Source organism: Aquila chrysaetos, chromosome 8 (genome assembly GCF_900496995.4).
Source record: "Aquila chrysaetos chrysaetos chromosome 8, bAquChr1.4, whole genome shotgun sequence".
NCBI lineage: Eukaryota > Metazoa > Chordata > Aves > Accipitriformes > Accipitridae > Aquila > Aquila chrysaetos.
The window spans coordinates 38,280,934-38,484,916 of record NC_044011.1 but is presented as its reverse complement, the minus strand read 5'-3'; the positions used below and the strand labels follow the sequence as shown (position 1 = coordinate 38,484,916).

Here is a 203,983-nt window from a genome sequence, read left to right as displayed (position 1 = left end):
TCGGAGCCATATTCTGATCCCACTGCTAAGCATGTGTATTTTTTATGTGACACCGTGTGGGAAGGAAGGAAGGGGTGGCAGGACCTGTACTTGGGCAATTGCTTCCTCCCTCCACCTGAATTCTGAATCACTGATGCTGTCTCAGACCCACAGCTGAAGCACAGAGACTTGAGTTGATCCAAGTTTGGACATCAGTTTTAAAGCGCTCGAAGTACCAGCCACCAAGTAAACTAACCTCTGCTTTCATTATGGTGGTTATGGTACTGGCTCTCATCATCTTCCAAAAAACACAGGCTGGCATTTCCAGTCCTTCTCTTGCAACTGTCTTAACTCGCAGGAAAGTAATGACTGTGAGTCATCCTTTCATCTTTACAACACTACTGAAGAAGGGGAAAAAACAGTGTTTGTAGCCTGGCCATAAAAATGTTTGCTAAATAAAGTCAACCGTGCTTCAAATCTCTAGTTACAATGAGAAGTGACATACACCATACCAATTTATGGCAAAACAGATCACTAGGGAGAACTGTGATCAACTATTTGTCACTTCAACATGATGTTTTAACAATGCACTCTTAAACTAGACCCAACAAAAATATAATTACTAATATAATTTCTGCTTCTTAATTAATACCATTAACATCTGCCCATTGCTTCCCAAGACTTCCACTGGTTTGCTACGCCTGCATGCACGCCTGGGTGCACGTGCATTTTTGTGCCCATAGGCAATGCCATTCTAAGGCGGCAGCAGGCATTTGCTTTATTGTCTCTTGGCAGCCAAACCAGACCGCTACAAACCTGGAGGAGAATCAGGCACTCCCTTTGCTGGGATAGCAACAAGATTGCCATTATTCAAGGGGAGGGGAAAAAAAAAATGCCTGTAGCTACGTTAAAAGCTCTTGTCTGTATTAGTGGAAGTACTAACATTTCCCAATGTGCTTTCAAGTTATAGTCAAGTATTTTGCCTTCAGTTTGGAGCTGCTTGTAAAAACAGCTAAGTCATACAAGGCCAATAACCTGAGGACTATCAGCTCCGAGCCTAACTCCTACAGAAGCAGGCAGAAGCTGGCTGGTCCAGAAGCTGGTGTGCAGCCTTAGAGTTTGAAGGATCTCCTGAGATTGATTTGAGAGTTAAAGCCCTTGCTCTTCTCCAGTGGGGAACAAATCTGTGTATGTAGAGCAAGAAAACCCATTACAAAGGTAAACAATATTGGTCTAAAGTGCCACTAAATATTGTTACCGTTCCTTAGAAAGGCCAAGCATTATGATGTCAAACGGTGGGAAGCAAGAGGACAAGATAACACCTGAAATGTAACACACGTGAGTCCAGGTTCGTAAGTAGTTATTGCCACAGACCTCCACTGAACTCAATAGATTACTATCTACTTATATTTGGTGCTTAATCTTCAGCCTGAAGAGAGCTGCGACAGCTAGGAGCAAGGACAGAGCTGCAACTGGGCCAAGTTCTTGAGACATTTTCAGTTAATGCAGACCCATATTCTACAGGCAGCTTTGTTTGAATGGGAGGATCTCAGCAACAGAGTAAGTAGCTTTTTGAATAAGGATGCCAAGACCTGGCCTGTTAGGATTAATGTTTTAATCTGCTGTCTAAGTCTATCACTGCTCTAATCACAGCCACAGTGGAGTCCTTGAGTAGCTGGAAATTAGAGAGATCACTGATAATCCCTGCCGTGCTGCACAGATGAAAGCTATCAAGTGGATTTACGGAGGACATAAGGTATATACAGAAACTCATCATTTTCCAGTTGAGAAAAAACTATCCATTAATATCTGACACAGAGCATACTCTGGAAAACTGGAAGCAGACATTGAAATTGAGCAAATCCCAACAGGCCTAATGCATATGTGATGAACCAGTTATTAATATTCAGCAACATTGACAGCAAGCTCTGTCACTAAGGATGGATAGCATTCCTGTTGGTATTTATAAGTCTGTATGCCCTAGATGGCATTGCTCTGCAACATTAGAAAATACATTTCTAAAATCCAAGCTCTCACTGCAGTCAGTACCTAAGAATTTTAGGCAGGACAAGTGTTGATTTAAGTTCACACACACAAAGATAATAGCAGAGTTCTCTTTTTAATGTACTTGTTTGAGACATTTCCACTGCAGCTGATACATCAATTATGCCACTTTTTTTTTTTCATTCATTCTTTAAAGGCTCACTTGTAAAATATTCTTCTCTGAAGTGGTTTCATTGCACCTGCTCTCTCCAGGCTGCAGTATTTCATTGTTTTTGTTTATTCTGTGCTACTCTTCTCGAGCGATTTGCTTGGCACTGTGAAGAAGGCTTACACCAATTACAGAGTGCTGTTTGTTCCCGACAGTCAGAGATTGAAGATGAGCCTCCTTCCCTCTGAATGCTAGCTGCAGCCCACTTAAAGCAGCTGGAGGGGAAGCAGGCAGATGCTCAGCTATGCTAAGAGGGTTGATTACCACTGCAGCAGGGAGGAAAAATACACACAAAATCAACATACCTGCAGTTTGTCCCAAGTCCTGTGTCTGCATACTTCCCTTTCAGAAGCACAGCCACATGTTGCCTCTGCTTCAGGAGCTTTCTAGAACGCACGATGTGCTAGGAGTACCTGTGTGCATTCACCTCCCAGCAACAAAGATTAGGAGTTGCAGCTTCAAGGAACTGTGCAGCCCACCAGCAACCTGAAGGCTGCTTAATAAAGATTTTGGCACTGAAAGCCCTAACCATTAAGCACTCACTCTCCAGGGCATGGTTAACTTGTCTAGGCACCCCATGCAAGGATGGGGAGAAGCCTCAGGCGGGAAGTCTCACTAGCCAGCCCATTGAGCTGGGAGATCCCTGCAGCCGAACCCGCAGGGCTGTGACAGAGTCATATGGAAATGCCTCAACCTTTCTGGGATGCATAACCCCATCGCTTCTCTTTAGAGGTGGCTCTGTCCATGGCTCTTTGCAACAGAACAGGCATTGCACTTTTGGGAAGCTGAGCAGTGGTGGCAGTACGTCCTGCTCTGCAAGCACATGCTCCTTCTGTGTCCTGGGAGGCTGCAGCACCAAGAGGCTAAAAGACATTCTGGGTGGAGGGTTGTCTCCAAGCTCTCCCTCATTCACTAGATTAACAGAAAGGAAGGCAAGTGCTTGAATTCCTCAGGCATGAGGTAAAAGTCCTGGTTCCTCAGATGCTGTGGTCCACAGCGCTGATGTGGGCAGTTGTACAGCAGGACCATCAGCTGCACTGTGGCAGGTGTAGGCTTAGGGAGCAGGGCATAGTGTCAGATTTTCCTTGGCTTTAAGAATGACATTTTGGAAGGGAAATTAGTCTGATGCTCTGGTACACGTTAGGGTATGTATCATGGATGTACATAACAGTATAATCTGTCTTACGGTATAAAGGGAAGGAAAGATCAGCCACAAAACCTGCATCTCTCTCTCTCTTTTTTTTTTTTTTTTTTTTTTTAAGATGTTATTCCAAAGATTAAAACAAAGAAGAAAAGACATTTCCCTCAGCAGCAGAGACATTCATTAATCAGTCCTCTTACAAACATGATTTTGGGATGACTGAAGACTTCAGAGTTATCAATCAGAGGACATTATGCTGAGAACACAGGCAGATGCAGTTTTGTTCAAGCAGCAAAGGATGTAATAAACAGGTGAAAATCAATTGGGCAGAGCCTGGAGGAAGATTGTTATCTGCAATTTACAGAGAAAAGATCTCTCATCTCTGGACATGTTATTTCAAAGCAAATAGCTTTCGGGGTGGCAAAGACACAAGTTGGGCCTCTGTAAAGCAAGCTAGAAGTAACCTCTAAAGGGAAAATAAATAGGATTTGTGCCCTAGTTTTGCATCTTTATGATGGATAAAGATGGCCAGGTGGGAGAGGAGGGTTAGTTTTCTTTTCATCACTTTGTACTTCTGCTCTGATGTTTCATTTTTTGTTCTGCACTAAAAATTCACATCTTTGCTTAGGCAGGGTTTGTGACAGCTGAAGAATAACTGCAAAGACAACACAGCAACAGCTTCTAAAAAAGCAGAAGTGAATACATGAATATGAAATACATACTCTTCAATAACCCCTCCAGCAAAAGCAATGATGGCTTGCCTTAACACTCTGATTTTCCTAACTTTAATGAAAGTGGCTAGAAATTCAGTTACTCCCCCTGACCTCTGAAAACCAATTTCTAACTTTCCAGGCTGTAAGTTACACAAAATTTTCCTAAAGTGAAGTAATCACAAGGCTGAATCAAAAAAGATGCATATGTGGCATATCACCTTGGCAGGTCAGAGTCCAGCTGCCAACTGGAACAGCTCCAAATTGTGACAAAAAGCAAGATTATCTTTGAACCAGAAAACTAGTCATGGGGAAGTCTCTACAGAGGCGCAGCATCCGTATGGATTCCAACATACCTTTTGGGTTGCCAGCACACAGAGTTGGAAAGCAAACAATTGAACCAATGAAAAATATTTTCAAGACAACTGCTGGGCTTGCACTGATGAAAGACATTTTCTGCATTAATATCAAAGGCGGCACCTCATCTCTGTACTCATGGACAGAGACATGGGACCAGCATGTGTGCCTTTTCTGCACCACATGACTCTTCTGCACCTGGAAATAGCTGCAGATAAATAACTAACCAACCTCTAGTAAATAACTAACCTCTTCTGCTAAGACATACCATTGCTTCCTGTGGACATAGTGGATACTTCAGAAGAAAGATACCATTTTGGCAGTGGCTGTTACAAGAACATAAGCAAAGGTATTTTAGGTGAGGTAGCCAGACCCAATTCTGGTAGCCTTTTCATTTAATGATCTCAAGCCCTTCTTTCAGAGAAAGTATAATGGGAGGGGAGGTCAGCTGAAGTGTCCCAACCTTCTCATGTGATGAGGTAGAAGCAAGGAGAGTCCTGTCACCAAGGCAGGCTTAGATTTAGTAGGGAAACTGCAGTCTCTGCTCAGCTGGTGCAGAGCATAAATGCAGTACAACTATTTTACTACTCTAGATGTATGCTTTATCTAACAAGCCCTTTCCACAGGTTTTCTGCAGCTTTCTGTAATGGAAACTGGCTGCACCAGAACTGTTATAATAGCACCTCCTCCTCATTACTATTCCAAGCATTACTGAAAAAATTACTCCAGGAATAACTTCAGAGGGAGGACTGTATCTCATAACCACGGCTGTCAATGGCTTGAATGGTCACAGGCACAGAATCCTTCAGCTGGGAGTGACAATCAACTCCCAATACCCTACATCTGGAAGAGAATAACTAATTTCAGTGCAGTAATTTCAGATCTGTACTGTTGTAACAAGGCAGAATTTGACTCATTATATAATAGCAAATAAAATTCCCTCAGTGTTTGTTTCTGTATGGACTCTGACACATACAGGTCCCACAAGCCACCAAACTTTTACATGAAGTACTGTGGTGCACACACCTTTACAGCAAATGCACATTAAGTAGCAGAGGAAATACAAAGTACAAAAAACTCTCTTTTCTTCTTCCTTCACTCCCTAATTCAATGGTCAGGTGAAACAAGTGGTACAAAGTATTCTCAGAATTACACCAAAAATGAATAAATCATTGGGATTGTGACCCACAGGGGTGCTCTACTCCTATGTCCAAGCACACCCTGAAGTGTTAAGTTAGTACAAAGAGAGGATATTTTTATTGATAAACATTATATTGTCTTAGTGTAGATGTCTGACACATTATTAAATCAAATGACAAAACATTTAAAGTAATTCATTCTAATAAAACTTTTTGATATTCCATAGACAATAGTGCTGTGAATTTTGTTTATAGTATAACACATTAAAAACACAGAAATACAAGTTTCTAATTTCATAGGTTACCAGCAAACAGAGAAAAATGCATGCTTTCATTTCTGTTAAATTTGTAACTTACACAGGCAAGTGGAACAGCTATGCATAGAAGACTATTCTACAACAAGTTGTAAAACAAACATACAGAAAGACTGACCTTATAATACTTGTACAAGTATGACAAAACCATTGTAACTCATTTCAAAAGGTAACAAATGTTTTGTCTGTGGCTCCACCATTTTAACACTTCTAAGCTGACTTAATAAAAAGCTATTTTGAGTAGAATCGTATTACTAGAAACCACTGGTGATTTTGTTTTCTGGCTGGCTGTAAATGAACATACATTATATGTGCATTTGCTCTCAGTTCCACCTACATTTTCTTCCTTACAGTTAGAAGCATCACAGAATCTTCCCACTCAGTGAAAAGGAACCCAGACAGTGTCGTTTGATCCCAAATCAGACAAAAGGTGGTTGTATCAGTCACTTTTATTGCTGTGCTTCCTGCAGCTTTGATGCCGTGACTGCACCATAAAGTAGACAATTCACCACGCACCCAATTCAAAGAAATCTCTACGGTTTCATCACAGTCTGTTTTAGAACAAGCCATGGCAGGGATTGCATTCAGCGGTCTAAGACTTTAGTGATGGTACAAAACCAAGTTTTCCATAATAGTGCCACGAAATTATCAGATCTTGAATAGCCAACTGCTGGGCCATGAGATGATTTAAACACACATCCCCCCCTCCAGTTGCTGGCACTGGGGCTCTCCCTGCATGCTGTGGTGGTACAAAGCTGACTACAGGGTGCAGACCTAGGCTGGCTCTGACGGGGCTTATTAGGTCAGGGACAGCACCATGTAAATACAACAGTTTGGGCTTGGCTCTGACAAAGGCTGGAAGGGGCTAAAAGCAGTCCCCATGTGTAGGGAAACCAGTTGTCCTTACACCAGCTGACTCGCTCTTGCACAGGTACATACCTGCAAACTCAGGCACCAGTGGGCAAAGCCCTTGCAAGGAAAAGAAAACCAAGGGAAGCTTCTCAAGAGAGCCTGAACCCAACAGCACCCATTGTCCTTCGGTGGTGAGCAGGGGCCCAACACTTCTCAGAATTCAGCCATGGTTTTTAGCGCACAAACGGGAGCTATCAGAAGTGCTGAGCTAATGAAAGCCTGGTCCAAAAAAATGCCAGATGAGCCAGGGGAGGAGGAGGAGCAGGAGCAGGGGAGGGCAGGGGGCCCTGAAACTTGTGCAACATACCTGAGGATTAACGGGTCTGCCTGCTCACCTTTTTGTTCTAGTGAAATCCCGATTTACCAGCGTCTGAATTCCCATTGCCACGCTTACGCTAGGGTTGTAAGCAGACGTGAACTTCGCCCTGCGGGGCTGCTTGCCACACACCCGTGTCTGTGACCAGATGAACCGTGGACTGAAAAGAAACACCAGTCCTGCCCTCCTGCACGTCCCTGTTGGCTGAAGCTCTGACGGATGCGCTAGCAACGGGAACACCTGAACCATTGCCAAACCTTACCGAGGGATTTCAGATTGCACAGGACTTCGACAGACAGCAAACTGCCCCCTGCCCCAACCCCAAACAAACATCTTCCTAGTCTGCCTTCGTTCTTGAAAACAAACTTTCAACGTGAGGATGAACATAATCTATCATTCCTTTAGTCATCTTTTACAAATACTGCCTGTATTAAAGGCCTAGTAATGATTCTCAGGTTTACAAGGACAGACAGTAAAGTCAATCAAACTATTCCTCAAGTAAAATTTGTCCCTAAATCTTCAATGCATGGCAAAGTTCACTGCACACCAGCTCATCTCTCAGGTATGCAGATTGCTACTAGCATGTTTACGCAACCATTTCTGTAACAGATAAAACGCATACTTGTGAAGCTAGGATAAGAACCAAGTCAGAGACATTGTCTTTGGCATACCTCTCCCCCTCTCCCTGATAAAGGGATGCAGTATTTCTCACCAGGAAGAAACACCTTTCATCAGGAGGGCGAGAGTTGTAAAGATCAAATAGCATTCAGGCAAACCTCCACGTAAATGCAATCCCTCCAAAACTTGTCAGTATCCTAATTACACAATAACCAGCTTTTTGTGATGCCATATTACTTTCATTTGCACTTGCTCTCCATGGGTACTGAATAATTACAGAATCATACTTTGTGTCCTTTGCTTCTGTCATCCATTTAAAAAAAAATCCTTAAGAACAAAGTTATTTCACAAACATCTTGCTTTGGCTTCTTTCAAGAACTTCTTGTAGTTCAAGTCCTGTGCTTGCTCATTTGACCTAAGCATGTGCAATTTCACAATACACTTTTGAGATACAGAAATGTATGTTACACTCAGAGGTTTTGACTCACCAGTGAGAATTACTGAAAGAAAAGGATTGTTTCTGAGAATCTACGATGAGCAACTCAGCTGATCTCTGTGCTTGACAGAATGCGGAAGCTCACTTCATGCAAATCTTGAATGTTATACAAACCTTTATGAAAGATTGATGCAGTACTTTATGCAATCAGCCTTTCTCTTCCAATTTTTAATTTTCTAATCTGAAAAATCCCCAAGCCTTCAAGAGCTGATGAAATACAGGCTTCCAGTTCCCCGCCCTGCCGCCCCAATACATTCTCTGTAAAATGACTCCATCCGTTGCTCTTGTATTTCCAAACAAGCCCTACTGTAATTTACACCGATAGCAATGATCTGACATATTCTTCTGCAATGGAGATCTACTGACCTACCTGAAACCAAAACAATGCAGTGGATACAGAGAAGTATCGTGTTTGTGAGTGGCGGGACCATTTTCACTGCAGGATTTCAAGGTGGAGACCTTGCCTGCTGTAATCGGTAACCACCCTGTCATAAATCTGGGATAATAAATGTCAGCTTCACCCAAGCATTTGCTAGCGCACGGCATCAGTTTTAAAGAGAAATCTTCACATTTAACCAGAGCCATTTACTGTTAAAGGGAGCTGGGGAAAACTAGACAAAGGAAGATTACTTCCTTACTAAAAGATTACTAAAAAATAAAAAACCTCAAAAAAATTTTAAAAATCTACTTGTTGGTATCTTATGAAATGTGAATTTTAATTATTGCAAATGGTACCTCGTGACAGCAATACTACAAACGTTAGAGTGCAATGAGTATTTGCTATTTATATATTTCTACTCTTATTAATCAAGAGGTGAGCACCGCAGAAGCATCTTTGGGTCTCTCAGCATTCCTCAGCTTCTCTACTAATGTAAGTTAGAAGAAGCATCTGAGAAGGACTCATCACTTTTTGCGGCCATTCAAAAGGATGGTACGATGCTTTTAATGGCTTAGTCTGCTTGGTCCCTGGTTCACGAAAACCTGGCCTTAGCTTTAGGTGGGGACTGAAATTAGGTTCCTAAATCTTCTGCCAGCATGGGAAAATGTTTTCTTGAACCAGGGGCTCAGCTCTTAGGGTACGATAAATAAATAAATAAAATGTATAAATACTTCAGTGCAGAATTTCCTGACCCCCTCAATGTTTTGTGCATACTCTTTAATTTTTCAAAGCTGTCTTTATGTTCAGAAAATGCAACTGGAATTTCAAATGACTAACAATAATTACAATAGAAAAATTACTGAATGTACAAAGATAAGCTGTTTAAGCTTTTGACCTGCTATATTATATACATGCAACTGCCATGCACCACTCACAATACCTTGCTAATACAATGTGGAAATGAATAAAAACTAGTAACCATCTCTTGCATTTATTAATAGATGGGTGTAAGGCTATCTTAAATACTGATACACTTAGCATCCTAGCAGTTGCCATGATAGGGGTTTATTCCTATGCAGATGGCAGCTGTTTACTGCAGGGCTTCATTTTAACAACAGTGGACATACTATGTAAAGTATATATATATATATATATATATATGTTGCTTGAATATAAATCTACGTTCATACATTTAAAAAAAATAATGCCAAAAATCTGCCAATCAATTGTATAAACTTATGACTGAGTCCCTCAGTAAAACTAGTATAGTATAGTATAGTATAGTCTGGCTTCATAGAGCGTAAAAGGCCCAGGTCAGATCTATAATCACTTAATCAGATCATTTATGTTTATTGTATAATGAGTGTCTTTGCATAACCGGAACTGAGCAGGGTTGTATCCACTTCATTCATTTTGAGGCAACTTAAGATATAAAGTATCCTCATACCTGCAAATTTCCCTTTGAAGAGTCTTTGAAAGACATCCTATGAAAAGTCTTCCTATGTACTGCATAATGAGTGCTTATTTCAACGGTTAGGGGCATTTTAAAGGCAGACAGTAGGCTTACACTGTTTTGGAGTCGGGTTGTTTGAGATTGGTGCGCCAAGTAAAGATCCCCTTGCATTTTCTCCCATCAACTTACTGGATCAAAACCTACACGCTACTTCTGCTAGCCCAGTGCATCAATTCTGTGTTAAGGAGGATGTGGGTTTGCCTTCAAAGCCAGAGGGATTCAGCTTATGAGATAGAAAGTGGAAGCAAAATCCTGAATCCTTGCAGCCCAAGGAGCAAGATAAAAATCTTAAGGAAACAAGCAGGCAGCTGTTGGGTATACAGGGATGTCTGCTTTTGAAAATGATTTCATAGCGCATCCCAACATTTATATAGGGTCTGTGTATCTCATCTCTATCAGAAGTCCTCCTACACACAGCATCTTAGGTCCCAGAGAGACATGCCCTCCCAAAACAGCTGTGCTCCTAGAAGTAACTGCCCACTGAACTGCTTAAACAAACTCCCATTGTTCTGACACTGATCAGAGCGCAATCATACAAGCAGTTCTGCCAGACAGATGGTAAGCTTCAGCGAAGAGATAAGGGTGTTTGCTGCAGAGGGTCCACAAGGGTCACCACCTCTTCACCTGGTACAGCTGCAGCTAGAGCACATCTGTCTACGCACTTGTGCCCTTGATGGCGGGATGGGAGGGTGCACTCTGTATTTGTACATAGCATGAGGAAAATGAAAGCCCTCTTCATTCAAATGATCACAAACTACACTACTGCAGGGTTTATCTTCTCCCTTGCCTTTGCCCAGCCTCATTCCCTTCTTCCTTTACCAAACAGCTTAGTTCTTGTTATTTTAGCATTTGCTAAGAAAATTACAAGATATAATTCTAAGGCTGTAACAGCCAGGAAGGAGGTTTGCCTTCTGCTAGGGATTGCATTTGGTTTCTATAGACACAGTGTGGCATCCTACTTAGCCATCCTATAGAAAATTAACCCTTTCTCAACAAAGGCTGTCCTCAACAAAGTGAAGTCGAGAAGTGACAGGGATGCTTATACAGGACCAGGTCCTGCAAACTGTCTTTCATTACCACAGTCCTGCCAAGGGTAATTAATCCTATTTACACAAAATATGCATCAGGACTCAAAGTCAGGATGTAAAAAGCATGTTTTGGTAACCTGACTTTCAACTTAATTTCATGTGCTGGCTCAAGACTAGTCAACAGCATCAGAAAGACCTGGATGTGACCCTTCATACTTCGCCGTCTTTATGCCTACAGATGCAGTTGCACAAAGCTGGGACATGGGAGGGGACTGCTGCTGTGGTATCCTAGCTCAAAGTTTGCAATGCAAAACTCTTTTTCCATCTCCCCCAAAAGCAAGCTGGATCCTCAAATTCAAAAGCCCCCACCCAAGCCCTGTGCACACTTCAGAAATGCGAGAGAACATCAAATGAATTAACTAGCATATGGCGAGCAGAGGGACTGCCCAGCTCTCCTTTTTGCACTAGCAGGAGCTGCTGAGAAAGCAAGGTGAGAGGAGCACCCTGCTGCTGGTGTGCGTTGTTAACAGACCAGCTGGACGTCTGCCTGCAGGGTGCAGCAGAAAGTATATGGCACAACCCCATCGGCAGACTGCCCGGGGCTTGGGCTTGATCCAAAGCCCTTCTAGCTCAGTTAAAAACCCTGCTTTTAACTTCCGGAAGCTCAGCATCAGGTCCTGTTTGCACAGGACTGCTACTAACACAGGCTACTGCCTTCTAGAGAGGCATACAGGAAAGCCATAGACCACCTCAGGGCAAAATCTACAAGGGCAACTCTACCTTCCTAAATAGCATCAGTAGCAAAAACCTCAGGAGCTGACTCCCAGTGAACAGTTTATAAAACTTTTACAAAGTCTTCTAAAAGTCACTTCCCTTATTTTAACCCAAGGCCCATTCGTTACAGGCTTTCCCCATCAGAGTCACCTGCTCACTGACCACACAGGATTCTGCCCCCTCCCCTGCCATGGGAACATTTTGCTGCAGTTGCTCCCTACGAGAGCCCCCACTCTTAGACCGCACGTGCTGCTTCTGCTGGGCACTTAAATAAACCCTGCTGATGCCAAAGAGCTGGATTCACTAAACCAAATTTCTCAGCAAAGCACTTAAGCATGTGCTTAGCTTTCGATACACAGACCTCTGCACAACAAGGTATGTGCTTCAAGTTAAGCAAGGGCTCTGGTACTTTCCGGACTTGCAACTTAGGAGCCTGCCCGAGCACAGCCTGCCCAAGTGTGCCAGGACTTGAATTAGGCCAGGGAAGAGGTGCAAATGCCCACAGTCCATTGCACTGGGGTGGGTATCACCCAGGAATGGCAGGCAGCGTGCTCCCCCCACCCTCCCTCGGGAGCAGTACTTCGGGCAGCCCTGAGACCCTGTGAGACCTGGGCTCAGAAGTACACCCCAGCTGAACAGCGCTGGCCGAGGGCAGTGGGGTCTGCGGCTACCCCAATAGCCTCTCCCACGATGTGCTGCCGGTCAGTGGGCACAGCTACGCCGGCTGGGACGAGAGCTGCCTGAGGCCCAGCTTTCTCAGGAGCCACACCAGCCATAGGAAACAGAGGCTGCCCAGAACAGAGACACATCCCAGAGGACACGAAGGACATCGGTGCTCCTGCCATCCCATGGTTATTTCCCTTTCAAAACTTTGGAACTCCAACACTCACTAAATGACAGTGATTGTATGGTAGCCGTGTACCCGTACGCTGATGGTACAGCTTTTTGACAGGAATTATTACAACAGGTCTCCTTCAGTGATGCAGTGGTTTGCTACCCAGGGGACTGCTTTACTGAAATGACCCCACCAGTTGTATGTAGATCTCACTGCACGAGTGCAGAGGTCTTCACTTTTCATCCCTAATGGCAGTTACATATCCCTATGATTACTAAAACTTGCTTACATTACGGTCCTCTCTCTCCACAAGACATTTCTGCAGTTAACTCCTTCTGCAACCAAACGTCTGTCTCTACGTGCACGAAGTGAACGGAGCGCTTGTTTCCTCACCTGCTCCAGCGCCTATTGGCCAGGAGACAACACTGAACAGAATTAAGGTAAGACTTGGTCCTAAGGGAAACCTGTATTTCTACTATGAAAAGAAGCAAGTATCATTCCAAGCTAGCAGGCAGTGACCAAGGGGTGGTGTGCACCAGCAGCCCCCTTCTTTCATTACAGCATGAGATAGACAAAATGTCCAGCAACAGGGATTACTCCTCTGGGAATCCAAGCTCCTTGCTTCGCTTGCCAGGCATGCCGATGGAAAACCTCAGAGGCAAATGTTCAACATTTGAGCAGATCTGTAATCAGCTACAACCGTACTCATCAGTTCAGGCATGCAATGTTATATTTTCCCCCAACTGGCAATAAAAAGGTTATGTTAAAACATTGCTGTAAAATTATCATGTTGTTTTAGCACCATTCAAATCCTACCCGGCAGACGAAGATTATATTGACAAGATTTCTGTCACATTGTTTTGGTGTGGAAGGTTTAAAACTTGTTCTGCAAGGCTATTAGAAAACGTACCATGATAAAGTAATTTTAACTATATAAATACATTACAAAATCTGTTGCTTTAAACAAATTGTGCTTTTTTAGAAGCTTTCCTGAAATTAGATGTTTCTGCCCAAACTTGGATAACTTGGCCTAGATCTCAGGCTGTTTCAGGGTGGTGAACAATAGACTTCACAGCCAAATTATATCCCCTGGTGCACAATGAAACGAACTGCCATTTCTTCCCTCATTGCTTTCCTGTTTTCCAAAAGGCATGGATTTGTCCACACCTGAGACTGATTCTTGAGATTCAGACAAACAAGTCAAAGCAGTTTGGGTGGAAGTAGATGCATTTATGAAATATGCTTCAGATTTGAGGCCACTAAGTGCTCACAGAATATTCATGTAAATTCCCTTAAAGGTGCCTAGTTGTATTAATAGTTATTCATTTATCTATTCAGATAAGAAAATAAAAAGTTCATCTTTAAAAAACAAAGTGCAACAGTCCTTTTCAGGACTTACTGCTGCAAACATGTACACTGACCCTACAAAACAATCATTGTGGTTTTGCCATTGATTTCAATAGAGGTCAACTCTCACTCAAGTCAGTGAATACTGAAAACTCTCTTCCTTTAACTTTAAGCCTTGCATTATACTTGGTACACCCAGTCAACATACTCAAACTCTGCATTTCCTTAAATTTGAAGTGAAGTGGCTGAAGTCTTCCAAATACTCAAACTTCCACCGCTTTCCTTAAAAACCTGGCTTTAAACTGATTCAGTTAAAGTTGTACAAACCTAATATGGACATTCTTACCTGGATTTAAGACTATTTTAGACTAACTTACAGCAGCTACTGATCAAGTGAAACTTCATGAATACAGGGCAGATTTAAATCCAGCTAAGCATGGTCCACTGAGATTGATTTTTAAAGTATATATTTAAACAAGTTTAAAGCTCCAGTGGTGTAACTTTGAAATAGACAAACCTTACACTATTGCATCTCTGTGAGCTTTATTTGAAAGGATTAGGGCTTCCAAAAAATCTTGATATAAGAAACATTTGTTAATCAGCAGAAAGTTATGGTTTTCTAAAAAGTTATCCAACAATAGTCAATCTACATTTTATCTCACAAGTATTTATATGGTTATTTGGAAAAGGCATATAAAAATTCCTGACAGCAGGATATTAAATGTGACCCTCAGGTTGCTCAACTTTCATTGAACGTTGTTCTTCTAAAACTAGATTGCTGTTCTACCTGATTTGTTTCGTCAAGAAAAAAGCCAGTCATGCATCTATCTGAATGTTAGGAACGAGCATTCTTTTTCACAAGCACTAATATCACAAATCCGAAGTATGCTTATCAATTAATTTCAATGACACAGCTGAGGACAGAAAGCTGAAAACAAAGCAGGCAAGTAGCATCACAGGAAAAAAAGCCAAATTATCCCAGTGAAAGTCTCATCCCATGCACACATTTCAGGTTGGTGTTCCTAATGCAGAAACAATCTACCAAAAAGTGCAGTACATTAAAAAAAAGAGGGGGGGGGGGGGGGGGGGGGGGGGGGGGGAGCAAAAAGGAAAAAAAAAAAGGCAAGTATAAAATTCACCTTTGGTAGGGACAAAAGCAGTTTTTCCAGCATGTCTTAAGACCTCCTCATATCATATCCTACCATTCTGCCTTTGAACCACTGTCAAAGGAAGGCCATCCACATGTCGAGCAGAGTTGAAACGAGCAAGGGATCACATATTTAAATCAAGTCAAAGTCAGAGCTGCAGTGAAGTGCTCTCCACTGAGGAAAAGGCTCTTTAATCTCTCTGAAATACTCATTAGCAATCATTTGAAACTGCTAGGAATGGAAACAAAAACAGTCGACTGGTCCAAAGACCAGAGCAGCCTCAGACATGAAGGTGACCCTTGCTTTCAGAAGAATAAAACCACAAATGAATCACAGTCATATTCAAAAACCCAACCCAACCTGGCTTCACCTCTGGATCCCCCCAACCCCAACCCCTGGGCCTTTCCACAGCCCCTTTGTGCCTCAGCTCTCTGCTCCCCCCCAGGCAGCCACCCCCCAGCCACCCCCCGAGCCCCAGCCCCACCATGCCCCGTCCCCATCCCGCCCCACACCCCCAGGGGCTCTGCCAGCCGAGGTGCCCGTGCAGGGCAGGGGGCAGACGCCCTCGATGGACGCCAGTCCCATGGCCCCGCGCCTCAACAGTGGCCCACGTCTTGGGCAGCAACGGGTGCTGCAGAGCTTCTCACTGGGAAACCGAAGCCAGGCGCTGGCTGTCCCCCCTTTCAGAGCCAGCAACTTCCAGAATCCAGCGTCGGGAGGAGAGAACCCCTCAGACTCAGTCCTCTGCTTGGCTCAGTGAAGTAAAGCTATTAATATGCACAGCATTTGGATATAACTGTCTATGTGAGTTTTAGAGATGTTGTACAGGAAGGATGCTAAAAATTGCTCAAGTTTTTTGCTTTGGGGACTTTTCCACAGGCTTCGATTATGCTAACAAACTTGAGAGGCTCTCTTTTGGAGACAAAAACAAGAGTGCACACATTCAGTTGGTCTATCCTGTTCCAAACCAGGTCTGCACCGGTTGATTTGGTTGCAAATGGTAAGCACATCTCACTGAAACTGTCAATATAGGAAGTGCTCATCAATTCATATATGGCACAGATAACGGCAGTTCAATGTACCTTTTGCTTCTGCTTAGAACAAACAACTTGCACAACACACAAGTGTCAAAACAAGGTATTTCAGGTTTTACACACAATGCAAAGCTACGATATACTACAGTATTTAATGCACACCAATAGGAAAAGTTCCTAAAAAATACTCATGCAGTTTTTGTGCCACGGGATAGGTAATGGCTATTTCGTAGAAATAGATCCAACTGGCTCCATTGGAGCAGCAGTATAAATATTCAAAATAGAAGTAATAATAGGCCCTGATGTGAAACTTCTCTTTTTTTTTTTTTTTTTTTTCCCTTCCCCAAATCTGTCCCTTCTGTCAGCAAGGAAACACTCTGCTTAGGAGCAACTGCATCTTGCTACGAGAGTATAGTGGTGTGTTTGTGGGGTGGATTTTAGTGAAGTATGCCACATTGTTGCTAACATTGTTTGATTTAAGGAAGTATTTTAGGCATTTTAGTGATTGTTATTATTATTATTAATCTCATTAACAACAACAGAAAAAGAAACAACAGCAACAAAAAAAACAACAGGAAGGTACAGTGGGCTTCCTAATGCAAGAGGACTTCCAGCAGGCATAGTTACAAGAAGGCTGCTCAAACAACAGGTTGCATAGCTCAACAAGTAGCAACACAATTGTTTTCCAGAATGAAAAACAATGATGCAGGCATGTCATTGACTCTCTCTACTACCTGTCCCTGGACCCTTCCTTCTTCTTGCCAGGGATCCACAAGCACACTTTGTTCACCGAACCCAGCGGTACACAGCTTTTTCTGCTGGGCTTTGACACGCACAGTGCAACAGCTGCCAGCGCCTCCACACATTTAGTGTAACAAAGAAAGAAAACCAGGTGCTGAGCTGAATGGAAACCACAGGGTGTAAATATTTTGATTTACAACATTTTCCCCAAAGAAAATTAAACCAAAAAATAATTTCCAAAAGTGCAAATGAAATAAAAATTGGCTTTCTGTCTGTGAATGGGGCTTTTTTTTTTTTTTTTTTTTTTTTTTTGAGTTGGGAGGTTTTTTTCCTGCTATAGCTTAGTATTTGGCATTTTGTTTTTTTTTTTTTTTTTTCCCTTTCTTTTATGTAGGGTTTGCTGTGCCTTTACTACCATTATTTGCCACTGTTTGAACCATAGACAAAAACATTCACCTAGCTGGTAGTATCTTAATACATTTCATAGTAGAACGTATACAAGAAAGAGGAAAAAACATACCAAATGAATCAGAAGTGATCAGTGCTTAAAGTAAATACAAGAGCCAGCACTGGCAAGAATCCACAGTATCAATACATACAAATGAAGCTGTGATGGTGTTTCTCATGGGGTGCAATCTGCCCGGATATTAATACAGAAGTATACAAAATCTAGCAGGGATATTGGAACAATGAATAGCTAAACTTTCACAATAACTTAAGATCTGTGAGCGAGTCTGCATTGAAGATATTCCACATTTTAAAAAGTGCCATCTCTCTGTGTCTTCCTCCCTCCCAAAGGAAGGGTGATGAATCCACATGATCTGTTATCAGGTAAGTTCAACTGCTTAAGACGACAAATATCTGGCCAGGTCCAGTGTATTCTTTAAAGAGTGGCAAATTATGACTTCAGTAACTATGTCTGTGCAAAATATGCCTCTTTCCTTTTAAAGAAACCAGTGTCTGTAACTCATTTAGAAAAGTTCCAACACGTACTTATGTCCTTCTCAGAACAAATAAGACATGAACTATTGAATCCCCCCAAAACAAGAAATCTGGTGAAGCAGAGAAAATTCTGACCTTCCATTTCGACGTGCAGGCCTTTAAAAACCAGGACACCTCCTTGGTAGCCCTCCTGGGCTGGCGATCAAACTATTGCTTGGAAAAACCATAAACAACCTAGTAATAAAACTCCAACATTAGTAGTTAAATGGTAGCAGTGTTTACCCTTTGAATCCACATTTACCTTGCATTCCTCATCACACCTGTACAAGATTAATTTTTTATGGTAAAAAGTCATCATCTGTTGCCTTGACAATCTTCTTTTAATACTCAGTAAATCCATTCATATGCCGAGTACCTTGAATTGTATTCCCATATTACACTGCCCTGTGACCTTTGGATCGTTACAGGAGACCCAGCACTCAGAAGGAGAAGCTGCAAGAGAGGACTTTGATCTCTGGCAATTAAAAAAAAACCCAACAACAAAAAAACAAAACAAAAAAACCCCCAAAACAAAACTAAAAAAAAACCAAAAACAAAACCAACCAAAAAAATTCCCATGATTCTCCTTAAAATCAGCCCCTGTATGATGTACCCTCTTCTGCATTGTAGCAATAGTCTTAAGTCATAAATTAGATTAGTCTTCCATCAAATAACTTAAAAAAAGAAGGAATTGTAGCAGACCAGTTTTACCTGGCTTGACGCCAGTTAGCAGCCAGTTCATCTAGAGTCCCAGTCACACTGTTCAAAAACTGAGCTAGGAAACCACATGAATGTTGAAAAAAATAATCTTCACATCGATGCAGGATTTTTCCAGGTTGTGAGGGGTCAGGGAGAGGGCAGACCTAGATGGGGCCACGGGTCCTATGAACAGTGAACAGGATATACATCACGACTTGGAGGTGCACCGCATTCAGGAGATGCCAGCCGTGGTTTGTATTGCACAGGTAAGAAGGAAGTTCCTCCCGACAGTCTGCCACCTGCATTAGTGATCTCTGCACATTGGCAAGTTCACAAAAGTGAAAACATTGAATTCTGTCATGATGGAGAAACACAGGAAGATGCCGTAAAGGGAAAGGCACACACACCCTAGCTTCTTATCCAGTTTCCATTTGTTCATGTGGACGCCAAAAACCTACAATAAACACAGAGTAAGCCACCACAGCAGGAACATTTTGAATAAAGTGGTAAATGCCCTTCTCAATTACAGGAGCATGTAGATGACTGTCCCCTTACTGATCATGGTCACCTGGAAGCAATCACAATGCAAGTACTGCAACAAGTGAGCTGAAGACCACAGCTGAAGTAAATCAGAGTAGCCCCCTCACAGTCATGGAAGCCACACTGACTTGCATCACCTTGAGTCCTGGCCCAAGGGCCTTAAGTTTTTGCAATGAATTTAATTTTGCCAAGAACAATCCCATTTAGTTCAATCAGAAACATTTTCAAAGGCCAGATTCCTTTTTCTTCACTCAAAATACTTCATGTGCCCCTCTGCATCTCAATCTAGAGCCACACAGTCTAAGGCTGGGCTTGACTTTGCTTAGTTTCCTTCCACACAAACTTCTTAAAAGATTGAAGTCTTGTGTACATGGGAATGGTGCTGGTGTGCAACGCACACAAGGACTCCCTATAGCAGCTGGTCTCATGATTTGGAAGATGTCACATAAATCCTCTTCTCTCTATAATTTCTAGTCTGCTATGTTGGACTTAGACAGGTCAGGGAACATGAGACACTGATTTCAATAGAAAAATTGTCATGTCCAGGCACTATTTGTTCTCGTCTGCATTGTGTTTCAGAAGGTTCCTAGACAGGGCCAAAGCAAACTGTACAGCATTTTGTCTACCTGTCCAACAGGAGAACGGATCTCATCATACATCAAGGGGGTTCTGCTTCAACTCTAGCATGAAAAATAACTAACAATTACTAACGAATCTCCCGGGCTCCTCCCATAAAAAACATACAAATGAGAGCCATCTTGTGACAGTGATAGCTTCTGCAAAGTGCCAGATTAAGGTCTTGGAAAGTTTACAATAGGAATGACAATTCCTACCCCTTAACAACAGGCTTTGCAACCACTATTACAGCTGGAGGTGAGAAAGGAACAGGTGAAGAAAACATCTATAAAAATCACTCTTTTGGAAATGAAGAATGAAAGACTATATACATACTGTGACAAAAACAGATGCCAGCAGGAGACCAACAGAATAGATAAGTCCTCTGCTGTTTAACCGAATCTGTAAAAGAAGGAAGTTTATAGAACCATGTCACAATTTCAAGCAACAGTATTTCTCTCTGCTGATAATTCTGTAATCCTAAACTGCTGAGTGGCTAAACACTGGCTTGCAAGCCATAAATGACAAGTCAGACCATTATATCACAGATTATTTTGCCTACTCCCTATTGCCAAAGAATAAGTATTATTATTAGAGTAGCATCCTTAGGACCTCAGAGCATTTCAAACTGTTCCACCCCCACATGCGCTTTGTCATCCCTTATACTGTTACATCATGCAGTTTTCTTTTTGGCAATTAACTCCTATGTGAGTCCTGTAAGAACAAAGAGGGGAAAAGAAATTTTGCATTCAGTCACCGTATTGGCTTTGTGTGGCAAGGTTTTGGTAGTGTGTGTGGGAGTTACAGGGGTGGCTTCTGTGAGAAGCTGCTAGAAGCTTCCCCTGTGTCCAACAGAGCCAATACCAGCCAGCTCTAAGATGGACCCGCCGCTGGCCAAGGCTGAGCCCATCAGCAATTGCACAGTGGTAGCACCTCTGTGATAACATATTTAAGAAGGAAAAAAAGTTGCTGGGACAGACAGAAATGGCAGCCAGAGAGAGGAGTGAGAACACGTACAAGAAACAACCCTGCAGACCCCCAGGTCAGTGCAGAAGGAGGGGGAGGAGATGCTCCAGGTGCGGGAGCAGAGATTCCCCTGCAGCCCGTGGGGAAGACCATGGTGAGGCAGGCTGTCCCCCTGCAGCCCGTGGAGGTCCATGGTGGAGCAGATCTCCACCTGCAGCCTGTGGAGGACCCCACGCCGGAGCAGGTGGGTGCCTGAAGGAGGCTGTGACCCCATGGGAAGCCCACGCTGGAGCAGGCTCCTGGCAGGACCTGCAGATCTGTGGAGAGAGGAGCCCACGGAGCAGGTTTTCCGGCAGGACTTGTTACTCCGTGGGGGACCCACGCTGGAGCAGTGTGCTCCTGAAGGACTGCGTGCCGTGGAAGAGACCCATGCTGGAGCAGTTCGTGAAGAACTGCAGCCCGTGGGAAGGACCCACGTTGGAAAAGGTCATGGAGGACTGTCTCCCATGGCAGGGACCTCACGCTGGAGCAGGGGAAGAGTGTGATGAGTCCTGCCCCTGAGGAGGATGAAGCGGCAGAAATAACGTGTGATGAACTGACCGTAAACCCCATTCCCTGTCCCCCTGTGCCGCTGGGGGAGGGTAGGTAGAGAATGTGGGAGAGAAGTTGTGCCCAGGAAGAAGGGAGGGGTGGAGGGAAGGTGTTCTGAGATTTGGTTTTATTTCTCATTACCCTACTCTGGTTGGTTGGTAATAAATTGAGTTAGTTTTCCCCAAGTTGAGTCTGTTTTGCCCATGATGGTAATTGGTGAGTGATCTCTCCTGTCCTTATCTTGACCCACAAGCTCTTTGTTATATTTTCTCTCTCCTGTCCAGCTGAGGAGGGGGAGTGATACAACGGCTTTGGTGGGCACCTGGCATCCAGCCAGGGTCAACCCGCCACAGTCACCAATTAATGCTTCACAGTGGGGGAAAATAAACAAGGACATACAAAACCACATAATTTCTTCCCTACTCTTACTCATCTCGGTGAAGGAAACAAGTCAGTAATCTCACAGCCTGAACCTAAGCTGCTGAAAATCATCGGTAATATCAAAGCATCATGGCACACTAGCACAGGCTGACCATTATTTAGCACTGAGGCAAATCAAGCAGAGACAACTTATTGCCTGCAGGGCTGTGTAGAGATATCATCACTAAGGTACCCAGACACATCACAGGCTCTGGCGTAGCCGTCTCCATGGCAGAGCCACAACTACATCCACTGTGCAAATGGAGAACTGAGATACAGGTCCTCAAAGCTGTGGAGCTATTTAACTGCCATTTTTAGAGGCTTTGGAGTCTAACCAAAGGCACTCACCTGCATCTTTAAGCCCTAAATACATTTAAAAACATGATTTTATGACATAAACCTAAAGCTACATAGGAAGGCTACAGGGAGTAAAGCCACCTCTCTAATCCTGTTCCTCAGCTAGGATTGTGCTTCTCCTCAGTTCCCCATTCTTCTCTTCGGGAGCTTAATCACTGTCCCTTTGGGCATTTTTATATGAAGTTCTCAAACTGTATCACCTGCAGTATCGTCAAGGGAGCACTCAGGTGGAGTGCCTCAAGGCATTTCTGCAGGGGCTACTGTGTGAGGGAGACCTCCTCGGGAAGGCTGGCTTCTCCAGGGAAGCAATAGGGAAGCTGGAAGCTGCGGATTGGGTGTCATGGGTGACTGAACTATAAATCTTTAGACCACTTAATATCAATTATTATCTTAAGGCCACTATAAGGTAACACAGTCCATTGTATTCCTCCTTGCACCTTCTATGCAATGAAACCCTACCTGAAGTTGAGTTTCAACTGAGAGTCACAAAACTGTACTATTTAGTAATCGACTATTTAAGTTTCTTGGCAGAGATCAATCTTAGCAAGAAATTATGTACAAGTATTTTTCAAGGATGCTTTAGAAAAGGACATTGCTATTATTTGTCTAGCAGACTTTGATTTTGTGCAGTGCAGGTATATTTTCAGTCACACCACTCAGTCACACCACTCTGCTGCTGAGGTCAAATAGCAAAACTAAATGCAGTGATCTTCCTTAAATGGGCTGGTATCCAATTCTTAATTGGTCAGCTTGTTCTACATTTGTATACAAAGAAAAGTAAAAAACATTAGTTTTTACATTCCTGCAAATGATCTGCAGACAAGAAAATAGTTCCCAGAATGAAAGTTCATCCACCTCAAACACCACATTTTTTTGTAACAGCTGGATTTATTTCTTGGTTTTTAAACTGCTTTTAGTCCAATAAACAATTCAAACTAAACTTCTATGCTACGATATTATTTTCTCAACTGTCAACACAGAAAATAATGGTACATAGTGTATCACTGACTGCTTTTCAGTGATCACATTCTTCGTTAGACTATAAAGAAGCCCATTTGCAAGAGAAGGGGGTATTGCTAATTTGATGATAAGCAGCACTACAATTTCATGAATGCAAGACTGCTGAGGCACTTGTATCATTTTGCATCACAGTCAGGAAAAACTTCTCACCCAAATATTGCTCCCAAATCCAGAGTAATGACTTAGCTTCATTCCCCAAGGACAACTGAGGGGAGAGTCTGACTTCCAGAGTCAAGGAAAGGATTACCAGTTCTGACATTTTGCAAACCTGAGCCTGCAATGAACTCCATACACCCAGGATCCTCTACGCAAATCCATGTTGAAGACAAGGTCAAGCATGCTGCAAAAAGACAGTCCCGGAAGGATTTCTCTATTCTCCTGTACATGCTCAAGATTCAGCATGACAACACATTGCTCTACTTCTAATAAGCCATGATAAGCATGAATAGGTCTTGTACAGCTACTAGACACTGGAATTGTTATAGCGTTTGTACTCACAAGCATCCCACCAATTTGCAGAGCTCTGTTGCTGCCTGAGATTTACTATTAACTTCATGTATGTTAAAACACTGGCTTAAACAAACAGCGCATTTTCCTTCTTTACCGATTTTTGCCATCATAAAAAAGGCTACAGCCGTGATGATTATTTGTTCTTAAAGTTATTACAGGATTTCTTTAAGATATAAGCTGTAAGAGTATGTATGTACAGTGGGACCATTATATTCCTATGGCCATTATATGTAAAATACAATATTCTCACTAGACTAACTGTCCAAAGAAATGAAGGACTTGGATTGCTTCAGAGTGTGAAGGCCAATTTTGGGACTGTCTGCATAACTGAAGGTGAAAAATGTAATGATCCCACTGTTAATGTAAACTGCAGGTTGTAAGTGGCAGACAGGAGGAAGTGTATTCTTGCAGCTATGGAAGAAATCTCTAAGGCCACTGCAGCTTCTATTACCAGTCCTCAGCAAACCTCAAAGTTTTGCTGAAACAAGAGCTGGCTCTTGGGATGAGAGACAACATCAGGTTCTGACCCAGAAGACCTTTTTCTTTGATACCCTACAGTGTGTTTCTTGTTACACTAAGGAGCCAGGACAAGCTAATTTGGGGGCTCTGGGCTCACATAACTGCTCCTGGTAGAGACAGACTTGTCCACTGTGCTTCGTTGACTTCCATGCGTCCCCTCCTCTTCTCCTGCTTCCACTACTCTGAATGGTCCATACATGACACCTAACCTGGATTTCCATTTTAGTCTAAAATGCAAAAAAACCCTGAACTAACTTTGTGTAACTAAAATACAAATTTAAAGTCACCTTCCCTGCTACTCCAAATGAGCAGCAGTTGGCTAGGAAAGACAGATACTATTTTACAATAAATTTCTGTCTGGATTTTGGTCAGGAATTCTGTTTGACCAGTGCCAATATCCGTAAAAACAGTCAGTATGAAATATATCAATCGGAAAGGAATCTACAGGAAAAGGAAGCAAATGAAGCAGCTGGAATTATTCTAGCATGGAAAATGTCTGAATTCAACCTAAAGTGCAGACGCTGCTTCTCAGTTACATCATTAGCCTCCATAAAACCAGCAGACATTTGGAAAGAAGACCATTCCAAAGGCCTCTGTGTCTAATTTGCAGAGGACAGTGCTTACAAAGAGAGATGTTTGGGGCTGCTTTTTTTAGACTATCTGCAAGGCTCCTCTTTGGAGGCCATTCAGGGGAATAAAAGTTGCTATTAAGGATTATTCAAAAGTAGAAAGTGTATGCTAATTATTTATGACAGCTTTATGAATGTAACAGTAACACATATCATGCTGATCCCACACGGGCAAAGCAAACTTGGCAACCCCTTCAGCAGCGTGAGCACCGATTTTGCCTTGCAATGGTACTGCATTAAAACACTTGAGTTTCACTCCAGGTTGACAGTTCTCAACTTGGGCTTAACTAGCAATGCTCCTGGCCTGGGATCTAGTCCAGCTCCCACTGTTGTGCAAAGCAATTAGCTATTCATTAACCCAAATAACAAGAACTTTCCTTTACAAGGTTTGACTATTCCCATAAAAAGAAAGGATTTCCTGGGAGGGGTAAAAGGGTGTTTTCTAATGCAGTTTTCACTTTCCAGTGCTTTTTGCTCCAAAAAAAAAATTGGACCATTTGTTAGGGTCATCATCCGATACCTCACTCTGCCACGGGACAGCAGGATTAAAACCCTTCCATGTACATAGCAAAGGGTGGTTTCCTTGGGCGAGCTAATGCTAGCTGTGGAATGCACTTTGTCAGGAAGCTCATTTGGCTGAACTGGATACATATCACAGCTGGCCTTTCTGGAAGAAAAAGTGCAATTCTGTGTAAAAACCTTGTTGGTGAGCTCAAAGCACTATAAAAGCTGTGCAGAATTCCAGATGTTCCCACTGTGGCTCAGGAGGTGATGCATGCATGGCATCTCCCTGCCATGCCACAGAGCAGGCATAAAAGGGACAGAAGAGGACAAAGACAACAGGTGAGAAGGGCTATAAAACAATGTGAAGCGAATGAAAAATGACAGACAGCTGGAACAAACTGACATTGATGTAAGCCTGTCCTCAAAGCAGATTTGCCCTGGCATGGCTGAGAGGTAGATTCCATGGATGGGTGCTGCGTGTAATTCCAGATGGACTGAGCTTGCAGTATACATGCTGTGGAGTTACTCTATGTGGACACAAATAGGCCAATTAATATGGCTTGCTGTTTATGCACAGAGCAGCTCTGCACAGTGTGTACAGGGAGTCCAGCTGCACGTGATGCATTGCTTTCCTGGCATGTGCTGGAAGTCTGACCTCACTAGACTTTCGCACATGTGGAGAATGGCATACGTTCAGGCACTGTGCCCAGGGTCTCTGGGTTATTCAAGACACACCTGGAGCAAGCTGATTTACACCCATAAGAAACCTCCCTCATTGTAGATATAATTCCTGTTTAAGCCTGTTGCCCAGATACCTCTTACTGTAAAGGTTTCTTGGACTAATATAGCGCTTTGAGATTCTTGCAGACTTTAGAGCTCACATTGAGAAGAGAATGAAAGCTGTCTGGGTTTGTTCAGGACCAAAATACAATGGTAGTCTAGTCTCTGAGGGACATTTTTTGCTAAATATTCTCACTCCAACAAAGAAAGGTCTCTTCAGAGCTAGATGAAACTCACTGCCAAGCATCAGGGGGGCTGCAGCCTGAGCACTTGGAGACATGTTCTCCAGTAAACCTTGCACTGGTGGTATAAGGGGCTTCCAGCATCAGATCAGCCAGCAGTGACTTCCCTGACGCACTCGTCACATTAGAGCATTCCCCATTTACCATAGCTGAGGCAGGTAGGCTTGAGCAAATAGCCCACATAGCTTGGGGCATGAGCACATATTCCCTTCTATCAAATCTAATACTGGGCACTGAGGTATTTAATTCTTGCATTATGAGTAACCAGAGGACTGCTGCCAAAGCTCTTGGCTAGTCTATGCCTAGCTCTGGAAATAGCTCTCTGAAAACATAACGGAAACCCCCAAATAATAATGAAAACAAGAACGTTTAATTCTAGCTATTACTTACCTATCACCAACAGAGAGAACATACGGTTTCAAAGGAGACAGGTTCAGATTTGCTCTAAGTCTGCTGCAACTCTGCACAGTAGTACACTAACTGGTGCACAGCAGGGGTTGCTCATCAGAACAAAAAGGCAGCTATAACAGCTTCCTACTGTTTTATCCTACCTGCTAATGCTAAAGGTTTTCCTACAATCCCCTCCTGTTTGGCCCAGGTCTATGTTACAGCCATTCTGTCCACAGCAATGGCTAGAATCACAAAAGTCACACAAGTAGGTGTGCTTTTTTTAACCTTCTCTCCAGCTCTGGTAGCCTTTCAACATTTTCTAATCTAATACGCACCTATCAATTTCAAAAAGTAATCACACAGAACCATGAATTGTTTTATACTGTATTGTTCAGTGGTTATGAGATAGTTAAACTCGAACTAGGCTGAATAGCCACTGTTCACTTATTTCTCATTTCTCTCATTTTAGTTCTCCACTTGCCTAAATGATCCTTTCTTTTTCTGCATTTGATTTTGGACTACCTGCTGCTGTTTCACACATTTCCCATAAGCCTACAGCTCTAGAAATACAGTTTCAACTGACGAACTATTCCCACTTCTCCGATTATCACTGTAAGTCTGTCCTATTTCTTATTGTGACTTCTAACTGCGAGCACAGGAGCTCAGAAGACTCTGAAATTTGGTACAAAAGCTTAAGAAAAATATGTCCTTGATCTGTCAAATTAGGGTAGAAATCATTCAAGCAGCCTTCTCATGAGACAAGTGCATTTCCTACAAAAGGCAATGGAATAGGTTTTCTCAGGGTATGTGACAATGTGTAAGTTCAGGGAAAACAAGGCTAGCAAAACATTCAAAACTCACAGTAAGGGAGGAGATAATTTCAGATTCTAGCAAAGAGCAGAAAAAGGGCCTCAGCTGGAGTCTTCTTAATTATAGAAGGAAAAGCTCAGTTCTCTGTTCGTTTAAGAACAGGAAATGCTTCTTACCCAGGAGAGAACTGTCTGCAGATGAAATACTCCCTCATACTGCAAGGAGGAAAAATCAACATTCCCAAACTCTCCTTTGAGGTTTGGCTTGTATCTAGCGGCTAAAGCAAGCCAGAAGAATGCTCTGTTTTGACTGATCACACATGAAAGGTTTGCAAGGTTCAAAATCTACTCTGTCTGAATTTGAACAGAGGCTGTCTCCCTGCTTCTTGTGTAGCAAATACAAAGATGCTGCCACCAGCTCCAGCTATTCCCATGCAACTCCTGCAGGCAATAAGTAACCGAGGCTGAAGCTAAATAGCAGAGGAAAACCAATGGAAATAAAAGCAATTCCATTCTTCAGTTCTTTTCTGGAAGTTGCTGAAGGGAAAACACGGAGCTATTGCCAAAACCCAAACTAGTTTTGCTCCAGGGTCCAAATATGAGAGAAATTACCTCATTCAGGAATATTAGAAGGACTCTGCTATGTTTCCAGTCCCTTGGCTGAAAAAGCTGCAGGTCCTCTGTTTGGGGATCCTTTTCCTGCAGTGTCGCTGCCTGGCAGTGGAAATTCAGTGTATATCCTGCATTCCCTACGTCTTGCCACGAGACAGCAGTCTCAACAAACTGGAACTTCAGACATATGCTGCACTCCTGCATGTTTCAATGGAATTTCCTTCTTGGACCTTTTTTGAGACTCCTAAGAAAGTATCCTTGGTTTGCTCTGTATCACACAATTCACTTTGCAGGGTGCACAGCCTGGAGTATGCAACACGGAGTGCTGCACATAGACACTCAAGGTATTAAGCAAGAAATGCAGGGGTTATGGTTGGAGAGAATTCCTGTATTGTTAGGAGCTTTGGAAGGGACCAGACACGTTTGGTCTAGAGACTTTTGGTCTACTATAGTATAATCATCTCAGTCTCCCTGTCATGAAACCAGGGAGCAAATGCAGTCAATACATGCAAACTATTCCAGGAAGCTGGAGGGACTAGTTAGTAGCTTCAGTGCGTACCTGCTGCTGTGCCCTTCCATAGGTTTTTGGGATCAGCAAATAAATTAATCCATTAATACCCGCCAAGCTGCATAATGCTGTTGCAGTGATACCAGCACATCAGGTTGCAGATGCTAATGTGACAGCTGGAAAGAGTCTGGCACCCCAGAGCAGGAGGAGGAGTAACATGTACACAAGTGAAGGGTGATGCTGTGGGAAGCAGGGACCCCTGCAGACACTCAGAGTCACCACCCTGTTGCTATCCTCGACCTTAATGTTTGCCCTGATGACTGACAGATCCACTGAACCTATCCTCCCTCTTCCCTCAGAGGATTTAAGGTGGTCTATATGCAGATACCTGGGCCAGAACGGGGCAGGGAACAGGTACGAAGATATTGGCTGTGAGGACATGAAGGCCAGCTTTGTCCTAATGTCATAAGATTCATCATAGTGCCTTTGAATTAAAACATTGAATAGTAAACTGGTCAGCGAGTAGCAAAGCAGTGACATTTGCCATCTTGATGCATGTTTCTCGAGTGTCCACTTCCCTCTGGATTCTCCGATGTCTAACAAGGCTTGCACTGGCATTACTCCTTCTCTCTCTAGCTGCCGGTTTGCATGAAAGGAATGTAACATCTCTAAGACTTCTAACTTACTGTCAAATTTTGCTGAAACTAGCTAAAGTTATCAGGCAGAGGAGTGATGGATAGACATATGATTATACTCCCAAATGCTGATGTGAACAAATGAACCTGGCTGTTTATTCTTAGGCTAAAATTCCTGTTCTCTAAAATACTCCTGGCTGATGTCTGTTTTACAGCTTCACATCCAAAAAAAGATTCCAGAGGGAAGCAATTGGATGGAAGACACAGAGCAAATGTCCTTCCACTCCGGATTTGCTAGGGCCACTGGGAAAGGATGCTTACAGGATTACAGAGTCAGCAACATGTCCAGGACTCAGAGCTGGAAGAGACGAGAAAGTGAACTATTTCAAAGGTCTCTCTAGGTCCAGAGGGATGCTGCTTTTTCTCCGAAAGTCCTGCTAGCATGCTAGATTAGCTATGGTTGATAACAGAAGGCCAGAGCTGCAGCAGGAACATGGCCAAGTGACCTCTGAGTAGTGGAGATGGAAGCTCCAGTGGGAAGCACAGAGGAAGGCAGAGTTAGTGCCTGGACATTAAGAGGTGTCCAGAAATAACAAGGATTCTTAAAATAATAAACATACAGCTGGGTTAGAGACTAGACATTGCAGAAACAGAAGGGATCTGAAGCTGTCTGATTTTGACTAGATCTGCCTTTTGATGGGAAAAGCATCAGTGGCCTGGCCCAAACCAAGAACTATGGGACTGACAACTGAGTTGAAGGCAAGGGGTGAGGGCAGAGGAGGACCTTTTTTTCTCTCCACCAACACTAACATTTTCCTGGAGAAGCATGAGATGGAGCATTCTCCAGTTTGGGTTTGGACTGACTCCAGTCGGCACTGGAAGGAAATGAATAAAAATCCAGTGCTGCACATTGATGATCACACTGAGACAGACCTGGTTTGTGGAAACAGATACACACAGGTGAGACAGGATGAATGATATCGGAGACCAGTGCCCTGGAGCATACAGTGGTTTTGCAAAGCACTGCCTGGTGTGCCAGCTTCCTACATCACATCATGTGGGTGCAGCCCCCCTGTTCAGGCTGGGGCTGTGACTGCCCTGCAGTCTCCACTAGTGGCGTACCCACATCCTACAGGAAAACCTTTCATTTTAAGTAGGGAAACAGAAGAAGGGGAACTTTCTTCTCTAAAACAGGTGACAGATGCTCGCAAGATGCAGTCTGAGAAGAAAAAGATGGTTTTCCATTCTTTTCTTGTAACAAGAAAGGAAGAATAAAATAAATAATAAGCTGAAACATCCATTGACAATGGGCCTGGGAAAGGGGTAGTCAGAAGTGGGAGAGGCACTTAATCAAAACAATTGCAATTTAGCAACCCAGCACCAGGATGTGTCTCAAGAGATTCAGTCCACTTCCACTTACCTACCGTGTGACTTCCAGCAAGTCCATTCGTCTCTCTTTGACAAGTCCCCTCTTGCTCTTTTCCTGTCTTATCTATTAGATCACAAGCTGTATTTTCCCCCCTCAGGCACTATCTCATAGAGTGAAGTTGTTTAAACAAGAAGTTCTGATTCTGCATGGGGCTTCTTGTGGTTGCCGACAGGTGTATGATAAAACTAGGCAGTAACCGGGACCTTACGGGACAATGCTTTCAATATATTGATGTCTCACAACCAGCCACGAGCTTCCAGGCTGCATCTCATCCGAAGTTCTCTGCTTACCTCAAATCAAAATGCACCATCTGTAAAATGGGCTCTGAAACACCCACCTGCCCTTAGGGAGTTTAAGGAAGGCTCAAACACAAGCTCATCCTACAAAGGGTGCTACAGCATCTGAAAGCACCATTAGCAGTGAGACTGCTCTTCATCAGAATGAAACCCCATAAATCTCCTTCTGGTTGGGAGCAGCTGCTTGGCTGGTTAGTGTGTGAAGCCACTTTTACCGCATGTGGCTGAGAAAGTTCAGAATGAGCATAATCACAGGACACCATGCTGCCACATGCATGTGCACACTGCAGCACAGAGGCAGACAAAGGGAAAGAAAAAGGGAGCAGATCCTCTTCTCCATTTCCGCACACTAACACGCCAGAACTCTTTACACCAGCATTAACAGGGAGCAAAATCTGGCCACAGGGTGTTCTGAGTCAGGCAGTCTGGAACAAGAGATACATAGGGATTTTACGGAGTATGATATTAGAGAAATACCATACTCTGGAGAAAGCCCTGAGTGTTTAGACTTCCAGAAAAATAAGGCTGGAGGGGGCTTCTAGGAGGCTCTTCTGCATTAAAGCTTAACTTTCAAATCACACAGTCTACTTTTTTAGCTTCCACAACAGCTATTACTGCCGTAACAACTTGTTTATTATCTACTTTCAGCAAAAGCTTAACTTTGCCACAGTCCTCTTCTATTAAACATTCTAGGCAGGCAGTCATGGTTTTGGATGGCTACGCAAAAGTAATCACGATCAAGCAAGCTCTTTTTGTCTTTTACAAATCTCTGCTTCCCTCTGAACACAAGATAGGGGCAGCACGATGGCTTTGAGGAGTTGAGATGCTACAAAGACAAATTTGGGTTCTGCCAAATACCAAAGGAGCAGTGCTAAATCATGACTATTCGCTCAGAAATTACCTAGTGCTTCTGACTCACACTCACATTTAGTGGACCAGTAGGTTGGCCTGGGCCTGTGAACCCCCACACAGTGAGCAGGCCTTGCTCGTGTGACCAGCCCAAGGCTCAGCCCTATGGACCTCAGAGAGCAGGAGCTCCTTGTCTTCTGACTCTTCTGAACTCGGTGCCAGGCACATCAGCAGGGCTCCCTGCATAACAAATAGCACCTTGCAGCTCTTAATGCTGTCACCAGGCTACACCTGACCCAGCTAACTCCAGCCTTTTCTTGCAACTTAATAATACCTAAATAATTAATTACTAATAACATGGGGGATGGAGGGGGCAGGCTTGTTTTGTTTTGAAGTCCAATTATCCAAGGATTTGGAGAGAAATCCAGGAACTGCAAGTGAAAACTGAGGAACCTCTCTTTGCTAATTGTGGGGCTGTTTGCAAGACTGCCTTTTCTAACCATGTGATCACACTGTACAACGAACATTTTGGGTGTGCAAAACAGTAGTGACATTGTTATGCCTCCATGAAAGCTGGCTGCTTCTGTTCAGCCACTTGTTTTCATCCTTTTCCACAAAAATACAGATGACCTACAGATAAGCTGCTCATTAAAGAAAGGGATTTTATTCCTACAGCATTGCTTCCTTTTGTCACTCCTGTATTCAAGAAGAGGGAAGACCCAAGAACTACAGGCTGGTCAGCCTGATCTTGATCCCTGGGAAGGTGATGGAGCAAATAATCCTGGGAACTACTTAGAAACATATGAAGGACAAAAATGTGATTGCGAGTAGACATACAGATTTGTGAAGGGGAAATCATGTTTACCCAGCCTGATAGCCTTCTATGATGAGGTGGACTTGCTGGATGAGGGGAGGGCAACAGATGTTGTTTATGTTGACCTCAGCAAGGCTTTTGATGCTCTCTCAAACATCCTCATAGGCAGACAGAGGAAGAACAGACTAAATAAGTAGACAGTGGAGCGGACGGATAACTGGCCGAACCGCTGCGCTCAAAGTCCAGCTGGAGGCCAGTCACTAGTGGTTTACCCCAGGGGTCAATACTGCTTAACGTCTTTAATAAAGAACTGGATGATGGGGCAGAGAGCACCCTCAGCAAGTTCACTGCTGATACAAAACTGGGAGGGGTGATGATGCACCAGAGGGCTGTGCTGCCATCCAGAGGGACCTGGACAGGCTGGAGATATGCGCAGGCAGGAAACTCATGAACATCAACAAAGGGAAATGAAAAGTCCTGCACCTGGGAAGGAATAACCCCATGTATCAGTACATGCTGGGGCTGACCAGCTGGAAAGCAGCTTGGCAGAGAAAGACCTGTTGATCCTGGTGGTCACCAAGCTGAAGTCCGCAATGTACTCTTGTGGCATGGAGCACCAAAAGCATCCTGGGCTCCATTAAGAGAAGCGTTGCCAGCAGGTAGAGGAAGATTATCATTCTCTACTCAGCACTGGTGAGACACATCTGGAGTGCTTGGTCCAGTTGTGGGCTCCTCGATAAAAGGAAGATATGGACTTCCTGGAGCAAGTCCAGTGAAGACCCACAAGGATGATTTAAGGGACTGCAGCATCTGACATACAAAGAGAGGCTGAAAGAGCTGGGACTGTTCAGCCTGGAGAAGAGAAGATTCAGGGGGATCTTACTGCTGTCTATAAATACCTGGTGGGAGAGGATACAGAAAGTGCAGCCAGACTCTTCTGAGTGGTATCCATTGAAAGGACAAGAGGCAACACATACAATTTTAAATACGGAAATTCCATTTAAACATAAGAACACTTTTTTACTGCAAGAGCGGTCAAACACTGAAACAGGCTGCTGAGAGCAGCTGTTCAGCCTCCACCCTTGGAGGTATTCAAGACCCAACTGGACATGGTCCTAAGCATCCTGGTCTAGCTGACCCTGCTTTGAGCAGAGGGTTGGTGACTAGACAATCTCCAGAGGTACTTGCCAACCTCAACAATTCTGTGATTTTCCAGCCTTTTAACTTTGCATTCACTCAGTGATTGTAATCAAGAATATTTCTTCTGTCCTACACTGCTGTCTGAGTGCTGTCCAGCTAACAGCAATAGCAACAGTGACTTCCTTCTAGGACTTCACAGCATCTCCTGCTTTTCTTTCTCAGAAGGAAACTTACAACAACTTTGGGGGCAGGGGGTGGCTCTTTTATCATTTGGGAAGTAAAGGATGGTTTCACTGGCATTGGGTAGTTTTTCTCAAACAGGAAAGCTCTGCAGTGTTTCCTGATGATGGTCACGCTCTAAAATATCCAGTTATTTAACAGCTTCCTTCACCCTCCAGTGTGTTAGTTTAGAAACGGCAGAATTTTTCTTACCAGAACATCTACACGTCTGCTGTATCCTTTACTTTCCACCTATGTGTTCATCCACTCTGGTATATTAAAAACAGGATCATTCTCCTTACTTGGAATATATTCAGTGCGTAAAAATACGGTATACTCTAGTGAGTTAGCTTATTTCAGCACATACTGCTGCCTTTAAGGAGGAAATGGAAGTACTTGTCCCCCAAAGGATGGGGAACGTCCACTGACAATTAATTGCTACTTCTCCCAAATTGTAACAGAGCAAAACTATTTGTTTCTTCAAATCCAATCCACAGAATTTTGGACTTCATTTTTTTTTTAAAATAGATATGTTTAAGAAAAAAAAAAAGTAAATAAATTAATAAATAAGAATCATGTGAACAAATGTAGGACTTACATATGATCCATAATTCACTGCTAGAGTCTGCAAAGCCCACGGCAGGCCTAGGCCAATTAAAATATCAAAAACATTGCTTCCGATGGAGTTGGACACAGCCATATCTCCCATACCTGCAGGAATGGAAACCATGTACAATCAGACATACACTCAGAAAAGTCTTTCAACTTTTAAAGTGAAATACATTAATCTGAGCTAATCCAGACAATTTCCACAGATTAAGGCAAGAGTTAAGGGAGATCCCCCTCACCCCATCCCTTCCCTTTCCCCTTTGTCCTCCCCATCATAGAAGGCCAGCAGGGTTGAAGGGGCTGAACCCCCTTCCAGGATCATCTAAGAACTTCCCTCAACTAATCCTCCGCTGCTGTGGGGACCGTGGCCACTGGCTGTGCTGGCTGTGACCTGCTGGCACTCTGTTGCCATGCTCAGTGGGGCTTTCAATGCTTTACTGTAACCGTGACACATGAGTTTCTATACTGGACTGATTAGATTAGGTCTTTGGGTAGTCTATTAAGTAGCCGGTTGTTTCAATGAAGAGCCACTGGGTTTGTTCCCCAAAGCAGTACCGACAACTTTCTTTTTCTCTTAAAACACCTGTTGCTGGAGTCACAAGGGGGAGGAAAAAAGTTTTCCTTAAAAACAGTAGTATCTTCCAGACCTTATGACTGTGGAGAAAAGCTGGAAAGTGACCTGAAAGACCCTTACGCTATGTTCTAAACAATTCTATACCACCGATATTTAAATTAAGAAAAATGTTGTGACTTTTGGGGAAGGCTTGAAGTTAACAATAGTGCCAAAACTTGTTCCACACTATCATTAAGAACCTGTTAGCTGCTTTGCAATAGCAACATAATTAATTTCCTTCTTTGTTCTTGTTTTAAATTTCAGCCTCAGGAAAAGGGCTCTGTATGTTTTCACATTCTGGATACACCTCTGCTACCTAGAGAGGAAGAGTACACAAGGAAACACTTCCATAGCAGTACAACATCTCTGTGATGAACCTACCTTGCCTTGCTACGATAAGGCTTGCCATGCAGTCTGGCACACTGGTTCCAGCTGCCAAGAAAGTGATGCCCATGATCACATCTGGAATTCCCAGTGTGTAGCCAATGATTGTCACCTAAGGAGAGGAAATAGACGGTCAAGCTGTTTACAAGAATTAAAATCAGAGACCAGCTCGGCCCACTTCTGCAAGACGCTGTGAGACAGTTTATTGCTCAGTGCAAACTCACGCTTTCTTTAAAGAGAAGCGTATCATGTAATGAGGCCTGCAGCAAGCTAACAGGCTCAATGACCCAGCCAGTGCACAAAACTCCCCTGTGAACAGGCCAACTATGCTTGGATTTCCTTGTGTTTTTATTTATCCCCTTCTACCTTTAGGATAATGAGGTAGAATTAAGTTCCTGTTGACTAGAGTAGTTGTGCAAGAATCTGGCTTTTGTTCACGCTGAGTTCAAAGTGTTATCATTCACAACTCTGTCTCTCAAGCTTGCTTGCTCCAAGAAAAGGAAAAGCTGTTGAGGCCAGATTCTTACTAGCATCAGGGCCTCTTTACACTGCCCTGCACAACAAGGAGGTGTTAAACTGGTGCAAGTGTAATTTTTTCCCATGTTAAAGAATCTGGGTGAAATTCCAGCCCTGAATCAAGTTCAAAGGCCATGGCTACTGGCCCCTAACTTTCTTCTGAGTGTGGACAGGTCTAATAGAAAGGGAAGCAGACTTAAGGTTTCTCATCTAAAAATGCGGGTAGGTAGAACTTTCTACACATTTGTCTAAGCTGACAAAAACCACTTCTGTTGCCTCTCCCAGGCTGCGGTTTCTGCTTTAGTTAGTACGTACCATCCACACCATCATGTAGGAGAAAGCTGCAATCCAGAGGGTGGAAGAAGCAAAGGTAACCATAAACCATTTTTCCAAGTGGGGTTTGTTACAATTGGGCACTGTGAAGTACAGGACAAAACTCAATGGCCATGTGAAGAGCCACTTCAAGATTTCTATCTTGCCAGCTGTAAAACAAAAAAAGGGAAACAATCACAATTCTAGTCTGCTTTAGTCCAAAATGTTATTATTTTGTTAATATTAACAAGCAAGATGCCAGGGGCACCTCAACCTAACTTCTATCCAAACAAGACAATGACAAGACATTCTTTGTTCAGAAGATCGCGGTGTGATGGCAGAAATGGGAGGGCAGAGAGGGGCACAGGGAAGGAGTATGAAGTGCCTCCCTGAGAGTTTGTTAAGTAATGGGTCAGAGCACACCTGCTACCCTCCCTGGGTCAAGTTCTTACAGGTACCATATAAAAAGCAAGTTCTAGAAAGAGATATGATCCATCTTCAACCACCTAAGGGGACGGTATAGGAAAGATGGAGCCAGGCCCTTCACGGAAATGCACAAGGAAATTATAAGAGCCAATGGACTCAACTTGCAATAAGGGAAATTGAGAATAGATGCTACCATAAGTTGTGTGCTTTCTTTTTTTTTTTTCCTCCTATGAGGGTGGTCAAACACTGGAATAGGTACCCCAAAAGACTGTGAGATCTCCATCCTTATAGATAATCAAAACTCGACTGGACACAGCCTTGGGCAACCTGCTCTGAGCAGGGGTTTGAACCAGAGATCTCCAGAAGTCCATGCTGACCTTTCCCATACTACGAAGCTAGTGTCATGGTCCATAGGACATCTAAATTACACTCTTCAAGGCTCACTTTTTTTCCTTACTCAAACGACAGCTATGCTGTTTGAGTAAGGGGATCTGAACAGGAGTTCCCAAAAACATCTCTCACCTGTAAAGGGCAGGACTGGACCCTACAGTATCCTGGCTTGTCTGCAACACAGCAGATTTGGCCAGCAGCCCAGCAGATCTTGCCAGCTGTGGCAACTGTGAGTCAAAGGTAGGGCAGGGATACGTTATAATCATCCCAGGACTAGAGCCCTGATGAGGTAAGAGGGACTTGGCAAAAAGGAGATCTCCATCCTGCAGGCCCAGCACTCAGCAACCTGAGGTACATGTGGTTTTTCACAGGTCACATAGCTGTTCTGACTTTCTAAGCTCTCCAGAAAGAGTGAGAAGGCACTGTGGCTGTGCCTAGTTAAAATCAGGAAGCAGAGGCGCCCAGGACCTTCTTTTGTCTCCGCTCCCCATCAGCACCACCACTGCCTTGTCTCCGCTAGCACTACACCTTACCACTGAGGTAAAAGCGCACCTCATTTCCCAGCAAAAGTAAGGCCTAGACGCAGATGCATCTGACCTGCGTTCAGGCACCTTGCCAGCGGCTCCACCATCCTCAGCTTCCTCCACAGTCAGCAGAGAGAGATGGGTCTCTCCAGGAGGGTGACCCAGGTTTTGGGGGCAGGAACAACCCCATGGTGATTGCTGCCTACGCCCTCTGACTGCAACATCAGCTCCGGGCCAACGTATGAGCTGCAGCAGAGGTGTGTCCAAGCCCAGGAGTCTGCATCCTGAGAAGTTCCTGCTGCTTCCCAGTTCCTCCCACCTTTGACCCGTGACCAGGAACTACACTGCAAGGCACAGGCTGATGGGAGCTCTCAGAGACACTTCTACCTCAACACGTGTTTGCGATGCTTTCTGGCACACCCAAACTGAGTTTTGCTTTCTGGAACAACACAAACCCAGGAGCTTCTTACTGGGTAGGTCAAAAGGTGTGTATGGCCCTTCATGGTCATCATCATCATCATCATCATCTTCCTCTTCCTCATCATTTTCGTTGTTCTCGTTATCCTCATTCTCGTTCTCTGTCTCGTTCCCAGCCTCAGCCATGTCTTCATCTCGCCGTGTGCCATTCACGCCCCGCTCAGCGGAGTTGCTGGGGCCCGTTCCATTCTCAACCACGTGCTTGATAGGTATTTTGATTGCTACTTCTGACTCACCATTGGTGTAAGTCCTGCTGTTGATCAGCCTTTGTCTCTGCAAACATAGGCACAAATTCTTGCTGAAAGACAGATTTTTTAAAATTTAATTTTTTAAAGAGAAAGGGAGGAACAGAGGATGTCCAGAGTTCTTTAAAAGTTTGGCTTTAAAAGCAAAAGGGATTAATTTTGATCAGGTATAATGCAATGCTTGCTTGCAGATGACTAGATAAATCTCACATATACAACTTTTATAAGAGGAGGACCAGTGGCTGTAGAATTGACTCCAGGAGTACTCCAAGACCAGGGCCAGACTAAGTGCAGACTCTGCGGAGTACCGTGTTATTAAGTAAGTGCAAGTGATATTAATGTCCAATCAATGCAGGGGGCACCTCCTGTGAGCAACAGCAACAGGTAACAGAACCAGATAATGACTTGAAACTCTCTTTGCTAAAATCTCCATGGGGACAGACAGCAAGGGATGATTTAGTAAAGTCAGTGACAGAAGGATAAAATCTGGGAAAATGCTATTAGGAATCCAGAAGCAGCACAACAGTTCCATTTCGACTCAAACACTGCTACAGAAAAAGGCAAATTCAGAAGGAGAAGGGGAGGCACGGGGAGATAAAAGACATACCTCATTGATTAACATGCGGCTGGCCATGGAGAGACGTGTTTTGGGAGGGAAGTGGCTGGTTATCATGATCCGGAGCCCAGCCTCAGAAAATGAAAGCTGGTGTGGGTAGGCAGACAGCAGCTCATCCACCATGATCACTGAGGCTTTACGGTGGAAATTTCCTGAAGCCAAGGAACAAAGAGAAATTGAAGTTGTCTTCCAGCAGTTTCTCCCTCTGCCCTACGTGGCTCTCAGAAGAATAAACCCGCAGGTTCCAGAAGTCCTTTGTAAGAACCATTCCTTCAGCTACCACCATTCGAAATATGCCGCCTCTGTCCTTAATTTCTGCCTTTACACGTCCTACATTTCTGTCTTTAAATAAATTGCCAACATGGTATCTCCACCCTTGCTCATTATGGAGAATTAAATCTGCTCTGTACGGCCCATCATAGGCCTGTGTTAGGCAGATCACTGCTTCCGCAGAAGCTGTTCCACCAAGGTAGAAATGGTGCTGCAGTAAAGCTGCATTCATCCCACTATTATAATCTGCACTTCTGTGAGGATATCGGCCTCACCCACCATTAACCGTAGACAGGGGTGAGGAAATAGTCACTGTGTTCCTGCGGGGTACCAATGCAAAGGAAAAGCAGGTTCCTGCATCCTGGACTCGCAGCTCATGGCTGGGAAGCGCTATCAAACCTGGCAGCAAGAGCATGTGCCAGTCCGTGGGGTGTGACCCACAGTGCAGGAGCAAAGGAACAAGGAGACAGGGGCAGGTACCTGAATCACGCTCCAGCTGGGGCACAGTGCCAGTGCCCATTACCTCTGGGGTGCCACAGTGCCAGCATCCATCCCTTCTGTGCCTGGATGCTACCTCAGGCTGTGAACTCTGGGCCAGGACTGGGACTCGGCAGCAGGGAAACCTGAGGTATTCCCCAACACATCTCTGCTTTGGTTTATTAAAATCAGTGCTGAACACTGGCAAATGTTTCATGTCATTACTATTTATTACCATCACTGTTAGTCCTACAGAAGAGCATCTCCTTGGCCTTAGTGTCACTTTTTTTTCTGACTGAGAAGGTTTCCATGGATTGGGGTAGACAAGTGGGGTCATCCATATTCAAAAAAATCACAACAGCCAGACAGCTTTTCCTTGTGACTTTTTCCATGCTGGTATTTCCTGCATGGCACTTGGGGGAACTGCCCAGAAATCCTCCTGTTTGATTCTTTTTGGTCCTCTGTGCAGAAAAGCCCTCAGAAAGCAAACAGTAGTGTCTGAAACCCTCAGGCAACCTGTTGCAATGGGTGCTGTTTGCGACCCCATGCTACTGGCTGATGTGCACAGCAGCACCACTTGTCTGTCTGGGCCTCCAGTGGCCCAGTGCCAAGTAAATACAGGAACAATCTGCAAGAAAATGAAGCAATCCTTTCGTCTTCCTTCCTCAGCCAGTTTGAGTAACCACAAGTGTCCAAAACAAAAAATTACCAGCAGCTGAGCAGTGTCATGCAAAGATGCATTCTCGGGAGATTTCGACCAAATCCCAGAATCAAAACTGCCTCATTGGTGCGTAACCCTGAGGCCACCGGGTAAACCTAGATGACTAAGGCCCAAGTTTATGCTTACCAAGTTTTACCAGTCTAGCTTTACTGGTACAGAGTGTAGTCATGTTGCCAGCACAGTTTCACTGTTGAGCCCCAGGCTACAGAGCTGTTCCCATGAAAGCAGCTTCCCCAAAGCAGAGTGCACAGCACTCACAAAAGCCTTCCCTCAGCAATAAGGCAGTAACACGATAGCTGGCCTTTGGTAGGCTCAAAGGGTTTGATGTCAGCAAACCAACCCCTCTACATTTCATGTTTAGTTGTGTACTGTATAAAGACTATGTCTTTCAGTTACTGTTTGCAGGAAGAGAGAGACCTATTTTTGTTAATATTTTTTTTTTAGTCCAGCAAAAAAAAAAAAGGGCAGCCCCTCTGTAGTCAGAGACCAGGACTGCTTTAGACAAGCTAGAGCTCTAGAGCTCCTTCTCAAGTTAAACCAGTGACTGGGCAGGGGCAGGTGTTATTCCTGAGGATATGTGCATATAAATCCCAAGCAGTTACTGCACATGCTTGTTGACTGTTGCAAAGATAAAAAAACCCTATCTTCTGTAAATACAGTTTAGCACATGCTTGCAAATGCACACATCGAGCTACTGCTGCTGAGCTATGGAGTGGGTGAATTTTTTTTAATCTGAAGAAATACAATCATTTTTACACATGATCGTAACTAAAGTCAAGCAGGAGCAGATTTCAGCCAAAGTGAAATCCACTTAAAGTTTACATGGAAAAGTTGTGCACATTCAAGACAGCACGTGCAGTAAGATCACGCTACCAAGACCAACACAGAGTTCCCATCCTCCCTTCACCAGGGGGAAGTGTACGCTAGTATAAGTAGGGCCTTTTTCCCTGCCCAGTTTCTTTAACTTTGGAATGGAGTTAAATTTAACTGGCGGTACTAGATGTAAATGGGCATCTTAAGTGCAGAATAACAGCGCCCACAGGAGGACTTACAATGGCATGGCTGTAACAGTCTAAATAAGTAGCTCCTGGGCAAGTCAGCCTTGAAGCTGGAGGAGTCCTTTCAGCCAGACACTTGTCCAGCAGCAGTAACTACCCAGAGGAGGCCTGAACTGCCTCCAGCAGCAAAGGACGCGGTAGCTGGGGGTCGCCACACCGTGCCTCCAGGCACAGGAACCATGGCCATCTGGCAGGGGAGTTATAAAAGGACCACCTCTGCGCCTATTTCATGGCTGATAGGCAGAAGCAGGCCACACCATATGACTAACAGACAAACTTTTAAACATTCAGAATGATGCAAGCAAGCAGGGTGACTTACTGGAACAGTTACCTTTCTTTAGTAACACCACTGTGGCATCGCAGTTGCTGTTATCATCCATTTCCGTGTTACTTGCTAAACCATTCACCATATTTGCAGAGTTTTTTGTCTTCCTTTCAAAGCAGTGATGTATGGTTGAGTTGTACCTGCACAAATGAAACAAATTCTAGATGTACCTTTGCTTCTTCCATGTGGATTTCTTGACACTCTTCCTTTTCATATCCTGTGCAGTCCAATTACGGGAGGGAAGAAAACCACTCTGGTTTTAAGGAAATCTAGCCACAGTATGCCAGCACTCTAACTAAATTGTATACAATGCAATCTCTCCATAGACAGAAGGCTACGATAGATACAAGACATGAACCTTGAATGACATGTATTATGTGCAATTAATACACTGCATAGCAAATAATGATTACTTGTCATTGTCCAAATTTATTTTTTACCATGTAATCACACCTGAGCGTGAATGTTGTTTTACCTGTGAAGACCTACCACAGAAACACAACACCATATGCTAAATTCTGTTTCAGCTCTGGGCGGGGGGGGGCGGGGAATATTCTTTGTTTCTTATTTTATTTAGAGTAGCCAGGAGCTGACAAAAACATGAGCCGAGGATCTCACCATGATACTCAAAGGCAAGGGTAGACCACTGTGAACACCTGGCCAAGGTCCCTAACCAGGCCGACAACCTCCCTGGCTATATCCAAACAGGTCTGAAACATCTGTTCACACTACAGCATTGCTTTCAGAAAAAAAAATCTATTCTAGATTCAGACATTACAACTGTCTGTTTTGCTGGTCAGTTAATTGTTGCAAGGGTGAAGCTACCCTCCGTGTTAAAGACGAAGTTTCTAATTATTAGAAGTGAGATGAATTCTGACTTGTGTTCCCTTCAACTCAGCCTGAGCGTTTTGCTGTTCTCACTGAGAATTGCTCTCACAATATTTACTCTATTCATAATTTCAAAACAAATCTCTACTCTTACTTGTTGAGACAAGACCACTGGTGTGCTTGGCAGCTGGTAGGTTTTGTTGAATGTTCCAGTTTAAATCTGGGTTTCCTTTCCACTGGCTTTTAAAAACAAGGCAGGAGGAGGGGAACCAAAGAACAGAACAGACTAGTTTTGCTAGTATGAACTTGCGTGAAAGAAGTGACACAGGTCAGATGCTCAGAAAATCCATGCTGATTGTGCTGTAGTTTTATCATGGGTCTCCAAGCAAGCAAGAACAAATTGCTCTGGAGTTTTGCACCCATAAAAAGTAGACTGAAATCTCCCATGTGTTTGTTTCTGAGTAGGGATGCTAAAGCAAAGTCAGAAGAGGCTGGTTTGGTGGGACTCAGAGACAGATTGGATTCTCTGCTCTGCCACGGGCTTGCTGCATTAGCCTTGGTCAGCACACACAGGGTGAGATCCGTAAAACAGCATCCACCTTTACACATCTGATCCTCGGATCTGTACTAAGGGGATAAGCAGCCCCTTCCTGCCTCATCAGGACAAATTACAGATAAGTAGATGACAGGGCAAGGTGCTTTAACCCCTGCTATGGGAGGTGCTGCTGGCGTGCAAGCTGGGCCATGCAATGGAAGCCCTACCCACAGCCTGCAGCTCTCTTCAATTACCTTTGCAACCTCTGGAAAAGTACTGGAGCAGGAAGCCTTACAATCTAAACAAGCCGAGGGCGCATTTGACTTACTTCATGATAACGATGTAGATGACATACATCAGCACTAAGACTAAGGACTCCCACCTGCAAACAAGAGCGACACAGAAAACACGTTAGAGCAGGGCACAGCAGACAGCTGCCCAAGTTCAGCCATTCCCCCATCTGTCACGCCACAAACTTGCGGAAAGGCTTGACCCTCTTGGGCTGTCTTAAGACACCTCTAGAAAAGGGGATATGTAAAGAAATGGCTCATATGCCCATGTGTGATGCTTCCTTTGTTTTCTTGACTTCTGCTCTGGTTTTACTTGGCCAAATCAACCTGACAGCTAAGAACAAATGACTAAACCCTGAAGTTCAGTGAACAAATCGTGCACCCAAGGAATATCGACACTTCTGTAAGGACAATACCTGTGGAGGCTGCAGCAGAGGGAAGGGAGCAGTCATCCTGCTCTGCCTGCATGGGTCTAAAGCAGGACGTTGGGCTTTCTGAGCATGCTAAAGCACGCTGATCGTGCCGAGATGACCTGAACAAGGGGCAGCTGCTCTTTCGCTACTGCTGCTGCATAACCACTGAGAATGTATAGCAGGTAGCAGTTTAAACTGCTGATTAGATATTCTCATTTTTTCTTCTCCACTGTATCTGAGTCAAACTAATGAAATTTGCATGAAAACAAAATAGAATATCACTTTTAGAACTTGTTTCTAGGTAATCTTTTTCATTGACCAAAATGCTGTATTCTGCATAGCTCCCTACGGCAATCTGCTAGTCCTTGTGGAAATCATCCATTATCAGACTGCTATATAGTAAAACTCATGGGCCATTTTCTCTTTAAGGATTTTGAGATGTTGCACTAACCATATCAATATCTCATTCCCTGCTTCTGGCAGTTCAACACTTGGCTTCCACATTGATGTGTTTTAGTTGAAGAGCACAGTCAAATACAATTGGGCCTCAAGTCAATTTTAGTTAAAAAACAAAACAAAACAAAACAAAACAAAAAAAAACCAAAGAAAAACAAGCCATTGCAAAACTCTGTGTTTCAGAAATCCCTCTCTGAAATTAAACATAAATCCCCCAGTGAGAACAAGTTTAAGAAAACATGCAACCCAAAAAGCCTGACTCCCCCTAGTGCTTGTAATCTAAATAATACTGGCTGTGAGTGAAATCAAAGCTACCACTGTCACTCTACAAGCCCTGAGAGGTGCTGAAAACAAAACCATGAAAGCAAAACAACTGAAAGTACACTTTTAAAAGTGTTTGAAGCCCTCCTCGCCTACCACACCTATTACAGTACCTTTAAGTACATTCATGGGGATATTAACATATACATTTTAACATATATCTACATTTTTTCTTCCTTCAAACCGGTCATTTGCTCTTTAATATTGCCATAGGAGCTTTTGGTTTTTACATTATTAAATTATTAAAAATCCAAATATTGGAACACACTTATTTATGACTGCTTGGGTGGCCCTTTCTGTTCCCAGGCAGCTGACATTCCTGGCACACCGGCACCCAAGCAGCAGTCTCTGCCTCTGTCGAGCACATTGCCATCCCCGGGCTGCTGCAGGGTGGGCAGAGGGCACCGACTGCTGCTGCTGTATCGGGAGACAGTCTGAGCGACGCTCTCCTAGGCTTCCCTTTCTGGCTCAGAAAATGAGTTATTCTAGCCCATCTTGTGCTGAGGTTTCTCACGCAGCAGGAAACTGCTGCCTGAATTGTCCTGCAGAGCTTTTTAGCTTTCCCCTCCTTTCCTGATGAACCCTACTTATTGCAGCTTTTGTGGTATAACCAGAAAAAATGAAAAGAAAAGGGATTCACGGCCGGATATACTTACCAGGAGACTTTTTCATCATAAATAAACTGTGGAGAAAAGGTTTAAAAATAGGCACGTTATACATGAAACCACAGCTGAAAACAGCTCATCACCTGAGCAGGGGACAGAGTGGGCAGAGCGACCCAGGGCTCAGGGCAATGGGAGTAAGCTCTGGTCTGTTTTGGCACTGCCCTCATGCCCAGCCTTTGAACTTTTCAACCCTTAGTTTCTCTCACCTAGTAAAGGCAGGCAGGTACTCCTTCCCAAATACCACGGGATCCTTGCGTAACCGGGGCTATTGCAGCAGCGAAGCAGAAGCGGTTACAGGGAAAACAGAAGTGAGTCAGAGAAGGGGCTGTACCTGCCTCTGAACCGCACGGCTGGTCTCACCAGAGACACGGCCTCTTCCCCTGACCTGTCCTCGGGTGGCGAGGGGACGATCGGTGTGCAGAGTTACAGCCAGCACCACAGCTGCTGTGAAATTTTGCCGGCTAAAAGCCGGGCCCAGGGCATTATTTCCTTAAGATCCACACGGTCACCGCGCCAGCTGAAATTTAAGCACTGCGACAGCCACTTTAGCACGCCTGCGGGCGGATGCCGCGGCTTCCCTAACAACGCTGCGCAAGCCGCCTCGGGAGAGAAACGCGCCTCTTCCTGCGTGCGTGAGACGCTCCGCGCCGCGGGAGAACCACGGCAATGCTCGCCCCGCCGCGCCTGGCTTCGGGAGGGCCTGCGGGGGCGGCCGCCGGGCCGTGACCGGCAGGTGGCTGCAGCGCTCCACAGCCGGGCCCTTCCTCGGCCCGCGCTCCGCCGCCAGCAGCCCCGCTGCGAGCGGAGGGCGCTGCCACCCTCCCTTGCCGGCAACACCCCTCTGTCTCCGCCTCTCCTTCCACCCCAGGCGGACATCTGCGGCGGCTGCTCTCGCTGCCTCACGACCCACCTGCCGCGGCTGCTGCAGCAGGGAGGCCCGAGGGCCAGCCAGGCCGCCCGGCCGGCGAGCGGGGGTGCCCGAGAGAGCCGGCCCTTCGCGGCAGCACGGGGCCCCGCCGGGAGGCTGGAGCTGCGGTTGCTTCACAGCAACCTGCGGCCCCGCGGCCTGGGCCCCCGCTCTGCCCCGTCAGCCTCGGCGAGGAGCCTGCTTCCCGTTCAGCCCTGCCCAAGCACCTGCGCCCGCTCTGGGCTCCAGGCTGCGCGGAGCGGCGGAAACGCCATACTCGCGCTACGGAAACGCGTCCGTGGCAGCGCACCGGAGAAAAGGGAGGGAAAGGGAACGAGCCTCCGAAGGCACGGTGAAACGCTTCCCTCCAGCTGTATTAGCCCGTAAATAGCAACTCCTGCCCGACAGCCAGCACCAAGCAATCCTTACGTTGCTTACTGGAAGAAAACGTGACCGCAAAACGTTACGCGTGTTATAAGTTACAGCTCCCAGTCACCGTGATCTAATCTGACAAGGCCTGTTTTAGCTTACAGTGTGTTGGTGTGATGGGACATGAAAGCGTGTGCGTTGACCTTTGTGATTAAAAATAGCACCCATCCCACTTCTGTCACTAATGACTCTGACCACGTCCGTTCCAGTTAAGATACACAGGCATCTTTTTCCTTTCAAGGGAAATAGAGAGTAACAGTTTTGCCAAGCTCTACAAGACGACAAGGTAGCTTTGTAGTATTCTAAGGTTAAAAAAAAAAACGGAAAAAATCACAGGACTGAATCAAGGTGAGGTAAGCATGGTAAGTGAGGTTCATCCACTTCGAATCTCTGTGAGTTCACTCAGCCTTATCAAACGGCCTGGAGCACCAAACAGGTGAGTTTATACTGCTTTGCTAATTATTACTGCAGCACTGCAATTCCTTTGCTAGTGGAAATGGAAGGAGACAAAGTCACATTGATTTACCCGGCAGAATATCAAGCTTTTTAAAGCTGCTGAATCTCAACATTGGCAGGAATGTATTTATTTCCCCTCAGGTGTATTTATGATTAGTGAAGACACCAGCGGAGTCCAACTTACAATACGGCACCACAAGCTGCTGTTTAAAATACTATGAGAGCAACCTTCTACAAGCAGTACCATCCCTCAAGAAAGATGATTGTATTTCAGCTGCAGCAAAGTCTCAATGCCCTGATATGGCAAATTATCCCTATACGGCAAAGCACTTAAATGCCTTCTAAAATTTAAGGCGCACAGAAATCTAACAAAGGGGGAACCGCATGCAGGTCGTGCTACGCTCTGCATGGAGCCTGTGGCTTGTCCACCAGCAGAGACATTGGGGACTGGAGAGTCAGTATTCGAATAACAATGTGCTGCCACCTAAATTTGATTCTGCCTTAAAAGGATAGGAAAGACCCAAGCCACTGTGAAGCCAGGGGTCCCTGGGTGAGTGAAGGGGAGCAGCAACTTCTTAAACTGAAGCAGTGTTTGACTCTGAAAGGAAAACTCCTCATTTGCCATCAACTGGGGAGCAATATTGCATATAAAGGGGTTGGTAAATCAGCTGGGAGCTAAATCTTTAACCATTTAAAATGTTTTCCCTTCCTCCCATCTATCTCTGTTTTTCTCTAAGAGGTGTCTAAAAGTCATTTGCAATGATCACTGTGGAGTAATGCTGAAGAGAAGTGGGACACACTCCACACCTCCCAAGCCACAGTTAGCCACGTAGTGCTGTTACATGGGAATAAGACTTCTGGCAATGCCTTCAAGCCTCCACTAATGCCTGGAGTTGCACAGTCCTGCTGCCCTGGTGTCATAGTGTGACCAGCTGAAACCATCTGCCCCGGTGTCATGGTGTAACCAGCCAAAACCAGGACACCTGGCTGCCTGAAGGACCTTGAATCTCACAGCTGGTAAGATGAGCAGAAGAGTGGGCATACATCTGGAGAGAAGCTAACCCGAGGCTTAGGAAAAAAATAACAGTATCCTGATATTATGGGGTACCCTCCCAAAACAAAAGGACTTCTGCAGCTCTGTAATTATGAAGAACAGCTTATACAGAAATAAAGTACAGGAGAAAAGTCTTAAGGATAACAGAGACGTCTGTTCAATGAGTCATACAACTTTCTCATTCCATAGGATACATAGCTAGGAATTTCAGGGGCGCACTGGACACAATACAATAGAGAATGGCTCTCAACATCCTGAAGCAGCTGACAACCACAAGGATGAACCAGCCATGAAAAAAACCCGCCTTGCTTTAGGAATTTAAAAACTGATGACAGATTCAACAGATTTTTGTCTGCCACCATGCAATAAATGAAACACCCAATCCAAACAACAGGACGCTAAATGCCAGGCAGCGGCCCACATCTGTGCTTCCCGTGGAGTAAACTAAGAGAATGCCTGCTAGATATCTTTAAGCTTGTGCAATGTAATTTATTACAATTAGTGGGTGTGGCCAAGCGTGTTGTTTAGGAACACTTTTTGGTATGACGGTACTGTCAAGCTGTCATAGCAAAAAAAGAGTTTTTTGTTTTGCAGCTCATCGTTAACAATTATGTAGAAAAGTTATTTTTCATGAGGTGTGAAAAGGCTGACCTTGCAGTGTGGGGAATAAAAGTACAAACAGGTTGAGGCAAACCCTCTGTTTGAGATGAGACAGATAATAGGCCTTTGCACCTACAGAATACGTACAGTATACAGGCATGTGCAGAATGAAGGCAAACCAAAACACACTGTTGAAACTGCAACTAATAAAAGTAGTGCAAACTTTAGAAATGCAAGTGTTAATCTTCTGACTCTAAAGTCCCCTTCTCGCTTACATATGGAAGTTAACCTCGCAAAATTACTCTTCCTTTCTTAGGGAATCTAGGGTCCTAGACTAGGCTGGGAAAAAAGAAAAGAAAAGGAAAAAAAAAAAAGCAAAGTAGCAACTGCTACCAGGAAACTCAATTTTTACGTTTCCTGACTTTGTTTGGTATTGGTTGCAAAGTTAATGCTAAAATGATGGTAGTGTCTTTATCTAAACACTCCTGCTAACATTTTTTCACTGTATAGCTTGTTTCTGTGAGATTCGGAGTACTTCCTGAGCTTGATGAAAGCTGGAATAGGAGCAGCACTAAGAATTACTGAAACTGTAGCCTTCATTAGAGGATTTGCTGCTAGCATGCACCGAACAAGACCTGCCCCAAATTATGTGTGGAAAAACTAATGCTTTGTAGCTGTTGAGGATCTCTTTCCTCTGGGCACAAATGCTGCCTCCTTACAGGTCAGTTAGACTTTTTTTTAGAAAGCTGTGAAGGTCACTGTTGGGAGAGGACTGACTGACACATCTGCTCCAGAGCTGGCAGTGGGGCTGCAGCACACAGTTTCAGCTCTGCACTCCATGGCTGCACTGGGACTGGGGCACCTCACTTCTCCCCAGCTATTGCTCTGGGCTCTGGACACTCCTTGATCTCCTACCCTTGGGCCAAGCTTTTCTACAGAACCAGGGAGATCACAAGTACATTTTTCCACAAGCAGAAAACCAGTGACTCCTGGAGCTAGGATCTTAGCTACAAGACTATGATTTCTTAGCAGGTTCCCTTTACAGGTGGCAGTAGACATGTGGGCTCCCAGAGAATAACCTTCAAAAACTTACCACAATGAGTGCAACAACAGACAGTGTATAGTAGATTGAATCTCTCAAGAGACTCCACGATGACAGTGCAACGACCTGGGAAAACAGGCAAAGAGAGGATGTCAGCCAGGCTCTCAGCAGCACGACTGCCACACTAACGGTGCGTGACAAAGTTAAGCCCGTCATTCTGTGTAAGCTGTCCCCACACGTGTTAGGACACAAAGAGGAGACCCAAGCCAGGAAACGCCCTGGCTTTCTGTGGCTGCTTGAGGAACAGCCACTAGAGAGATGGGGGGATGGCCAAATCTGAAGAACAAAAGGTATACAGTCATGGGCAGCAGACGACTTCCATGCAGAGTCACAGACATGCTAAATCACGCCAGTGTTGTCAAAGCCATAGAAGGGGGAATCAAGTCCCAAGTATTTATGGATGACAGAAGTTTCCCACGAGCTCAGCAGCCTATCCGATATCCTTTTCACCCTGAAATCCCTCCTGTACACACACCACAGAGCCTGCAGTACCAGTCCCTGCAGGCTGAGCTGTCCCCCAGGTCTGGCTGTGTGCTGCAGCCAGAGGCGGTTGAACCACAGGCAGGCGCGGGATGGCCTGCCACAGAGGAGGCTGCGAGTGCTGCTGCTGTCAGGGCAGCGGGAAGGGGCTCAGCTTTACCAGCAGGAGCCTTCTGTGCCAGCGCGGATGCTTGGCAATGAGTGCCTTGATGGAGAATGGTCACAGGAGATGAACAGTCCTGTCGAGACTGGGACAGGACGTAACCGCTCCTTCCACCCACCCCTGTGGTTCGCATCTGTTTCTTGTATTAATTTTCCGCAACCTGGGACTCCTGCGTTCCTTGAGAGAGGAAACCAACCTGAAATGCTGAGCAAGAGTGCAAGGTATGCAATGGTCCAGTGGGCAGGGGAGCACCACCAGACACAGTCCTCAGCTGCTGCCTAGCAATATGGGTCCTCCCCATCCTTGTCCTACCACCACGCAGTGCCTACATCCACTGTGAGTCCAGCTGCTGGCATCTCATACCCTAGGTTTCCAGGAATTTTAGACTGCTGGATGATGGGCTTGTCCTTGCTAAAAACATCAGCTTGACCCATGCCGACTCATTCAGGGGAGGATAACTTGGGCAACAGAAGTTTTACTGCAAAACAAGAGTCTGACAGCACAGAGCAGCCAGGTCCCCAGCACGCTGCTAGCCTGAACCTTGGCAGAGGCATGGCTTCACCCACCACACTGACGGGTATCACTACAGCTCCGTGTGCATTTGCACAGGTTTTGGGACAAATACTCAAGTTAACACTCCAGCAAAGCGTTAAGAATGTAAAACGAGAATTTGTATGCAACAGAGGATAAAATGGGATTGTTGTGCAGTTCATTTCACTTGACACCTTCCAGAGCCACAGAAATGAGGAGGAATCATCATTGCAGGCTGAACAAGCCTGGAATTCAGGTCTTAGAAGAAAAAAATACCAGTGAGTAAGTTAGCCCTTAACTTCATTACTAGTATTCAAAAGGGCAGATTAAAAGCAGTCATGTGGTGGTAACATCTTCAGTATGATTACATATTTTGGAGCCCTAAGAAGGCCCCTCAGTAGAAGCTTCTCCTCAAATCTTTATTTCCCATTTCTGGAGTGTATTTCAAACACTGTGGGTCACATCCTTCACAGGTGTAAACCACAAGGCGGCAGATGGGAGGTGGCTAATTTACACTGATTTGGATCTGGCCCCTGAATGTATAAATGAATTTTCTGACCACATCCTCCAGTCATGCTTCTGCATGAATTCAGTCAAACAAACAGTAACTTCATTTTCATTTCTATGATATCTAAAGAGAGGTCCTATTTCAGAGTGCTAGCAAAAATAGTTTCCCACATTTCTCTGCATATTAAATCTTACAATGTTAATGCCCAGTGTAAAGTCTCTTTATGCAACCACTGACATGTAAGAAACTCCTATCTAAAATAATAAAGCAGGCCTTTAAAGTCCTTGAGTAAGATTAGATTTGAACCAGCTGACCATACATTTCAATGTATGTAGGGATAGATGAATGGAGGTGCTTCACGATGGAAATTTCCAAATGTAGAAACCTGGAGTTGGGTTCATAACTCTATTCAGAGATCCTTAATTAAATCTCACATCTTATAGATAGTAGGCCCCTTCATTTTGATTGAGCAATTTTTGTAAGAGAGTTTATAAAATAATTTGACATTATTCCACTCAGCTTTTATGACACTGCTTAAGGTCCTATGCACTTTTCTCAGCATGGATGTTGGTAGGGATTTTATAGCTGTAAACTTAAGCTCTGCATAAAAGTTACAACACTTCCAAAACAAATGACAAACCCCATATGAACAGGCTTGCTGGCAACTGTTGCTATTCTATCTAATAAACTCTCTCCTGGGTATAAGGGGTGTCATCAGGCAGCACAGCGTACCTGTGAAAGCAAGATGTTCCAGTTACAATGAGTCAAGCTAGTATCTCTCCTGTTCTTTGATATTCTACAAGTATTCTACAATATCAAGAAAGTAGTCTGCAATATTTTTCCAGGGAATTTTCCTCAGACACTGAATGAGCACATTAAGATCCAGATGCTTAAATGCAGCTATCTAGCAGGGACCTAGTGCACAAAAGTCACAGACCGAGATACTGTGGGAATCACAAGGACTCTTGCATTGATTTCAGATTGGATTGAAGGGAACATGCTCATGCCTGGGACTTGTACAGGCTGCTCACATTTCACAGACATCCTAGTAGGTCTCCCTGATGCAGTAACTACGGGGCAATTAAATCTCCACTCTCCTTAGGGCGTGAGTCATTTAACTGAAGTCTTTGAACCATTTGATCACTGGGAAGAAGAATCTGATACAGGATAGCCGTGCACATAAGGTAACCGTGCACTGAGGGTAAAAGGAGCTAATTAGCACGGAGGGAAATGGCAGTACTTTCAGCCTGCTGACAAGAATCGTGTAGTCTAGTTATAACTGTCAAGACCATGAATGCCTGAGTTGTGCCATATAGTCTTGCAGCAACCAAGGACTCCACATAAATCTTAATGCACTGGAAACCACTTAAACTGCAGTATAGCAGACTAAGGCAGAAAGGAAATCAGGGAAGCAATCAGCTTGGGTAAAAACATGATCAAATTTGAGTTTTAACTCAGCAATACTGTAACACAGCAGAGAGCCGGTCCTTTGGAAGCTGAGCATAAGGAGGCAGCTGTAAAACCACTGATTGTCAGGTTACACGTTTCCTTCATTCAAAGGAAGTATCTGAAATTCAAACCCCAGACAAGTTCCCAGTAGCCCTCTCTTGGCTACTACACTGGGGACTGAATCTGGCATCCCCAGAGCTGAAAGGGGGAGCTCTTTAGTCCAGGCTTAAATGAGAGCAGCCCCCGACAAGTGCAACACAGATGAGGACCCATAGTGCATGCTCACCTGCATGCCACAGCATCATTCCTATGGGTAAAACTACCCATATTAGATATTTGGTTTCTCATTGGTAAACTTTCACCATGCAAACTCTCATGTATAACGTTTACTACTCAGAATGCTTATTTCCCTTTTTGAAGGGCTGAGCAGAGCAGCAGAGCAGAGAAATCAAGATTTTATCAGTTCCACCCTGATTTCTGCAGTTCTTAACTCCTGAAGCAGCGGCTCCATGCAGCGCACACAATCTCCTCCATCTAGCACATACAAGGAGATAAGCCACTGGGGAGAAAATCACTGAAAATCAGACACTGGCACCTGCTGCTCTTGCCACCTAAGTTAGCTCAGGGCACCCAGGGCCCCAGTAGCAATACACTCCATGCCCCATCCTAGGGCTTCACCATTTATCCTCTATAAAATTGACCGTTCTCTCTTCTGCTCTTCCACATTATTTCTCTCACCTTAGCAGTGCGGAAGCTCTTCTCCCATCCAGAAGAGACGTGGCAACAGAGGCCATCCAGCTGGCTTTTTTAAAGCCTGCTTCTCACCTGCTCTCCCCATTAAGGTGATGGGCCCAAGATGAAGCATGTGATGCAGAACATGGCTGCTGCTACCTTAGCAAGGATGTTTGTGCTCCTGCTCCTGTTGGCTCTGGCCAGAAAAGGTACAAGGCAGTCCAGAGGGGTATGCGCTGCTGGATATTTTCTCTGCTCAACTTTCCAGGGGAAGCATGTCGAACATTATCTAAGCACATCCACATTCTTCAGAGATCTTTCTCACTCCGAATTGTTCCAGGGCTTTTTCTCCTCTCATGGCCTGTTCTATGCTTGACATTCTTGGGCTGTGATCAGCTGCAAGCACTGCCTGGAAATGCTAGGCTTTGGAAGCAATCTTCCTGATCTTGTTTCTCTGTTACCCTCTGGCACAGAAGGTCTAGATTTTCAGGTATTAAGAGCTAGTAACTTAATTTGTTAATGTGGACAGGCAGGAATGCTCGGGCAAGGGTGTCAAAAGATTAAAGACAATCCCTGCAGCGATTAGCCTTAAGAGTCTACGGAGATCAACAGACATGCGCCGACAATGAATCCACTGCTCGCCTCACAGCTGGAAGCATCTCCTTCCCAGCTGACACACACATGGTGTTCTTGACTCCTCATATGTAGTTTGGTACATCGATGTTAGATCTTGACAGAGAGATTGCCGTTCAGCAGAATGCGTTTTTGGGCAAAGATGAGCATTTCTCATGAGTTTTAAAGGGAAGTGGTAGAACGTCTCTAATTCATTAGACATAGCTTTAATACGAACATCTCCTACAACACTGCACTACAAGCAAATGCTCCTTAGCGACTGACCACAGTTGCTATTTTGGGTAGGCCTTCCATGCAGCTCTGAGGTCCACGGGTGCTTCCAAATTAATCACCGGTCTGGAATTTTACTCCACAAAGTTTGAATGAGGCTGTACTGAGAGCCACAAAGCTCTTTTCTGGAGAAGCAGCTTTTTCTTTCAGTGGTCAGCTACAATCTGAAAGATGACTGTAAACTGAGACAGCCTTACCCGGCAACGCTGCAAGACAGGTTAAGAGAACAGGCAAGCAAATTCGAGCCCCTTTTCCCTGCTGTTGTCTTTCCCCCTCCTCAGAGACAGGAACCCAAGGGAATACATACCGCTGCCATGCTCTGCTAGGCTGGGGATGAGAGGAGCAGGCAGGCAACTGGGTGGCTTCACAGCAGATGCTGCTCCCTCAAGTTTTCATTCAATACATTTAAATTCTCATTAAGGGCTTGTCAAAAGGCATCCAGAAGCAGAGAATCTGGGTCAGTCTTCATGCTGCCCCTCTTTGATGTGGACCATACAGAAGCAATTAGGGAAGCTCTTACACTACCCTAACAGAGGCTGGGATCTGGTTTTTGAATGCTCGTCTGTGCTGACTGACAAAACTCTTGCTCACTGTGACACCTTGCAGGCACCCTGAAACATCACAACCAGCCGGCAGCGTGCTGCGTCAGCCTCTTCAATCAGCTGCAGCAAGACACACAGTGGGAACCTCCTCGCACGCTACTCCTGGTTTGCAGGAGCTACCCTTGGAGCCAAAGGGTGGCTCTTAAAGCCTGGTCGGGTCCCCTCCAGATGGTGTTTTCCTGGCACTACTGTTCAGCAAATCCTTGACACAACTCCAAATCAGCCCTGTGATAATACAATAGGATCTCATGTCAAAGCAAGATAAATGACTAACTGTTGGCCAATGTTACAGTAAGTAGTGAACTCGGGTAGAGATCGGGGACAGATTTTCAGGGAAATCAGACTGGCAGTAGTTTGTAGTTAACAGATGTCTTATGCACTTGGAATTATACAAAAATAAAAAGGGCACTACCTCAGGTACTAGCTCTCATTCTGAAGAGGATGAGAAGATGAAATCCAGCAACACTTCAGTTCTTCATGGTTTGCAGAATTCAGTCCCCAGCAAAGCCCTGTTTTTTACCTCACAGCAACCAAACCCAGGCACTGCTGCAACCCACTGAAGAGAGAGGTCACAGCAGAGCCTATGAGCTGAAGTAACAGATCCACAGCTGAAGAGAACTAGGAAGGGAGAAGCTTCAGAGCACATACATATTTTGCTATCCCATCCAGAAGCAACACATGCATAGTTCCAGAATGTGGTAGTGATACGCTTAGTATTGTGTGGATTCCAGTCCCTCCTCTGTCCAAACATGACCCCGGTAACAACCAAATCAGCATTCATTTAAAGAGAGCCTGCTGGGCTCACAGGGCCTACCATCACTCCAGTGGGTCGAGAGTTTCAGGAAGAGAATTACCTACAGTCCACTGTGAAATCTTCACTTATTGATGGGTTTCATTGTCATTAACTGCACTGGTAATAACAGTGATATTAGTTGAGGTTTAATTTTACTTGCTCTCCAGGAATATAAATGGCAGATGTCTTAGCAATAAACATCATTATTGGATCTTAATGACCTTATGCAAATCCAACCAATCATCCTGAAGTCACAGCTGCTCAGCCAAGCCAAGCAGAAAATTAAAATATCTTCCACGAAATGACCGAGACACTTTCTCCACCAGGTACTTGGGAGAGAGGGAAATGACTTGATTGGACACAGCAAAACCTGCCCACAAGGACGGATCCTTGTATGCCACACATTTATGTTAAAGATAGAACTGTGCTTCATTTGCAAAATTAAAAGTTATGAGCAGTTTGTCATCTGTGTCAGTGCTGGGTAGAAATAAGAAGAAAATCTACTTCACCATGCTCAGGTAAAATTTAATAGGTTCCACTGCCTTTTATTTGGTTAAATATAGTGTAAGGTTCATTCAAATCTGAAAAGTCATAGCAGTTAAGGAGATATGCATGTGAACGAGACAGAAATAAAGGGATTCTTACAGTTCCTACAAATGGTGGCACTTAAAAATCATAGCACTTTTCTGGAATATGAATAAAACCTCTGGGGCAGTTCCTTGAAGCCCTTACATCGTTACAAAGACCGGCACCAACTAGCCAGGGCTGCTGTCCACCACAGAGATGGTGCCTCTCTCACACAGAGCTCTCCTGCAACAGAGCTTTGGCATCTTCCTGGGCACATACATCTCACAGAGGGTGAACACCAACAGTGCCCAACCTCCCTCACCAGATACGCCACCCAGCTTCCTCCAGTGCAAGCAGAGGACCATGATACACCATGGCTCACTCCTGGTCCCACTCCTTAGGCCTTGTGTGCATCTGTGTGCGGATATATGTGCAGCTGATGAGCTGCTCCCACATGTCGGATGATAGCAGGCAAGTGTCTGAGCCTTTGGAAACTGGTCCAAGCCTAGAGTCAGTGGTTGACCTTGAGGTCAGCTCACAGTTCCAGGGACAGCTTGCAAGCAGGCTGTGAGCCAGATGAATCACTAGGCTGGTGGCCACAGTGGACCGCTCTGGACAGTCCACACCTTGAGGGACCCTCTCCTTTCCCATGACCAATGCAGCCAGCTGAAACACCCCTCATAAGACAGCAGCTCAAACCAGAAAAGTTAAAAAGACCCCTCAGATGTGCTGCTCCGTCATCTGTCAATCTGTACGGAAAAGCAAGGAAAGCCAAATTCTTTCCACTTGTCTTGACAGCAGCTTGGGAAATCCTGACTTCTGAGAAGTCGAATACCCCTGACTGCCTTTGGTGAATCTGTCAAGGGCCTCACTCTGTGGGACAGCCCTGACAGGGACTGATCTCTCAGGGCTTCTCAATCTCCCTTGACAAGACACAGGCTCTGCCTTTTAACCTTGCCGTTTTTATTTTAAGAACTCCTTGCTCAGCTCAGGTAATTACAAGGATCCTGCCACCTGCCTGTTCATCCTCACCGGTCATGGTATCAATGAAGCATCATATATTAATGTGAGAAAGTGACGCTGCCTTATTTGTATTCACCTCTATATTAAATCAGGCTGTAGATCCATCTATGACTTTCACCAGACTTCTGGTCACATCCTTCCACACTATTGGCTTTTTGGGGATACTCTTCCAATGCATTTCACACCTTCTCTGAGGTCATTTCATCTCAAACAAACCTGCCTCACCTGCTTAGTAAAATTCCCACAAACCGGGGTCACAATCCTTCCTGTCACTGAAGAAGACAAATCCTGCCAGAAGGGATAGCAGTGTTTCTGCTGGCTCCAGAGGCAGCCCCTTGAGGATGTAGGCAGGGTGGAGGCAGGTACTCCCTGTCGCAAGGCAGCCCGCAGCACCTGGCAGGGTTCAGCTGCCAGGAAAAACAGCAAACAGAGTGCTAAAGGTGATGTCTGTGATTCAGAGGCTGCAGACTTTGTGCTGTTTGAAAGGTCGTGACCAAACAGAAGGTGGGAAATAGCAACTGCATGTTTAATATTCTGCACCCACTTTCTCTCACTGTTAAGTGTATCAGTCCTATAGCAATTGTAATGAAGATATAAGGCAGGAAGGAATTTCTTAAGATAATTACTGCCATCTTCCAGCAGTGTTTACAAAGAGAGGAGCTACCTGACCATTGGGACCTCCAAGTTAATTTTCACAAAACTTCCCTTGTTTTAGGTATTATTACATCCTACCTGCAATGAACAAATCAGTCACTTGGAAGCTAATAATCATTAACTGCAAATCAAATACAGCAGAGGTCACAGGGTATACTTTTCCCCCTTGCTGCTCCCCCAGTGATCATCTGCCAGACTCAGACATGAACCTGTGAGTCAATCGCGCTTATTCCCACATTACCGTCCCTGGAGGGAACAGAAGCATCGGTGAGAGCAAGGTCCAAACACCTCTGGATATTTCGCGAGGAGCTTGGGTTAGAGAGCTGCAGAGGTATGAGAAACCACAGAAAAGGGAAAGTTCTCCACGGTGGCTGGAGCAGCCTCCTGCTCCAGCAGGGACAGCCCCACTGCACAGGTGAAGGATAGGCGAGACTGGCTGCCAAACTGCCAGGCAAATGCAGAAGGGACTATCTCATGACAGCACAGTGGGGGCCCCTGATACCATGTCCCCTCCTAGCATGCTGAACCACTCTGCAACCGCTGAAATTTTAGACAGATTCCTGCATGAAAAGCCACTGCTGCCTGTGCAGCCTTCCTGGAAAGCCACCAGGCAGTCAACATCAGCTGAAGGCTCCTGTGCTGGGACTAACAGCACAGTAGGATGTCCTGGACCAAATGCTAGGGAGCAGACGGAGATGCTGCCTTCTGTACCCCATGGTGATGTCTCCCTGCTGTCAACATACTGGGGTCACAGCTGTCCCAACATCCCGGGACACTACGAGTATCCAGCTCAGTCCCCTGACCATAATCTTTACTGAGTACCTCCTGGCAAAGACACCAGGGTCCTGCAATGTAGCATTCGGGCTTGCTTAGGGCTTTGACCAAGACTAAACACCCCTCCTGACTGAAGTGAAACATAGAATATGAGCACAGGTCAGGCTAAAAAAAAATCCAGGCCTTAAAATATGCCTCTCTAAGCCAGTAACTGCTGAGCAGCTCTGATCTAATGGACTCACTGGGACAAAGGCTTCCTTCCAATTACCAGCCCCCTAATTTTACTGCTGGTTAGCCATTCTCTGCAGAGTTCAACCGTCACTCCGGCTCCCAGTTCGTACATTGCAGACCAACTCAATTTATTCTCATTATTTCCCCAAGAATATTTGCTTTTCTAAGCAGCTCTTGATATTTTCATTAGTGCGGCAGCAATCTGTCTCTGTGACATTCTCAGAATGGAAACAGTGGACACTCTCCAAACCTCAGGACAAAGCCAAAAATATTTCCCTGCTCAATTGGTAGTCATAATCGTCCATGAGTTATTCAGATCAGCCTGCCTTTTTAGCTCAGATTCCCACAGAGCCAAGGCAGCAGGACCCTGAAGACCTGCATTTGCAGATGTTTCCTGGACTGCAGGCGATTCTGTGCAGGATTTGCAGCAGAATTCAACAGCTGTAGACATGGTACAGGAAGGTGTCCACAGGGTAAACATTTCCCAGTCTCCTCAGACTGGCCAGTCCTTGTCAGACATGAAAAGATTTTGTGATTTCCCTTGCTTTTACACTACAAATGGTCTAAGAAAAAAAATCCTACCAATGGTTAAGTCCACACTATTGATCTGTGTGTGAATTTTGACAGAGAAAACTTGACCTCAAACAGTGATGGTGTTTAGTGGCGATTAGGAACTAGACTTGTTTTGATGCTGATAGGAATCCATTTTCAGCTCTTCTGATTGCCTCCCCTATTTGTATCCTAGTATTGAATGTAATTCTGTGAAGAAGGTTTTGAAATGCTAATATAAAAAAAAATCACAGCAACTTCTATGATGGCCAGACCAGTCCTGGATCATTCGCCATCCAGACAGCAATCCTGGCACCCCATCTGCCCATTGCACCAGTCCCCATCACATCTTCCTGAAGCAAAAGACGGTCTTCTGTGAGTACCATCAAGTTGTCCCCGGGCCTGAGAGGAGCGTCCAATAAACACCTCACCAATGCTAAACCCTTTGTGTGCCCACACAGCCCATAAATCACTCATTACGTGTTAAGCAGCTGCCTTGCTGCTCCACCACAGCATCCTTGTGCTTTCCCATCTGCCCGCTCGGTCCGTCCTCGTCTCCTGTTGTACGCTCTGATCACCAGCTTCCAGACTCAAGAGCTATGTTCTAGCTCTGTAGTTGCATAACACACAGTACTGTGGAGTTTTGATCCACAACTGAGACTACTAGGTGCTATCACAACAGCAACAAGGACCTTAAGAGGAGGAAAAAAAAAAAATAATCATCAGTAGGTCCAATCTCGCTGACCTCACTGTGTGGCTTCTGGTTCAACTTAGATGCTGATGCCAGGCCCCTGACACCACAAAATCTAGGCTTGCGTGCCTTACCAGCCAGAAGTGATGTAAGCAGCCCTGCTTCAAGCTAAGCATTTATTTGTCACTTTGCTAAACTGGCACCCAGTGCAGGAATAGTGATTTCATGCATGCTGCTGGCCTAGTTCTGGGAAATAAAGTTACTCTGGGAATGACAAAATGCTTGTAGAGCTGGTCAGACCTCTCCAAAAGGAGACCAAAAGGGTTATGGTGTAACAGGTACCTCTGACAGGGCTTATTCACCACACACCGGTTGATGCTATGTAGCAGCATCGTGGAGACAAAGCATGACGCTCACAGAGAACCGGACAAAGTTACCTTCAGTGTTTTCTGGTTAACAAACAGACTGCACGGTTAACACAAACCATGTTTGCTCGCACAATGGCTACAAATTTGCTATAACTCCACAAGTCCCCAATTCCCAAGATAACACCGCTTGGGTTAAAGGGGGAGCTGGAAAGGAATCTGATTTGCTTTATCACTCAGAGTTGCTCTGTTGTCTGCCAGTGCCAAACATCCCAGCAGGAAAACACCAGAGAAAAGGAGCACTCTACTGCTTTTACAGTGGGTGAACATCCTCCACGATTGCTCTGATAAAACACTGTCCTGGGTTCAGCTGGGATAGAGTTAATTTTCACAGGAACCTGGGAGGTGGGGGGGGGGCATAGCCGGGGCAGCTGACCTGAACTAGCCAAGGAGCTATTCCATACCATGTGACATCATGCCCAGTATATAAACGGGGAGTGGGCCGGGGGGAGGGCTCTCCTGCTCTCGACTTTCGTGGGGGAAGTGGCGGAGCGTCGGGTCCCGGGGGGTGAGCAGTTGCACTGTGCATCACTCTTTTCTGTATACTCTTTCATTAGTACCGTCGTTGTTGTTGTAACTTTTTTTGCGTTGTCCCAGTAAACTGCCCTTATCCCAGCCCTCGAGGTTCCAGTTTTTTTTTCTTTTCTCTCCTCCGTCTCCCCCCTATCCCACCGGAGGGGGGCGGGAGGAGTGAGCGAGCGGCTGCGTGGTCCTTTGTTACCCGCTGGGCTGAAACCACGACAAACACAAAGAATGCAAGAGGCAGAGGAGCCCGTTCAGCTCCCTGCCCAGACAGCAGCAGGGAAGAAAGCCAAGGCAGCAGGTAACTTCTGCTGCTGGCCGTGCAGCTGGGAGCATCCTCTTTATTCTGGGGGTGTGCAAGGACTTTACTAGGGCATACAGAAAGGCTGCAGCCATTCAGCCTTTAGGACCCTTGGGCAGCATCTCTATACTAACTGATGCCTCTCCATCCTGCAACTCCATTGACATCTTTCTGCCCTGTCTGCAATCTAAACTGCTTACTGACTGCCTGACTTTCTGTAGGACAGTGGGAACAATGCTGCCAGCATCCTCCCTCTGTTCTTCTGATGCTTGGGGTTTCATGTACACATGGCCATGCTAGCAGCTCTATGTTCCCATCAGGACCACAGCCTTGACTTCTACAACAATTTCTGTCTTCAGTGGAAGTCTCAGTGCTGGATCCCTGTCTGGCTTATTACTCTGTCCCTTTCTTGCTTTCAAGTCTGCAACACACTTCTATCAGTAAAAACGCAGGCCCACAGTCACTATAAAATGTTGCCAGCACAAAAAACATTGTGCCCCGGACTACAAGAGCAGGGTACAGTCCCAACAGTTGGCATTAAGTTCTCCTTAAACTACTCCTCCACAGTTTTACATGTTTTCCACTGATGGTCACACACCAACGAAGAAAAAAAGTCAATATTCCACCTCTCCCCTCCCAAAACTGCTCCACAATCCAGGAGAAGAAAAAAAAAAAGCTCATGAATGCAATCATAAAGCCAAAGGTCAGTAACGACTCCAGTCTGAATTACTTGTTGTCAGTGAAATTAAAGCTTAAAAGATTAAGACGCATGCAAGCTAACTGTATGACAGAACTAGGTTAAAAATAGATTACAAAAGTCCCAGTCTCTTCAATAAACAATGTTCTACCTGGTTATTAAATTTCTGCTCAGTTTCCTTCTCTCAGTTCTTCACTATTCGCAATACCTATTTCTTAGGTATATTTTCACGCTGAGATAAAACTGAATGCATGTCAGCTGATGATTCTGACAGGCATCCTTAGCTTACACAAGGGTTTACCACGACTTGGACAGAGATGAGCCTTCTAAATTTAGTTTATTTCCTCAGGTAAAAGAATACCACTGGAGCAGAAGGCAGCAGGTCAGACAGTCAAGGTAGTCCTTTTTTACTCCAGTATATTGAGGAATGACACCTGGCCACCAACTAGACCCCTTGACAGAAGAAATAACTGGAAGAACCTCTAAAAATACAAGAACGTCTCTGGCACAACCCAGCATTCATTGTCCACTGCTCCACCCAGAGCAGCCTGTCTTGTTCTGGGGAAAGGTGAAACAGAGAAACTAGAACTCAATTGAAAAACACAGCAGTTAAATGGTAATTAACAAATCAAGCTATGCAGATTAAAAATTACTGTCTAATGCTGGAGTGACTTGCAACTCATGGTTATACTGCTTTCACTTAAGCACTTTTCACTAACCCCTTCTCATCCTTCATCCTCTTCTGCAACACTGCAAAAGGCTGCAGTTTAGGGCTGCATGAGGACAGAGGAGGACTGGATGACACGCAGGGGAAAGCAGCAGAGCTGCAAAAAAGAAAAGAATCTGGATGGGGGAATTTTCAAAACTGAACAAACTCTGCTTGTGCTGGCTTGAATGAGAGCTGAATTAAGCAAGCATTGACTGCTTCCAAGAATCCCACATCCTTGCCACCAAGGATGACAAGAGGGCAGCGGAAGGAACGAAGAATTTGTGAAGCACAAACATGAGAGTGAGAGAAGGCACAACAGAGCGACTGAGGCTTGGAGGGGACCCTGGGCTAAGGTCAATCTCGCCATACACAGTTGGTTTGCTACCATGTAAAAAGCCTAATATGATTCATCACAATGCAGACAGCAGACTCCATGCCTGTACCTCTTCCCTGCTACCTAGCATGCATCCCCGTGAAACGCTGCTGAACTTCTGTATGAAGGGCTGCATCTGCTACCGTTTCATCTCTTGCAGCATTCTCTTACTTTCTCGTACTCTCTCTTTGCCAGTAGAAAGCAAAGCAAACACAGCAGCTAAATAAATGATGTTTGCGTTATGTGACTTAGCTGTACAATTGAAAGAATATGCATTAGTGCCACAGGTGTACGGACAGCTGAGGAAACAGCTACAGACACATCCAAACTGTACTACATCAGCGTTTGGGGAACGAGGACAATTCTTAATATATTTGCATATATTAAAACCAACTACAGCTTAAAAAATGCACCCACTGCATAGCTGAAATAAGGCAAATCTTCCTCGGTGTGTGTGTGCGTGTAAGACATCAGCAGAATATTGCAAGAGGATGCAAGAAGAAAGAAGCTTCTAAGGCTCACTGCCACAGCCAGGTGGGCTGCACTCAGCCATTCACAAAGGTAAGCTTTATCTATCTCTCTAAATATGCCTTGGTCAGAGATTTCAAAATGCATCAGAGGTTGAGTTCTTCAGCTTCCAGAGGCCTCATTTAAGATATTTTAAAAAGAGATCTGATTTTTGGAGTGTGGATGCTAGTTTCTAAAATCCAGCCTTTACAGGTAGTTTCGGTTTGGCCATCAAAAACACAGGCAGCCTGCAACGATTGTCACTTTTTGAAAATTGGTCCTCCTAGGCCAAGGATAAAGACCTCAGGTGATTTTGTTGCTCATATCAGTGAGAAGTGACAGAAAAAAAAAAAAAAAAAATCCCTCCAGTCCAGAATCCTCACTGGTGATCCTCAAAGTGTCATCAACACTAATTGGAAGAGAAAATCAAGTCACTTTCAGGCTACTGACACACACATTTCTACTTTTCGGTAACAAACCATGGCACAAATATTTGTTATACAATCTAGAACCACCTTGGTTAGTAAGAAGCCCACCAACTCTTAAGGGTCTGATGGGTAGAGGTGTCTCTGACTTATACTGGATTTCAAACTTTTTCAAATTTTCCACACTGTTTAAAAACAAACAAGGGAGACATGGGGTTTATATTACTTAACACTAACAGAAACGTCTTTATGGTTCTTTAAAGCAATTTTGCTTGCTTGCATTTGTTAATCCTTCCCTAGAGTTTGTAACACGCACAACTTCAGCTCTGGGCTGGCGCACGACAGCCACATGGTTAATCTCCCCAGTCTGTTGACATTATTCAAACCAATCCATTTTCCAGCCCAACTTTGTCCTTTCTGGCTGGGCCACAAAGAAAAAAAAGAGCACAAGGATATATTAAAGCTGATTTTCATCTACATCAATTGGATTTCAGCATGAGAGCAGCTCTTCAGGAGCATTACAACACTACCACAGTTATTTGGAAACCCTGAAGCGAAGTGTAACAGCAGACGGTATAAACAAGTTGTGTGGCTTCTGGACACCCATCCTGCAAGCAGCTCAGTGTGCAGAAATGAGTTGGCTGCAATTGCTTGCAGGACTGGGGCTCTAGCTACCAAGGTGATAAATTCCTTAAAATTTCAAAATTAAATACATAAATAAAGAAACGAAGTGGAAGCTTTTCTAATTACTGCCTTGCTTGAGGGCTTCTGGCAGCCTGCTCCCAAGCTACTTCAGACTGACTGCTAAGCATTAAGCACTTTTCCCCTTCACACAGCACCAGCTCCCAGCAGCATCTTCCCACGTGAGCCAGGGCAAGAGACAAGCAGGGCTCAGCTGCGGACCAGCGAAACCTGGGTGGGTGCCTGCAGCCGGGGTGGCCAAGATCTCCATGGCTCTTGATACCAATTTCCAGCCCGCTCTGAGCATGGATGGGGAAGCCTCCTACTCCAACGGCAGAGGTGACAACCACCGCAGGAGTGTGTCGAATCGAGATGCAGCGTAGCCTGAGACCTACTGGGCGTTCAGAGTAAGGAGAGCACGTGGGCACAGTGGGGCTTCCCGATTTAGACTTGCCATGCTGCGTAAGGGAGCTGTGCTACAGGCCTTTTAATGACTTCAGAGATGTGTCCAGAAGGAAGCCTCTCGTTGTGGCTGCGTCTCTGCTGGGATTACAAAGCAGGGGTGGTGGGGTCCTCCAGCTGCAGGCAGAGTAAGGGCAGATGTGTCACAAGCAGTCCAGCATGAACTGCCCGTGGGGTACACCAAGTCTGCAGCTGGTAGAGGAGATGAAAACAGTGGAAAATGCAATTGCCCTGGCTCTAGAGCAGGCTCCTGTACCTCCAAAGGTGCCTCCCTGGCATGGATAAAGTTAGCCAGGAGTCATCAGGTCGAGACGCCAGAGAGCAGAGGAGCAGGGAGAAGAAAAGGGATCTAGACCACTGTGGGACTGGGGGCAAGCTGAATGCTTGAGAGAAAGCTGTGGGGTGGATCCATGATCTAGGGGGAAAATCTGTCTGGAGAAAGCTTTTCCCTCAAGCCCCATGAAATATGGGGCGGGGGGGGGGGGGGAGAGACAGATCGAATGGAAAGAAACCTGGAGCATCTGGGTGCTTAGAAGGAACATCATCGTGCTAGCAAAAGCAAGCACTAAATGCTAGGAGGTGAAGCAGTTAAGTCACTTGCTTAATTCAGGTCAAGAACAGTCCTAAGGATGAAGCCAGGGCTCGTGACGACGAAGGTGTTTTGTGTGTCCCCTTGCAGAAGGTGGAACCTTCTGAGCTGGGACCTAGGAGAAGAAAAGGGGCTCATACGGCTAAAGCAGCTGAATGCTCCCAGGGAGAGCTGCGCTGTATGGACATTGAGATGGCCACTTAAACCAAGGTCAGCCCAGCAAGGAAACCCTTGCGTAATGCTGAGGTGGAGCAGCAGGAGCAGTGGGAGCAGCATCTGGAGCCAGAAGGAGCTGCCCTCTGAACACAGAACATGGCACAGGTTGCTATACATTCAGGGGAAAAACAGGCCCGTGCCAGCTCTAATTGGCACCTAAAATGACAAGTTATTCTTTTGTATTTAATCTCTCTGTGCTTCGTTTCCCCATCTTTAAAACATCCCTTCATCTCACAGAGGTTTGGAGAAAATTAATTATTTGTTCATCAGCTGCTCAGATACAATAGCAATGAGATCGGCAGAAGTTCAAGAGGAAATTAATAATTCTGCCTCTGGAACAGGACTTGAATAGAGACTGGTAAATAAGGCAGAAGGGCACACACTGAACAATGAAGAGAAAACAAAATAATGAATAGCTGCTCATTAAGTGAGCAGGAGGCAGGGACCCTGTGGAGAAACCAGCATGGGATCCTGTAATTAAAGACTGTATAATAATGCATACACACCAGGGGGGCAAATTAAGGTTGCACAAGGAAGCTTAGCGCTGCTATTTTCTAACTTTTCAGTGTTTGACTTTCAACCCTAACAATGCTCTTTTAGCGCAGTTTTTAGGTGTGTAGTGTCATATAGAGGTGCGGGCATCATACTTTCCTTCTCCAGTTCCAGCAGTGGGATGTCTATTCTGATTTATTCTGAGAAGTGTGCACTTACCAACTATTAAAGGCTTAGAAAAATAATCAATTAGAGTTGGTGTTCAAGTCAATGCATACCAGCTTCTTGGGGCTGTGGGTTTGCTTCTTTTTTTAAACAAGGTGCACGTAGCCAAACCCAGTATTTTCTTAAGCCAAAGAATAATACATCCAACATAGCACATACATACTACAACCTAATTTAAAAATAAAACATATCCTGGAGAGAGCTGGCCAGTATTTTTTAATTCGACCTTTTACCAGTCAAAAAAAACCAAACAAAAAAAGGCTTTCTTATGATACCAAACAGTTCTGCAAAAATAAAGAGGGCTTATGGAAATGCTGCAGAAATCCCCTGCAGGTTTTAGTTCTGGGTTTCCCAACCCGCAGGCAATACAGCACTCCCAAGCACTCTGCCACCTGGCAGCTGCCCCACAGTCTCCAGCACAGAGACATTTCCTCCCCCAGCTCTGAGCTGAGCACCCCAGGAGAGGACGAAGCAGCCCTGCCACAGAGTTATGGCTTGCTGAGCACTGCTGCCCATGCTGCTCTCCGTCCACCTCCTTGACGGCCGGTATCTCCAAGCAACACGGCATCCGAACAGCAGCTTGTGCTGACCAGCTAGCAGGATCCCAACTTGCTACCTACCACAACTGCAGCTGCAAATCGCCCTCATCAACACATAAAAGCTCCCACTGGAACACTGCTGCTACTGCTGGCAGGTGCTGCAGGAAAGCAATGGTGAGGTTACGTCTGCCCCCTCCACAATTCCCCTTGTGGAAATCAGCAGTGTGATCATCTTGAAATTGTCCCTCCCCTACCAGAGGCATCCCACATGTAAGACAGAGGGGGAACAGAGCATCAATCCTTCTTGTCCACCCTGGCAATTTACAGCAGCCACTTCCCAACACCAGAGCATTTAATGATGTGTTTTGATGAACATGAAGGCCACATGAGCATCACCAGGTTGAAACTGCCACAGGTGTGGGCTTAATTCTCTGCTTCTCTCCTGCCACCTGACAAACCCAAAAGCCTTCCAGCCTCCACCTGAGATGCCTGAACATCGCTTTCCAGGGCCAGAGTCCCAGAAAACAGGTCTGTGTCCTGAGCAGCCTCGGGGGAGGCTCACAAGACAACAAAGTTTGGCTTGTAAATCCCTGCCCATTGACTCACTGGTCTCATCTGAAAATCAGAGGACTCCAGCTGCTGACTCCGCAGGTGTGAGCTCAGAAGAGGAAAATCCTGGTCTAACTGAGCTGGAGCACAGCAAGCAGCTTAGACCAACGGCCTGCCTCCAGGCTCACCCAGCCCATTACAAGGCAACTCAAAACTGAGATCCAGGTCCCCAGCAAAATTGAAACCCAACCGCCAACCAAATTTAGCACCTATGTTAGTGCATCTATAGAGACACTATTGCTAATAAAACCAAATTCCTATTAATACTAGCACAAAACAAGAAGATGAATCACACCAGTAAAAGTGAATGACTTTTTTGTGAAGGGCTGGGAGTGGGAAAAAATGAAAAGCACAAACCAAAGCAGAGTTTTATCTAGAATGTTGGAATTATTTAAATTGAGGTTTCTTATTTGCTCGTTTAAATCATGATTCCACGCAGTGATGTCAATCATTCCAATTCTCACCCAGCCTCTGTGGGTTAAACTGCAGCAAACAGAGGTTAAGTGACTTGATGAAACCACACGCAAATCACTAGCAGAGTCAGGGAAAACAAAGTTGGGACAAATCAGTAAAAATCTCAATTCTTGGCTTGAAAGAGACTCGCAGACCATGCTTAGGATGACTTACAGCAGACAACCCCCCCTTTGAACTTCTGAAAGCTACCACACCCGGAAGGCCGAAGGCATTTACGAGAGCATTTCAGCTGCGTTATAGCCTTCAGAAACAAACATCTCCTACTTGTAAATGGTCTCTTGAGAAGACTGACATTCTCCGTCAACCCCCAAACTCTAGCAAGCCTTCTCCACTGAAAGCTGTGATTTGTACCTAATTTTTTTAGCAGGTTTGATGCATGCAATCAATACCATGGAGAGTAAAAATCAGAAGAATTAGCTCCTTTGCCACTGTGCTAAACAGTTAATTGTCTTAATTTGCTTGAAAAAAGCAACCTGAGCAAAAAGTGCTACTGATTGCAGGAGAACACCTCTGGGGAACACAGCTGCATGCTGTCATTACAAATCGGCCTGAATCAGTTGGGCTTTCATAGTAAGAGTTACAGTAGAACCACTAACATGTTGAGCATGTGTAGCTTCCAGCTGCATGTTCCCATGCAAATCAAGGGAGCTTACGTGGCTAAAATTACCACTGTGGGCTTTTCCTGAAGCTTCCCCATAGTGAAAATGTTCATCTTCATCCTGAAAAGTTCACTCCTAACACAAAGAAAATTGGATTACAGACTTTCCCAGGAAAGCCCAATCTCTCTGCATGCTTTCTCATACTGACCAAGTTATACAGGCCCCTTCTCTTACGTTCTTCTTCTGGGGCTAGTTATCCTATTGTCCTATTGATGTTATCCTGCTTCTCCTCTTCACAAATAAGTCTGCACAGTAACATTTCAAAGAACATTTTATGAGACTGTAAAAATACTGGGCATGTTGGCAAGTGTTAAGGTGAATGCAGATTCAGATATTTAATTATACAGTCGATCATGTCTGCAATTCAGACAGCAGCTCAGATCTCACAACTTAATTACTTTAATTTCAGATGAATAGCTTGTGTTGTCATAAGCAGTTTGACATGCTGGAAAACAGTCAGAAATCATACTAGGAACGGACAGCCTTATTGCTGGTGAGGAAAAAACTTGGGGCATCCTTGGAAGCATTCAAAACCTGGCTGGACAAGGCCCTGATCCAACTTCGAAATCAGCCCTGCTTTGAGTTTGGGGGGTCAGGGTGGCGAGGGCTTTGGATCAGAGACCTCCAGAGGTCCCTTCCCACATAAACCATTCTGTGATTCTGGATATAAATAATGAGATAAACTACAAGCAAAGACTGTATCTTTCTCATACAACTTCGTAAGTCATGCCAGTCACCAACAACGTTGTGCCAGCTCAGCACATGTATCTGAAACCACCTTGCACAAAGGCAGCATCTTTTGTGATGCTCCAGAAGTGTCACTGTTCTTTCAGAGGCATCTTGCCTGGCTCACCGATGTGCATTTTTACCAGCCAGAGGCACAGACATCCTGGCTCCTCTGGTCTGAAGAACCAGATACAAACGTCACAACGCATTCTTCAATAGATACCAAGAGGAGGTGTTAAATAACTAACTTGTATTCTCTTGACCACACACGTATCTTGGACAGCTTGAGTTGACATTTGCTGTTCTGCTTTTCATTTCAAAAATGCAAGAGGAATAGCATAGGGCCCTATTAAAAAGAACAAAGCCAGAGAAATCTGTAGCAAGGTTGTGAACCTGGCAGCTGATTTCACAGTACAGCCAAGGCACAGGATGAAGCAAGAACTGTTAGGAATCATTAAATGCTCTTACCTGTCCTGCAAAAAGCCCACACACGCCAATAATACAGAGAATGTTAAATACAGCCGAGCCTACGATGGTTCCAACGCCTACGTCTCCTTTTGTGATAAAAACACCTGAAAAACAAGTTCAAGGCAAGCTGTGTAAATTGGAAAGAGCAGAATTTTTCCACAAACAATTGCAGACCTCACGCCCCATTAATGAATCTAAAGACATGTACCCGTTCTGCCACTTTTCTCATATTTAATAGGGCAACTTGCAGAGAAAGGTACTAGGGTGAATAAAGATGGCAGAACTTGCTTTCTGAGGGGACCTCGATAGATTGTCTAATGAAAACCAAATACCTTAGACATGTCTAAGTCACTAACCTCCTGGTCTTGCGATCCAACATTATGGCAATACACATCATAAAAGACAGTAAGCTCCGTGGGAGCAGCTGGTCGGACACAAATCTGCAGGAAACTATCTCCCGTAACACATCCCCTCACTGGTACTCTGCTCTTCCGCATATCTCCATCCCTACCAGCTTCAACAGGCAAGTAGAAGCTTGAGCTGGAGCTGAGTCAGAGCTGCCTGGCCACTAGCTACTTGCAAGCTGAATGATGCCTCTCAGGATGAGTTATGGGGCTACGTTACAAGCTCCTTTCAGAGCTCTTCTGTCAAATTTGGTTAAAATTGGTCAATGAGGTTAATGGTGAGGGAGACGAACTGACAGACACATGCATCATGGTACTGCACAAAATTCTTTCCTTAGGAAGTGAGCCTAAAAATAACACTCCATCTCCTGCTAGCTGTCAGTCTGTTTAAATTCACCCCTTGCTTTTCAGGCTCCAACAGTACTTATCCAGCGAGTGTGGTTCAGGTATTTTTTTTCCACTTTATCCTTTTCTCAGAAACATGTTGCACAGCAGCAGTCACCTGCCAAGTGACACTCTGTATCTGGTGGATTATATCACAGCAAGATAATGATCTGACCATTAGGGCTTCTCGAAGCTGCCTGAAGGAATCTGGTTCTATTTTCACCCTGCTACTGCACTATCCTTAACTGGAATACAACCCCAGCTTGGTCCAATTTAAGTTCCTACATTTTAAGGTTTTGCTTGCGTAATCAGACCTCTCTGCAGAGTATGCAGCTTTGCGTGAATTAATTTGTGCTCTGCATCTGATAGCTGTGACTGAAATAGAAGTATCTTCTAGAGAAAGTATCTAAGCTGAGAATAATTCTCCTCAGTGATGGAGAGCCCACCTTAACCTCCCAAGCACTGCTCTGATGATCACCTACCAATATAGATGTGGATGAGTAAAACTGTAAGAACACTTTCCTCTTGCGTCAGGTAGCATACGTACAGCATCATTTTATAACAGCTGACTACAGTCCCCTCTTAGCTCAAGGCTGTTGAAGGACTACATAAGTTTCCTGGGTTTCACGCACTTAAGGACTGCTGATCCCTTGATCACGCTTCCCACAAGCAGACAGTTGCTTTGGTAGCGTGATGCTCTGACCAACTTGTTGCTGTGAGAAAGGATTTCAAACACTCTTCTCCTCCCCACTCTGGCTTTCCCAGAGGGAAGTGGTGTTAGAAGACTAACCAGAGTGGAGGTGATGACAGAGAACCTGCAGCTGAGGACACAAAGAGTTCATCTGGGTACCAAACCAGGAGGCTGGAGGTGCATCATTTCACGCTACGTCCTGGAGACGGCGTGGCAGATAGCGTAGGAGGGCGGACAGGAGAGGAGAAGGCTGCACATGCAGAGCTCAGCGCTGTGCAGTTTGGCTGTGCTACAGCAAGGTAGATTAATAGACGGTTAAGGTGAACTGCCTACTGGCCCTGGTTTGACGGGGTCAGATCAAACCACTTCCAAGGCAGCCCTGCTGTGGGATAAAGGCACTTTTTCAGAGCCATTTCATCTAGCGAGGATTCCCCACGATTAGTTCTGTGTGCGCCCATGAGGGAAGGGCCAGGTATTATAACGAATGTTACAGGCGCTTAGCAATCCCATTTCAACTCCGAAAAACAGCCAGGGAAATGTGGAGGTTTCAAGAAGCAGCAGCAGGTTAGTTACCTATGACAGATGTAAACAACTCAGGAGCAGAGCTTCCCGCTGCCATGAAAGTTGCCCCAGCCACATCTTCGCTAAGATGCAAGCGCTGCAGAAAAACACATCAAAGTCATTGATTACAACACTGAGAGGCTAAAGGAATTCAACTAGAAACATTAAACTGTCCACCAAGAGTGGGAAACTGCAGATATGTATAAAGTTTTATGTTAATAAAGTTTAACTATAGGGGAAAAAGACATCACAGGCATTGGCTACTTAAGTTAGCATCTCCTTGTAGAAAGGGCAGGTTGTGGCTGTGATACCCTTTACAGAGTAGAGAAAGACCAGTACTCTGGACAACAGCGAGGCAGTTTCACCAGTCACGACTCTCTGTCTCCTCCATGACCCTGACAATACACAGCTACTTTGTACGTCTACTTTGGCCTGTAAAGGGTAGGGCTGGAGCTCAGGCTTGATTCACCCCCAGCCAGCTTCTCTGGTATTGTTTCAGCCTTGGACATGTAACCTCTCCTCAGCCCCTTTCACTTGGCTCACCATCAAAGATACTTACCTCCTATAGCCTTCCCCTAGCAGTGCCCAGGGACTCTCTAAAATGGCAGTTTCTGTAAGGGAAAGGACCTACTACTCTATGAAAACTTCATCGGCACATGCTGTTTCCAAAGATTTACTTGGTTAATTACTTCCTTTACGTTTTCGGCATTCCCACTGCTCCATCTGCACAAGTCACTGTTCAGCAAATGCGACAAGGCTGTTAAAGACCACATGCCTTGCTGGCACCTTCCACGGTTTAATTAGTAGCTAAAAAAAGCCAACCCCTGCCATACGGCCATAAACTGCTGAGCTGTTACTACACAAAGCTGGCTTGCTCGCACGCGCGTGAGTCAGCGGCTGCCATTGTACGAGCAAGGGGAAGACAGCTGAGGATGGTGGGGACATTTCCCTAGCAGAACCAGCTGTCTGAAGCAGCACACCCAGCCTGGCAGGACAGAGGAAGCCTTCCTCCCCCTCTTCCCTCTGTAGCAGTGCACGGTTTGTCTGCAACTTTATCGTTACCAAAGTACATTTGCACAGAGACAAGACTGCAGAAATCATCCCACCAACCTTATCTGGATTGAAGATGCCACAAAGGATATTCTAGGCCTGTAAGAGAAAGTAATTCTATCCACTGACTGTGCACATACAACAAAAAATTTTGTACATATGTTACGGGGACAAGGAAAAAGGAAAAGATGTGCCCTCACTGGGAATGCTTCTTAAGTGGGAGACCACAGCATTGCTGCACTGCTGTAAAAGCTTGTAGAACCTGAGTAAACACAGCTTTATGAAAAACAATTTTAAGTAGGATTAAAACCATTATAGAAGAAGTTCATAGGACCGGAAGTAGATCCCCAAAGGCCAGTTCCTTCTGCAGGATGCTCTATGGAAATATAGAGACAATCATTCTACAACAGTCTGCAACTTGATGGTGTCTTTTGAAAGAAAAGACCATCAGCCCAGTAAACCAGCTGTGCTGACTTTCTGTGGGGATGGTTTAATTTAAAGCTATAGTAGGTTCCCTCGAGGACAGTTCCTAGATAATTTACTGCAATGCATATCATGATTAAGTTAATACAATAGAGCAGAAAATACAGCACACTATGTAGGAGGCAAAAATGTATTCTCCCGTATTTGCTGACAAATGTTTGCAATTGATATATGACGTTAGTTGCGTCATGTAAACACTCTCTAACGCCAATAACAGAGAGTAGCTGGGCTAATGGAAGTACCAGCTGGTTTAGAAAACAAATGAAAATCAGGGTTTTATTGTAAGTACAGCTGAACTAAGACAGAATGTGAATGTCTACCATAGCAAGTGTCATGGAACAAATTCTCATCTCAACACACACATTTGGGAGCACAAGTACCTTGTTGGTTTAACTCAACAACTGCTTTCCAAACTAGATGAAGCTAAGCCAGAAAAAGGGCATTTATTTTAGAATTGGTGCATCTAAACTGTGAGCAACTGTAAAATAACTGTTGGTTGATCTCCAAGACCAAAAAAGCCTTCAGGCAGGAGGTCTGAATTCTTTTGTGCTGGAAACAACAGTAGGTGGTAGTCAGATTACTGATGGTAGATCTTAGGTCAGCAACAAGTCATTACCATTTACGGTTGTTTGCATGCTAAGCACGTTACATGTACTGCCATACCCAGTACGACCTCTTCGACGTGAGCTCCTGCAAGGCACTCTCTTCCCCCTTCCTCTCTCTTGATTATTTTTTGTGAGCTAGCGAACAAGTGAACACACTTGAAAACGTCATAGGTCTTATCAGGTGATGGAAGAGGACTCAGGTGGTCTCCTCCCTCACAAAGCAGCCCTGGCTCTCCCAGTCAGCCTACTCATTTCACAGGCTCTTTATGGGGGGAGAGTACTGATTGGCGTGAGCAATGGTGGTAGAATCTGCTGTCATTGGGCAACAATAAAACCTTCCCTTTCCTAGAGGAACAGGCAAGAGTGGATAATACCAAAGGCTGCAGAGGCCTTTGTGAAGTGACCCGAGCCTTTTCCCATGCATTCTTGAGTGCTAACATCAAGGACAAACTACGGAAAGCTGGATGCTTTAAAGACAAGCCATTCTGGACTGATAAAATCAAAAGTAGTTGGATCAGGAAACAGGAATGCACATTTCTTTTGCTATCATGTAATTACAGAACTGTCTAATTATGCATAAAATACATAAATAAAAGGACTTGAATGCCCCCAAAGGTCACTTATTGGGTGAGAAAAACCTTTCTTGGGAGAGAATCAAGTAGGAGCAACAGAAATAGTAAAATTCTGATCCATTTATATGACTCATTTTGATAATCTCTAATAACACAGTATCTTTCTTCTGGCCAGTAACTTCTTAATACAAGTATGCTAGATCTAGTGTTCTATCGCTAAGTTTTCCCTTTCACACACAACTGAATAAAACTTGTTATTATCACCTTATTTTATTGGTGGTGTTGGGTAACACAATGGTTCAGAACCGTTAACGCACATGAGGAGTTCTTACGTACCATTGAGAAGACAACAAATAACCAAAAAGTGAAGATCTGGTCAAGTGAAAGTAGCCTTCTAGTAGCCTTCTATGTTAAAGTCACATGGGGAAGGTGTTTGGTTTTTAGACATCAGATGTCTGTACAAACCCAAACACATCTGAGAATTTGTCAGAAGAACAAATGGCACCATAATTCTGACACTTGTACCTCTATAAACAGCCTTCTGGGGCAGGTGGAGTGATGCACAGATCCTGCACCTATGGAAAGCTAATGACAGTAAAAGGAGAGGGTCTTCTCCAGTGTGTGAGCTTCTCATTTACAATAACTAAGTTTACCACCAGTCGAGTCAGAAATCATTAACACCATGCATGGTGTTTCCTAGCATGATTTGTAAATACAGTCAAGGAACAATATTTCTACTGACCACTGCAGGAAACAGACGTGTGGAGAACCGATGGAGCTGGTCCGAGGTCACTCAGAGAGTCCATGGCAGAGCTGTAACAGGAGCTAGCACTCCGCAGACCCAGATCAGACAACTGTGCCATAAGCAAGGCCACTAATCAAAATACACTCATAGATGGGATTTAACGAGTGCTCAGTCAAGAGAAGTAATAATCTCCCTCAATCTCCTGGGCTCCACCTGTGTCCCTCTGGGTGGCAGGCCTGCCCTTAGGCATATCAACAGCACCCCAAAATAGAAGCCTGTCCTAGACACTACTTACTCAGCTCAGGTTTCATCCATCTACAGTGACCTAAGCTGGTCTTCTAGACCCACGTTTCCCAGCAGGGTTCCCTTACTTGGGAGAGAGGAGGTTAAATAACTCAGCATGTCTACACCTCCAGCGTCTCCCATCCCCGCTTCCACATCAACTTCTCCATTCCCTCCCCCTGAATCTCACAGTGGCTTTGCCTAGATTCAGCCCTAGAGAGCGCAGCAATTTTGCAGGACATAAGTTCCTGCCTTGTGTTGTCGCCCTTCAGTTATCTGAATACTTATGCACCGGAATGGTGGGATTTCCTGGGGACTTGTTTTTTTTATGATGCAAAAATAATTTGTATGGCAGGGTGCTGAACTACAAATATCAGATTAGCTTAGAGACAACTTCCATCAGAGCTATCAGCACAAATTCTCCTGCCGTCTCCCACACCTCCTCCCAGGGCCAGGCACAGCCCACGCCCTAATGAGCAACACTTATTGCCAGGCAGATTGGCAGGCATCTCCTCCAGCTGACAGAGATGTCTAACTGGCAAGACCAAACCATATTTTCTACACGCAGATTTCATTGCCCAAGACTGACATTGGAGAGGGCTCTCAGTCTCTTCAGGCGCATGGTCTGTGTTCACCCTGTAGCTGTCCGAGTTGATTTAGGCTAAAATGTACTCCTTGTCTTCCAAAATTTCAGCATGCCAAGCTGAAAGCAAAAGAGGGACAGAGTCCCTTGCAATTGCTGGAAGTGTTCAGGAGCTTATTTACAGCTGACTTAGCTGTCCCTGCTGCTTTACAACTAATACCAACACAATACAAGGTATGAAACTCATGACTTTGAAGGCAAGGTACAAGATCCATGATTTCTACTGGGGTGAATCACCAGAGGTTTTCATTTATATCAGCTAAGGATAAGGCCTAGTGTTTTTGAAGAGACATCTGCAAAGACACACAAACACGAGGCAACAGCAACTATCACAGCGTGAACAGTTGGAGCACCTGGAGAGCCGTCAGCCTGTGAACTCTTGCACTGGGCACTGTACAAGCAAAGCCAAAAGGCCCCAGGAAGCAAGCGTGCTGCACATCTGCAGCGTCCTGATCCTAAACCAAGACTTCATTTCTCACTGCAGTCCAAGCAGCCAAACCCAGCTCTGGCATGGGTCTACTCAGGGCAGTCCTGCTCTGGCTAGGCAGCACTCCGTGTCAGTGGCTGCACTGGGAGCCAGCAAGCCCCAGCATGAACGCAGCAGCAGCGTGCAGGTCCTCACCAGCTGGACAGCGGGAGCAGGAGGAAAGCACAGCCCTCTGGTCCCACGACCACACGCAAGGGCAGGACCCAGCTCTCAGTCAGCTGGCCGAGAGCCTGGCATCTCTCCCTCCCCTGGGTGTTCTTTGTTTTGTTTTGTTTTAAAATACCAACACATCTGAACTCTCTTGGGTGTTCTTTCTTTCCCAGCCTGACACTTGGGAGGTTTCTAAGTTTTAAGTTAATGATATATGAAACTCAGAAACACCCCGTGGATCAATATTCCCATGCAAAAGTCAAGAAATAAAAGGCCTACACAGGCAATGAACAACGTTCCAACCCTCTCTCAGTCTCCAACAGCTGGATCCTACCTCAAGGGCAGGGTTTCTTCAGCCAGGAAGGCAGGAGCACGTCAGCAGTGAGCAGCAGAGCACAGGACAAGCTAACAAGCTCTCCCGGGCTTATTACCTGGAAACCCACGACGCAGCTAGCACTGCCGGGGAGCCTGCAGTGTGGGGCTGAGTTTGGGAATCACTGCTCTAGAGAACGTGTTTTTCACTATGTTATAAATTGCCTCCATTTTTAAGAAGTGGTATGATGCATATATAGGAATTGTTATTTGAGAGGCGACTGCTAGCTTTAACAGGGAGCGTCAGCCAAGTTTACCCACCAGCAGACTCCCAGCCCATCTCCTGCGAGTGAGAACATGAAGCTGAGCCAACGCACACATGCAGTGTTGAGCAACTAAGCAAGAAACATGGGGAACATTCTAAGACAATAGTAAATACACTGTCATCATGTTCTGAGGCTCTCAAGGAGAACTGCTGCTAAAGCAGCACACAAGTTTAAGTAACATCTTCTAATACTTACTTCACAAATCTTTTCCAATGAAGGGACAAAGAAGTCATCGCAGACAATTGCCAAAGCATAGAACATATATACGGCCTGCAAAGGAAAAGAGAAAATGTTGAGTCTGGAGATTCAAGCAGAAACAAAGTGCAGTGTCCCAACTCATCTTAGGTTTGTTTTGGTACACGCTTTTTGAAAAAATAAAATGCTCTTGCAAGAAGAATTCATGGGGCTCTCTGGGATTTAAGAGAAAGATCATGAAGTATTTATCCAAAAGTTCTCACAAGCTATCAAAGCTGCCAACATTTTATCATCATCATAAAGAATACTTTTTTTTTTTTTTTTTTGAATTCTCTGGATATTGCTAAGCCACACTTAAATATTTTTGCCTTCCCTTTTCCCCCCCTGTTGCACAGCGCAAGGCTTTTTTATGATTGCATTCTGTGAAAATCTAAACCCTAGAGGAGTAATTTTTGAAATGCTAGTGTTTTCAAAAGGGGAAAGGAGCTTGTTTTCTGTGACTGAAGTGCCCTTGCATGTCATCTGGAATCCCAGTGCTAATTCTTGCTAAACTCCACATAGGAACAACTTCCAAATGACTGAAACCGAAGGGGAAACACAAGTCTTGAAATGACACCTAGTGAATCAACTCTTCAATTTCATGCAAGAAGCATTTAATCTGTATTTCTGTATTATGAAACAGAAAGCTATTTCTGTATTATTAAACAGAAAATGCTAAGGCCTGATCTCTGCCCCGAGAGGCAAATGGCACAGCATTTAATAACGGGTTAATAATGGGAGCGAGAGCAGCTAAGCTCTCATCCTCCCCAAGGAGGATAGCCTGGTCCATATTGCCCAGAGGGAAGGACCTCTGTCCCCTTCCTCGACTCACGTCCTGGCACTAGATAGGAAAATGCTTGTTGGCATAGGGGAAAACCAGGTGAAAAGCATGCCAGCTACCTAACAGAGCACACCATCACAGCCGAGCTTATGCCCATGTTCCAGCCCGCTCTAGTTTACTGGCGTAGCCGTATCCGAGGCCACCCAGGCTACTTTTTCACCACCTTACACAGACTCCGACATACGGTAAAGGAACAGAGCCAGAAATACGCAGAGCCAGAGGAAAAAGGGCATCATCCAAACAGGGTAGTCCTGCCCGCGTTGCCCAGAGGACATGCTGAGGAGAGGAGAGCTGCCCCTGGAGTGCCATAGCAAAGTTTTAAAGCCAAGTGTCCTACGCAACGGGGGAAGTGGGAGAGAAGAGAGGACGACTGCACCCTCTGAAGACCTGCAAGACAGGCCAGCGCTCATCCCTCGCAGCACTCCTCGGTGTCAGGTACGCAGCGTATCTATTACAGCTGGCATCCCCACAGGAACTAGAAAACAATCTGCACGTGCTACCAAAAACCTGCCACAGAGAGTCTACATTACCACCTTGGATCTCGTTCCCAGCAGACTACAGTATCGGCAAAGGTTTATTTATTGCTATGTAATTGCGAAAGCATGCATGCACAACAGATCCTTAAATCTGGGGCATGTAAACAGAGAGGCGAAGCTCAGGGTATAAACCTGGAACAAATTGCGTTGCAGCAGCTGTGCACAAACCACCTATGTCCGAAAAGAGGGGACGTGAAATGCTGCACATGGTGAGGCAGGAGAGATGAACACCTGAGCTTTTCCTCCCCAGTTCCCCCTCTGGGAGTTCGCTGGCCACCTCTGGCAGAGGTAGGACCCTGTGAGGGGCTGCACCCTGTGCGCAGGCCAGCAGGCTCACCGCTCCCATGCATCAAAGGACATTATGTCCCCCCACATCACCATGCAGCACAAGGTCACCACAGACAGAGATGCACATGCTGCTCCAGAGCTGCCCTACCATGAGTTTACACGCCTTGTCTGACTTGATCACGTAAATCCCCCTCACACTGGAAACGTACATCTCCATAACACTTTGCTAGGTTTTCAGTCCATGTAGTTGTTTGGGTTTTTTAATTTTCTTTTAAAGATAGAGCTTCTCACCTGTAGAGCTACCTGTAATGTGCCTGAAAGCAAACAGCCCAAGAAATAATTTTGGCATCTGCTCCAATAAAGCAGGCAGGCATGCATCAAGCCCTTTCTTTTTCACAGTATCACTCACAGGCATTACAACATTATTTGTCTTTCCACTCCCAAAGTGAGACAAAACTACTCTAAAGTTCAAAGACAGCTCCATCTTCTTTGTAACACCTGCCATGTACCACTATAGAATTATTTTTACAAGTAGTGCAGCTCCAGTGAGTAACTAGAGCTGAGAGAAGTGGCCAGTATTTCTAGAAAAACAGTGTCTTAATCCTATCGAAGCAGAGTTATTACCTCATCACCAACAGATTCTCCTGCTTTGCTTATCTTTGAAGTTTACTGTTGAAGGTCCATGTCCTGGTTTCAGCTGGGATAGACTTAATTTTCTTTCTAGTAGCTGGTATAGTGGTATGTTTTGGGGTCAGTATGAGAAGAACGTTGATAACACACTGATGGTTTCAGTTGTTGCTAAATAGTGTTTATACTAAGTTAAGGATTTTTCAGCTGCTCATGCCCAGCCAGCAAGAAGGCTGGAGGGGCACAAGTTGGGAAGGGGACACAGCCAGGACAGCTGACCCAAACTGGCCAAAGGGGTATTCCATACCATGTGACATCATGCCCAGTATATAAACTGGGGGGAGTTGGCCTGGGGCAGGGGATCGCTGCTCAGGAACTAACTGGGCATTGGACGGCAAGTGGTGAGCAACTGCACTGTGCATCACTTGTTTTGTATATTTCAATCCTTTTATTAGCATTGACATTTTATTATTGTTATTATTATCACTATTATTTAGTTTCTTCCTTTCTGTCCTATTAAATTTTCTTATCTCAACCCAGGAGTTTCACCTTCTTCCTTCCGATTCTCTCCCCCATCCCACTGGGTGGGGGTGAAGTGAGTGAGCAGCTGTGTGGTGCTTAGTTGCTGGCTGGGGTTAAACTATGACAGTCAGGTGATGGGAGGAGACCAGAGTGTTTTTTTCTGGAGGGAAAGCAACAATAAAAATGGTCCCTGGGTTTTTGCTCTTGTTTTAATCTTCCAGGAACAGGTTTAAATCCCCCAACCCCCTGAAAAACCCGGATTCTAACTTGCCAGAATTTAATTACAACTTTGCTGCAAAAGGCCAGTAATTTCTGTGAAAATCTCAGCCATGAAAACTTTTCAAGCTCAAAAATAATTCAAGTATATTTTTTGCAGACTTAGAGATGGGAATTTCATCATAATGGATGATTTTGACACCACCTTGAAGATTCAGTGCTAGACTGTCACTTAGGACAGTTTCTGTGCTCCTATGTCACTACTCGTAAACACGAATAAATGTAACTTACACTTTATGAAACTCATACACTGCAAAGTGGCCCACAGGACCACGAACGTAAGCAAAATTCCAGGTCTACAACTCCGCTGGGTGCAGCAGAGACCTTGATCTTCTTGTAGAGGGAGCACTAGCTGCTGACATGATACCAACAGATAACTGTATGAACAGAGATAAAGGAAGCAAATGGCTCACAGACATCATGCATCATAGGAAGAAGCATAAGAAACAGCCCCAGAGAGTTACGTGGCCAAATCCCATTGAAATACAATGGATAGCAGGTACCCAACTTCAGCCTGCATTTTTTGATCTGCTAATCATATTAATCTGCAGTGGGTCATGCCATCATTTTCCCTTCCCAAATACACAGTAATGCCTTTCAAGAACACTAATCTGTACATCATCATCCTATAAATTGAGGACATCCTCTGTATTTGACATAATCTACAGTCACAGAGTGCAGGGCATCATATGGTTGCTTGGGCTTCCTGCAATCTGCTGCTGTTGTGGTAGCCAAGTTCTCCCGAAGGGGGGCAAGGCAATAAAGATGGAGAGAAGACAACAAACCAAAAAAGCACATGCTCAAAAGCCAAACCAGGTCACTTTGGCATCTGCCTCCACACGTGGCGCACATGCACAGTCTTTGCCTCCTGTATGCTCTCACCGTTTTTTCAGATCATACGAAGTTACTGTATCATACACGGTGCTCACCAGAAATATGATCAGTTTGGACGGACATCAGGTGCAAGACATACATCAGTGTAAGTTTAGGAAAATCCTTTTGAGAGTTGTTTTTAAATGAGCATTCAAATGATGGAGGGGTGGGGGGGTGGAGAGGTGGGGGTTTGCACTGTATCCAGTGCAAACAATAGCAAGGCATATACACATCGCGGTACCCACAGGCAGGTACGTGTCATTGCATTCTGATTTTTAGAGGGCACAACCACAACCAAAAAGGTGACAAGGGAATTTTATTCTGTCCACCCATGCTTATGCCTTTGTAGGATCGCGTACAAGAGAAAAGGCAAAAAGGGGACTGAAATGAGTAAGGACTAGAAAAGCAAATGTGAAGAAACTGCCATCACCCAATTCTTTAATCCTCTTGGAGGTAGTGGGGAATGCCATGCTGCTGTGTCTGCTGAAAGCGGAGCCAAAGCCTGCTGGAGTCAGTAAGATTATTGTGGGTGACTTCAGCAAATTTTAACACCAGGCTGATAGAACAGATCAGGCTGAACCCTCACTGACTTATACGCTTGAGCATTTATTTTTAATGACCTCATTGTTGTCACAAATCTGGTTTTGGCTGGGAGTCTTCCCTAATTTTATTTAACTGGCTTGAGTGCAATACAGTGCAAAGTGTCAAAATCTAAGGAGTGTCTGGCTAGAAAACAGCTTGGTTCACAAAGTAAAACACTGGCAACTACCCTTGGTAAGTGAACATATGCAGCCAATAACTGTTACTTCCTTGAAAGTTGTTTGGGTTTTTTTGGTGGTGCTTTTTTTGTTTGGTTGGTTTTTAAACAAACAAAACAAAATAAGGTTTAGAGTTTGGGCCAGCAGGAACACAACCAAAAAATTTACTTCTATGTCATGTCAAGTCAGACTCATAAAGACAGAGGCCAGACATCAGTCCAGGCTATTTTATGAGGAAAGAAGGAAGACAGCCAGCATTGGGGCAAGCAAGTCTGTTCTGTATGTCGAATGTGGAGAATGCAAACAGCATGGCTTTAACATTTTGCAGCTGATTAGGTGGTGTGAGTTTCCATCTAGGTTAACCTGAGAATCCAAGAGTCCCACTGCTTCTTCCTTCAATGCACACAAGTCTGTCCTTGCAGGTACCACAGGAGCAGCAGGTTTAGCACAGGTAAGGAAAGCAGCAGGGCAGCACTTGCTGAAGCCTGTTCCACCTGAAAACAGCCATCGGGGACAAAGGCAGCAGCTGGGGGAACGCAGGTGTGCTATGGGCAGAGCTGGAGTGTGACATATCTAATGGCAACAGGGGACAACGTGATGGACAGAACACAAAAAAGTAAGTCTCAGCCCCAGCATCATTTAGCTGTCTTCAGCTCAAAGCGAAGATATGGAAGTCTTTAAACAGGCAACATACTTAAAGGACACTCTTCCTCCCCAGGAGGACATTAAAAAATTACAAAAATATAATGGCTCTGCATAAAAGGATTACAAATACCAGATTAAGTATTACATTAGGATTGATTTTAAAATGACTATTCTAACAAAAAAGCATCAGAGAAGTAATTGCAATCTCTGCATCAAAGGAGATTAAGTATCTTACTCAAAATACATGTTCTGTTGCACAGGACGTAAATGATAATTTTTCATGTTTGTCCAGCGGTCCTTTGAGTTTCCTGTGCCAGTCTTCATACTCAGATTAAAACTTGCTTTACTGAGCTAAAGCAAGAAGCTTTTCATAAGAAAGCTTAAGTGCTGTAGGAGCCAGCAATTCCCACAGCCCTGCCTTCTTCCCAAGAGAGATGGGAAAGGAAGAGGTGACCATCCCTGGCTGCTGTCCCCAGCAAGCGGACACAGCCAAGGGCCATCACTGAAACCACTGTAACCAAGCATAGGGCTTTCCTTAATTCTGACTGCATTACAAAATCACCTAAGACTCCATTATTGAAGAGAAGTTAAAAAAACCCCCAACCAAACAAGGAAGCCACAGAGTCCAACTTTACTCAAAGCAGCAGCCCATGGTATCACGATGTGCTCAGCAGCAAGCTGTCCATATTGTGCAGCATCGCTAAAGCAAGCACGTTCAGGGCACTGGAAAATCATCACCCTAATGAGACAGCTCTGTGCTGTAGAAATGAGATGTGGCTGGTTTTTGACTCAGTGCAGAAATAAAGACAGGATACATCCAGAGTGACCTACATTTTCTGAGCGGCTGGCACAAGGGAGGCAGGTGTCCCGTTGGTGCACCCCGTTCCCATGGCTACACTGAACGATGGCAAACGAGAAGCATGAGGGACCACTAAGCGCCGACACCGCTCCTTCACCCCTGCTCAGCTCAGCGTGTAGTGGAGCTCTGCCTGGGGAGAATCTCGACCTCGACTGTGCGCGCGCACACACACACACAGACACACACACACACAGACTCTTCACACCGGCAGCGCAATGCATCCTGGGACCACATTCCGGATTTGCCCGAAGAAAGCTGGGAAAAGGGGAACCAACGCTGTACTGTCAAAAAGACTGAGATAACACAGGGATGAGGGCAGAGCCTGCAGCTGGGCAGATGAAGGCTGAGCAGCGACGGGGCAGGGAGGAAAGATAGCGCCCATCCCATTGGGCTTTTCCAGGGAAACCCGCAGTGATACCCAAACCGTCCTTCCTCTGTGTCAGCAAAACCCTTACAAATTACTTGGCGAACCAATTTCCAACCCCCTGTCTCATGGAGCTAATGGGTGCCTATCGCCCAGTGTCCATGAGTGCGGTAGGGCTGGGGGTCTGCACAGGCATCAGTACACATCTGCTGGAACAAACTAAAAACCAGCAATATGCTACGAGAATGCCTAGACACCTGTACACTGTCAGGAACAACATTAAGATTGCAAAATGAAGCTCCCAAGCGGTGGGGAGGTCCTGGATTGCAGGCTGTACACTTGATCCTTCAGCAGTGAACAGCCCCAGACTCTCAAAATCCAGACCCTGGCTCCCTCCAAACTGAACATCCCAAAACAGCAACTTAGCGGGGTTGGTACTGTCCATAGCAGCATGCTCTCTTCTCAGAGAAGACATGAAAATAATTAATAGCAGTGAAGCAATCAGTTGATCAGCTCCGAAGAAGTATCTGGGGGAAATTAAAGCACTATGGCTCCAAACCTGTAAAATGGTTTCAGTGGCCCACTTTTCCTTCAAACTGAACTATTTTCAGCTCAGACCTAAAACTATTGCTAAACTGTTCCTGCTCAGTTTTTCCTAGATTTTTGAAGTGTTTAGGGATTTACTTTTATCTTTGTGAAGCATCAGATTACGTTAAGTAACTCTGCACAGCCCCACCATGGGATTTGCTGGGGTCTTTGTGTTTTCACTTTTATTAAACAATAAGGAGAAGATGCCTTGGGAATCCCCTGAGAGGCCATCTACTGCATTCCCCCAAGGCCCCAGTTTGTAGAATTTGCTCCCTGGTTCTCTGGCTTCTGTTAAACCAGCTTTACCTTGACATCTTTCAGAAATAAACATGAAAGTATGGGCAAAGGGGGAGAGGAGAAAGAATAAGTTTTTACTGAAATGAATAAAAGCAGTTTAAGGGGAGGTCGATAAACATGAGAAGCATGATGAAGACCTGCTAATCATCACTCCATTGTTCTCCCTACCCTTACAAAGCCCCTCTTACAGTCCAGTTTCCTCACACCCACAAAGAAATTTCCATGGAGACAATGCAACTCTGTGTCTATATCCTTTTTTCCCCCACAAAGTGCATTTTTGCGCATGCTCTGGTTTGATCACATGTTTGGTAACTGTATCACTGGAAGGTAAAAAACAGAATTAGAGGTTTATCACCCCAATACAATACCCTTTCAAACCAGACTAAAGAGGCAGGTTGCTAAATGCTGGCAGTTGTCTATTTTCTCCATCAGTTTTTCTTTGACAATAGGTTACAAACAGTTACTCTGTTATAGGAGAACGCAACACGTTTGTCATTGCTGCTTCTGCTTCCCGCTCCACCCAAGGGGCTGGACCAGGGCCCCAGACAGTGAAGCTTGGGGGACCCTTCCTTGGGATTCACGGAGCTGGCACCTCGGGGTAGAAAGACACTGGGAAACTTCTCAGCTGATGCCCGCTGTCTTGGACCCATACACCTTGTGACAGCCTCCGACAGCCGAGGAGTCACCCCCAAGTACCACAGTGCTAGAAAGGGTGAATCCAGCTGGGTCCTGCACCTTGGGGACACATGAGCTGGAGTCTGGTCAACAAATTTTCTTGGTCAATAAAATCGCTATGGAGAATGATGGAGCACCAATGGAATGAGGTATCTGTCTTGCTGCTTGCTAGAGGAGAAGAAACTGGATATGTTTCTGTCGGGACAGCAGATGCTTACATTTAGTTCTCATTAAAAATGGATTTTCCTTTGTATTCTGAAGTAGACAGTTCATCTTGAAATTTCAGTCCTCCAAACCACATTTTGATACATGTTAAAAGTATGTTCAGCTTATTCAGAACTGACAAAAAAGCCTGTGGAAAAAAAACTATCTTGAGAGCGATTACGAAGCCCAAATCTAATTTAAAGTAGACTGGAAAATAACCCAACTCATAGTTTATGTAGTCAACTGTATGAGAATACTGTGTGATTTCATTGTTACTAATAATGAAAAAATACAGTCCAGGTCTCACCTCTTAAATAGCCTGGAAAAACACATTCAAAGGTATGGATCACATAGAGATTAAGCACAATTTTAGCAACTCATATTTTAATGGTGTCATTATAAACTTATTTCTGTAACTCAAGAGATTTTTGAAAAATTATTTTTGTCTGAAAATTGAAGAAATGTGAGGTTACAAGGTAGCAACATGCTGCTATAATCATCATCCTTTGCCTAGAGTGGCTGTACAGGAGTCTGCTAGTTGTTTTTCAAGTAGAGAGGTGAATTTAACTGCAGATAGTTAATCCCTTCCTTAAACAACTCTCACAACACTTTTTTGTATTACCCATAGTACAGTTACAAGGGTGCCAACAGCCCACCAGCATTTTTCAAGACTACGTTACCATGTTTACACACTTCCTGTATGGATTAAGAGTAGTTAATTTAGCTCCTTGAATTAACAGATGATCAACAGTGACCTTTTCCTGTCAAAACACAGAAACTGTTGGAGGCGCAGAGCACTGACTGCCAGGAAAACAAATAATCAGCACTTGGGATGCAAACACACACCGGCCGAGATGTGCATCAAGGTAGGTGTGAAATCCCACAGACAGTGCTACGTGACACGCTGACTGTGGCTGTGAAATGGACCCTGAAGTCATGACATCAAGCATCCAAAGGTAGGAAAGAGCAGACCAAAGGCTGCCTTGGATGCATGGACAGGTCTCCAGGACGGCATTCCTTGGGACCACTTCTCAGTTCCACCAACGCCGTCCCCGGCGCCTCTTTCAAGCCCAGCCCAAGCCCCGCATTTGGACATTCAGAAGAGGGCACCACGCTAACCACCAACACCAGGGATGCACGAGAGCCACCATGTGCGGCACTGACCGCCGCAGTGCGGCGCATATGGGCTGCAGTGGTTTAAGACAATCCTGCTCCACTGCCGGGTAGAAGCAGCTCACTGTCCATGTGATTTGACCAGAGCCAGGCAGGTGAAATCCAGCCTGCAGCTTCACCCCATACCTACAGTGGAGGAACTGAAGATCTTCTGAAGGGTCTCTCCCTCCACCAACTGCACAGAGACTCTGGGTGACTAGCTGCTGCATGACACTACTTTGAGAGAAGGTTTATATGTATTTTTGGGAGTATTCTTGTGTGTGCTAAAAAATCCAGCTCGGGTCCAGTGCTCACTTTCCAAAACATCCCAAAGCTCAATGTACCCATGGAATCTTGGAAGCCTTGAGCTTGCCAGACAAAGTCAGTAGTGATGTTACTCAACAAATTTTTGCAGCCATTTAGCTGAAATAAAATCATAACACAGAGCACTCGCATTACAATATGCAATACAATCTAATTTATACTTAAAAAGAAATCATGAATCATTGCACATAGCTAACGGTGACTGGTCATTTAAGCTGACTAAAAATGAAGTGCTTTTAAACATTCATTAGAAGCAGGTATTTTCTTGGTTGCTTAAGAATGACTCTTCCACCCAAGAAATACCAACTTGGCAGTTCTTAAATGAAGACGACGTTAAAAAGGAAGAGAATTGTCTTCATCTGCCTAAAAAAGTTGAGGAACAGATTTGGAGGGACAGTGCTTCCCTCTGCGAGAATATTGCAGCTGCCAAAGGCAATGTCCTCTAATACTAGTTAAGTGTCTAGCAGACTGACAGACCAGGGTTATTTAAATAAATTTATCTTGAGTATCTTTAATTTTGGCCTTACCCATGCACACCACTTACACTGACTTGTTTGGGGCAGAGATCACAAAACTCCAAGCCCAAAACTGTACAGATTTCTCAGGACTTTACAATAGCATCTATTACCATTGTCTTGGCATATTTCTGAACTTTGAGGCAAATCCCTTGCCTGCCTGATGTCCTCCAGAATTCCCAGGAGGATCCAGGACATCCTGCAGCTGATAAATGAGAATTTACAATCTTTAATATATTCAGGAAGAAAAATTCACTTTAGCAACTTAACTACTCAGGGGAATTCTGGAGATGCAAACTTTTTTTTATTAATCCAGTTGATAATCTTTTTAAACAGAAAACCCTCTCCAATTTCTTTCTCCTACAGCTATGTCATAAGGGGTGCCACAAGGATTTCTGGGGGCAATTTCTGGGTTAAGACTTCACTTATTTTTGAAAGCAGTTACACAAACGTCCTCCCTCGACCTGCCAACCCTGCAGCATCCTTGTGCTCGGGGGCGGAGGGCAGGGGACCACAGCTGCCCGACAGCCTCAGCAAAGCTGGTGTGGCTGGAGTAAAGCAACACACAGGAGTTTACTCACATGAAAACATGCGCCTGCGCTCATGGGCTGCACCGGGGCTTTTAAAAGGGGTTTATGTAAAACTGAAGTATGTTATACTCAGTGTAGTTACTGAAACTCACTCTCAACCACGATTGAGACCAGAAGTCCCTACGGGCAGGAGGTGGCATCAGCCTGCGGTGAGTGCACTGAGCCCTGTCCACGCTGATAGGAGAAGAACCGCAAAGTCACAAAACTTACACAAAGGACGTGCAGGACCACAGCTCCGTGTCTCCTGTCCTCATTCGTGAAGATGTCATTGGGGAATTCATGGAGAGCTGCAAAAAGGGGGGACAAAAGAAAGCTCAGATGTTTAATCGGCTACCCAAAACCACCGCACGTGCTGTTAAGTAACACAATGAAAAGTTGTCCAAGCCCTTCTACCGGGCAGTAGTCCTACGACTACCACACCAGAGGCTCTTTGTTTCACCTCCCTGTTAGTTTAGCTTAACTTGCCCTCTGGCAATTATAGACTTTCCCCAAATGTTTACTGTGTAATTTGCTTCAGTGGTAACCACAATGTTGTGCACCTAAAGCCACCTTGGGGATGGCAGATAAATCCCAAGAGCACAGCACACTGCACTCTCCTGAAAATCTTCAAGGGAAACAGCATTGCACAGAGCAGGTGGTGATGGGTCGCTCTCACGAAAATGGATGGGTAAAAGCCTCCTCCCGAGCCCCCGGCACCACCTCCCCATCAGTAGGGCGCAGGTAACATGTTCTCATCTCTGGCAGGACCTAACGCTCTCCAGATGGGCAACGATATCCCTCGAGTGCCCTTCCCAACAGCAGGCACAGTAGAGGCCTTATGGCAAACCACCTCTCAGCTGTTTTCATTCTTTACCCTGCCCTGGTGTCTCTCACTGCCCCCACTGAACTAGTAACAGCATCAAGATACTGGACTTTCCTGTACATCAAACACTCTGAAGATAACCTGCTGTGTGTAAGATAGCCAGCCAGTGGCTGAAAGGGGACGCCACCCAGGACAGCAGCAGATTTGGAAATTTCAGATCAAAATGAATCCTGCCTCTACCTCCAGACTTCACTCTGCCTCCTCAGAGACGTCCTCAACACAAACAAGACATATGATGTATGACGTTAGTGATGCAAAGAAGGTTTTGACAAAGACATATCAAGTATTTTGGGGAAAAAAAGCAAGGGTGCAACTCTTTGGAATTGCAAAGATTTCCATCAGGAAGGCTTCGTGTTACTGCAAAGCCCCACGAGATGTAACCCTATGTGCAAAGGCAAGCTGGACTCCTCCCGAAGACAACGGTTCAACAGGGTGACACGTCTGAAATCCTGGAAGCAAGTTTTCTGTGAAGGTGCCGTGACATGCCCTGTGCCATGAGAAGAGGTGAGAGTTCCCACCTTCCCCAAAGGCCATCAAGCAGTCTGTGTAAAATGGCCAGGCCTCAGCCACAGAACCATGGCAAGGCAACGGCTATTGCCCACAAATGCAAGGATGGTGTCCGAGGACTCCCTCGGCACAGCCTGTACATGTTTCCAACAGCAGCTTTTTACCTGCAGTAAACTCAAAGGCAAAGCTGTGATTGCTCCAAATGAAGGATATATGCCTTTACTCTGCAGTAAGGCTGTAGGACTCGGGCAGACTCCATGGTCTAATTAGCTTCAGAAAGAGCATCTGTTGGTAGAAGTGAACCATGAAGAAACTTCATGCAGAAACATAATTATTTCAAATAATGATATGCTAGAGCAGGGAAAAAAACCAGCAATCCAAATCAGATGCTGTTTCTCTCAGTAAAGCTGCCCATTGGCAGGGTAAGTGGATCCTGTTTCTGACCTCACCGATCTTCTCATGACCACAATCTCCTCAGTGGTCTACACCACCTTGCTGGAGCCGAGCTCACACAATGGAAAAAAAGAAGGTATTCTACATGGTCAGAAGGTGATGTGCTAAAGATGCTACCCCCCCTCCAACTCCTTCCGCCTTCTGAAGTTACAAGGTGGCACATTTTGGAAACAGGCAGAAGTACTTTTACCACACAGCATGTTATAAAATGGAGGATTTCATTCCCCAGGGATGCTGTGACAGGCAACAAAGTAGGAAAGGCCCAAAGGGAGATCCTCCATGGATTGTCTGTTGGTGACACTAAGTATGGTAATCTAAATGCAAACCCCAGTCGCTGTAAACCCTGTCTTGAGCAGTCAGCAAGGGTATGCATGGGCAGAAGGACTGATCTTTATGTGCTCTGTCGCTTACACTTCTCCCTAAGCATCCCCTACCAGCCACTTCCAGAAGCAGGATGCTGGGCTAGGTGGCCACTATGTCAGCTTCCTGATTTGGGCAGTTTTCTAAACAATCAGGAGAGAAGAAAGGGACATTTTGAAATCTGCAGTGAGAGTTGATGGAAGCAGAGCCGTGACCTCCTGGTTGCTCAAGCATTCACGCTTTTGCTCCCTTCCTCCTTACAGCAGAGAAAAGCACCAGCTCCGAAGTAACAAGCTTACACCTAGAGGAGGTTTGCACTTCACCTTGGCTTTATCACCCAGTTTAAGATCATCAGAGTCATAAAGTCTTAGAAATGACATACTAACAAGCATCTGGGACAGATGATGGCCTACTATGCCAACCCAGAAAACAGCTCAGCAATTTAGTTTGTTCAATGTGCCTTCATTAAGAGCAATATATTTTTGTTAGATGAGCGGTTCTCTTTCCAAAGTCAAGTAATCGGTATAACAGTTGAAAACAGCATGCAATACAGTCGGATAACCTTTGCTGCAAATATGGTGTTGCAAGTCATTTAAAGACAAATTACGTCCATTTACTCAAATACTTTATTACTGTTCTGGATGTTAATTGGATTATAAAGCACTTGAAGACAGTCTGCCAATTAGGCTGCAAGAATGGCTTTTGGTTATAAACTAAAAAGCCAGTGTGAAGATGATGTTCTGGCATTCCAAGTGCTTCTCAGTAATTCCAGATTTGAATTGATCAATAACAACTAAAGTAATGGCTTTCTTCTAATGGTCAGTACTGCACATTCAGCCTTGAGTTGTGTGCTGAAAAAAAAAATCAAGCTCCGTTTTTCCTGCTTTCACATCATTATCATTAATAAAGCTCCAGCAATTGGAATTTAATTAGCAATTCCATAGATGATTAAATGGAAAAACAACGCAGCTCACTCTCACAGCTTTGCTGCCTGTGAAGCAATAACTGAGCAAAACGCAGCTATGTCTTAATTTTGTTACTAATGCAAGCAAGGAATCTACCCAGGCACTGTATCTGAGGAGGAAAACCTTCTTTTTTACATAAGCAGTCTTTTAACCAAAGATTCAGGTTAATACTGTTAATTGTATTCCTGTGCACCGGTAAACATTATAATGAGTCCTAACAAACTAGTGGGAGCTACTGGAGCAGTACAGACGGCACCTTTAAAATTCACCTTACGATGAAGTAGCACCAGCAGTACCCTTGAGCGAGTGACAGACAACGTCGCAGACACAGATCGCACCAGATGAGAGAGAGGGCTGTGCACCACAGCGTGCCGAGAAGTCTGGCGCGGTCACCCACCATCAGCTCGCGGTTTACATCGCTCATCTGGTGTGCGTGGTCCCAGAGGACCAGGACCTGGCCGTGCCTAACCTCCGACCGGGCTGGGGAAGCCCCGGTCCAGGGGCGCTCCGGGTAGGTGGGAAGTCTGGAGAGGGCAAGGGGAGCAGGGGCTGCCGGCACCTCCCAAGAGAAATGCCCAGCGTGGGGGCCAGCCTGAACTGCACAGGGGGCAGAAGGTTTTGGCCTTTTATGAGAACTAGCAATACCTGTGACTTTTTATAATAAATCGGGATTCACCTGCCAGGGATTGTACCTGTTTTCTTCTGAAGCAGAGCTAGTACTGCCAGGACGCCCTTCACCCTCCCACCCCCCCCAACACGTGTACTGTGTCAGATATTCACAAAGCTGCCAAAAGCACGTTTAGGTGTGCAACCTGAAGAAACTAGTCAGACGGGTACCAGCGCAAAGACAGGAGTTTAAAAAAACAACAAACAAAAAACCAGAAACAACACAAAACACTATGGAAGATGCAAGACGATGAAGTTAAAATAGCTGGAAAGGATTCCTCTTTCCTCAGCAAAATATCATTATGTGAAAATCAAATGTTTTCATCACAGTTTAGTTTAAGAAAAGTTCCTGACCATTCACCAGACCATAAGACATTGCAAAGGAAACATGGGGAGGTATGTTTTTAGCAATGGGCAAAATGGTTTGCTAACACACACACACGCGTATGGTTCCCTCTCCCTCCTGCAGCTGCCTAGGAGATTTTACCATGACAATTCGTAACAGACAGAAACAATGACGATCCAATCCCTTTATCAAGAGTCTCTAGGAGGTTCAAGGAGACTGAAGCACACCTAAGGTAAAAGCATACAGAAAAAACACAGTATAAAAATAGAGTAAGCTTGTTGCTACTGGCAAAGGTGGGGGAATCCTAGCCATCCTTTCTCTGCACAGCAGAAACATCTAATCCTCCCTCAGCTTCAGGTTCCCACCCCCGCGCTGTAATGAAATGCACCTTCTTATCTGAGAAAATCTAAGGTGTCCATCACTGCATTCTCTATGACATCGTCTGCACACAAACGCTTTTAGTGGCTTACAGTTCAATGTATTATAAAATTAATTATAAAATAATGTATGCAAATTTGAAATCTGCTGTATTTTTATTAGATGCATCAGGTGCAGATGAGTACAGATAAGAGGAGAGCTTTGCAAAACACAGGAGCTCCTTTCTAAGAAGAAATAAAGGGTGTTGCTGGAACACCACTCCAACAACAGCTGCCCTATTTAGCTAGTATAAAAGCTCATACAGTGTGTTATTTTGCTTAAAAGAGTCCTCAGCTTTTGTACAGAAAATAGGGGCAGATTTTGCCAGGCTTATTTTGATTGCACCAGGAAAAAAACCAACCACCCTGCCAATGAACCTAAACTCAAAGAGTTAAACATCTCTGCCTAATTGACCCACTCTCATCCTGCAGACTTTGTAGGTATTGGGCCTGCAAACTGCAGATGGGCAGGTTCTTCACACGAACTCAGCACCTCCACAGACATTTTCTGCATGGGCATTAGGTACAATGCTCATTGCCAAGACCAGGCCCATACCCTTGCAGCAGCACTGCAGCATCCAACACTGACAGCATTTCTACCGCAGACGTGAATTCCAGCCTTCAGATGCACGCAACACAGCTTTAGTTTTCAGTTAATGAGGTACGTTCTCAGCAAACAAAGCACAAGAGTGTGCAACTCAACACAATGCTTTTTTTAGGATGCAGTTCAATCTTGTATTGGCAAACTGTAAAATTACTAGTAAATATTAGGATTATTAGAATTTGGAAGTAACTGGAACTAGATGACTATTAGCAAGGTATGGATTAGCTTTGTAACGGAGGCTAAATAATAAAGGAACAGATCAGCAGTAGGTGTAAAAAGTTGCACTCCTTAGCATTAGCCAAGGACCTGACAGCAAGACTTCAGATGTTTAGACAGGTAGCGGCTGTTATGCAGAACAGGGAGCCCACACCTTTCACGAGCGGGGCATATGGCACCTACTGCAGCCCACGGCACAACCCCAGCAAGTACAAAGCAGCAGCGGACCTGCTGCTACTCACTCACACGAGAGCATTCACAAGGGTATCGCAGTATGTGCTCCCCTCGCCAGATTTAGAGGAAAATGTTGTACCCGTGCTTGACAGGGAAACGTTATTTCAGTCATAATACAATGAGTTGGAATAAATTCTTGTCCTTTTATTCTCAATCAGTGTGCGATTCATTAAAACTGGAACCCTGTTCAGCCTTGGCTTCAGCTGACTTACGAAATGATCTGCATTACTGCTCTGTTCAGAGGATTTGCCGGTGCAGTACAAATTTGCCTCTGTTCTGCACAGTCAAGCTACTCCAGGCAGTTCGCACGCCTTGCCAAGGACAGATGCGCAGAGAAGATGCTGCTGTACCATCCCTCTGGATGGCAGCAGGGAGTGTTACGCTTTCAAAACCCTTTAACCTGTCACTCCTTTCCCTCTCCTATTTAATGTTTCCACCTTTCCAAAAGGATTCTTTTTTTAAAAAAAACCCCAACACTGTACTGGATCAATAGTTCTCAAAGCTGCAACATACGCTTATTTTTAAAAAAAGTCTTTATATTGCTAGCCAGTGTACCTACCCTAGGGAAAAGAAACCCCTTGGGAAATCTGCCATAGCTTTCATAGAAGAAGGAAGAACTAGGATGTTCAGCCTAGGGAATGAATTATCAGCAAAGAAAACCGTCAGAAATTTAAAAACTCGGTTCATTTTCTCACGCTGCCACCATAATTCTTTCATGGTCAGAGGTAAGTCACGTCAGTGCCAGGCACTGCAATCCTGAAGCATCCAAATACCTAGTGGGGAGAGGCCCAGTCTGGATTTGTATAGAGCTTTCTAGGATAATTACTCTGCCCAGTGGCTCCCTTCTTTCCCAAGAGCTCTTCAGAAGTGAGCTGCACATCCCATCACAGGGTAGAAGGTAAGGCTACAGAAAGGCATGACTTGAAAAAACTACGAGTGGGCTGGATTAGAAACCAGGATTTAGATACATAACTCCAACAATTAGGCATCACTGGTATTCACAATATCAACGCTACCTCAGCTGTCATTTCAAGTCCCAGAGTCAACTATACTTCTGCAGCTGGAAAAACACACAGACATGTAGCTGTGCCAAGCAGCTGGGCACAAGCTCTTGTCTAAGCCCAGATGACAGATCGTTTACTCCTGTGCCCAGCTCGAGGTGCTCAGAGCGTGCCAGCTTGCAACAGGAAAGCAAACACATTATTAGCAACAACCACAACAGGAACAGAGAACTCAAGGGAACATCGTTATGCCACTGCATAGACGCATGTGGTGCTGTATCTTAGGCAGCGCCTATCGTGCTTGCCTTCCCATCTTGGCAGGGATGCAGTGCAGCTGCAAACGGCTCGGAGAGCAGCAACGGGATCCGCCGGGAGGACGGACAAGCCGCTGAGCATGAAATGCTGGAACAGAGACCACCTCTTCAACCTGACAAAGGCGGAGTGGAGCAGGGGTTTCTGAAATTGAGTGGCAAGGAGAGAGAGAAAAGGAACCAACTGCTCACCAGCTCTCCTGGTGCAGCAATGAGAGGGGCCAGCAGGAAGCAGGTCCACGGCCACAGCAGCCCTTTGAAGCCTCACAGCACACGCAGACAGCTCAGCTTCTCAACACAGGGTGCTGCAAATCTGAGTTTTTCCATGGCTTCACAAAGCTAACTGACAAGCCAGTGGAAGAAAAGAAGTCCATCAAAGACCAGTAACATAAAGATTGTTCCTGCAGCTCAGGAAGTCCCTGTACAGCAAACAGCTGCAGCTGGGGAAAGCGCATCAGGAAGTGTCCCCACATTTGCTCAACAGGCTTCTTTGACTTCTACTGTTGTCATCTATGAGGGACAGACGTTAGTGGAGTAGACCTTGTGATGTGACCTGAGACAACATTTTCTGAATCAATGCCAACAGCTTTTTACACAGGGAAATAAAAATATACTTTAAAACAATTAAGTTACCTTCCCTCCCCTCCCCTGCCATCCTCAAATTCATGATTTTAAACTCAAGCTCAAGATTTTTGACTGCTTCAGGGTTAGCAATAATATTACATTCACCACCTGCCTGCACACTGTCTAGCCCAATTCCCTGACCTCCAACAGCATCCCCTGAACAGTATCAACTCTGACAGCGCCGTAGGCCCTACCAAATATACAGGAGAGTAACTGCTACATCCCTCAAGGCTGTCCCTCACATGGACCAGTGACCCGCTGGGGTGAGCTTGCAGATGTGAGGAGGCGAGGGGGCTCAGGAACTCCTGGATATGTTCAGCTTCACAGCTACCACTGCCTGGAGACTGGCTCGGTCGTGGACAGCCCCACGCTCCACTGCACGCCAGTCCCTGCAGCCAAACCCCATGGGAACAGCTTTAGATCACGTGGTATGGGAGAGCAAGGGACTGTGAAAATCTTTAGTTGTCTTTAAAAGCAATAAGGATCAGTCAAATTCTCTCTGAGAGGAGAGTGGAGTACTTTATATATATATATATATATATATGTTTTACTTTCTACCAAGTAAAAATGGTGTTTGCATTACAGTGGCATGATCTAAAATTCGAGAGAGCCAAACTATGCTGATATATCAATAATAAATCATTTTGCTAAGGTCTTACTCATGTCACCACTTAACTGCTGAAAACAAGCAGCTGAAACAGCACGGGGGTACAGCACACTGTTATAAATCATGCAGCGCTCCCCTCCCCCAGCCAATGGCACCACCCCTTACGTTGAGACGGCTTTACAAGGGTCGGCTCTTACCAAGCAATGGATGTTCAGATAGCATTTTCTGTACCTCTGCAGTAATGAATTTCTAATTACCAAAAATTAATCATTTATGGTGGATGTTCAGGCAGCGATGAGCTTATGCACACTTCCAGTTCCGTGGGTTACTGCATGTTGATTTGCCCATGCAGAGGAGTAGCGGGCTTACACCCAGCACAAAGGATGCCAACGGCAAACACAGTGAACAAAAACGTTTTTACATTTTTCCAGGCTGGGTGTTCAGCAGTCATCAACAATGCACCCAGAGCATTACTGTCACGACAGGGAGACTTGCTACAAGTCAACATCAGCGAGTCCACTGCAGACCACCTCTGACTGACAGCCAAAATCTTCCCTTCAGTACACCTGGGTGGGTGCCAGATCACCTTTTAAAGGGAGAGAGCATGCAGGGAGAAGCATGGGGCCACCCAAGGTTTCCTGGAGAAGGGGAAGCAGGGTGAAGTGACACTGCTTCGTGTGTGTGGAATAATCACTGGAGGTGCCATAGAAATTAAACCTATATTAAAGGTACGGCATTGTTCACGCATTAAGGAAAAGTATAACATCAAAGAGGCTTTCAGGGTGGAATGCAACTGGTATGCAAGGAATCCATTCCATAGTGGTTCCCTAGACAACACTGCCTGCAAACTGGCACGGAAGGTGGAACGGGGTGAACACTCCCTGGCCAGGCTCTGTGAACCACTGCAGAGATGGGAACTTCACGGTACTATGGTACTGATAAACTGCGTATTTGACCCCCCTGTCATGTTTTGACAAAATGCTGTCCTTTGTGCAAACTTTGCTCATTATAATGTCATTATAATACCAAAACACACCTCCATCCCAAAGACTACCCACCTCCAAGGTGCACCCACCCCCTCACTGAGCCTGCGCTCTGAGTTTTTGTTAATCTATACCTTTAAAAGTGAAGCGAGAGAATTTCATACCAATCATAATAAAGGTATGTATGACTAGAGTCACTCAAGCTCCACCTTGAAGGTAAAGAATTGTATTAAAAAGGCCTAAGAAATGGGGAATGTTAGGGAAGGCATCATCGAAAACAAGTCAGGGAAGATACCATCACAGACTACCTCTGACTCCGGCGACCAGTCGATGGGCTGAGCCTCTCTTCCCCCGCATAGGGACGCCTTTGGGTAAGATCCGGACTATACCGAGTGCTCACTCGGAAAACTTAGAAACCTCTATACACAGAGCCACTTTTCTGATTTCGCACACTGTATTATTCATAATCTGAGTGTTTGCACGTGCTTTTGCAGGCAGTGTATTTATCACCGGCAATCTATAAGAACCTGTATTTCTGTTGCTTTAATAAACTGCACTATTCACTAAGCTAGCCGTAAAAGTTTCTCACTGGGTGCCACCAAACTCTCCAAGTCTGGCCGTGTGAGTCCATGCAGCGCGACTAGGCTGAAAGTGCAGTGTGCTATTAGTGCATCCGTAACCGTGAGAGTTCAATAAGTTGAACGTGACCGGACTAGTAGTGCCAAATTGGATATCACTCAGAATCTAAACCTAGTCGTCCCCAGCCCCTCTGATATCTGAGGATAAGCTGGAATGCAAGGGGGTTTGTTTTCTGCCAAATTACTTCACCCTTTCATGTGACCGAAAATTGGAGTAGTCAGCAGGATTGCCACGGATAAACTGCTGCAAAAATATGACTGTGCCCATTCCCTGGTTGGGAAGGAGTGGGCCCAAAAAGTTTGGAAGGATGAAGAGAAAGTGGTAGAGCACATTGAGCAGTGTCAGGCTGTGCAAAAGCTCGGAGCAGGAAAAGGTAAAGCTGTTATTTGTGCTGTCTTAGGTGCCTGTTTATCTTGTGCTCAACAAGAAGCTAAAGAAGCCCCTGCTCCCAGTAGATTTCTGCTGTAGAATATGCAACTCTGAAATCCGAAAATGAGGTGTTAAAGTCATCATTGGCCTTTGAGAGGGAGACAGGAAAAAAACTAGGAACCCGAACTGATAAACTTGTGAGTGAAAACAATAAACTTGTGTGTGAAAATAGTCATCTTAAGCAACTTTTGGAAAGGGTGAGTCGGTTATTAGATAATATGCAATCTTCTGTTCCAGTCAAACAGATTTATAGATTAATGCGTAACCCAAATTTTGAAACTTGGACTGCAGAAATTTGGCCTGACAGCGACGATGGTGAGGTACACACTACTGTGCGTACCATCCCCGGGTCACCATCCGAGGTGATGAAAATACAAGAGAAATATTCAAGGCGGCCAGAAGAGTCTGTGGTTGAGCATGTGTGGCAAGCGTCTTTTGAGGGGGGAGACCGTATTATGTTAGATGAGGAATAAGCAAGACGCTATTGGGAGCCAGGACTATTTTTAACCACCAAGCCAGGAGGTCTTAATTATTCCTTAACTGCACAAGCAGCATATTGGGCAGGTGGTATTGATCCTCAGGAGAGAGGGAAACCACTGGAGATTAGAGCCACAGGCTATTCTGATCTGGCTGCAGCAGTACAGAAAGCAGCCTGTATACAAGCAATATATGAGAGAGACAAGTTAAGGAAATCCCCAATGTTGGCTCCTATCGACCTGGCACGATTAACCCCTCTCATTTGTGGCCTTCCTGACTGTCTCAAGACATTTGTAGCAAATACTGAAGATCGTATAAGAGCTGCCCTTGAAGATGCTAATGACAATCGTAGCCAAAGTCAGCGCACCTACATGCCCACCTGGAGTGAATTTGTACAAGAAATAGATAGGTATGGACGCCGAATGGGTTGGGTCAGTTCATCCAGTGGAAAACCCACCCATCAAGCCCAGCGAGTTTGCCAAGTCCATACGCAAAACCTCAATCTGATGGGAGGTTCAGATCTAATTCAGAACGGAGTGAGTTGTGGCATAAAACCCTAGATCTGGGTGTGCCTCGACAATTTTTATGCGGTGTCTCTACAGAGGATCTCCATGCATTACTCCAGTCTTTATGTAGAAAGAATAACTCAGTTGGGGAAAAATGTTTAACTAGAGAACCCCCGACCCATAAAAAAGGTGTGCCTTCCGCATCAGAACAAAACCTGATTGATTTGAGAGAACCCCAGCAAAAAAACTTCCACCCCTGGGGAGGGCAGTGAGCCACCCTACCTGGCAGGTATTAGCAATTCAGTGGCTCTCTGACAACCATTCTGAACCCATCATTGCCATTCCTGCTGGATCCCGGAAAATATTAATAGAATTTCTTATTGATTCCGGGGCACAAATGTCAGTAATCACTAACAAAATGCACAAACGCTGGGTGTAAGACCTGGCCGACGCAGAGTCAAATTCACAGGGATTGATGATGTGGTAAAGAAGTGCCCTACCACAAAAATTGCCCTCTGGTTACCAGGGGAGTGGAGACTAACCAGGGCAGAGGCATTAGTTGGTGCTGCACATACTAATCTCTTGGGATTTGACATACTGCTTGGGCGAATGTGGAAACTCCCAGATGGGATTGTGTGGAGTTTTGCAGGAAATGGAGAACAATCGGGCACAATGAGATTAAGTCTGTTAAAAATGTCTATACCTTTACCTTCCTCCAAAATCAGCAACATTCGGCAATATCCATTGCCTGCAGCGGCACTCACAGGGATTGACAGGGTGGTAACAGAATTGGGAAAAAAGAGTTATCATTAAAAGGACTCATTCACCTTATAATTCACCGGTGTGGCTAGTGAAGAAACCAGCCAGACAATGGTGTTTCACAGTAGATTATCAACAGTTGAATGCCAACACTGCGCCTTTAACCTCCGCAGTTCCAAATATTGCTGAAATAGTGACACTGATACAAGGAGCTGCCCAATACTGGATGGCTGCCTTGGATGTTAAAGATACGTTTTTCATGATCCCTCTCCTTGAACAAGATAAAGTGCAGTTCACTTTCACATGGAAGGGGATCCAATATACCTTTAACAGACTTCCGCAAGGATATGAACAGTCTCCCACGATTGCTCACAATGCTCTGGCTAAAGTTTTAGCAGAAATTCCTGTTCCATCTGACAACACAGTATATCAGTATATTGATGGGGACATCCTGATAGGGGGAAAGAACCAAGAGAGTGTAAGAGACACAATGGAAAACATTCAGGGGACATTATTTAAATTAGGATTGGAAGTTCCAGACTCGAAATGCCAGGGACCCGCACAGGAAGTTAAATTCCTGGGAGTCTGGTGGGTCAAAGGAGCTGCTTCCATCCCTCCGGACACTCTGGAAAAAACAGAACAGGGACAATATCCATCTAGTGTAAAGGAATTGCAGCAAGTGCTGAGAGCCTTAGGTTATTGGCGCAAACATATTCCTGGTTTTTCCATCATTGCTCGTCCCTTGTATAGTTTACTTAAAAAGGGAAAATCATGGGAATGTCCCGAACGGCACGAGTGCACTGGAATTGTTAATAAAAGAGCTAAGGCTGTTTCGACAGCTTGGTCCTATACACCCCATGGACCCTATCCATGTAGAATGGGGGTTCAGTGAACGTGGTTCTCATTGTAACTTGTGGCAAAAAGGGCCAGAGGGACTGGAAAGACCACTGGAATTCAGCTCTCACTCTTCAATGATACCAAAAGCAGATATTCAGACCTTGAGAAGGGTTTGCTGCCCCTAGTGTGAGCGCTGAAACGAGCAGAACAAGTAAGGAGAGAACAAAGTGTCATCATTCGGTGGCTTTTCTGCCTCTTAGATATAGCCCGTAAAGGGACAGCGCCACCGGCTGGCATTGCCCAGAAACCCACGGTCCGTAAGTGGTATGCTTGTTCGGAAGGCATCAATGAAATTATGCCAGTCACCGAAGGTAGTATTAAAATGTCTAAACTGCAAAAGGACGTAGATGGCACTCTGTTGTTTCAATCTCCACCAAGCAAACCATCTCCGATCCAGGAAGCACCTCCGTTGAAGGAAGGCAGTAATCTTACAGGGGGGTGGCTCACCGATGCATCATCTCACCGAGAAAGAAATGAGTGGAAACATAAAGCTGTAGTATTGGAAGTGGCAACAGGAGAAAGATTGATTGAAACCGGTGAAGGTAGTGCACAGGTCGGGGAGCTTAGAGCTGTTCTATTAGCCGCACGAGACGGTACTAGCTAGATCTACACCGACTCATATGCTATTTTTAAAGGAGCCACCGAATGGATAGGCCACTGGGCAGCCAATGATTAGCAAGTGAACAGAGTCCCAGTCTGGAAAACCAATAGTTGGAAACAACTGTTGGAAATAGGAGAACAGAGGGACTTACACATTGGTTGGGTAAAAGGGCATGATCGTTCTAAGCCGATCGCTGCTCAGTTCAATCAACAAGTGGACAGCCTCACACGGCTGCGACAAACTGATGTTGTAAATGATGATCAGGAATGGGACCACTTACTCAAATGGTTACATGTTAAGCGTGGCCATACTGGACGGGCCGATTTGTATCGGGAAGGCCTAGCCTGAGGATGGCCTGTGTCAGTCAAGCTATGCGAACAAGTGGTGACTGCCTGTTTGCAATGTCACCTACGACTTAACAGGGACCATCCGAGCAAGGCACCTGCCCTTCATATTCGGGATAAGAAAACATTGTGGCACTCCTGGCAAATTGACTATATTGGCCCATTGCAACCATCGGGTGGGAAAAAATATGTCCTGGTAGGGGTGGAAGTTATAGCTGGTCTTACCATGGGTGCTGATTTTGCATCGGCCACTGGAGAAAACCCAGTTAAGGGACTTAAAAGATGGTTCAGCACGCTTCCCCTTCCAGAAGAAATTCAAAGTGACAATGGCTCACATTTTACAGCTACAATAGTACAAGATTGGGCCAAAGAGGAAGGGATTCGGTGGGTATTCCACACTCCCTACTATCCTCAGGCTAACAGCATCGTTGAATGCACCAATGGATTAGTTAAGCGCTTTGCAAAAACTCATGAATCTGTGTGGCATTTGTGACTGAATGATGCCATCTATCTGTTGAATAACTAATGGAGTGGGGATGGCTGCCCCAAAATGAAAACCTTTTGTGTGTCTGCTAACACAATCGCCCTGAAAGTCCATACCAAACCAGGAGAATATCCTACAGGATTTCATACCGGGCAACCTGTACTGGTAAAAATGCCTCAGATTGGAACAGTACCAATGGTACTAACCACACCCAAAAATCTCTATGCATGGGAAGCTAGAGACTGTTCAGGAAAAATACACCGGATTAGCACTCAGTGGATCTCACCTTCTTTTTAACCCTGTCGGTCAAATAAGACCGAGCAGATTTTCTTTTCTTTTGTGTTTACAGAAACCCTAAATGAACTGCACGTGGATGGATGGATCACCCTAAGCTAACCTCGAGTGTATCCAAGGAATTCTGCCTCTTGTCCTGGCCGCAATATTATTTTATTGTCGTGTATTGGTACCTGGAAACCCAGGTTTTAGGACGATGAACCAACAGATTGGATCCATATGTTTCTTGACAATGCAATTTTTTCTGATTTACAGCCAAAGGGACCCAGAATGGCTGTGGTCCCAAGCTTATGTTAGACACACTGGGGTTATGGGAACACCAAGGAAAAATTTAAACTTGGTCACCGTAGTTATGCATGGGACCGAAGTGTTTTCAAAACACAAGTGGACCTGGGATAGGTGGTATCCACTCCTGAGGGGTAAAGCCAGAGAGGAAATTCAGGTAGGGTGTAGGATGATTAATGGGTCAACCCATGAAAGGGCCACACAAATAATAACAGCCAACACTTTCTTAGACCCAATAGCAACAAAGCATTGCACCACCAATGAACAGGACTGCTGGCATAACTTCACTCTGGTGGAACCCGCTACTGTGGTTTGTCTTTGGCAACAACACAAAATAGGACTGTCATTCAAGTTTAACATAGATATGGTTGGACCTGACCCAGCTACACTGCCTAACCTAGTCCCACCTCCTCCATCTGAAACACCTGTCAGTAACCATACAGAGACCACACTATTGAGTGGAATTAGAAATCCACCCCTTCACGCCATAGCCTTTGGTGATGACCCTTGGAACCATGCACTGCCAAGATACACTGCAAGCATAGGAACACCACAAAACAGAAGGGATTTGAATCTCTCCACTCTTGTTATACAAGGAAATGAGGTATATTCCAGAGGTGAATGGAGTTGGAAAGACCCTCCTCGGATGGCTAAACTCCAAGCCACTCCAGGAAAAAGAATACAAATCAGCTGCTGAGTGATCAATGGGTCTACCTATCGCAGACCAACCAAAATTAAGACAGTCTATGTTGATTCTACCAGACCAGAATATTATAATACCGAGTGTTATAAAATGACAGAAACAAATTTAGACTGTTGTTATAACTGTACCTTTATCAAAATTATCATTGTATACTGTCTTTGGGGTTACAGAGGCACTGAATTATTATTTGAGTTTATGACTGACACAGCAACCTCTGTGCCAATTGTAAAGAGTGAAAAACCTCTGCCCTACTGACTTTTGAAAATGTATCCATTCGGCCTCTTATTAGTCTAACTCCTTACTTCTTTAACATCGGTCCTTATATAATTAAAAATACGGGTCAACAGCAAGTATTATTTAATCCATCTTATTCTCTGAAACAAGTGGAATTATCCATGCAGATTGACATCTCTGTGATCAAACCCACCTGCTCACCATTCCTGAGCACATCTTATGCAGGATGGTCAGCATGGTTGCATGGAGGAACCCTCACTCCCTCAAGACAATCAAAGAGAGAGGTGACTGGAATCTTAGGAACAGGGTTAGGAGTCTTAAACAGCATAGATGCCGAAGTGCTTGCAAATAAACTGGTCACGACAACCAGTGATCTAAACAAGTTGAAACATCCCCTACAATCTTCTCTCTTAACTTTGGGAACCAATCAATGGCTTTTGTCAAACATACTACCTCAGTGGGAAGAAACTGGTAAAAAGAACCATCAGTTGATCATAGATGCACTTGGTGCAGCCCAAAACAACACTTCCTTGGCTCTTAGTTGTATCCAAGCCCAACTGTGGATGCAGTCAATGGCAGCCACAATCATATGAGAAGGTGAAGAAGGCACCTTACCTGCTGAAATTTGGAAAATAATATGAGGCAATGTAACTGAATTTGAGAAGAAATTTCAGTCCTGGTGGTATCTGGTTAATTTCACTTGTGATCCCACTGAGAGTAAAGCCACTGCCTTTGTCTTAATGATATGCAATGCTTCAGTATATACCATATACCCAATCATTGCGCTGGGATTAAACCATGATGGAACTATGCTCTATCCATTGGAGCACAGAGTATGGGCCCAGCAAAATGGAAATAAATGGCAAACTGTTGAGGTTGATGCCTGCATCACACAAGAACAACAAGGATTTATTCGTGAGAGCAATACCATCAAGGCACAAGACATTTGTCTTGATACCGAACAGAATGTTTGTCATTTTGAAATACATCCCGATGAAACCCTGGAAACTGTACTTGTATATATTGGAAGAGGGTGTGTTTGCATGAGAACTTTTTGTAATTTCATACTGGTAGATAACATTACTGTAGATAAAAGTAATCACTCAAATATTTGTGTTTGTAACTTTACTAAAATGATGGGATGTAACTTTGGTTATTCAGCTCTGGTTACCTCTTATCAATTGATATAATCTGACTATATGTTAATTTGTGATCTGCTGCTTACTCCTATTGGAATGAACCTCACCTTTGTGAGAAAACTTCTACAGCATGAAGACCTGAAGCAACTGTTGAAGCAAATTCGAGAAAATGAACAAAAAACTCTGATTACTGTCCAGCATGATGTGGAAGAGATACATCACGTGTTGGAACGAGTCAAGAAAGACGGAGAACATGAATGGTGGGACAGTCTCTTTGGATGGTCGCCAACTGCTACAGGAATCCTCAAAAGAATGCTTCACCCTGTTGTTATTCTAGTAATACTCACTGTATTGTGTTTTGTTTTGACAACTGCCCTATATGTCAAGATTTGGATTATGATGAAGCACTTAACCCATCTGATATCCCCCAAAAATGTGTATGTATTCGATAATCCTCACCATAAGAGCATATGTGATATCCCCAATTTATTTTAAACATCGTGAAGCTTGAGTGACTATAGTCACAGTGTGGAATATGTGCAATAATCACTGGAGGTGCCATAGAAATTAAACCTATATTAAAGGTACGGCATTGTTCACGCATTAAGGAAAAGTATAACATCAAAGAGGCTTTCAGGGTGGAATGCAACTGGTATGCAAGGAATCCATTCCATAGTGGTTCCCTAGACAACACTGCCTGCAAACTGGCACGGAAGGTGGAACGGGGTGAACACTCCCTGGCCAGGCTCTGTGAACCACTGCAGAGATGGGAACTTCACGGTACTATGGTACTGATAAACTGCGTATTTGACCCCCCTGTCATGTTTTGACAAAATGCTGTCCTTTGTGCAAACTTTGCTCATTATAATGTCATTATAATACCAAAACACACCTCCATCCCAAAGACTACCCACCTCCAAGGTGCACCCACCCCCTCACTGAGCCTGCGCTCTGAGTTTTTGTTAATCTATACCTTTAAAAGTGAAGCGAGAGAATTTCATACCAATCATAATAAAGGTATGTATGACTAGAGTCACTCAAGCTCCACCTTGAAGGTAAAGAATTGTATTAAAAAGGCCTAAGAAATGGGGAATGTTAGGGAAGGCATCATCGAAAACAAGTCAGGGAAGATACCATCACAGACTACCTCTGACTCCGGCGATCAGTCGATGGGCTGAGCCTCTCTTCCCCCGCATAGGGACGCCTTTGGGTAAGATCCGGACTATACCGAGTGCTCACTCGGAAAACTTAGAAACCTCTATACACAGAGCCACTTTTCTGATTTCGCACACTGTATTATTCATAATCTGAGTGTTTGCACGTGCTTTTGCAGGCAGTGTATTTATCACCGGCAATCTATAAGAACCTGTATTTCTGTTGCTTTAATAAACTGCACTATTCACTAAGCTAGCCGTAAAAGTTTCTCACTGGGTGCCACCAAACTCTCCAAGTCTGGCCGTGTGAGTCCATGCAGCGCGACTAGGCTGAAAGTGCAGTGTGCTATTAGTGCATCCGTAACCGTGAGAGTTCAATAAGTTGAACGTGACCGGACTAGTAGTGCCAAATTGGATATCACTCAGAATCTAAACCTAGTCGTCCCCAGCCCCTCTGATATCTGAGGATAAGCTGGAATGCAAGGGGGTTTGTTTTCTGCCAAATTACTTCACCCTTTCACGCGACAGCTTGGCTGGATGAGGGGATTCCTGTGGTGAAGACTGTGGGAGTGGGAGGGAGCTCCCCCGACGCTGGCCGCAGCTGATGGCCCTGGGGTCTTAGCAGTGGTCCTCTCTCAGAGGCCAGTCCTTGACACTGGCGCTGTGTGCCCATCCCAATGCCCCCTTCATTACCAGCAGCCTTTGGAAACTAGGCTTCATGGAACAAAAGAAGAGCTGCAGAGGCAGACATAACATGAAGCAGAGCAGCCTTAGACAAAGATGTGAATACAAGAGCAGAGGGCTTTAGTCTGCGTACAATCAGCAAACATTTTCACCTTAACTTTCTGGGAGCTCTCTGGAAAGATGTCTCCCTTGCAAATGAGGGGACGTGTTACACTGGTAGCAGTGCTTCAGAAAGACCCTGAGTCCCACCTGAGGAATTCAAACCAGATGTCAATCACACAGAAACGTCCCTTCACAAATCACTCATCCTATGAACTTCTCCTCTGAAACTATTTTGGTTGATTTGCTATGTTCTCTTATCAGAAAGAAGGCCTTTATCTAAATATGACAAGAAGAGAGAAGAGAGCACTGTGGGGTCCTGCCAGGATATAAATCCCATCGTAACTTCACCCTCTTAGTCACGCAGGGCCATTTATTCAGTCTGGGGGCTTTTTTCAGATATTAAGACTAGATACAGCTGTGTCAAAAGCTTACTAGAAGACATCCATCCTGGCTGCAGTGTGCCACTGAGGCCAGAGAGCAGCACCGCCAAAGGATGCTGAACCGCCTGGCAGGGAGACGGGGCAGTGGGGGGGCCTACTGGTGTCGGTACTGGGGGTGAAGCAGCAGAGGACACTGCAGAATCTTGCTGGTAGGTCAGAAACGCCCCCAGGCTGTGAGATGTTGTGTGTCCCTTTGGAGGGGGTTCACAGAGGTGGGGTGTGGGGCCCCACCATGCCCCCTTTTGGAAACTGCTGCTGGGCAGGTGAACAGCTCCGGTGGCAGCTGTAGAAGCACGCGGTCAGGGCCGCAGGGAGAGGAGCAGCAATACGGAGCTGAGATAGCCATGCGTGTCCGAGAGACCCCGAAACCACATGTGCCTGCTCTGGGGCACCCTGCAGCTCCCTGCTCTTCCTCTCTAAGTTAGCACGTATGACACGCACAGAACGGGCAGCGTGTTGGGCTGTTTTCCGAAACAAAAATATAGCGGCTGTGTGCCTTCCACCGAGCCAACGACTTTTTCTCCCCGCACTCCTGTGCGCCTGGGGAGCCTGGCTGGCCCAGCACCCCGTGCAGCACCAGAGCGGGGAGGGAGCCAAGCAAGAGCTGAGCGTGACCAGAGGTTTCCATCCGCCACGCCAGCCTGCCGCAGCACTGCAAGGAAGTAATGCGTCCCTGCCTACTCGAACAGGCTGAAGGTCACCTCTCCTCTGCACCTAAACTGGCCTTGAACAGGATCCAGCAGCAAGTGCTACTCCTCAGCTTGTGCCTATTGTCACAAAGGTTCATATCAAAGATCTAAAACCAGAGACGAGAGAATGACCCCAGTATTTACCATGACACCACTGCAAGCCTTTGGTCACTTCACTGGCTTAGAACACGCAGCTTCCTAATGGAAAACAGACTTGCTTCTGGGCCAGACAGACACCACGGATCAGGAGCTTTGCCATCAAAGTCAAGTGTCTTTCTTTGGCCTCCCCTTCCCTGGAGACACCCCCCCCAGCCCCTCTGCAAGCCGAGCGGGCCCACAGGACCCCAGTATCCTCAGCCCTGACAGTCCTTGCTTTTTTCTGCTCTCCATAACAACCCATGCCTCTCCAGCGACCAAATCAGTCTAAAATTGCTCTCCCTAATACCCACATAATTAAGCATTCATTTAAGGATTTATGTACTTTAATCAACAGGAACACAAGACAGCTCTGCCTGACCAGCCTCCCAATCCCCAGCCCACAGGGGTCCGTTTCTGCTCCTCCAAGAGCGGATCCTTTGGAGGCAGCAGTTCATCGGCCAGAGGAGATGCAAAGCCTGGCTGTGCAGAAGTGGCCACGCAAAGCCACACGGAGATGCCTGTGGGCTCGAGGGCTTTGGGTGGCAGCACCGGCAGGTTAAATGAAGTTAGGGTTATCGTCTCACACCATGCCAGATGGGTTTTTTCCCCTCACTGATCTTTAGCTTCCCTTACTAATGGGACAGTCTAACAGCCCAGCCAAAACACACGTTTCAATTACAGATAACTGTTATCAGCTCCTCTGTCAGAGATTGCAGCAAGAGGCAAAGCGATGGGAGCATCACAACTGAAGCTCCTGAGCCTTGCCAAGTACCTGTTTACAGGTGCCTTTTGGTGGGATGAGCCAGACAAAACAGACATGGTATGAATAAAATGGGAGAGGTCTGCATTTTTTTCAAGTATGATAATTTATGTATGGGCTGGAGGGGAGAAAGGAGGGAGAAGATGGAGGAACGGGAGTATGAGATGATGAACCACGTGCACCATGGGGAATTCAGAACTGGCAGCTGATTTGCATGGGAAGTGAGAACAAACATCGCTCCTTCCTATTCTGGAGGAAGCACTCATGAGAAATCACTGATCGAAAACACCAGGCATAGCAAGCTTCCCCATCTACCCACCTATGCAAACACCCTTCATTAAATCTCCCAGGAAGCCCCATTTCTGCCTTGTAGCACCAATTCTAGGAAGGGAAGCTCTGGCCAGGCTTGTGATTTTAAACTGTAGTAATGTTTTAATCTATGTGGAAAACACACACACATATAAAACATGCATGGCTTTGTTAGTGTATCTAACGGCTCAGCTGCTTGTAATTCCATGCACATCTGATTTTGACGTGTTCAACATTTAAGATGTTCAGAGTTGTACAGAAATTGCAAGGTGCATTTCCTTTGAAATGAAGCACATATGAACTGCTCAACCCTGGCACCCCATATTCTGTCATCCCCCATTTCTTTAGACTGTCTTGGTTGTGTGTTGTATTGCAGTGTGCCTCCAGGCTCGAATCCTGCTCCATCATGTGGCTGTTCCATTATGCCAAGCGTAAACACACAAAACAAGAGTCAGATCCAGAAGAGGTTTCCCTGAAACAGATGCTTTCCCCAGATGCAGAAAGTAAAGCCTCGGAGCAACAAGCCTCTACATATAAGCAGAGCCCTTGTGAAGTCAAAAAGGTTCTGCCTTGGCCTCAATGCAAATGAATAGCTTGCAAGGTCTGAGGCGCATCTGAGATCTGAAGACAACAAGCAAATATATCTAAACACAAATGGGGAAGAAATCAGAAATAATAAATAATATGCAACAGCATATGGTTCAGAGAGAGTTTAAGTCAAATTACAACAGCAAGTGACCTTTAAAGAGAAGGTTATATTTTCTTTTGTTCAGTAGAAGGCTTATTTCTGTTGCAGCAAGATTCTGGCAACTGTTTTCCAAGGATCTCTTAGCTTTTGTATTTCTGTGTTTCATTTGAACGTGCTATAGTTTTTGTTTTGCTTTGTGTCCCCTGTCCCGCCCCCCATCACTAGCACCAATTACTGCTTCTAGAAGGAAAGGCATGGAGGTATTAGCAGAATTGCCCACAGTTATAACTTTTGCAGATCTAAGCACCAGCTGGCCTTGGATCAAGATGTCTCCCTTGACAAATGCAATACTTGTGCAAAGGTATCCATTATCAGCCACACATTCTAGTCAGAAATAACTGGCATGAGGAAGGTTCTTAGCAAAACCACAGCAAGAAAAGAACAAATCTCTGCCTAGCTCCTGTCCTCACTTGAACTGTCAGAAATTCCTAATAACTTACTGGCTTAATTACAGCTATTCTGGACTTCCTGGACTACTTTTGATTGGGAACAGAACACAGTCCCTCTTTCGTTAGCTTTATTTTGGGGAACATATATTTACATCATGTTCATATTGATAGGTAGGCTAACAAAAGAAGGCAATTTTTTGCAAGAAGCACTTTTATAAAGCCACCTGGAAAGGAACAGATGCTGCTGTCACATCTCTTCTTATCTTGGGGAGAAAATGGAGAGACCTTTTCATCTCACAAGATCTCAAGCACTGGATGCAGGGATGTCATGAGTTTAAAGGAGGGGAGCAAATTCCTCCCAGTATGCATCAGCCATATCCCCATTATAGGGGTGGCTGGGAAACTGGTTTAGTGCAAACCAAAAAACCTCCTGCAAACAAACAAGCTTTTGGGACTTTGCCCAAAACATGTCAAAGTTGTAGCTTAAACATGTGGTCCGGAAATGTTTTCTGCTGCAGATACTCCTTCCAGCACGGACATCACCTTTGCCAGTTGCAGGATGCTGATCACATAGTGGCCGAATCAAGCTCAGGCTACCTGCAGATGTATCTATGTCATTAGACACCAGGACTTTCCCCTCCCTTTATTTACTTATCTTGAAAAATCGATCTGCCTGCGAAGTATCAGCCACATGATGGTGCTTGCAGGACAGATGGGATACGCTTTAGCCAGCACCAGCATACCCACCACTGTGCCCAGTGCCACAAAGTCCGTTCTGCTCGAGCACAGATCTGCACACAAGTTGTTGGATACACAAGCAGAAGCTGGGGCGCACAGCTGAAACACGAGACAGATGGAGCCAACTTTTTGCCAAACGAGCAGAGAACGTAATGCCGCCACCACGGGCGGCTGCGGCTTTCCCCTCCTGCGGGACGAGCACACGCCTACCTGATTTGCTAACAAAACCTGCTCCTGGTGACTTTCAAATGCCCAGTGCTAGCTGACGTCTGGGACTCGGATGCACAGAAAATGGGCAGTACGTCACAAGAGATCACCTCTGAAATCTGCCCGTGGGCCCTTTTAGGGGACTTGCCCAAGCCCTGGCAGCGAGAGGCAAGACACGCACCTCTGTTCAACCCTTCTTAGCCCAAAACCAGCCACTCGCTGCCTCCAGCCTTCTGGCTCTCCCACGGCCATGGAAACTTGTGGAGCAGGATCCCTACAGAAAGACCCAGACCACTGTTACCACTTAGCAGAGGTCTGCTCCGCACCCCAACACCAGGTCGAGGGAGAGACAGGACTGATGGCTGATAGAGGAGCCCTTATCAAGGGGAGGGCAGCAGCTCACAACACCTGCTCTGATATGTCTCATGGAACAGGAAAAATAACTTTGTTAGAACTAGCCTCCAATAGCCTATTCTTTCCACAGACAGCAGTCACAGAGGAAGCCAAAGGGACAAGTTGCCATCAAAAGCAACACTCCTCATTTTGCTATTGATCCTGCCTTCAGGAGTCCCTAGTTATCATCCTCTTGCTCCACATTTCAAGCAAGCAATTGGAACTGACAGACATTCCCACAAGACCAGGCAGGATGCTTCATCTGCCCCAGCCCCTCCCAGACATCCCCTTCTCCTTCACCTAAGAAAGACAACTTCAATTTTACATTTTGAGATGCACAGAAGACAATGTGTCCTTCCTAGTGACAATAACCCTGATTTTGCTTCTGGTATAAAGTAATTCTGTAAGCCCTCACTGGTTTAGCTGAAAAATCACAAATTCCAGTGCAGTCCCAAACTGATGTTTAAAATGCTAGCATTTTAGTTACTTTCACAGAGGATCAACTCTCAATAGCATTTTTAAAGAAGTTTCAAAGGTTGCACACAGGGGCTCGCAGTGCTTTAAATAACATGATTCCAGTTTGTGCACAACTTGTCTGCATAGGCACGAGCAATTCCAAAACACTCGGTCCTTCCAGTTTGTTGTGCCAGTGGGCACAATGAAGTTTAATAACAGGCTGCATGATGGAAAAATGTCCAGTTTAAGCCAATTTATTTTACAGTGTGACACAGCCAAAACCTCACTCACTAGCTCTGTTTGGCTCCTGACAGAATTGTCCGTGTCTCCTGCATAAAGCATCATGTCATATCAGTGATGAACCTTGCCCCTGCAGGGCTCCTCATCTGGGCTTTGTTTCTTTCTAACCTCTCTTCCAAGAAGTCATCAGCTTCAAGTCAACAGCAGAAGTGACTAACTGAAGAGCTGTCTTGCTTGCCTGCTGAGTACAAGACCACAGATATATGGTCTTGTAGCCCCATCCTTGTAGATGACAGATGGCATTTTTAGAGAGGGTCTTCTGCCTCCCACCTTCTCACTCCCTAAGAATTCACCCCAAGATGGGCACAAGTGATCTGCACCACTTCAGAGCAGCAGCATAACGCTCAGAGGTGTTCAGACTTTAGTCTCTGAGCTCTTCAGCGAACAAGCAGCCCTGGTATTTGACATTTAACCTCCCAGGAATGAAGGCTTCAGCTTTGCCTATTTATTCTTGCACCCTTCACCAAAAGCTGACATCTCCTGTTTAAGCAGGAAAGGCAGAAAGCAAGGATGAAATGAAAACGCTCTCAACTCTTTCCTTGCTACTGGTTCAGATGTCTTTAGAGGAAACCCCGAGCGCTCAAGTCTCAGCCTTGTCCTTCCTCTTTTGCATCCGAGTAGGTGACGGGCTTAGCAACAGCCTACAGCCAAAAATACCTCTGGACAACTCTGAAATGTTTCTTTCCATCTTATCACTTGTTTACTCTCTCCTCTTCCAAGGAGGCAGCTTCAACTTAGGTCAGTCAAAGCCAGTACTGCCAGGTAAAATGTATGGCAATGCTATTGCAAGCAAGAGGACGGAGAGTGCCTGTACCTGGAAGTGGGGTGCAGGGCCAGCACCCAAGGTTGGAGGAGTGCCTAAGGGGATGGCGAGATCCTGCGAGGGGAGGACACCAAGCAAAGCCTAGCCAAAGCGCTTCTCCAGGCCAAGGAAGACGGTTTTATTTCAGTGGGGAGCTGGGACAAAGCAGGGTGCCAGGAGATGCTGCACCTATAGGGAGCTCCAGAGGGGACACCGCTCTGGAGGGTCCAGCTCCACCGCGTTGGCCCTGGGCACGGGCTCTGCTCCGGGCTCCCCCTGTCGTCCCAGCCCCTGGGAGCAGAGCTGAGCCACACAGCTGCCGCAGGCTCTGCCACTCATATGCCATCATTGCAGGGATTTGGTGCCTGCAAATGAATTTCAACGTTTAAACTGTCCAGGCTCATCTGCGTAGCAACTCTAATACTCTTTAAGCTCCCTCAAATTTCTAAATGCTTAAAGCTATTACAATCTCTTTGTTATTTTACATTAGGCATCCCATTAACTATTTTCTTACTTTGATGTAATCAGTGTTTTACGTTATTTGGGGATTAATTCTGGGCAACGAGGCCACATGGCCTGTCTTTTCTACTAGCAGACCGGCCTAGAAAAGAGGAGCCAGGTCTGCGAGGCAGATCAGGCCTGTCTTTGTCAGAGAGCCACCATCCCGACCGCCCTGCGGAGCACACCAAGCACAACCACCACCTCCACCATCAGCCGGGTGCAGGGCGTTCGGTCCCCGCAGCCAGGCACTGCAGGTAGCGCTTGGTGTGAGCAGCCCCCAGTGCCACAGCACCGTGCTGGAGATGGGCAAAGGCGGCTCTCGGCATGGCCCGCGGCACTATCCTGCGGCACCGTCCTGTTGGGATGTGCTGGTGCCCCTGCCTGGGGTCCGCTCTGCCAGCATTTGAGCCCATTCCTCTGCAGAGCAAATGTTTGTTATGAGACCGCCTTATGCAACAACTTTCAAAGCTGCTTCTTTCTGTTTCGCCTACTTTCTTGCAGCATACAGTGTATACGCACAGGATGAATGATTATTTGTTTTTCCAAGTATAAGACCCCAAAGCCTGTTAAGATTTCTCCTTTAAGCTTACATTCCTGACACACAAAAGATCCACTCCCTTCCCCTCTCAGTCAAAACAGAAGCAAAGCTATCCTTTCACTTTTCCATCCCAACACTATCATCTGCAAGGTGCTTAAAGTACTTAGGCACTTATATTTTAAGTAAATACATTTAGCAAATCAGAGTGAGTTACATACTTCAGACACCCATCATTTTGCTCTTTGCATATAAAACTGACACAAAAAATTTCCATTCCAAGATTGCAAAGTTAAAATGATAGATGCATTAGTTACGTATATGAGGGAAATTAGAGTAATCCTTTACTTTGATAGATTAATGAATGTACATTAAAAGGGAATTCTTGGGGATGTAAACAAGTAGCATTCACTCAAATGAAAAAGATGATTGCTGCAATCAATCTTGCAACCCATGCCCAGTATTGGCAATACTGCTGAAATAAACCACCACTGAAATTAGCCAACAAAAACCTATCTGAAGAGGACCAGATTCCCACAAACACATTCGCTAACTTACGAACAAGCATTTTCTTGTCATCCAGATAGCCATTTCATGTATGCACCCAAGAGAAAATCCTCTTTGGCACATGTTGCCTAAAGTTTGTGGTCTTTGCCTTCAATGAAAAAGCACGTCGGGAGGGATTTTCAGGTGACAAAGCAGTGTAGCTTCCACACGTTCTTACTGTACTTTTATACCTGGGGCTAGTTTTTTACAGGTATGTTGAGTAAGCACAGATCCCTTGCAAATCAGAGTAACAGAAAACAGCGCTACAGCAGACTGACATCACCTCGAGGCAGAGCAAACGCTGTCCATGCAAAATATAAACCCTACCTATGGTAAAAAGAGAATTGTTTTTGCTGCTCTCCTAAGCTGTATCCCTGCTTTCTCAGGATGATAGGTTGCCTCTTCCAAAGCATCACAACATCGCCGGCTTGAACTCGGCGTGTGATCAGCCACAACCCCAGCTCCCTCTGGGAGAGCACCGCAGTCAGCTCTCTGCCTGGCTGGTTATTCCACAGCACAGTGCACTTACTTGTGCCCTTTGAACATCACGTCTTCTCCAGACCTTCTTTCAGTTTATCTGCATTTTTGAATACCAGTCTGCACCTCCAAATATACCCCAGGGCCCTCAATGCTTCACGTTACCTGCACATCCAACAGGTCCTCAGTGTTATCTGCTAATGGTTTGGGGGTTATTTAATCTAATTCTTCAGCTACTGCACCATGAAGTTCATCATGTCCAGGCTCAACTGGGAGGCTTCTCAGCTAGCTAATTACCCTGTCACTAGTTCTTCCCTTACTTCAGGCTGAGATTTGGCCATTTTTCTTAAGTGTTATATGCATTAATCATGTGCTTGCCAATGACCATTTCAGTGAATATTGATAACACATGCTGTCCCAAGAAGCTTGATGAATCACTTACTTTCTAAAAACAGTCAGGGCTCCCATTTATGGAGATGAAGTAAATGCCCAGAGCCTCCCAACTGAGCCCTTGCATCACTTCTACTTTGCTTCTGGTGAGCAGATGAAACCAGGCTCCTTTCAGGGCCAAGCACTGGCACTTCATTTTTGGCGCCTGACCACACAACACAAAGCACTGCCTCTGCCCAGCCACATGGACATCGCATCCACAGTCCTCCTAGCACCTTCTGATCCAAGGGAGGGACAGGCCATCAAACCTGGGAGCTCACCACATGAACGCTCTTTATAGCTTGCTCATTGTTGCTGGTTACAGCATGAAAACATTTGGATGGTCTCCGGCAACTGCAAACCATGCTCTGAGCCAGCTGAAAACTGGAGATGACCACAGAAAGAAGTGGAGGCAGCAAGCTAGATCCTCCACTGATGGAAACCACCACGGCCCTGTCTAAACTGAGGGGTGCTCCAGCAATTAGCACTACCCCTGATTTCAGTGGCCTGCTACAAACTGACTCCAGCAGAAAGTCTGTTACAACGCCTCTTTGAAACTGAATGCCAAGGGCTGAGATCAGTGAAACTGAGGTTTCTGGCTCCCCAGCACAGCCCAGACAGAGTACACACTTTTTGTTCCCCACATCTCAACTTCTGAATTTCACAGGATGAAGCTCAAGATATTTTTGTCTCCTTTTTAATTACCTGTATAGTGCTATTCTTCCATCTTGCTCTCATTTTGTCCAGAAGAGCATCCTTGATGGAAGAGCTCAGTGCTGTCTAGGGGATTCAGCCAGAAAGCAAGAGCCGTCAGGGTCTAGATCCTTCGAAAATCCAGGCACAAGCTTTGCTTTGAGCACCTGGTAGCCCTGGCAGGATGAGGGGCCAAGGACTATCCTCCGATGTGAGCTGGGTCACACTGGGCTGTGGGCTGCCCTTTCCTCTGGAGTTTCACTTACAGATCTCAGTTTTGCTTTTCTGTTTTTGTCCTAGCTGGTTTCTGTGCAAAAAAGACACTTAAAGACTTCTGTGGTTTTAATACTGCTTAACTATATTTATTCCCTGATGAACTACACTGAGCTGGAGGAACACCACAAACCCTGCAATCCCACTAGCTGGCAGGAGAGAAGACAGTCATGTTGTGCTGAGCGTGTTCACCTTGTGTGTACTCGCTCTGTCTGTGTGTGTGCCTATCGCTTTCCTAGCTGGCACAGGTTTCGTTTATGTGCCTATAAAAAAGTCTTACAGAGGCTATACACGCATATAGGTATGTAGAGTGATGTACTTAGCTATATACACACATATGTACATACATCCCCCCACACATACACACGCAATACTACATATATTTATTTGACTGAAGTAGGATAGCCTCATGATAAAAGGGAATCAGTGCATCTGGGTTTATACTATGATTACTGGGGAAAAGTGAACAAGCACCACATGCAGATGAAGCAAATAACACAGCAGGTTCCTCTGCAGTTACACGTTTTGCTTTATGGTGACAGGCAGGCTTAGAGCCTCATCTCTGGCATAAAAATCACATCAATCAATGTCAGCATAATATTCATACATAAGGAAGACAACATGGGCTTTAAATAGGTACCAGCAGTTGCAGAAGACAAGGCGCTTCCAGAACTCCATCTCCGAAGAGCCTTTTATCTTTCAGAAACTGAAAGCCCCTAAATATAGGACTACTATTAAAAATTCATGAGCTTCAGCAGCTATTTATCAAAGTCATGGAAATAGGATATTTCCATGATGGTGAATGGCTTGACATTCATTACTAATAAGCAAATGCGCACTTTATTACGATTTTAGAACAGAACATTGCTACTGATACCCAAGGAACATCGCATTATCACTAGGAGTTAGCATTAGGTTTTGCTACAATGCACACATTATTTCTGCCATCTGGATGCCTCACGCTTATTAGTTCACAAATGATGATGCTGATGCCAGCTTTGTGGAGCATGTCCACGCAAAGCTGCTAAGGTCTGGGCGCTGCTTCCTAGAGATGGGGTGGTGCTTTGGTACTCCTCTCGACTAACTGTGACCCAGACCATACCTACAACATGCCTTCCTCCAATTTACTGAATGCTCTGCTCAGAGCAAAGCCAGGTTGCAGAATGGCAAAGACTACTGCAGAGTCCCAGCTTCTCAGTGGCAGAAGCCACTGCAAAAATGCGCCATCACCCTGCTAATTGCGCAGTGACAAATCAGCAGGTAATGATTGCATCACAAGTGCTGCTACAAGTCCCATGGCAGATGATGACACTGATTGGGATGCTGCCTTCATTATCGAAGGCAGCTTCTTTCACCCCCCACTTGCAGTCTCCTACTGCAATGACTTGACCTTAAAGGTTTAATCAGAATACAGCAGAATTTTTATATAGAAGAGGTGAGAGAACTGTTCCTCTCTGTGATGGTTTAAATTTTTTACATCTTTTATATACATCAACTTTTATCCACCTTCTATGTTGACATGGAAGAAGCATTTTCTGCTGTCTGCTGGGATGGCAGAAGGGAGAAGCAGAAAGAAAGGAGTAACCCCTTCACCTCTCTCACACGTCAAGAGAAAACTGGACACAGAAGTTGTGCGGTTTGATTTCAGTGGATTTTGTTCTTCCCAAAGGGGTTCTTGAGGTAACTTGACCAACAGCTGTCACCTTGCAAGTGTACCTGTGCCTGTATCTGTCACTAAGCCCTTTGGACAAAAGTCAGGAAGCTTTGACCAAAATGATGTAGGATTACATCCCCTTGGGCCAGTATGGCCTTAAAGTTGTGGAAATCTGTGGAATTCAGGAACATTCATGATTGCCCCACTGTAGCAAAAGAAGAAATCATAAGGGGAAGAATGGTTTGGCACCAGCTGCTACTCTGAAGCCACTGTCCTGAAAAGGTATTACTATATCAAGACTGTGAAGGACTTGGACAACAACTGCATTATAGGATTGCTATTGATCTCCCAGCAGAAATGGCAGAAACATGTGGGTAACTCAGCTGTAGCTCAGAAACAACATTCGGTGCCTGCACACAGCTCAGTAAGACCACAAAAATCACACAGTGGTTGAGGTTTGCAGGGAGCTCGGGAGATGGTCTGGTCCAACCCCTGCTCAAATAGGGTCACCCAGAGCAGGCTGCCCAGGGCTGGGTCCAGTCAGGTTTTGGATCTCTCCAACGATGAAGACTCCACAACCTCCCTGAAAAATACCAATGGAAGTATTTTGCCAAAGATTGATATTATGTCAGAAGAACAGTCTTCAGCCTTCTAAAGTCCAGCCTAGCAAACTGGGGAAAGCCAAACAAGATTTCCTGCTTGCTTCTAAGTTTGAAAAGAAACAGAGAAAAACTCCTTTCTTGTTCATAACTAAATAAATCATTCCCTCAACACCGTTTTCCCCTTTCTTTAATTTTTACATCCTTTGCAGCTCACACCTTTAATATCATTCCAAAACAACATCATAACAACATTACTAAGAAGCTTTATGTTCTGGCAGCTATGGCTGTCATTTGAGAAACATTATTTAAAATGTTTTATCCTTTTCCCTTCTACGTATTTTTGAAGCATCCAAGGAAAAGCTTTTCAGGACTGGTGACAGCAAAGGCATACTCTTATTCATAGAAATATTTTATTTTTGGTATTATTCCCTCCAGGCACCTACTTCGTTCCAAACAAGATAGAGCTACAGGGCAGAATCTCAGCTGGTATAAGTGAGTCCCCTGGCACAGACTTAAGGATGCTGGGCAGAAGAATCCTGGCCCAATAGATGTGTGCCCCCCTCCCATGTAATTATCTTTGACTAAAGTGTATGACTCCAGCAACGAAACCCGAAGCGAGATTGTGAAATCAGAGTTAGGGATTTGAAATGTTGCTCTGTCAACTCACCTGTCCTGCAAGCCCCATATCTGCCAAGAGGCTGCACATCTTTGCAGTGAAGGACAACACAAACCATGATTTACAGTCAGCAAGAGAAGGAGGGAAAGAAAACTCTGCACAAGTGCCAAGCTGACACGGCAAGAGCAACTCAGCTTGCAAAGCCCCTTGTTCCGAGTGTTTGGATTGAGATGGCTGGTGCAGCATACAGCACAGGCTGGGGTTTTCTTCTGCTGCTTTTTTGTGTTCAAACACTAGGAAATTCAGGAGGGAAAGGGGAGAAGCTGAAAGAAATAATGGTGCAGTGAACGTGCATCACTTATGAGCACCACTAAATGGGTCATTTGAGCTGCAAAGTTCTCTGAACCAAACCCCGTGTAATTATCTGAGCTTGTAACAAGCTATATGTGCACCAACACACATTTAAACCCTATTCAGCAATGTGCTGGGGCACACGTGTAATTGCCTTCAAGGACATAAATACCCTGGGACTATTCTTAGGCTTAAGGACTAAGCATGTAATGAAAGGTGTTTCTAAACCAAGGCTTTCGAGGATGCACAGGATACGGTTAATTCCTCTCCTAGGCTTGTACAAGGTTTAGCTTACAAACAGGCACCAACATGACAGGACGAGAGGAAATGGCCTCAAGTTGCACCAGGGGAGGTTTAGATTGGATATTAGGAAAAATTTCTTTACTGAAAGGGTTGTCAGGCATTGGAACAGCCTGCCCAGGGAAACGGTGGTGTCACCATCCCTGGAGGTATTAAAAAAGTGTGTAGACAAGGCACTTCAGGACATGGTTTAGTGGGCATGGTTGATGGTTGGACTTGATGGTCTTAAAGGTCTTTTCCAACCTAAACGATTCTATGATACTATGATTCTGTTAACTCCTGGAAACACAAAGGAAGGCCAATGCTTTGTACTGACACTGGGGTGAGGGAGGCAGCAAGTACAGACGGACCACTCATTACACTTTACCTAACATTCAACGTCAGTCCTCCCCACTGCAAACTAAATTGGCTTCTTCTTGCCCTGCCTGCACAGAGAATAAATGATGGGCATCTGAACCTTTTTATACATGCAAACTTTTGCTGTGGTCCCTACCCACACACTCCTTGCTCTCCCCCCCTTCTTTGTCCCCTTCTTTTTCCAGCCTGAACAAACCCACACCATTAGGTATTTATTACGGTTTCCTAAGCTTCACCTCATCGTAGCGGTGCACTCGGGGCTGCCCCCAGCCTGCCTCTCCCCCTGTGCAAGGGGATTCTCAAACTGCACAACACATCCCAGCGGAGGCCTCGCCAGCCATCAGCACAGCCTCCGACGCCTTACCTCCTACGAGGAGCACCCATCCACCAGCTGCCCTGGTCAGCTTGCGGTCCACTACAATCTATGGATCTTACTCTGCCATTTAACCAGGTACCACCCACTTTGTTTCCTGTACTGCATTTGTGCCTGCGATGTTTCAGTACAATCCTTCGCATGCATTCATTTATTGGTAACTGCATTTTTGTTTTTCATTATGTTCAAACAAGTTGTCCAGTTTATCCAAGTCACCGAATCCAAACCTTGACCTAAGAGATCTTCCAGCTCTTTGAAGTTTGGCATGATTTGGAAACTTTGGGAGCACTGTCTGCATTCAAAAGCTTGGATGGTGAGAAATGCTGAACCCAACCAAAACCAAGGCAGCCTGGGATAGGTATCCCCTTGAAATGCTTTCAGTTTACAGGAGACCACTGAGCACTGCTCTTCCGCTGCTGTTTCTCAATCAGTCATGCACCCATTCCAGTATTTCCCTAAACCGCTTATGTGAGCATCATGCGGGGGGGAATCTAGACACACAGTCTCTGCTTCTTCCCTCCTCATCTGTGCGAGGCCAGTAATCCTGTCCCAAAAGGACATTAGACTGCTATGACGCGATGTGTGCTTGGTAAGTCCACGTTGGTTGTTTTTATTATCCTCTAAGAGCTTACAAATTGATTGTTTAATAATTTGTTCTAATATCTCTTCAGCAGTCTGAGTTAGGCTGTCTGGCTGCTTAACTCCTTTCACCCTCATTTCCCCCGTTGTGTTTGCCCTCCTCCAAACCCAAGAGATGGCCTGTCCTCCACAAATTCTCTACAAGAACTGCAGACACATTTAGAGATAACACTGACTAGTTCATCAAATGTTTCAAAGTGAATTTCATCATGTCTGTTGGACAGAATACATCCAACTTACCTAAATCATCTTTAACACAGATGCTACCAGAAAACTGTCAGTACTCCTTTTCAACTAAAAGTGTCCTTCCAGTACACCCGATTGGAAGCCCTCCATATCCTAAGCCGGCATGCTAAGATGGTCTCCCACTTATCCCATCTCCTAGCAGTCTCCTCTGACATAACACCATCCCAAGCTCAAGGCCAAAGATCTCCTTGACCCCCTCAACGGTGCACCTTCACAGCAGGGTGCTGCTGAAGAGGACTGGCTAAGGGCAGAGCCCTTTGAGCAGCTCACTGATTGAGAGGAAGGTAGCAACCTCAGCCAGACATCAGGGCACTGAGGAGTCACGGTCCTGGGGCACTGAGGCATCCAGCTCCCCAGCATGGATCTGTGACCCCAGACCCTCCACCAGCCCCTTGGACAGACTGGCCAGAGAGGTGGTGAGAGTCACTGAACACGGGTCAGTTTGAAGCGGTCCCTGGGATGCAGCTTCGGATTGCCACGTAAGCGAGCTCCCACAGGCGGTTCTCCAGTGGATCCCAGCACAGCCCCCCCAAAGGGGCTTTGCTCAGTTCAGTGACATTACAGGGACTGGGGTGCCAGGCTCCAAGCCCACAGCAAAGTTCCAGCCAGGTGCTGCTGTGCGCATCCAGGCAGGGGTTTTCCTCCTCAGCGCGCTTTCCTGGCTGAACGTCAGTCGGAGCACAAGAAATCCTGGGAGACGAACACATGCCGTCAGGGCACTCTGTACACCATGAGGCAGGCCTTCAGGCCTTTAATGCTCAAGAGGGACAATGGCATACACACGATTTGCTTCCTCCTTCTTTAGAGAAAATAAAAAAGGAAAGGAAAAAAGAGAAAACTACAAGGGCAGCTCTAATTACATGTAAATCCCCACATGGGCAGGACTCTATTTTATATCTGGCTAGAGAAAGGACCATCTGTTTTACGAAGATACTAGGCTCTTTTTTCCCCCCCTTTTTTTTTACCCCAATTATATTCTTTTCGTCCCTCTCCTCCCTAAATGGAAGCATTGCCGTGGTAATATCAAGAGTCTTAAAATAAGATTATCTTTTTAAATGAGAGAGTCTTTAAAGTGGGATTATACCTTACAACAGCCAACTAGGCTTTCAATCAATTTCAGAGGATATGCTTACAACTTCATTACTCTGGAAGAGGCTATGTTTATGGAGCAACAAGTGAGAAGCATTTACATGATGGCAGACAAGTTCAAATAAAGCCTTCTCCTCCGGCTTCTCCTTCCCTAAGCATGCCCAGAAAGGCACTCTGGTGCTCCTCCAAGAGCTTTGTCCACCGCCAGCTTTAATGACACTAGTGATACTGGCCCTTCAACAATTATCTCCAGCATTTTCCCAAAAGAGAGGGAGAAGTTGTGCAGAGTGAGATGGAGCTGCTTAGACATGCCAGAAGAGGAAGAAGGGCGCACTCAGTTTCAGAGGTACCACCAGCCAGACTCGCAGCCGAGGAAGGAAAAGCCAGCTGGCACAGAGGGGACCTTGGCATAGCACAGCAATCCTTAAGGGGGTTTTAAAACTACTTCTCCTCTTGCAACCCTCCTAGCTCTGTTTTCTACAGCAAAATCCTATGTCACCAAAAGTCCTGCTCGTCAGGGTGGTGCTCGCATTACTTACGAGTTACAGCTGCAGCTGGAGATAGAACAGCATGACAGAGATATTTTCCTATCAAAGCCTTATTTGATACGTTCCACTTTTACGTGAAACATCACACACCTCATCACCCTATCCCCTGTCCTGCTGTCCTGCCTTCCAAAATGGAAAAACATTCCCATCCTCAAGTAAAGTTTTTTTGTTTGAAGGATTGCATCCTTGAAGAAACAAGACATGAAATATACATTTTATACAGACCCTGCCTGCTGTTCAGCAGGGCTGGAGCTGGTGAAGGGATGCGTGAATCAACAAGAATCTCCCATTACGCATTGCTTTTCATTAAGCAAATGCCAGAGACTCTGTAAGCAGCGCGCTGTGCAGACCAGCAACAAGGGCCATTAGTTCACATCCCCCACGGGAGGCTGTGGATGCTCTCTTGGGATGACAGACCCACCTACTCCATCTGCACCCTGCTGGGTTCAGGAGACTCCCATGCAGGGGTCTCAACTACCTTTAGCCGATGCACCCAAATATTTGCTATATACAAACAGAAAACTCCATGGCTGTTGTCTGTGTCCCGATTTACATGAAATCCATCCATTCCATCTTAAGCACTTGCAAACACAATTAAGAGGGCACTTGATTAAAACTCGGGCTTTACCTTGTTGCCTGCTGTACAGGCACCTGTGGAGGACAGTGCTGATTCCTATGATCTGTTCTGGAAATTTGCAACAGCACTCTTCCTGAACTATGTTTGGGACCTTCCTGATGCATGGCAAAAATGCAAGTGTTTAAACTTCAAGCATTTCATATTGCAAATTCACTGAATCCCACAAGTGCAACTTGTATGTTGTACATCTTTATAATGTATGCACAAGCTGTAATAAGAAGTGGACTAGGGCTCCTGAAGGCATTAATACAGGGAAAATCCACTTGCATAGCATGTGGCTTTTAGTTTTAATGGCTGTAAGGAGATAAAACACATTTAAAGCAAAGCCAAGAAGGATGCTAAGCATCTCTCTCCATTTCATCAGGCTAGAGACAAAGCACTGTATCACTAAGGATGCTGAGCCAGAGGCCTTGCAACACACTGGCTTGCAAAGGCACAGGGAGGAGACATGGCTGAGGCGGTCCAGCAAAGGAGGTCATAAACAGGCCTTGGGATGTGAGCGGGTGTTTAAAGGTAATACACCATGAACAGCCCTGGCAAACAAGCCAGGCTTTGAGTTGTTTCTGGTGATTCAGTGTGTGAGAAAGAGGCTTTCCTCAGCCCCAAAATGATACAAACACTGAAGAGGTGACTGCACAGGCTAATTTCCTCTTCTGACTTATATGCCTCTGTGTCACGCTCAGGGAGCAAATGCTAGGCACTTCTGAAACGCTTCAGGGAGGTTTAGCTAGAAGGGCAATGGATTTCAGTGGCAATCACACAGCTAAATACCATGTACCCCTTAGTGGCATAACCTTTGCATAACTATTACACTTTTCTGCAGTGAATAATCTGCAAACAGCCTTACAAAGGTCCCCTCACCCTCTCCTGCACAAACATTTCCATTTCACGGGTGCACCCACTAAGAAACACTGTGCGCCCCAAAGCAGTCTCCAACAGCATGCTTCCAGGTGTCATTCTAGCAATGCAGAAGCCCAAGCACAGCATCTATTTCTGCTGGGTTGCCAGTCAAAACTAAGACAGGGAGCCTGAGGGGATTAGGGGCCTGTCTCCCACTGCATGCCTCACGCTTGTCACCAGTGACCATCTCCTCTCAGGGAATAAGCCGTGTAAAGCAGCCTTCCCTGCAGGCTGTCATTTATGCGGGGAGGACGTACAGACACGTGTGTGCGCGGTGACTGGAAGTCCTGCTGGCAGCGGAAACTCTGGGTGTTCATAAAAGACAGAGGGCATAACACAACGCTGACCACTGCTAAGCTTCACGGCGCAAGGCTGCTGAGCACTCAGCTGTCACTGAGATCTCTAGGAAATGGACACGAAACAGTGAAGAATACTGTGGCTGAAGCAGTCTTGGAAAACGGGATTGCTTACAGCCAGGCAAGGCACTCCTGTGCATGCTAACAACTCGCTTTATGGCAGGATCCTCCAAAATGCCTGGATGGCTTCAAAGGAAAAGCATTACTGAAAGGCAAGAGAGTTTCTGGGGAGCTTGGAGCAGATTCATCTCAGTGAACTGCAGGTGGCTGAAAGACAGCCTCCACTCATCAGCCGGGCTACCCCAGAAGCAATGCCTGCGGAGGCAGCCAGCGAGCCTGGTCCAGACAGGGCATGCAACACAGGGATGCCTATAGGTAGGTGAGATGGTCAGCTCCTGGACCAGCTCTGCTCTTGCTAGAGTCAATGGTGAGACTCGAATCGACTTCAGCAGCATACTTGTGAACACCTACGGCATGCATACTGACACACACATTAGCAGCGCTGCCATACCCTTCCTTAGCCACAAGTAGCCCACATGACTCTTCATAGCAGTAAACTTTGTAATCATAGGGTTAGCTTCAGATCCAAGGTTCTTCCTTGGATCTTACGCCCCTCTCGCCCCTGCCAAAGAAAGCAGAGGACAAAACACACCAAGCACAGCTGTGTTATCAAAGATGGGAATGAGAGAGTAACCAAACAGGTCCCAACGCAGATTTTGTTGGTGAAGGAAGGAAAAAATGATCTACAACATTTTATATACGGTGCTGCTGTTGGCATCTCTGGAGCTAAACCAGATTTCCTGAAGCACAATGGGGCAGCAAGAGAGTTCACTGTCGCATAGGCGAGATGCAGGAACGTTTTAAGAGGAAACAAAAAGATGACACCACATTGCTCGGCAGTCTCCTGCCGTGTCTCAGAAACACAGCCAGAATTTTTAGAGGCTTAAAAAGCCAGTGAGCTAACGAACATTATACGTCCAATCAGCCGTTCGGCTCGCAGGGGAGCAGAGTGGATACAAACAGGAGGAAGAGGCAGTGAATCGTGAGCAGCAAGGCAGCTCTTCCCTTTTGTAAGCAGACTGAGGTGCCAGTGCACAAATCAGGCCTGGCTGAAATTAATGCATGCATTAGCATCTTCTAATGCCACCTCCTGCAAGTTCTGAGCCATTTCTAATTCTGCCAGATCCCTCTTAAGCTGAAAGTTAGACGTCCCTTTCCTTTGCAGCTGAAGGCACAAAACCTGGACACACGAGACATTCAAAATGCAACCGATTTCCTTGCCCTGGTTATCATTTCACATCAGTCAAAAGGAAAAAATTATTACAGGGTAATAGGGTTGAAAACAGAGTTGCTGAGAACGGGTCTAGCAAACTAATCCCATTGCTCTGCATGAACTAGCAGCACAGTTTGCTCCTGCATTTCTGCAAACAGCGTATTGCAGCTGGGAGGGTGGGTCTGCTCAAGTTAGGGCAGCCTGTGTAATCCCAGTGCCGAGATACACTGGGGGGGGGGGGGGGGGGGGGGGCAGTCAGGTGTCTTTCATATACCATAACCCTCCTGTCCTCTGTGCATCGCAAGCCTTGTCCGTCCTGCAACCCAGGCAGGAAACAAAAATTTTAAAAAATAACCTCTTTTTCCTTCCTGCCCCCTGCCACTTTCTTTCCTCTTTCTCCCAGCTCCAGGATGCCGATTCCCTCCACCGAGTTCCCCCTGCTGATGGCCTGGGGAAGGCGAGCATCCCCTCCACCTCCCTCCTGCCCAGCGGCTGTCCCCACGCTGCTTGCGCAGCTGCCACTGCCCACACTATGGCAGATCGAGAAGGGGAAAAAAACCCCAAAACCCAAGCAACCCAAAGAGGCACGCAACGCAGAAATCAGCCCCCGCTCAGTCCAGACAGGGGGTAGTGGCCAGACAAGCACCCCTGTGCACATCTGAAGACTTTTTCCCCAAGATTACCTCGCCTCGCTGACATGCCCAAACAGCCGGTGCCAGCCCGAGCGCCCGCTGGCCCCTCGTCGGCCTCCCGTGGGGTATGCACGGCGGGCAGGGCAGCTGGAGCAACCACGACTCCCTGACCCCTTCCCCCTCTGCTCACGGCCGCCTTTGGAAAGTTCACATGGTGAGAAACTCTCGTCATCCCAAATAAACTAAAAATTGCATTTGCAATGAAAGGCTTTGATTAAAATTGGCATCTCTGAGTCTCCTGCTGCCAGCAGCCACAGTGCTTCAAGGAGATATGCTTTATGGCAAACACAATATGGAAACCTCAGCAAGGAGACTGTGAATTGGATCCATGCTGCTATAATCCAAGATGAATGCAGAACTACTTACAGAGGGGACTGTTAAAGAAATAATTACTAAAATGAATCGGGGACAAAATCCGCAGGAAAGCTTTTCTCTAGTGATGCAAGACTACATTTTTCAATGCACATGGAGGCTCTCGCACTTTCTCTCCAGATTCCTTCAGTAACAGCTTTTGGAGAGAAAAGCAAACACGGCAAAATCAGGAATACCACCATCTTCAGAGCAGCAACACCCTTACGAGGGCACAAACATCATCAACAACAAAAATGCAACAAGGCTGTTGAAACAAACACAGCCTAATGACAACAAAAATATAGCAAGGCCCTTGAAACAGACACAGCCCCCTGCAATTGCCCCATGTACTATCCCTGGCAACCCCTTTGATTTGTCTGCCAGCTGAAACCAGGAATGCTGTAAAAGGAGAGGTTCATTACAGGCACGAGCTCTGTTCTTCAGGATGACGCAACCTAAATCAGAGGCATGCCCAACCGAAGTCTAATAATCAGCCAAAGCAAAAGTGGTTTTTACGGCCTGGTCGAAAAGTAAAATATTGAACAGACATTGTCAGTCACCCAATACTAGAGATTTACAGTATTTCTGCTATGGACTCTGCTAGGAGAATCAGCAATATTTCTAAGGCAGGTCTCAACGACGTAAAATATCACCAAAGAGCAGCTGAATATTAACAAGACCAAAAGCCACAGCTATTCACCCAGGAAAATCCTCCTGGCTATTTTGTGGAACAAGATAAATATGGCCAGATACAGTATCTGCTTTATTTATCTGCATTTGTAGTTATCAGTAGAAAACAGGAGAGGAAAGCAGTCGTTGGGAGACGAGCCAGCCGGCTCAGCTGTCCTGCCCTGCATCCGCACCGTCCCCAGCCGTACCCTCCTGGACCCGACACAACAAGAGTGTTCCTTGGTCACAGGCCCGAACATCTCCTTTCAACAGACTGCGCAGCCAGAGGAAGCCACGTATCTCCCTGCCCTCGCTCTGGGTAGTTCGTCTGCATTTCTCTCAGCCCCGAGCACCCTTCAGGTCACACCGCCTACGTCCCGTTTGCCCTTGCCAGTCACCCACCAGCTTGGGCAGGAAGGTCTGCCCAAGTAATGGTATGATCGAGGTCCTGCCATTACTGGCTGGGACTATAAGGAACAACACTTGATTGCACCTGAAGAAAGGTCTGTGACTAGGTAGAGATCAAAGGCGGGCCATTAACAGCACCCAGAAGGACAATATACGTTGCTGTTTAAAGCAAAGAAGAAGAAAGTTCAGAAACATGCTTGGCAGTAAGAAAGCTGTCTTCATAAGCTCCAGCAAGTCCCTCCTTAGTGTAGGAAACCATACTGGGCCAAAGGAGCAAGACTTGAGCGCTGCCTTCATCCCTGGCTTTCAATATGTTTAATATGTCCCTCATTAATGATGTTACCCCACTGTGACGACGGGACAACAGAAAGAGGACAAAAGGACCACTGCATTGATGGTCTTGGTAACGAGCACCGACTGCTGTACATGTGATTTGGCCCCCACCACAGAGCTGGAGGAAGAATTAAAGCATAGGAAGAAATGTCATATAATTAACACAACAACACAGAAAACCACTATGTAATGGCAGCGACCAGAGTGAACAGCACACTTCTACTGACAATCTGGACATACGGCAAAGCAAGGAGACCTGTAATCACAAAACAAGGTCATACTTGGGGGGTGGTATTTTAGAAAGGGTAACCTTGAGAGGGAGCAGCCCCTGAAGCTGCAGCATTAGCCAGGATTAGCGCACCTCCAAATTCTTTCACAAAACCCCAAATTCCAAAATGACGGCAATGCCGTGCACTGGGGCACAGAGCAATCGCAGGCAGGATGCGAATTCGGAATTGGCCAAGAAGGTACCAAGTATTTGGATCACAAATACTAATTTCTTCCACTTCTAAGGCTCCCTTCCGCTGAGATTTCCCAAAAGCATTGCAAAGGATTGGCTAATCCCCGCAGCACCCTCACGAAATAGGCATTATTATTTTCACTTTACTGAGCAGTACAGTGAGATACAGGGGTTAAGTAACTTGCCAGATATCACAGCAGCAGGGAACAGCAGACTTGGAAGTAAAATTTGAAGACTTGTTTCCCATTCCCTTGTTCTTACCACCACGTTTAAACAAACACTCCTTTCTTAGACTGCAATTTCCAATTAACATTTGCTAATTATTAGTCATCTGAGGGAAGACTAAATAAATACCCATTTAAGCTGCTGAGCTGATATGAGGAGCCCACAAACGCTGACTTACAGCAGAACACAGGGGCAGCCCAGCCCTTTCAGCAAATTCACACTCCCTCACTTCCCCAGCAATAGCATCTCTTGCCACTGAAGCAGAAAGGCAAGTCTGTGCCTCCCAGCGCAGCCTCTTGCCCTCCCCTCTGCGCGCTCCTTTCCACGCTCTTCGCTTCTGTCACCAGCAGCACGGCCGATTTCGGGGGGCTCTCGCACACATGCCGAACATCACTGGATCAACCTGGGGAGCAGGCTGGCACTGCACCAGGCTGCAGCCTGCCTTTCGGGTCTGGTCAACCCAACATGCTATTATCACATAGTGACACCAAAACCAGACAAAACCACGAGGCTGAAAGCTTCAAGGCTTTGGAGGCCGGAATCAGAAGAGTCCCCGCAAACCTGGATGGGGCGGGAGGGCTGCAGTCGCACAGGTTTGCCTTGGCAGAAGCGCCAGCTGCCAAGCCTTTACAAGCCTGCAGGCAGGTGACAGCAGGCAGCGTGTCCCAAATAACTTCACTCTTTCCCCTAAAACAGCCCAATTCCCATCGGTCGCTACATGTCGCCAGGATCCTGTCCCCTCACTTCCCCGTACCAGCGGGGAAGGCATGGCACGGCACGGCACAGCTGGTGAACCCAAGGGGGCTGCAGGCAGGGCAGGGGGCAAGACTTGCATTTCAGACTCACAGACCAAAATATCTTCTCATGTTTCCACCAGGCTCAGCGTTGTACCAGAAACCACCCCACCCCTTCCAAACACCAATAAAAACCCTCAAACCCTGATTTTATGGGACTCAAACCACACTGCTTTTATGGAAAAGCAAATGATTTTGTTAAATGCCTCCCCGCCCCCCACTCTGAAAGCCTTGAATTTATTTAGCGCTCTGCTTTTGAATTTCCCTCTTGTAACTCGGCTTGGCCAGAGCTGACCGAAACCAAGGAAAGTTTTTCCACTGGCTGCAGTGGGGTTTGGAGCAGGCCCCACACAAACTTGAGATCTTTGCTCTCTGCTCGCTCAGAGCTGGGAGCAGGTTCGCACCAGCTCGTCCTGGCTGCCCTCCATCACCACCTCTGCTACTGCGGTCACTGGGGCCATCTGGCACAGCCGCAGCTGGGATGTGCCAGGCACCCCTGGAACCCTCATCAGACATGGAGCCTGTGAAAGGGCTGGGGGGAAATAAGAAGACCTGAAGTCTCACAGGGGCTGGGGCTTCCAGCAGGGAAACTTGTAAAAATAGCTCCCTGTGAACAGGGAAGATTCAAGATGCCTGAAGTCCCGAACGTACATCTTGCTGCAGCCGCTCATGACCAGATTACCATTCCCAGGGAGTCACTCCCTGGAAGAGGTGACCACCCGTGTACTGACGTCATAGAGTGTCTCCTCACCAGATGACCCCTTTTTGAAAAAATCTAGCAAGAAAGTAATTTATGCCAGACAGCTGTCTGCTGGAGGGTATGAATAGGGCAATGAGTAGCTGGGAATGGTGTTCCCTGCGTTTGGACCAGTCGCAGCCATAGCAATAAGGATGTTGTCAGACATGGCAAAACAGGGCTGGTCTCTAGGGTGACCGCACAAGCTGGAAACACCACAGCTTCAGAGCTCCATACCCCTTTGAGAAGACCTGGGACGAGGAATCCAAGTTAATCCTCTGAGTTAAAGGAGGTAGGATACACCCCCATTTCAGTTCTCAGTTATCTTGATGGAAATCTGGGACCGATACCTTGGCTTGCTCTCAATGCTGTAATTTAGTGTTGAGACTGAGAGTGAGATTTGGCCCCCTCTAACTACTGAAAGTCATCTCAATTTGTATGCTTTGACTGGATTGAAAAAAGTTGCCTGACATATTTTTAACCAAACCAGGGCAAGAACATATCCTGGTGCAAGGAATTAATCCTAGCTGGCGCTCTTGCACATGCTGGAGGGAAGGCAAGCTGCAGCGCTATCACAGATCCAAACAGAAAACGTACAGAATTAAAGGCTAGCCCACTTTGGAAGTCAAGAATGCATGTGTTTCAAAATATTACTGACTTCACAGACTGTCTTTAACTCAAGCCTCCTCACAAGCTTTCCAGAGGAAAGTTCTCCCTCTTTAAGGCTGCTCTATGGTTACACCAAAGTAGCTGTCAATGTTTTGTCCATCAAGACAGCCATGGCTGCTTTAATCTCATCCTAAGCCATTTCTCCTTCAGAGATAAAACTCGATACTGTCAAGCATGATACAAAGCACAGGCCCTTCCTTCAAAACGTCTATCCCTCCACTTTCTATTTCAGTTGCCACCAGGCAATTCCCCCACCGCTTGTGCCAGGTAGCACATTTTCTCTTTTTCCCTTATCCTACCAGATTTTTTTCTCCTGGTCCACTGTGCAGGTTTCTCTGGGTGGCTGCGATGGAGCAATGCCAACTTGCACTAGCATGGACAGCAAATGTTCTTTCCAAAGTACATTATGACACTGTGTCACAGGCCATGGAAACACCATTTTCCCATAGCAAGAATGGATTGATCAGTACAGGAGAATATTCTTGCAACAGCCATAGGGAAAGCATTAATCTCTAAAGCAGAACGTCCTTGCAAGATGCACGGGGAAAGTATTACTATCCCCACCTAATACATTTTCCTATTAGTTTCCTGAAAGGCTTCCTGACTCGTGACTGGGTCAGCCCAGCACAGCAGTGGCTTTTCCTGCGCTGGATGAGACTTTCTGGCACTCCATTGCAGCCTGCTTTCTTTCCATCTGAGAGCTGCAGTGGCCAAGTTTTCCTTTTTGAACTGTTTGATATATGCAGTTGGAGCTCTCTAATATGTGGATAGGATCCCCAGGGAGGGTTTGTGGTTGTTTGGGAACATTTCCTAAGGTGTTTTTGAAATCTCTTTTAACTCTGAGATTTCTCCCTCTTCCCCATCGTTCCTCTTATTGCTGCCAAGCTGAAATATAATGACTTCATTTAAACTGGGACTGGAAACACTTTCAAAGGATCCGTGAAGTTTTAGCCATTCCCATTTCAGGGACTTCAGTGAGCAGATCTGGCTGAAACTTCTCTAACAACAGATCTGTTTAAAATAGGAGAAAAAACCAACCAAACTCCCTAACATCAAAATTTGCATTTAAGCAGTATTTCAGTGTTTGTCAAGCTGTCTAATGAGGCAATACATGAACTGACATTCAATGAACTCCCTGACACCGGGCCATGGAGGGAATCCCCAAACTCTTTGCTAAGGTCCCATCACTCAAAGCAAAAAAGCAACAGATCTTAAAAATCAGAAAAACACCAGTAATATAAAAGCGCTCACAAATCACATCTCTGTTTCTGGTCATTTCCTGCCTACTGTGCAGTTTACAGTTATAAATCATAATGTTGTCCCCACCCTCACCTGCCATGGCAGAGCATAAACAGTTAGCGATACCAATCTGCCTTTTTCTTTCAACTCACAGACATTGCAGTTATTTGCTAAGAACCCTCGACTCCCCTGGAGCTAGCCACATCTGCTCGCTTAAGGCTTTGCATTTTAAAGGGTAGACCTTCCCGCATCCAGGACAGGCCGTGATGCTCCATGAGGACAGAAAAACCGCATGGCCCATGTACTCATTCCTCAGGAAAGAATCAAGAGGCTTCACCCAAGATCTGGACCACACTGCGTTGGGTCCTGCACAGACAATAAGATCAACTTGTATTTTCTTAGTCAACAAAATAGTTGTGCAAAAGGTTCTCCCCGTTTTACCCAGCTGGCTGGTGGAAGACCTAGGATGATAAGCCACAAAATTAATGCTCTGCTCATTGATTTCAGCTGCCAGTCCTATAGCTAACATGCCCTATGTGACAAGCAAAGCCATCCGAGCACCCTGCTATTCAGCATTTTATAGATTGTTAACACTGATTATGCTGTTGTTTAACTTCAGTGGACTGCGGAGACCAAAAAGTTTAAATTAATTTAAAAAGTAGATCAGACTAATTTGTGGAAGACAAGTCCTGTCAGTGCCTATTAAACACCACAATCTGGAAGCAAACACTGAAGAGCAATTGGTTGTGCTGGAGCTGGGACAGCAGGTAAAATAAATCTTCAGTCTGGCCCACTGCAGAAGCTCTCTCTACCTCCTAAATATACTAATTATGAATATGGCACAGACTTCATAGTAAACTCTGTTGCTGTGACTCATGTCTTAATCCTGAAGGAAAAGGCAGACATCTGTGTTCACAAGTCAGTGGCACAGTACGGAAGAAGACCATGCAGCGGGAAGAGCTGGAGGAGACCTATGGTTTTACAGCCTGCGATGCTCACCTGCAGCACTCACTCTGTGGGGCAGGAACAAAAAATAGCTGGATTCTGCATACAACACCTTTTAAGCTGGCATCAAGGGATGGCAAAGGTCAAGTGTGCTTTGTTTTGGCACTGCTCACTGCTCAAACACGCTTGCCCCTTTCCAGAGAGGGCAGCCAGACCAAAGATCCTATTTCCAACACTGGTCACAAAGTTTATGTTTCACCTCCATCCTTGGTGGTTGTTTCCAGTTTTTATTGTTTACCCTCATATTTATTCCGAAAACAATACAACGTGCTCAACAGAGATATGTCAGGAGAACACAGCGCACAAAGTAATATCAGCAGGCAGGTCACTGGAAGTTTAATGGCTAGATGCCAATCAGATAATGATTTGCAAGCTGTTACTCAACACGTGGGTGAGCGCATGGGACCCTGAACTGCAATCAAAAGGAATGTTTTTTTTCTTGGAGATTAAGCACAAGCAGCATATGAAGCGACCAACCTACACAGTGACTGGGGTTACTTGAAGCTGCACTCATCTTTGTTGCCTTATGGTCCTTCAATAAACAGAAGAGAAACGTGTTCCCACCCAAGTACCAAGATCCCAGCGCTCTCTGCTGCTGCCCGAGGAATGCCATACAGCTCCGACGCACAACACGACAGAAAATCCATACGGTCGTTGAGACCCCTCAGCTTTCGAGGCAGGGACTCTTCTAGCCATGCATCCGTGCAGGCTGCTAAACACTGGGGCTCTAGCCTCTAGGTAACTATACAAACATCATTCTTTAGTATTGTCTGAGGACACTCCTGCAGAGCCTTCCTGCACATCACTGGATCTGAGCTGGGACCACACTGGTCCCGGTTTGGGACTGGTCTGGTTTTCCCTCACCACTCTTTCTGGGAAGCTCTTCCAGAACGCCCACCTTGTGGCTAGAAATTTCTGGTTTCCAGCCTTTATTTATTTATTGCTGGTTCTTGTGCCAACCCTGTCCACCAGTTTAGTGTTTAACCCTGCATATTTAAAAATAGCACTTATTTTACCAAGCTGAACCAAACAAGACCAAGGTATTGTTTTCTCATTTTGAGTCTTCACAGTCCCCTGATGATCCCAGTACTTTCCCTACTTACCTGCTCCAGTCTGAATTATTCTTTTGTAGTGTGATGACACCATTGCAGAGAGTAGTCTTAATGAGGTCTCACTAGAGCTGTGGGCTGGAGCACAAACACTTTCTGACCTCTGCGGGAAATGCTTCAGGTAACACAGCTCAAGCACTCGCTTCCCTCCACGTAGAAGCTGTGCTTTGAATCTCATCTCAGAGCTAAGACTGTTGTGCTCATCCTTATGATAGCCCAGTCTTCCTCCGAGTTCATGACACCTCCCAACTGCGTGCCTTCTGACTTTTGTACAAAAGCCACTAACAAATCCATGAAAAAAGACCATTCGCAAGACCCAAAACTTGATGAACTCCTCTAGTAAACTGTTTCCAGCTTGCCTGCTTCTGCAGGAGGCTAAAATTTTAGGGCCACACAGCTGGGCAGTGCAGATCCTACCAGTTGGATCCATTTACTCCCTTTCTGTTTTACCACAGAGCTTAGAAATGGCATAAATTCACCTTACATCACCTTTGGATGACCAGCGTGCTAGCAGCAGGCAGACAGTCTTGTCTGTGGTACGCTCCCCTTACCTGCTCACCATGACAACAGCATTGTGATGGGGACAGTCCCAGTCCCAGTCCCAGCCCCAGCTCTGAGAAGAGCACAGAAGCAGCACATGGTGCATTCTGAGGAGCTGCCTTCCAGACCTCACCCTGCTTTCTGGACAGCAAAGCAAGACACCCAGCCTCACTGCCCAGCTGGAGCCACTCTGACCACACATGTTGCTTGCGTCCACGGAAGAATGCTAACTCTGAGTCAATGGCACCAAGACCTAACACCACGGCTGCTCAACTGTGATTTCTCTGCCTTTGCCCTCTCATCCTTTCCCCCTCCTGTAAAAAGCCACCTACTTCATAGGTCCTCAAGACCTCAAGCTGCATTTTATCCAACAACATCCACTTCACGAAGGCACAGTGACCCTGCTCTCCATTCAGTGGAAAGAGAACAGGTGAGGTGAATCGCCCTCCAGAACCACCCAAAGCTTGGTGACATGGACACTGGCCCAAAGACCAACACTGTGGATTGGCCATTTACTCCTTCTGGCTATCCAACTTGTTCAGCTTACACATAAAACCAAGACTGATGTCTGCATGCCAGAAGAACTAGCTCAGACCATGTCTCAAAGCAGAACTGTCTTCTCTCTGCTCCATCACTAACAAAATCATGAGGATTGGGAAATCACCAGAGACCAGACAATATTGAGGATGTCCAGGCCGTAATAAAATCAATCTGGCTCTTTCCTGAGCTACTCCTTCTTATGTTCCTGTCAGAGGTGAAAAACTGTTGCTGATGTCAGTAGAGGCAAGCAGACAGACTATAGGAACAAAGCAGAAGATCAGATAAAAGCTGTAAGTGAGCCATACCGAAGCACAGATTTCTGGCATCGCCCACCCACTGAAGTTCAGGGCAGTTTGAGAGAAAAGCTCTGTACAACACTACAGGACCGGCCCACCCTGTCCTGGCAGGATAAGCAAGTACTTGCCATCAGTCTCTTGCAGAGACTGCAGAGAGGTCACTTGCTTCAGGCTTAGGGTCCACTAACGTGGCTCCTGTCCATCTTCTACTCCAGCTTCTTTGCAAGAGAAGAAACTATTTTCAACTCCCTCCCTCACCCCCAACAGCCCCTGAAACCAAATAACAAAAAAAGAGATCCTGACCGCATCTTGCACTACAGCTCCGTTGGCGGGAAAAGGCCAGACAGGACCAAACCAGACTGATTCAAGTGCTCTGGTTTTACCAGGGTCTGTAGTGCTATAAAGCAGAAGACAGGCAAGCAGGCAGGACGCAAGGCAGCACACAGAGCCGCCAGCCCCGCTGGGACCTGCTCCCAACGCTGGCAGCTCTCCAGCCCACGGGAGGATGCTGGCACGGGATGACAGGGTGACACTGGCTCCTAAAGGGGTGGCCTTGAAAGGTGGAAACTGACGCCTGTATTGGTGAAAATACCTGTTCAAACCAAGGCGGATGCAATTACTCAATTGCAACATTTTTCACTCCTTAAAAAAGTAGAAGTTTTTCAGCCTGATCTTCTGTAACCATAATCTTTTATTGGAGAAAAGTAAGGTTGCAGCCTTTTTGTTACCTGCATGGACAACTTTCTAAACAGGGGTGTTGGAGGCAGTTACGGGAATTTCTTGGTTAGTAAATCAAAACTTTATATGTGAACTCTAATGATATTAGTTAACTAAAAGGGGGGGGGGGGGGGGGAAGGGGATTTAACCATTTTTCCTTAAAGTAACAGTTGTCTTTCATACACAATTACAGGTAAAAGACAGATTAGGAGATTAACTCTCCATAGGCAGTAAAATGCCATCTGGTTTATGAATCATTTTAGGTACGACACTCTTCTTCCAGATGATACATCTTTTGACGTACACAAATAAATGTGCTTTGCTAAAAAAAAAAAAAAAAATAATTAAAAAAATGCTTAAAAGCTGCCTTCCCTCAGGTAACACTCCATAAACCCACAAAGCTGCAATGCTACCCTTCATTCCTCTTTGACAAAGGACAAATGTTTTTGTACTTATTACCCCAGTCATTTTGGTAACAACTCTCTTTAAACCAAGCTGTTTATGACACATCCCTCAAAAGCTAACATTATAATAAATCATAATTAAAAGCATCAACAAACACAACAGTCCAGGAAACAGAGGGACCACGCTCAACGACAGCCTCTCTGAATAGGTTTTCACATGCCTGCAGGGACACCAGCACGGCAATGCAAGAGAGATCGGATACACCCACCACGCCAGAGGCCACGGCTAGAGGCGAGAGGAGGACCAGTCCAGAGATGGGCACTGCCGGGAGGAAGAGAACTGCAGCAAAGCATGAGGGCTCTGAGAAAGCATCTGAAAGATGACGGCAATGTGGGGTGGGGAGCCGTGGTGAGTGGGATCTGCATCCGAAGAGCGCTCAGCAAGGTCTCCGCAAAGGTTTTGCAATGGTAGGGAGGAGGAGGAGCGCAACGCACGACATACGAGACAAACAGCCTCACACCCGGAGGCCTTTCCCTTCCCTCCTATGGTGAAGACAGCAGCGGGGGAAGCCAAGGTATGCTGAAAGCCCGTCCATCACGGCGAGTCAGTGGGAGGACACGGCACTCTAGTGAATGCTGATGGGAGAAGCAACCATCAGGGTGCATCCCCCTCAGCTCACTTCTGACTCACATCAGTGGGGAAATGCAAAGTAGGTATCCAACCCATTTTGCATGGATAAAAATGCTCCGGTTCAGTGAATACCAATGTTTTGTTTAGTCCCAGGGCCCATCTCTGCAAGGCAAGAAGCTTGGCCAAACTCCCACTACAGGAAAAGGGACATCCCTGCCAGGTTTCACGTTTACTGACGGGTTTTGCTGGACAGCCACAATCCAGCATGCAGACCACAGCCGCATCCCTCCGTGCAGCTGATGGTTTGAGAACACAAAAAGCATATAAACAAAGCAGCTTGCTTTGCTAGGGCTTTCTATGCTGTCTCCTGTTGAAAAAACCCAAAATACGTAGGGCAGGAGAAACATCCAACCCTTCCAGCTGCCAGAAGCCCTGGCGGGCACTGGCCCCAGCTCCATGGCTCAGAGGCAGAGCTGGCCCCAACACACCTGCCCAGCTCAGGTCCAGACAGAAGAGCTTATGGATCCAGCTGGAAGAAACCACATCAGGAGAGGTCTTTAACATCCTACTCTCTCCAGCCAAGCTAGCAGTTCCGCTCAAGTTGCACAACGATACCAAGAGACTGTCACGCACCTGGTGCAGAGATACTGAGATGTAGGTGATCTTAGCAAATACCTTCCACCAAAAACTAAGAGAAGAGTGAAATCAGAACCAGGGTTTGGGCAGAAAGCGACTTCTCCCTGAGCATCATCAGGAAATCACACAACTGGCCCAGTCGCTATCGGTATTGTTCCAGAGCGTGGCTGCAAAAGCATGAGCAAACGTATCCACAGACTGCAAGACAGACTGACACGCGCTGTTTGCTTTCTGCTGGCAACAGCTATGCCTCCTCTGGGGAGCTGGGCAGCTGTCAAACACTAGCAGAGACCCTTAGAAGCTGCTTAGGTGCGGCATAAAGAGAAGCATAAATTAGCAGAGAGCTCCCGAACGCCTCTTTCGAGCAGTCTCACGCAGAGGTGCAATGAAAGCCTCCAGAATGGGATGGGGTTGGGTGCCCAGCTCCCACGGCAGAGTCTGGGACCAGAGAACCGCTGGTGCCTGGGGACTGCCTGCTGTGCCAGGGCAGCCGGGCAGGGGAGCTCCCTGCCACAGCCCTCTCAAACGTGCCTGGCAAGCCAGTGACCGCGGAGCAAACGCACACAGCCTGGACAGCCGAGTGCCCCTCTGAAGAAGGCAGGGGAGGTTTCCTTCACACCGCGGGGCTCGCGGCGGTCAAGCCTTGTGCAGCCCCGCACACAGGCTGCACGCGCTGAAGCACATCCCACACCATGCAGAAAGTGGATCACCACATCACTTTTCCGTGGCTGCGGCTGGATTTCGCTGCCTTCCTCCCCAGGAAGCTTTTAGCCATGCCAGCTGAGGGCTATCAGCTGTGTATTACTCCCAAGAAAACCTTCCAGCCACTGCAGAGGATTCAACGTACTGGTTTACACTGGATTTCAGTTTTTCCCCTCATTTTCATGCTGTACCTCCCCTCAGTCAGATTGCAAGATAAGTCACTCGTTTCAGACCCAGGCAATCTTTTGTTCCACAGAAACCTAGTACTAACTTGTCATTCATTGCTGTGAATCATTAACATCAAGAATGCTGAATCATGAACCCCAAGTTTGGAGCACTTATACTGTGTTTAAAAACAAATCCAGCATCTTTCAAGACTTTCTCTGCATTACCTATAGGGTTTATCGTCTCACTGAATGTTATTACATTATTTCAAAATCTCCCGCAAGATGCTTTCAGTCTTGAATGTCTCAGAAAAATTAAGTTGCATTTAACAGAAAACCACAGTGCATTTTCCTTAAGTACACATATATGAAAAAAATTGGCAGAACGGTGAATACAAACAACTACTAAGAAGTATTACAGAAAGCTAGAAACAAGATGAAGGCTTTTCTTTTGCTCCGAGCAAAAAAAACCTTGGCTCAGCAGCCAGCTGTCATCCAATTCGGAAATTGCAGAACAAGATGAACCGAGTCCTTCATTAGTGCTCTTAGTGCTCTCCCAGCCACTGTCAGGACAGAAGGAATCACATGGAGGCACAGGCGGACAGGAAAGCCTGTCAAGAGAAGTAACGTAGAAAGCACAAACCCCCTTATTCTGTAAGAAGTAAGGACTCTACCACCCAGACCCCTCCCCACATGTGAAAATCACTTCCCTGCCTTCACCTGGTACCTCTCAGGACAGCAAAATCACCGTCACCACATGGCTGGACACGGTTCCATTGCTTCACATAGGTGGGAAAAAGAAACCTTCATTTCACTTGCAGTGCTGAGTATCTGGGGGTGCAAGTTTTGACTGCCCATAGCTTAGCATGAATGGTGAAAAAAACGGTAAATAACACTAGGTTTCAAAAACCCTGGTTAGGCACCACAGTCCCCTCGGTGCTAAGCACCCAGAAGCTGACCGAGTGCCCAGTCCATCTGAAAATTGGCTTGTTTATTTTTCATGCCTATGTAGCACTTTAGATGCTGAAGGTTAAGGTCCTGCTTTCACAAACCCATGTCAGTGCTGAAGAAGACTCTGAGATGACAGGAACAGTGGAGCTGCTCATGCATAAACTGGGTGAAAAAGTAAATACCAAGTATGTACTAGAGAAGAGGAGCTGGGGAGCAGGAGGGGTCGGGCACTGGAAACGTGCCAGTCACACACACTGCGTAAGGCATGTCATCTATACCAGAAGGCAGAGGCAAGGATGATCAGCTCCTTTTCCCCCCTGACAGCCACACTAGAAAGGGTTCTTAAAGTATTCAGATCATTAACTGAAGGCAACACAAGGGTTGAAAAGCAAGCAGGCAAACACACCAGCTTTTCCGCTCAAAAGCATTAAATTCCCACCCTCACCTCGACAGCAATTTGAAGCATCTCCAGCCTTGGAAATTACTCAAGCATGTGCTGAAGCCCTGTTAAAATCCTTAATGTTCAAGTGTTCTCCTAGGCTAGGTTTTTGGTGAGATGCATGGAGAATGTGCTCATTCTTCCTGCTCTTCCCCAAACAGCTGCACACATCAGCCACGCCATCACTTGCAGAATAGTCTCTGACAGCCGGCTACACAATTACTTGAAAAGGTGGGTGTTTTCTGTAGACTCATCACTTTGTTTGATCAAAAGCACAAATTAGGTAAGAATAACTCTTTAAAAGATGAGAAACACTAATGTTGTTGCTAATACCTTTTTAACTCAGGTTTTTCACTTATACTGACTCAGAAAACAGATTTAGGAGTAAATTGGCAGCTGGGAAATACTGAATGCTGCTGTCTGCCCTGCACAGCATTTTCCAGCAGGAGAAATGTAAAAATTAAGAGCCAATCGCACGGAAACACTGTTACAAAAATCGTTAGGAGACATAGCTGGGTACCAGCCATCTGGGTACCTGTTTTAGGGATGCTGGCACAGATGCTGACCAGAGGGAAAAGGGACTACATCAAACTTCTTGCTTTTTCTTCTTATTGAAACATTTCCTTCTGTCGGAAGACTTAAATCAAAAGCTGTCCACAAAACTGTGCAGAGCACCTACCAGGCAGCAGGATGAATTCATGGAATTGTTTTCAAGAGAGCTATTTAAAGTGCTCCCGTTACTGCAATTTGTGTGACTGGCTGACTGACGCAGCTCCCAGAGCACAGCCCAGCCCACGCGGTGCCAGCAGTTCTCTCTGCCCCCAGCACAGCTGCCCACAGCCCAGCATGGCTCCAGCTTGCGTAAGGCTTGCGTATTTGCAGATCCTGTCCAAGTTGACCAGAAAGCCTTGAAGCTTGCACTTCAAGCAAGCAGGACCCAACCGGGTTCATTGCACATCTACACCACGGTCAAAATAGGATGTGCCCAGCCCCAATGGGAACATTTTAGAGACTCATTTGCCGCCGTTTGTGGCTGCAGTGAGAGCACGCACACTGCTTGGAAGTGCTAACACATCACTTTGGAGGAGTGGACCGCAGCAATGCCTACATACACACCTACACAAGCACGCACGTAAATCCAAATCACTTCCTGACCCCCGGCACGGCTGAATTAGGGCTAATCTAGTGTCTTGACCCCAGAAGGCTCTCCATAAGAGATCTTCACCACCTTAGGGACAGCACGAAGCTTGTCCAACCCCTTTTCTCCAAACAAACGTGCTCCTTTGCCTCTAACTCCCACAGACAACCCCTGCTCCTTTCCTGTGCCCCCCGAGACTCAGCAGCAGCCAAAGGTGTGCCTGGCTGCAAGGGGGTGACAACCAGCCAGGCGCGGGCTTCCCAGGAAGAGGAGGGGAGCAAAGCCTCCGTCGCCGGTGTCCCCGTGCTGTCACGAATCCACACCAGGGAGGCAGGCTGGCGCACGGGCCACCGAAGCTATGCCCTCGCAGGGCACGTCTCTCCCATTGCTCGACCCGGGCCGGGAGCTGCCCTTGCGCCGCAACCGCCGAACCCGGCTGCTTTTGGATTGGCTTTTTTTTTTTTTTTTAAATTTAATTCAACTAAGACCCTGAATACTGATTAGATCCAAGTCCCAGCCTAACCCCTCCAAAGTTATGTAATCCCTGAAATCCAAAAAGCCTTGAAAAGCTTAAATGTGACAATGCTGGTGATGTCATGCTCCTGAAAGGTTACCATGGAAACCACTCCTATCACTTGCATATGCCTGTGGCTCTCAGCACCAGAACCCAGCATCCTCTGCTGAGTGCACAGTACCCCTAACACCAAAATTTGGGAGAACCGGGAGAAAATAAATGCCTAGAGGAGACCCAGGTGCCATTCAGCTCCCTGCACTCCTCATGTCGCCCGACAGGCACGGCAGCTGAGCAGCTAACGCAGCTCCTTCACCTCTGCAGAATAAAAGCCGTCAGCACTTAAGAGACTCCCCCCACTGAACGGAAAACCCACAGGCAGCCGGCCCCGAAACCAACTGGGTGCTAACCTCCAACAGCTTTTAAACAGCTTGGTATGGCTCTTCAGGGGACACATGGTCCCAGCTCCCTTCAGCCAAGTGCCGAGGCCCATCCTCATCCCTGCCTCTCATCCCACGCAGCAGCAGGAGCCACGTGCCAGCCTGCCCTACGGGACAGCCTGGCAGCCTCTGCTCTGTGCCACCTCACAGAACTGGAGGATTGTACCCATTTTCATCACAAGGAAGTTAAAAAACCAAAACCACAAAAACAACCAAACAAGCAAAAAGCATTCCTGAGTCCTCATGTTTGCAGAAAAGACCTTGAAAATGTTTCCTAAACCTGAAAGCAAACAAAAAGAACAAATCTACCGGCTTTAAAAAAATCTCCTTTTTTCCCTCTCTCCTCTTAACCAACCTTGTAATTCTTGTGTAATGGCAGCTGTAAGGCTTTGCGGTTTTTTCTAAGGGGTAAAGCTTAATTTTCTGATGTATCTCCACCCGAGTTCACCCTCGCCTAGCTGATGAACCAAAATGAATGCAACAAATTAAACTTTGGGTTAATTTAAAATTCAAGCAAAGGGAATGCCCTTGTGGTTTTATTTCCCTCAAAGAAATTGGGAAATTCCCTCTATTAAAGGATTCTGTATTTTTAATCATCCTCTCCCCGTCCAGGGCATTTATGGCACACCCTTACATAAGGGCTATAAACCGATTCTGTGTGCTCAGAGATGTGAAATGATTTTGTCTGGGTTTGGTATCCACGTGTAAAAGTAAGAAAACGTTGGGAGTGTTTAGCTCAGCCCTAATTTCAAAGACTACCCCATCTAATTACGACTTTACTGTAGATCATACAAATTGTGCCCACTGAAGCACAAATGGCCAGAACTTCTACTTTTTTTTCCTTGAACTGCAGGAACTAGCTGAGTAGATGGGGCAAATCCTTTCTTGCTGGATTTAACCTGCAGCTCTTCAACCTGGTTTTCAGAGGCAAATCTCCAACACCCTGGGACAACTCCATGCCACAGGCACGGTAAACAGATGGGGACCAGGGACATCTGAGCCTTGCTCTTTGCAGCAGCCAGGTGAAATGACGCTCACTGTTGCCCCAATGTACTAATTACTTTGCAATTAACTGCACACTGTTGTTTGACCACAAACTGCAAACGCTCCCCCTCCAGGGGTGAGAATGGCTTCTACGAGACCAGCATGGGAAAAATCAGACAGAAGAGGGGGCGACTGGGGACCCCTCAGTGAGGGACTGGACCAGGGGACGATGCTGCACACGCAGGGCAAGACTGGGGTGTCCCAGCTTGGGGACGCTGCCAGCCAGGGCCAGGGTGAGTGGCCCCAACCGCTGTGCTGACACCCACATCAGCCCCAGCATCCCTGAGGCATTTCTTCTCTGTCGCCGGCTCTCAAGGGACCCAAACAAAAGGACCTGCGTGGGAAGACCGGGGACAACGTGCAAACACCAACAGGGACACCCTGGCAACACCTGCCTGGCTTGGCTGCTGTCCTGTCCCACCGGAGCCTGGGCTCAGCTGCGAGAGCAATGTCCCGGCATGATACAACAGTGTTGGCAGTAGAGACTGTCCCACAGCAGCCTGACGAACGGTTAATCACCCTTCGCAGGGAGATGTGCAGATCTGGTTTGTCCCACGTTGCGTTCACCCTCCAGAGCAGTTTCCACTGGGAGGCTGGAAAGCCCAAAATAGATTTTTGAAGAATGCATCACATACACTTTGGCAAAAGTAAGAGAATAGTCTCAAAAAGGCTTGAGGGAACCATCTTACTAAGTGGACTGCTGTTTTCTCATCTTCCATGAAATCCCTGCCAAAAAGCCTATAGCACAATGCAACAAAAACAAATTACAATGGTAACATTTATTCAAATTAAATGATGAGTCCATGTTTTTGAGCTTAGCATGGATTCCCTTTTTCAGCATTCACGATTTTAATAGTTATACACATGTTCCAGCTTAGTTACCCCCAAAACATTATCAAAACATTACTATTTCAGGACATGCTGTGGGTTGAGTAACACTTTCTGGAGGCACAATCATGAACCTTTCTGGATTCTGGGCTTGCCACTTTTGGTCATGTGCTTCCTGCTGACCAGACACAATTCACTTGAGTCCTCCTCAAAGAATTGAAAAACACCCTCTGTTTTCCACTGGGGCAAAAAGCCCAAGGTGGTTTTTCTTTGTTTTCTCCCCCATGTTCTCTGACTAGAGCAAGTGCAGCTCTGCAAGTATTTTTATCATTATTCAGTATGAGAACAGGACAAGCAAAGTCACAGAGATAAAATGGCCAACAAGCAGCCACCTCATGCAACCTGCCTGGAAATGAAATAAAATGAAATGGCCAAGCACCACCAAACACAACAGGGACATCTTCAGCGGCCACCTCACGTACACTGGGCAGCCCGTGAGAGTCTGCCCCATGCAACCGCTCTGCCAAAGGGGCACACACATCTCCTTTGCTCTCACCTCCTCCCCTCTGCAAATATACTGACCTGACCCTCCAGAGCAACCACGCCTTTTTGGTGCTAGGGCTCCAGCAGAGCTGCAAAACCTTGAAAAATCTTAATCTTTGTGATCCTTTATTTATCGCTGTTTACTGAGTGTGTTCCTGCAGCATTTCCAGGGAACGGAACATGGTGTTATCCTGCAACTGCTAAGGGTCAGCCCTCATTTCCACAGCAATTCTGTTTGGGAAGGTTTGCAACTTATCTATTTAATACACATCATCTTGAAACATTGCTCACAGGTTTCATAGCTTGGTTTGCTTGCCGGTAGTTGTATTTCATTCAAACTCATGTTATAATTTCCAGTCAAGTCCTGAGGGTCTGGTTTTGTTTGTTTGTTTTCTGGGCATCTGTGGAGAAACACCATTGTTTTTTTTTAAACAATGAAACTTTGCAAACTTTAGTCTGTGATGAAACATGTGGCCTTTGGAGCACAAGGTACCCAGGAAGTCTTGAGTTGAGCCTGTTGCTTGCTATCACAAGTGCCTGTGAATTTATTCAGCTCCATTTTAACAGCAGATAGTGTTTTGGACTCTTCTCCCTCCACCAAGTTTTCCCAGTTAGCTCCAGCTCAAGAAGGCATGCCATTGCCTCCCAACGTGTGGCAAGGCTCCTAAGTCAGGGTGCACACTCATGCCTACCAAGGAGGAGGAATTCCCACGCTTGCTCCTCCCTGCAAGTGCTTTCCCAACGCTAACGTGACCTTTGCAAACAACCACCGGTTTCAGGTGAAATACTATCTCCTTTGAAATCCAGGGCAAAACTTCCAGGAACTCTAGAGAGTTTTTACAGGTTTGTTGCAGTGCTGTATATCTCTTGGCATTTTAAGGGCCAGGAACTAAAATCCAAGTTGCTGAGCCTGTTTAGATGACAGCATCAGGTGAGCTCCAGTAACTAGCCATGCATGACTCATCTCACTGGGAAACAACAGGCTCCATACACTGGTTGAGTCCCCATCCCTTGCAAGCTCAGCAAAGCTGCCTGCTTCAGCATCTGCTGCCAATGTGGCCCCAGCGCCTCGCCATGGGGCTGGCTGCAGGCATCCAGCTGCCTGCTCTGCCAGCTGATACCAGCTGCTTGCCAGAGCGGCGACAGACCTGCTCCCAGGGAAAAGTCACTTCTCAACGACCATTATTTCGAAGCTGATGTTCCGAACCATAAGGACTTATTTTCCCCTGCATTGTTTATTTTTCGCAATGCTCCAACCCACTTACACCATTTGTTCCTAAGATAGCCCAGCTCTCATAAACTATCATTTGGTGGTAATTTTTCACAATCAGCAAGCAATGTAATTAACTTCTGCAAGTCTGGGGCCTCCTTCTATAGCAGCATTATTCCTATGGCATGCCTCATACAAAACAATGACATGCTGCTTACCAAGAGCTCTAATCAAAATTCTTTCATTGCAAGCAAAAAGAAAAGGGAATGGCATAAAGAACCATGTATTTCTCAGAACAGTGCTTTATAAAAGAAGTATCTCAGAAAGTATCATTCAGCAAACTTAAGCAAAGAAAACTCACTCCTGCTCAGTTTCTTCCAAACACAGTCAACCCAGTTACAAAACAGTCGACATTTCCCTTTTTTCTTTAGGGTCCATGAAACCAGCTCCTCCAGCAACAGAGGAATTGCCAAACTGCTGTTAGTCCTGATAATCCAGGAAAGAGTTGGGACTTTTGATGTCTTCGTGCACTAACCCATGGAGCCCAGCGAGGAGCACAAGGCCATGGAGGCAGAGGGGTGACCCAGACGTAGGCAGGAGAAGGTGAACTCTGATCTCACCATGGCTTTTCTGCTCCCTCCATATTCCTTCCCAGAAAAACAGCTTCAGAGCAATCTCTGCATGCTCCACAGCTAAAAACCTCCTACAATGGGGTGCAATGCAGGCAAGGCTCAGTGGTCCTGCCCAGCACATGCGGACTAGGAGGAGAGGAGTCACTCCGGCTCCAGCACTGACACTTCTACCACCACGGAGCTGGCAGCACAGAGGGAATAACCACAGTAACCCATGTCCCACACAAAGCTTGACCTCCCGGAGGTGTTTCAGTACGTCACTGAAGCAGGTTGCCTTCTTCAGGTGTCAGCTGTTGCACGAACATACCTACTTGGTTTAAATATACTCTTCTTAACTGCAACTGAAGAAGTGATTTTAAGGCCATTTTATTGTCTTATGGTTCCCTTACAATTTAATTGTTGTACCATTTCTAATACTGGTAATGTTCTTCTGGATCTCTGGCTAAACTATCCATATACACTTTTCACTGATTCCCACGTACTCTTCCTCTAAATATTCATGATGGTAAATAAATATTTTGCCTTCCCATGCTAATGCATAATGTATAAATCAGCCCCAAACACAAAGAAACCTAAAAACAGTTCTCATAAAAAGGATTTAGATTTTTTTTCCATAAACAACAGCTGGCAAAGTATCTTACAAAAGGAAAAAAAAAACAAACCACTTTGCTGATACATTTAATTGCTTCAGGATTTAATGCTTCTCCAAAGTTGTTAGCTGCAGCCAATGTTGGAAGCAAAGTATTTCCGTCCAAAAACTGTGATGGAGCTATCCTCATCTCCTGCTTTAGAAACTTGCTGCCTGCCCAGCAACTGTGCTTCAGCAGCCCCTAAAAAGAGCTTAAATGACACAGCCATCTCTGTAGCCATCATCCTCAACCTGCAGACAGGAGTCTGCAGCTGGTGAACCGCTTTGAAAGCCTGGGCCTCGCTCCCCTGCCTCCCAAGCGGACGCTTCAGCCTCCGGGGCTGGGAAGAGGCTGCGACATACCTGGAACGATCACGCTCACATTGAAACGCGCAAGCGTTAAGAGCTGCAGCGGACAAAAAGGCACTCTGCAGACAAGGCTCTGGCGAAGCACCGTCTCCAAGCCTCAAGCCAAGCTGAGGACGGTGGCGAGCGCTCGCCTACGGCATGCCCTTTTGGCTAAATGACTGCCTGGAGCCCCAAACCGCAGGTCTGCAGGCTCATTACCCAAAGCAGACCAGCACACCAAGCCATCGAGCGGATGTGCAGCCCCTGGCAGGGAGAGCCTGCGAGCTGGCACGAAGCTGCAGGCACAGCTCACTCGCAGCAGGCGCCCAAGGTCACGGCTGCCATGGTGCAAGGAGCACCCGGCCTCACTTTATTAGCGCTGCTGTTGGGAAGGAAGGCCTCACTCGCCTGCGGGCGTCTGCTACGGAGGGAGCTCAGGTCCCGCGCCAGCCCCCTCCGCCCAGTGCCGCCCCGTGGGAAAGCACACGGAGTCCTTGTGCATGGGGTGCACGGTGCCACACGCTGCAGCGTCACTTAGCCTGGTGTGTCTTCTGCCGGAGCAAACAAGGCACGGCTGGGGCACCCAGGGATCCTGTCCAAGCAGCGCATCACGGGCCATGTTGTAACATCCCCTGCTGCTTTGCTGAGATTCCCATATACTGGAAGAGTATTCTTAGACAAAAAGCCAAATGACAGTTTTCAGTGATCCAAAGGTAAAAAAAAAAAAAAAAAAAAAAATCACATTCTACAAGGCTGGAACTTCTAAGGATTTCAAGTATTTTTATATAAAAATTAAAAAGCAGGCAAATCTATTTTGTTTAAAATTCAAGTAAATTTGATAACAAAATGGTATTACACAAAAAAGCAATGAAATGTTTGGGGTTTTTTTAAAAAAAAAAAGAGGAGGAAAAAGACAAAGGCAACAGAGGGAAATATTTTGACTTTTGAGTAACTATTTTCACCCTTACAGAAAGGGTTTACAGACATTTACACAACATCCCGATAAGTTTCTGTTTGCCTGTGTCAGCATTCTGATTTAGATGACCAGGGCTGTCACATTGTGCTTGCCAATAAGCATATCAAGAAATAAAGACGAATTTGCACTGACAACCACACCTGAGGTTCGGTAAGTCAATCAGTGTGCAGTAAGCAGGCTCTACCTTCCAGTTAGTTTCTGTTTACCCTGAATCTCAGTCGACCTCATTTTTACAGACTTAAGCACCCTAGACTTTGCTACCGTGCAGTAAAGCTTGTCAGACAGGCAACATAAACCCGAACCATTCCTGAGCCTCCCGTGGCCCAGCCTTTGCAAGAGGGATATATATGCCACAGTACTGTATGCTATATAACCTCCCCCTTCTGCAATTTACAGCACCTAGATAGTAATTGACACAGAGTAACAAACTTGACGAGGAATACAGCCTATTACCTGCAAAGCACCAAGCACAAACCTCTTCTTTATTTCGGTTTTCCATACATCTAATTGCTCACAGCAACATCATTTTAACAGTTCACATATTTCTCAAAGTTTTACAGATAAACTACAAAGGATGTGTTTCTTCCACTAGTCTTGTGGGAGTAGAAGATTAAGACAGTAAATTAAGTCTGATCTGCTGGCAAGTATCTCTCTGAAATTAGGCAACAGACTTTGCTTTAACTCTACCACCCCTCTGTTCGCCTGAGTTTCAGTGGGGATTTGCAGCATCCTATTTGCACCGAGTTCATAGGCAGGGTGCCCAGAGGGGACCGCTGCGCAGCCCCATCCCCACAGAACAGACGCCCAGGCTTCAGCCAGCAGTCCTGGGCCCGTGGTTGGACCAGTGCTTCAGCAATTAGTGGTTGAGCAACCAGCAGTTTGTCATCTGCTGGCTGGGGAGGGCTCTGCGGGACCACAGCCTGCTTTAATAGAGCTGGGAAAAGGAGCGAAAGCAAAGAGAGTCTTTTTCTAGTTGAATTTGCTGCAGGCAAGTCTGCACCTCCACTGGGAATATGTCAAGGATCTGCAAAATCAAAATAGGATGGGAAACGCTGAATGACAGCACACTCCCTTAAAAGGCCATCTGATCCCGATTTATAGACTCTAAACAGCAGGGAATTTCCTACATGGAAAAATCTGCCAGGGAAATGTCAATCATCTTTTTACTGGCAGTGTCACTTACTGGGCAAAGCAATTCAATTTGCTCTTCAGAGGGAACAAGACTTATACACTCATACTGTTTGCAGGCGTGCCTGCGCACCAAGGTCTCCCCCAGTAATCGCCAAACACCACCAAACACTTTCAAGGAAACTGGGTAGAGCAGATTATCAGTAACGACATATACACATAACTCAGCTATGGATTGCTAGGTACTCTCTCACCTTCCTGCGTGCTAACCTGTTTATTAATTCTATACTGAAGATAAGTTAAACGTCCCTGCAAGTCTTTCCCAGGAGACAGTGATTCAATCCAAATGCATTCAGCACGGATGCAGTAGAGGTAGAACAGGAGATGTGCTGGCTTCTAACAAAAGCTTCACTTGGAATGATTTTTTAAGAAAAAGAAAAAGGGAGTGGGGAAAGACATGTCAAAAGGAGGAACCCAAGTGCAAGCAGAACATAAAATTAATTCAAGCACGGAGGCTGCACGAACAGCTCGATTTCCCCATTGCCGGCTTCCCCCCAGCACACAAGCGGTGGTGGCTCAGTGGAACTTTCCATCGCCCAGTCCAAGTATTTGTCACCTCCTGCATCCTGATTAAATCTCTAATCCTTGTTACCGGGGAAGAGGACAGGGGAAAGGGGGAAGCTTAGCATTACCCACAGGAGCCTCAGGCTCAGTAGGTGATCGACAATCTTGCTTTAAGACATAGTTTATGTGGTAGCATTTGTTTGCACTCCCTTGTTCACTGCTCTTGTGAGCTTTCCTTGCTGATCCCTTGCCTACCTCTCAGCTTTCGGGGGGCTGCCAGAGTGTTTGCAGACCCCAACGCTGCTGGGAGCACAGCCTTCCAGACCTTGCTTCAGTGTGCTACCCACTCAGAGAGGAGCGGAGGCCAACCCGGCGCCCATCATCCCATCTGAACCGGGGAAGACGAGCGCCAAAAGCCTTGCCTGCACAACATGGATTTTTGAACTGCACGCAGGCAGTTTCACGGAGGAGTCCAATAAATGTGTGAAAGAAGGAACTAGAGAGGACACCTCCCAGTCAGGGGAGTCCAGTGCTGGGTGTCCATCAATCTGGGCCCAAGTACCCAGGGTGGAGGCACGCCAAGGTGTACCAGAAATGACCCTGGCAACGCAGCCATCCGGGCACTCTCACCAGCTGCTACGGTGTCTTACTCGTGTCTGCCTAGTTCACCTGAATTACTATGGGTTAGTTCATTGCCTGACCCTGATACCACACTCTTTTCCACCTCTCTTCCACACCTATCGGTCCGGGGATGCCAGCAGTTACCACCACATCCCTAACGGTTGCTATGGCTACAAGAAAGCTGCTGTGTCCCTGCATCCAGCACCCAGCCTCACCGCGGGTCCTCACAGCAACCGACTGCCCTAGAGAACATCCTCTAGAGAGTCCTCCTGCTCGCTGTGTGAGACCATCTCTGTTAGCTGATGCCCCCACACAGCAAATCTGTCTTTATTCCTTCCCTTTTCCCCTGTCAGAGAGACGTCCTCACAACAGGCACAGTTCAGCAGCAAAGCTCTGGCCGTACAGGGTTGCAGATACCAAAGGCTCACACAGGGCTCAGAAAGCACTCAAATTCTCAGAGAAAATAAAGCATGAAGAGCTATTTCATACAGAGAAACCAGTCGCTGACTCCTTAATGCTGCAGATTACTGGGAGATGCAGGAGTACACCAGGGAAGTGTCACTCGGTCCATTGGCACAAATCCCAGTGGTAAAAACATCTCACGCTTATCCTGCATTTTCCCCCATGAATGTGGCACCGGACACAGATGGAGCCAGAAGATGGAGTCAGATAGACCTTTAGCCTGACCAGCCCCCCTCTTCCTATGACAGTGTCAGTCTTCAGATGTGCTGACCCATTTGTGTCACACAGATAAGGCCACGTCTTACTGCAAACACAGGCAGGGGTCCCCTAAGGCACTCGGCTTGCAGCCAGGTTTTATGGAGTAATAGGTTTAGCTTCTGCTGGCAACTGCCCCAAGAGACCCCAAAAGCAGCATCCTCCTGAGGGAGCCATCCATGCAATGGGGCAGCAAGCAAAGCTCACTCCTCAACCACCCTGCCGTAACCCAGCCCAAAGGAAGCTGTGAACCCTGACTCTGCAGATCCACATTTGAGTTGTGACGATGAATAATTAATTGCTGCTTTGTTTTCTAGTGGAATTCTATAGCAGTAATTATCCCTGTTTTAACACAAAACAATTATCACCTCCTCCTTTCCTTTTCTTCTCCCATCAATTAAGATATGGGAAGACAGCATCACTCGCTCATGACTAATAACAGCCTTTCACGAGATGATGCTGGTGTGGTAGGTAGTTACCGGGATGCTTCAGCAGGTAATGTCACTCAGCCAGGGCATGGATAGCTTGCCAAGCTGTAGAAGGACAGAACATCACAGTGCTCAGGTCACCTGGAAGTCACAGTCATCAGCACAGAAGCTAACTCTTCAGTCAGTTGCTTCTGAGACTATTAATGAGTGCTAATTAGAAGTGGTCATTCAGCCTGTCAGCACCTGCCTGTCCATCACCAGAAGCCTGGGCTAACACTGCTTCTGTATTCATCAGGCTGTGGACTCAGGATTGTCTTTGGTTACAAATATACTGGTCACAACCACTCTTTCTTTTTAATCCCATCTCTCTTTTGATCTATGCATATGTATATACACATAAAACCAAGAAAAGGGTATGTTCCGAAGCATTTCCCCCTTCCAGAAGAGATGCACAACCACTGCTGTGCAAATAACCTCTAAAGCTCCCGGGAGATTCCTCATCCAGCCTCGTGCCTATGGGTGGGGGATGCCTTCTGGTCCTGAGACTGCTGGTGGGGACAGAAAGCTGCAGCACCGCCTGGCCACTAACTCTGGCCACCAGCGCAGTGACAAGATCAGTCTGGAGGACATGCACAGAGCAGGAGAAGGCTTGACCTGACAGAAGCAGCCAGACAGCTCGTGTAATGGCTCCCCCAGAACCACTACTTTTTTCACAGAAGCACCAGTATCTTTTGGCCTTTAAAAGGTATCTGACACTATCCTGAAATTTTAGGCTATTTAACATTATCCTAAAATCCTGAAATTTGGGATGGAAATGAAAACAAATCTGAAAACCTCCCATTAACTTTGGATGAGCAAACATGAAGCACAGAGAGGCTTTCCATGCAACCAGTACCACAACAAAGCTGGTGACTATGGGATGCATGGATGTTTACCTGGTTTGAAAAGTCAAAGCAGCCACCATCCTTCTTTATTGTTATTTGGTTTTGCACAGAGCATGCCCTGCTTTTACAGGCAGCTCTGTATTTGTAATGCTAACTCGTCAAGCATACAAGACGCGCTACGCTACCTGAGCTTCGGCACTTGGCACGCAAGATTTCGGCGGCAGAGGAGGAAGGCTGCTTAGCAAGGATCACTGCTATCACCTCTGCTGCGGCCGAGGCTTTGGGGCAAAACAGCACTGATTTACAGAACAGAACATGGCTGCTCTCCCTGGCTTTTCAACCAGCCTGGGGCATCAGTCACTTTACCTCTGTTACCTCCTACCTTAAACCTCATCCACTCAGGCTGTAAGAGCAGCACAAAAGATTTCTCTTTCTGTGTGGTTTCACCACACCTGGCACAAAAGACTTCGCTCCCCTCATGAGTGCAAATCTTTCTGCAGAGCCCAGACCAATGTGGGAGCTCTCTTCCTTACCACCTGCTCACTCACCAGCAGCACCAGACAGCAAGAGAATCACCCGCCCTTCTGCCTGAGCTTCGAGAAAGAAACCTAACTCATCTCCGTTTCCTAACAGGGACAGCAAGGAAATAACAAAGAACTTGCACATATGGGTAACCAGTATCTGATCTGGAAAATTCTTTATGCAGTCCATGCAAAAAATCCATTTTAATTAAATACTGTTATTTTACCCACTGCTGTGCACTAAATTAAACTGCTTCAGCATTAGTATATAAAACCATTATTCTGTGCATGCATAAGTGAGTTTATGCACGTGTCTGTGTATAAAAACTATACAATTAAGCGCTGCTTAAAATGCAAATGACAGATGATAAAGACTCCATCCTGACTGTATTAAATCTTGACTTGGGATGTTGTATTAGATCCTCGGTCATTTAAAACTAGTGTAAACTCAATGAAGTCAATGGAGCTAGTAATAATTTACATCAGTGGAAAATCTGGACCTTTGATTTTTAAATACTTACTACTGGCAAGAATTGAAAAACAAGCAACAAAAATCCAGTTTGTAACATGGGGCCAGATGTTATTTTTCTTCTTTTACAGTAATAGCTCAAAAACCCAAATTTAAAACAGAAACTCTAATAAAGACTTGTCCTGGGACAGATCTTGGAGTTACATCAGCTTTCACCCCCAAAGGCACTGAAATTTAAATTAAGGCTTGAGGCCCTCGTTTACACATTCACGTTCAATCTGCAAAATACCACGGACACACCGAAATTCAAAGCATGTGCTTATAACCACTTGCCCTGATTTTCTTCATTATCAAGCTTACTCCCTCTACCCTTCTGGCAGCACAAAGAGACTTTAAAATAGGATAAAATTTATATATTTTTATTGTGGAAGGCTCGTCAATAGGCCTAAAGTTGCAGAAGGGGTCTTGGCAGGAGACCCGCTGACCACCACCCAGCCCCGGCATGGCAGCGGACGGGCAGCTTGCCGGTGGGCTCCCTTCAGCAGAAACCCGGCTAAGGTGGTCACGCCTCCCCTGGGCAGAGACGGTGAGACCGCAATGGTGGCGGCCCTTCCCTCCACCGGCAGAGCTGCTCCGGACGGAGGACAACAGCCCCCAAGGCTGGTGGTCCCTGTGCTCAGCTCTCTCCTGCATCACGCCTTGTTTAAGCAGCTCTGGCCGCTGGCTCCAGCCCAGGCCGCTCTCCAGAGGTCACTACCCATGCGCAGCCCGCTCCTCAGCTTGGATCCAGCTCTCTCCACCGCCTCCTTTCCAACCTACCGGCATTTCCATCCCAGAGGCATCACCACGTGCCAGAGCTGCAGATGCTGCTGCCGTGTCCCTCTCTTGCTTTAAGAAGGGGGAAATGATGTGGCGGCCCAGAATACCTGTTGTGGTCCTACAGAAAACGCTCCTTCCTCCAGTTTTGCACAAGGGACCTGGATCTCTCCTACCTGCATGAATAAATGCTGAAAACATTGTGTCATCAAGGGCTAAACCATCACTTGATGTAAGCCAGCAGAGCTCAGCAGAGCCTGTCAGACTTACATCACCTAAGGATCTGCCCAGAGTTTGCCCACAGGTGGACAACTTCATCTCTCTACTAATAAAAGACAGGAAACATAATTTAGATTATTCCGAAGTCCCCCTCCCAAAATCTGTGTCTGTGCTACAGCACAGCCATGGCTTGCAGACTTCTGCAGCCCTATGAGAACTTGCATCTGTTCTGAGCTCCAAAATGGTTTAAAAAGCCAGCTGTCACCGCTCTGGGAGAAGCCAGCAGCATAACAAGATGTTGCAGGAAGTATGTTCACAGAATAGGAGCTTGGTGGATATAGGATGCTGGGGAGAATTATGACATTTTACAAAAATGCAGCAATGTATTTTTAAATGCTTAAGTGGACAATTTGCGTTTACCATGACAGAAGAATAATTCAGGTATGTAAAAAAAAACAAACCCTATTCTGGTATCTGGCCAATATAGAATATCTACATCTGGTACACATTTACTTTTATTACAGCTCCGAGTCGTTATTTGTACTTCAGTAATGCCCCGAGGCCACACTGCGTCAAGCAGCTTGCATCTCCTAAGTAAGCGTCAGTCACTGATTTGATCAGAAAGACAGTCCAAAAAGGATTGTGAACACAATTGCTTGCAATTTACAGATTTTGAATTGGTAATAACTCCTTACAGCGTGCTTTTCATCAGCACAGTCCCTATGCTACCCGTCAGCATTAGCTGTGCCGTCTTGCCGCCGAGGCGCAGAGAGGACCGGACCCACATCTCCCAGCAGACCCACGCCAGAGCCAGGGAGAGAAAACACCTCTCTAGCACCTCAGTCCGCTGCTCCCTTCCACAGACCCCCTCCGGCAGCAGGGCCGGGAGCGGGAAGGCTGCCCTCGTTCCACCCGGGAGCCTGCAGCAGACCGGCAGGAGGAGAGGCGACCACCGGCATGGACCAGCACCACCACACAGAGGACCGCTGGCTCTTCCCAGCTGCCAACCCAAAACCCCACAACAGTCCTGCTTTCCATGCTCAGCATATAAAAATCCAAGCACGTTTTCTTCCAAGAGAAAGGAAGAAGTCTGACTCGACACTTTTTTTTTTCACCTCCTTCTTAGAAATTCAGGTCTCGGGCTTCATGGAAGACTTCTCAGATTACTAGGGCGATGTACTACAGCAGCCTGGCATCCCGAGGTGTCAGAGAAGTAAAACCCAGTTCAGAAAGCTATGATATGGCATTTATTCATGTCTGATGTCCTGCTTTGCTTCTTAACACCTTTTAAATGCAAAGATTTGGAAGCAATGGTTCCTCTTCAGTATTTTAAAGCTCTCTGCTGCCTTTTCCACAACACACAATAACCAAAGGAGTAACCCAAGCTCACTAAAAGTTCAAGGAAGCAAGTCTCATTGCTGTAAATACAATGAGCAAAAAAACCCAACCAAACAAAAAAAAGCCCAAAAAAGAAACCTGAGAAAATTTCTGGGAATTTTAAAGTCATTTTAGAGGGCAAAAAATAATCATAAAAAGGGACACAGGGTTCTCCCCCTCCACTGCTGTTATTCTAAACATGGGTTCTTGCTACGTAACTGTAGTACTGGTTGATGACGTACTTGGGAAAATATTTTCCCCCTCTTTGTGCTGAAGAATGTTGATTTTTGCTACCTGCATTTTTTTTTTTCCAGAGATAAAGTAGGCAGCTCCTTTAGAAAGGATGTAACTGAAAAAAATGTGTTCGTCCCCCATGAAGTTATGTGTGCAAACACAATCCATCAGATCATCCAAGGAATATTTGAGTTCCATTGCAAAACAGCTGTGCTCCACCTCATATTTCCTTTCTTTGTAAAAATACATTTATTTTTACATGGCCCACTCCATCAAATAAGACTGGAATCCCACAGGTTGAAAGCCGTGTTTTATCCAGACTGATCACTGTCTTTGAAAAGGAAAGAACTTACAACAGGGATAAAAGAGGCCGCCTTTACATCAGATAAGCACTCTGCCACGTCTACTTTTTATTTGTTTGGCAAGTCTACATAAACAACAAAACAAGTTTCAAACTCTTAGCACACTCCAGAGCAGACCACGACCAGGATACCCACAGGCAGAGCACTTCAGCGGGCAGGTCTTCGGGCACCAGAGGCTTGAGTCCAGGGATGACCACGAGGGCATTTTTGGTCTCTGGCAGAGATGAGAAGCAGCTGCTCCTGCAGGCACAGGTCACCTAAGCTCCACGTCCCTTCAGCAGAGAAACCGGCTCGCCAGCACAGCGCTCTCCTGCCTTTGGTCTCCAACACAGAAGTCCCACACACACGTTCAGCGACCCAGTTCCTCCTCCAGGTTTACATGGGCATGCCAGAAACCTCCCTCTGCGGTGGCACAGCCCTCCCCTCCCAGCAAGGACACATCCCAATGCCTCCATTGGCCATGCTCGAGTCACAGGCCTGAAAGGATCTTTAGTAAAAGCATGTACGAGGCAAACCTTTCTCACTGTGATTAGTAGCATCAGGGTCAATATTTCACATCTAGACAATATTTAGCACAGCCAAAGGCTGTCAGATCAGCAATCCCTAGAGAACAAGTTTAATTAAATGGTGACTAGTAGGTTGCAGGCAGGTCATTTCATTACAGTCCAAATGAAGACTAGAAAGAGAAAAGAAATCAGAAGCTGTAGCCCTATCTATGGGCTTACACGGGCCATAGTTTTTAGCCGAGTATATCTCTCTCCATAAGCCCTTGCACTGTATTTCAAAAACTAAGTAACTAAGCAGCCTATTGTTAGCAAAATGCTGTGAAATACAAGAGGCTAGGGTTTGGATTTTGGCAAATCTACTTGGCTGTGGGTGCTTCCAGGCACCTGGAGGGAGAGGGATGAAAAGGGGAACAAGAGGTTGAAGCAGTAAGGACTGATCTGCACCGAACGATCTCTTCAAGGTATCAGATGCAGACCTTATGGGGGTACTGCAGCTGTGTGCTCCCTACCACTATTATTGCTAAATTCTCCCAGCCCGCAATTCCACATCCAGCATTCCCTATTCCAGGTTTTGTCAGTAAAGCTTGCTGGCAGCCTAAAGCAAAATACCGACTTGATAAATAGGATACTAGGAAGAGCTACCATGCCAAATGGGTTGCACTTCTTACTGGCTCTCAAATGATGTCCTCCTGTGTGTCTTTGATAGCAGCAGGTGTACAGGTTAAGATCTGTTCCTTGATCCCTGTGGGATTATTCCTTTTTTTTTTCCCCCGTTGTCATCATTTCTCAAGACTATCAACATGCTTCTTGGGTAGCAACAGTCAATTATCCTTTGGCATTCTTCACTCAACACCCAGCACGATATACAAATCTTCCATAAACACTCTGCAAGGCCCTTATTGCATTAGCTAGCATATGACAACACAGTAATTTCGACCGGAAACAACAATTACAATGGGAACATGCTAATCGCAAGTATCACCAATTAGGCAAATGAGTCCCAGTAGGTGAGATTTTGCAGACTACCAGTGCACATCTCAGTCGTGTTGCAACACAGAAGGCTGGAGACTGAGTACTCATAAGCCAGGAGCCAATGGGTCTAATGAGATTCTTTTCTATTAGAACAAGTAGTGGTTTAATTACAACTGTTTGATACATATGCAATGTATTCTGCAAAAATAAACAGCAGCTTTCTGATGAGGGCACTATGGGCTCACGAGTTCACTACCTTTCCCCTGCCTACAAACCACAGAGGAGATGCTGGTTTGGGGATTTGGGTTTTACTTTGTTGTTTTACCACTTAGCTCCCCTTCCTTTTCTGATTCTGTTGTTTCATCAATGCAAGAGAACACACTGAGGATAAACTGGGAAATAGCATTGCCACCTCTTGATTTTAATCACAGAGCTTGTTATTTTTCTCCCTAAAGCTTCAGCTCCTGGATTCGCACACATAATCACACGGGAACACTGGTAACATTTCAGCAGAAAGAATGCTAGTGGCCTCCTGTGTGTGCACAGAGGATCCTGTTTTCCAGGGAACTGCATGATTTTGGAGATCAGATTTTTTTAAGCACCCAGCAAAAAGCAATCGTTCTGAGCTTCCCCTTTGGCATGTGGTCCAGGTACAGTCCTGCTGTACAGTCCACAGCAGGTCCTGCCTCAGAGTGGCTGGTGCTAAGGAATCTGCTCACCTACATGCCAACGTAACACAGCAACACTTGTGTTGTTGCCCCCTTAGATGACTGAAAAGTCCTAAAGAAAGGACTTGTGACCACCTCTTCAAAGAGATCCTGCAATCCAACAGCCCCACAGGTCAAGGCCCTGCAAAATACAGCCCAGAAAGCAAACCCCGCAGAGAGAACACAGCTCAGCCACAACCAAGGCTGATTCAAATACATGCTTCGCTCGGCTTCAACTCCAGAGCAGCTGAACATGTTTATAAATAAAGCAGCAAAACCAAGTCACAAAGCAACTCCAGAGCTAGGAGGTTCACAGTGCCAAATCCCAGCCTGAGGATAATTGTTCTGACACTGCAGCAAACGAGCACCGTATGTACATGTGTGCACGGCCAGCCCAGAGGCAAGTGGCAGTGCCAGGCCCCTGCAGGGCAAGCGTTCCCACGTTACGCTGGAGCATTCAGTCCCTCGCTGCCTGCTGAAGTGGTAGGAAGGACACCAGTCCAGCTCCCAGCCTGTTCACGTGCACGACATTGGCACAACCCAGGAGAACACCAGGCTTCCCAAGGCTCCTGCGTGGAGCTCACCGACCAGCATCTCACGGCTGGTGTCCTCCACGTGACAGGAGACTATTACTGAGAAAGACACCCTCCTTCTTCTGAAGGGGAAAGAGATGCTGTATTTTCCACTCCCTTGGCCAGCTCTTGCAATGGTAAATGGCTCCTCCCTGTTAAAAACATTTCTTGGCATAACCTTTCCCTGCTAGGTTCAAGGGTCTGCTGGTCCCTGGAAGTTCCCCATAAAGCCACCCATTTGGTGGGATACTGACACTGAAACTGCCACCAGGTAGATTAAATGTCTTCCCAGTCACGAAAATAAATTCTCACTCTTGTTCACTGCAAGACAAAAAAAAAAAAAACCCAAAACCCAACCTAACTCCACTGAGAGAAGAGAAAGATACTATTCAAAAGTAGTAGATTAAATGTCTTCCCAGTCACGAAAATAAATTCTCACTCTTGTTCACTGCAAGACAAAAAAAAAAAAACCCAAAACCCAACCTAACTCCACTGAGAGAAGAGAAGAGAAAGATACTATTCAAAAGTTTGCAGAAAATTTCTGGAGCCTGAGAAATCATTCCAGGGACCAGGTAAGTGAAAAATACCCTCCAAAAACCCAGCTGCTTGAATATCAAAGGGTCTGCCTTTGATACTTTCCACCATCTGCAAGTTATCTTTAAGTATCCCTTGCAGCTTTTTACAACTTTCATAGGTCAACTTCCCTGACATAGGCTAACAAGAACATCTGTGAACAAAATCACGTCATGCTCTCCCCTGTGTCCAACAAGGCTTGTCCTACCTGAAACAGAAGATGAGAGGCTTGTAAATAGCAGAGACATGGCATGCACATGTCTCAGCTGACCCAATTTCACCTGAATCTGAACTTGGCTCCACAAACACACTTCAGCTGCCAAAAAAAAGCAAACAAAAAAACCACCAACCCCCCCCCAAAAGATAATTACAGGTAAGTGAGCTGAGCGTACCCATTTTCAGATCAACACTGTAACATCCTGCAGTTAATGCATTTGTGCGTGGCCCCTGGCAAACACGTGTGAAAAGGAAAATCATTCACAATATTTCTAACAAACCAAGGAGGCAGGGTCAGCAAGGAAGAACTCTTCCAAACCCAGTCGTTGCCTCACATTTTCCCCTCAGCCAGAGATATAGGTTGTAGGGGCACACAGCCTAGCCAAAAACCATGTTTAGTTAAAAAGCAGGTGTCAGACATGGAGCTTTGCCCACGCTGGTGTTGGTCTCTTCCAGCCTCAACTCTTGGGGCCAGGTGACAGCACCACAACCTCAGCTCTTGTTCCCATCAAGAGAACATCTCTCCTTCCTGACTGTAGGAAAAGATAACCCAACTCCATGCCAGCACACAAACCTAGAAGAAACAAGCATGCTTTTTATTTTTATTTCTGAGGTTTTAACCCCAACATCATGGATTTCTAATGCTTTAGGTTTGGAGTTGATGAAGCCTTTCTGTGCTGCTCGCCATGAGGAGCAACACAGCAGCTTTCCAAGGCGATGGTGCATCACTTGTGACCCTCTGCCCCCAAAGCACGAGCCCCAGTGTTCTGCACTGTTAGTACAGGAGAAAACTCTGCCATAGGTACACTTCTGTTTTAGTACTGCAGACCACAATCCCGAGACAGAGGACTCCTGTATCAGGGTGGGACAAATGACAACTCTTGTTTGCAAAGCACCAAGGAGGGAAAATAAAAGAAAAGTGAACGACAGTACACTGAAGTCCTCGAAACTTGAATTCCTTGGATCATTGCGATACTGGGCACCAAAACCATTAAACCATTTTAACCTAGATGAGAGGCAGTGGGGGGGGCAAAGGGAAAGGGACACAGCCACGTCTGCCTGCAGAGTGCACAGAGGTGACACCCGGCTGCAACAGAGCATCCGTGGCACGGAGCAGCCCCAGGTCCCGAGCCCCAGCCCCACAGTACCTGCTCACGTCTGCCTTAGCAGACAGATGACCCTTACCAGCACGTAAGGAATCCACTCCCATCAAGCAGGAGAGCCTGGTGAGCATTACTCAGTCCTCTTCCCTCTCAGCCTTCACTCAAGAGGATTCACACTCCTGACTTCTGTCAAGTCTTCTCTTTTTGCGGAGGAGGGTGGAAGAGAGCAATCAACAGACAGAAGCAGAGTGTGTGAGCAGAAGTTCGAGCAAATTTCTGTCAAATTCACAAAAGCATTATGGCTGAGGGAGGGAAGAATGTCTTTTTTATATTCCTCGAGGGCATTTTGTTACTAAACTTACAGCAATTTATTTTTCTAATGTTTCCACAAGTGAAAGCAAGGTTTTGCAACTTGCTAGGCAGAAACAAATTTTTACTTTCCGTTTTGCTAGGAAAAAATTAATTTTGCTTGAGGGAAAGCAACCTTTTTTTTTTTTTTTTTTTAAAGTGCATTTTTGTTCAGACAGGAGGAAAAAAAAAAGAAGAAAAAAAAAAGAAGAAAAAAAATAAATCAGTCTTCACATAGCATATTATATCTGCTTGTGAAAAAGGCCTTCCTGAACTCAGCAGCAGTGGAGCAAGAGCAGTCTTGCCCACTCTGTCAGCAGCTACTTCCAGCACCTTTCCAGAGGAATTCCAGAGGAATTTTGTTTTCTATGGCTTCCCACTTCCCATCCACAAGCCTACCCCACTAAAGCAAAACCCAGGTTTGTAAAGATACCACTCCTTGCATCTTACAGAGGCAAAATGCAGAAGGATGTTCAGAAAGGAAAGAATCCAAGCCTGGCACCATATCTCCAGGTACAAAGGCCAAGAGGCAAAAAGTCCATGTTAGCAAGGGAGATGAAGGAGTCACCATCACCCTCTGCACCCAAAATCAAGGGTCTACTAAAATGATGAACACATCTTACTCACATTTAATTTCTGTGTCTTCTCCAGCCTCGATGCAAATGGGTATCAGTCCCGCAACTCAGACTCTGCTGCCCAGATATGCATATCCCCAAGCGCTGACAGACCATGCTGTTGTACATGCAGAAGCACGAACATGAGCTGGAATCGCAGGACAATTCCACCCATTAAAATACTTCAGTGCTTGAGCATCTCCTTTAATACACATTGTTTCTAGCACGCAAGCCCATCACAGACTGTGCTACAATTTTGGGTTCTGCTAGGCACTTTTGCCACTGCCATGATCTCCTGTGCAGTTTTCATAGGATCATAGAATGGCTTGGGCTGGAAGGGACCTTAAAGATCATGTAGTCCCAGCCCCCCTGCCATGGGCAGGGACACCTTCCACTATAGACTAGGTTACTCAAAGCCACATCCAACCTGGCCTGGAACACTTCCCAGCATAGGGGCATCCACAATTTCTCTGGGCAACCTGTTCCAGTGTCTCACCACCCTCACAGGGAAGAACTTCTCCCTTACATCTAATCTAAATCTACCTTCTTTCAGTTTAATGCCAGTACCCCTTGATCCTATCACTACATGCCCTTGTAAAAAGTCCCTCCACAGCTTTCCTGTAGGCTCCCTTCAAGTACTGGAAGGCTGCGATAAGGTCTCCCCGGAGCCTTCTCTTCTCCAGGCTGAACAACCCCAACTCTCTCAGCCTATCTTCCCTCAGAGGAGAAGTGCTCCAGCCCTCTGATCATCTTCATGGCCCTGCTCTGGACTTGCTCCAACAGGTCCATGTCCTTCTTGTGTTGCGAGCCCAAGAGCTGGATGCAGCACTGCAGGTGGGGTCTCACCAGAGCAGAGTAGAGGGGCAGAATCCCCTCCCTCAACCTGCTGGCCACGCTTCTTTTGATGCCGTCCAGGATACAGTTGGCTTTCCAGGCTGCAAACCCACATTGCCAGGTCCTGTTGAGCTTCTTGTCAACCAACACCCCCAAGTCCTTCTCCTCAGGGCTGCTCTCAATCCGCTCATCACCCAGCCTGTATTTGTGCTTGGGATTGCCCCAACCCACGTGCAGGACCTTGCACTTGGCCTTGTTGAACCTCATGAAGTTCGCACGGGCCCACCTCTCAAGCCTGTCAAGGTCCCTCGGGATGGCATCCCTTCCCTCCAGCGTGTCAACCACACCACACAGCTTGGTGCCGTTGGCAAACTTGCTGAGGGTGCACTCAATCCCACTGCGTTCCAATAGTTCCTCTTCTAGCACCAGCAATGTTTTTATACGTAAAGACACAGGTCTCATGCACTGTGTGTGTTCTCTGGTTGTCATTCTGGGCACAACAACCCAGGACAACTCAGACCACCTAAAGGTGAGCACATGCGTAAGTCTTTGCACATGTGAGGGTGTAGAGATGGTTTCCTCTTCAGCACAGACAGCTGCTACTGTTTTGGATGAAAACCGCCTGCTCGGCCTGTGCTTCAGCAAATCCACACCCCAGGGTGAGTTCAAGGAAAGAGGACTGCACTGCTCTGTTTTAGCACAGAGGAAACACCACTTTGGAGATGACGTTATCAACCAGGAGAGCGCTTACTGCTAACACCAGCCTGCCCACACCAGCACCAAAGCACGAGACTCCTCTCCCACAGCAAGAGAAAAAGGTACAACAACCGACCACATTTTCTTCTCCTTCCACCCTCAGGCCACGCCACACACCAGGCAGAGCTCGGTCACTGAGCTGTTCACCAAGAAACCAGCAGTGGTTGCCATCATCTCACTACCTGGGTATGCAAAACAAAGGGGAGCAAACGTTTAACAGGAAAGAGATCAGAAAGCACAAATATACACGAGGCGGTTTGGGTTTTGTGGGTTAAGGTTTGTGGTTCAACACAAAAAGGGCGCTAAAGAAATGGTAACAAGCATAAGCAAGCAGTCTGGAAGAGTTACCTACTTCATAGCCAAGCACTACAAATTACATTATCATAATCTATGACTCACTGGAGAAATATGGATAAAAGAGAAAGTTGCTTTTGAAATAAGAGGAGGAAATGTAAGAAATAATTGCGTAAAAACTTCTTTGGCTGTTTAAATTAAACACTTCTGTGCCTAAGGGTCTAAATGAATATACCGAGATCTTTTAGTTTCTGCAGTAATCACTTATTTCCTGCTATTACTGATAATGACTTTAAAACGGCACACTTAAGCAGAGCTGTTATTTTATTTACAGCCTTTCCAAGGTGGGAGTGGTGGCCGGGCACGTGGGAAGCAGTAACACTGGGGGAGGAACATGATGACAGCTTGTCAGCAGAAACATATGTCAGTCTAGTGAGGAGCTAACGAGGGGTGGCATCCGGACCTTGGTATGCCACAAGCAAGCAGCCTCTAACAAATTTCTAGACACATTATGTCCCATCCTGACACAGCCTATGAGCTTGTCACCTTCATGACAGCTGATAAACCAAGTCTGAATTAAGAGCAAGTTTCTCTGAATTTCTGTAGTGCAACCTTAGCTCTGAATTTGGTAGCACATGGACCTGACCCAAAGCTCAACATTAAATCAGCTTAATCCTTTTTGTTGGCTTCCAGTGGGTGAGTCATATTTCTAAACAGGACTAGGTGGTTCAATGATACTTTGCCTGAAGTAACACAAGTATTTCTCACTCTTTCCTCATCATCTTTTGTATTAGCTAAAACTGTCTGCCAAACCTAGCCCAAAATCACAAGTGTTTTAGTTAAACAATATCACTTTTTTTTTGTGAATAATCTCTGTCCAATTTTTTCGTCCATCTCTAGTTCCACACGCCTTCACATGGGTACCACAAGGACGAGAGGATGGTAGGAGAGGCCAGACGAACATCTGCTGCACGACAGCAGTCAGGCACTCCCTTGAATAGCCACCAGGGATCCAAGAAGGATGGGCTAAGCAGGTAGTATTACAGGACTGGAAAAGAAGGGAACAGGAGACAAGAGACCAGAGGCTCTGTAGAAAAGAAAAGTGGGCTGCTTTGTTGTTCTGCCTCCACAAGCACTCAACACCATCAAATGCAGCAAGAGGATCAGGGCAGAGCTAACGATGAATATTTCTCAGCTTCTTCCTGTTAACAGGACTCACAGCGACAAGGCTTAAATTGACGTTTCAAAGCATACTGGCAGGTACTCAGATCCCACAGCAACAAGTAGCTAAAATAATCTAGTAGATTTGTAAAGATAGGGGTCTTTTGAGGCTAGCATTTCATCTCATCCATTTGCCATACCTTGCTACTTTCTCTGCCTTTTTTGGGGAGCACGCTTTTTCATCAACATCATCCATAGCTGAGCACCAGCCTGCAACTGCTTCTAGAGCCAGTCACTCAGAGCTGGACCCTAACCAAGTCATATGCACAACACTTAACCAACTCTGTCAGCACCGAGAGGGCAAGGGAGCTAGAAGAAAGGTTACCATGTCATCATTGCATCAGCTAAGTTCAACAGATTTCTGAAAGGAAACATAGTCCCCTCTCATCTGCTACCCCGATACAGAAGCAGCCATCCTCCAGATTGAGCCTTGCAAGATTTATTTCCAAGTGCTGTACTGCGGGGCTCAAAAATCCCCAGGGGTTCAGTGAATCAGGGCTAGAGTACAGAACAAGCAGTGCATTTTAAAGGTAACTGCTCAAAAAGACCACATTATCACTCCAATTGCAACAGCTTCAGAGTGAAAAATTACAAAAGGACAAAAAAAAATTTACAAAAAATGGTATTTAGGTTGGATTCGGTCCATTTCACCCCTTTAATATTTCTACAATGTATGTTTCAAAGGAAAAGTGAGCAGAAACCCCATTATTTGGAGCAGTTCTGATGATAAAATGCTACTAGATAGCCCAATGGATAAACCATTAGAAAATAAAACCAGCAGTTTGCAAATGTCATGCCAGGCTTTCAAACAAGCCTGAAAATACACATGCAATTAAAGAAAAAAGTTCTTTCCTTTAGCATGCAAAAATGCGTTTACTGCCAACAGACTAAAAAAGCCAAGTGTTGCAAAAAAACCACAAAACACTTCAAAATGAGGCATTTTATTTCCCTCCTGCAACAGATGAGGTGAAACTGCTTTTTTAAACACTCACTTTTGCCTAGCTGTAGGTGTTTATACAACTCAATTTTGGAAGTAAACAGGAAAAAAAATTGTCTTTTCAGGCAGCATTCTCCTATCAGTACTCACCAAAGGGAAAGAGAAGCACCTGAAGGCCAAATGTACATAAGTGCATGCCCACAGGGATGCTAAGGAGGTTTAAGTTCTGCTCATTCCCAAGTAACAACAGACACCTGAGGGTTAGTTTATGCACCACACGTGAATTATGCTCAGCAACATCACAATTTTAGCCAAATTGCCTCAATTTCCTCGAGCAGCACTCTATAGGCAAGCACTTAGTGAAGGCAAAGGCAGACATGCTTAGTGAACTCTTGTGCTTCTTGGCTACCGCACTAGTTCAGGTCTCTATTGTCACTTCAGAGTTAGACACCATTCGGGGGCCTGATCCAGCGCTAACACAGCCAGCAGAAGGAGGACTGTGCTGCCCTGAAAGGGTGTTGAATCAAGCCTTCGACCAGCTTTGTTTAAGAACAACAATTATTAGTGTCAGAGCTGTACATGGATTTGAACTGCCCTATTGCTACCTAGACTTTTAAACACAAAAGCTGTTCTTAGGAACTGCACTGAAGGTCTCCTCATCCTAATCTGCTGGGATGATGGTTAAACTTGCATTAGACTAGATTGACCTCAGCAGCCCAGCTCCATCATCAGGTCCCATTTCAATCTCCTGAATGGCTGTTTTACTCTTAGCGTTAGAAAAAAGAGCAGCAGGATGAAGTTGTATGGGCTCACGACTGGGGCCCCATTTTGTGCTGGATTCAGAAACCTGGCATCGTTCTGAGTTGCAGGGAAAATTCTGAAATTCTTCCCAAAGCACAACTAACACCACTTGGCTTTCTCATGTTGTGTTATCATACACAGCAGAAAAATCATTCAGAACAAGACAACATACCGATGCTATTTACAGCATCACTTCTACCAGCTCTTTAACTCACTTAATTTGCTGAAAAGCAGAACTGAAGTATTCTGCACATGGCCTACAGTCCACTGAAGTCATCAGATAACTGTCACAGACACTTCAATAGAGTCCCACTCCCATTCAAACCAAGACAATTCAAACATTTCTGACTGTCATCCAGCCTAGCATTAATGATTTACATTTACACTATGATAATGGTCCAAATGACATCCACAAAACAACACAAGGGACCTAAACTTTGCTACTTTTACTTTCTTTTCTACAGTACTTTTAATCAGTTTGCTATTACAGAATGTATCCTGTTGTAATGTCATGATAATTCAGAGAAAAAACAGTAATTCACCTAGGTATTTCTACTTTCTCTCTCCTGAATGCTATACAACGTACTTAGTAATTATTGTTTTATCTTCTGGAAAAGGGGGAGAAAAAACACACACCACAAATAAAATCCCACATGTTTCCTACAGGCTGCTTTATTTGGCAAAGGCAGCAGAAATAGCAGAGGATGGTGAGATAGCAGGTGCTGATGTACCAAGAGCAGTGGGGGAAAGGTTACTACAGATGCTGATGTGAAGCTGTATGACTGGATCTGTACTACACGGGAGACACGCAAACAAGTGAAAAACTGAACAGAAGAATTTTTGTACTAGTTTTTACTGTCTAAAAAAGTCTATAATCATCCATCTGTCCAGGAATGGTATTAAGGATGACAGTGGAGGAAAAATTATAGGCAGAGAAGTGCAGCAGGAACTGCATTTGTTAGAATTTCTCTTGGGACATGTAACCTACGTAAGTCCTGAAGAATGGAGAAACACCTTTCCCCTCCCCTCCCTGAACTTTGAGGCAATGACATCCAAGCTCTGCTGTGAAAAGAAAAAAAATAAAGGACTGAACATCTTACAAACCCTTCTCTTTTAATAGTGATATCTTATGATGACTTCTGTTTAGGTAGAAATAAAAACAGTGCAATTGATCGGATGCAAATTGAAGACTCCCCATCTTGGTTTTTTTTTTCCTATCATCCATGGAAAGTTTTTTTGTACAGGGTTGCAAGTGGTTTGTCCTTTTAACTATGGGACAGGAAACTGCCCCTCTAAATAGAGGGGGGCTCTTTCAGAACAAGCACCAAAGATTTGCAAAAAGCCCCAAATAGCTCAGGGAAAGCAAGTTCAAAAAGCACATCAGCTCATCTCCTACAGTTAAATACCCTCTCTAGCCAATATGCCTTAATCCTGGCTGCAGGTGGATCCCTGAGGAAGTGGGACACATGAAGCATACGAACACAGCCGATGTGTTTGTGTCCACCTCCCCCAAAAGCTCCTGAATATGTCAACCGACTTCAACCAAATATAACAGAGCAGCAGAGCAATGACATTAAGTTCCTATGAGTTCCATAAAAACAGGAGTCAAGGAGATGAGGACCACCCTGCTAAGGTCTCTCCCCAAGGAAAAAGCTACATTATGAACTGAGCCCTATTTCTCATCAGCAGATCCAACCCAACCCGAAGCTACAGAAGACTGGGTTTCTTTGGGTCGACTGCTGGTGAAAGTCCTTGTACTAAATATATGACTACCTACTAATTTCTCAGCTAATAATCCTACTAGCACACATCATCACTGTGTACATCCCATCGCTAGAACCGCATGCAATGTTTATGCAAAAACCACAGAAGACATGCTTCTTATGATCCTAGCACTTGGCTATTAGTATATATTAAACATTGTCTTGTACTCTAGCTGACAGCAGGTCCTCCTCTTAACCCTAGTTGCTGAGGGAGTTTGCAATACCTATATGGTACACACATACAAGGAAAACAACAAGCATATTTACTGACTTAAAAATAAGCAAGTACAAGTTTTTGGCAGTAAATAGATACCTGGAGGTAAGAAAGCCAACTGTAAGACCAAGGAGCCAGAAGCAACTTTCATTCCTACCTGGTTCAGTGCAATTTCTGACATATGGCTGCCCCCCATCCTCTGGGACGTCAGTCGTGTTCTCATTTGCTTGCAGTAGCTGTCTCCCGCTCCATTTGTCATTACTTTCCACAGAGTAGCTCAGGGCATCATAACCTAAAGGAAAAGAGCAACAGATACATGAGACTGCACAGCAAAGGCAACTCCTGATTCTGTTCCTGAATGCTCGAAGCAGCCAAATAATTTGTATTTCAAACCCAGTGTCCCTTGGGTTAGAAACAGTGGTGTTTCTAATCCCACTGGAAAGATACACTGCCATTAGCTCCACATCCCAGTTAGTCCCAAAAACATCAGGGATCAGGTCCATTCCTCCACAACTTCAAAGGTTCATACTAGAAGAGCATCTATGGTTTCACAAGAAGTTGTAAGCTTCAATCAGTGTAAAATTGGAGTACCATCCACTGTTTTGGTTAAAAAAAAAAAAAAAACCAAAAAAAAAAAAAAAAAAACCCACTAAACCACACACAAACCACCACACACAACAAAAAAACCCCGCAACTTATTACTTCTGTAGGCATTTCACTGCTGTCAAGTACCCGCAAAACTGCTGAATTTTGCATGTGCTTATACAACATTTAAGCCATTTCTGCCTAAGATTACCATTCCATTTGCTGGTGAATGAGGCCTCAGAAATACAGCGTTTGACACAAAAGTTAGGTAGGCTTCTCTGTGAATCAATAAAACTCTACACAGGTGTTAGGACGGCTCTGCCCCAACAAAGTGTGAGGTTCCTCAGGACTGCAAGGGCAGAGCTTGGCAACCCACACTGTGTTAGGAAACAGCAGCAGGGAGGCTGCATCGGAGGCGGGACCGAAGCATAGGAACAATCGCCATTTTCAAATTATGTTTCGTAATAAAAGTCTGAACAGTTATTTTCAAAGTGGTCAACAGGGATCCACTTCAATATCTTGTGCCCAAGTCTAATGACATCAGTTGAAAGGCTCCTGAACTTGTTCACTGCGGGCCAGGCAGCAGCTCTTCAACGCATTAGGAAGTATTCATTTATAAACATGAAATCTACAGCTTCCTTCAGGTTCTGCTCATAGCCCACAAAGCAATTGACGGAAACATCTTTATGAGAGTACAGCCGTATTCATTCTCAAAATGGTTCTTAATAAGCCCAACTGCATTGTTACTCCCACCCAACAAAATCTCCCTGAAGCCAGAGCATGCCTCCCAGTCAGTTCAGTAGCCCTCCCCACTCCCAATAATTAAGAAGCGTCTATAAGCATCAGGGGCATGTACTTCATGTAAAACTGAAAAAAAGGGATAAACCCCAGTCCAGCAGGAGTTAACCATTTTAGACCCAGGGGTCTGAGCGTACTCTTTACCATGCCCTGTCCTCCTAACAGGAAGCATGTGCGCATTTACCGACTTCCCATTTTTCCAACGCGAGCCATATTGCTTTTGCTTACCAGTTTTGCTGCCAGCAAGACCCAGACCTGATTGCAAAACAGCTGCACACTATCAAAGTTTCAGTGCTACACATGACTGCTGTTGAGAATACCAAGAAAACCTCCAAACTCTATTCCTAGGCCATTAATCCAGTGAAACAAGAATCACTATCTGGAAGGCAAGGAAGTAGCAAAAAGTAATAAAATAAGGAGACTGAAGCGGCACATCTTCCAACTCTAGCACAGGATGAAAGTAGCCAGCACCAGGACTTTGCCACGGAGAAGCCAGAAGGAACTGAAAAGTGAATATTGAGAAGCAAGCGCAAGCAGTGATAGCTGGGCAAGAAACACGCCGAAAAGTCAACTCACTGGGTACCAAAACCAGTTTGTGTGTAATAAATGTGAAGACACATTATACCAACCCCCTGGCTCCCATCAGCAGCACAGCACATCAAACTGCAATTGTTCTATAGCTGCTTCATGAACCAGGCTCACAGACTGGTTCCAGCTACACACTTGCAAGGCACAGGGTGGTTTCAGGTACGAGTATGCAGCAAGAAACCCTACAAAAGGTAACGCATTACTTTGCTCATTACTTCTCTCTCTCTCTCTCTCTCTCCTTGATTTACTCCCCGCTTCGGCTTTGCCTTGGTGCTGCTAAGTGAAACTCTCTTTTAGCAATGTCAACATAAACAGCTGGCTGATTTCCATTATATTCTTGGCAAAAGGCTGGTCAGCCTTGGACGTGTCACATCTGCCTAATTAGCTGGAAGCACGTGCTCATGTGTCAGTTCCACACATCCTATGTAGTTTTAGAGTCAAGGGAGGAAAAAAAAAAACTTTTTTTTTTTTTTTTTTTAAAGCTGCCAAGGGATCCAATTCAAGTAGAAACACACACCAAATCGTCTATCTTGCAACAGAGACCTTAAGCCCATCTGATAACAAACAGTATTTGAGAGTGATTTCCACCCACCCATCCATCTTTTTTCCACCAAGCAGAACACAGGTTCTCTCACAGGGACTTGGCTACTCAAGTTACTCCTCAAGTACGTATCACTGACACCGTCCATAGCCTGTCTCCTGCATGCGCTCAGGTTGTGGCAGGGCCTGGCTGTCCTCCCCACTGGGAAGAACACGCAGTTGTCTGTCAAACATCTAGGGTGTTTTGAGGCCACCAGGCAATGACAGGCTTTACGCCACACAGGGAACTCACAACACCCGGGGTCTGTACCCAACACCTGATGCTTCAAAACCACATTTAAATCTGAACACTTTGGAGACAGATAACAAGCAAAGAGCAGTGGAGCAGAGATTCAAATCTTGGGGCAATGTCTCAGAGGCTGCTTAAGGATAAAGAAAAAGGTTCTCTGCAGGTCCCAACCCTTTCGTTAGGTTTTCTGACTCATCCCATTGAGAGAGGTGGCCAACCCAAGACTTCTCTGTCTTGCCCAGATCATAACCTGCTCAGGGCAGCTCCCATGTCACGCTACCAGCAGGGAGGCGATGCTTGGGAAGGGACTGCCTGGAAATTTGCATCCCAGGCCAAAGGCAGTGACTGGGACCAATGGTCCCAAGACACACAGGAGCAGCCTGTATGCGTGTTTGGGGGAAGAACCACGACTGCACAGGCAGCCTTAACCACCCCTGTTTTGTAAGCAAAAAGCATTTAACTTGGTAAACTAAGTATCCTCATTTGAAGCTTCAAGCACTTTGTACCTGCTATGCTTTACAAACTTTGGAGAATGCTGTTTGTTTAGTCTGTGAGCACCGGTAAGAGCTTAAACTGTGAGTTAAACGTATACAAACATCACTGTTAGAAGCAGACTGTGTTTCTCAGAAGGAGCACAGTGCAGTAATACAACATCAGGCATCTCCCATAATAATAAACACACTCTGGTAATCTGAGCTAAGCAGTTTCAGTTCCACATACAAGCTGTTTTCAAAGCAGAGAGACTCTTCTCCAAGCAGCCGATGCTTCATTGTGCATTGCTGCATGGAGGAAACACACGAGGGAGAACCCGCAAGGACCGCAACGGCCCAGAAGTTCCTGCAGAAACCTTTCTTGCTCCCTCCACACCCACAACGTCTTCCTCTCTCAGACTGTAAACTTTTCCAAACAAGGGGTAGAGAAGAAGAAAGTCATTTAAGGTGATTCTGGAAGGGGAAGAGCTTAATTTGGCAATAGAAGTGTTTATAAAGGCTACATTCAGCATTCACACAAATAAGCGTAAATACCCGCAGAACTGCTCCACAGCTGAACTTGATGGGATGGCTGTGACACACCAGTAAAAGCTCTCCTCTGGCACCTCCAGGTTTAAGCGGGGTCAGCTGTCCCATGGCAGGACTCACAACCCACTGGCCCCAAAATCCTGCCTTGGGTATCTCCACTCTAAAACACCTTTGGCTCAACAGAGCAATAGAATAGAGAAGTTATAGATGAAAGGAGATGCTTTTTCAAAGGTTTGGCCTTCCAAGGATTTCCCTGTGAAAACAGGGACACAAGATTTTAACCTTGCTAACAAGGACATTTTATGACAATTAAATGCGGTCCACGTTTCCCCACTTGCCAGCACCAGCCTCCCAGTGGCATGGCCAGAGGCAGCTCGACACCTGCCCTACAGGCACAGGCTGCACTCCCATCAGTCCTTGCAGAAAACAACTCGGAAACTTGGATTCATGTTTTGGCAGACTTGGTGAAAGAGGAACTGACTGTCAGCTGCAGTTTATCCCTTCACAGGTGGCTGCCTATAAAACAGGGACCTCACCCATCCCAGTGGATGCAGTGTCCACCACCATTTTGGCCTGGCAGGATCTCTCCCTGCTTTAGGTGCTGGCACGAGGCAGAACCACCACCACCAAGAAGTGCTGCAGCACCAGGGACATCCCCTCAGCCACAGCATCCCACCACGACAGGGCTGCATGAACAGCACGCCACCGCCACCACGGCCAGGTGGCAGGACCCATGCTGGCTTCCACAGCCCCTTCCCATCTGCGCTGGTGAGGTCCCCCCTTGGGTCGCCACACCACCTGCAGCAGGAGCACCAGCACCTCAGGCTCAATTGTGTGAAAAGCACAAGCATATTCTGACCTATAAATATTATACAATCACATTCCCAGGACAGCTTCAAAAAGGCAGATGCAACAATCACAAATTCTCTTTGAGAACAAATCTTTTGCAACGTGTGCTTTTGACTTCTCATTTCAGACTGTATCTTGCAATCCTTTATTTACCTGTTCTAAGGCAAAACTTATGCCGACTTCAAGCTTCACATCAGCTGCCAAAGGCTGTGGGGCCTGAGCCCCTGTGTCACTAAACGAGGGCCCCATCCTTTGATTTCAATATATACGAAATCACAGACAGCAAAATGCAGAACAAAACCTGACATTCATAGAATCATAGCGTTGTTTAGGTTGGAAAAGACCTTTAAGATCATCGAGTCCAACCATCATCCATGCCCACTAAACCATGTCCCCAAATGCCTTGTCTACACACTTTTTGAATACCTCCAGGGATGGTGACTCAACCACTTCCCTGGGCAGCCTGTTCCAATACCCGACAAACCTTTCAGTAAAGAAATTTTTCCTAATATCCAATCTAAACGTCCCCTGGTGCAACTTGAGGCCATTTCCTCTCCTCCTGTCTCCAGCCACCTGACAGAAGAGACCAGCACCCACCTCGCTACAACCCCCCTTCAGGTAGTTGTAGAGAGCGATAGGGTCTCCCCTCAGCCTCCTTTTCTCCAGGCTAAACAACCCCAGTTCCCTCAGCCGCTCCTCATAGGACCTGGTCTCTAGACCCTTCACCAGCTTCATTGCTCTTCTCTGGACACGCTCCAGCACCTCAGTGTCTTTCCTGTAGTGAGGGGCCCAAAACTGAACACAGTACTCGAGGTGCGGCCTCACCAGTGCTGAGTACAGGGGGACGATCACTTCCCCGCTCCTGCCGGCCACACTATTTCTGACACAGGCCAGGATGCCATTGGCCTTCTTGGCCACCTGGGCACACTGCTGGCTCATATTCAGCCGGCTGTCAACCAGCACCCCCAGGTCCTTTTCCACCGGGCAGCTTTCCAGCCACTCTTCCCCAGGACTGTAGCGCTGCATGGGGTTGCTGTGACCCAAGTGCAGGACCCGGCACTTGGTCTTGTTGAACCTCATACAGCTGGCCTCAGCCCATCGATCCAGCCTGTCCAGATCCCTCTGTAGAGCCTTCCTACCCTCGAGCAGATCGACCCTGCCTCCCAACTTGGTGTCATCCGCAAACTTACTGAGGGTGCACTCCATCCCCTTGTCTAGATCACTGATAAAGATATTAAACAGAACTGGCCCCAATACTGAGCCCTGGGGAACACCACTCCGCAGAGGGGCTAGGAGAACAGCAAGGAATAAGCAAAACTCTTCTTTCCAAGGAAAAATAGGAAAGGTTGTAAAAAGAAAGCTAACAGTTTTCTTTCTGAAAATGCAGTTACTCATAATTGCATGATTTTTAATGGGAAACTTGTCAAAGACTTTTTTTGATTTTCTCGGCAGAGGTAAAGACTACTAAACATCTTGCATTAGCTACACTGTCATTTTGTTCTGGCCAATATATAGATTAGACATTTTTCTTATTAATATTTTAGCTGCTGGCTTTATAATAATACTGTGACATCTTTAAAAACTTTGCTACAATAAAGAGTTTTTCTAAAGTTCTGTACCATAGCACATTTCAAAGTGGGTGAATTATTTTTTTTAAGCACTGAACGTCACCACAAGGTATCTTCCAAAACTCCAATTACCCAGCACCAGTTTTACATTACAGACTCAGAACCCAGGTTCTGGAGAGCTTTATTTGTGCTTCCTCCCAGAGATATTCCCATGGACAATAAGTACACGAGTCATTTTTCCCCGTCTTTGTGCCTGTACTGCATTTCATAATACAAATAAGACAATGCAGACAGTGCATTTTCACTGGCCATGTCTCTTTAAATAAGACAGGGAGCACATTAGTGCGTGTTTGCTGGGAGCTCCTGTCCCTGCCAAGTTGGGGTGGCAGTCTGGTGAGAATAGGCTCTCTAGCAAGATTGCTGATCTGTTCTACTTATGATCATGAAAGTGAAATAGAGTGGAAAGAAGAACTGATCAAATTGCTCAGAAATTCTGAAAATGCTCTGTGTGTGACCCAGATCCCCACGTGGGAACTCAGGAGCTCCTTACGCTATTACAGATGGCCCCGGCTGGAGTTTACAACTTACAGCACCGCAGAAACACAGCTAAACGCATCCTATCTGCACTTTTCAGCATGAAGAATACTACTTTATAATGCTATACAACACCCTGATGCTCCCCAGTTGCACACTGATCTCAGAGAAGTGTAATTATTTTCAGCATCAAGGCACAGGAACCCCAACGAGCGGGAAACAGGGCAGGACCTCAGTGCGGACATCCAGTTTCTAGCAGGGACAAAGCAACCTGGTGTAGAGCTCCTGTGGGACGGACAGCGTGGGGGGGCCTTTGCACAGCTAGCCAACACGCCTTAGACAACTGAATGAGACAAGACCACCCAAACTCGCCTCTGAAAGGTGGGATACACACACCTACACAGATGGAAAACCCTTTTTAATCTTTTTATTGTGATAAAAATGAGCGCAATTGCCCCCTTCATTAGGATTGTTCATTATTTCTGGTCCAGTAGCACTGAGTGGCTCTAGACAGGAGGGGACACCACTCTGCACAGCACTGTATGCAAGCAGCCCCTGCCCTACCCACTGCACTGTCCAAGGGCACAACTAGCAAACACAGCAAGCTCATGCTAACCATGAGGCCAAGTCTTTAATGCACACATACAGCATATCCTCTAAGTGTATGCCACCACATAAGGGAGAGAGACTTATTAGCATCTTTCTCTCCAGGCTGCTGATTGAAAACCAAACACCCACCATGCCCCCATCACTGAGATCAGAAGGTCATTTCATGAACCTGGCCATGAAGTGACCAGGTCCTTTCAACCAAGCCTCCAAAAATATCTGTTACCCCATAATTAGTGGAAAATAACAAAAAACAGTTAAGAGGAAGATGAGTGGATAAATGAGGGTCTTGAGGTTTGCTAAGGAAAGGCTGTGGAAAGCTCTCCTGGATCAGGCTGGTGTACGGCGGTAACTCAACACGAGTGTATCCCAGCCCTTCTCATCCAAGATGGGGTTGAGTCAGTGGACAAGACAACTTTACATTAATGGGGGGGATTAAAAAATACCCAGGCATGATGTTCATCTGGGCGAAACTGGGTTAACTCCTTGAACTTCAGTGAAGAAACTGATTTACAGCAGTGGAGGATTTGGCCCAATAATGCTGAAGCGCAGAAACGCAATAAAGATGAGAGGTGCTCATGAGCAGCAAGCTGGAGTGGTGAAGAGCTGACAGGCCAGGGGCTGGCTCAGCCAAAGGGACAGATCTGTCACCACGGCCTTTCACAAGCATAATGCATTGCTGCTAATGGCTTCACAGAGCTGGCAGGTATCCTCGGCTCTCGCTGACAATAAACTACTTTCTATGCAAACTGCTAGATCCTGCTGGCCGAAGCCAAAACCAGCACAGCTTTTCTGAAATATGTTTGCCCTCCTTCCTCTCTTGTCTGCCCCTTTTATCTATTGTTTTGATGGTGGTGGTTTTGGAGGGTTAGTTTCACACACACCCCTTTTAACTAGCTGAATTATCTCCCTCTCCCTGAAATTTTCCTACAGTGAATACAAGAGAAATATTTCTGGGGAAGAAAAAAGCTGGAACAACCAAGCACAAGCTCCCATGTTAAGCCAGCAACAGAGGTGGGGAGCAGTGGCATGGTTACCTCAAGACAGACCAGGCAAATCCTCTTGACAGAGCAAGACTCAACTAAATTAACTGCAGCATCACTCCAGAGCTGCCCTTCCCCATCTCTGTTCCACCACCCCCCCAGACCTGCAGGTAAGCCTCCAGTCAGCCCCTGTACGCGGGCTTCTCCTAGCGCAATCAGATCTGCCGCAGACTGTCACAGCATAAGCGGAGCTCTGGATTGCATAAGCATTTCATAAATGGATTATCTTTCTTTGTAGGCTGATTTGGGAGATGCTTTCCTTTCAAAATCATCAGCAGCAAAGACCATAAATAGAGCATCCTCAGGAGGGAAGAAAAAAAAACAACACCAAAACAAAAAAAACAAAACAGAAACCCTACACCTGGCTTTGAAGAGCAGCCTGTTCCTTACATCTGATTTCAAAGCTGTATTTCCACACATACCGACCTACATGGAAAGGTGCAGAAGGGTTGGGGAAATGCACTGGCGATCCACCACCATCGTTAGTACTTGTATAACATGAGTAGGGCACAGAGGCCAGACCCAAGTTACAGGCACTTAATAAACAGGAGAGGGTCCCTGCACCAAAGGCCTCCAAACCTAATTAGATGGCAGAGCAGGAGAAGATGCAAAGCAGAGGATCAGCTTGCTCGAGGAAGTCCGCAGGCAGGCCAGCAAGCAGCACTGCGGGAGGAGCGGCAGAACCAGGGACCGGCAGCTCTCCTCTCCCACAACGCCCAGCCTCTGCCTCCGCACACTGCCCAGCCCCAAGATCTGCCATCAAGACAAAGGCAGCAGCTAAGGAAGAGACCCCACAGCCTTGCAAACAGCAATGAGAGAGGTGACCTGAGGGTCCTGGAGCAACCAGGCACTACAGAAGTATTTTAATGGTGAGCATGACTCGTCAGAGCACCAGGACATGAGGCAGGACACACAACAGGAGACACAGCTGGACAGAAAGACCAGATGGATTCCCTGCTGCTGAGCAGCACCTGGCCCTGTGCCCACAGACCTCCTCTCCTCACCACTTTTGCAAATCCCCATGGAAAAAAGCCGGTGGCCCTGGCAGATGAGGTTGCAGGATTTCTCTTGCCCCAGCTCTTGTAACTCATTTCTCAAGATTTGCTCCATTAAGCCAGCAGCCATTAAGCTCAGCCAGACCCTTGTGACTACATTCACCCTAGATGCCGCACACCTTCTCCAGGGAACTGACTCTGCAGCCTACCGGCACTTCTTACCTTGCTGACCAGCTGGTACTGGTGCACAGCACAGCTCCCAGACCTTCCCAGCTGAGCTGCTTCCTCCTCCTCCTCCCCTTCACACCCTCCCACAGCCTGCTTTCCAACCACCCCTCCATACAAACTCCCATGCACCAGTAACAGCCCTCTGCTGTCTTCTACCCCCATCCCTGAGCCTTCTTCCACTTCCATGGAAATTGTGTAAAGGAGGACAGAAAAAAACAATTTTGGTCAAATGAAGCACTTCTGATTTTTCAGTTTTATCACTACACAGTGACTCAAGCGCCAGCCACACAAAAACAAACCAAAACATCCTCCCCCCGCCAACAACAACAAGATGACAGTAGCACTGGTGCCACATGGCCCCATGAGCAGAAGATGCAGCAAGGACAGGGGAGAGGCAGGTTTGACCCCTCCCCAGGTAATGTGGGGCAGGCATGCTGCCTGCAGCTCTCCCCATTGCCCAAGACGGGCTCCACCCACCAGGGAAGATTTTCCCATGGAAGCTGCTCCTCTGGGAGAGGTCATTAAGTTTTACCCAGAGCAGAGACCAGCACCCAGCTGTCCTCCACCCAGGCAAAGCATCTGTCACTCCCCTGTGAAGTCACTCCCTGGCTTCCTCTGCCCTCGTTATTTGTTGAGGCAGGACTGAGGAGCTCCAGGGGAGACACCACAACCCCCCCCCCCCCACTTCACCTTTCTGCTAACAGGCAAGGCAGCAACACCTGAATCTAAGCTCCTGCACACAGCCAAAAAGGAGCAGAAACAGGGTCTAAAATCTCACCACAGTCACCCCCCCAGTAACTTCCTCCCCCATTTACCACTATTTCCTATATGACCACCAGCAGGAGGAAAAAAAAAAAAGCAGCCCCCACAAAACTCCCAGACACAATTATATCCCAAATGCTTCTCGCCCTCTGCTACAGAAGTAAATGCAACCTTGATTAAAGATCCAGCCTGGTCTTAGAAGAGGATCACAGGCCTGGAGGGATGAACTACAAGTTTTCCCGTTCTCCCACCAGTAGTGATCACACAGATAGTCTTTGTCTAAACCAATCCTCCTCTCTGCCAGTTTGAAGACCCCTTCAGAGCTATCAGAGAGGCTGACTGTCTGAGCCCAGAAACCTGTCCCTACCTCAAACACACCTCCATGCCCCTCTTCCCTCATATGCACCCTCAGAGGAGCAAGGCAGAAAACCAGGTACCCATCTGAGAACAACACACCCTCCGCGCTCCCGTGCACCTACCATCTCGGCTCCCAGTCCTCCTCACCGAGCCAGACATGGCTCCCGTGCACTTCGAGGCTCATCAGCTCTCTTCCAGCAATGAGCACACAAGCCCACTGAGGGCCCCAAGAAGCTTCTGTCCCTCCCAGCCATCACAGGCACTCATGAGCAACAGCTGGGAGCGGTGCTCCGAACACTGCCTGGCTGCCAATTGGGAAGACAGAGCACACTCTGAAGGTCCAACAACAGCTCTACAGCTCTCACAGCACAACATGAAGAACAGTAAAAAAATGTGACTTTGGGCTTACTTTAACTCTAAAGCTACCTACCATCTGAAAGTGAAATGTCCACATGCATTCTGCTTGAGTCTTCCTCTGCTCCCACCCTGAAGGCAAAGAAACTTTAAGGTCAGGCAGCACGTTGCAGAAACCCACTCAGAGCAGTGATTGCTCATCACGCTTTCAGTCACTTCAGGCGATGGTCCCACCCAGCCAGAGGCTGGTGTCACTCCACTGACCTCTGCAGAGGCACCTGGGAACAAGAAGCAACATGCAAACGCCCTCTGCCCAGAGCACCCAGTGCTTGTGGCTGGCACCCATAGGTGCTTGTGGCACTCCATGTGTGTCTACTGGTGGGCACGGGTGCTGGGCAGCACCTGCAGCTCTGATGTTACCTGTAGTGCTTTACACAGCAAAGCTCAGGGGATGGAAAAGTATCTCTGCAAGAGATGAAATCTTCCACTGCTCACTGCAGCACTTAAAGAGAAATACCATGAAAGCTCCCCTCCCAGGCTGGGCAAAGCAAAGGTAAGCCACACACAAACTGGAGCCTGGAGCCAGAGCATGAGGTAATGATTTAAGAGACTGAAGTTTAATTCTCACTCTGCCACAAACTTGCTGTGACCTTAACCAGACGCTCGCTGTCTCCGTCACCAATTCCATCCTCCACCTGCTTCAGCTCTGCACAAGACCTGTTTCTCCCTACACCTTTGTACGATTCTTAGCAGGAGGGAAATGCAGTAACTAAATGCACCACAGCATATGCAGCACGGCTTAGGAAGGCATTGCTGTAATCAGAAGGACAGACTGAAATCTAGATGCTGCGTGATGCAATCTAAGAGTTTTTGTGTTAAGGGACTCAGGCCTTCTCTCATGCTCACCAGTTAAATGGCAATAAAGCAGCTTCCTTTTTCTTCCCCCGAAGCAGCAGCATCCCTCATCACTGCTGCAGCTTGTGCACCCAGGCTCGCTGCACGAGAAGGTGAAGGAGCGACACGCTGGCAGCGCGTTAGGTACTGTGTCAGCCCTGGAGCCCCCGCCGCCCAGATTACCAAAGGTGCTGGAGTACCAGCAGCTCAGCTAGCCACCAAGAGGATGCTTTAACCTTGAGCACACTTCTCCTTTTTCACTGGCTTCAAAAATTGAGAAGTCTCCCCAAAACTGATTTTAAGTAACTATTTATACAGACCGCCTGTGTTCCCATTTACCTGTCCTTTCACTTCCCCAGAAGTTATAAAGCCAAAAGCAATAGCATTTTTTTCCTCAAGGAAAGCAGAGGAGAAATTAGCTGAAAAAGTCTCTTTCGTTAACAAGAAAGTATGGAAGAAGATTGTTTTTTCTCTAAATTTATGAGCTCTGTGACATTTTATATTCTTATAAAACAGGCATCTTGATACAGGTTTTATTTACAAATAAACAGGAGGGTTTTTTTTAAAACCTAGCCATTAAAAAGCTACCTCTTTTTAGGTCTACTAGTTCTCCAGGTCAGTAAAACACCTCTGCCTCAGACCAACCATAAGGTATAACTCATCTTTTAAGTAGTGCGCAGACTCCACAAGAATCCATGGATTTCTGCATGCACTTCTTCACCATCCTGAACAGTGTTGGTTTTAGGCTTAGTTAACTGAAGATACAATTTCCTGTTCACTGTCTTGTGCCAAAAACTGTCATTGGGTATGCGATTATTCCAGACTTCATTGATTGTTCATTGCCTGTTTGTGCAGAAATTTATATTTTCTTTATTATTCATAGCAGCTTGACCATTAAACCGACCATTCCGTTCTGGCTTGGCACATAAGTGCAAAAGGAACAGTTTAGCACCTGGTAAAAAATACCACTTCTTAAGTCTCCCTATCATGCCTCCTGTGATTCAGCTCCTCTCTAAACTAAACACTGTTTTTCTTCTTAACGATAATCTTTTCATGCCTCTAATAATTTTCATAGTTTTTCCTTGGACCTTCCTCCATACCTCTGCTTAAACCACGCATGATACTCAAGGTGACAGCTTCCCACTGATCTATACAACAGCACTCAGTATTTTTAGCCTGATTCTCTACTTTCATTTCTCAGGGTTATCTTAACTCTTCTGCTGGCACTCTCATTTCATTAACATTTCACCTGTTACAAATGGAAGGTCTGGACGCTGTTGATACTATCTCTGCTGCTCGGCAGCTGCTGACTGCCAGGCGTGATTTCCTCTGCGCCCTGGCACAGTGCCTCTTTCCCGACAGACCTGTTGCCCATTTCTTCTGCCCTGCGACATTCCAAAAATGGGACAATCTCCTAATACTGGCCAGCAAACTCTGCTTTTGCCTTCCACTGCTTCGGTGGCTGTTGTAGAGGTGAATTTCAGGGGTAGATAAAGCAGCATCCTTTGCATTCCCCTGCTGTAGATGCCAGCACTCTTCCCCCCCTCTAATAAATACAGAGGAAGTTTTCAGAGTGTAGAGGGAAGATGGGCAATAAATTCCCCCTCCCTAACACGTCCTCAGGGCAGCTCCTCTCCCTGATCCAAACTCCTTCCCAAGCATCCCCTCTCAGCCACACTCCTTGCCCCACTCCCTGCAAGGGACGCTGGGCAATCCCAAAGTGCATTCTGACTCCATGCTCTTTCCTTTTTCTGCATTTCACCAAAACTCTCTCTGAGCTCCCTTCTTGTGTCAGCAACACCCTCAACTCAATTTACCAAGCCTCCCTGTTCCTGGCAATCCAAATGCGCTGTTCAAAATCTCCCGAAGCCACTGTCCAAAACATTGGCTTTGGATGGAGCACTGAAACCAACAGAAAAGGTCCCTCTGATTTCAGAGCAGAAAAGAAACAAAGGGCAAGAATTGCAGCACAAAGAGTGTGTTATAGCTGGTCACACCACAAGTCACCCAGTCATCCCAAGCTACTGTATCAAATTCACACATCACGATTTTCTTTCTTCATGGTAGACAGCAAGGAAAAAATTAGCAACAGTTAATTAAAAATAACCTAAAATTGATTTTCCATCAGTAACAGTGCTACTTTTTATACAGTTCCAAGATGCTATGCCTGCTTGAACCTGGAAATTGAGACCTTGCAGGACTGAAAAAGCAGCAGCTGAGATCCTCACTGTTATCAAACAGATCCTTGTTTCTTCAAAGGCTTGGGTAATGTGTTGCAGTAAGAGTTTAATTCTCTGGAGGAGATATCTACCTTTTAAAAAGCAGTGAAAAATTAGTTGTATTCCAAACCCATGTGATAGGGGCAAATACTTGGGATTTGATTGCAGGTTTTTTGTTCAGGAGCTGAACATTCACTGCTCCTTCCCCCACATTTATGTATTTCTCTCCTAATTCTGAGCTGATATGGTAGAAGGAAAGATGGTTTTGGGTCAGATGAAATGTTTTAGTCAACCTGGAATAAAGTATTTTATTTTGGTTTTATTTGCCCTCTTTTACACTTTTAGCTAAATATAATTCTGCAGAATTAAATTTAGTCTGAAAATACCATAAAGACATGCTGGGAAAAGAAACATAGCAGCTCTCTCCCCGCCCACCCCCCCCCCAAAAAAAGAAAGAAACCATTACTTTTTCCCAGTTAAATTCTGAAATATATTAAAAGTGTCACCCTTGCAGCTTTGCCTGCACAATCAGCATTGAATGTATTGAATTCACCCTGCAAGCCGAGGGCCTGCTGTTTGCACCTGCTTCGCCCACCCAAAGATCAGAGGGACAGGCAGCGGGCCAAGGCTGGAGGGGAACTCCAGCAGAAAGGACCCTGCATCTGCAAGCGGCGTCTCCCGAGAAGGTACGGGAGGGCAGCAGTCTCTGCAGGCTCCATGGCCGAACGCACCCAAGCCCCAGCCAGCACCATCAGTGCCGCGGGCAGCACGGGTCCCCGGGCTCCAGGGATGAGCTCCCTGCGGAGAGGGATGGGGTGGCTCAGCCTCTGCGCCCACGGCAGCTGGGCAGCCCGGAAAGACGTGCTCTTTCTCCGCTGCGTCCAAGGAACGAGGAGCTCCTCTGGCAATCGCCGCTACCTGAATAGACAACCAATAGCTCAGGATACAAGTCCCAAGGGGGTAAATTCACCCACGGCACAGCAAGGTGATTCCCTCAGATGAGGAAGGGCAGAATCTGTGCAGAATCGACTCCTCCACCTCTTTCCCACACCTCTGAGCCAGCTCCCACGAGAGCCTCTGCCACCCATGCCCAGCCAGGCTGAGAGTCGCTCCTTCAGCCTCTGCACCGCAGCAGCAAGGCTGAAGAAGCTGGAAGCCTGGAGCTGGCTGCCTGGAAGGACACGGCCCTGGGGCTGCCTCAGCTCACGGGGGGCTGCGGAGAAGGAACAAACGGCCAGAAATGGAACAGATCAGAGAAACGCACAAAGACCAGGAGCAGATCCTGTTCCCTCAGTGAACGTGACCCTCCTGCGGATGATGGATGGAACAGGCCTGCTGTGTCCCTCCAGTGAGCTGGGTGTTGCAAGCACTAAAAATAAGCCATCCCTTTCAGGAAAGAAAGAAAAAAGAAAAAGAAGACTGTCATAAGCCCTGGCTTCCAGGCTGGTATCTAAACACCAGAATGCTCTGATGATAGGGGAGCCATCACAAAAGAGCAGCAGAGGCGGGTTTTTTTCACGCTTTTCTCCACAAAAGATAAGAAAAAAATGGATCTTGCGAAAAATAAACAAGCAAAAGGGAAAAGGGAGCTTTTGTGTCCGATTTCAATACAAACATGCTTTTCAAGTTAAAAAGAGTATTTCTCCCGTTCTTTGCCTTACAACTCTTTTCCCCTTGTTTCTCCCTGCAACAACACTACATAAATCTGTAACTGTTATTTGTTTAATCGTTATTATTTACTGCTTCCATAGGGCTGGAAACATGCTAGTCACTTTGCAACATGGAGACAGGGTCTCAGCCCCAGAGAATACATCAGCTCTGATATTTAACTCCACTGTACGATACTGATGCTGGATTTGCTCCCTAAAAGCACTCTTTGCGTGCTGTGAAATTCAGGAAAACTCACCAATAGCCAGACAAGGAAACCCCACCGAGAGACCTGCAGAGATACGGAGGAGGGCAGGCTGGACTTTTGCAACCCTCACAAACCTCCCCAGCCTTGCACCAAGGCGTCTCATTTAACTACCTGCTACACTGGCATGGGTAAAATCGCAGTGGAGCTAGTATAAGAACAGGGGATAAAACATAAGGAAATGAGAGCATGGAAGAGACAGGAAATGTGAAATGAGCAGTTAGAGACACAGGTGTGAATTTAGGCCTTGCGGATGGGCAATACTTCCCCTTTTTCTGTATCCGTTCAGAAAACCCACGAGACTCAACTTTTATCACAGATAAGAACGTGCTGAAGGGCAGCCGCTGGCCTTGTACCTGATGCTGTGCCTTCTTCCCTACAAAACTGAATTCCCTGCACTAATGCATTGCTTTCGTCCCCAGTGCGTGGGGCTAAAATTAACACCGGATAGCAAGAGCCAGAGAAAGAATCACAACGAGGAGCTCAAGAAAGGCTGAGAAGGCTTGCACCCCAAACACAGAGTTTTAGATGTTTCACGGTGCTCGCGGTCCTTCACTCAACCCTGTTCTCTGCCACTGGGCAGCAAGTGGATCTGGTCTGGAGCTGTCATAACAAGCTAGCCGCAGACAAATGGGCTCCAAGAGCAGGAGAGAACATCCATATGATGTCCTCCTGGAAAGCCTGGTTCTTCTACAAAGCGGACAGAAGCACAAGGCTTCCTATGCTGCCAGATCAGCAACTCTGTCTTAAGAAAAGGAGCAAAGCACTAGTTCCAACAAATCCTCCAGGTGCTATCAGCATCTCCTCTATATCAACCCTCAACATTATCCCTTCTCACCACTTCTCCAGCCAACAAACATTTCCCTATGATTACCGTGAACTGTGCCTACCAAGGGTCCCAGCTGCATGCAGGTTTCTGCCCTCATTCAGACTGATCTATGTGTCGCTAAGTCAGGTTGAAAATTACCTTAGTGACATAGAGTGTTTTCCCTATGGTACCCACTTAATTAAATATTGAAAGAGCTATTACCTTTCAGGGATGCCTGTGCACTGGCTGCGTCCATTATTTATAACATAATGTATTCATTATGCATTTTATCCCATGCTCCTATCTGCTGATCTCATAACAGGCCCTTAAAAACAATTTTAAGCAATTAATCCTACCTTAATTACAGACAAATATATATAGAAGCCCCAGGACACCTCTTTCTTATATATATTAGAAGTAAGTAAACATATCTAGAAATAAATCTGGTATTCAGGAAAGAGAGGGACAAAGCCCACCAGCCACGGGAATCACAGAACTGGAGACATGCACCTCTTAATCAGCCACAGTAAAATTGCCAGCTTTGTCTGTCTAGAAGAAGTAAGACGTGTCTTGCTGCAGCTTCCCTCCCACGACAGGTTCTTCTAATAAAACTGCACCACTAGATGCTGCCTCCTCTATTCTCTTTCACACTGATGATACAAGCCAAGGCTTATCACAGCAAAATACCTTGGTTTTTCTTGCCTCCCTCCCACGGTCCTCCTAACCTCAGATCACCGGCACAGCCATTTTCCCAGTCAACAGGTGTCACCACTGAGCTATCTCAGGTTGTCCCTTGTCCTTTCCTCCTCCAGCGGTGAGCTAGTCCTTCATTCCTGCAGACAAATTTGGCTGTAAAGCCCAAGCTCATCTTAGGACATGGGTGCCAGCTCTCAGCTGCCCCTGGGGAGCATGCATGCACTGTAACAGCCACGTAACAGGGCAGGGAGAACACAGCTAGTGTCCTGCTTGTTTGATTCCGCTTCGTACCATTAGGGTCGCTTTTCACAGTCCCACATGAGGAAATTAGCTGTGGAACTCCCTTCAGCAAGAACCAGGCTGTTCAGCCTTGTGCATCTCTGCTGCCAGACCCTGCATTTTAATGCAGTCCTCCTAGTCTCTCTCCCACATCCATACCAACGTGACGGTTATTGGAAAAACTCTTCAAGGCGGGGCTGGGGGGGGGGGGGGGGGAAGGGAAAAGAAGAAGAAAAGAATCTCTAGACACAATGAGGAAGCACCTTGTAAATTCCCTACACATTTCTGCTTGTGTAGGAAACACGCTCTGTAATTTTGGAAACACTAGTTTCAGTTCTTTTCTGAAGAGCCCTGGTAACATACAGGAAAAAAATACAGTCATCATTAATACTTGTATTTTATGCAACTTCACTGGCTTACCAGAACTAACTCGTATGTTTAGTATCCACACTGGGAAATCTCACACTTCCGAGAAGTTTGTCTTCTGGTCAAACACAGTGACCACAACTTCTCTGATGCTGAGCACAGGGTCAGCTCTTGAACCAAGGCACACAACTCAATACAGCACTTTCCCAATTCCCCAGGGAGTGCAGTGCTCGAGCTGGGAACAGGGTCTCTCTGCTCTGCCTCAGGGGCACAGCAGGCATCACAAGTCAGATGCTGTAAGGGATCTAAGAGTGGTACAAGTCCAGCATGGACCTGTAAACATCTGCTTCACATAAACAGCCTCTGAGCAAGGGAGGGAGAGGGAAACGGTGCGATAGTGCAGAGGTGTGCTGGAAACACATTGCAAACACATACCACATTCTATTGCAATAGGACAAGGGGTAATGGTTTGAAACTAAAAGAGGGTAGATTTAGACTAGATATAAGGAAGACATTTTTTACAAGGGTGGTGAAACACTGGCACAGGCTGCCCAGAGAGGTGGTAGATGCCCCATTGCTGGAAACATTCAAGGTCAGGTTGGACAGGGCTCTGCGCAACCTGATCTAGTTGCAGATGTCCCTGCCCATGGTGGGGGGGTGGACTAGATGATCTTTAAAGGTCCCTTCCAACCAAAACCATTCTATGATTCTATGTTTGTAAACCACTGATGCAAGCCTGACCAAACAGACCTTAAGGAATAACTCCAGATGGCCAAAGCTAGAACAGCCCTGTCTTTTCTGATCTTTCCCTTTCCCCCCATGGAGAAAACAGTACAAGGAAGATAGTGGTCTACAAAACACGTCATGCCTATCCTTGAAAAGAATTTAATGAAAACTCCTTTGCAAAACCAAGCGAGGACTCAAAGAGTAGGAGCTTTGTCACCCTCGAAATCAATAGAGAAAACTATCACTGGCTTCGACGGATTTTAGACTGGCCCTTAAATGTACTGTCAGGGTGGCATTAGCGTATGAACCTTCTGAAACATTTCACAGGGGGGGTTCTGTACTAAGCCTTGACTGAAGTTTGTAAAGACGCCTTTGCAGATCACTGAAAAGGCAGCCTGTCCCTACAAGCAGATGATGTGAACGCACTCCCTGTCCAAACTGCTCACTATACTCTTTTCACCTGGGGAACATTTCCCTACCTGCTGAGAAAGACAGGCACAAAGGCAGACACACAAGCCCAAACAGGTACCCCTCACGAGCAGCACAGCAGCACCTCAGCCTTTCTCCTCTGAGAAATTAGCCTGGCCCAGCTCAACTCAGTCCCTCACTCACACAGAGGAAGGGTATCTTTCTAGTAAAACCCCAAACTGGAACTTTCCAAAGTATTTTAACAAAATAAATAATACTATAGGGGGAAAAAAAAAAAAAGTTTCTATTTTTAACCAGAGATCCTGGCACAAAAGGGTAGTACTCCATATCATACCAGAATCAAGTGTTTGACCCTGTCATTTCTTTGTAAGACTTTAAGAACAGCAGGACCCTCCAAGAAGCGGCATGCATTCTTTATTTACCCTGAAGTGAGACTCTGCAGACCCGGGTTTAATTCATGCTCTGCTATTAGCCTCTGAGGTGACCTTGGACAAGTTGTTCTGTCCAGATTCTCAGCTGGTGTCAGCTGGCACCGTGCCACCAAAGTCAATTTAAACAATTTGAGACTCCAGTCCTACAGTCCTCAGGTCCTCAGCCTCCCTATCCAAATAGCCCTGCCAAACGGCACGCAGCCCTGCTTGTGAGATGCTTTGGAAATGTGCACGTAAGTGACAGATAGCGGGATTAACAGAACTGGTGCTTCCCTTGAAAAATACGTATTTTTCACTAAAATGAAACAAAAAGCCTTTGTTATCTTTTAAAAACTAGCCTTATGATCAAGGCTTTAAGAACAAAACCACCAACGCTGTTGTTTCATTTTACAGTCTGTTATGCATTAGCTCATGCAAAATCCCTAGGGATTTTAACTTTAGCATACAGTAATGGGTGGTGACCAATACCTTTTTTTCATTCTTCTCCTTTTAAGTTTCATTATCTTTCCAAAATCTTCTCAAATTTCTCTCTCAACTTGCTTTCATCACCAGCAGCATGTCAGAGTGCTTCTTCATCACAACAAGAAGCGGAACACCTGATACCCCCCCTGCAGGAAGGCTGGATTTCAGGAGGGGCTTGTGAGTCACCAGATCTCGTGCTCTTCATCACAGGAAGCCCTTAAGACTGGGAAACTCTAGACAGGATCTAAAGAAAGATGAAAAAGGACCGATTCCTTCATCAAGATCCATCCTAGCAAGAAACTACTGCGTCTGTGAATGACTTCCTTCCGTAGCAGAACCAGGGCAAAGTTTCCCACATTCAGGCTGATTTACCTCCACAGGTAACGTGCACCAGTGTGACCCTCAGACCTGCCCTCCCCACCGCTGGGCTGTCCCTGGCCCGGCTCACCCCCACCACACCAGCTCCTGATCTGTGCCTGCAGTCCAGCCTGACCTCCGCTGTCCTCCCCACAGCGGCCTGGGCCCACGCTGCGGCTCCCGGCCCTTTGGGCGCAGCAGCACCCGTGGCTCCCCGACAGCACACGCCTTGCGGCTCATCCTTGGTCTCACCTGACACCAACCGGCCTGGGGCGCTGCGACCCACAAGAAATGTATTTTATCTCACCAAACACCCGACGCCCAGGAAATCATAGAATGGTTTGGGTTGGAAAGGACCTCAAAAATCACGTAGTTCCAACCCCCCTGCCACGGGCAGGGACACCTTCCACTGGACCAGGTTGCTCCCAGCCCCATCCAGCCTGGCCCGGAACGCTTCCAAGGATAGGGGCATCCACAATTTCTCTGGGCAACCTGTTCCAGTGCCTCACCACCCTCACAGGGAAGAACTTCTCCCTTACCTCTAATCTAAATCTACCCTCTTTCAGTTTAAAGCCATTACCCCTTGTCCTATCACTACATGCCCTTGTAAAAAGTCCCTCCCCAGCCTTCCTGTAGGTCCACTTTAGGTACTGGAAGGCTGCGATAAGGTCTCCCCGGAGCCTTCTCTTCTCCAGGCTGAAATCTGAAAGAGGAAGGGAAACCAGGAGGTCATGTTGCTTCAGGGGACACCACCAGGCCATGGGCTGCCCACAATTCAGTCCTGCGTGTGGCATGGACACCCTGGAAGGCAGCTCTCAGGCACATCACCAGTCAGGCATAGAGCCACTCGTTCCCAGGATAAATCTTTAGGAAAGTATCTCTCGAATAGGTCCTCTTACAGGTCCCCCTCACCCCAGACACAGCATCAGCTCTGTCTCTGCAGGCCTAACCCCAGCGGGAGGTGTAACACCAGCTACAGTCCTTATGAGGATGGCTCCCGAGGTCTCCCAGGTCCATAGGGCTTCCCCCTGAAACATACCGACTGCCTCCCAGCAGCAAGCAACACCAAGACAGTACTCCCGCAACCTCTCTTTGTTTTTTATCTCAAGAGGTTTTTACGTTACTCAGTTACGTTCTTGGAAAACTTCTCCACTTTCGAACAAGCTTGACTTGTTGTCTCCTCTGATTTAGTGCAAGAATAAATCCAAAGAACATGAAACTCATAATTTATTTTACTTTGTCAGCAGTAAAATTAACTTAGGGGATTTTTTAAGTATCGCCTCTTCTCCTTCTCCCTCCCCTCCAACAATACTGTTTTCTGAGGAGGAGTCCACAGCAAACAACACATTGCCATGAGCACAACTGATGTAACCTCTTGAACATGTGTATCATGAACAAGCAGGCTATATATGACAGTTCACTGGGCTGGAAGGAAGGTCTTTGGGACAAGGGTCTTTTTAGCTCAGTTTTCACCCCAGCACTAGCCAGTACACTCAGTATTGTGGCAGGATGGTCTCTGTTCACCTAGACCCGAGACGCAAAACCTGTGCTCAGTCAAAAGATCTTAACCATGGTACCGTACGTTGGTTACTCCAAGGGACTAACTAGTCCACCCAGCTGTCCTGCAGCCTACATCCTTGAGAGGACTTTATGCCACCCCATCAATGAGATCTGTTCTTGCTGTGCAGTTCAGTAAGGCTGTTGTCCGCAGGGCTCTACAGCATCCTCTCTGCCGAGCCCTGCAGCAGCACCATGGCACCCTTCCACAGAGAAGGGAGCAGAACATATACGCCAAGTAGGATCATGGCCAGAACCCTGACCAGCTCCTGTACTTGCATAGCACTTACTGAGCATGAAAGCAAGGCATTTAACAGCTCTTTCCTACTTGCCACCACCCTGTGGAGTTGCACATCATACATACCTAATCTTTTTTAACAACAGAAATCAAATGCTATGAGCCTTTTAGTACACGTCATTGCACGTAATGTCAATTGACATGACTTATATTCTTGTTTCCCCTAAAATGAACACTTGCACTGTCTCAGCGCGTGCAACGTTCATTTAAAAGTTACTTTCTGTCCCGTTCTCCCTGTGAGCTGGCAACAAAATACAAATCAACTATCACGAAGAGGTGCACTTGGAATTGGAAGGCAGATCTTCTCAGAGGAGAAAGGAATGTCCATGTAAGGCTTGTTTCTCCTCCTGCTTTATGTTACAGGATGTTCTGGCCATCTTAGGGAAAAAAACCAGCTGTGTCTATCTCTGAGTGAGAATTATTTTAATAGCAGACCCTTCAGTTGTTTGTAGTTCAGTTAGCATGGTTTTGGCTTCCATATCAAAAAGATTCTTTTCCTGGACTTTAGCAGGCTCTTTCCTAATTGAGCTATTAAAATTTGTTTGCAGTTCTTATTTGATAGGTGATGCCTGCTGCAGGAGCGAACACTGAGGACAAGCCTTGGCATACCAAAGTTTTCTTTAGAAGAGCACGCTCAGCACTATCCAAACACGTCTTTCTCCTCTTCCACCACTGCAACAGATGAGATATACTGCATTTGCAGAGAACGCCCTGCCTGCGCGCTTTTAACCCTCCGCCACCATGGGGCCACAGGAGACTTCCCAGGGTTGATCCGTAAGGACACGTCAATACGCTGTGGACTGATGCATAAATCCATCTGCAGATCTGCACTCCATCTGGGGTTCTGTCATTCCTGTGCCAGGAAAGTCCCACAAACTCCTCTCATATCTCAGTTTCCCTACTTTATAATTTGAGGACATGCTTACTTGCCTCATTTCCTCCAAAAAGGCCACGGACCGAGGAACGGCTTGAGTGAGGAAGGATCTGGTTAACCTTATACACACATGAGCCCACTGAAGTCAACCGCAGTACTTCACTCGGTGCAAGTTCAGCACTCACCCCCTGGATCATGGCCTAACTGCCTATGGACACACAAACATGGCTGTTGGCCAAAGCAGCGCACACACTACTGGAGGTATAGAAAGGTCAGACCAGACTCTGAATCTCAGCCGCGTAGCACAGCTGCTCGGCTCACAGCTCAGCAAAGGAATGTTTCAAAACAACGAAATCTGTGCCTCCAAACGAGTTTTGACACTCCCTTGTGCATAAGAGCGTTTTTCCTTGATGAAAGGTATATCCCCTTCTCTACACACACGCTCACATCCACTGACACAGCGTCCACGACCTGGCCTGCCAAAGGCAGCCTGCAGAGCTGAGTGAGAGGACAGCGTGGGGCAGGAGGTACCACAGCAGACACGCTCCTGCTCCCCTCTCCTCTGGGCCTGCGGGCAGTTTCCAGGTCCCAGGCAGGATTTGGGGACCATCTGCTTCCCACAGGCAAGGCTTGTAGGCAGATGACATTCAATCCCACCTCTTCAGCAGTCCCTGTCAGCCAAAAAAGTCCATAAAAGGCAAAGTCCCAGCAAGTACTGTCCCACACAGCCTTCTCCCTGGACACCACATCTGGACTCCTCTTCACCGCCTCCCCTTTTTCAGAAGAACAAGACCCAGGACTTCTCCCTGGAGCCCTTGGTGCAGTGCTCCCAGTCTCAGGGATACCGCCAAAAAATTTAGCTTAAACATCTTCAGTCCATGTCAAGCTTCTGCTTTTAATCCAGCCTGGGGTTGTGTCCAGTTACTGTGGGCTTCTATTCACCAGCCCTTGCTGCTGGATGCAACATCCCATCCTGCTCCCTTTCCTTCCTTGTCCTTCCTTACCCCCCAACAATGAAACACACTGAGAAATCCCCTCATCTCCAGAGTTTTCTCAGCCTGCTCCTAAAGAAAAGCTTAGCATCTAGAGATTGCACCCATTTTATTTTTAAATCTGAGTGTTAAGCTGAAATCCAGCCATGCTATGGTACGAATGCATTGACTGCATGTATTTAATGTCTTAGAGGTACACATGCTCCTTTGGTGTAGTTGGCCCCATTGCCACAGTGATGGAGGCCTCAACACCCTCCAAAATCCCCAGGTACAGTGGGTCATCCCATGGCCATCCCCATATGAAGGCAGCTCCATTGCTATCAATTTCCAAGCTGACAAAATCAGATCTAATTCTCGCCTGAACAGGCACTTTTCCAACTGCTGTGGAGATTTGACCAGTGGAAGACGATGCAAGAAAAGATAACGTAAACTTTGCTGGGAGACAAGATAAAGGGAGGTGGAACTGCCCCTTAGGGGTTTCAAGTAGCTAACTGCGAACTCCGAGTCAGGATGCCCTTGGCAGCAAATAACGCAAGGACAGGCTGTTCAGAGCTGGAGGAGAGTCTGACAGTCCAGCAAAGATTCCATGGAGAGGCAGAGGTAAAACACCTTCATCCCTTTAGGGTCAGCCAAGAATGCATTAATGAGCTGCAAATTACACACATTTACCGCTTTCATTTTCACAGGACTTCCCTTTGATGCTGCGAGTTATGCAGCTTTGCTACAGACCAGCCACAAAGATTTACTCACTGTGTAACGTTACTCTTCTGGGAGCATGTCTACAGGACATGGTGATTACAGTGGCAGCACTATAAACATCCTGCCCACACCTGGGCATGCCCACTGCTCCTTCCCATAAAGCCACAGCAGCAGAAAAAAATTAGGATGAAGTTACCAACAGCTCTTGGCATTGGTCTGACTTGACTCGGGGTGATATTAAAAGTAAAATAGAGCAGAACAAAGCTTTTGAAAATCCCACGCTTCAAGACAGGTCTAGAGGAGGGCATGGAAGACAAGGCTGGAAAAAGCAAACGCTGCCGCCTCCCCCCTCCCCTTTTTTTCTTTTTTTTTTTTTTTTTTCTTTTCCCTCCAGAAATGCACCACTGCAACTCAACTGCCCAGTTGCTGGCTGGAAAAAGCAGTGTGCCTCAGAACAGGTGGCAAAGCAGAGTCTGTGACAGCAAGGTGCAGCTCCCACTGCAGCGCGCATACAATCACTGTGCCCGCGGAAGAAACCTGCATTTTTGCAGAAATCGCCTGAAGAAGTTGCACTGGCTTCTAAGTAACGGCAGTAACAAGATGCATCCCTCAGGCTCTATGCTCCATGAACCCCATGTGGTTTTCATTTGAAAAAACAAAACTCCAAAGTTTTCAGTGACAGGTTTCATGAGACCTGGCTCTTTTCTTCAAGTCTTGTCTTAGGGAAAGCTCTACAAAAACTAAATTTTCTATGCTTCCTTGTGGACAGGAAAGCTAGAAAGGGTAACTTAAACCACTCCACAGGCACAGAAACCAGAACAAAAAAAAAAAAAAAAAAATTATTTTTCTAGCTACCATAGAGTTGCCATCAATTTAAAGAGAAGAACAGAGACAAAACAGAGAAAAATGCCCTGGGGCAGACTAACACTTTGAAGCAGGGTCAGCTCCAGGGGTGAGAGGAGCCTTCCAGTTGCAGGGCTGGCGGCTGATCTCCTGAATGACCCTCTCCCATCCCGGGACAGATTTGTTTTCATAGTCTCACTACCAGAAGGCTACAGATGTGAGTACGTGCCATACAAAGATACGGCAGGTTGAACTGAGCCCTTCCTTTTGAGAATCTTTGACCAAAAATGGACAGCGTGACCAGCCAGCCTTCTCAACATTAAGGACCATTTAAGATTAGCAGCAAGAGGGAACTACTAAAAAAGGGCTTAGACAAAGCCAACAAACCATGCCCATCTTACCATAAGCTCTACTATTCCGACCAAGGGCTCTCTGTTCAGCCATGGCTTGTTAAGACCCCTCACCAAGTCATTTTAGTGTGCTAATTTGGCAGAAAACTTCCTTTATTTATCCTGGGCTAGTTTTCTGCTGGGTTAGCTTGCTGAAAAGACTCAGCTAAGGGCTACCAAAATGCCAGAGCCAATGCAAAAGGAGGCAATGAGGGCAGGACCCGTCACAAGCAGCAGGCAGGGCAGGACTGAGCATTTACAGTTAGATCGGCACAGGCAGATGTGGAGCCACAACCCTACCTTCCCTTAATGGGCGCTAAAGAAATAACAGCTGTTGAGTTTTTCTACTATTTGCCATCTCGCAGCCCTGCGTTCGCTGTTTATGAACAGCTGGGAAGGCCAGCAACCTTCTGCCTTCCTGCCCTGCCAAAGCTGGAACTCCCAAGCATCCCACATCTACATCCTGAGGACCAAGGTCCTGTGATTTTAGGTGGCGTGCCGAAGTTTACCTCAGACACCCAACTTTGCAAGTTGACCAGCCTGGCACACATCCTGGCACTTCCAGACCATTTTAATTAAGTGGACTCCAAACACTGGCAGGTACAGAGATTTGGACGCTTCTAAGGCGGTTCTTCAGGAAGACCCTGCAGCAAGCACAAATTCACAGCCAGGTGTACAAGCCCTGCTCTGTCAATAAGCAGATGCTGAAAGTTAAGCACATCTTTAAGCACGTTCCCCCATGCTCCTTCCGAGCACAGCCGCATGCCTCATCCCTGCTGCTCCCTGAGCTGTAAGCTGCTCAACAGAAGACCTCACTCTCTGTCGGCTGTTGGTGCAGGACCTTGAACAAGTACTAAATAAATGAACAAGTCATTTCCTGCAAGGCCAAACAAGCTCCCTGCCAAAGAGGTCACATACCACACTCTGGCCTGATGCCTCTCCCTAGTTTATGAGGGTAAATTCCCATATCCAGGGGTCCAACGATTACAGCATTACATCTGGGCTAGGATTACTCTCACTGAAGCTAGCATTACGCTTCACTGAAGAGGTGAGGAAAACAACTGCTTTTGTGCTTTCATTGTATGACCTCTAAAGTTCGGTTTGGGTTTCTTGGTTTGCACAAACCAAAACATTCAAACGAAATCAGGGAGTTTTCGCTTAATTCCCAGCTAGAGGACCAGGATCTGTCACACCAAGGTTCTTCAACGCTATTTTGCCAGTAAGGAGATCTGTAAGGAAAAGGCCTTTGAGGCAGGGCCTGTGACAAAGCGGTCAGGAGGAAATAGCCTATGTGGTTCATTCCAGTCTTGTGAGCTCCTCCAACTAGCACAGGGGTAGAAGGCAGACACGCTGGGATCTTTGCTTCCCATCTCTCATCACGCCACCCAGGACTGCTTAGATGCTTTCTGTGTGTTATTGTGACATGGGTGCTCTCAGCCCCCCACAGCCCACAAGAAGGACCAAGCACCTGTCAGTCCTGTAAAAACAGCCTGAGCTTTGGATTTGGAGTAAGTCTCAGAGCTAGTGAAAACGCACCTGGCAGGCCCTGCTCCACCATTCTGAATACTTCACTCCTGTCAAGTCAAAACAAGACTTAAAAGCAACCCGAATCTTCCACACTTGAATCACGCAGGCAACTCCATTTGCTTGGATGTGCCCATCCCCATGAGTAAGGGCTGCAGAATCAGACCCAGCTTTTCCTTACCGTCCTGCCAAAAACACAGGCACACAGAAAGAAGAAAAGAAAAATCTTACTGACTGAAGCCCGTGTTATTTTTTCTGTCCATGACAGCAAACTGGTAAAAGGCCTGACTCAGAAGCCTCCCCTGAAAAACCTGAATCATCACAGTTTGGAAGATGGTCTTTTATAATAAAGGAGTCTCTCTGTTCCACTCCTCCCTCTCTTTACAAGAGAGAATTTGAGTCAGACTAATGGGGGGGGGGGGGGGGGGGGGGGGAGAAAACGTCATGCTTTGTTTGGCTCTTTCTGCAAGGATGGCAGAGTCAGGTAGAGTTTTGGAAGCAACTCATACTGTTCAAGTTAATGAGAAGTTTCTATAACTTTCCTTCACCTCCAGTCCCCTTCAGCAGCCCAAAAAGCATATGGCAGACCAGTGGCTGGCAGCTGTATTTTGGGTCTGCAGTGCTGCGTTTGATCTCCGTTACACCTCTTATTTACCAGTGTGACTTCCTTGATGTCAGAGCATAATCATGGACTTACACTGCCTGGAAGAGAGAAAGAGGAACCCCAGCTGTACGTTCAATGCCTGGACGAACTTTGTGAACTTAGATTTCTTCTTAATTTGTGGAATATAAAGATCTTTGGAATGACCTTCCTATAAACACTATAATATTGTAACACTTTGTTATTACACATCATTTAGCGTTAGGATATCTCAAAGCGACTTGAAAAGGAGGCCTCGTCTTAGAGACCCAGCCAAGTGAGACATGGAGAGATTTAAGTCACCCAGAAAAGCAGTGGGAGCCACCAGAACAGAAACCCAGATCCTGTGCCCTATCCTCTAGAGTCACACACTACAGACGGTTTATCAATTAAAACGCTGTTGTTACCTGCCTTTTCAGGAAGAGCTCTAGCCTATTTCTCACAGGTAGATACAAGTACACACACTTTATGAAGGAGGCTTTGGCACCTTGCACCCCTCTGCAAACAGAGGTCACCCGTGACTCAAAAAGCCGTGCTCCTCTGGATACAGGCTGTGGCAGAGTCGGCAGCAGAGACAGTGGCTGAGGGGAAGGGGACTGACTAAGAAAGACAGCAGCATTAAAAGCGAGAACATATCATCTAACAAGGTGATTCAAGCCTAGGGTTGCTGGGCTGGATCGCACCTCGATGCAAAGGCTCTACAGGAGCAGCGATCACTCCAGCATCTCCACTGCACCCCAATGCAGTGAAACCTATGCCCAGCATTACGCCACCACCAGTCTCTCTGGCATCAAGGATGCGAGCGAGCTGCGCGTCAGCCACGTACACTGCGTATGCTCCGAATACCACACACCACCTTGCTAGTGAAAACTACCCTGGGAGCACAGGGTAAGGCTGCCGCCTGCTGCCAGGGGAGTGGGAAGGGAGATGCCATTTGATATAAAAGCACTGCAGTCTAGTCAAAAGTTTGCATTTGATCTTAAACCACACATTTTTACATGGGAAAAATATTTAAGTCACTAAATCAAAACGCATCTTCCCACCTCCTACCTAATCATGACACAAATGCAAACTCCAGAGAGCATGAGGCTGTTGGCTGTAAGCGAGGTTCCCAAGAGAGCTCGGTCACTTAGGTCCCATGAAGAGGTGGCGGATGCAGTGGGCGCTGTGGAAAATTTCCACCTGTGAAACGATTCTTCTCATTGTCACTCCTGGCTCTGCGCAGCAGAAGACACACAGGGTGCCATGACTATCGCACCAAATGCTATTTCTCATCTCCCGGATTAATTTTAAGCTAACTCTGAACACAGCGTGAGATACTCTCCCAAACTGAAGCAAAACGGTGAGAGCCCTGACAAAAGTTAGCAGTGACGGCTGGGGAACACTTTGGGCAATCCCAGCAAAGCACTGACAAATTCACCTGCAGCACCAACCTTTACAGCCTGTGCCTCCTTTACTCAGTGGATAGAGCTCCCTTCCACATCAGCAGGAAAACTGCGTATCAAGGAGAGCAAAACACAGGATGGGAATCCACACTGCCCTTCAGAGAGAAAAGCGCACTCCGTGCCCCATTTAAAATAGGTCTGAAATTTGCCTTTGCCACGTAATCTACAATTTATCATGTGGCGTAGGTAAGCGGCGAGCAGCCCGTCTGCTCTGCTGGAGAACAGGCTGGAGACAGCTCAGTTTCCCACTGACAGAAAGTGGGAAGAGAGCACAGGTCTGGCCCCACCGGCACGAGAAACAGAGTATGCCAGAGGAAGCACCTTCTCACTGGCAGTCTTTGGAGTTTACGTAAAAGGAGAACTGGTATTAGTGTCACACATCCGCTTACACTGTGTGGGTAGACTTAAATACACTTATGTACATGCATACACCCCTGTTTACTTACAACGATGCTCACGTCTGTCTTTCCTGGCCTTACTTCTCAGAAGCAATCACCACGTTCATGAAAAACAAACGTAACTTTTAGAATGCATGTATAAAAGAAAGAAAACTGGATTAATTTAAGAGCATTAAAGTCCCAAATCTTAGAAACCCATCCAAGCATTGTTACGCTCCATAAGAAAAACTGCGTTCAAGTCTTAGCTGGTGTTTGTGCTCTTTCCTAAACATCAGAGCATTCCTTACACCATGCTGGACACCGCGAAACCCTTAAGACGCGTCTGTTTATTTAAAAAGCAAATTCAAGTCACGGAGGAGTATGCTCTCCTTCACTTAAAGGAAAATAAGCCTTCCGTAAATTCTGCTTACACTCACATATTTGCAATGCAAAATATAAATTGCTTGCTATCACCCTCTTCGTACAGCTGGTTGCAAAACGAAGCGGGAGACGGCCACTCAACACCCAAGATCGAGCGTCACTCTTCCAAAAACCTTTTCCTCTCGGAATGGCACACGGGAGCCCGTTCAAATTGCCCCGACCCCCCCATCCCCGCAGCGGCAGCGCGGCTGCCCCTGCCCCACCGGCATCGAGCGCCCACGGCCGCGGACAGGTACCGGCGGCAGCGACGAGCGCGCCCCGTCCCCCGGCCGGCACCCGAGCGCCGGGACCTCTCCCGCGGGAGCCAGGAGGGATCCCGCTCCGCCGGCGCTGCCCGGCCGCGGCCCCACGCAGCCGAGGGCCCCGACCCCGGGGCAGCTCGCTCCCGCAAAGTTTCACTCGTCTCCCGGGGGCCGCCGCCGTCCCCCAGCGCACACCGCCCCGGCCCGGGGAGGGCTCCGGCTCGGACCCCCGGGGCGCGGGGGGACGGGACCCGGCTCGCCCCAGCCCCCGCGGGCTTCGCCTCCGCGTCCCCGGCGCCCACGGAGGGCTCGCCCCCCCGCGCCGCGCGGGTGACCCCACCCGCCGCCGCGGCCCCGCGCGCTGCCCGCCGCCCCTCGGAGCGGCCCCCGGCCCCGGCGCAGACTCACCGCCGCGGCCGGCCGCGCAGCCGGCCAGCAGCAGGGCCAGGGCGGCCAGGGCGCCCAGCTGCCCCCGCAGCAGCTTCCCCCGCCGCCGCCGCCGCCGCCGCTCTGCCGCCGCCGAGGCGCCCATCGCGGCCGCTCCGCTCCTCCGCGCCGCGCCGCGCCGAGCCCAGGCCGGGGCGCCGCAGCGCCGCCCCTGCCCGCCCCCCGCCGCCGCCCGCCGCCTGCGCGCCGGCCGGCCGACCCACCGCCCCTGCGCGGCGCGGGCAGCGGGCGCGGCCAGGCGGGACGGGGAGGGGATGGGAGGGGATGGAGAGAGAAGAGGAGAGAGAGCGCGGATGGGGCCGGCGGGGGCCGAAACTTCCCGGCCGGCCCCCGGCCCCCTCCCCGACGCCGGCGTCCGGGGCGGCTTCCTGGGCGGAGAGGGGGCGGAGAGCCG

At 46.2% G+C, this 203,983-nt stretch overlaps 1 protein-coding gene across 3 annotated transcripts; it reads right to left on the bottom strand.

Moving 5' to 3' along the window:
* Positions 1 to 16,343: 16,343 nt before the first annotated feature.
* Positions 16,344 to 203,675, bottom strand: SLC24A3 (solute carrier family 24 member 3). 3 transcript variants are annotated; one of them, XM_030021792.1, is made up of 17 exons: positions 203,551 to 203,675; positions 172,285 to 172,419; positions 89,909 to 89,985; positions 78,726 to 78,800; positions 72,888 to 72,972; positions 70,836 to 70,939; positions 50,078 to 50,152; positions 45,530 to 45,555; positions 43,722 to 43,775; positions 42,025 to 42,170; positions 39,171 to 39,331; positions 38,312 to 38,591; positions 36,505 to 36,671; positions 35,671 to 35,785; positions 34,666 to 34,778; positions 20,165 to 20,230; positions 16,344 to 19,127 (listed from the first exon to the last, which is right to left on the bottom strand). In XM_030021792.1, the coding sequence occupies exons 1-17, from the start codon at positions 203,672 to 203,674 to the stop codon at positions 18,978 to 18,980; spliced, it is 1,953 nt and encodes a 650-aa protein (XP_029877652.1). In that variant the 5' UTR covers position 203,675; the 3' UTR covers positions 16,344 to 18,977. The 3 variants fall into 3 exon arrangements, with proteins under 3 accessions (XP_029877652.1, XP_029877654.1, XP_029877655.2); XM_030021794.1 differs by having other exon boundaries at positions 42,037 to 42,170; XM_030021795.2 differs by lacking the exons at positions 172,285 to 172,419; positions 203,551 to 203,675 and adding an exon at positions 102,179 to 102,262.
* Between the last annotated feature and the right edge of the window lie 308 nt (positions 203,676 to 203,983).

Excerpts from the sequence above, each read along its gene's own strand:
- SLC24A3 (XM_030021792.1), bottom strand. The coding sequence starts at position 203,674 with ATGGGCGCCTCGGCGGCGGCAGAGCGGCGGCGGCGGCGGCGGCGGGGG. Across the intron at positions 42,171-43,721 it reads ATCTACATCGTTATCATGAA|GTACAACTCAACCATACATC; the intron begins GTAAGTCAAATG and ends TCATTTGTGCAG. Across the intron at positions 35,786-36,504 it reads CCTACATGATGGTGTGGATG|GTGACAATCATTGGCTACAC; the intron begins GTACGTACTAAC and ends TCCTCTCCTTAG.